This window comes from Oryctolagus cuniculus, chromosome 1, assembly GCF_964237555.1.
Source record: "Oryctolagus cuniculus chromosome 1, mOryCun1.1, whole genome shotgun sequence".
In the NCBI taxonomy this organism is placed as follows: domain Eukaryota; kingdom Metazoa; phylum Chordata; class Mammalia; order Lagomorpha; family Leporidae; genus Oryctolagus; species Oryctolagus cuniculus.
The window spans coordinates 218,121,575-218,368,554 of NC_091432.1; the positions used below are offsets into that span (position 1 = coordinate 218,121,575).

The 246,980-nt window shown below is 43.6% G+C and overlaps 2 protein-coding genes and 1 long non-coding RNA gene across 7 annotated transcripts; 1 reads left to right on the forward strand and 2 right to left on the reverse strand.

The window, feature by feature from the left end:
* Positions 1-3,964: 3,964 nt before the first annotated feature.
* Positions 3,965-15,847, reverse strand: TEX48 (testis expressed 48). 2 transcript variants are annotated; one of them, XM_008273392.3, is made up of 5 exons: positions 15,791-15,847; positions 7,933-8,040; positions 7,561-7,683; positions 5,446-5,574; positions 3,965-4,294 (listed from the first exon to the last, which is right to left on the reverse strand). In XM_008273392.3, the coding sequence occupies exons 2-5, from the start codon at positions 7,934-7,936 to the stop codon at positions 4,191-4,193; spliced, it is 360 nt and encodes a 119-aa protein (XP_008271614.2). In that variant the 5' UTR covers positions 7,937-8,040; positions 15,791-15,847; the 3' UTR covers positions 3,965-4,190. The 2 variants fall into 2 exon arrangements, with proteins under 2 accessions (XP_008271614.2, XP_051698611.2); XM_051842651.2 differs by lacking the exon at positions 15,791-15,847 and adding an exon at positions 14,724-14,745.
* Positions 15,848-15,983: 136 nt separating this feature from the next.
* On the forward strand, positions 15,984-141,085 carry LOC127493231 (uncharacterized). 4 transcript variants are annotated; one of them, XR_011381734.1, is made up of 4 exons: positions 15,984-16,492; positions 17,612-17,941; positions 18,482-23,468; positions 138,284-141,085. It is a non-coding gene; the product is annotated as an uncharacterized lncRNA (long non-coding RNA). The 4 variants fall into 4 exon arrangements; XR_011381732.1 differs by lacking the exon at positions 138,284-141,085 and adding an exon at positions 37,838-85,477; XR_007923347.2 differs by lacking the exon at positions 138,284-141,085 and having other exon boundaries at positions 18,482-18,673; positions 23,332-28,856.
* Positions 128,866-153,926, reverse strand: TNFSF15 (TNF superfamily member 15). The gene is made up of 4 exons (XM_002720515.5): positions 153,642-153,926; positions 139,903-139,945; positions 138,804-138,851; positions 128,866-134,235 (listed from the first exon to the last, which is right to left on the reverse strand). The coding sequence occupies exons 1-4, from the start codon at positions 153,924-153,926 to the stop codon at positions 133,784-133,786; spliced, it is 828 nt and encodes a 275-aa protein (XP_002720561.4). The 3' UTR covers positions 128,866-133,783.
* Positions 153,927-246,980: the final 93,054 nt, after the last annotated feature.

The window sequence follows — 246,980 nt, forward strand, 5'->3', positions numbered from 1 at the left end:
TTTCTCTCTCTGCCTCTCCCTTTCTCTCTGTAACTCTTCCTTTCAAATAAAAAAAATAAATAAATTAGTACTTTTACCAAAAGACCCGAGGGGAGGGTGTTTGGCATAACCACAGTAGTTGAGAGGCCACTTATAACATCTGCACCCCATATCCGAGTGCTTGGGTTCAAGTCCCAGCTCTGCCCCTGATTCTGGTTTCCTGCTGGTGCACACCCCAGGAGACAGCAGGTGATGTCTCAAGTACTGGGATTCCTTTGACATGAAGAGTTAAAATTGTATATGTACGGGTGTAAAAAGTTAAGCTTAAGCTTACAGGTTTAAACCTTCCTGGTGCAGCTGTAAAAATAAAGCAGAGTGAAGTAGCACCTTGACAGTAGGGACTCCATTTTGGAGCACTTGAGACTGCATTCTGGGAAAGCAACCCCCCCACCGTGAGACTCTGGTCTGAAACTATGATCTCAAATAATCGGACAATAGCAGTGCACTACATCACCCTTGGCAACGCACAAAAACCCCCTAGCATGATTGCTCAAGCTTAAAAGTAGAAAGGTTGCACCTGGGTTACCTGGGCTAATAATGAAGATGTGATTTGTCTATGTCTTAAGATCATAATTGCTGATTGTAAGATTTTAGCAACCACTTAGCAACCGTGTATTCTCTCCCTCCTCCCGATTTAGCGGTTTTTGCCTTTATAAACCCTATGCTGTAGTTCCTCATTGCTCCTCTGTCCTTGTCAGAGGGCCCCAACATGTTGGATCAATAAATTTAACCCTCTGCTGGTTGCATGAGAGAATAAGTCTCTTGGAGTCGTTCCTCGGGCGGTGGGCTTTTTCAGACCCTAACAGACCTACTTGGGAGACCTGGATGAAGCTCTGGGCTCCTACCTTTAGCCTGGCCCAGCCTGACTGCTTGTAGGCATTTGGGGAGTGAACTAGCAAATGGAAGATCTCCGTCTGACTGTCTCTGTCTCTTTGTCTTTCAAATAAAAAAAATTAAAAATTAAAAAAAAGACCCTAAGCTAAATCTAATGCGTGATGATAAAGTATCATCTCAAGTGACTGGGCAAAGATGGTCTGTTGAATAAAAATGATGGAATGACTGTATAATCATTTGGGAAAAAATCAAGCTAGAGCCACAGCTCATACATACATAATACTAAGTGAAAAGTGGGACAGGGATGGGGTGTAAAAACACAGAAGCTTCCTAGGACACCTGGGTGAACTCCTGTGTAAACTGGATGTGGGGAAAAGCTTTCTGATTATGACCCAAAATCCAGATATAAACACATCAATAAATTTGAGTTGAAAGAACTAATATTCTTAGTATAGAAAGATCACTTAAAAAATTCAGGTGAGTGGCTGGCGCTGTGGCATAGCAGGTGAAGCCACTGCCTGCAGTGCCAGCATCCCATATGGGCACTGGTTCCTGTCCCAGCTGCACCTCTTCCGATCCAGCTCTCTGCTGTGGCCTGGGAAAGCAGTGGAAGATGGCCCAAGTGTTGGGGACCCCGCACCCACGTGGGAGACCCAGAGGAAGCTCCTGGCTCATGGCTTTGGATCAGCGCAGCTCCGGCCATTGCGGCCAATTAGGGAGTGAACCAGCAGATGGAAGACCTCTCTCTCTGCCTCTCTGTAACTCTGCCTTTCAAATAAATTAAAAAAAAAAATCCTAAAAAATTGTTTAAAAAAACAACAAAAAATCTGAGTAGATGACATACACAGATAATTCACAGAGACACATAACCATGGTCCTTCAGCAATTTAGAAAAGTGTTCCTTTTTTTTCTCATGGTGAGAGAGATGCAAAATAGGACCATTTCTCACCTATTCGATTAGCGGAAGTGGAAATGTTGCTGCGAGTGTGAGAGCGTGGGAGACCGCGCGCTCCGGAGCTCACTTCTCACACGGGGGCTTGGCTGCACCTGACAAACTTTGCTTTCTGCCCGGCTCCCAAGTCTGCAGTGAGCAATGATTCCTAAAGGGCCCCCCTGTGCTGGACAAGAGGGTGAGAGACAGAAGAGACACACAGCCAGGCATGCTCCCTGCCTCTTGCCTGGTGATGCTGTCTGGGACTCTGTCAACGAGAAGACGCACACCGCCTGCAGCCCCTTGTCCTTGTACTTTAGAACCGTGAGGCAAAGCAAACCTCTTTTCCTTACCAAGTGGCCTGACGTGTGAGTCTGTTACAGTGGTAAACACGGATAATATACCACCCAAATACAAACATGTGTGCAGCCTTATTTGTAGCAGCCTTGTTTGTAATTACTAAATATTGACAGCTATCTAAATGCCCGTATATGGGAGCAAGCTTGCATAAACTATGGCACAGCCACAGCAGGCAGAACCAGGCAGTGTCTAAGGAATGAAGAACTCTATGAATTCATCTGACTTCCCGGATGTATTGTTAAAATCGAAAGAGCAGAGTAGAAAAGAGTTTCTGTAGCATGCTACCTTTTGTGTAAGAAAGAAGAGCTAACAGGGAAATATGTCTGATTATTTTTGCAAAAAGGAATGTAGGAAGAAAAAGCCAATGTGAGTGGGACTGGGGTGGAAGAGTTTGATGGGAGTGTGCCACTCGGTGCGTGTGACTTTTTGTATTGCTTTGACTTCTGGAAACAGGTTAATGTTTTCTACACTCAGAATTAATTCATCGACAAGGATGGGGTGAGAGTTCTAAAATTAAATGCAAACAGAAGTGAAAGAAGCAGCTGTATTTCCGATGAGTGTTATAACCACAAGAGGGGAAGAAGGAGGTAGCGTTTGGCCACAAAGCTTTTCAGTAGACACTAAGAGCTGTAGCTACCCTATGTGAATTTCTGAAAATTCCAGGCTTGAGCAAATGATGGCATATATTAGGATGATGGTCTTTCATGGGGAAAAGATTTGCACTGATGAAAAGAGGGAAGCTGGTGTAACTTCTGTGTTGTTCAGCTGGACTGGAGATGAAAGTAGGAACTACCGGTTTTTAGGTCTTGCCCTCATTTGTGTATGTGAGTGTGTGCATGTGTGTGTGTTTACCCATGTGCATATGTGTGTGTTTACATGTGTGTTGGTGTACTTCCCAGCTCTAGCCACCGAAAGGCTTAAAAGCAGTGACACTCTAGCAATGAGCACACCTGGTGCTAAAGTCTTGATTTCTTTTTCTTTCTTTTTTTAAAAGATTTATTTATTTGCAGGGCAGAGCTACAGAAAGAGGGAGAGAGAGAGAGAGAGAGAGAAAGAGAGAGACAGACAGACCCACTAAAGAGAGCTGTTCACTTGCATAATGGCCACAACATCTGGGGCTGGGCCAGCCCGAAGCCAGCAGCCTGGAACTCCACCTGGTTCTCTTACATGGGTGCAGCAGCCCAAGCACCTGGGCCATCTGCTGCTGCTTTTCCAGGCGCATTAGCAGGGAGCTGGATTGGAAGTGGAGCAGCTGGGATTCAAATTGGTGCTCATATGGGATGCAGGCACTGCAGATGGCAGCTTAACCCACTGCGCCACAACACTGGCCTCTGAGTCTTGTTTTCTAATCACATTTCTTTGTGAAGAACCAAGGCTCCTTTAAGAAATGACTGATTCCAGGACTGAAATAGGGAGATTTGAATGGTACCGTGTCAGTTTCTTGCTATTTGATAGCTATTATGTAGTTATGGATGAGAATGTTCTTAACACTGAATACTGATGTATTTAGGGGTATAGAAATGTAACAGGCACAGCTCACTCTCAGGTTGTTCAGGACAAATAACAGAGAGAGACAGAAAAATGATAAAGCAAATGGGGGAAAATGCAAACAAATGATGAATCTGGGTAAAAGGGCAATAGGAGTTCTTTGAATGATTCTTGTACCTTTTCTCAAAGTTACCTGAAAGGCTGACATGATTTTTCCGTTAGTTAGCTGTGAGACTAAAAGAACAAATGATAAGACGTTTCTTGGAAGAGACTCCCCAGTAAAAAGGAAGGAAAGAGAGCAGGGACACGACCTTGATGGACCAAGGACTTTAATGGGAAGCAGCTCCTCTGTGGCCCTGGCCGTTTCAGGAGCTGGAGGCGCTCCTGCAGGTGCACAGGGGTGGCTCAGACGTCTCCTCCTCCTCCAGGGGAGTTTGTGAATCCGTCTTCATGACTCCTGCCCACCGGCTCTTCCTTGTGGATACGCCCAGCAGCTGCACAGCTCAGGGGCCGGCTTGGGGGCTGCCCACTAGAATGGTCAGGGTCTGCCGATGAGGCATGGCTGGAATGGCCAGCGCTCCTGGGAGTAGCGGTTTAGGTTCCTCTTATAAAAACCTCTTTGGGGAGCATGTGTATCCACGTCTGAAAGAAAGGCAGCATTACGCTGGTGGGGGGCCTTGAACTGGGCTTGGGTGCCTGCTCCTGGTCATTTGCTTCCCTCTCTGATCGTGCCTCAGCTTCTTGCCTCCCATGGGTACCCCACCCTAAGACTCGTCCCAGCGATGGGGAAGAGCTTCTTGTAGTAGGTTTTGCATTGTGCTCGGCTGGTGGAGCCAAGGACATAGAACATCTTGCAAAGTGCAGGGGTATGGAGTAGGAGGCTTGGGCCTGTTGTGGCTCTGACCCTAATGTCACAACCTGGAGGAGTGGAAAGTCCCTTCCCCTCCTGAGGCCTCTGTTCTGGGGGGGTGGGATAGGGAGGACACAGGCAGAGGGTAGGCAAGCTAGTGGGGCCCCAGCCCCTCACTGTCAATTTGAGTAGAGCAAGTCTCCCTTGATCTTTTATGGAAACTCAACTTGGTGAGGTTTTGCTGGCAGGAGGGGTTAGCTATTAGGAGAGTTCTAAAATGACTGGGCCATATGATGCTTGGATCTTGACAACCTAGCCTCTTGGGGAGGCTGTGGGTGGTGTGGGACCCCTGAGCAGAGCAAGGGGGCTGTATTTCTCCTTTCTGGACTGTGCCTCTAATCTGGATTGGGCATCTGTCCTCCCATGCCCTTGAGACATTGTACCCTCAGCAGAACCATGCTCAAGCCACAAGTGTTTTTTTTTTGTGTGTGTGTGTGTGTGTGTGTGTGTGTTTTGTGTGTGTGTGTGTGTGGCATTGTCTGCTTTTCCTGCACCTGGCTGTGTTTCCAAGAACAACAGGGGGCAAAAGCAATGTGGGTCCTGATCTCCTAGACCTCACTGTCTAGTGGTCAAAGTAGACACTAAGCAAATGATCAGAGAAAATGCACACAAGCTGATGCCACAGGGCTCGGAGGAAGTACTGGATGTGGATCTTATCCTGCCACACCTGTTCCTCCTCACGTCGTTTGGAAGATCATGGAGTCAGGATCTGGACCCTGGGCTCTCCCCAGTGTGATCTGGAATATGACGGTGGCTTCCTGATGCTTGGTCTGCCTCACCTGTCACTCCACTTAGCTCAGCTACCATGGGGTCAGGTCACCAAGAGAAGGCCCCTTCCCTCCAGGATTCTTGGTCAGCAATAAGGCCCCACCTTGAGACTTACCCTCGAACTCACTGCTGCTGGAGGAAGCTCTCTTTTCTGGATGGATCAGGGGTTGCCCCAAAGGCAAGCAGGAAGAGGTGTTAGCATGCTTGGGATTTTTGCCCTGCTCATCCTTCGGGAGCTGCAAATCTGGCAACGACAATCAGTCACGTGGGGAGGTCTGATGAGCTCATGGAAATGACGGCTTTTGGCCAACTTTAAGTAGCACATGGACAAGTGATGGTTATTATGGGATGGGGGTATATACCTGTGTCTACCTCCTCTATACTCCAAGTGCTCTTTCTTGTGAGCAGGTGAATTCAAAATAAGTATTCTTTCTAAAATATTAACTTTCTCCTCATTTATAAATGCAATGCGTATCCATTAAATAAAGTTAGGTAATCCATAGTAGTGGGGATTAGAAAAAAAAATCCCATACCCCCTTCCCTACAGACACCATCACATTTTCACTCTTTTCCTGGGCATATTTTATCATTATGCATAATTTACTACATATTACATATGCATTTTACTTTTTTCATATACGTATAACATAAATATTTGTCTCATGTCACTGAATTTAAAAAATCATGGTTGCCTCATATTCTATTTTATGGATAATTCAATCTTTATTTAACCAAGATTCTAGCATTAATGCTCTGACTGTTGTCAGTTTTAGTACTACAACAACTCCTGTTGTGATGAGCATTATTGCCTATGAAGCTTTGTCTTCATGTACTTCTAGAAGTATAACCAAGGGTTTTTATCATCAGGCTGAGATTTGTTCTACAGCAGAGCAAATGGTGCTGTCATTTATTATCTGCATATCTTGAACAAATTGCTTAACCTCCCTCTGCCTCTACTTTCATATCTGCAAGATCGTTTGCTCCTTTTGGGTAATAGTGTCCACTTCTGAGAGTTTATGCGGGGATGAATAGTATCATTTACTAGTAAAATGTAACCTGTCAGCTCCCACACAGCTGGAGAATTATCTGATCACAGTTGGGTCCCTGTCTAAACAGTGCATTGTCTGCAATAGAGCCCCAGTCATTATTGTGATTATGATATTGGAGAAATTGACATTTTCCACATTCTTGATTTTCATTATGAGGCTACTTTCAAGGGGGAAGTATTTTAAAGACTTGCAGTTATGGATTTCTGGAAAATGTGTCAAGATAATTGCTTCCTACCATTGCACTATCTCATCTATTGTGGGAACTGTACCTGATTTATGAGAGTTCGGCCCTGGCCATACACTTATTTGCCTGTCGGTCCTGGCTTTGCCCAATCTTGACAATAACAGTTTTTTTTACATGTCTTTCTGAAATTGCTGATTTTGACACTGCTACCCCATCTTCTCTGCTATGACCCCTTATCCTGGGTCATCAAGAGTTCATGGCTGTCAATGGAAAGCCAGAATGCCTTCTCGGTCTTTTTCTCTTTCCTTGACTCATGTTCTAGATGCCCTGTTTGAAGCTGAAAAGCAGATGTCTGATGCCAGTTAGACTGCATGAGCAAGAAACACCTTTCCTTTTGTAAACCACTGAGATTTCAAGGCAGAGCCCAGCCCCTCCTAACGCAGTAGCCATGTATTGCTTCCACTGTTTGAGCCAGCTTCATAGTCCAGGTGCTTGTGTCTATGGTCTCATTTTACCCTCCCAATGATCCTGAAAAGTAACAATGTATCATTCTATAGGTAAGGGCACTGAAGCTCAGAGAGATGAAGTGGCTTGCCCATCTTCTGTGGGAGAGTTGAGATTCCAATCAGCATATATAGAAAGCAGGGCTCTTGACCACTATCTTTATAATCTGTGGTCTAGTGCTTCTCAAACTACACTGAGCATCAAATTTACCTGGGGATATTATTCTATGCAGCTTCTGATTCAGTAGGTCTTGAGGAGGGTCTGAAATGGAGTTTTAACAAGCTCTAGGTGATGCCAATGATGCTGGTCCATGGCCATACGGCTTTAAGTTCTCTTGTTTATTGGTTGGGGTACTTTGCCACCTATCCCCCACCTTATTTTTAGATTGAAACTATCACTCAACATGTGAAGGGACCTGGAGACATCCCAGCAGGAGGGGAAAGAGCAAAGAGACACAGAGAGACCACGAGGCATACTCTGACCTGATACCTACTGCTGGTTGGTGGCTGATGCCCTTGAGTTTGACTGGGAACCTTGGAGTCGTCGGTGGCCTGGGGTTCCTGACAGTCCTTGCAGCATAAACAGAAGATCTTCGAGGCCAGGTTTTTGTAGGATGCTGTAGAAGGCAAAGGAATGGGGGCCACAGGTTCTGGGACCTGAATTCCAGAAGCCTTTGGAACCTGACTGTCATGGGGTTGTATTGGGCCAGCCTCTCTTAAGGTATAAAACTCTCCCCTCTCCCAAACCTTCTGTAGCCACCCCCCCCACCCCCACCCCATGACCAGGAAGTCCAGGCCCTTTTGCCTGGGTTTCTTTCTCTTAAGGCCATTTTTCCTATTATTAAAAAAAAAAAAAAACAACTTACCCATGGATGGGAGTTGGAGTCTCTACTCTGCCAGCTTTGTCTGCAGGGGTGCTGTGCTGAAGCAGCCAATCTTGAATTTGAGTCCAGTTCACCGGGCAGGGCTGTTTCCTAGATAACATAAGACTGTGGCTGAAAAATGCCATCTTCTACCTGTGTTAATGTTCCAGGTGGGTAGGAGCTACTACAGCAGAACCCCCGCTCATGCAAACATGTGCATAAGAAACTAAGATTTTAGATAGATCTGTGTTCTACCCCCTTTCGAGTTGCCATGTTCTTCAGAAGATTCTTTAATCTTTTTTTTTAAGATTTATTTATTTGTTTGAAAGTCAGAGTTACACACAGAGAGAAAGAGAGGCAGAGAGAGAGAGAGAGAGAGAGAGAGAGAGTCTTTCATCCACCGGTTCACTCCCCAATTGGCCGCAACGGCTGGAGCTGTGCCCATCTGAAGCCAAGAGCCAGGAGCTTCTTCCAGGTCTCCCATGTGGGCGCAGGGGCCTAAGGACTTGGGCCATCTTTTACTGCTTTCCCAGGCCATAGAAGAGAGCTGGATTGGAAGTGGAGCAGCCAGGACTCGAATTGGCATCCTTTGGGATGCTGGCGCTGCAGGTGGCGGCTTTACCCTCTGTGCCACAGTGCCGGCCCCTCCTTAGCCTTCTTGATTCTCACCTTCGTCATGTTGGAAATGGGGATGGTAGTGGCTGCTTCGTAGAAGTGAAAGGTTGAATACTTGCAAAGTGACCCCTGGGTGCTAGGTATGCAGTAAGTGCTTAGTCAATGCTGTTCAACTTCTTTCTCCTCTCTTAGCGTAGCTCATTGGCTTCGTTAGCCCCGTGGATCCAGTGCTATAGAACATGGTAAAGAAGCACGTACTATCGGTGGGTTTAAATCCTGGGCTTGCCGTGAATTTAAAGTCTATGCTTCTTGTGTCTCATGCTCTTCATGAGTTGTGAGAGGAACTCAGGCCGGGTGACCTCTTTAAAAACCTTTGTAAGCCTCATCGTCCAGAAGAATAAGGCCTTGTTTCAGTCCCAAACTCCTTTCTTTGGGGATCAAATCCTCCAGATCCCTGGATACTTCCTTTTCCCACTCCTCTTTCTTTGGCAAAAGCCTCCTTTAGGAAATTCTTACTTTAGTGTTGCTTAGGTAATAGCACCACATTTACTGTGGGCGCTGCCTCCTTCTGGGCTTGCTTCACATTCCTTTTACTGCTGTATCTTGGCCCAAGTCACCTCCACAAACAGGCGGGGATGGAAGATCCCCCCACCCACTTTCAAACAAACAAATAAATCTTTAAATACGAACAGCTGAAAACTTAAAAAAAGGCAAACAGAATCAAAACAGACATACTATATTTGGGGGAAAACAAAACAAAACAAACCGAGGACAAGAATTCCAGTTAATTTTGCATGAGAAACAATGCAAGCTGGAAGACACTGGAGACACCTTTAAGTGCGGAAAGAAAAGAAGAATCTGCAAGCCCAGAACTGCATATTCAGTGAAAATACCTTTCAATAACATTTCAAGGTAAACAAAACCAGAATTTGTCTTCAGAGCACCCAGGTATAAAAACTGTTAAAAGGAGGAAACAAAATGACACCAGAGAGAAATTCACATCTACTGAAAGAGAAGAAGAGGACAAGAAATGGCAGACACGCAGGGGTGAATGCCGAAGTTTTTTTCTTAGTTCTCCACCCCCTGGCCCCCAGCCTTTCAGTGGCTTCTCATATTTCTCAGTAGAAAATCCAGAGTTTCTCCCTAGGCCCTAAGATTCTCTGTAACCTCCTCGTCCTGCTGTGCCCACCTCAAGCCCTATGCATCACCACCAACCCTCTGCCTTCAATTCCGGCTCATCTCCCCTTGAGTCCCCTGGAGGTACACTGATGATTTCTAAAACCCCACCAGGCTCTCAGCTTGGGAACCTGTGCTTGTTTTATCCTCGATGAGCCTGGAACACTGTTCTGTTAAGTGACTATGTTCTGTCATTCACGTTTCTGCTTAAATGCTGCCTTTTTAGTGAGCCTTGCTCTGTCTACTCATTTAAAACCTCACACCTCCCACAGCACATCCTCAGCCCCTTCTCCTTATACTTTTCTGTTATTCACTTTGTATTTATTGAGTGTAAATTTGGTCTGCTTCCATCACTAGATTATAAATTTACGGGGGTCATGCCTTCATCTGTAGGATTTATTAATCCATTCTCAGTGTCTGACACATGTTCGTCAAATGAATGAGCAAGCCAGTATTTTTTCCTCCTTTGGCTTAGTAAAGGCACTGGCAGGCCTGGACAGAATAGGGACTTGAGTGATAATTTTTGTCCCAAGAGTATCACAATCTGTGGGACACAACCTAGCTGCCCATGTGTTAAGCTGACTGATGCTTTCATAGGTCAATTTTAGTTGTACTGTTTACCTGATAGGGGGCTGTTACCCCCATCCACTGCAACCCCAGTCTATCTCCTGCCAGCCTCCTTCCCATCCTCCTGCCTTCAGTCTTTTGAATTTCCCTGCAGACATCTCATCACTTCGTCTGCTGTAGTCCATTGCCGCTGCCCTCAGTGTTGCCTGGGTCACCAGCCTCTCTCACTTGGACTGCTGCCAGAACTTTCTCATTGGTTTGTATGTCCCCCTGCCTGGGCTGGAGTTCCCTGGCCAAATGGCAAATCCTATGGCATCACTCTTGCCTCAGCCCCTTGAGGGCCTCCCCGAGTCTGCAGATCCAAGCCCTTTCACGATCACTCCGTTGATATCTTCAGCCTCATTCGCCCCCCTTAGAGCTGGAAGAGATGCTGCCCAACAGCTCTCTCCTATCAGCTCTGTGCATTTTCCTGATCTGCACTCTACCTGGACTGTTCTCACCTCACTCCCTCACTCATCACCTTTCAAGACTCAGTTCAGGGGTTATGGAAAACCATGGCATGTGCTGGGATTCTCTTCTTGAACCACCACAACACTCCTTCCCCACCTGCCATGTCTCCCTGTATCACGATCCATGACTACACTGGCCACCTAACTCATAGCCAGTGTTTACTAAGTACTTGTTGGAAGCATTGGAAATGCCTGGGCAGTCACTGACAGGCTACATGCTGGCCCACAAGTGCTTTTCATTGATTTAACACATGTATTGAGAGCCTACCAGGTGCTGGGTGTTTTTAGGTGCTGGAGATACAGCAGTGAATAAGATACAAGACAGACAAATGCTCCACTCACATGGAAGCAGGAGAGTGGTTGATTCCACTTTTGCATCCATGGCACTCAGCCTAAGGATGGGCATGGAATAGGTACTTTATAAATATACTTGTTGCATAAATATTGAGTCTTCTCTGACTATCGGGTAGCGATTCTATGCCCAGTAGGTCTCATTTCTCCCACTAACTGATCTTGAACTTAGTGCACGTGAGTTAGTCCTTGTGGTCAGATACAGCCAGCAGGTCAGGCCCGTTCAGATAGCCCCATTGTGTGAGATCCATGACCAAGATGCAGTATTCACTGGGTTCATCTGGCTCCAACTCCAACAAACTTCTGGACCTGCTGCCAGGTGAGCTTCTCAAAAGAATTTGGACTCTCACATAGTTTGTTGGGCCCCAGTTAGTGGAATAAACACATTGAAATTTATATAAGGCAGTAAAATATTTTTGTTTTTGGAAATAGAAATCCTTGTCATTAATCTGTGTAATCTTCTGCTTGTTGTCCTAGTTTCAATTTTCTTCATTTGCTCACATGAGGGTACTTTATAAAGTTGGTGGAGAAACGGAATTAAAGGATAAGTTTGTTTTGGTGCCCCAAGTTTGAAATCCATACTTTTTTTTTTTTTAAAACAATATGCATTTTCCATGAACTTTGTGAAGAACCTTTATACAAACACTTGCTCCCTGGTGTACAGCTTTGTTCCAGGTCGTCCTATGCACGTTGAATGCAGACGTAAGTGCTTCTGAATTAGAAAGTAGAGGCGCAGGTCTGACAAGCCCACCACGGGTCAGCCCTGAGCACATTTGGGGCTCTGTTCGATTGGCTATTGATTTGTATAAAGAAACTAACTGCAACTTGGACTTGGGTGCTCCCAAGCCTTCACGAGCTCACATTCTGTCTCGTGACATGAGAAAATGAAGTCGCTCCACCCCCACCGTGTTCTGGGGTCACTGATTTCCAGGATGTAGGTCCTACGGCTCCTTTAGGCTCTGCTTGGCCGGGGAACTTGAGACTCCGTTCATGGGTCCACATGTAGTGCACTCGCTCCGATTTGTCACGGTCTCCTCCACGTGGAGTTTCTGCCTCTTCCTGGAAAAGCTCCTACTTGGCCTGTGTAGTCCCACTGCAGGTGCTCTCTGTGCTGTTTAGGTGGCAAACTTGCCCTAGATGACTTAGAATTACCATGGCCATGACGGCACACTTGGGGTGTCAAAAATAAGAGGGACTCCCGAACAGAGAGAGGACAGAAACACCAACCATCCAACAAAGGACTTTGACTGGCACACTGTGGCCTCAGAAAGAAAAAACAAAAGCAAAGCTCTTACTCCTACTCAAACCTTCTGCCATCTTTGGTTGCCTCTCTCTGGCTCCATCCAACCTTTTCTTTGCCACCCACTCGTAACTCCTTCTATTCCTTTCCCTGCCTGCCTGGACAAGCTTTCTTCAGGGGGCCTTTTTCTAGACAAGAACAATCACAAACACCGTATCCCCTCTAAAGCTCAGGCACCAGCAGCTAAGTCCAGAGAGGCTGGATCGAAACGCAGGGAGAGAGTTAACTGCAAATATTTAGAATCGTCCTCAATTTCAGAACAGTAGAAAGTTATTGAATAATTTAAGATCCCGAGAGTTATTTATTTTCCTAGACTATTGTCTTTGCACCAATTCGTTCAGTTATTTGTTGACCTTTGATGATGGGGGAAATGTTCAAAATCAGTAAGATGGAAAAAAAATTGCAAGATTTATATATCCCACCTATTCATGCTTTATGAGAAGCTAAGAGGAAATAGGAAAGCCATCACATAAAACTGTTTGGAAAGCCTGTCTCTAAGGGGTGTATCGGGAATAGAGTCAAAACACAAATCAACAAAGTGAAGAGGAGTTGATGAGAGACGTAATAGACTTCAGGACACCCTCACAGGACATTCCGGGGCAGGACAGGCGCTTCAGGAGAGCGAGACTTTTCTTCTGTTTTTGGAAAAGGTTCAGGGGAATTAGGGACTCGGAAAAAAATATATGTCCTGGAATGGGAATGTCAACATAGGTATTCTGCTCATTTTCCAGGAGTCTCTAAATGTTGGGTAGACATGAAAATCATCTTATGGCCTCCTGGGTAAGACAACTGGCTGCTGAAATAAAACCAGGGCCTGGGTTTCCCTGCTCTTTGTGCATTTGGAGCCCAAAGGCCGCTGTTCACAGCTGTGCGGTGATGTCCCTTACAGAGAACTTCGCCACAACACCTTCCCAGACTGCCTTCTTCCAACTCCCGAGGGAAATTGTTTGCGTGTATGGAGGGACAGCAGTTCTGCTGGCTTGTGCAAGCGGCTTGCTCTCCTAGGCAAGTCAGACTCTTTAATGCCAACTCCTAGTAAGTCGAAGTGTTCTGTGTGGCAGGTGCTTAGACCCTTCCAAGGGGATGACTGCCCGGCGTCCTCAGCAGATTGCACTGTCTCACACGGAGACTGAAGGGGTAAAACCTCTCCTGGGAATGGAACAGACTGAGGATAGTGAGCTGCGCACCTCTAAGTGCGCATTTGCTGTCACCTTGGGTCATAGTAATGCTAGGGCCTGCACTGGGGATGCACCTGGCCAATTAAAGATCCTTAGTAATTATGGTAATAGAAAACCTTTGGATTTTGTTTTGGCCAGAGGAAGTGGCACCACTGCCAATACTTTGCATTTCACCTGTATTAATACCCCAGGTGACATTAATCTATGAGGGTGCTTCAACAAGTTCATGGAAAAGTGGAATGAAAAGAGATGTTTAGAGATGCACATTTGGCCTAGTGGTTACAATGCCTATACGCCCTAGGGGGAGTACCTGGGTTCAATGCCTGGCTCTGGCTCTGGCTCCTGTCTCTCACCTCCTGACTAATGCAGACCCTGGGTGGCAGTAATGATGGTTCAAGTAGCTGGATTCCTTCTACCAATGCGGGAGACCTGAACTGAGTTCCTAGCTCTCAGTTTTAATCTCAGCCTAGCCCTGGTCATAGAAGGCAATTAGGGAGTGAACCAATGAATGGAAATTTGCTCTCACTTTCTCTGCTTCTCAAAACATTTACATTATTTTAAAAAGATAAGTTTATTTTGGTGCAAACATTTTTTTTGAAATCCATGCATAGATTTCCCTCAATATGCATTCCCACAAGCTTGTGGAAGTACCACCATCTGTCTAAGCCAAACGAAAAGTGAACCTGAGCTGGGTAGATGGCCGTGCCTGGGAAATCACTGTTCATGTGCCTGAAGAGCCTTTGCAATACTTCTTGAATACTGAAGTTGTTCTTGACTGCCTCACGTCACTCAGAGTGTGTTGTCCAGAGAGGTGAATGTTTTTATGCAGCCTCTGGTGCCGCAGATGATGCGACAAATGATTCAAAGACAAAGACGAGAGGAAATCAGGCTCTGACCAACAGGCAAACCAAAAGCAGATCTCTAGAAATGGGAAAATGAAGGAAGGAAGGCGGATGCTAGCAGTGGAGAGCTGCACGATCTCGGAGGGTGTTTCCTGCAGCTCTGGTGGAGGGAGCCTGAGAATGTAAAGAGAGGCACCCACTCTCCCAGGAAAAACCCGATTGCCCTGTACCCATGGGTGTCAGCCATCAGCGGTACCTGTGTCAAACCCGTTAGATCAGCTCGTGGAACTTTGCTGCAGCGGCCGTAACTGACACCTGGTAGCAGCTACACTTCACAGCTGAAGCTCTACCTCTCCCCAGCCCTCCTGCCCCAGAAACACCACCAGTCCTTGGGCGCAGCACCTTCCCCAGCAGCCCTTAGCCTTGGCCATGCAAGCATGGTTCTTCCTTGTTTACCCAGAAACAATTCCATTTGTGTTTCACATATTAAATCCAGGCTTTTTCTTCTACAGCATCTTGTGTAATAACTAGAAAATGCACATATTCAAATTCCCCTCTGTCTCCTTTCAGCTCAGTAGTTTGCTATGCTCCATATTTTTCACCTTGCTTTTTTTTTTTTTTTTCCCTGAGGGGAAAAAAAAATACTTAGATCTCACTCCCCATTAGTGGTACAGCAGGAACTTAACACACAGGCTTGTCTCACGCCCTCCACATCTTTGGCAGGCAATTTTACCAGAAGGAGAGGGGAGTAAAATACTTTCTCCCCCGAGGGTTGACCGCAGAGGATTTCGGACTTGTCAGTCCTCTTCAGAAATAGAATGGCTCTGTAGCAATTACAAGTACATTCTCAGGGGGTGCCAACTGTGAAGATCTACTTCGCTATGACACTGAGAAGGATGTGTGACCTCTGGGAACCCCAGTTGTCTGACCTGTAAAATGGGGTTAATAATAACAGGTGGTCGTGAGGACTAGCTAGTGGTGGGTGTGGTGTTTCCTGCACTACCAGTGCCCTCCTCTAGGTGGAAGCAGGGGCCACAGAGAATGGCCCTCAGCTCATTTCCCCAGCGGGCTGTGAGTTTCAGGGCTTTAGCCACCTCACAGCATTTTGACCAGAACAACAAAAGTCAACAAGGAATAACAGGAAGCTTCTCAGACTCATAGGGAGACCCGGACTCAGAGAGAAAAACAATGAGGCCAAGTCAAATGAGGAGTGGTGTCTGCTTCCTGTAGTGAAAGTCCAGAAGTTGGTGGGGCCATTGTCCCTTTTGATGTAGAAAATCTACTCCCTCCCACTCTTAGGTCTAACCTCTGAGCCTCACTCACCTGCAGCTGGCAGAGTGGACAGGAGGCCATCTGTGATGTCACAGACCTGGAGAACTGGGGAATGTTGGGGTTTTGGACTGGACCACAACGGCAGGGTGGAGGAAAAACTGCTGACACTCTGGCTGCTGCTCCATCTCTCTGTTGGAGATGTCTTTTTTTTTTTTTTTTTTTTTTTTTTTTTTTTGGACAGGCAGAGTGGACAGTGAGAGAGAGAGAGAGAGAGAGAGGTCCTCTTTTCCATTGGTTCACCCTCCAATGGCCGCTGCGGCTGGCGCATCGTGCTGATCCGATGGCAGGAGCCAGGTACTTCTCCTGGTCTCCCATGGGTGCAGGGCCCAAGCACTTGGGCCATCCTCCACTGCACTCCCTGACCACAGCAGAGAGCTGGCCTGGAAGAGGGGCAACTGGGACAGAATCCGGCGCCCCAATTGGGACTAGAGAGCTGGCCTGGAAGAGGGGCAACTGGTACAGAATCCGGCGCCCCGATCGGGACTAGAACCCGGTGTGCCGGTGCCGCAGGCGGAGGATTAGCCTACTGAGTCGCCGCACCGGCCCTGCGATGTCTTCTTACTGTCCACCACGCTATTCCCTAGTGCTCTGGACGGCAAGGACAGCCAAGCCACAAGGGGGCAGTACAGCGCTGGACAAGGAAGGCCCAGGTCACGTTCTGGGGCCACACACCCAGCGGGCTGGTAACCTCAGGTAATTTGTCCCTCTGCAAAATGGGGCTAATAATACTTATATGTCCTATATGCGCTTTTAGGAGTAAATGAGGTCGGGCAGGAAAACATTTAACATGATGCCTAGATACCAAGAACCAGTAATTGTCGATGATAGGTGCAAAAGTAAAGTGACATTTTCTGCCCAATTTGTCTCTCAGAGAAAAAAGGATTCACTTCATAGTGCAGTCTTTTTTTTTTTTTTTTTTAAAGATTTATTTATTTATTTGAAAGGCAGAGTAAGAGAGAGAGAGGTCTTCTACCAGCTGGTTCACTCCCCAAGTTGGCCGCAATGCCCGGAGCTGCTCTGATCCAAAGCCAGGAGCCAGGAGCTTCTTCCAGGTCTCCCACGCAGGTGCAGGGGCCCAAGGACTTAGGCCATCTTCTACTGCTTTCCCAGGCCATAGCAGAGAGCTGGATTGGAAGAAGAGCAGCCAAGACTTGAACCGGTGCCACTGCAGGTGGCGGCTTTACCCGCTACGCCACAGCGCTGGCCCCCATAGTGCAGTCTTGATAAAAATCTCTCCTCTGGCCGGCGCCGTGGCTCACTAGGCTAATCCTCCACCTTGCGGCGCCAGCACACCGGGTTCTAGTCCCGGTTGCCCCTTTTCCAGGCCAGCTCTCTGCTGTGGCCAGGGAGTGCAGTGGAGGATGGCCCAAGTGCTTGGGCCCTGCACCCCATGGGAGACCAGGAGAAGCACCTGGCTCCTGGCTCCTGCCATCGGATCGACGCGGTGCGCCGGCCGCAGCGCACCGGCCACGGCGGCCATTGGAGGGTGAACCTACGGCAAAGGAGGACCTTTCTGTCTCTCTCTCTCTCTCTCTCACTGTCCACTCTGTCAAAAAAAAAAAATTCTCTGAGGGGATACTTTTTCAATTCCTTTATTTAGACACCCAAGAACTATTTGAGGAGGCCAAATTAGGTTAACATGTTTTCCGTGAGAGCTGTGTTTGGATGTTTATAGAGGTCACCAGATACAATAGAAACAGAAGGAAACAGATCTTCAGCCCCATTTAGGAAGTCCCTGGGGTGGGAGGCTGATGTGACCTTATTCATTATAAATAAATTTGATGGTGAGTACACCATTTTTTTTTCTTTCAGGGCTCACTTGTAAAGCAGACCTCTTGAGTGGCAATATTGAGTGATGGCTCTCAATTCTGCCTGCAAATGAGATGCACTTGAGATGTTTTTGAACCTAAGAATGCTTAGGCCCCAACCCCAGCTAAGTCAGAACCATTGCTTTGGAAGAGAGCCCGGGTAGCATCGAGTATGGACGGAAAGCCGTCCAGGTGATTCTTGTGTGCAATCAAGGTCTATTCCAGGACATGGTGGACTTCCCTCCTCACACACCCCAGCAGGGCTCTCGGGCGCAAGCTGCCCTGCAGTCACGGCAGGAGCTTCAGGATGTGCCACTCCCTGCACCCACGCCAGGTCAGTGAAATCGCTATCTGGGGCGGGCCAGGCTCCAGGCACTAGTAGATTTTACTTTTATTGTTTTAAAGGTTTATTTTTTATTTATCTGAAACCAGAAGGGGAAAGAGGGAAGGTGTGAGGAGAGGGAGGAGAAGCGTGGGAGAAGAGAGAGAACTTCCAGCCCCTGGTTCACTCCCTAAATGACTGCAGTGGCCAGGGCTGGGCCAGGCCAAAGCCAGGAGCCTGAAACTCCTCCATTCAGGTCTCTTACATGGGTGGCAGGGGCCCAGGCACTTGGGCCATTATCAGCTGGCTTCCCAGGTACGTTAGTAAGGAGCTGGATCAGAAGCAGAGTGGCAGGGACTCCAGTCGGTGCTGTGACATGGGATGCGGTGTCGCAGGCAGCAGCTGAACCCACTGTGTCCCACTGCTGGCCCCTGGCATGAGTGGGTTTTAAAGTTACTTAGATGGTTTCAATCTGTAGGCAGTATTGAAAGAACCACTGAATTAAGAGCAAATTTTAAGAAATCTTACATTTTCTTGATGTTTCATGAACAGATCCTTTTAGCTTGGGCTGAGTGTTTCAGGAAAAGTATTGACAAAGGACTCCAAAGCACTCACTTTTAAGGAACTTAGAAATGTAAAGAATATTCTGGAAGCCTGTGTTGGATGAAAACTGTGAGCACGCTGAAGTTAAAGATGTGTGTAAAGTATCTGAATAAAAGGGTTTCAGAACACAGGAGAATGAAGGTAGCCGTATTTTCAAATTAATCTATTTTATGTAATACTCCATTGCAATGAGGAAGTTGCTGCTTGGTTATTTGAATCACTGTACTATCTGATAATAGATTAAAGTTGGCCAAAATCCTTAAATCCTTACGTGAGGAAACCAGGGGCTTGCCTTTTGTTAGGGTTGGTTTACCACTCAGGGATGTGGGGTGTGTTTGCTTCCTTAGGGGTGTAGTAAACAGGTGGTTCATGTAGTGACTAACGCAATCTTGAATTAAGACATTAAGTTAAGTTGAATGGGTGGATCCTGAGTCTGGTGATTTCGGAGTGGGTGGGCTCTGGACGTCAGAGCCCTCTTCCTGTTTGACGTTGGCTATAGCCATGAACCCCTAACATAGCTCAGTGTTCTTATATTTACAATGGGAGTATTAGCAGAGTGGATGTGAAAAATAAAGCAGATAAGCCACATACCTGCTAGAGAAGAAGCACTCAATAAATGTTACTTATTATCATTTGATGTTGAGAGGAGAGGTAGAGCCTTGGGCTCCTGCGCATGTGTCTAGCTTTCACATTTATGGAATTAGATAACTTAGGAAGAGGAGAAAGTTTTAATTAAGAATAAATTTAAGGTTTTCCAAAATTCTTATTTGAATTAATTACACATCCACAAGAAGGTCCTACAGAGGTCCTACAAACCCTTCACCCAGCCTCCCCCAGTGTTAACATCTTGTGTCATTTATTTTATTTTATTTTATTTTTTGACAGGCAGAGTGGACAGTGAGAGAGACAGAAAGGTCTTCCTTTGCCATTGGTTCAATCTCCAATGGCCGCCGCGGCCGGCACGCTGCGGCCGGTGCACCGCGCTGATCCGATAGCAGGAGCCAGGTACTTATCCTGGTCTCCCATGGGGTGCAGGGCCCAAGGACTTGGGCCATCCTCCACTGCATTCCCTGGCCAGAGCAGAGAGCTGGCCTGGAAGAGGGGCAACCGGGACAGAATCCGGTGTGCCGGTGCCGCAAGGTAGAGGATTAGCCTAGTGAGCTGCGGCACCAGCTGCATCTTGTGTCATTTTATTATAAGATGAAAACTGGAAAAATAGCATTGTGCCAACCATACAGTTTATTCAAAGTTTATCAGTTTACACCCACATGTACGTGTGTGTGCACACGTGTGTGTGTGTAGTTTTATCCCGCTTGTAGCTTCATGGACTCATCTCCACATCGAGGTGCTCAATTAAACCATCACCATAGGCTTCTTTTTGGGCACACTCACCCTTCTCCCCCCATCTCTAACCCCTGCAAGCCACTGCTCTGTTTTCCGTGTTGGTAATGATCTCTTTTCATGAAGGCTGCATGAAGGGACACATGAGGTATAGTCTGTGTTTCTGAAACTTGGCTTTCTCGGAATACATCCTGTGGGCCACCCATGTTAGTGCACGTGTCGCTAGTTACTCGTAATCCATGGTGATGGGTGTTACACAGCTGTTTTGACCATAAACCCATTGAAAGCTAATCGGCTGTTTTTCAGGCTTGGCTATTACAAATAAAGCTACTGTGAACACGTGTGTGCGAGTTTCCACGTGAAAATAAGTTTTAATTTTTGTGAGATAAATGTTCTTTTTACCATACGGTAGCTGGATTATATGATAAATCCATTTTTAGTTTTCAAAGAAACTGCCAAATTATTTTCCAAAGTGACTGTACCATTTTACTTTCTCATGAGTAGTGTAGGAGTAATCTGGTTTTCCTGCACCCTCAGTGGTAGTTTTTCACTATTTTTATGTTAGCCATTCTGATAGATGTGTTCTGTTATCTCTTTATGATTTCAATGTGCATGTCCCTAGTGGCTGATGATGTTGAATGTCTTTTAATGTGCTTAGTAGCCACTCAAGTATTTTCCATGGTAAAATGTCTCATCTCCCTTTACATATTTAATTGTTGTCCCTTTTCATATTGAATCGTGTTTTTTTTATTTAGTTTTTAAAATGACAGCTTTATTCAGATAAACTTCATATGTCATAAACTATCCAATTTTAAAGTGTACAATTCAATAATATTTAGTATATTCAGAGTTGCGATATACTATCTATTCCTGAATATTTTTGTTACCTCAAGAAGCTCCATACTTAATAACAGTCCATCTTCATCTCCGCTTCCTTCTAACTCTGGCAATGGGTCATCTCTTTTCTGCTCTTTGGATTTGTCTACTCTAGACAACCTCATTTAAATGGAATCACACAGTATGTGGCCTTCTCTGTGTGGCTTCTTTTACTTAGCAATGTGTTTTCAAGGTTCATCCCTGTTGTAGCACCTGATGGGTTTTCACTCCTTTTTATTGCCAAATAACTGTCTACCATATGGATATATCATATTTTGTTTATTCAGCTGTTGGTGAGCATTTAGGTTGTATTCAGAACTTGGCTTTATTAAAACACTGCTATGAATATTCATGTACAAATTTTTATGTGGACATCTGTTTTCATTTCTCTGGAGTATTTACCTAGGAGGGAATTTGCTGAGTCAAGTGGTAGTTCTGTTTAACATTCAGATAAATTGCGAACTGTTTCTAAAGTGCCCATAGCATTTTGTAGAGCTGCTGAGGGTCCAGTGTCTTCACATCATTGACCACACTTGTTTTTGTCTTTATTTTAGCCATCCTAGTATATTTGAGATAGTATCTAATTGTGGTTTTAATTTGCATTTTCCTAATGACTGATGATATTGAGAATCTTTCTTTTATTTATTTGAAAGTCAGAGTTACACAAGAAACGAGAGGCAGAGAGAGAGAGAGAGAGAGAGAGAGAGAGAGAGAGGTCTTCCATCTGATGGTTTACTCCCCAGTTGGCCGCAATGACCGGAACTGTGCCCATCCGAAGCCAGGAGCCAAGAGCTTCTTCCGAGTCTCCCACGTGGGTGCAGGAGCCCAAGGACTTGGGCCATTTTCCACTGCTTTCCCAGGCCATAGCAGAGAGCTGGACCAGAAGTGGAGCAGCTGGAACTCAAACTGGCGCCCACATGGGATGCTGGTGCTTCAGGCACAGCGCTGGCCCCAAGAATCTTTTTTATTTTAAGTTTACATAGGTTTTTTTTTTTTTAAGATTTACTTATTTATTTGAAAGTCAGATTTAGAGAGAGAGGGAGAGAGGGGAGGAGGGAGGGAGGGGGGAGGCTGAGTGATCTTTCATCTGCTGGTCACGATCCAGATGGCTACAACAGCCAGGGCAGAGCCAAGCCAAAGCCAGGAGCTTCATCTGAGTCTCCCACATGGGCGGCAGGGGCCAAATGCTTGGACCATCTGCTGCTGCTTTCCAAGGTGCATTAGCAGGAGCTGGATCAGAAGTGGAGCAGCTGGGACATGAACTGGTGCCCATATGGGTGTCGCAAGTGGTGGCTTTACCTGCTATACCATAATGTTATGTATTTATTGGCCATGTGCATATTTTGTTTAGAGAAATGTTTATTTAAATCCTTTGCCTTTTAAAATTGGGCCTTTATTTAAAAGATTTCTTTATATTTTCTAGTTATTTGAATTTTATTAGATACGTGGTTTGCAATTATTTCTCATATTCTGCTGGTTGACATTTCCTTCATTAGGCAGTATCTTTTAAAACACAAAAAAGGTTTTAATGTAGGTGGAATTCAATTTATATTTTTCCTTTGTTATAATTTTGCTATCACATCTAATAGCCAATTGCCTAGCCCAAGACCATAAAGATTTACTCCTATGTTTTCTAATAAGAGTTTTATAGTTTTAGCTCTATAGGCGAGCCTGTGTTCCATTTAGAGTTTATCTTTGTTATGGTGTGAAGAGAGCTCCAACTTCATCATTTGCTTGTGCATATCCAGTGTGCAGCACTACTGTGGAGAAGACTGTTCTTTCCCTGTTCAGTAGCCTCTGTTCTCCTGGTGAGAATCTGTCGGCCACGAATGTAAGAATTTAAATTGAGTTCCAAGCATGATGCACTTGACTGTAAGGGACAACCTTCCAGAAAGATCACGTGAGAGATAGAGTGTGGTGGATTGCATTGCTGGTCCCCTTTCCTTACCCCTGCCGTTGCTGAAACCTCTGCTGTATCCTCATCATGGGCAGAGTATATTTCCCTGCTTTTGATTTTGGGCATCACTAAATGACTTACTTTGGTCAATGGTTTGTTGGCACGAAGCTCAATGTCAGAGTTCTGAGTGTAGGCTTGGAAAGCCCTCCACATTACCATTCATGCTCTTGCTTCTTCTACCGTTGTCCTGAAGGAATGACCCCGATTGTTCCATTCCTCCTAGGAGGAGGATGAGAGATGTAGTTCAGAGACCCCCAGTGAAGCCCAGCTTAGGCCAGCTGACCCCACCCATGTAACTCACAGATAAGAGGATATTCAAAAAAAATGACTGTTGCCACTGAGTTTTGGTGTGGTTATACAGTGTGTTTAAGTGACACACAGGGCATGAACTCTTTGTATACTGAATACATCTGACCCTTCAATCTGCAGATCAAAAATATTCAAATGTGTAGATATTTTTCTTGTCCTTATTCCATAAACAATATGGCATAACAACTACTTATTATAGCTTTTACATTGTGTTAGGTATTGTAAATAATCTAGAGATGATTTGATGTTTATAGGTTATATGCAAATAATATTTCATATAAGAGACTTGAGAATCTATAGAGTTTGATTTTCTCAGGGAGTCCTGGAACCAATCACCCATGAATACTGCAGGATGACTATTCTGCCTACATGAGAGAAGCATTGGCATCAGTCACTTCACTTCTGTCTGGAAACAAGAGCTCTGATCATTGGAGACCCTGGGACATTTACTAGGTGAGGTTATTAGTAAAATATTTTCACACAGAGGGCGGGGGCCCAGGCCCCAGGTGGGAAGTGGGATGATTTAAGGTCAAACATAGACTTAACATCATTATAGTATTGGATCACATCGTGAAAGAGTGAATTCCTTTTTTAGTCTTTTCAGTTGCCTAAAAGGAGAGGTCTCAGTCAGGCATCACCAAGTAGATAATAGAACCTACAAACATTTGCCAGCCTCCCTCTATAACACAGACAGGACATCCCACAGGCTCAGAGTCTACTGCAGATGATAGTAACAGGCCAGAGCAGAAACACATGATTGTGTTCTTACTATGTTCTTGTAGTGACCTTTTCTATTTATGATAGTCATATATGCATTTGTTTTTATTTTATTGATTTGAAAGGAAGAGTGACAGATAGATAGCTTCCATTGTCTGGTTCATTTTCCCAGTTCCTGCAATAGCTAGGTCTGGGCCAAGCTGAAGCCAGGAGCCAGGGACTCCATGCAGGTCTCCTCTGTGCGTGGCAGGGATCCCAATTCTTGAGCCATCATTTCCCCAGGATGTGCACAAACAGGAAACTGGACCAGAAGTAGAGGTGGAACCCTATCCCAGGTACTCTGATATGGGATGTGAGCGTCCCAAGTGGTGGCTTATCCTGCTGCACCACCATACCTGCCCCTGTACATGGGTTTTAATGGAAAACAGTGAGATGGTTTAAAGAACAGTGTTATAGAAATAGTATAGGTACTATAGTGTAAGTAATAGGCAGAGTCGTGAGTTGTGAATGTCTGTCATTGCATTAGAATTCTCCAGAGAAACAGAACAGGGGACAGGTCTTGATATCTATATCTGTATGTGCTAGAGAGCTAGGAAAGCTGGTGGCATAGTCCAAAGATCCAAGAGCAGATGGTGTAGAGTCCGGTGCAAACCCGAAGACCTGAGAATTAGAAATTCCTGGGGCAGGAGATCTATGTCCCAGCTTCAAGGAAGAAGAGAGAGGTTCAGTCCTTCCTTCCTCTGCCTCTTTGCTCCATTCATCACCATTGAGTGATGCCCACCCACTTTGGGGAGGGCCATCCGGTTTATTTAGTCTTCAGATTCAGATGCTAATCGTTTCCAGATATACCTAGAAATAGCACCTAACCAGGCATATAGACATCTCATGATTCAGTCAAATCGGCACATGCCATGCACTGTCACGAACATTAGGTCTCTGATCTATGCAACAGATGTCATAGAACATATTTTTGTTTCTTATGAAGCTAGGAAAGCACATCCTTTTGAGTGTGTAAGCTCATCTCTTGTGCTTACTTGAGCTGGAAATTTGGTTGGTTCTTTCAAAGGATTCAGGATTCTCAGTTTCTAGGAATGTTGACCCTTGAACTCCCTACGAAGCCCCAAGGTGATTGTCATCAGTGAAACTCTTCTGTGGCTCTCACATAATCGACACCTCAGAACCTTTTGGAAAAAAATCCTCCCCTATAATCTCACATTCTAAAAATAGCCTTGACTTTTGGATTGCTGCTTAATGAAAATCTATTTTTCGATTACACTGGAGGCAAAGAAAAAATTTCCAGTATCAATTTGAAACTTGTGGGAAAACAAAATGAAAGTTTCACTGTTCTCGTCGAAGGTTTTGGTGTTGAAGTTTTTGCCACACTGGCTGACTTCTGAGTGTGCTAGGGCCCGGGGAGGAAGGAAGGGTGAAATCTGTCAGCAGTCATTTGATCTGTCACTTATTACTCAGATCTGACACCAAGTGCAGGGGCTGTAGCAGGAAGATGCAGCTAACATCACTGCACACATCTTAGTCAGGGAGAGCGTCTCTGAAATCCTACGGTTTCTCTGAGTCATTACTGTAGCATCTCTCCTTACAGTGAAACTTCACCATGACATTGTCGTGCAGCCCAGCCAGAGAGCCTCGTTCTGTGCTTTGTGGGGCCACACACGAGAGGGCTTGGTTTCCAGTGAGGCAATGCGAGTCCTTTTACCAGGCACTCTCACTCACTGGGTGGCCCACAGCACAGTGTCACGGCGGCCAGTCAGCTCTCAGGTGTAGCCGGTGGGAAATCTTGCTTGGTGCTGGCTTTTGGAAGAGTGAGTAGTGCGTAAGACACCATGTAGCCTAGGGTAACGTCATCCACGGTCAAGACACAGATTTCTCCCATTCCTTGCAAGGAGGTATTTCCCTTATCACCAAATCACATGGTAGATACATAGCCAAAAATATTTTGCACCTATACTTGGGTCCAGATTTCTGCCTTCCCACTCAGGAAAAATGGGATCCTTTCTAAGTCTCAATTTTTTTGCATCCCTATGATGGGACCTGTAATCCCTGCCTTGGCCATGTATGACGTTGCTTTTGAAGTCCTCGTGCAGTGTCTCAGAATGACCTCTGTCGTCTTCCTAAGTGTCACAGGTGCTAGCTGTAGGTAGCCGCTTTGGAACTCTACCTCATCCCCTGACCCAGATGGTGAGAGGGTAACTGTGGACTGAGCAATAATTGGGCAGGCTCCAGTCCCCACCCTTCTCAGGTTGATTCTGTATCTTGCTTTATAACTGATTCTAAGACCCCTGCAGATATGGACACGATTTTTTTTTTTTTAAAGATTGTACTTATTTATTTGAGAGGTAGAGTTACAGATAGTGAGAGGGAGAGACAGAGAGAAAGGTCTTCCATCCTCTGGTTCATGCCCCCAAATGGCTGCAACAACTAAAGCTGGACCAATCCAAAGCCAGGAGCCTCCTCCAAGTCTCCCACATGGATGCGGGTGCCCAAGAACTTGTGCCGTCTTCCACTGTTTTCCCAGGCCATATCAGAGAGCTGGATTGGAAGAAGAACAGCCAGGACTAGAACTGGCACCCATGTAGGATGCTGGCACTGCAGGCGGAGGTTTAGCCTACTATGCCACGGCACGGTCCCAACATTATTTCTTAAGACTGTTCTGATGAAAGCTTGCGAAGGAAATCAATATTCCCAGAAACCAACAAAATAAGATGAATCCTCTGGCTTTGGCAGGGATACGGGAGTCCTACAGGACAGCTTGTGGGCTTCTCTAGTGGGAGTGTTGTGGGAGCCCTGAGAGCACCTTGCCCAAATACAGGTAAGGATCATTTTGGAGTCTGCATAACAGTAACAGTGATGGCAATTGTCCCTGTGCAGGGCCGTGTACTGCATGCTTTGTTCAGAGAAAACTGCTTAGGATGAATCCCAGCTCAGCCATATGCTAGCTGTGTAACTTTGGGCAAGTTATGTACCTTCTCTGAGCTCTGGGTCCATGCCTGTAAATGGGCTCACGATGCCTAACAGGACTTTTAAAAATGCATTGAAACCCTGAATTCAGAGCTTTAGGTGCTCAATATGGAATGTTTCTGTTTCGCTCTTATACTTCCTACCTTTCATACAAAATTCAGGGAGCCGTGACATTTGCAGCAGGTAGAGTATTCTGCTGGCCCCGGCTTCATGTCGTTTTGATCATGTTCTCCTCAAGGGGAGAGGTTATCGCTTTGGTTCTAAGGTAGGACAGTTTCTGAGTGCTGAGTTGATGGAGTGTGATGTATAAAGTATGAAGGAGGTAGTTTCTTTCATTGACCAATCGTAAGGCTTTATTAGACTGCTCTCAGGGACACCTCTGGTCTGTACAATCTGACGGTGGTAGATTAAATTCCTGATCAAAAATCGAACATCAGTGATTTCAAAGTAGATGAAGGAAAAATCTCTTGACCCGGACTTATTTGGAAGAAGAAGTTCTTATGTTCTTAGGGACATTAAGTGGAAGAGACTTTTACCATATTAGATTTGCAAGTCTCCCAATGTTGTCCCAACTTGCAAGGGAGTGGGCAGCCTCTCATCAGAAAACTGGGAGGCTTCATGTAATCAAACACCCTGTACAGGTTTCTTCTCTATCATGTGCACTTATGGACTATAGAGTTTGATGGTGGTAAATTAAATGTGTCATTTTCTCTGTTCCAACCCCAGATGGGACTACATCAACCTTGTCTGGTGGGATTTTGAATATCTGACTACTGCTTCTCTCAGTCTTTTAGAGTCTCACGGCTTCCTTGGGCTGGGTCCCAGGCAGAAGTAGAGTAGCCTCCTCGGATCTTTGTTCTCTGCCCGATGTGAGCTGCCTGAGGGTTTTGTGGCCTCAGGCCCCAGATCCCAGATCCCAGATCCCAGCTTTGAGACTGGAGAGAGCTTGTTCCCTGGCTGTGTAAATAGGTTCATCTCTGCTTGCACTTGTTGGTACATCTCCACTTGCACCTGTTGGTACACCTCTGCTTGCACCTGTTGGAAGGCCCATCAAAACCCTCGCTCCATCATTGCTGGAAAGGAAATAGCCAGGAAAGACTTCAGAGATCTTGCAGACACACTCTCTCCCTTATTTGTCCATTACTTAGATAGGAACAGTGAGGCCTCAAAAAAGGAAAGATTTGCAGAAGGTCACAAATCAAATTCCAGGATGAGCTCCAATACAGGTCTAGGTCTGTATGATCCAAAATTTTTAGTGTTTGAGACGCCTCTAATTGTTCCCTGGTTTCCCACTTCTCTTTGTCCCTTAATAATAGAGCCTCCAGTGTATGGCAGGACACACGACTGTCTGTTATAAAGACCATCGCTTTCTAATATTTGCAGTAGGGTTGGCTGTGAGACTGAGTTCTGGCCAATGACAAATACACGGTTATGTCTTGTGGCTTCTGGAAATATTCTTTCATCCTCCCTCCTCTCTACTGGCTAGAACATGGAAGAGACTTATTGCCATAATAACACTGAGTAATAGATAATCACAAAATCTCCATGTTTGTGACAATACCTGTTGATTTCTCTTGTGTTTGGGATGGGCAGTTGAGCAGTTCTGCTGGGACTGGCTGGACCTGGTCACATATCCAGGGAGTTGGCTGGCTACTAGATGACCTGTGATGGCCATGGCTGGGTCAATTGTGGTGGCTTGATCTGGTTCACATGTCTCCCATCTCCCAGCAGGCTGGCCCATGCCAATGGAAAAGGCCACAGATGATGAGTGGAAACACATGAGTAATTTTTCCTGCTTCTGCTTCTGTCGTATTGGCTAATATTCCATTGGCGGAAGCAAATCACATAGCTGGGCATAGAGACAGAGTTGGGTAGGAGCATATGTTACTGTTCTGTGACTAAAGCATGGATAAAGGGCTGGATGAGAATTGGGGCCTTAATAGAGCCAATCTATTTCAGATGGATGATTGAGTGAATGGAGAGATGTAGGGAAAGAGAAAAAAAAAAACAACTGCACGTGGGGGAGGAAGTGTTACCCGCTGTGCCCAATGCAGGGAGAGAGGAGGCACTGAAGGGTGCTTTTCCAGTGCTCTGTGGGGCTACGTGCCCTGGGCCATCATGGCTTGCGGACTGCTCATGGCACATGGTTGTGTGGGGGTGGGGATGGGGGGTGGAGGCTGGAGCTTTGCTGCAGACCAGGGCGGGGGGGGGGGGGGGCGTTTATATTATGACTTGCTCCTCTGCTGGGGAATCTTTGCTTCTGGGTGAGTCATCATGAAAGGCTTCCGAAGCTTTACTTTGTGGTCAGGAAAGAGTCTTCTTGGAGACAAGAGGCCTTTTCAGGGGCCCCGCGTTCATAACATGAGAGTAGCAGTGCTATGGCCTGAGACCCCAACTGGGAGGCAAGGGACATGGGTTTCAGTCCTGACGAATCAGAAAAATCAAAAGAAAAATAGCATCAGAAATGTGAGTCTTTCCTGGGCAATTTCTAACTGCTATAGGACTTGTCAGCAATAAAAAAAAAAAAAAAAAAAGGAAAGGTTGAAAAAATACATCTTGTATTTTAAAATTTATGAGAGAAGTTGAACATCTTTTCATTACTGTTTATATCCCTTGCCTATTTTCCTGCTCAGCTCTGGTCTTTGTATTTTATACTCATTGAACTGTTGATTAGTGGAATGTTAAGTCTTTGACTATAATGTAAATAAAAAATGTTATCTCAAAGATAAATAAATACATTTTTCCAAGTCTTCATGCTTTTTGGGCTCCTGATAATATATATTTTAAGAAGATAAACATTCTTCTAGTGCCAACAAATTTTATAATAATTTTGTTATATACATTGAAGATCCTTTGCCATTAGTTTCAAGTACCTTCAAAATAATGTTTACTATTCATATAAGTCATAGAATACTGGTCACTATGAAAATTAAAGTCATAAATCGATTAGTATGAAAATGAACAATGACTTTGAATTTCATACTAGCTGATGCAAAAGATTGAGTAACAAGTATAACCAAATTTTTGTCAAAGATTAAAAAATAAAACTCAACTTATTTTGATGGTAGTAGGCTGAATAATCCACTCTAACATTTTATTTCTGTAATAGAAATAAAAATGATTTTGTAATTTTGACTCTTAAACAGAAAGAAAATGCTTTGTTTGCTCACTTTATCTAAACAAAAGTAAAATTAGATCATTTTTGGTATCTGAAGAGCCAAGGTCAAGGGCACTGCAACAGACCCATTTCCAAGCAGGTGAACTCTGGAAGCCTGAGTTGTGTCTTTCTGATACTACTTTATAGCAACCCACTTTTTTTTTTATCTTTTTATTATTTTTTTGACAGAGTTAAACAGTGAGAGAGAGAGAAACAGAGAGAAAGGTCTTTCTTTTTCCGTTGGTTCACCCCCAAAAGTGGCTGCTACGGCCGGCGCGTTGCACTGATCCAAAGCCAGGAGCCAGGGGCTTCCCCCTGGTCTCCCATGTGGGTGCAGGGCCCAAGGACCTGGGCCATTCTCCACTGTACTCCCAGGCCACAGCAGAGAGCTGGGCTGGAAGAGGAGCAACTGGGACAGAATCCAGCGCCCCAACCAGGACTAGAACCCGGTGTGCCAGTGCCGTGGGCGAAGGATTAGCCTATTGAGCCGCGGCACCAGCCCGCATTTTTTTTTTTAAGATTTATTTATTTGAAAGTCAGAGTTACACAGAGAGAGGAGAGGCAGAGAGAGAGAGAGAGGTCTTCCATCTGATAGTTCACTTTCCAGATGGCCGCAACGGCTGGAGCTGCGCCGATCTGAAGCCAGGAGCCAGGAGCTTCTTCCGGGTCTCCCACGTGGGTACAGGGGCCCAAGGACTTGGGCCGTCTTCTACTGCTATTCCGGGCCACAGCAGAGAGCTGGACAGGAAGTGGAGCAGCTGGGTCTCGAACCGGCGCACATATGGGATGCTGGCGCTTCAGGCCAGGGCGTTAACCCACTGCGCCACAGCGCCAGCCCCAGCAACCCACATTTGACCACTATCAAATTCCAAAAAGTGAGAGCAGGGGTGTCTGAAGATAAAAGAGTTTATCCAAATGTCTTTCGCTATCGTGCAACTCCGGGGGATGCGGAGGCCTGGAAGAAGAAAGGGAATGATCCCGGGGGCTACCAGGAACACTGGCTCCTCGTTCCAGTTCTCTCCATATCTGCATGTTGTTCTCTGGGTCACCTTCCATTCCACATAGCTCGTGTCCCTTTAAATGGTGACCTGCCTGTTCCTAGAAGCATAAGTTCAAAGCGTATTTCTATATCTGCTTCAGGAGAGAGAAAAAGATGTTCTATAACGTTGCCCCAGGGAGGAATAGCCGTTCCATTCCCTCATCACTTAAGTATACGCAGCCTAACCTCCATAAGTCTGCTAAATGGATCCCGGGCTGTCTCTTTCTGTCTCCATCCTTTTATCCCTTCCTCTGTGGCTTATGCTGAAATATATCAAAGAGATGCCCTCTTTTCCTGCTGTAGGGCTTGCGATTCCACTTCATTATGAATTCAGGAGGGGTGACAGACTGAAGGTGTCAGCACCAGGCTCTGACAGTTTTGAGATTGATGGGCTCTGGGGGTGGGGCACCAGAAATCCCCTTCCATCAGAGGCCAAATAGATCTTAGAAGAAACAGCGCAGGGATTCTGGTCCTGTCAGTTGGAATCATGGGAGACAGTGGTGCCTGGGGGCAGAATGATGGCTTCTAACAGCAGAGTTGATCTTGCGTTTGGGATTCCACTGCTGTTCTTTGAGGCAGAACCTTGCAGGTGGGGTCCTGCTTCTTTGCAAGGAAGCCACGGTCCCTGCCCCATCCATCTGCTGACAGAGGCCAGCCCTGGGAATGCCTCTCTCAAGTCAGGGCTCACACTCACTTCTCTATCCTGTGTGCTGTGGTTGGGGCATGGTTTGTTTCCTGAAAGTTCGTGTGTTGGAGGCTTGGTTCCCAGGCTGGTGGTGTTGGGAGATGGAGGGGAACCCAGAGAGGTGGGGTCTAGTGGAGGCGTTTAGGTCATCGAGGGTACTGGCTTAGGTCTCGAAGGGATTAAGATAGTTCTCACGGGGCCCTGAGTTACCATAAAAGCCCGAGCCTGACCCCTGAATTTCTCTCTGATTCCTTTCTGGCCACCTGATCTCTCCCTCTTGCACATGCTCCTGACATTATGATGCCTTCTGCTGAAGTCGTCACCAGAGTAGATGCTAGTTCCATGCCCTTGAACATGAGCTAAATCAATCTTTTCTCTATAAATAACCAGCCTTAAGTATTTCATTATAGCAATGGAAAATGGATAGGTACATAGTGTTCTTCCAAATAGGATGACGATGGCTACTTCCAGATTAGTGGCTTAGAAGGTAACCAGGGTGCTGGGGTTTAGAGCGAGTCTTCAGAGACCTGAAAATCCCCTGGTTTTCTCAGTGGGTTCCTTAGAATCATTTTACCTTCTTCTGACCTCGATTTCCCCATTGCTATAACTTGTATTCATGTAGATATCACCCTGGGGGAGTGGAGAAAGGCCAGACAGAAAGGGCCCTGACCTCTTGCACAGCCTTCAAGTGGATCAGCTCTGCTCTTACCAGTTTTACACGTTGGGGACATAGACAGGATTGTGTTTGAAGTAAGCTTCCTCTATTGCAAGAGAGGCTTGGTATCTTGCCTGTCCCTTTCACAGATGACCCATACTTGATATCTGAGAGCTTCTGTCCTTACGCACTGCCAGGGACATGTGAGAGACAGTAAGGAAACACAAAAACCACACAGTCTACAACATCTCAGCAACAAGGCGGCTTTTGCAACCTCTGTCCTTTTATGTATGAATCCTTTCTTCTACCTCTGATTGTCAACCCTGGATATCCATATATCTGAAAATTCTGGGTTTTTCCAACACATTGGATAGTGATTGATTTTTCTGGTCAACTCATTTTGTCCAAGTTCTTGAGACTGATGTATACATTACTTACTATGGTGTCCATTTGCAATCTACATAAGTAAAAATGTCTGTTTCTATATGATCTAAAAATATTGATTCAATTTAGAGATTATGTTTTAGATGGACTAGCCTAGATAACCTATTGTCTCTATTAGTCAGGTTTTTGGCTTGATGCTGCTGACTGACAAGTAGCCCTCTGTTTCAGTGGTTTATGACAACATATTTTCTTTTAAAGATTTATTTTTTATTTACTTGAAAGGCAGAGTTAGGAATAGAAAGATCTTCCATCTGCTTATTCACTCTCCAAATGGCTGTAACAGCTGGAGCTGGGCCAGGCCAAAGCCAGGAACCAGGAGCTTCTTTGGGTGCAGGGGCCCAAGGACTTGGGCCATCTTCTGTTTTCCCAGGCACGTTAGCAGGGAGCTGGATCAGAAGTGGAGCAGCCAGGGCTCAAACTGGCGCCTTTATGGGATGCAAGTGCTGCACGTGGAGGCTTAGCCCACTATGCCACAGTGCTGGCCCCAACAACGAATTTTCTTACTTTTGGTTCTGCAGGTCAGTTCTTGAGACTGCTGGACTTAGTTTGGGTAAGCTGGGCTTGACGACGATGAAATTCAGTTTGGGTCTGCTTCACATATTTTGGTCCTGGGACCTGGACTAAAGGGAAAGAAGCTACTTGGGGGGGGGGGGGCTTTTATGGTGGCAAACAGCAGGAGTTCAAGATAAGTGGGCAGAAACATGCCATGGTTCTTAAGGCCCTTGTTGGGAACTAACACTCTATCACTTCACCCATATCCAGCATGTCGTATGGCCAAGTCTGGTGTGAAAGGGCTTGGATATATATGTTACCTCCTCTACTTGGAGGAAAAGTCATGTCACCAGGCAAAAAGCATATATAGTCCTACTAAAAATTGTGGGACATGGAAGAATTTGGACTAGTAATCAATCTTACAGAGGCATATGTTAAATTCACTTAGTAGGGTGTCGCTCCCCCTCTTCGCGGAGGAACGGCACAGGACCCTGCGTTGTTCTTTCATCTGCTCGGCCCTCCCCGGGTTTGCTGCTGGTTCTTCCCGGGTTGGCTACCGTCCCTTCCACCTCCGTGGAAGGGCGGTTCCCCCTGCCACTTTCCCCACTTCCGCGGGGGAGCGGCACACCGCCGGCCAGCTCTCTCGGGGGCTGCACAGGTGTTCCTTCAGATAGATGTTCCTGGTGCATGTTGTCTCTCTCCTCCTTTATAGTCCTCTTTCACCAATCCCAACTCTGCTACCCACACGCCAAGTACACTGCTCTCCTCCAATCAGGAGCAGGTCCTGCTGTTTATTGGTTGAACTGGAGGCAGCTGTGTAGAAGCTGTTTCCTCCTCTCCCAGCGCCATATTGTGGGAGAGCAGATGCATAGAATAAGTCTTAATTCCAGTAACAGTCTAGTCTGAGTTGCTCCCCACAGTAGGGGACAACAGGGAGCAGCTCAAAGAGAGCCATTCGCGTTTCAATTCAGCTACAGCTGAGTCGTGGGGGGACCCTTCTGGTGTTGCAACCTAGAGTCATGTCATGGAAGACAAGTAGTGGTTTCACATAAGAGCTCCAATTTGAAAAGCACAATGACAAGCACTCTGCAGTGCAGGAATTGATTTCTAGGTGAGCTATTTCCTATGTGTCAACTCTATTTATTGGATTCCAGGGCCTTAGGCAGCAAGTCCTGGTTAAGACCACACTCAAGATAGGAACTTTGTTTATATTTTTTTTTTTTTCCAGAATAGGCTAGAATTTTAAAGATGGCAGACCCATGTGTTGTATGTCTGCTTGTCTTGTTTTCAAGGCTGAGGTTAGATTGTATATTAGTGTATATTAGTCCATTTTTTCATTAATGAAATACTGGAGACAGGCTAACTTTTTTAAATCAAAGAAGTTTATTGTGGCTCACAATTCTGGATGTCCAAGATCACTGGGTCCCATCTGGTAATGGCCTTCTTGCTGGCGAAGCCCCAAGGGAGTGTAGGTTATCACATGGCAAAAGAGGAAGTATACATAGGTATATGTGTGCCGTCTCTCTTATGAAGCCACCAGGGTTCAATCTTGGGTACCTCACCCTGATGAATTTAATCCCAATCGCCTCCCCCATCCCAACTCTAAAGGTGTAGTGGGATTAAGTCTCTGAACCTTTAATATCTCAGCTGGGAGTTAAATTTCAACACAGGAAACCTTGCAGGACACTCATACCATTTCGAAGCCACAGCAATTGGACTGCTTCCTTCTGTCATTCATCATAGAGTAAGGAGAGTGGCAACCGGATCCAGACAAAGGAAATCCAGTGACCATCTGCCTACCGTACTCATGTCAGACACTGGTTGAGCAAGGCTCTTCCTTCCACCTGAGCCCTTGGGTACCACAGGGTTGTCTCAGCAGAGCTCTGTGTAGCCTTTGCCAGTACATCTGCATGGGAGGAAAACATTTCCTAAATGGAAACGTCCATGTGTTACCAATAGTTTTTGCCCTTGGAGATGGAAACAGGGAGAGGCAAGGAGACAGATTATAAAGAGCTATTACCTTGGAGGGATGTGGGTTCTTATCCCAGGCCTGCTGGTCACCTCCTGTGTAACCTATGGGAAGTTGTCCTTCCTCTGACCTATTTCCATTTGCTTCCCCTGATGGAAGGCTTGGGCTTGGTCCTTGCTCAGGTAGGTGTACCCACCAACCAACCTGGACTTTCAGGGTGTCATTTTTCTCATCTGGTAAAATAGGGTCAAGTAGTGTTCAATGACTGGGACTGAAAATGGTTGGTAAACTGCGAAGTATCAGAAAAGCTTATAGTGGCTGGCACCATGGCGTAGTTGTTAAAGCTGCTACCTGCAGTGCTGGCATGCCATATGGGTGCCGGTTCAAGTCCTGGCTGCTTCACTTCCGATCCAGCTCTCTGCTATGGCCTGGGAAAGCAGTAGGAGATGGCCCAAGTGCTTAGGCCCCTGCAACCATGTGAGAAGACCCAAAGGAAGCTCCTGGTTCCTGGCTTTAGATCAGCGCAGCTCCATTGTGGCCATCTGGGGAGTAAACCAGAGGATGGAAGACTTTCTCTCTGCCTCTCTGTAACTCTGCCTTTCAAATAAATAAATAAATCTTTAAAAAAGAAGAAGAAGAAGAAGAAAGGCGCATAGAGCCTTCCTCTGGGCTTCTGTTTTCTTAAGCTTGCAAAGAGCCAGGCTGCTTCTCTCAGGAAGGGTCTGGTGATCTGAAAGAAGGCAGCCGGCTGCATCCCAGGAGCCTGGGGCAGGGGTCCCTCCCTGCTACGCTGTGGGTGCTTTTGCACAGTTTCCTCCCAGAGAAAGGGAGCAACCCCGTTATCTCACGGTAGTATGAGTGTGCATGTTGGAAAAAACCACCCCCCAACTTTTACTACCGCATGGCCTCTTCTCAGTCTCTCTGTAGAGAGAGATCAGGGATGCCCCAAAATTGAGAAAGTGGCAGAGGCCCGAGCCCCGGTTGCTCACCACTGGTTATGTGATGTGTGCTCAGTCATTTCAGGACTCTGAAGATGCACAGGGCCCTGCCCTGCGGGTTCTTTGAAGGTCACGCAGGCTGCACGGTGCTGGGAAACAGTTCAAGTGTCTCAGCTTGTGGGTACCCCGTGCCCAGGGTGCCGTTTACCAGGCTCTTCCCACCCCTCCCTGGCTGCCCTCCCCTCAGCCTCCCTCCAGCCCCTGTTCCTGAGCCCCTCCTGGCAGGCACAATTTTATTCTTAAATATTTTGTACTCCCCTCTTTTTTCTATGTCTCCTTTAATGGGATGGGCTTGGCGTGGGAGGTGTGGCAGCCGGAGACCTTGGAATTCAAGGAGCCCAGGGCCTAAAATTGTTGGAGTTTTTTCCAAACAAAGTGAATTTGAGTGAGAAAAGAAAATGTGACTCATTTCTTAAAAATATTATTTGAGAGGTAGAGTTACAGAGAGAGAGAGAGAGAGAGAGAGAGGTTTTCCATCTGCTGGTTCACTCCCCAAATGGTTGCAACAGCCAGAGCTGGGCCGATCCAAAGCCAGGAGCCAGGAGCTTCTTCCGGATCTCTCACATGGGTTCAGGGGCCCAAGGACTTGGGCCATCTTCTACTGCTTTCCCAGGCCATAGCAGAGAGCTGGATCAGAAGTGGGGCAGCTGGGACTTGAACCAGTGCCCATATGGGATGCTGGTGCTGCAGGGGGAGGCTTAGCCTTCTAAGCCACAGTGCTGGCCCCCAGATGTGACTCACTGTAGGCAAGCAGCTGTGGCCTTTGTGTGGTTGCAGTACCTGGGAGAATAGAAGCAGAATGACCCTTGTTAGTCTCCTGGGACACTTTGTGGGGAGGATGAAGGCAGAGGCGCCTGCTGTGCGGTCAAGGTCTTGCCATTTAAACCTCACAAGGCAGGCAGGGAGGGGGGCATTATGACCCCCTCTGTTTTGCAGAGGTTGGCTCAAGGAGGGTAAAGAGTACATTTAACCAGGGAGTGTTCCACTGGGCACCCTTTCTAGACCAGAAGGGATGAATGATCTCTTGGCACCCTGCCTGAAAACGATGATGTCATTCCCGCTGGGCTCTGTGTCTTTTGGAAGGTCCTTCCTTGCTGAGATTCCGTTTCTATTGCTGTAAAATACAGTCCTTTGTATGAGGTCTGTAAGTGGGTTTCAGCTCAAGAATTCGAGATTCCATGCTCTTTGCTTGGTGATTCTCAGTTCTCCCTTGCTCCAGAACAGAAGGATGCTGCTCTTTGCATGATCCCAGGCTCAGCTGTGGAGCAGCTGGGGTGAGTGACTTTGAAACAGACAGAAAAGCTGACAGGTGTCTTCACTGGAAAGCTAGGTGTTTTCAAGGGGTCTCTGTGCCTCTCTCTGCCTTTGAGCTCTGTCAAAGCTCTGTCGAGTTGTAGATAACTGAGAGCTGTGCAAATTGGTCTTGCTCATAGATAAACAAATGAATTTTTCTGATGGGAATACCACTAGCTAACCACAACTCCTGTGGAATATCTGAGATTTGCATCTGTCTGTCAGTTCATTTCAGCATTTCTTGTTTGGATATGTGTGGCTATTGGAATTACCCCTTGAAAGTTGTGACGTTTTACTGGTTCCTGCATATATGTACTAAATAAAATCTTTGATACATGTTTATTTTATATTTCAAGGAGGATTATGATTATACCTTCTTTTTGAAACTATCTTTTAGGGGCCAACAATATGGTATAGTGGGTAAAACCTCTGTCTGCAGAGCTAGCATCCCATATGGGCACTGGTTCAAATCCTGGCTGCTCCACTTTCATCCTTCTCCCTGCAAATGTGTCTGGAAAAGCAGTAGAAGATGGCCCAAGTCATTGGACCCCTGCAACCACATGGGAGACCTGGAAGAAGCTTCTGGCTCCTGGCTTCAGCCTTGCTCAGTCCTGGCCATTGTAGCCATTTGGGGAGTTAACCAGCAGGTAGAAGATCTCTCTCTCTCTCTACCTCTCCTTCTCTCTGTAACTCTGTCTTTCAAATAAATAAATTTTTACAAAAAAAAAATTATCCCTTACCAGTATGTGGCTAACTACAGCGTGAATCTCCTTGGCGTTGGTCACTGAAGGGTTGAAAATGGGTATATAAACCTGTGTCTGTACTTCCGCCTATAGACTGTGTTTCTGGTCCAAACTGTTGCCCAGGGTGTCCCCCGACTGGGAATACTGCATGAGGCATCTGCTCCTTCAGTGTGTGGCCAGCACTTTGGACCTTGAGTTTTCCTCTCTGCATCGCCTGGAAGGGAACCTATTTTCCCAAGCTTCTGCTAGCCTACTATTCAGGTTTTTGTTTAGATTTGTCTCGAGATCATTGGAGGAATATAAGGACCCACTGTAGGGGAGAGATGAAAGTTCAGTCATGTTGTATATGTCTGAGGGTACTGATCCACAGTCCTTCCAGGTACTGACTGGGATGGCCACTCGAAGAACTGGAGCCTGTGCTTTCTCCTGTTCATTAGTGGGAGTTGATTCTCAAGGCCAGTAGAACTGCACAACATGAAGCCAAAACCTTGGCCTGAAGAGCCAACCAGGGCAGGATGTTAGGAGTCCTTGCTTCTTCAAGCAGGTGATAGGAATTTATGAGCCCTCCAGGGTTTCCTGGGATGATCTCCAGGAATTTCCTCACTTTCCCATTTACAGAATGTATTTCCATCCATTCTCAGTCCTTCAACAACTCCTTGAGCTTGTCAGGAGGGGCTTGATTGTCCTCCACTTCATGCATAACGGAAATGAACTTCAGAGACAGGAAGTGACTTGCTCAAGGAGACTGCTGCAGGGAAGGGACCCTGACCAAGACATGAGCATCCTCGGTACCCCTAGCTCTTGCTTTGCTTTGATGTTAGGCTGCCAGCTTCCCCCAAGTGTGATTGTTGGAGAAGTTTGCCACTTTTGTCACAGATGGTCTTTGTTAGGGGGAAGGGCAGGACTCTGTTCCACTCCTTCCCTTCTGCTTGGGGTAGTCTCCTGAGCTGACATTAGCTGACACTAACTGTCCCTTTAGATGCCAGCAGAATGGGACTGATTGGCTTGACTGTTACCCCAGGGGCAGCTGGAATGTGGTGGGGGCTCTCCTGGTCACCCTTTTTGGAAGTGTGCTAGGATACACTCAGCTGCTGGTACCAGAAAACTTGATTATGGGGTCTTAAAAAGTAGGGTTCTATTTCTCTTACGAAACCAGAGTCTGAAGGTGGATGGCTCAACCCCAGATTCAGACTGGGCTTCTCTAGCCTTCGCTGTCCAATGAAGGTAGCAAAGGAGGGAAGAAATAGAGACTCATGGCCTTTCTTCAAGCCTCATAAGATGGTATTTGAGACATTGTCTTGATGCAAAAGACAGATTACCAGGAGAAAAACAGGTTAAGTTTAGCAACATGTGCTGTGCCCATCACCTGGGAGGAAGGTAACTCTTTTTATGAAAGCAGTGCTCTCAAAAGCAATAGCCCAAGCCGGTGCCACGGCTCACTAGGCTAATCCTCCGCCTTGCGGCGCCAGCACACCGGGTTCTAGTCCCAGTCGGGGCACCGGATTCTGTCCCAGTTGCCCCTCTTCCAGGCCAGCTCTCTGCTGTGGCCAGGGAGTACAGTGGAGGATGGCCCAAGTCCTTGGGCCCTGCACCCCATGGGAGACCAGGATAAGCACCTGGCTCCTGCCATCGGATCAGCGCGGTGCGCCGGCTGTGGTGCGCTGGCCGTGGCGGCCATTGGAGGGTGAACCAACGGCAAAGGAAGACCTTTCTCTCTGTCTCTCTCTCTCACTGTCCACTCTGCCTGTCAAAAAAAAAAAAAAAAAAAAAAAAAAAAAAAAAAAAAAAAAGGCAATGGCCCAGGGTTTGGCCTATGTAACATTTTAACAGAGAGTCCCTTTTTGCCATAAGACAAGACAGACAGCCATTGTAGCTTCCAAATGGTGGTTTGAAGTGTGGGAAAGCAATTTTTTTTTCAACTTTTATTTAATAAATATAAATTTTCAAAGTACAACTTTTGGATTATAGTGGCTTTTCCCCCCATAACCTCCCTCCCACCTGCAACCATCCCATCTCCCACTCCCTCTCCCATCCCATTCTTCATTAAGATTAATTTTCAATTATCTTTATACACTGAAGATAAACTTAGTATATATACTAAGTATACACTGAAGATAAACTTAGCATATATACTAAGTAAAGATTTCAACAGACTGCACCCACACAGACACACAAAGTATAGAGTACTGTTTGAGTAGTAGTTTTACCGTTAATTTACATAGTACAACACATTAAGGACAGAGATCCTACATGGGGAGTAAGTGCACAGTGACTCCCATTATTGATTTAAGAATTGACACTCTTACTTATGACGTCAGTAATCACCGAGGCTCTTGTCATGATCTGCCAAGGCTATGGAAGCCTCTTGAGTTTGCCAACTCTGACCTTACTTAGACAAGGCCATAATCAAAGTGTAAGTTCTCTCATCCCTTCAGAGAAAGGTACCTCCTTCTTTGATGGCCCATTTTTTCCACTGGGATCTCACAGAGATCTTTCATTTAGGTTTGTTGTTGTTGTTGTTGTTTTTTTTTTTTTTTTTTTTTTTTTTTTTTTTGCCACAATGTCTTGGCTTTCCATGCCTGCGAAACTCTTACGGGCTTTTTAGCCAGATCTGAATGCCTTAAGGGCTGATTCTGAGGCTACTAGTGCTGTTTAGGGCATTTGCCATTCTATGAGTCTGCTGTGTATCCTGCTGTGGGAAGGCAAATTTAAGGGAAAGTCTGCCCGCACATTCCTCTCTGGTGCCACGATCACCTTTGTGCTGACAAATAGTTGTCTCTAATAACTGAGGGTTGACACCTGAACTTCAGGAGAGAAAGGGGGAGGTCAGAAAGATGCTGGGTTTGTGCAAATCTTTCTCTTGCTATTTAAGTAAAAGAAAGGCTGAGAGCTGCTTCTGTGTTCTCGGTGTCCTTAACGCCACAACCCTAATATTAGGGAGAGAAACATTTTGATTTCTTTCAGGAGCCACTAGCACGGGCTCCTGCTGCAGTTTAAATTCAGATGAATGAAAATTGAAAGAAAAACGGGAAAGAATCCAGCTCCACACCAGCAATATTCCACGTGGCCAGTGGCTACTGTATTGGGTCCATGTAGGCACAGGGATTTCCGTCACACAGAAAGCTACAGTGCACAGCAGCCATTGCAGGCTCTCAGCTTCCCCCTGAAAGAAAGGCGAGAGAAGATGGTGGCACTGGCTGAGCGTGTCCATTCTGATGGGGAAAGAAATGCCTCTCCAGAGTTCTTGCAGGACTCTTGCTAGTATCTTACCAACCCACATGGTGTCATGTGGCCCTTGCTAGCTGCAAGGGAAACTGGGAAAATGGAACTCTGGAGTGGGGCTGGGCACTCTGTGGCTCCCACGGAATGGGGCTTTGGGTAACAGGAAGAAGGAGGAAAGGGAGGCAGCTCTGGTGGGGAGAGGCTTCTGTTGTCCTGAGTTCCTCCCTCTACTAACTTTGCTCACCCAGTCCAGGGGTTGCCCCTGGGTTTACCCCTTTTTCCCTACCAACTCTTCTTCTACTTTCTCAAAAAGCAGCAACAGCAAAAGAAAAAAAAAGTAAAAAATATCATCACAAGACACTCATGATTTTGACATCTGTGTGCACCATGCTGTTACGTCGCTCTGCCACCCTATTTCTTTCCTCCTCTCTTTCTGCTTAGCCATTACGAAGCTCCTCACCCCCTCAGGCCTCCCAAGACCCCTCCTGTTATTAAAAAGAATAATTGAGGCCAACAGTGCAGGTCACAGGCCTGAGGCTCCCCTTTGTGTGCCCAAAGACTCTGCAAAGTGATGGGCTGGGTCTTCATCAACACCTCCCTACCCCCACCCCTTTCACTGGTGCCAGAGAACCAGAGCAAAGCTGTGAGTGTCAGCTCTTCTGTTCTCTCTTCCGCAGCTCTAGCAAACAAGATGCACCATACAGATTTATCTTCCCTCTGCTAGAAATTGTACCCCCCTGCCTTCGGAAGGCAGAAATGACCACAGCTAGTTTTGATTTCAAATAATTGAATATTCAAGTAATGTGTTTTTCTTCTATAGTGCATATATAGCATCTGTACCATTGAATGCTAAAAAGGCCATTCCCCAAGCCTTTTGGTTAAGAAGCAGGTGTTAATGGATTTCCAAAGACGTGCAATAACACAGTCATTACTTCCGGAGACAGAGTGGCAGGGGTCAGATCTGAGCATGCCTGACAGTCTTCATCACTGAGTGACCTTGGGCGAGTGGACTCATGCTCTTGGACTTCAGTTTTGCCATGTATGTGATGGGAAGGGAGGGGGAGGGTTCTGCAAACCGTGACTTCTTTTGGATGGCCCCTGAGCTAGGAGTGTTCTTTGTATTGTTAAAGGGCTTAACAAAAATAGAACCAAGAAGAGCATCTGACTGAAACTGGATGTGACCCCTTAATGTTAGCATTAACATCCACGGTTGTTGTTTCACTCTTTACAGAACAAGTTTGTAAAGTTTGTAATGTATCCCCCGTTTAGAGGGTCTTGGGGGTGGTTTCCATCTTAGGGTCTAGAATCCCAGCAGCCTAGGTCACTCACGGTGTTGTTTAGGTCCAAGACTTGACCGTGGGTGCCCGGGTCTCTAGGGTCTCTCCATTCCCATAGCTGAAGGGAAATGGGAGAGGGCAATGACTAATTAGGGGCTGGCCTGGAAGAAGCGAGATGATGACTTTACAGTAAACAGGCTGACGTGCTCCGTGCAGAATTTCTCTAGCAGGTGAGCGGTACGCCCACGTCAGATCCTGGAAACCGTGGGGCAGAAGAGTCTGGCTTCCCAGCTACAGTTGAGCCTGCCCCTCCGGAGCTCACGGTTGGGCTTCCGGGCATTGATGGAGGGCTGATGGCAGCCTGTCTGTGGGTAGGCGTCAGCAGCTCCGACCGCTGTCTCTGGGCAGCGTGGGCACCGGGTCCTGGTTACAAGCGGAGGTGGGGAAACTGTCATGTTTGCTTCTCCATGAGCTACTGAGTTCTTAAATGCCATTCTAGGTAGGCGGCCTTATATGGGATCTGGCCTCCTGACCTTATACTCTCTTAGTTTAGTGCCTGCTCCTTGGAGTCTGTGAACCATTCTTTGATTGCAGGGCTTGGAAGGCACCTGAATCTTCACTTTTGTTCATTCCCAGTGTGACCTTGGATAGGTCATCTCACTGTTCCAGGACTCAATTTTCTCAACAGTGAAATGGTGCTATGGAGTCCTAACCCACTGACCTTCTTGTTGGGTTATTGGGAATGCCAAAGGGATACTGAATGAGAAGTCAGTTACAAACAGGAAAGCATTATAAGGTCTCCAAGTTTAACATGGAGCTATTATTTTTAATTATCATATTTAGAACACTTGTTGTGTGCCAGGTACTTGGGTTATACAGTTTGTATGTTGAATCTTCAAAACAACCTCAACATGTATTATGAGAGAACTTCCAAAAAGTTCATGGACAAATGGAATTGAAAGATAGTTTTGGTGCAAAATAATTTTGAAATCCTTGCATAGTTTTTTTTCTAAGATTTATTTATTTACTTATTTATTTGAAAGGCAGAGTTACAGAGAGGCAGAGAGAGAAGTTCTCCATACACTGGTTTAATCCCCAGATGGCCGCAATGGCTGGAGCTGTGCCAATCAGGAGTTAGGAGCCTCCTCCAGGTCTCCTATGTGTGTGCAGGGGCCCAAGGACTTGGGCCATCTTCCACTGCTTTCCCAGGCCATAGCAGAGAGCTGGATCGGAAGTAGAGCAGCTGGGACTCGAATTGGCACCCATATGGGATGCCAGCACTGCAGGTGGCAGCTTTGCCTGTTACCCCACAGTACTGGCCCCTTTGCATAACTTTTTAATAGTATATACTTAGTGAACTTTTTGAAGATCCTTTGTATTATCCCTATTTATGGATGAGGGAATTTCAGGTCAGATGCCTTATGTATGTTTAAATTTCTATTTCTTAAAAAATTTATTCAAAAGGCAGAGAGATGGAGAGAGAGAGAGATACCCTTTCATCAGTTGCTTTGTTCCTCAAATGCCAGCAACATTCAGTGCTGGGCCAGACTGAAGCCAGCCTCTCCCATGTGGGTAGCAGGGATCCAAGCACTTGAGCTATCACTTGCTACCGTCCAGGGTACACACTAGCAAGAAGCTGGATTGGAAGCAGAAGATCTGGCTTGAACCAAGAACTTGATATAGGATGTGGGCATCTTGGGCTGCAACTTAACTGCCATGCCAAATGCCCACCCCCCTCAGATGCAACACTGGGCCTCAAAGCAGGACTGTGTGGTACAAAAGTCTGTTACTCCTGACCACTTTTCCTGGCCTGGAAGGGCAGCACACTCCTGGCGCTGATTCTTCCGGGTGGCTCAGAAGATGGATCCCTGTGCTTTGACTCTTGGTTCCCACTTTCCCTTCAAGGGTATAGCTGGTGTTATTTAGTTTTTCCACAGACTTCTTGAAGAGCCCTGAATGCCGCCTGAGACATCACATGGCAGAATGCTTCTACTGCATCTCTTGACTGGAGAATTGTAATGGTTAGTAACTCCAGAAGACAGGAAAGAAAAGAGGCACATGTGCCCAGGGAGGAAACAAAAACAACCCCAGTCTGAAATAAAATAATCACAACCGCCACAAAGCAGAGTTGAAGTCAGGATTTCAATGTCCTACTTGGGTGGATTTCACGCGATTAAAGGTTTCAAAAATCCTTTGATTTTTATCTTGCCTCTCCCACTGCTAGTTTTTATCTAATTTTCTGCCTGCATTCTGGATAATTGTGGGACGAAAGAGTCGCAGTTGTCTGGTTAGATGTGAACAGGGATTGCCCTTCTATGGAACTGGGCTACTGAGTTGCATAACCACTTTCATTTCTCTTATCTGGGCTGGATTTTATCGAGGGCTTCTGAGGTCTGGAAAGCTTTGTATTTGCTGTCCAGAGGAGAAAGCAGGCTCAGGGAGGTGAAGTGACTGGCGCAGCACCACAGAACCACTGTGCAGCAGGGGCTGATCCCCAAGAACCCCCTCGGCTGGGGGAGGGCAGCCTCCCCCGCCTTCACAGAAAGCGATGTTTGCAGTGGGACTGGCGTAAGCACGGGCGTCTGCGCTTTAGTCACTTCTCTTTTCAACATCACAACAACCTGCAGAGTAGGTGTTTACAATCACTGCAGTGGTGCAGGTGAGGAAACCAAGACAGAGAGAGGTCTGCATTTAGCTCAAGTTTGCTCAGCCAGTTAGAACCAGAAGCAGGATTTGAGTCTTGCTCTGCCTGACCTCCAAGCCCACACTCTCGTCTACTGTTTTTAGGCTGTATTTGGCATTGCCAGGGAGGATTTGGATGAGGGAGAGGGAAGAGAAATAGGGTATGTTGATTCCAAAGTCCATTGGGATTCTATCTGGCTTATCAGGCAGCCAGGGAGTGAGTGACCTTTGTACAGGTTTGGTGAGAGTGGAGGGTGTGTCCAGGACTTACACTATCAGGAAGTTGAAAGGATGCTTGGGAAAAAGCAGGTGGGTATGGTCAGTTTGAGCAGGTGATGTGTTTGTGTGCATTCACGGGCATGTCTCCCCCGTTTTTAGCTCAATATTTAGGGTTGGAAACATTTAAATCACCCCCTAGGTCCTCTTAGTGCAAGAAGCATATTATCTCCATTTTAAACCAGAAGAAACTGAGGTCTAGGGACAAACAGTGACTTGTCCCAGATCACACAGCTAAAAGGGATAGAGCTAGGACTTGTACTCAGGTCTCTGGTGTTGAGCCACTCTATATGCTGCCTTTGTCTGCCCTGCCAGTCAGTCCAGGGGACTTTTTTTTTTTTCTTAATGTAGCACCAGCTACCATATTTCTGAGCTGATTTGTCCCCAGCCCCAGGTTCTGGGGCTGGGCCCAGGCATAAAGAAACTTTAGTAGACCAAGGTGCTGCTCCTGAGTACAAGCTGTTTGGACCAGCAAGCTCCTGTTTCTGGTCCTTGTTTCCTTACAAGTGTCGTGGGCGACCTGGGCAGGCTTTCTCCAGGAAGATGGGCTGTGGTGATTACTAACACACGCACAAGCCTGCATGCCCACCCTCGCTCTGCATTCGAGCTGAAAAGCTCAGCTACTTCATCAAGGTCGTTGCCTTCAAGGTGGGTTCCTGGATCCTGGTCTAAGCTCTGCCCATAACCTTGGTATGACCTTGCTTCAGCAGATTCCCTTTTCTGAACGTCAGCTTTCCATCTGTGAATGGAGGGCACCCCAGGAGAGCTTCGAAGGGAGCAAGCTGAGGCTCTGTGATCTCTGTAAAATCCCAAAGTCTTTGTCTTCTAAGCTTTGATCTATGAAAGTACTTTATTCCATGCTATAAACACCTAAACCTGAACAATGACAGCAAGTCTCTCCCACCTTTTCAGGGAGCAGCATTTTCTTTTATCATGTGACTTATGCCCAAGCATAATTGATGATTCTCCTCTATTTCATGCCCAAGAACTGGGAATGATAAATTTAGCTCTGGAGTGATGATTTCTAATCCAATACAATATCTCCTTACCACGGTTGCAAGCTAAGCCTCTAACAGCACATCGCAGTGAAGACACACACATTTTCCACCCAGGGGACCGTATCTATTTCCGTGACCAGCTCGTCCCTCTCCCTTTCACAGAGCGCTCAATTCTTGGACAATTTCAGGAGCTCGTTTTAGGGAAAAGCTCATTTCCCCCTGACAACAGAGCTTTCTTCTTGAATCAGCTTTGGACACTGCAGCTCAGGGGAAAAAGCTGCTCCCTGTGCTTTGCCAAATGCTTTTTCTTTCCCCTTTTGATTGGTTTACAAGCCTCTGTCTTCCCATCACAACCTTGCCCTCACCTCTGTGCTAAGTGGAGGCAGGGATCTCACATAGGCAATGGGGCCTCATACCTAGAACCGTTTCTTACCAGATTGCAAGGAGAGCTGCAGGGTTAGGGGTCTTTGGTTCCGTTCTTGGCCCCTCTGTCCCTCCTGGCTGCATGGATCTCCGGGCCAGGCTGAGGGTGTGGCTTTCACCTCTGAAGCATCATATGTCTGGCCCACTTGAGCTCTGGAGGTGCACAGAGAAGCCTGGAGGTCTACTCTGTGTTCTCAGGGGGTGTCCCCTAGAGACAAGCAACTCAAAGAAGTGCAGAGCTGACCAAGAACAGAGGTTGCCTGTCCCCGCCCACAGAGCCTGGGGCCACCTCTTCCTGGTTCCTTCTAACAGCCTGGGGCTTTGCACATCAAAAATAAATGGAGCTGTTTGGTCCTTAGGAAGTCACAAGATGGTCTGATAAAATCTCATTTTCACTGGGTCTCTGCTTTGTTCTTGGGTAACAAATCACCACTAAACCGGCAGCTTAATGGCACAGTAGACAATTGTGGCTCTATGTGGCTTTGGTGGACCAGGAATTTGGGAGCAGTTTAGCTGAGTGGTCTGACCTCAGGAAGAGGTATCCTTAGCAGGAGAGATGAGAGCTGGGACACAGCTAACCTGTTTTGGGTATAAGCATGGTCACCATAGGTGGTGTTCCCCCAACCTATGCTAAGGAGCAGAAACACTTCTATACCATGGTCGCTCCTGCAACCTTGCTGCCTTGCCCACTGCATCCTCTTCTACCCGACCCCTCACCCAACAAGGGCTGGTTTCGTTAGTGAGGCCAATTTATTGTTCTTGAGCACTTTTATACTTTCATTGCACCATGCTATCTGTGTCCCTAAGCAATGGAAGCATTGCTTTATAAACTACAATAAATCATGTCATACTGTGCACATGAGGGGACACGAAGAAGTCATGGAAAATTCACATTATCTTAAAAAATTTTTAGAAGATTTATTTATTTATTTGAAAAGGAGAGAGAGAGAGAAGCACATATCAAACTATCTTCCATCCTCCGGTTCATTCCCCAATGGCCACAACAGCCAGGGCTGGGTCAGGCTGAAGCCAGGAGTCAAGAACTCCATCTGGGTCTCCCATGGTGCGTGTAGGGGCCCAGGTGCTTGGGCTGCCTGCTGATGCTTTCCCAGGCACATTAGCAGGGAGCTGGATCAGAAGTGGAACAGCTGGGCCTAACCAGTGCTCGGAGATGGGGTGCTGGTGTTGTAAGTGGCGGCTTAACCTAACCTATGTGCTTTAACGCTGCCCCCCTTTAAAAACTTACCTGCATATTTTTTGGGGTGCAGTGTGAATCGTTTACACATGTGAAGATAATATCAGGTTAGTTATCCATCTCTTTAAACATTAAAAATATTTTGATAACAGTTATACATGTTTATGGGGTATCATGTGACATTTCAGTAAGAAGATAAAATATGTTCAATGCATTCTTTTAAATTCCATTTTCAATGAATTTTGTTTTTTAAAGGACTTACCTATTTGAAAGGCAGAGATAGGAGGGAGAGATCTTCCATTCGCTGGTTCACGCCCCAAATGGCTGGGCCAGGCGGAAGCCAAGAGCTTCTTCTGGGTCTCCCATGTGGGTGGCAGGGGCTCAAGCATTTGGGCCATCTTCCACTGCTTTCCCAGTTACACTGACAGGGAGCTGATCGGAAGTGGAGCAGCCAGGACTCCAACCAGCACCCATATGGCTTAACCTACTATGCCACAGCACCAGCCCCATTCAGGAACTTCTTGAAGCCCCCTCGTATAACAAAGCTTTTGCAATTTGGATTTTTCACCTAACATGATACTTTACATGTGAATACCCTTGTTCATCCATTTTTTTTCCATGTGATTTGTTCACTGGGTAGAAATCTCATAAATTTTATTCATTCTTTTATTGATGAATACTTGGGTGGTTTATAATTTCTTTCAAATTAATTGCAGCAGCTCTCCCTGTCTGCATTAGCAGGATCCTGATCTCCCATTGAGTCTTCCCCCACCTCCTAAGATGTCCAGGAATCTTGGTGACCATCTCAGGCCCAAGAGGCCATCTCCGCGGTGTCAGTTCTATTTCTAAGGTAGTTGTGCGGTATCACTGCCGAAAGCTGTTGCACACGGTCCTTTGTGTCCTCATTTCCTCACGTGGTGATACCCCTAGAAGAGGGGCTGAGCTTGAGTGTGAACCAAAGAAAGGTCACCCAGAGTCTGAGCAGGGGGCGCTGCTGATCCCACAGAGGGACATGGTCATCAAAGGTGAGCCAGCAGGGCATGGGGTGGGGGCTCCCTGACCAGTGACCCAGCAGCCTGGTCCAGATGAGCACTGTCAGTAAGCTTTCCAGCCCTGGGAGAAAGGAATGCTGTCACTGAGGCCTCTGGAAGCAGTTGCTGGGGCTCTGTATTCACTCTGGGAGTGGCTTTGTTTGTCAACAGCAACCCCTCAGCCTCTGTGCCTTCTTATCCTTAGCCATAAAGAGTGTTACTCCGTGCGGGATGGGGACACTCATGGTGGCTGGTGGTGTAAGCTGGAAGCAACCCCACTGGTGGGGCCCCAGCCTCCTCACGCCCCCTGCTTCCCCTAGGCAATAATTCCTGCCTGGGCTTCCCTCCTGGGCGGCTGCTCAGCCCAGACGCTGGCTTCCATGGAAGGAGTGGCCAAGTGCTGCCCTTGGAAGGAGAAGACCAGGGCTTTGGCTCACTTGTCCGTTCCAGCTGTGTGCTTTTCTTCCTGCCTGTCACTTCCCTGAGTCTTAGGTCCCCCATCTGGAGTCAAGGAACCTCACCTGTGCCACCACAGAACTTTTGTGGAGGTGAAATGAGACCGTGAACTTGAAACGGTCAGAGGAGGCAGGACGGTCAGGTGAACTGAGGGTCTCGCTAGCCTTGGGGGCAGCACGTGCTGTTGTTGGATGGCTCTCAGTTTGCCCAGACCTGGCTCAGCCCTGCTGCCTCCTGCCCTCTTGTGCTCTGTTCTCAAGCCCTGTGCAACAGACTCTGCACAGCTCTTTGTGACTCTGAAGACTCCTGGCACCTTCAAAACAGCCCCCATGAGTATTTTCTTCTCCAGGAAAAACTCCCCTATCCCCTTCAAAGATGGCTTTACAGTCTATCGTTTCCATAAAGCAAAAGAAGGTTGTGGAATATACACTCCGTGCAGAAGTATAAGATGCCATATTATTCTAAGTTGCTGTCATTGTTAATTAGATCAGTCAAGTCCCTAAGCCCTGGGAGCCCCTTTCACCTTTCAGCCCCCACCTGACTTGAGTTTTCAACCTGACATGCTGTTGCCTTTTTTTTTTTTTTTTTAATAAACCAAGGGGCTTTATTCTTGTTTGTTTGCCTTTCAAATAAATAAATTGTTTTAAACTTTTATTTGGTAAATATAAATTTCCAAAGTACAGTTTATGAATTACAATGGCTCCCCCCCCCATAACTTCCTCCCACCTGCAACCCTCCCATCTCCCGCTCCCTCTCCCATTCCATTCACATCAAGATTCATTCTCAACCATCTTTATATACAGAAGATCAATCCAGCACATGTTAAGTAACGATTTCATCAGTTTGCACCCCCATAGAAACACAAAGTGCAAAATACTGTTTCAGCACTAGTCATAGCATTAACTCACACTGAACAACACATTAAGGACAGAGATCCCACATGAGGAGAAGTACACAGTGACTCCTGTTGTTGACTTAACAATTTGACACTCTTGTTTATGGCATCAGTAATCTCCCTAGGCTCTAGTCATGAGTTGCCAAGGCTATGGAAGCCTTTTGCGTTCGCCAACTTCAATCTTATTTAGACAAGGTCATAGTCAAAGTGGAGGTTCTCTCCTCCCTTCAGAGAAAGGTACCTCCTTCTTTGAGGGCCCGTTCTTTCTACTGGGATGCCAGAGTGTCTTGGATTTTCATGACAAAAATACTCTCATGGGCTCTTCAGCCAGATCCGAATGCCTTAAGGGCTGATTCTGAGGCCAGAGTGCTGTTTAGGACATCTGCCATTCTATGAGTCTGCTGTGTATCCTGCTTCCCATGTTGGATTGTTCTCTCCCTTTTTTATTCTATCAGTTAGTATTCGCAGACACTAGTCTTGTTTATGAGATCCCTTTGACTCTTAGACCTATCAGTATGATCAATTGTGAACTGAAATTGATCACTTGGACTAGTGAGATGGCATTGGTACATGCAATCTTGATGGCATTGTATTGGAATCCCCTGGCACATTTCTAACTCTACCATTTGGGGCAAGTCCGATTGAGCATGTCCCAAATTGTACATCTCCTCCCTCTCTTATTCCCACTCTTATATTTAACAGGGATCACTTCAAATAAATAAATTTAAAAACAGAGTTACAGAGAGGCAAAAGGAGAAAGAGAGAGTGCAAGCGAGAGAGAGAGAGGGCAGTAGGTGGGTGGGGGGGTCTCCCATTTGCTGGTTCACTTTCCAAATGGCTGCAATGCCAGGAACTGGGCCAATGCAAAGCCAGGAGTTGCTTCTGGGTCTCTCATGTGGGTACAGGGGCCCAAGCACTCGGGCCATCTTCTACTGCTTTCCCAGGCACACCATCAGGGAGCTGGATCTGAAGTGGAGCAGCTGAAACTCCAACCAGCACCCATATGGGATGCTAGCACTGCAAGTAGTGGCTTTACCCACTAAGCCACAGTGTTGCCCCAGGTTGTGCTTCTTAAGACAAGCTCTTCTCTTGGCTGCTTTGACATTCTCGGGTTTCCTTCAATTTCTCAGCCTCCTTTGCAGTCTCTTCTGCAGGACAGTCCTTAAGTTTTGTGTCCTAGGACCTCTATTGCATGATTCTGGGAAGCTAAGCTCCTCTACTCCAGTGGCTTCAATTGCCATTCATTTGTATGCTAATGGCCCCAAAGCCATCCATTCTCTCCGGGTGTCCAGCTGGGTCTAGCACTCCACTTGGAACTGAGCATCTTCATCTGGACGTCTTGAGGACCTGCCACTCTGCGAGTTCAAAGCAGCATCATCTTCCCTCACCTTCCCAAACCTCCCCTCGCTCCTGGGTCCTGCACTGCAGTGAAAGTCGCCACTGTCCACACAGTCGCGCAAACCGAAAACCCAGGAATCATTCTTTTTTTGCCTTGTCTCTGACATGGAAAGGAGCACCAAGTCTTGCACACCATTTTTCCCTCCATTCCCATTTCCACCACCTTGGTCTAGGATGTCAGTAGCTCCTTTATCGCAATGACTCCTCAACTAGTCTCTTCCTCTCCAATAGTGACCACCTCTGATTTAATTTCTGCACCCAAGGAGATATTTTTGTTGATTTGAGGGGCAGATAGAGAGCACGTGCGAGAGAGCACACGTGCTAGCTCTCACCTGCTGGTTGACTTGCCAAATGCTGCAATGGCCAGGCTGAGCCAAGAGCTTGGACTTCAATCCAGATCTCTCACATGGGGTGGTAGAAACTCAACTACTTAAGCTGTTACTGCTGCCTCTCAGGGTCTGCATTAGCAGGAAGTTGGACTCAGGAGCCAGAGATCTTTCTAAAATACAGTCAGATCATGGTGATTGCTGCCTGGTTGCTTTCACTGTCTCTCCCTGCCCCCACTACCTGAACTTGAACTATGGAGGTGCTAAGAAAGAAGAGAGGAGCATGGAGGTGCTGAAGAGCTAGCATAAAATCCATGAAAAACTGAGGAAAATGGCATCCTGGCTCAGCACAGGAGGGGAACACTACCTAGAGGCAGAGGGCACCGGGGAACCTCCCCAGGGGATAGGCGTGACTCCTGCTCTTTCTTTCCATTCACTCGTCGCCTTGGGGATCCGTACCTTCCAGCACTGCTGTGAGATGGAAAGCTATAGGGGCACTGTGTGTTACCACTGCAACCAAAGCCAAGATAAGCAACGAGAGGTTGTCATGGGTTGAATTAGGTCCCCAGTTTGGATGTTGAAATCCTAACCCCACCAGAACCTCAGAACGTGACTGTATTTGGAGATAGGATCTTAAGGAGATAATTAAGTTAAAATGAGGTAATTAGGGTGAGCCCTAATCCAATAGGACTGCTGTCTGTATAAGAAGAGATTAGGACACAGACAGGTGCAAAGGAAAGGCCTCGCGATGACCAGGGAATGCAGTCATCCACAGCCCGAGAGAAAGGCTTCAGAAAATAGTAACCCTGTGGGCACCTCGGTTTTGGGCTTCCAGCCTCCGGGATGGTGAGCAGTAGCTCCTGCTGTTGGAGTCATCCAGTCTGTGGCACTTTGCTACGACAGCCTGCAAGCTAATGTTGAGGTGCAAGGATCCAAAGAAGAGATAAAGCTATTGTTATCTGCATGTGCTGTGATCACTGATGTAGAAAGGCAACTGAATCAGCACACTTTTTAAATAAGAGGATCCAGCAACATTTCTGGAAAGATACAATATCAACTATTAAAAACCAATAGCATGTTTCTTCATTGATAAATATCAGCCATAAAACATTATAGAAAATGAGATGCTCTTTATGGAGACTATAGAAACTATACACCTATGAATTCATTTGTCAAGCAGTAAACAAGTCCACTGTGGAAGAAAAATTTAAAGTACATTAAAGAATGTAACAGGAAGTCTTGAATACATGGAGGGAGATTCCATGTTCATGATAGGATAATATAACCTGATAAATTAACTCAGAGTTTTTATATTGTTATCAGCTTTATACAATTGAACCAGAATACAGATGGATGTTGAAAAACAATACATTTATTCTGAGTGAATAAATATAAAGGTCCATAAATAACTCATCACCTTTTTTGAAAAAAGATTTATTTATTTGAAAGAGTTACACACAGAGAGAAGGAGAGGCAGAGAGAGAGAGAGAGAGAAAGAGAGAGAGGTGTCTTCCATCCACTGGTTCACTCCCCAATTGGCTGCAATGGCCAGAGCTGCACCGATCTGAAGCCAGGAGCCTCTTTCTGGTCTCCCACAAGGTGCAGCAGCCCAAGGACTTGGGCCATCTTCTACTGCTTTCCCAGGCCACAGCAACTCTATCACCTTTTAAAAAGAGCAGGGCAGGATTTGTGTCTTAGTTTTTATGATATATTACAAAGTCATAGTAACAGAAGGCTTGTGTGGTTGTGATGGAAAGACAAAACAATGGAACAAGATAGCTCAGAGATAGATTGTGTATATATGGAGAGCTTGAGATGTGATTAACATGTTATCATAGTTCAATAACTTATAGGTGGCTTTGGAAAATGGACTGTTAGCATACATCAGAGCACGACTAGTTCTTACTTTACTCATAAGATTAAGACATATTAGGGGAACCTTTTTGTAACCTAAGGGTGAAGAAATATTCTCAAGTAAGATCTCCCAAACACAACACATAATATGAAAAGTTAATGGATGTTATTAAAAATTAAGGCTTTCTAATCAACGGGATTAGAATTGGGCAAAGTATACAAATAAGCAATTCACAGGAGAGGAAACCCCAGTTGCTCATAAGCATATGAAGAGATGCTCCAATTCATTAATAGAAAGATGCAAATGAATGCAACAGAGTATCATTACTTTGCACTCCCTTTTCACTCATTGCAAAAATAAGAAATTTCCAGGTGCCAAGGGCTGTGGGGATGTGGGTAACCAGGAGCTCTTGTACACCACTAGTAGACTGATGCAGTGATTTCTGAGAGCCATGAGGAAGGAGTAGACCCATTTGGAAGGATTCACTGATGAGCATCTCACGTCTAGATGCACAAGTTCAAAAGGGATGTCTCCAAGCATGTTCATTGCAGCACTGCTCTTGGTACCAGGATGCTGGAGGTCCTAGGCTCTACCCCTGGGGGAATGGAAAGGTAAAATATGGTTAAGGCACAAAATAAAACACAATGCAGCTGTCAGAATCCACAAACCTGGGCAGGTGTTTGGTGAAACAATAAAGGTGCCTCCTGGGATGTGTTCATTCTGTGTCTGAGTGCCTGGGTTCAAGTGCCTGCTCTGCTCCAAACTCCAGTTTCCTGCTGATGTATCCTGGGAGGCAGCACATTTTGGCTCAAGTAATTGAGTCCCTGCTACCTACCTGGGAGAACAGACTGAGATCTGGGTTCCAGGCTTTGGCGTGGTCTTGCCTTGGCTGTTGCAGGCATTTGCAGAGTGAACTAGCAGATAGGTGATTTCTGTCTGTTTATCTGCCTTTCAAATAAATAAATATAAAGCTAAAAATCAATCTATAACTGGATATACAAGGGGCTTTGAAAAATTCATGGGAAGTTAAATTCAGGAATAATGTGAATTCTACATCGACTTTTGAAGCCTTCTCACACATATATACCTACTATGATAGGTCTTAAACAATCGTAAGAATTAAATGAAATACATCATAATTGTACTTGGCACACGTTTAGTCCTGAATGATACCTCTGGCTGTGCCAATGAGAGAAATTAAAAACACATGTGACCATGTGTTTACCTAAATCCATGTGATGGCTTTTTTTTTTTTTTTAAACTTATTTGACAGAGTTAGACTGTGAGAGAGAGAGACAGAAAGTTCTTTCTTCCATTGGTTCACCCCCAAAATGGCCGCTACGGCCGGAGGTACACTGATCTGAAGCCAGGAACCAGGTGCTTCTTCCTGGTCTCCCATGTTGGTACAGGGCCCAAGTACTTGAGCCATCCTCCACTGCCCTCCCGGGCCACAGCAGAGAGCTGGACTGGAAGAGGAGCAGCTGGGACTAGAACCGGGCGCCCATATCGGATGCTGGCTCCGCAGGTGGAGGATTAACCAAGTGAGCCACGGCGCTGGCCCTGATGGCTTTTTTTTTTTTTTTAAAAGATTTATTTATTTTGCTTGAAAGTCACAGTTACACACACACAGAGAGAGAGGTCTTTCATCTTCTAGTTCACTCCCCAGATGGCTGCAACAGCTGGAGCTGTGCCGATTTGAAGCCAAGAGCTTCTTCTGGGTCTCCCATGTGGGTGCAGGGGCCCAAGGCTGTGGGCCATCTTCTACTGCTTTCCCAGGTCATAGCAGAGAGCTGGATCAGAAGTGGAGCAGCCGGGATTCAAACTGGCGCCCATATGGGATGCTGGCACTGCAGGTGGCGGCTTTACCCGCTACATCACAGTGCCAGCCTCCATTTGATGTCTTACTTTGTTCACTCAGTGCTATGGGATCAGTTCACACTTCAGAACCGAGTGCTAGGGACTACTATTTGTAGCACCTTCCTCCTCATGCTCTCCTAGGTAATTATTTTTAAGTGCCTGTGGGAATGGGTTCCAGGAGCACCCTTGTGGATACTATAAACTCATGGGTGCTCAAGTCTCTTGTAGTGAATGGTGTACTATTTATGTAGAATGAATGTACACACATCCTCCTTTGGGGTGGGGACCGGTTTCCTGCCGGGGGTCACATGGACATTTATAACATCATTCATGGGCCATCCAAAAGTATCAACTTAAAATTAGCCTGCTATGGATGTATTAAATTTTGAGTCCTGCCTGTGGTTGCCTTGACAGGGCCAGCCCCAGATGATTTTGGGGGCTTCATATAGATTATAGGCTGGATGTTCCTTGCTTCTGCAACCATCTCTTGATTACTTACAATCCCCCATACCATGCAAATGCTCTATAAATAGCTGGTATATTTTATTATTTAGGGAAGAGTGACAGGAAAAAGCCTGTCATGTTCAGTACAGATGTAGTTTTTTTTTTTTTTTTTCAATCTGTAGTTGGCTGATTCATGGATACAGAACTCACAGATATGGGGGACTGACTAGATATCACATGTTATGTCTATGGGGTCATAAGCAATTAAAGACTGTGACATAGAATGGAGGCATTGTCTGAGTGAACTTCAAAAAGTTTGTGGAAAAATAGAATTATCATATTATTTTGATTCAAAAGGATTTGAAGCCACGCATAGTTTTTGCACAGTGTTTGTCATGACCTTTGGGAAACAGCTCCTTGTATTCGTCTGCGAGGGCTGCTGCGACAATACTGCAGCTGAGTGGCTTCAACAGCAGACTTTCTCTTCACAGTTCTGGAGGCCGGAAGTCCAAGATCGAGGTGTCAACAAGGCTGATTCCTCCTGAGCCCCTCTCCTTGGCTTGCGCGTGGCTGCCTCCTCCCTGTCTCCTCACCCAGTCTTTCCTCCATGTACGTGGCTCCCTGGTGGCTTTTCCTCTTCTGTGAAGGACATCTGTCCTATTGGGTTAGGATCCCACTCCATGTCTCATTTAGCATGAATTATCTCCTTAAAGGCATAATCTGCAAATACAGGCACTTTGTGGGATAGGACTTCAATATGCAAATTGTACAGGGACCCAACTCAGCCCATACAGAGCTTCTGGTCTTTTATAATTTCTTAAAAAATTTATTTATTTTCATTTTATTTGAAAGTCTGAAATACACACACACACACACAGGGAGGGAGATATTTTCCATCTGCTGGTTCATTCCCCAAATGCCCACCACAGGCTGGGCTGGACCAGGCTGAATCCAGGCGCCTGGAACTCCATCAGGGTTGCCTGTATGAATGGCAGGGATCCAAGAACTTAGGCCATCACTTGTTGCCTCCCAGGGTGCACATGGCATGCAGGTCTTGCAGAGGGCATGAGATGCCTCTGAAATGCTTGTCCCCCTCTGGGTGTGTGTGTGTGTGTGTGTGTGTGTGAAAAATATATCTTTATTTTTAAAGTCAGAGTTACAGAGGGCCGATGCCATGGCTCACTTGGTTAATTCTCTGCCTGCGGTGCCGGCACCCTGGGTTCTAGTCCCAGTTGGGGCGCTGGGTACTAGTCCCAGTTGCTCTTCTTTCAGTCCAGCTTTCTGCTGTGGCCCGGGAGGGCAGTGGAGGATGGCCCAAGTGCTTGGGCCCTGCATCCGTGTGGGAGACCAGGAGGAAGCACCTGGCTCCTGGCTTTGGATCGGCGCAGCGCCGGCCGTGGCGGCCACTTGGGGGTGTCCAACAGAAAAGGAAGACCTTTCTCTCTGTCTCTCTCTCACTGTCTAACTCTGCCTGTCCAAAAAAAAAAAAAAAAAAAAAAAACAAACAAAAAAACAAAAACAGAGCTACAGAGATGGAGATCTTCCATCCTCTGGTTCATTCCCTAGATGGCCACAACAGCCAGCACTGGGTCAGGCTAAAGCCAGGAGCCAGGCGTTTTATCTGGTTTCTCACATGGGTTGCAAGGGCCCAAACACTTGGGCCATTTTCATCTGCATTTCCCAGGTCATTAGCAGGCTACTGGATCAGAAGTGAAGCAGGGGCTTCCATCAGACCTAGGTACTGAATACCTGCGTCCTCCTGCCCAAAGAAAACTGTAGACACAAAGGCCCTGTGAGGGTAGACCCAGGAAAACAATTTAAACATCAAACATTGTATTGAGGAACACACATGGCAAAAAATATATGAATTGTGCACCAGTAAGAAAAGCCAGTCTGAGGACTGATGCTGTGGTGTAGTGGGTAAAGCCGCCGCCTGCGGTACTGGCACCCCATATAGGTGCCGGTTTGGGTCCTGGCTGTTCTATTTCTGATCCAGCTCTCTGCTATGGCCTGGGAAAGCAGTAGAAGATGGCCCAAGTCCTTGGGCCCCTGCACCCACGTAGGAGACCCGGAAGAAGTACCTGGCTCCTGACTTCAAATTGGTGCAGCTCCTGCCATTGTGGCCATTTGGAGAGTGAACCAGTGGATGGAAGACACCTCTCTCTCTCTCTCTCTCTCTCTCTCTCTCTCTGCCTTTCCCTTCTCTCTTTGTGACTCTTTCAAATAAATAAATAAATCTTAAAAAAAGAAGTGAGGCAGCTAGGACACACACTGGCACCTGTATGGGATGCTGGTATCATAGGCAGTGGTTTAACCTGCTGCACCACAAGGCAACCCCTGCGCCCCGCCCCCCCCATCCCTTGTTTTGATGTAGGTTCTGGCTACACAGGTATGTTTTCACTGGTGAAAAGTAATTGTACAGTTAGGATTTGTATACTTCTCTACAGATGTGTTATCCATCAATGACAATTTTTAAAAAAGGTTGAATTTTTCAACTTCTTTCCTTCTTGTCAGTTTCCACTTGGAGTTTTGACTGTCTTATTGTCACGTTGCTACGGCTGTCCTAGCAATGCACTGCAGCCTGGCCAGCTGCAAGTGCAGACATCTATTTCCTCAGAACTCTGCACATTGGAAGTCCAAGGTTAGGATGGCAATAAAATTCTCCTTGCTACCCCTCCTGCCCTGAGGTCTTTTTCTTGTGGATGACCCTGTGCCATCACTGGGCTTTCCTTGTGTGTGTGTGCCCAAATTTCCTCTTTGTAATAAGGACATCAGTCCCTCTTGGATTGGGGCCCAGCCTGCTGAGCTAGATTTAGCTTGATCCCGTTTTTAAAGGCCCTATTGAAAACGGTCACCTGCTCAGGTGCTGGGAATGAGGGTTTTGACATAGGAATTTGGAGGGGAGCACAGCTGAGCCCAGAACAGGTGCACCACATCCGTGGATTATATGAAGGAATGTCCTTGTGGGACTACTTGGTCATGACCTACTGTACACACAACTACGTTCAAATTATTAGCATTGGAGCTGAGACTGTATAAGGTAGGTCATATTTAAATTTGTCTTACATTTTATTTTATGATGCCATCCTGACTGGTTTAAGTATAAGGTTATAATGATTGTATATGATGAGACAAAGGATTTTTTGCTCTTTGTTCTGTTCTACAAAACTACTGCTCTAACCTCATTTTGTGTGTGCCTTGGAGGTTGATGAAAACCAACAGCAAAACTCCGTTACCTCAAATGAAAAGTAAATCAGAGAGGGGAACTCAGTCGATGGACACCAGTGCAATGAGCCCATTTTCTGCGTTTGAAGTCCGGTTTCCACCCCCTCAAATACAAAGGAGCAACCAAACCACCAGGTCAGCCGAGTTCCCTGCTCAGGCTGCTCGGCGGCTCCCCACTCTACCCTGGACTCCCAGGTTCTTCAGGCCCTGGTCCTGGCAGCTCCTCCGTCTTCCTCCTCCACCCTGGAACAGCGTTCTAGTGCACTTGATTTTTTTTTCCTTTTATTTATTTACTTTTATTAATATAGAGAGACCAGACTTCATGGAGCTCATAGATACAATTCCAAAAATATGATCGTCTCCCTTCCATGCTTTTCCCTGGGACGCTGCCTTGTCCCACATACTCTCCCCGGGAGCTCTTCTTCTGTCTCACTTTGGCCAGATAGCACCTCTTCCAGGAAGAGACCTCCTCGTCTTCACCGCATTCTGGGCTTGATTGGATGCCCCTTCTGTTTGCTCTTCTTGCTTTCCCATCCCTTCTCTCTTTGCAGGAGCCTGTCCATGGACTCTGTGGGATGAATGGCAGTCGGACTCTGTGGGTGAGACGGGTGGACTCAGAAAGCAGCCTCCCCCTAACTAAACATGCAAATAAGTGGAGTCGGTCAGCTTTGAAAGCCAAAGCATTTTTCAGAAGATGGTGGCTCTCAAAAATACATCCACAGTGAAAACACTGCACAAGTTCTTCGTTTGCAGTGAGAAGGCTCCGGATAGGCGGGCGTCCCACTCCCTGCTTGTGAAGTGTGTAGGCGGAGGAAGCAGCCTCTTCTCTCCTGGCTGCTCCAGGGCTGGCTGAGACTGGCTCTCACCTTCAAGCCTTTACATTAGCTTGCTCCCCTCCTTTATCCCCCATGGGCCTATTTGAAAAAAATACATTACTCGGGGGACATCCATCTCTTGAGAAAGAGCCTGATCATTCCCTGGGGATCTTGGAGAACAGCATGCACTCTGGCCTTGTATCCCAGGAAGCCTGAGACCCAAGGAGGGGAGAGGCGTGTCCAAGTCTACCTCCAGTGGGGGCAGAGGCAGGTATGAGAGCAGGGTTTCCGGGCGAACCCTTGTCAGCAGTGTGTGTTCCAGGCCTGGTGCCGTGTCACTTTCCCTCCGTGCTATGGACTGAATGGTGTCCACCTCCCCCATTCCCTGTTGAAGGCTTCACCCCTCCACGTGGTGACTGTACTTGGACACAGGGCCTGTACAGAGTAGGGGAGGTAAAAGAGCTGGAAAGGGTGGAGCCCCGACGCCACGGTGTTTCAGTGAGCTCACAGGATGGGATGCTGGAGCACTCTCCTTCTCCCTTGCTATGAAGATGCAGCGAGAAGGCCCAGAAAGGAAGAGCTCACCAGAACCCCTGCCCTGCTGGTACCGACTACCTGGGGTTTCCAGCCTGCAGAGAGCAGACAAAGGGCTGCTGGTTAAGTGACTCTAGTCTCCCTTCCCTCCGTGATCTGTGCACTCTGTTAAGCCCCAGCTTGCAAATCCCCTCCCACCCCCAACCCATTGTCTCCCCTCCTTCTGACCCCTGCACCCCTCCAGGCCTCTGCCTCTCCTTCCAGCATCTCAGAGCTTCTGCCTTTAACCCCCCCCCTCCTTTTTTCCCTGTGTTCTTCCTCTCCTCTCTTCAGCCCTAGCCTCATCAGCACTTGTTCTTGCTCTAGCAACTCCTACCACTTTGAGATTTGCCCACTAGTCTCCCCAGGGGTCAGGGCTGCTGTCTCCTTGCCTCTGCCTGGCCAGAGCTCCTGGGCCCCTCCTGACTTCCCCAGCTGCCTCCTTGACACCCCACCCTGCAAGTAGACTTGAAAGACAGTTCCAAGTCAGCCTTGGCCTGCCATGGCCTCCTGTGTGGACAGAGAAGAGTGGGTGCGGGGTGTAGCCTTAGGGAGTGGTTAGCAAACCCGGGGGGAATAGTCAAAAAGCACAGCTCCTCGACCGCATGATTTGAATACCAGGCAGGAGTGGCCTCTGTGAGTCATGAAACCACACGGTCCCCACCCCTTTGTTTTTCTTGGAATCAGGTGTGTGGGTGTGAGCGCCCTCTCATGAAGACCTCTGAAGTGTCGCGTCCTGAGAGGAGGGTCACAGCTGAGTGGCACAGGGCCCTGGCCCTGTCCTGAGTGCTTCCTCAGGCCTGGACTGCTTCCCACGCGTGACTGACAGCCCTGTGAGGGAGGGGCCATCATTCCCCAGCTAGAGCTGGAAACACTGGGGGTGCCTTGCCCAAGCTCACCCCTTGCAGGTGGCCTCACTGGGACTCAGAAATCTGAGGCAGAGGAGAGGGCATTTGCGGGGCCCTTCTCACTGCCAGGCTTCTGCCATCTGTTATCTCAGTACAGGAGGGGAGTTGAGGCGCAGCCAAGTGGGCTGATCTGCTGGGGTCCCCAGCTGGTGAGTGATGCCCCCAGGCTCCAGCCCATGTGGATCTGACTCCAAAGCTAATGGATGCGTGAGTTCACTCAGTGTGTGGTTCCCATATCCCAGGTCCTCGTGTTGACCCAGAGGGACTTCCTGATGGGTATTGAGCTATGTCTATCACCTTGCTGAAATGGTTCCCAGCCTGGAGAGTCACCATCATCACCCTTGTGCGTGGTACCAGCTATCAAGTGCTTACCCAGTCTAGCACTGCATCAGCGACATCGGCTTGATCTTCTGGGCTGAATTGGGTGTCCACCACCACATCTCTATGCCGAAGTCCTAACAGTCAATGCTTCAGACTGTGACTGTATTCGGGGTAGGGTTTTTCAAGAGGTAACTGAGTTACAGTGAGGTCATCCATCTGTGAGTCTAGCCAAGGGGCTGGATCTTCAGAATGCATTTGCTGGTCTCCCCACCTCCTAGGAGGTGGAATGCAGGTGTTCCCTGGGGTGGGGTGGGGTGGAGGAGGGCCTCTGGGAGCAATGCTTGGCCTCTGCTCGCCTCCATCTGCTCTCTTCCTCCTCTGCTAGGGGATCCATAGCCCTGTGGATGCTTGTTGGCAGAGACCACAGAGCTTGCCACCTAGGAGTAGAATGGCAGAGATGTCAGCCCCTGCGAAGTCGCTGGGCCCTCCCATCTCCTTCTAGAGAAGGAAACTGACGACCAGCGAGGGATTTGCCTGAGGTCATGCTGCAAGTGTGGGGAGAGCTCTGGGGCCTGCAGGAAGAGCACCTCAGCCCCAACCTTCTGGGTCCACACATGGAGTGCGAGACCCCACACCCGACGCCCTGTGTCCTCCCCCTTGTAGCCTTTCTGTGAGACCCCACACCCGACGCCCTGTGTCCTCCCCCTGGGTAGCCTTTCTCTTGCTCCATTGCCTCCTTGGTAGCCACCTCCTAATCACCCCACAGTGCCCAACTCTTCTGGCCCCAGGCCTTCGGTCCTTCTGGTCCTGCACGCACCTTCCCCTGTTCCGTGCAGCTGACTCCTCCTGCAGTAGGTGGATCCACAGCCCCCTCCTTGTGTTTTCCCTCGTGGCCATCTTTCCTTTTTAACGTAAGTTATGTTACTACTGAAAACTTCTGATTCACATGTGCCACTTGTGCATCTTCATGGGGCACAGTGCAAAACTTCAACACAACGTACACCACGAACTGCATGCAGGCCAGGCAACCAGCCTTTCCATTTCCTTATCTTTCCCCTGTGTGTGGAGCTCACCAGCCTACTCTCCCCTAACTCCTTTTACAGAATACAGCACATCCTGATGTCCTGTGGTTGCCCAGGCGTGCTGGGGATTGTGGCAATTGTTGCTTCCATTTGAATGTGTTTTGGCACCTGCTATCCCATCTCCTTCTATTCCACCCCCCACCCCCCAAATAAACCAGACACAGAAACTCAAATGCATGCATATGTTCTTCCTCACTTGTGGAAGTTAGCAAAAAGTCATGGACATTTTTTTTTGACAGGCAGAGTGGACAGTGAGAGAGAGAGACAGAGAGAAAGGTCTTCCTTTGATGTTGGTTCACCCTCCAATGGCCGCTGCGGCCAGCGCGCTGCAGCCGGTGCACTGCACTGATCCGAAGCCTGCAGCCAGGTGCTTCTCCTGGTCTCCCATGGGGTGCAGGGCCCAAGCACTTGGGCCATCCTCCACTGCACTCCCTGACCACAGCAGAGAGCTGGCCTGGAAGAGGGGCAACTGGGACAGAATCCGGAGCCCCGACCGGGACTAGAACCCGGTGTGCCGGCACCACAGGTGGAGGATTAGCCTATTGAGCCGTGGCGCCGGCCATGGCCATTTTTTGTCACCTTCACTTGCTTGCTGTGTCACACACTGTGAGCCCTGGTTTGCTGGCTAATCCTGTACATCACCACAGGCTATAAGGCTTACAAGAACAGCAACCTGTTGTTGTATTTACTACCATCTCCGAGCTCAAAAAATACCTAGTGATTGAATGAATAAGTCTGCTTTCTAGGAAGACTCTGACAAAGGACTGGGTGATAAAGCATGGTTAGGGATTGTCATAACTACTGCCAGCAACAAGGAGCGCTGTATGTAGGGACTGACCCCTGCCATGTCTTGTACAGAGGCATCCGTGACCTTGGGGATAGGAACCAGGGGCTGTTTCTCCAGAGAAGCATCCCTGATGCCCCAGATGTGGTTTTCCTGCCATATGGTGTGAGAGCTATCTGGACGCTTGATCTCCAGCATTTCAAATACACTTACTTGTACAATTTTTTCATTCTTAAATATAAGATAAAAATTTGTACTTAGTGAGTTTTCAAAAAAGATTTTTTATTTACTTGAAAGGCAGAGTTACAGAGAGAAGGAGACATACACACACACACACACACACACACACACAGAGAGAGAGAGAGAGAGAGAGAAAGAGAAAGAGAGAAAGAGAGTGCTTCCATCTGCTAGTTCACTCCCCAGATGACTGAAACAGCTAAGGGAGGAGGGTAGCAGGCTGAAGTCAGGAACTGGGAGCTTCTTTTGGGTCTTCCATGTGGGTGCAGGGGCCCAAGCACTTGGGCCATGTTCTGCTGCTTTCCCATGTGTATCAACAGGGAGCTGGATCAGAAGTAGAGCAACTGGTACCTGTGTAGGATGCCAGTGTTGCAGGCAGAAGCTTAACCTGCTATGCCACAATGCTGGCCCCATTACATTTCTTTCTTTCTTTTTTTGACAGGCAGAGTTTCTCATGAATAAAGTCAGGATAATGGGAATGCTTGCTTCCTCTGGGTGGCCTGGGAACAATGACAGGCTACCTGCCTGCGTGCCTAGCATCGCACCTGGCCCTGGCAGGTTCTTATGAACATTAGCTATTATTACGTTCTCTGTTTTTCAGCACCAACGTCTTGGCTGGGTAATTTGTAGAATTCAAACTCAGTAAACTCATTTTACTTTGAATGATGCTGAAGAGTTGAGAAATGAGGTGGTGGACATTCAGGTCAAAAGTGCGGAGAGTTGTGAGGATGAAGATAAAGACGTCTCACGTTAGCTTTGTTCAGTTGTGTGACACTAGCTTCTCAGGAGCTGACAGCACTGACAGCTGCTTTTGCTGCTGTTGTGGGTGTCTCTGGGCCATCTGTAGTTCTATTATTCCAGGATCCAGGCGGAGGAAGCAGCCCTCGTGTGGGCTGGGCAGTTCCTATGGAAGAGGGAAGAGGAGGAGATGGCTCCTGCTCCTGTTTATGCATCATTACATCGTCTCTATTTGGACATGATTATGGCTTATATCCTGAGGCCACACTAATCATAGCCACGCAGGTTGTCAAAGATGTGGCAGGAGCAGAGACCTAGTTCAGGGATGGCAGCAGATAAATGGGGGTAATTATATACCAACCACCCTCTGGTCTTACATTTGTTACGTTTTGGAGATGATCTGAGGCATCCCTTTAGCTTCCCACCTGCCAGCTGGAACCACGACTCCTGGAGTCTTGAGGGGGCTACAACTAGAAGGAGATACCATGCAGGTTTGGTCCACAAATGGAAAATGCTGAAGCTCCCTCATGACCATGCACTTTTAGCCATGGAAAACTGGGAATAACCTAAGTATCTAGCAATAGGGGACTAGCAAACAAATAGTAGTTTCTTCACTCAATGGCATTCTATACCACCATTAAAAGAAATGAACTGCAGCTGGGTATCTAAGAGAAGGCTTCTCTAAAACACTGGTGCTTGGAAAAAAAGATGTTGTGACACCAATATAAAAATACACAGTCTTACAAATGGTCTGACTGCTCTTCAAAGTGTTAAACCTAGGTGTCACACCATCCAGCAATTCTACTCCCAGGTATGTTCCCGAGAGAACTAAAGATACAGTCTACGCTAAACCTTGCTGTGAGTATTCATAGCAGCGTTATTCATACGAGTTGAAAAGTAGAAGCAACCTAACTGTCCATCAGTTGATGAATATGAAACACGGTATAGCCATCACATGGGTGATTATTTGGCCCCATAAAGGGATGAAGGACTGATATACGCTACAGCATGGAGGAGCCCTGGCAATACGATGCTCAGTGGAAGAAGCTAGAGGCAAGCAGTCACATATTCTATGATCCCACTTGCATGAAATGTCCCACAGAGGCTAGTCTACAGACCAAAACCAGGTTCACAGCTGGTAGGGGCTGGGGAGAGGGCAGGATGGGCTGTGACTACTTAAGGGATCTGAGATTTCCTTAGGAACTGATGGAATTAAAATACAATGTGCATTTTCCATGAGGTTTTGAAGCTCCCTCATAGTGATGGTTGCACAACATTGTGAGTGTACTAAATCCCACCCAACTGTGTATTCTAACATGGTTACAGTGCTAGATTGTGTGTTTTGTGTTTTACCATAATAGAGAAATGTACAGCAATTTATATGTGTGTTTATATGTGACACACACACACACACACACAGTGTGATTGCACACCTGCATAGAAGTGTAATTGTACAATACACACCAGAACAGTGCTTCTCTCCTGGGATGCAGGAAGGGGAATGGGAGGATGGACAGGTAGTTCTTAACATTATGGTGTTTTAAAATGCCCCAAAGTGTATATATCAAACCACCAACACTGATTTGGTCTAAACCATTGTATATTTATTGTATGATTCTTTGCATTTCTCTGAATGTTTGAGACATATAGTAATTTAAAAAGAAGTGTTGAAAGCCTTGTCTCTGGGCAACGTTAAGTGTGTCTGTCTTCCGTCTGCTGCACTTGGGGAGCAGGTGAGTTAGGGAACAGGAAACATTAGGTTTCATTGTGTTTTTGCCTGACTGCATCCCATTATTTTAGAGTCTATTGAAACTAATGATGCAGGGGCCTTATTTTTCTCCACCTAGGCCTGCAACTTTGACTCTGATCAATGAACTCCATCTTCCGGAGGCATAGCGATGGGCTGGGGGTTTTCATCTCAGATAATTGCTTTTCTCCTGCTTTGTTGGGTGGAAGACAGAGTTTTCCTTTCAGGCTCAAACTATTCAAAGATAAGGCAGTGCACTTGTTTGCCTCAGCCTGCGATTTTTAAAATGAGTTATTCCATCATCATTAGAAGTGATTCTCCAATCTATAAAACTTCTCAGAAATGATGAAGTGGGAGAGGGAGGAAGCTCAAGTACTAATTTTAGATGTTACCAATAATGTTGCTGAACAAACAAATCCCCAGAGTGTCTCTGGGGACAAGGTGAGGGATGGCCCATGGTGGTTTTTCCTTAGTACGGTTTAATTCCTCCCCAGGTCCTGTCCCTTTTCTCTGTAAAACTATGTAATTGCCCATGTTTCCAAAGTACCTGTGCAATGCAGTTAATGATGATTTGCAAATAATTTAGTGAAGCTTATTCGAGGGGCTTACAAAGTGTTTATGAAAATTGTATGTTATAAGAAAGCTATGTGTGGCTTTAAAAGAATTTTGCACCTCAATAAGCTTATCCTTTAATTCCATTATTCCATGAAGTATTTATATTCCCCTGGTATGTCCAGCATCAAGCATAAAGCCCCTGGGATCCCTATTATTTAAACTGTTCTAAAGGTCCCTCCAAGGTCATGTTGTCCAACAAACTCATTTTACAGATGGGAAAATTGAGGCCCAGGTTGGCCACAAGAAGCCCAAGATCCTAAAGTCTGCTTCCTATTTCAAATGCCTTTGGTTTCTCACAATTATAGATTTCTCCCAAGATGGTGGTTATGGTGTGAGCCTACTCTACAAAGCTTCATGTTCTGGAAGCTTGGTACCCAGTGGGGTGGTGCTGGAGTGGTAGAAACTATAAGAGGCAGGGTAAGGTGGAACGTGGTTAGGTCATGGGGTCTCTGCCCTCGGAAGCAAACAGCCTTGGTCAGAGGAACGGGCAGTTCGGATGAGAGCAGGTTGTTATAGAGTGAGGTCACCCACTGTTTGTCCCCTTTTGGATATGGCTGTTTCCCTTCCTGCTTCACCATATTATAGTGCAGATGGTGGGCACCTGGTCTTGGACTAGCAGCCTCCCAAACCCTCAGCTAAAGAAACTTCTTTATAGAGTACCCAGTCTCAAGTATTTTGTTACAGTAATGGAAAACCGACTAACTCCTCCACTATTAAGCTTTTGCCCAGGGTAAACTGTGCTGTGAAGAAGACCTCTGCATGTTGTAGTCAGAAAACCTGGGTCAAATCCTCGCCCCTCCCAAGAGCCTGACACTTTCCTTGTATGAATGTCAGCTTCCTCCCCTATAAGTGGAGCTAAGCATCCCTGAATCCAAGCATTGTTCTGAGACAGCAGAGACTGTTGGAGTTTGAGAAGCTTGAAATCAAAGCAGGGACCCGGCAGCAGAAGCTGGGCATAAGCATGAGTTCAGATGGCAATGCAGATTCAGTCTACACATCCCAGTGTGTTGCTGATAAAAACCATCTCCTTCTGGACCCTTGCTGTGTGTTAAACACTGTGTTCATTGTAGTTTGTGGGTTTCTTCTGTAGTCCTCATGGAACTTTATAATGTAGGTGTTATCATTATCTCATCTCAACCAATAGGAAAACCAAGGCACAGATAGACGAAGCAGCTTGCCTAAGGTCACACAGCCACTGATGAGCCACCGGAATTTGCACTTAGGCCTGCTGGCTCCAGTGTGGAGCCAAGAGGCTGCCATTCCCTCTACTTTTATGTCCAAGGAGGCATTTGCAAATCAGTTAGATGTATTTAGCAGGCGAACCCTTGAATCTTCTTGTCTCAGTCTGGGAAATCTTTACTCTTTTATCAGTCACCAAGTAACACAGGGGAAGATAGAGCAGAGAGTGGTACCTGGATGATGCAGGCTAGGCCCTGAGGTTCCCTTCCTTGAAAAGAATAACCTCAATGCTCAATTCCTGGCTGTTAGGAGCTCAATTCTTGGCTGTTAGGAGGATGGTTGCTAAAATAGCTTGTACCAGAACTGTATTCTTTTAATGACCATAGCTTCGTAATATCTTTTGAAAATATGATGCCTCTAGCTTTGTTCTTTTCTCTCAGAATTATTGTGTTAGTGTGTTTTCTCCTGCTGTGGCACAGTCTTACAGACTGGAAACTGATAAAGAAATTTGTCTTACAGCTCCTGAGGCTTGAAAGTCCAGTGTCAATGTCCAGCATCCTTGCAGGGCCTTACTGCTTGACTATAACATGATGGGAAGGGCAAGCCAGCCTGTGTAATACAGACATCAGGAGGGGCTGAACCTGCCTTTATAACAAACCTAATTTTGCAACTGTTTTTTTTTCCCCAAGATTTGTTTATTTGAAAGGTAGAATGATAGGGAGGGAAAGGGGAAGAGAGGAGAGAGAGCAGGAGAGAGAGAGAGAACTTCCATCCACTGTTTCATTCTTCAAATGACTTCAACAGTAAGGGCTTGTCAGGCCAAAGGCAGGACCCTAGAACACCATTCTCGTCTCCCACGTGGGTGGCAGGAGCCTAGTTCTTTGGCCATCCTCTTCTGCTTTCCCAGGTGCATCAGCAGGGAGCTGGATCAGAAGTAGAGTAGCTGGGGCTGGAACCATTACTCTGATATGTGATGCCAGCATTGCAAGTGGCAGCTTAGTTCCCTGCACCACAATGCTGGTTCCCTTGCAACTAACTTCTAAGATGATGACATTAATTCATTGATGAGGGCAGTGTCCTCCTGGCCTAAACACTTCTCATTAGGCCTCATCTCTCGACATTATTGTGTTGGAAATTAAGTTTCCAACACATGAACAGTGGGGGTCATACTCAAAACACAGCAATTGCTTTGGCTCTTTGGGGGCCTTTTGTGGTTTCATATGAATGTTGGGATTGCCTTTTTTATTTCTGTAAAAAAAAAAAAAAGCGCCATTGGAATTTTGATGGGGATAGCATTGAATCTGAGGATTAGTTTGGGTGGTATGGACATTTTAGCAATATTCAGTCTTCTAATCCATGAACACAGGATGATATAGACCAGTCAACATTATTCAGAGCCCAGAAATAAACCCACATATATTATGCACACACATATGCCAGGTGTTTGACAACACCAGAGGCACAAGGACACACAATGGGGAAATCCTCCTCTCTTCAACAACTGTTGTTTGGAAACTAGGTATCCACATGCAAGAGAATGAAACTGGGCCCCTATCTTACACGATACACAAAAATAAACTCAAGATGGTAAAGACTGAAATGTAAGACCTAAAACTGCAAAACTTGTACAAAAGAGGACACTCTTCTTGACACTGGTCTTGGTGATTTCTGGAATGACACAAAAAGCACAGGCAACAAGAACAGGAATGTACAAGTGGGGCTGCATCAAGCTAAAAAGCTTTGAACAGCAGTGTAAAAACAGTGTGAAGAGGCAACCTATGGAATGGGAGAAAAATATTTATAAACTAAACATCTTTTAAAGAGTTTATGTCGCTCCCCCATTCGCGGAGGAACGACACAGGACCCTGCGCTGTTCTTTTGTCTGCTCTGCCCTTCCCGGGTTGGCTGCCGATCCTTCCACCTCCGTGGAAGGGCGGTTCCCCCTGCCACTTTCCCCACTTCCGCGGGGGAGCGGCACACTGCCGGCTGGCTCTCTCGGGGGCTGCTCAGATGTTATCTGGATGTTCCTGGTGCATGTTGTCTCTCTCCTCCTTTATAGTCCTCTTCACCAATCCCAACTCTGCTACCCACACGCCGAGCACGCTGCTCTCCTCCAATCAGGAGCAGCTCCTACAGTTTATTGGTCGAACTGGAGGCAGCTGCGTAGAAGCTGTTTACTCCCTTTCAGCGCCATATTGTGGGAGAGCAGATGCATAGAATAAGTCTTAATTCCAGTAACTTAGTCTAGTCCGAGTTGCTCCCCACAGTTTATATCTAAAACATAATGAACTCCTACAACTCTATCATAAAACAAGATACTCAGTTAAAAAATTAGGCAAAGGACTTGAATAGATATGTCTTCACAGAAGACATACAAATGGCCAGAAGGTATATTAAAAGGTGTTCAATATCTGTACTCACCAGCTAATGGAAAATCAAAACCACAATGAGATATGGCTTCATATCTGATACAAATGGCTTTTATCAGAAGATAAGTATTGGCAAGGATGGAAAGAAAGTGTAGCCAATATACACTGGTGATGGAAATGTAAAATAATGCAGCCATTATGGAAAAACAATATAGAAGCTCGAAAAAAATTAAAAATGGAATCTCCGTATGGTCCAGCAATGTCACTTTTGGCTTTATAGCCACAAGAATTAAAAATGAAGTCTCAAAGAGAGAGCTGTGCACTCATGTCATTGCAGCATTTTTCATGACAGTCATGAGGCAGAAGCAACCTAAATGTCTGGTAACCGATGAATGGATAAATAGGATGTGGTGTATGCCATGAAACATTGTTCAGCCAAAAAAAGAAGGGAACTCTGCCGTACGCAGCACCATGGATGGCCCTGGAGGAAAGGCTAAGTGAAATAAGCCAGTCACAGAGGGGGAGTGCTGCATAATTCCACTTATCTGCAGTATCTGAAGTAGTCCACTTCACAGGTGCAGATTGCTAGGGACTGACTGGAGAGAGCAGGAAACGGGGCATTGTTCAGTGAGTAGGATGTTTTCGTCATGCAAGATGAGTGAGTTCTAGAGAGCCCCTGGAGAACATAGTGCCTATAACAATGCTACATGGCACACCGCATCATTTGTGAAGAGGGTGCATCTCAGGTTAAGTGTTTTTGCCATAGTTAAAAAAAAGCGTATGGAGTTTTGTTTTCTTGGGATGAGAGGAGACTGAAAAAGGAAAGCTGTATTTTGAAAAAAGATATTTGAAAACTGACCCAAGGTGAAAGCGCGTGCTTTCCAAATTCAAGATCAAAGCAACGTTCTTAGCAGCATCCGCTTCTGTCAGGTTGGCACTGGAAAAGCAGTCGGGTCAGCCCTCTGCCTCGCAGGACCTCTGGCGCTTCTCCCACAGACAGAGGCCACTGGGGTTTTCATGCAGTGGCTGGATCTGAGCCCTGGTGAGACTATTTTCTTGCTGCTCCTTGTGAGGGCCCTGATAAAAAGCTTTGCCTGCTGTTTGTAATGCATGCTGCATAGGAATGCCCAGGAGCCCCTTTTCTTCTGCTAAACAGTCCTGGTACTTGGTCCTGACTTCCCCACACTCTGCTGGGCCCCAGGTAGAAGAAAGGTTGAGAAGAAGTCCCCCCAGTTCTGATGAACCTGTATCTTGTTCCCCAGCACCCCACGTCCGCCTTTGCTTTTCTTTTCAGCCAAGTACTCACAGCCTTGTGGACCAAGAGCCTGTGGCCTGACTCCTTTCCCAGATAAGGGGATATTTCTATATTTTTTTTAATTTTCATTTTATTTGAAAGGTAGAATGACACACACACACACACACACACAGAGGTAGAGACAGAATAAAAGAGATCCATCTATTGGTTTCTCTGCAAAGGCTATGACAGCTGGGGTTGGGCCAGGCTGAAGCCAGGAGCCAGGAGCTCCATATGAGTCTCCCATGTGGGTAGCAGGAGTCCAAGTACTTGGGCCATCTGCTGCTGCCTTCCCAGTTGCTTTAGCAGAGAGCTGAATTGGAAGTGGGGCAACTGGGACTTGTCATTATTCCCTAAACGGTATGGTATGGCAGCTACTTACATAGCACTTATGTTGTATTAGGTTTTATACATAATCCACAGATGACTTAAAAGTATATAGGATGATTGTGTAGGTCATATGCAAATATTATGCCATTTTACTTAAGGAACTTAAGCATTCATAGATTTTTATAGCCATGGAGGGTCCTAGAATCAATTCCCCATGGATGCTGAGGGATCCATGTAAGTGGAAGCATGATTTGTCTTTTTTTAAATAAATAATTTTATTGAAATATAATTGGTCTTCAAGGACCTGTCCATGTACTAATAGTAATGTGTACAATCTGATGAGTTTGGATCTACACAAGCATCTATGTTACCATCAGGGTAATAGACATAGCTAATACCTCTCTGTTGGACAGTACAATTCTTTTTTCCCCTATTGTTTATTTTTATTTTTTATTAAATTTTAAGTTAACAGATTCAGTATGATTTATACACAGGATTCTAAGAACATACTGATATTCCTTTCCTACTGCTCTCCCTCCTCCCCTCTCATCCTTCTTCATTCTACCTTTCTTTCTTTAGTTTTTGAGATATCATTTTAAATTTATATTACAGCAAAAAGGCTAATACTTCACTGAATAATAAGTTTAACAAGTAAAAAGCAAAAAGACCCCAGTTTAGTGGGAATATATAAATAATAATTTAATGGAACAATATTTCACCCAAATATAGTTTTTTTGTCAATTAGTCACTCATAATTCCTTTTAATGAAATAGAACAAATGACAATGTAGCATTGTAAATATTTTCTGTGTGGTTATAAGATAATTAATTTAGAGTTTAAGCCATTTCCTTTCAACAGTTTATGCTTAGAAATAATTTTATGCAGTTGCAAAGCAAATAACTGTACGTATTTTTGTATTCTATTTGTTACCACAGACCAGGGAAAACAGAGTATTTGTATTTTTATGACTGCTTATTTAATTAAGTACAATGGTTTCCAGTTACATCCATTTTATTGCAGGATTTCATCTTTTTTATGGCTGAGTAATATTCCATAGTGTATATATACCACATTTTTTTATCCAGTCATTAGTTGATCCCATGTCTTAGCTGTTGTGAATTGAGCTGCAATAAACATGGGGGTACAGATAACTCTTTCAAATGCTGACCTCATTTCAGGTAAGTTCCCAGGAGTGGGATGGCTGGGTCATATGGTATCTCTGTTTTCAGCTTTCTAAGGAACCTCCATACTATCTTTCACAATAGCGGTATTAGTTTGCACTTCCACCAACAGTGGATTAGGAACCTTTTCCTCATCGTCCTTAGCAGCATTTGTTGCCTTTTGATCTCTGTGTGAGAGCCCTTATAACCGGAGTGAGGAGAAACCTCATTGTGGTTGGATTTGCATTTCTCTAATGGCTAGTGATCCTGAGCATCTTTTCATGTGTCTATTGGCCATTTGAATTTCATCTTTTGAAAAATGCGTGCTCAAGTCCTTTGCTCATTTCTTAACTGTCTTGTTTGGTTGCTGTTGAGTTTCTTGAGCTCTTTATATGTTCTGGATATTAATCCTTTATCAGTTGCATAGTTTGCAAGTATTTTCTCTCATTCTGTTGGTGGCCTCTTCACTTTTTGTTTCTTAGCAGTGCAGAAGCTTCTGAGCTTTGTTTTGGATTTGATTGCCTGTGATTCTGGGGTCTTTTCCAAGAAGTCTTAGCCTATGGCAATGACTTGCAAAGTTTCCCCAGTATTCAGCTCTAGTAATTTGGTGGTATCAGGTTGTAGATTCAGATCCTTGATAGATTTTGTGTTGGGTTTTGTATATGGTGCAAGGTAGGGATCCTGTTTCATACTTCGACATGCAGAGATTTGATTTTCTGAGTATCATTTGATGAAGAGATTTCCTTTCTCCAGGGATTGATTTTAGCTCTTTGTCAAAGGTTGGTCGGTTGTAGATGTGTGGATTGATTTGTAGAGTTTCTATTCTTTTTTTTTTTTTTTGACAGGCAGAGTGGACAGTGAGAGAGAGAGACAGAGAGAAAGGTCTTCCTTTGCCATTGGTTCACCCTCCAATGGCCGCCGTGGCGGGCGCACCATGGCCAGCGCACTGCGCTGATCCGAAGGCAGGAGCCAGGTGCTTCTCCTGGTCTCCCATGGGGTACAGGGCCCAAGCACTTGGGCCATCCTCCACTGCCTTCCTGGGCCACAACAGAGAGCTGGCCTGGAAGAGGAGCAACCGGGACAGAATCCGGAGCCCTGACCAGGACTAGAACCCGGTGTGCCGGCGCCACAAGGTGGAGGATTAGCCTAGTGAGCCACGGCACCGGCCAAGAGTTTCTATTCTGTTCCATTGGTCTACATGTCTGTTTTTGTGCCAGCACCAGGCTGTTTTGATTGTAACTGCCTTGTAGTATATTTTGAAATCTGGTATTGTGATGCCTCTACCTTTGTTTTTGTTGTTTAAGAATGCTTTAGCTATTTGGGGTCTCTTGTGCTTCCAAATGAAGTTTAGCACCATTTTCTTAGATCTAAGAATGTTGTGGAATGAGAAGGCCATGCCAAGATGGCCACTGGCAAGCGAGCATCAGTTACTCAGGAATGGCTTTGAATCCCACCTGGCAACGGAGCCTGCCTGGCAACAGGCTGTGATTGGATGGCTTTGAATCCCACCTGGCAACGGAGCCTGCCTGGCAACAGGCTGTGATTGGATGGCTTTGGAAACTGCCTGGCAACAGGCTGTGATTGGTTGGGGCATAGACCGCCCCTTGACTGGATTGGCTGGTCTTGGCTATATAAGCTGTTGTACTAACTGAAATAAACGAGTCTGCGGGCTGCTTGCCTCAAGCCCGCTTTCACCCCACTCCTGGGGTCTGTGTGGTGACTTCGCGCCTCTTGCCCTCACCACACTCCTCCTCTCAGAAACAAATCCACTGCAACATTGTAGAGAAATCAACTGCAACATGAGAAGAGTGTCATTGGTATTTTGATTGGGATTGCATTGAATCTATAAATTATTTTTGGTAGTATGGATATTTTGATGATATTAATTCTTCCAATGCACAAGCATAGAATATTTTTCCACTTTTTGTGTCTTCTATTTCTTTCTTTAATGTTTTTAAATTTTCATTGTAGAGATCTTTTGCCTCCTTGGTTAAATGGATTCCAAGGCATTTACTTTTTTTGTAGCTATTGTGAATGGAACTGATCTTAGAAGTTCTTTCTTAGCCATAGCATTGTCTGTGTATACAAAGGCTACTGATTTTTTTTGTGTTAATTTTATATCCTGCCACTTTACCAAACTCTCTTAAGAGTTCCAATAGTCTCTAAGTGGAGTCTTTGGTCCCCCTTTATATAGAATCATGTCCTCCTCAAACAGGGATAATCTGACTTTCTCCTTTCCAACTTGTATCCCGTTGATATCTTTTTCTTGTCTAATGGCTCTGGCTAAAACTTCCAGACTTTATTGAATAGCAGTGGTGAAAGTGGGCATCATAGTCTGGTTCTGGATCTTAGTGGAAATGCTTTCAATGTTTCCCCATTCAATCTGATCTTGGCTGTGGGTTTGTTGTATATTGCCTTGATTGTGTTGAGGAGTGTTCCTTCAATATCCAATTTGCTTCAGGTTTTTTATCATGAAAGGATGTTATATTTTCTCAACTGCTTTCTCTGCATCTATTGAGATAATAATTGGCTTTTATTCTTCAATTTGTTAATGTGATGTATCACATTTATTGATTTGCATATATTGAACCATCCCTGCATACCAGGGATAAATCCCACTTGGTCTGGGTGAATGATCTTTCTGATATGTTGAAAGCATTTCCACTAAGATCTGGAACCAGGCAGGGATGCCCACTTTCACCATTGCTATTCAATATAGTCCTGGAAGTTTTAGCCAGAGACATTAAACAATAAAAAGAAACCAAAGGGATACATTTTAATGATATTTTGTATTTTTTGGTTTCAATTTTGTTTGTCTTCTCTAATTTTAATTATTTCTTCCTCCTCCTAATTTGTGGTTTGTTTTGTAGTTGTTTTTCTATATCCATGAGGTGCATTGATAGCTCATTTATTTGATGCCTTTCCACTTCTTGGTGTAGGCACTAATTGCTATAAGCTTTCCTTTTAACATTGCTTTTGTTGTATCCCATAAGTTTTGATTTGTTGAATTGAACAATTTATTCATTTATAAGAAAGTTTTGATTTCCCTTTTGATTTCTTCCATGGCCCACTGTTTATGCAAGAGCATGTTCTTCAGTCTTCATGTTTGCATACTCTCTAGAGATTCTTAGGTTGTTAATTTCCAGCTTCATTTCTTTGCAGTCAGAAAAGATACATGGTACAATTTCAATTTTTTTTTTCAAATTTACTGAGACTTTCTTTATGGCCTAACATAGAAAAGTTCCATGCAATGATGAAAAGAGTGTATTTTTCAACTGTGGGATGAAATGTTCTGTAGATATCAGTAAGGTCCAATTAGTTCATAGTGTAGATTGGTTCTATTCTTTGTCATTTTTCTGTCTAGTTGATCTGTTCATTGATGACATTGGGGTATTGAAGTCCTGCATTTCTGTTGTATTGGAGTCTATGTCTCCCTTTAGATCCATTAACATTTGTTTTAAATAGCCATACATCCTGTAATTGGGTGCATATACATTTATTATATTCACATCTTCATGTTGAATTGATCCTTTAATCATTGTATAATGCCATCCTTTGTCTCTTTTAACAGCTTTGGTGTTAAAGTCTATTTTTTTTTTCTGATATTAGGATGGCTACACCTGCTCATTTTTGCTTTCCATTAACATGGAATATCTTTTTCCATCCTTTCACTTGCAGTCTGAATGTATCTTTATTGGTGAGGTGTGTTTCTTGTATGCTGGAAATAAATGGGTCTTATTTTTTAATACACTCAGCCAGTCTATCTTTTCATTGTAAAATTTAGGCCATTTACATTCAAGGTTATTATTGATAAGTAATGATTTGGCCCAACCATTTTTCCAAAAATATTCCTATTGTTTGCTTTGGATTTCCTTGGTACTATTACTGGGAGATTTTCTGATTTCACATTCTTTCATAGTGATAACTGTTTTTCTGTGTTTCTGTGTGTAGCACATCCTTAAGTATCATTTGTAAAGCTGGATGAGTATTGACAAATTCTTTCAATTTCTGTTTCTTATGGAATATGTTTATTTCACCTTTCTTCATAAATGAGAGCTTTGAAGGGTACAGGATTCTGGGTTGACAGTTGTTTTTCTTATAATACTTGAACTATGTCTCTCCTAGCCTGTAGGATTTCTATATTTTCTCCTAGCCTATAGGATTTCTGATAAGAAATCAGCTGTTAGTGTAATTGTAGATCCTGTGAAGGTAACCTGGCATTTGTTTGGTGCACATTTTAGAACCTTTTCTTTATATTTTACTGTTGAAAGTTTGGCTACAATGTGTTGACCACAATGTGAAGATTTTTTCTGGTCATGTCTATTAGGAGTTCTATATGCCTCCTGTACTTGGATATCCCTTTCTTTCTTCATATTAGGGAAGTTTTCTGTTATTGTTTCACTGAATAGGCCTTCTGATCCATTTTCTGTTTCCACACCTTCAGGAACTCCTAAAGTCTGTATGTTGGGTCATTTGATAATATCCTGTACATTTCTAACAGTGTTTTTTAGCTTTCTAATTTCTTCTTTTTTGTTTGGTCTGACTGTATAATTTCCTGTGCTTTGTCTTCTAAGTCAGATATTCTTTCTTTTGCTTAACCCAGCCTGTCGTTAAGGTTTTCCACTTTATTTTTTATTTGACATATTGGATTCTTCATTTCTAATATTTCAGTTTGATTTCTCTTCAAAATCTCTGTCTCATGGGAAAATTTTTCATTGCTGTTATATATGATTTCTTTAACTCATAGATTTGTTTCTCATTGCTTCTGAGTAATCCTATGACCATTCTTTTGCATTCCTTTTCAGGCATTTCCTCAATCTCTTCAGCTGCACCTTCTAATATTGAAGTGTTGTGTTCCTTTGTAGGAGTCCTGTTGCCTTCCCTGTTCTTGTTTCTTATATCCCTGCATTTATTTTTAGGCATCTGTGGAAACACTTGCTGGTTTTCTTTCTTGATGGGTTTTTTCTTTGAACTATGCCTCTGTGGCTTATTGGAGTGTCTGCTCCTTTAGTAAATAGAGGCATGTGCTGGGTGGAGCTAGGGAGCTCTGGCCAGTGTTCCAGTGTGGGGTGAGACATCTAAGTTGTGTGTGGTATATCTCCTTGATTATCAATAGGGGGAAGGAGGTATGATTATGCTTATGGTATAATCACAACCTTACCTCCTCTCCTCCAAAGTGCTCAGTGCCCAGGATTAGTCCACAGTGGGGACAACCCTCATCCACTCTGGTGCATGAACCACATGTATAGTCCTCAGTGTGAGTATGGAACCCTCTGCAGTGACCCACCCCTGGCAGTCAGGGAGCCCTGGACCTCTCATGCCAGACACAGTGATTTCTCAGAGACCTAGCTACACCCCACACCCTATCATGTAGTCAACGGATTCCCAAAGTCACAGTGCACAATGCTCCCACAGGTGAAGAGGATGACCTTCTGACCCACAAACCTGCCCCACCCATGGATTTATTCCTGAGCCAGCTACCTATGGGAGCTTCGCCTTGGCAGTTTAAGCCCTTGAGCCTGTGACAGCTTGAGAGGATAGGGATACCTCACAGTCCTATGTGGATGCCCAGCCCCATCAGCCCTTCCAGCCAGATTCAAAGTCAGTGGTAAACATGGATTTTTTTCCCTCTGATAAAATCCTCTAGTCACACACATGTGAGAGCTGCCACAGCCTTCATTGGCTTCATGATGGTGCCCTCTTCCTGCCAGTTGCTGGACACCTGTGTGTGTGGGGGTGGGTGGGGAGAAAGAAATGTGCTTTTCCTTCACTGCATTAGGTGGGCACCCTGCTCCCTGCTACAGCTCTAGGCCAGACTCAAAGTCAGTGTGGGTGTGCAAGGCTCTCCCTCATGCGATGTCAACAGTGACACAGGCTGCCATAGTCTGCCCCCACCTTGCTCTCAGAACCCGATGTCTCCTCCAGACCCCAGCTGCGGGATTTGTGTGTGGTGTCCCCACTCGCTGCTGAGCGTCTACACTCTCCATGCTGCTTCTCTTTCCACAGTGTTCCTCTTGTTTCTGGAGAATTTCCACTGCAACCTTCGCTTCAGCTCTCCCCTGGGAATATACTTCCTCCGTTTTTTTCTTCTGCTCTCTTCTCCTCGTCAGAATCCTTGACAGTGCAGATCGAAACATTTGCCTTATTGTCTAAGATTCTCTTGGAAAATGCTGGTCTATTCTGAAGTATAATCAATCTTGTCCTAAGGAGGGCTTACTCAGTGACTGTTATGGCCTGCATTGTACCTTCACAACTCCTATATAGAAAGTCTATTCCCAAGACCCTCCTAATGTGACTGACCTTGGAGATAAGATCTTCAAAGAGGTAATTAAGACTAAATGAGGGGGCTGGCACTGTGGTGCAGTGGGTTAACGCCCTGGCCTGAAGTGCCGGCATCCCCTATGGGCTCAGGTTTGAGATCCGGCTGCTCCACTTCCGATCAAGCTCTCTGCTATGGCCTGGGAAAGCAGTAGAAGGTGGCCCAAGGCCTTGGGCCGGCCCCTGCACCCACGTGGGAGACCCGGAGGAAGCTCCTGGCTCCTGGCTTCGGATCGGCGCAGCTCTGGCCATTGCAGCCAGATGGAGAGTAAACCAGCGGATGGAAGACCTCTTTCTCTCTGCCTCTCTTCTCTCTGTGTAAATCTGACTTTCAAATAAATAAATCTTTAAAAAATAAAAGATTAAATGAGGTATCTGGATGGGCCCTAATCCAACATGATTGGTGTGCTCACAAGAAGAGGCGATTAGGACCTAGACTTGGACAGAGGGAAGGCCACATGGAGATCCAGGGAGCAGGCAGCAATCTATAATCCAAGGAGAGAGTCCTCAGAACAAACTAGCCCTGCCAACAACTTCATCTTGGACAGCCAGTCTCCAGAACCGTTCAGTCCACCCAGGCTATGGTACTTTGTTATGGCAGCCTGAGTGCTAATATAGCGATCCTTCTTTGATTGGCTTATAACATAGGAGAGGGCACTAAACTCTTTCCATATTGTTCATTCTTGGCCATGGAAATATAGTAGGTTTGAGAGCCTTGACACAGATGTCAACTCAAACCACTCTTCCTGAATTGGTGCATCATCCTAGGTGTCCAAGGCTGTTATGGTCTCCACCCTCTGCCTCCTGACTATTGAGGAATGGATATAGAGTATCTTTTTTAGATTGCTTTCTTCCTGTAATTAAGTTTATGGCCTTCATCCTTGGGTATTTAATGTACTTATCTTTTAATCAGTAACTGGATTGTCTAAGTTTCCTAAGACAGTATAGGATCAGGAGGGAGAAAACTGAATTTCTTTTTTTTTTTTTAAGACAGTGACGTGTGTATTTATTCATAATTGACACATACATACATCCATGTGGGGTCCAGTGTGGTGTTCCAGTGCATGTAATGACCAGGTTAATTAGCATATCCGTCACCTTAAATGCTGATCACTTGTGTTGGGGACATGCAGAATCCCATTAGCTACTCTGAGACACAATTACTGTTCAGTGAGTGACCTACCAAGTTACCCCTCCCACCCAGCTGCTCCCGGGCACCCATGGCCCAAGGTCCATGCTCCTCCTCCCAGCCTCTGGTGATCCCTGTTCTTCTGAGATCAGCTTTCTAAGCTAAGAAAACTGAATTTCTAGTTCAATATCAAAAAGTCTGGTTTTTCAAATATTGTTATGTAATATTATCTATGATATAATATTATATACTATATAATTATACCATAACTGTAATAAACTGATACATATGAGGAATTTAAAAAATTTATGAAAATTTTTAATTATGGAAAAACTATGCCTGGGTTCAATGGTATATTTTGAAGGTTTATATCTAAAATTTCATTTTCCTTGCTATACACTTGTATGTGCTGTACAGTATTATATAAATATTTCATAATTTATTCATGTTGGCAGACATTTAAATTTTTGTAATTTTCCATATTATAAACAATGCTTTGAACATTCTTGTTCATCTCTCCTATTGTATATTATGAGTTTCTCTTGAGTGTGTACCTATGATGCTTTTTTTTTAAAAAAAATTTATTTGAAAGAATCACAGAGAGGGAGGGAGAGACAGAAAGATATACCATGCACCAGTTCAATCCCCTAATGGCCACAATGGCCAGGGTTGGGCCAGGCTGAAGCCAGGAACTTCATTCAGTTCTTCCACATGGGTGGCAGGGGCCCAAACAATTGGGCCATCTTCTGCTGCTTTTCTCAGGCCATTAACAGGGAGCTGGATTGGAAGTGGAGCAGCAGGGACTGATCTGGCGCTCCACTTGAGTTGCCAGTGTTACAGGTGGCAGCCAAAGCCATCATGCCATAATACTGGCCTCCTGTGATGCTTTTATAATTAAAATATTAAATATTATACACAGATATAAAATACGCTTGAAAATAATTCTCTATTTGCAGGTCTTAGTCCACCCGAACAAGGATGGACTGGGTCCGAAGAAAGATAAGTGCGCCCCTCGCTCGTTCCCCAGCCTCCCGATCCCGGAGACAGACAGGTGCAGCAGGGAGTCAAGTCAAGCAAGCAAGAACTCAGTTTATTGCACGCATAACAAAGCCTTTTAAAGCACAAAACCGCAGGATTACTGGGGCAGGGCATAAGGACCAACTAATTACTTAAAAGGTCATTTTGCGGGTTTACGGGGCGACTTTTTATAAGATCAGCCATATGTCTGTACACTCATCATCAGTTGTCGTCACCTCCCCTGATGCTGCACGGCCAATCAGCTTTGGTGGTAAATGACTTTGGGTACTGCCCACCTTACTTCTTTGGGTGCCATCTTTGAATTGCCTCCTGTGCCTAATTTCCCTGCAGGTGCCATCTTTGAATTGCCTCCTGTGCCTAATTTTTCCACATCTATTTGGTTAAAATTTAACAAATGGATTTTTTGGTTCAAAACACTCTAGTCTTAGGACATTCTAGAAAGCTGCTGTTTTATTATATTGCTGGTTAACTCATTTCTTAGACTCAATAAGAGAAGTTCAGAATTTTTAACTCAGTGGCTTATATTGAAATATCTTCAAAGACTTTTAGTTGAGATGCTATAATCTTCCTTTTATTTTCATGTCTACATACAGGTTTCAAGGTAGTAACAACAGTGAGGTATATAACCTACAATAAAGTTATATTACTTCCATTTATGAAGCTCGGCAAAATTAAGTTCTTTGCTTCAAATCATACAACAGAACTGGAAATCAGCCCAAAGCTCTCGCACACCTCACTTCATGATGCTGCAGGTTGCTGACATTTGTCCTCCTCGCCCCTGACGTCTGCTCTCGATTTGGCTGCTGGAGTTGACATAGGAGGAAAGGAAGTCTCTACACTGGGGAGGTTGCCTGTGAACCAGTTGCTACCATTTCTTAAAAGCCTCCGGTGTGCCTGTCAGACCCACTGCTAGATATTCCTGGATGGGTCTGAGTGCATCCTCAGAACAATATGATGTTGACATCATTCATTATCACGTTTTTCAAGTTGAGGGGAATGAGGCTCACAGCAAGTAAATAGCCAGGATCATCTAGGTACAAGAGATAGCAGTGTTGGGTCTCTGATTCAGGTGTCTTACTACAAAGCCTTTAGTTTTTCAAAAAATATCATATTGCCTGTAGAAGGAGAAAACACTAAAGGTACTATCAACATGATGCCACTTCCTCCCAGACTCTGATTAAACATATATACCCATGTTTCTAGAAGCAGTGATGGCAAAAATGTATCAGGTGATCTCAAAAATTCAATTTAGATGTGCCTTTGGGAGGACATGACCCTGAGCTCAAACCAAAACAGAATCTTTGGTGAGTTTTGACCTTCAATCCCTGGTTGAAATCCTAGCCACCACTGGTATTTAAGGGGTATAAAGATTTGGTCTGTGTCCCCAGGGATAATTGGTAATATTCAGAGAGGGGTTTGGTTTAAAAGCTTGGATTGTGAAGTTGGGAGGATTGAGTTCAAATCATGGCTCTTTAACTAATGAGTTGTGTGACCTTGAGCTGGTTACTTAACCTCCTGAGTCTCAGTTTTTCCATCTGTATAATAGGGATGATTAATAGTCACTTTTTTTTAAAAAAGATTTATTTTATTTATTAGAAAGAGTTACAGAGAGGTAGAAACAGAGAGAGGTCTTCCACCCACTGGTTCACTCTCCAGATGGCTGCAACAGCCAGAGCTGTGCCAATCTGAAGCCAGGAGCCAGGAGCTTCTTCCAGGTCTCCCACATGGGTGCAGGGGCTCAAAGACTTGGGCCATCTTGTACTGCTTTCCCAGGCTATAGCAGAGAGCTAGATAGGAAGAGGAGCAGCTGGGACTAGAACCAGTGCCCATAGGGGATGCCGGCACTTCAGGTCAGGACTTTAACCTGCTGCACCACAGCACCAACCCCAGTAGTCACTTCTTAGCATGTTCGTGTGATGATTGATTTAATCTATTTAAACCTCTTAAACAGTTCTGCAAATACTCAATGTCAAGCATTGTTACTGAATATTAATAGTAAAGAAATAGAGCATTGAATCAGGCTAGGCTTTCAGGGTCCTGCCAGGACATGAGAATATTCAGGTTTCCATTGTGGATGATTTAAAAAACTGGCACATCTTCAACGTCTCCTGATCCTACAACAAAGTCTACTAGATATTCTCAGTAGCTGGTGAGGCTGGCAGAGCCTACTAGGTAGCCCCTACCATCCAGGAGAAGGCCAGGTCCAGTGGTGGGAAGAGAGGGGAATTGACTCATCCCAGATCCCATCTACTCTCTTTCTCCTCCTTCTCTCTCCCTCCTTTTTTTTTTTTTTTTTTTTTTTTGACAGGCAGAGTGGACAGTGAGAGAGAGAGACAGAGAGAAAGGTCTTCCTTTTGCCGTTGATTCACTCTCCAATGGCTGCCACAGCTGGCACACTGCACTGTGCACATCACGCTGATCCGATGGCAGGAGCCAGGTGCTTCTCCTGGTCTCCCATGCGGGTGCAGGGCCCAAGCACCTGGGCCATCCTCCACTGTACTCCCGCGCCACAGCAGAGAGCTGGCCTGGAAGAGGGGCAACCGGGACAGAATCTGGAGCCCCGACCGGGACTAGAACCCGGTGTGCCAGCACTGCAGGTGGAGGATTAGCCTAGTGAGCCGTGGCGCTGGCCTTCTCTCCCTCCTTTTCTTTGTGGGGGATCCTGTGCCTGGCTGGGAGACTGCCTGCCTAAGTCAGGCAGGAGGTTAGGAGGGCGTGGCACACCATGCCTCCGGGGAAGGACCCTCTGAGATGACTGCTGGCAGGGGGCAGGAGCCTCAGGCACATTTCCCCCACTCCTGCTTCCTGCTGCAGGGCCTTGTAATTGCCAATCAGGTAAACAGCTCCTGGGTGTGGTCTAGGCCCATAAGGACCCTCTAGAAGGCTATGTAGGCTACGTGACCTTCAAGTTGATTGGAGAAGCCTAGTGGTGCCAATATTGGCTTTATCCTATAGAATTAGTGTTGCCCTGAACTAGCTACGCCCCCTCTGCCTGCCCTTTAAAAGCTCGTGATTGATTGTTAATAAACGGAAATGTTCACCAAAACTGTCTCCAGAGCTTCTTGTTGAAGAATGCCATTGCCCCACCATCCCAGCAGAGTGCGCCTCGAAGGATGAGTCCCATTTCTTCTTTCCTTCCAATGGAGAAACAATTGTATCTATTTATGAGGCACAATGTACTGTTTTGATGTATGTTTGCATTGTAAAACTATTAAACTAATGAGCGTACCTATCTCTTCACCTACTTACAATGTTCTTCCTACTTATTCTTTTTAAGGACGGAGCTCTGATGGCTTCAGTTTGGGTAAAGTCTTCCCTGTAGTCTTTTTAGCTTCCAAAGGTAGCTAGAGAATAAAACAAAGACTTCTAAAAATCCCGTTGAACAGGTCATTTCCTCTTCATTGCAAAGACCGCACAAGATTCACTTTGTATTTATTAACATGGCAGATTGAGCACTGTTAGAGCGTAGGGTCTGAGGTAAGCCACAGTTGGGCTGGCAGCTGTGTTGGCATGAAAGTGAATTGCTTTGAAGCATCTGTGCTGTTCTGTCTCCATGGCCAACCTTCTGTCGTGGAAACAGTCGTCCGAAATAAAGGGTCTTTCTGTAGGCCCTGGAGAAACCAGGGATTCTGTTGCTCTTTTCTCCTAGAATTATCCAGTTATTCTTGGGAGTGCTTTCTTTCTGTGTTCCAAGAAGTTGCCATGGTTACAGCTTAGTTTGTTTATCTCAGAATGACAACCTTCACATGGTCCATTTTCAAGAGAAGTCACATAACTTTTTGCCAGTACAGCTGGGAGGGGAAGTTGGGCAGAGTTCAGTGAAAGTGCCACTGCTGACAGCATAATTGAGCTGCATCAAGGGTTCGGGGACGAGTGGACCTGAACCACACAGCTGGGTTTCATGTTAGCGAGAATGACCTCTGCCCTGAAGGGGGCTACAGGGCCGAGGTCTAATTCTGTCTTCGCCCTTGGTGTGACGTCAGATGAGTCATTCTCTTTCTTGTCCCGTCTGTGGATGAGGATGTTTGGCTAAATGGTCTCAAGGATCTCTCTCTTTTGGAATGCTTTGTAGCCTTGTAGGCTAGCAGAAAACCATATGCCCACCAGAGGGCGATATGCCCCACGTCTTGGCATTGCCCCAAGTCTATGTAATCACCAAACCAAGTGCCCTTGAAGAGGAAAGTCATGACCCACTTGCCTTCCAGGGAAGATCGATTTTAAAAGACACTAGTTACGTTGTACCTTAGATCTACATTTGACCAGGGGTCTTCACATCCATGATTTCTTGGCTCTCACATCAATTCCCTGGGCCTGATGTAGGCTTCCCATTCCACACACCAAGGGAACTAAGGCCCAGGGAATCTAAAGGAATTGCTTTAGGCCATGTGGGTTTCCAGTGGTAGACTCTAGAACTTATTTCCCCATCCCCGACTTGTCCTTCTGGGCCTTTCCCAAGTGGACCTCAAGAGGTCGCCTCTGTTTTTAAGGGACTTTTGTTGAACTGAGAAGAAAATTGACACAAGGAGTCGGGTAGGGCAAAATAGAAAATGACGTTAGGGTCAGAGGTCAAACCTGAGCTGCATGAGTAGACAAGAGCTTCTTTCTTTGAAATTTTCTTCTGGGGTTTGGACTAAATGTTCTGTAAAGTGGGGCTGCCAGTAGGGACTTCAGTAGCCCTGGCAATACGTTGCAGAGAGCAGAATCCACTGTGGCGCATTTAAGCAGCAAAGGACTTTTTGAAAAGTTATTAGGAAATTCTCAGAATCTCCAGGAGGGCCAGAGAGCAAGAATCTGAAATTACATAGCCAGGAACCATGACCAACCCTGCGGTGGGGGCTTTTCTAGGAAGAAATCTGCTGCCACAGCCGCTTGGCACTTGGCGTATTTGGAAATGGGTACCACCATGGAAACTGATGCTGATGGAGCACCTCCTATGTCCTGTGTCCTCTGCTGCACCTGTCCAGTGTCGTCCTGTGGGAGAGGGCTCGGTCTCCTTACAGATGAGGAGTACAGGCGTGGGGAGTGTATGACTGCTCAATTAAATCCAAAGTCTGGCCTTCAACAAAGCGAGAGGTTGCAGACCTTGGTGCCGGGATTACCCTCAGTCCTCAAAGGGTGACTTTTGGAGATGAGGGAGTTTTTTTTTGGGTTTCTTACTGCCTTTGTAACTCTTTTGTTTAGTAGTAACACTCGTATAATGACACTTTGAAATGTTCATGGGAAATGGAATTAAAATATCAGTATATTTTGGTTCAGGTTACTTTGAAATCTGTGCATGAGAGAGGTCTTCAAAATGTTCATGGAAAATATGAATGATGTGCATAAATTTCAAGATTTTTTGGCATCCCAATAAATTTGAATTTGAATTCATTATTTTTCCATAAATGCTCGAAGCATTCTTACAGGGAAGCAAAGAAACACAAAAGGATGTTAAATTCCCATTTTCTGTTTATTTCATTCCCTTGTGCCTCTGGGCCCTCTGCCACATAGCAGTAACCCCAGAGATGGGGAAATTTCCCATCGGATGCTTTGTGGACATTTCTTTGATTTGCCTCTTTTTGAATATAAAAATGTTGGACTTGGTAGAGATCGTGACAACGACTCACCCAAAATTATTAGTTTGAAAACAGTGAAACTGAAGCCCAGGGCAAGAAATTACTTGTTCAAAGTCATACAGTAGGAGAGTGGCTTTCACACATTCAGCTCTTGTTTAATGAGTTACTCACTAAATGCTAGGGCCTGGATATAGCACAAGACAGGCCATAAGACAGAGGTAGTCTTGCCCCATAGTATCGTATTTTTTTGTTTTTAATAATTTTCATCTACTTGAAAGGCTGAGAGAGAGACAGACAAGACAGACAGACAGACACACTCACCCCCACACACACGCCCCTTCCAACTGCTGGTTTGCTTTCCAGGAGCCAGGGGCCAGAACTCCGTTCGGATCTCCCTGGGGGGTGACTGGAGCCCAAGCACTTGAACTATCAGCTGCTGCCTCCCAGGATTCATTTGTAGGAAGCAGGATTGGAAGCAGAGGTGCCAGGACTCGAATCAGCACTCGGCTATACAATGTGGGCATCCCAGGGGGTGGCTCAGCCTGTTATGACACAAATGCCTGCCGATGATTTTCTGATCTTAAAGTAATCTGGAACAGATCTTATTTGGGATCTTTTTTTATTTTAAAAATAATAAGAATCACAAATGCTTAATGTCAGATAAATAGGAAAAATTGTTAAAAATAGTAAATAAAATTGTTTCTTTATTAAATATCAAATTGTAGTGTTTAAGAAAAAAGACTATGAAATGATGGTGAAGGTATGTTGACTCCTGCAGCCTCATGCACTATTGATGTGATTCAGCTATTTTAATACCTTTTGAAACACGTACATCCAATGGGAGCTGGATACATTGTGATATTGGGAACCACCAATTTTCATCTAAAAAATAGCTAAGCTCTTCAATAGTTGGACATTTGCTATCATTACCTTTCTCTCATTTTGCCTCCCCGACCACAATAATACATGTATGTTTAAATTTTAGCTTCAAGTGACTACAAGATCACAAAAACATTAAAACTTTTCTTTGGATTACTATGATTACTACTACAGAATTGATTACAATGAAATAAACAGAATACATTGTAACAAATATGAAACATAAATTGTATCTTTTAATTAGAGGGATGAGATTGAAGAACAAATTCATGTCCCTGTAGAGGTTATCAGTGGTAGAAAGGGTAGCCATCACCAGCAATTAGATTTTTGTTTTTTTGATAGATTTTGGTAGAGGAAACTTTTCCTCAAGTAAATAAATGGAAATGGAAGGAGTTCTTTTTGAGTAATGTTACTCAAGTCCTTGAACTTTCTTGAGGTACATTTCAAAGTCATAAAATTGTCTGATATCAAACAGCATTTTAAGAAAAAGATTTATTTTATTTATTTGAAAGACAGTTACAGAGAGAGGTAGAGCCAGAGAGAGAGAGAGAGATCTTCCATTTGTTGCTTCACTCCCCAGATGACCGCAATGGCCATAGCTGAACTGATCTGAAACCAGGAGCCAGAAGCTTCTTCTGGGTCTCCCACAGGGGTGCAGGGGCCCAAGGACTTGGGCCATCTTCTACTGCTTTCCCAGGCCATAGCAGAGAGCTGGATTGGAAGTAGAGCAGCTGGGACTCAAACTGGCACCCATATGGGATGCCAGCGCTGTGGACTGGGGCTTTAACCCACTGCACCACAGTGCTGGCCAAACAGCATTTTTAATATCTATAAATTGACAACTCCTTGAATTTTGTTGAAAATAAAGACAAATTATTAGCTTCATTGATTATTTCAAAATCGACTCTGACATCTTGAATTGTTCTTTTTGGTACTCATCATCACCATCACCATCGTCATCATTGTATTAGAGATACATGGAAAAATGTGCCTTTCTTTTGTAAAGTGAGAGAGAAATGGCTTTGATAGGGGAAATGAGGAAGAAGTAACCCCAAAGCCTTGTCTTGCCCAAGAATGTGTTCTGAGACAAGCAGGTCTGGATTAGGGACATGTCCAAATGGGCACAGATGATCTAATTGCTGTGATCTAATCATGCAAGTCCCTATTCAAGTGCCCTTTGGAGTAAGTCACAGTTTGAATACTGCTGACAAGCTTGTGCAGGTTATACAATGCCACTGTGTTTCAGTAGATACTATGAGAAATGTCACTGAAGGACAGATTAGAAGATATATTAACTTAGAAAATGATTACACACCAGTGTAGGCAATATGATTCCAATTTTGCTAGAGACGCATCTGGATGATTAAAAACAAATGCTTTTCTCTAGGTAAATTTTAATTTTTCTTATAATCTAAATGTCCTAGGCCTCAAAAATGTGTGACTACATCTTCCTTCCATCCCTTCTGTCCACAGTTGAATATATATTTTAGAATTATTTTTACACAGTTAAAATTTTCAATTATTTTAAATGCATAATATATATTTAGTATATATTCCAGTTAAGATCTTCGGTGTACCATTTGGTCAACATTTATAAGTGTATATGAAGACATCAAACATTTCCACTAACCCAGAAAATTCCCTAATATTCCTTTCTACTTAGTTTTCCCCAAATTGGTAATCCCCCAATAGCTACTGATTTGACATCTGTTCACACAGGTTATTTTTGCTTTCTCTAGATGGAATTATACAGGAGGTACTCTTTTGCATTTGGGTCGTTTCACTCAGCATAATGTCTTTAACATACGTTCATGTTGTTGCATATGTTAGTAATTTGTTTCTTGGGACCGGCATTGTGGCTCACTTGGTTAATCCTCCACCTTGCAGTGCCGGCATTCCATATGGGCACTGGGTTCTAGTCCAGGTTGCTCCTCTTCCAGTCCAGCTCTCTGCTGTGGCCCAGGAAGGCAGTGGAGGATGGCCCAGGTGCTTGAGCCCCTGCATCCACATGGGAGACCAGGAAGAAGCACCTGGCTCCTGGCTTTGGATTGGCGCAGTGCCGGCCGTTGCGGCCATTTGGGGAGTAAACCAACGGAAGGAAGACCTTTCTCTCTGTCTCTCTCCCTCTCACTGTCTATAACTCTGTCAAATAAATTAAAGAATTTGTTTCTTTTCATTGTGGAATAGTATTTTGTTGTGTGAGTATACCACCATTTATTTCTTCTCCTGTTCAGATATATAAATTTCATTAAGACATTTAAAAACTATTTTAGAATAGTTTTTATTTTTTATTTGACAGGTAGAGTTATAGACAATGAGAGAGAGAGAGACAGACAGAGAGAGAGAGAGAGAAAGAGAGACAGAGAGAGAAAGGTCTTCCTTCCGTTGGTTCTCTCCTAAAATGGCCACTATGGCTGGAGCTGCGCCGATCCCAAGCCAGGAGCCAGGTGCTTCCTCCTGGTCTCCCAGGCAGGTGCAGGTGCCCAAGCACTTGGGCCATCCTCCACTGCCTTCCTGGGCCACAGCAGAGAGCTGGACTGGAAGAGGAGCAACCAGGACTAGAACCCAGCACCCATATGGGATGCCAGCACTGCAGGTGGAGGATTAACCAAGTGAGCCACAGTGCCAGCCCCAGAATAGTTTTAGATTTTTCAGCAAGTTCCAAAGATAGTCTACCCAATGTAGCCTTTTGCTAATAGCTCATGTTCATATGTTACATTTGTCATGACTAATGAAACAATTTTTTAAAAATTTATTATTTGAAAGGCAGAATTACATAGATAAAGGAGGAGATGGAGGGAGGACACAGGAAGGAGGGAGGGAGGGAGGAGGAGAGAGAGAGAGAAAGAGAAGGGGAGGGGAGGAGAGGGGAGGAGAAGAGAGGATGCTTCCATTTTATGATTCACTCCCCAGATGGCCACAATGGCCAGGTTTGGGCCAGACCAAAGCCAGGAGACAGGAGTTTCATCTAGGTCTCCTGTGTGGGTGCAGGAGCTCAGATACTTGGGCCATCTTTTGCTGATTTCCTAGGCACATTAGCGGGGAGCTGGATTGGAAATGGAGCAGCTGGAATATTAACCCGGTGCCCTTATGGGATGCCTACATCATGGGTGGTAGCTTAACCTGCTGTGCCACAATGTTGGCCCCATGAAGCAATTTTGATACAATATTAAGTAAAGCCTGTAATTTATTAACATTTCCTTAGTTTTTCTTTAATGCCTTTTTGTTGTTCCAGTATCCCATTCAGGACAACCATTGCCTTTAGTCATTCTGCTTCCTTAGGCTCTTCTGGGTGTGACAATTTTCCAGATCTTCCTTTTTGATGACCTTGATAGTTTTGAGGACTACTGGTTAGGTAGTTTGTAAGAGCTCCTTCATCTGGGTTGAAGTTTTCTCATGGTTAGAGTGGGATTATGGTTTTCTGGAGACAGACAGAGAACTAAGTGCAGTTTTCATCACATTGTATCAAAGGGACCCCCTGTCAATGATATCAACCAGTCTTATTAATAATTTAATATTAATAATTCTGTGGGTCTTGCCATCTATTCAGATAAGAATTCTGAATATCAACTCAGAATAAACCAGGTAAGTTTTTAATGTTTTTTTTCAGTGAGAGAAATGCACAGGAAAGTGAGGGCTATATTTAGGGAAGAAAGAAGTCTGGAGATGTGTTGTCACTGATGATGCTAAGCCTGACCCCTTGTATAGTTTCTCTACTATGAAGTCATTCTTCATAGTAGAGATCAGTGTACTCTACACTTCGAGGGGAAAGTCACTGTGCTCAGCCCATCCTGAAGGGATTGTGGAGTTGGGCTCTAGTTTCTTGAGTGCAGAGAGCCTTCAGAAATTATTTGGAATTCTTTGGTATGGGAGATTTGTCTATTTTCCCTTATTTGTTGACTTTTCTGCTTATAGCAATATTGACTCATGAGTATTTGTTTTATACTTAGGGCTATAATCCAATACTACCTTATGAACTTTGTTGCTCAAATTGTTCCAGCTTTGGCCATTTGATGCTCTCCTAGTTGGCTATGGAGTCTTTTTTTTTTTTTTTTTTTTGACAGGCAGAGTGGATAGTGAGAGAGAGAGAGACAGAGAGAAAGGTCTTCCTTTTGCCGTTGGTTCACCCTCCAATGGTCGCCATGGCTGGCGCACTGCGGCCAGTGCACCGTGCTGATCTGGAGGCAGGAGCCAGGTGCTTCTCCTGGTCTCCCATGGGGTGCAGGGCCCAAGCACTTGGGCCATCCTCCACTGCCTTCCCAGGCCACAGCAGAGAGCTGGCTTGGAAGAGGGGCAACCAGGACAGAATCCGGCGCCCCGACCGGGACTAGAACCCGGTGTGCTGGCGCCGCTAGGTGGAGGAATAGCCTATTGAGCTGCAGCGGTGCCGGCCAAGCTATGGAGTCTTTCAGCATAAGCCCACCATTGTATTTTTAAAAGATTTTCTTAATTCCTCCTCATAGTTCTCACCACCAAGATAGCCATTATTTTTGGCAATGCCCTGAGGTATGACCTCCCCCACACTATTTTGAATAACATCAGTACTATCAAGGAGAGTTGTATGTACTCCCTATTGCCACTATCATAAGTTACTGAAAACTTAGTGACTTAAAATAACATACATTTGCCCTATTAGTAATCTTAGGGTAAGAGGTATACAATCACAAGAGTAATAACTAATTGGATAGAGGGTGGTAATGGTGGTTGTTAGGGGGAGACAGGTGCAGGCTTTGTGCCCCTGGCAGCATCTGGATCCCAAATCACCCTTCTCAAAGGCTTTCTCAATGCTTTTCTTTATTTCTCATGGTTCAAACAATAAGCAAGTTTCAATTTTGAATTCAGCAAAGGAAATTCTTATCAAAATTCCTTTGACAGACTTTGGTACCATTGTTTGGCATAATTTTTCTTTTATGAAAAAAAAATTTTATTGATTCGAAAGATAGAGACAAATAGAAGATGCTAGTTCATTCCCTGAATGTCCCCAACAACCAAGTTTGGGTCAGGCTCAATCCAGGAGCCAGAAATTCAATCTGGGTCTCCCATATAGGTGACAGAGACCCAATCACTTTTGCTACCCATCATCTGCTGCCTCCCTAGGTACACATGATCAGGAAGTTAGACTTGGAAGTGGAGCTGGAACTTAAACATAGGTACTTGGATATGGGATGCTGGTGTCCCAAGTGGCAGTTTAACTGCTGCACCAAATGCCTGGACTTAATTTTTCTTTTATATCAGGAGGTGATAAAGTGCAACAGTTGAGTGTGAACCTGGGGACCAGTGTTGCTATACAGCAGATTAAGCTGCAGCCTGTGGTACAGGCATTCCATGTGAGTGCTGGTTGGAATCCTGGCTGCTCCACTTCCATTCTAGCTCCCTGCTAATGTTCCTGGGAAAGCAGTGGAAGACGGTCCGATTGCTTGGGCCTCTGACACCCACGTGGTAGACTAGGATGGAGTTTCAGTCTCCTGGCTTTGGCTTGGCCAAGCCCAGACCATTGTGGCCATTTGGGGAGTGAACAGCATATGGAAGACTGATTTTCTCTCTCTCTCTCTCTCTCAGTGTGTGTGTGTGTGTGTGTGCATGCGCCTGTCTTCCCTGTCTATCCCTCTCTCTGTAACTCTGCCTTTCAAAAAAAAAAAAAAAAAAAAAAAAAGAGTGTGAACCCTGGACTGCCTATCTTCAGACGCATACCTGACAGTAGCTAGTATATGTCTTTGGAAGAGTAATCTCTCTAAGCCATAGTTTCTTGATGGAGCCATGCATATCTCCTATGCACTGTTTAGTCATTTTTCTTACTCTCTCTCCTCAGGTTGACCTGTTACACTATTTATTGATCTGTCTTTTCATATCTGGACTATAATTCAAATATATTTTTAGTCAAGGTATATTTGAATTTTTTTTCATAGAGTCTCTGTTGAGATTTCTCATCTTTTCAACATTCTTCTGTTTTCTTGAATATATTTGTTATTTGAAGTATCTAATAAAGGCAACGTCTGAATCATCTTTGAGTCTGCTTCTATTTCTTCATTATGCCTCATAATTATTTTTATTTTTAAAAATATTTATTTGAGAGGTAGAGTTATAGACAGTGATAGGGAGAGACAGACAGAAAGGTCTTCCATCCATCGGTTCACTCCCCAAATGGCCAAAAATGGCCAAAAATGGCCAGAGCTGAGCCAATCTGGAGCCAGGAGCAAGGATCCTCTTCCAGTTCTCCCAGGTGGGTTCAGAGGCCCTAGCACTTAAGCCACCCTCCATTGCTTTCCCAGGCCATAACAGAGAGCTGGATCAGAAGAGGAGCAGCTGGGACTCGAACCTGTGCCCATAAAGGATGTGGGCACTGCAGGCGGAGGATTAACCTACTCCACCACAGGGCTGGCCCTGATGCCTCATAATTTTTAATCAGATGCTGGATGTAGTGAGTGAAAAATTATAGCGGCTCTGCATGATCTTACTTTCCTCCAAAGACACTTTTTTTTCCCCTGAAAGGTAGATTACCTTGAAATAGTCTTTATTAGAGCTGGTCTACTTCAGAGTTTCTTCTACTCTGAGAATATGGCTTTTACTCCTTGGTCATGGTTCCTTTTGTCTAGTGCATGGTCTTCCTGAGGACCCAACTAAAATCCTAGGATATTTACCAAGGTCCTATGCTTTGACAGAGCTTGAATTCAAATCTTAGTCTCTAAATACCATGAAGTTGTAAGAGTCACTGTGCACTTACTCCTCATGTAAGATCTCTGTCCTTAATGTGCTGTACATTGTGATTTAATGCTATAACGAGTACTCAAACAGTATTTTTCACTTTGTGTTTCTATGTGGGTGCAAACTGTTGAAATCTTTACTTAATATATACTAAACTGATCTTCTGTATATAAAGAGAATTGAAAATGAATCTTGTTGTGAATGGAAGGGGAGAGAGAGCTGGGGGTGGGAGGGAAGTTATGGGGGTGGGGGAAGCCATTGTAATCCATAAGCTGTACTTTGGAAATCATATTCATTAAATAAAAGTAAAAAAAAAAAGTACCATGAAGTTGTTGGAAGCTCTGCTCATGTTTCTAGCCTCCAAGTGGCTATTTTCTTCTGGGTTTTTTGAGTTTCCTCCTGTGCATGAGCATCTTAGGAGTTGGCTATATGGAATTTATATGCAGAATTTCAGATCCCTTTTCTATACTTTCCTACCTTTGTGATGCTAATCCTCAGGTTCTCACTGTCTTGGCAGTCTTGAATTTCAACATCTGCTGCCCCAGGCTGGTAGTCTGCTCTTTTATGTATGGGCACTAATTTTTTCTCACTGTGATTTTGAAAATGCTCCTAAAAAATGAAGGAGAATGTAGAGCTTGTTTCAATTGCTTTTATTATTTTTTTTTGCATGTTAATTCTGTCAGAGAGTATTTTAGATAATTTATGTAGCTTTGATAGTAACTTCCAGTGGGAAGGTGGTCTTTTATAAACTATTCTATAAGGGCTTAAACTAAAAAGTCTTTGCCTTAATTTTGAAGAATATTTTCAGGGTAGGTTTTGGGTGTAATGTGTAAGTTGCTACTTGAGATGCCTGCATCCCATACTGGACTGCCTGGTTCAAGTCCCTGGTTCGAGTCCTGGATCCTCTGTTTATTGTTCAGGCTCCTGCAAATTAACCCCCTGGTAGGCAGAGGTGATGGTTCAAGTAGTTTGGGAGCCTGTCAGCCACACGGAACACATGGATAGAGTTCTAGGCTTCTGGCCCAGCACTGGCTGTTGTGTGCATTTGAGAAATAAACCAGTAAACAAAAGTTCTTTCTCTATTTCTCTAGCTTTCAAACAAAATGAAAAGTAATTAAAAAAGAATATTTTCATGTGTATAGAACTCTTGGCGCGCTCTCTCTCTCTCAGAGAGAGAGCGCATGTTTATATTAGTGCTTTAATGACATTATTCCACTGTTTTCTAGCTTTCATCGATTTGTTGAAAAGTCAGTTGTCAATCTTAATATTGGTTCCTTGTCTTTTTCCTCTGACCAGCTTTTAATATCTTCAATATTTTCTCTTTTGTATGATCTTCAAAATATGCTTTAAAATATTTGTCATACTTAAATTAATTGAGCTGCTTGAATTAGTAGGTTGGTAACCATCACCAGTTTTGTAAAATTCTTAGCCATTTTCTCATCAAACATTACTTGGTGCTTCTCTGTCTCTCCTTTCTCTGATACTAATTTACCATATTCTATATGAGTTAACAATCCAGTATCCATCTTTATCTTACACTTTGTTTTGTTTTCCTTTGATCTTTTGTTCTCTTTGTTTCAGTTCAGATATTTTCTATAAGTTGTCTCCACTACTTTGTGCTATGTCTAGTTTGCTCTCAATGTGATGAATATGTTCTTAATTTCAGAATTATTATAGTTATGGAATTTTCACTGGGTTCTCCTTTGTTGATTCAATTCTCTGTTGAAATTCTCCATTTTCTTAACTGCTTTGCTTACCTCTTCACTTGCTGCATTGAACTATCATTTATAGCTATTTTAAATTCCCTGCTTGGTAATACCAATACAGGCTTTTGTTGCTTTGACTTTGAGCATAAGTCAAATTTTGCTGTATTTTGAAAATCTGGTAATTTAATTGTGTGCCATGAGGGGGTAGGTATCTAAATATCTTCCATCAGATGAGGTTTGTCCTCAGATTAGGTAATTAGGTAAAAGGATAATACTTCAGTCTCATCAATGATTGAGCTAGGGTGGGACTGAGTTTCAGTTTTAGTAAAACTCAGTCAACTTATGATTCATTCTTGTTCTTCAGTCATGGCCTTTGTTGGTTTTTGATGAAAATCCTGGTCAATCTCTTTCTATTCTTACCTGTGACTGAGGGACTTTTGGTTACACACTTTGTTAGTTTGGGGCTTAGTCCTTTAGCTTCACATTTGCCACAACTTCAAAACCTAAACACGTGTCTTGATATTTTGTACTTGGGGCAGTCTCTTTCCCTTTAATGGAACTTCTACACACTATTATGTCACAGAAACTTTTCCTCTGCCCTTTAGGATCCCCAGAGCAGGTCTCCGGTCTATTGCACTGCTCCAGAACTTAGCAATTTACTCATAGGGAATATTGGGCTCCTTACATTTCCAATATATACATGTATATCATGATACACATATTACTGAAATGAAGCCATGTCTGGTCTTCAACTTGATTTTGTCAATTCCAAAATGTATTATGGGTAACTTTCCAGATGAATGTGTATGGTTCAATCTTACATTAGTATCCTCTCTCTCTTTCTCCACACACACACACACACACACACACACACACAGTAATTTTTACATTGATGGAACATTAGAGAATTTCACATTTTCTACTGTTACTAACAGTACTATAAAGAATGTATATGCTGGTGTGAAGTTTTGAATGTTTATGAGCATCTAACATTTAAAAATAATTGACAATTACCATACTAAGTTATTTTGTGTGTTTCAGATCACTTAACCCTCACAACAAATCTATGAGATAGCTTCTACCAGCATTCTCATGTTGCAGATGAGAAAGATAGGCTAAGACAGACTAGGCTACTTGTCTAAGTTCACACCCTTGGTGAGTGACAGAGCCTCTGTTTGAGTTCAGATATGTCTGATTCTAGAAACTTAAATACTGTGCAATTCTGTATGTGCCAAGAATTTGAGCATTTCACAGTATGCATATTAAAATTTCCTTCACATGATATACAGGAGGTACTTCAAAAAGTTTGTGGAAAAATTTATCCTAATTAAAGGATAAGTTTTTTAGGCACAAAATCATTTTGAAATACATGCATAGCTTTATCATAATGTGAATTTCCTAAGAATTTTTGGAGACCTTTCATGTGTTTAAACTGGCTTTCCAAAAGCCTTGCATAGCCTTTCAGATTATAATTCTGATCTTTGTATAAAATAAGAATTAGATAGTTAACTTTGTAATAAATTCTCCCAAAGGAACATGCATTTTTTTTTCACTTTGACATCCAGGATCTTCTGATGTTGACCTTATAGTCATTAGTGCCTTTGATAAAGCATTTCCAGCTCTTTGCTTTCTGGATGTATGGTAGAACTGTACTTTCTCTAGCTTTGAGTGCAGAGATTACTCTTTGGCCAAAGAAATCTGGGCAGAATTGAAGTACATCAAACAACTGGGAACCCATTCTGGATATGTAGTATGAACCAGAAATAAACTTTGGTTGAAATTTTGATTCTTTTGTTAATATCATGTAACCTAAGTTTTCCAGACTCCTAGAGCCAAATCTATGTCTTCAATTTCTGTGTTATAATTTTCCATCACTGCATTCAGTCCTTATGAAGACTTTGTGTCTTCCTTTCTCTGCCTCTTTTCATTGTTATTATTCTTTCTGACTTTTAAAAATTTTATCCTTACCATAGTTATGATGGTATCATACTTTCTTTAGGAAACCTCTCCAGACCACCCACATCTACAGGTAAAATGTGTGATACAATGACTTTAAATAAGCAGACCTAAATTTAAGTCTCTTTTTGGCATGCACACTGACTTTGTGCAGTGTGATGTCTTTGAAGCCTGTTACATACCTTAAAGAATGTTCGCTACAATAATGGATTGTATCTAATGGATGTGTCTAATGTTACCTCCCTAAATGTTATCATGGATAGGCTTGCAACTTTTACTCATCTGTAGTCTAATGGGGGAGTACAGCCTGCTCAAGGCAATGATCCAGGGAATCAGAATGAAAGAGTCTTTTGTCATCTTCAATGTGTGGCTTCCAAGGTTCTCCTGGGGAGGACAAGAGAAGTTGTGAAGGTTCATACAGAGGTGTTATGGGTGAGGACTAGAAGTGGTACATGGAACTTCTCATGGACAGGACTCATACCCAAATCTACACCCAACTGTAAGGGAGTTTGGGAAGTATAGTCTCCATATAGGAACAGAGGAAGAGAACCTAAGTTTGGTCAAGCTTGCCAGTCTTTGCTCTATTGAGTATCTTCTTCCACCATATAAAAGATGTGGATAATAATTTTAATCTCAGGCTTTGTTGTGAGGATTGAATAAGATTCTATATAGAAAGTACTGATATAGTACCCAGCATAGACTGGGTATTTCAAAATGTAAGTTTCTCCTCTTTTGGATTTGTACCTTTGTTTGGGTGTTGTATACAAAACTGTCTTGGCTTATAAGCTTTTCATGTGACTTCTTCATCACTGAGTTTTCCACTGAGTGAAGTGTGATGATGGACCTCTATTAGATGTTTAATATAAATATGGTGGTTGATTGTATTTGCTGAGGTGAGGAGAGGATGTAGACTAAGTTTACAGACTCCAATAATCCACAAGTGACAGATAGTATGGGTTGACATAGGCCCAGCTCTGTGCAGAGAGAAGTGGTTCACCCTGAGTAGGATAATTTTGATGACATGTTACTTCCTTTTCGAAGCTTGCTTGAAGAAGCAGGGGCAGAGGGCATGGCTGTGACACCTAGTCCATGATGACTGAGGAACCATGGGTGTTAGGTAAGACTAGGGAGCTGAGGCTAGGAAGTAGGTGGGGACAGTTTTCTCCTAAGAGGAATCATACCCTGTGTCTAATGTTACCTCCTTACACAGAGTAACCATTTTACCCATGGTGAAGGGCTGGCAATTTGTGTGGCAGATATAAAGAGAGTCCAGGCCCTAGCACTGCTTGGTGGGGAATTTGAGGTGAGCAGAAATGACTATGGGTGGTATCTCTTGGATTTTCTTCCTTTGTTTTCCTAAACAGGAAGTGAGAGCTTCCAGGGTGATGTTAAAGATGATCACAGCCCTATGTTGGTGTTTGGTTCCTTTGTTCATAGGGTGCTCTGACTTTATGATCCTTCACTTCACAGACTGTTAGTGTCTCTCTTTATGAGGTGAGAAGTGGGTTATCTATCTTACAGCATTGTTGCAAGTGGTATGTGAATAACACATGATCTAAAAATCTGCATTCTTATCCCCTGGCACAAAATCATTTCCCCCTAGGGTTGTATAGCTTTGACAGTGGCACTACCACGCACTCAACTGCTCAAGCCAGAAACCTGTTCCCTGTCTGTACTTCCTTCTCTTCCAAACCCCATATTCTACCAATTGCCAAGGGCTGCTGAATGTGGCTTCTTAATATCTCTTGTGCTCATTCACCTCTGCATTCTGTACTGGTACATTAGCCCAGGCCACTTCACCTTTTCCATGACTGACAGCAACAGCCTCCAGTGGGTCTTCACGACTTCTGCCTTACTCCTGGCTAATCCTTCTCTTGATTGTTGTCAGAATAATCTTCCCAAACTGGAAAGCGTATCAAGTTCTTCCTTTCTTTCAAGCATGTTTACGGCTCTCCAAGGTCCTCTGGAGAAAGTTAACATTGATAGCCTGGTCTTTGGCGTAACACATTCCCTGGTACCATCTACTTCATTGGCCACAACCCTCTCTGTTTCCCTCAACTGCCCTCATCACCTTCTCTTAGTTACACCAGATCCTTTCCAGTTTCCCGAACACACTACCCTGTCTTGTACTTCCAGGTCTCTGCCTGGGCGCTCTCTTCACTTAAAACAAACTTTGGTGTTCTGCCGGGTTAACTCTTCTTTTTCAGCTGGAGAAGTAGCCGTTTTCCCTTTCACAGGGACACTTGCCTTGGAATGCCCTATTAATCCCCTGTCTTTTTTATTTTCTTTTTTAAAAAGATTTATTTATATTTGAAAGGCAGAGTTACAGAGAAGGAAAGACAGAGAGAGAGGTCTTCCATCTGCTAGTTCACTCCCAAAATGGCCACAACAGCTGGAGCTGGGCCAATCGGAAGCCAGGAGCTTCTTCTGGGTTTCCCATTTGGGTGCATGGGCCCAAGGACTTGAGCCATCTTCCATTGCTTTCCCAGGCCATAGTAGAGAGCTGGATCAGAAGTGGAGCAGCTGGGACTTGAACCAGCACCCAAATGGGATGCTGACTCTGCAGGTGGCAGCTTTACCCACTACACCACAGCACCAGACCCCCTTCACTCCCCTTCTTCCCTGTAATCATATATTCCTTCTCTGTTTCCCAGTCTTTGACATGAAGATTGACTGTGTATCTGGGACACATAAAGTCTTTAGCTGATAATTGTTAGATTAAATTGAGCAATAAAATATATAGTTCCTTCTAGAAGAGCTCCTTTTCAAGATAAGGGTATGGAGGCTGGTGATGTGGCAGAGTAGGCTAAGCCTCCACCTGTAGTGCCGGCATCCCATATGAGTATCTGTTGGAGTCTGAGTTGCTTCACTTCTGATCCAGTTCCCTGCTAATGGCCAGGGAAAGCAGTGGAAGATGGCCCAACTGCTTGGGCCCCTGCACCTGTGTGGGAGACTTGGAAGAAGCTGCTGGCTCCTGGCTTCATATTTGCCCAGCTCCAGCCATTGTGACCATTTGGGGAGTGACCAAAAAGATGGAAAACCTCTCTGTGTCTCCCTCTCTCTGTCTGCAATTCTTCTTCTCAGATAAATAAATATCTTAAAAGATAAGAATAATTGCTAGTAGTATTGGCTACCAAGTACCAACATCACTCTAAGTACTCGTTTCTCTCTTTGAATGAAAAGATTTATCCAAAATAGCACATTTTCATATTGCTAGAGTTATTCAGAGAGTACTAGGGTTGTGGTAGATATAGCAGGCTGTTGAGTTACCAGATTCCTCTAAACCTAGTTTAAAGAAAGTTTAGGGGTTTGTGATGTAGTGGGTAAAGCTGCCTGTGACACCAGCATCCCATATGGGCACTGGTTCATGTCCTGGCTGCTCCAATTCCAATTGACCTCCCTGCTAATGGCCTAAGAAAAGTGGTAGAAGATGGTTCGAATGTTTGGACCTCTGCCACCCATTTGGAAGACCCAGATGAAGCTCCTGGCTTTAGTTTATCCCAGAGGTGGCTATTTCAGCCATCTGGGGAATGATCCAGCAGGTGGAAGATCTGTCTCTCTCCCCAACCTCACAACTCTGACTTTTGAATGAATGAATGAATGAATGAATAAATCTTAAAAATGAAGAAAGTGTAGTTCTAGGGGAAAGACTCCCCATATGCCCCAGGTCCCAGAGGCTAAATAAGGGTGAGAAAATTCATCTGTGAGAAGTGGAGGAAAATGGTCTAAGAATCGGGAGAAGTCTTGGGAGGGGAAGATTGATATTATGGATGCTTCCCTTCCTCATGGAGGGGATTAGAGTTGTCTCTCTCCTTAAACTGGGAAAGCTCAACTTTTCTTTCACTCTCCAAAATATTAGAGAAGCCTAATCATCCCTTTTCAGAAATCTTTTGAGTATCTGAGACATATTTGTGGAGAACCTGATGCTGGAGGCTGCTGGTACTGTTGTGGGCAAGGGTAGGTGGGAGTTGGTGAACCCAAACAGGAAGTGTGGGTGAGCTGGGTTCCCAGTGAAATGCTAGGGGAATCTCCCTTGGGTGAAGTGGACCCTGTGAAAGTGCCTGAGGCTTAAGCCTTCTTGCTGATGTCTCTAGGTGGATCGCTGACTGGGAGAAGCAGGCAGAGGCTGAAGTATGGGTCACCTAGGGATAGGAGGGTTGAGAGAAAAGGTCAAGCTTCACCTGTATCTGTTATGCCAGGGGACTGGGCAGGGAGCAGTCACTGGAGAGCTCTCTGAAGAATCACATTATGTGTCTATAGAAAATAGCTTGTATTTGAACACTGACCCCATCAAAGGAAAGAGTCAGCCCTTCAAGAGACAGACTGAGAAGTGGAGACACCTGACAAGAAGTGGGACTCAACCTTACTCAGACCCCTGAGTGTTTGTTAACATCAGGGAAAAAGAGTTGGGAGTAATGAAGAGAGTAGCCATACACTCCCCCTGACCCCAACAGATCAGTGAAGACAAACATCCGTTTCCTTCTCTTTCCTTCCCACCCCAATACCAGAGGAAGAGAGCCAGGGATGCACAACAGTCCAATGGTCCGAACGTGTGGCAATGCAAGTCCCTCTGCCCTGAGCTGCTGAAACACACAAACACAACCTGGGCTGAGAGGCAGAGAGAGATGAGAATGTTCAGAACATGGGAATTCAGAAATAGATGGACTAAGCTATAAGAATAAAAACGAGACTGTTTCTATTTAAGCTTACTGAACTGGAATTTGGGGCCCATTACCCAATAGCAAGGGAAGGCTAGACTGAGCATGAAACAGCAAGAATTTCATTTTTTGTTTATATATCAAGTTGAGGGCTTCTTAATCCTTACAATAGCCCTGCTGAATGGGTATCATTGTCTTCATTTCAGATGATGAAATTGAGCCATTTAAGTAACTTGCTGAAGATTGTTCATTGAAAATGTAGATAATTACAGTATGACAGCCATGCTGACTTCAGAAAGCTCAGAGATAGTAAAAGGGGTGAAAGAATTTTGGAAAATACCATCTCAGCATTTCAATTGCATTGTTTGATTCCAGTGAAATTTAAATGTCTTACAATGGGTTTATAGGTTATTCTGTTTTCTTCTTTTGTCTATATATCCTTTGCCCATTTTCCATTGGGGTGTTTGCTTTTATTTGTGATTTATAAACATTCTTTAGTATCTTTTTCATTGTTTTTAAGTTAGTAAGTTTTTTGAGGTCCTTAGTTTTTGATTTGTAGAAATTCAACATATTCTTCTAGATAAATGTCTTCTATTTTATGTTTCTCTCACTGTAATTTTTAGAAAGATCTTCACTTTAATACATGTAACTATTTTGTCTATATTTTCTTTTAGTACTTCTACTGTTTTATTTTTTTATGACCAACTAATTTCATATTTCTCAGTTTCAGAAGATTTGTAAATTAGAAGTTAAGTTTGGCAGAATAGGGGCTTTTAATTATTTTTTTCTCAAGCAATGTGCTTGTGTTTGTATGTGTGCAATTATGAGTTGTCTAAGATTTGTCTCCAAATCCTCACATCATAACCTGCCCTCAAACTACTTCCGTTGGACAATGACTCTATGAAAGATTAAAGATTGCTATAAATTCTTTACTAAGCTCATATTTCAAGGTGGAGTCCAGTTCCCTTCCCCTTGAGTCTGGGCTTACTGTCAGTAGAACATTGTAGACACTGTAATTCATTGATTCTGAGGCTAGCTTATAGGAATATCTGCAACTTCTATCTTGGTGTCATGGAATGGTTCATATAAGGAAACTTCCTTTAAAAACTTCCACATGGAGAGTCCATGTGTAAAAACTTTGATCCACAGTGCAAAATAGAACTCATACTTAGTAACAGTCTTGTTTACTCATAATAAAGACTGATCGTTGACCTAAACTCAACTCGGACTCCTATACAGAGCCCTACATACTCTGGTCCCTAGGTCCCCTCTGACTTGCCCTCCCACTGAATTTTTTCTCATTCATTCTTCTTGGACCACATTGGCTTTTTGTTAATTTCTTGAGTATTTCATGACCATTCACATTTTAAAAGCCTTTACATTATAGCCCTCTATCCCTGGAATTGTCTTTCTTTTGGTTATCTAGAGTTGGGTGCTAACTTAATCACTACTGACTGGACCATTGAATTTTTATTCACCATGTAGTGGTTGGTTTATTACCAGTCCCCCCACCCCAAGATTATTATCTTTATGAGACCACAACCTTGTTTGCCTTTCTTACTACAGTGTTTTCCAAAAACATTTCTAGGGCATAGTAGATACTCACTGGAATAATTCCTTTTGTTCTTTCTTTTTTTTTTTTTTAACCTGTTCATTATTTTCTGTTCCTTTTGAGCCAGAGATAAATCAAATACTATTATAAATGGAGAGCATAAGTCAGTCACTAGGGCAGGAAGCACTATCTCCCAGAAGCACAATTTTGCCTAATGATATTCAGTGACTCTTAGAACCCTCACGATAAAATCAAAACTCAAGTGGTCCACATCCCAGCTCCATCTGCTGCTTTGGACTTCTGTGCTGTGGCTGCTCTATGCCAATTTCTCTCCCCAGAAAATTTAGCTTCCCTAAATAATCCAACTCCCCCCCATTCCTGTATTTTTCAAACTTTTTGTACAACCGGAATGTCTCTCTCTCTTTTTTTTTATTTGAACACAACCTTCAAAATCCACCCTGTATCCCACTTTAGTAAATTTAAACATTTTTTTAAAAAAAGATTTACCTATGTATTTGAAAGGCAGAGTCACAGAGAGAGAGGGGGAGAGACAGAAAGAGAGAGATCCACCGTCCACTGGTTCACTCCCCAAGTGATTGCAATGGCTGGGTTGGACCAGGCTGAAGCCAGGAGCCAGAAGCTTCTTCCAGGTCTTCCACATGGGTACAGGGGTGCAAGCACTTGGGCCATCTTCCAGTGCTTTCCCAGGCACATTAAGTGTGTACATCTTTATTGAGCTTTTCCTACAAGCAGATCTGTTTTAGTCCTGTGTCTCAGGAAGCCCTTTCAACCAAGCAGGGTAGTATCACCGCTTTCCTCATTTTACAGATGGCCCTGAACTTGATCTTTACACAGATGAAGAGAGTCAGAGGAGACCATACAGTGGTAAAGCTTTGCTTTACCTTTTTTTATACGTGGCATTTCAACCCAGCCAGGGTGATATCTTCAAAGTCAGTGTGTGAAAATCTCTTTGGAAGGCTCAGCTCTGGAGAGGGACTCATGGAAAACCCAACCAGTTGTATCTTTAGTAGGATTGTCTGGTTAGATGAGCCACTTTGTCCTTCGTTTCATGGGCATGTTAGATAGACAGCATACACCTGTACCTTAAAATGGTGGGAGCACATTCTGCCAAGTTTCTTTTTTTTTGTGGCTATTTTTTTAACTTTTATTTAATGAATATAAATTTCCAAAGTACAGCTTATGGATTACAATGGCTTTCCCCCCATAACGTCCCTCCCACCCGCAACCCTCCCCTTTCCCACTCCCTCTCCCCTTCCATTCACATCAAGATTCATTTTCGATTCTCTTTATATACAGAAGATCAGTTTAGCATACATTAAGTAAAGATTTCAACAGTTTGCTCCCACACAGAAACATAAAGTGAAAAATACTGTTTGAGTACTAGTTATAGCATTAAATCTCAATGTACAGCACACTAAGGGCAGAGATCCTACATGAGGAGTAAGTGCACAGTGACTCCTGTTGACTTAACAAATTGACACTCTTGTTTATGGCATCAGTAATCACCCTAGGCTCTTGTCATGAGCTGCCAAGGCTATGGAAGCCCCCTGAGTTCACTGACTCTGATCATATTTTGACAAGGCCATGGTCAAAGTGGAAGTTCTCTCCTCCCTTCAGAGAAAGGTACCTCCTTCTTTGATGACCCGTTCTTTCCACTGGGATCTCACTCACAGAGATCTTTCATTTAGGTTTTTTTTTTTTTCCCCAGAGTGTCTTGGCTTTCCATGCCTAAAATACTCTCATGGGCTTTTCAGCTGGATCCGCATGCCTTAAGCTGATTCTGAGGCCAGAGTGCTGTTTAGGACATCTGCCATTCTATGGGTCTGCTGTGTATCTCACTTCCCATGTTGGATCATTCTCTCCCTTTTTTTATTCTATCAGCTAGTATTTGCAGACACTATTCTTATTTATGTGATCCCTTTGGTTCTTAGTCCTATCATTATGATCAATTGTGAACAGAAGTTGATCACCGGGACTAGTGATGGCATTGGTACATGCCACCTTGGTGGGACTGAATTGGAACGGTGGGAGCACATTCTGCCCAGTTTCTTAAAGGAAGCAGGTCTTGAGACCCTCCAGGTGTCCAGGAGTGCTGCACTGGTGCTCTTGGGGGCCTGGCCCACAGAAGCCCATGAGTTCTAATTTACTGATTTTGTGTTCTCAGGCATTCCCATGGTGGCCCCTGGAATCTCGTCCACTGTAATTTTCAAAGCCTCTGACATTTCATTTAAATAAATGATTCTATTAAAATATTGAAACCACAGCTCTACACCTTTTTGTCTTCTGTACTTCACTGAATTGCTGAATTTGCATTATGCAATATGCATATGCGATATGTTTTGGAAAGGATCTGAAGCTCACAGTGTCATTATTGCCTTGAAGTTCTGGGAGTGGGGAATTCATCACTTAGCACCATAAATACAAACTTTGATGACACACCATTCCTTGAGAAATATGGCCCTATGGTGTTAAATCAAACTGTTCTGCCTAAAAACGATGCTTTTTTTCTTTTTAAATCCTAACTTCTCAGCGTTTAAGTCTATTAAATCAGCAAGGTTGAGAGGACAGGTTCTTAACTGAGTGAAATGAGAGCAGCCTCACCCTAAGAACTGAATAATTAGGGTTTCCAGTGTCTCGTTAAAATATCCTGGTGAATTTTAGGAGGAGATTTTTTGCTGGAAAACGCAACAGATCAATAGAACAGACCCGAATACTTACTGTTATTTTAGGTCAATGTATTCAGATCATTCAGGCAGTCAATATTTATTGAGTGCTTATTTTGCGCCAGGCATTCCATGTGCATTGGGCTATTCCATTAACAATACAGACAGGGTCTCTATCCTCAAAGAACTTGCATTCTGGTAGGGAAGAAGTGGGCAGATACAAGCAATTAAAAAAAGAAACACCTCCAGCATGATTTTGGAGCATGACATGTGACATTTGTGGATAATAGGAGCCCCTGGAGAGCTATGGGAACAGAGGTGGGGGTCAGATTTATTAGGGTTAGGGAAAGCCCCTCTAAGACTGTGAGCTTTGGGCTGAGAGTAACTGATGGGAAGGAGTGAGTGTCCTACAGTTCTGAATGTTACAAGCCAGAAGACACAAGGGCAGGGTCCCAGAGAAACCCTGTAAGGGAGGTTGGAATGGTGATCAAAGGCAGATGAGCAGCCGTTAGGTAGGGCCTGCGAGATGACAGCCAGCAAATGTCTCCAGGCGTTTTTGTTAGCAATGGAACAAACCTTTGTAGGAGAATGAGAACATTCATATTTAATTGGTTTTTGTTTGCTGGGTCAACTTGTTCTCCTACAGAATGATGGCTTCAGAGGTTCCCAACAAAATCATAAGGGAAGGTGTAAAGCAATACCTGGATCTGGCCTGACTTACCAGGCTTTAGGAAGTGGTGTGTTGGTCCCTTTCTGGATATTTCTGGCAGGCAGCCATGGTTGAGCATCACTGGGTTAGGTTTCCTTTTGCAGCAAGTATTTAGAAATTGGGAAGTGTCGGAGAACTCAGAGGGCTTCCATAGCCTTGGAAACTCATGACTGGAGCATAGGGAGATTACTGATGCCATAGACAGGAGTGTCAATTGGTAAAGTCAACAACAGGAGTCACTGTGCACTTACTCCTCATGTAGGATCTCTATCCTTAATGTGCTGTACATTGAGATTTAATGCTATAACGAGTACTCAAACAATATATTTCACTTTGTGTTTCTATGGGGGTGCAAACTGTTGAAATCCTTACTTAATGCATACTAAACTGATCCTCTGTAAAAAAAAAAAAATTATCAATTCCCAACTTGACTCTCACTGGGATTAAACATGACAATAGGTCTGCTCTGATTTCATCATCATTTAAAAAAAAAATCATCTATTATTTTTCACTTTATGTTTCTGTGTGGGAGCAAACTGTTGAAATCCATACTTAATGTATACTAAGCTGATCTTCTGTATATTAAGATAATCGAAAATGAATCTTGATGTGAATGGAAGGGGAGAGGGAGTGGGAAAGGGGAGGGTTGTGGGTGGGAGGGACGGTATGGGGGGGAAGCCATTGTAATCCATAAGTCGTACTTTGGAAAATTATATTCATTAAATAAAAGTTAAAAAAAAAAGAAATTGGGAAGTGAAAATCATACAGTATTAATTATGTATATTCCTACTTAGAGTGAAGCTTACAGTTTAATAAATGCAACAGAATGATTCAATTAAGAAATTATGTCAGAAACTGAACTCTACTGCCATTTCTTCTTTGAGCACCTGCTGTTTCTGAGGTGCTGGGCTAGTCCTCTGTGTACCTTAGTGCATGCGTATCCATAAGAAGCTGTGATACATGCTTCTCATGTGGGTGAAAGGGACCAAGTACCTGCTGCATTTTATGAGGGTGTGCATTACCAGGAAGCCAGAAGCAGTAGTGGAACAGGGCCTCATATCCAGACTTAATATGGGATGTGAGAGTCCGAAGTGGTGTTTTACCTACTGTGTCAAGTGCCCACCCCAAGGGTGAGTCCTTATTCTATCTTCTTTAAAATTAGAAAATGAAAAATGAAAAGAATTTTTGATGAATATGTAATACTTGTATATTTTTATGGGTACAGTGTAATATTTATGGGTACAGTGTAATATTTCAACACATGTATATAGACTAAATGGATCAGATCATACAATTAATTAGCTTTTCCATTTTCCTATTTATGTCTGGAGCCTACCAGCTCTGTTCTTGCAGCCCCTTAAACATTATGGTTTCCCATTGCATCCTGGATTTAAGGTCTATCCCCAGGGCCAGCGCTGTGGCTCACTTGGTTAATCCTCCGCCTGTGGCACCGGCATCCCATATGGGCACCAGGTTCTAGTCCCGGTTGCTCCTTTTCCAGTCCAGCTCTCTGCTGTGGCCCAGGAGGGCAGTGGAGGATGGCCCAAGTGCTTGGGCCCTGCACCCGCATGGGAGACCAGGAAGAAGCACCTGGATCCTGGCTTCGGATCGGCACAGCGCCAGCTGTGGTGGCCATTTGGGGAGTGAACCAACAGAAGGAAGACCTTTCTCTCTGTCTCTCTCTCTCACTGTCTATAACTGTACCTGTGAAAAAAAATCTATCCCCTACATTTATTAGCAATAATCAAATAGAAAAAAAATCCTCTTATTTCAGTTTGTCAGAGTTTATATGCATGTGTGGTTTTAGAGTTTGCACACCCCATACCTTGTAGATTTCAGTGCCTATAAGGATGAGCTATCATCATCATCTCTAAGGAAATCAGTGTGTTCACTCAGATGTCCTTTAAGATTTGTAGCTTCTGTCATGCTCTTGGTCTTCTCTTGAACACTTTAATTGGGGAAATGTAGAGATTGGGCTCCCATAGCCACACCTGGCCCTGACATGAAGCTGCCCTCTGGAACAGCCAGGACTCTGCCCCAGGGTAAGAGCTCCCCCTCTTCAGCTTCTTAGAGCCGTTGCCCACTGTGAGCTGTGGAGATCACCTGTCAAAGGATGCTTCCCCGCATTTCTAAATTTCTGTCATTTGGAGTCTTGGTGGTGTTTTAGATCACATGAAAAATTCTAGATCTATTCTGCCAGGCTGGGCTTCTTGCTCCTTTAGGTCACTTCTAAATTCTAGACCTACAGGCTCATCTGTTCCACATGACTTGCCATGACTGATGAGGCCTCTGCCTGCTGCTCTGTTCCTTCTCCACTGTCCTCTCCTCCTCTCCTCCCCACTTCCCTCCTGCTCCACACCCAGGCACGTTAGCCACATTGCTGTTCCTGGAACACGTTGTGTTTTCCCTACTCAGAGTGCTGGTACTTGTTGCTTCCTCTATTGGAATGCACTTTCCCTCTCCCTTAATATAGAAGATGGACTCTCTCTTCCTTCAAATCCCTTCAGAAATACTTTCTTCAGCCCCTGGATCCAAATGGCATTGCTTCTACAATATCCTTTTATACATGTTATATTTACTTTTTTTTTTTCACACAATACCACCATTTGAACTCCCAAAGCAAGGGCATTAGCAGTAAGACTGGCAAGGAGGGGTTTTTCTGCTCTCTCTCCAGATGTATAGGATAGTGAGTCCACTGGTGTGTGGGACTGATCCTCTGAGAGGTAGAGTAAAGGGGTTCTCAGACTCTGTGTGTCCATAACATGGGGGTAGTGAATGTGTGTGGGTACATGTGCTATGCATAGGGAGAGTTGTATATGTGTATGTGTGCAGATGGAGTGAGTGTGTGGATGTATATATGTGCATGTGCATGGGAATGAGTGCATGAATATGAGTGTGTGTGTTTGTGTGCAATGTATATATAAATATACATTGAATTGAATGTATATATAAATACTTGTATGTGACAAGAGTGTGGTAGACTGAGTGTGTGTGTCTTTCCAGAATTCACAGATTGGAATTTTAACCTCCAGTTCGATGATCACCTTTGGGAGGTGATTAGATTGTAGGGGTAGAGTCTCCCCCCTCTCCCCCCCATGGATGAGATTCCAGTCTTTTTTTTTTTTTTTTTTTTTTTTTTTTTTTTTGACAGGCAGAGTGGACAGTGTGAGAGAGAGACAGAGAGAAAGGTCTTCCTTTGCCGTTGGTTCACCCTCCAATGGCCGCCGCGGCCGGCGCGCTGCGGCCGGCGCACCACACTGATCCGATGGCAGGAGCCAGGTACTTCTCCTGGTCTCCCACGGGGTGCAGGGCCCAAGCACTTGGGCCATCCTCCACTGTACTCCTGGGCCACAGCAGAGAGCTGGCCTGGAAGAGTGGCAACCGGAACAGAATCCGGCGCCCCGACCGGGACTAGAACCCGGTGTGCCGGCGCTGCAAGGCGGAGGATTAGCCTAGTGAGCCACGGTGCTGGCTGGATTCCAGTCTTAACCCCTGGTGCCATGTGAGGACATAGTGAAAAGATGGACGTCTGTGAACTAGGAAATGGTCCCTTGCTATAAACCAAATCTTTTGGTGCCTTGATTCAGGACTTTTCAGCCTGTAGAACTTGGAGAGATGAATGTCTGTGATTGATGATCTGCTGGGTCTATGGTAGTCTATTGGAGCCATCCAAAAGGATGAACTCTGCAGCTCCCTCAGCTCCTGGAGAGCAGAGATCTTGTCTGTCTTATCCACTGCTGGGCTCCAAGCCCCTAATACAAGTATAGCACCTGGCACAAAATGTGTACTTGAAATACTGTTTGAATATATGAATAGATGTCTCACACTTGGTTTATATTTGGAACTAAGGATTATTTTCACAAGACACCTGGCTTAACATTGATCCATGGTAATGAAACAAAAAAAGCTTCTGGCAATGCAAAGAGATGAACAATGTGGTCCATAGAGTTCCTATGTCATCCCTTCCCACCAGCATTTCAGAAAGATCTCTGATTTGGGACCAGGCAGTTCTGGCCTCAAATCCTGGCCCTTTTGCTTTCTTCCAGGTAAATTTGGGCAAGTCACTTCCCTTCTTTGAGCTTTGGGTTTCCACAGCAACTGAAAAGGACAAAGACAGAGGGTGAATGTGTATATGGGAATGGGAGTGTTTATAGTGATTGTGGGTATGTGCGCAGGAGGTAAATGTGTGTGTGTGCATGGGTGTGTAAGTGTATGTGTGAATATGGATGTCTGCATGAGTATGAGTGTGTGATGGGGAGTGAATGTGTGTGTGTGTTTGTATGTGTGTTTACATGGGAGGGGTGAATGTATGTTTGTATGTGTTGCATGTCTGAAGTTGGGAAGGGGCTGAGGGAGGGCTGGGAGTCAACACAGAAGCATCAGTGAGCTTCTCTGAGATTGTGCTTTGTTTCAGGAGCTGGAGGGTTAATACTGACTTTATAAAGCTCATGTCTTTGGCTGGGGAAGCACCTGGCAGCTTATCTCATTCTCTCCAGGATTCTTGTTTCGCTCTTGCAGTAAATTTAAATTAACTTGTTTTGAAGGTCTTGAGTCACATAGCAGACTGCACAATATAGAAATGTGCTCACATTAGCAGAAAAAAATTGTGTGTGTATATATATATATATGTAGATATAAGGCTTGCTCACAAAAGCTGACTCAAACCATATGTGAGCTGACACCCTGTAAGAGAACTTTGTTTATGCTTCTTGAATATTTCGCACAAATGAAGGAGGAGGGCATGGACACATTAGATAGTGCTCTGTTGGCAAAAATAGAATTCTAGGATAAAGATAATAACATTCATGGAGAGCTTGGAGCACACCAGCAATTTACACGTGGGGTCTTGTTTAGTGCCCATAATAATTGAACCAGGAGGCATAATTATCCTCGTCCTCATTTTGCTAATGAAGAATCTGAGGCTCTGAGCACTTGCCCATGATCATGCATAGTGATTATAAATCGCTTGCCCACAGGAACTCAGCAGGTGCCAAAAGGAGCCCAGAACAGAACCCTAGGAGTTTGACTGCAGTTCTTCACCTCCCAGAATTTATGCATTGTTGGACTTTTTCTAAGGTTGGCAGTCACAGTGGGCCTTCATTGGAAGCATGTTCACTGCTTTGCTTTTTAATGACTACAGCGAAATTTTTCTTTAGAGAAAATTCTTCAAAGACCTGTGTTGCCCCAGACTTTGGTCTTGGCGTGGTCACGGCAATCAGACATTCAAAGTGTTACGAAGTGTGCTGACGTTTAGTCCACAGACTGGCTGTGAAGCAATACTAGCAACATCTGCAGGCACCACTGGCTCGTGTTCAAAGGTCACACGGTGCCGGGTTTTGGGTTAGTGATTCTCAGCACATAATGGATCTTTTCTTATCGGGTTCACAGGTAGATCTTCCCTCGTGTCTGTGTTGGAGCTGGAAGAACTTGTTCTTCTCAGGAAATATGAGGCCCATGAATTCCAGCTCCCACATCAAGAGAAAGATGAGAGCGGCTTCCCTGGTTAGGGTACTCATCAGCTCCCAGTTGTGGTAGGCGTTTGTCATTATTGCTGCTCATTGGAAGGTGGAGCTCTTGGAACCTTTTTATCAGACTGAGGTCATTCTTGAGTTTCTGGGCTGATTCACATTCTGATTTACTGAGACTCACTATGTGCCACTGTTGAGATTGGCACAAAGAAGCATAGGACATATTCCTCATCCTATGCAACATACAGTGTAGTGAAGGTGACAGAAGCTTAAATGGATACAGTATGGTTGTATCAGGTGATGGGGGACAACTTGTACAAGCTTGGAGCAGGCCCTCGACCTAATGATGGCAGGGGAGGGAGTGAAGGGCGTTAGGAAATGCTGTACATGACATTTCATCTGAGGCCTGAATTAGCAGGCATTGGCTAGGTAGAAAGGTGGAAGTGTGTGTGCTTGGACATTAAAAACATGGGCACAATGTGTGAAATCCAAGGTCAAGTGGACCACAAGATAGTTTGCAAAGGGAGAGTGGTGGGAGGTGAGGCTTAGTCAAAGGTATACCCGAGTTACTCACACAAGGTCATGTGTGAGAGGACATGCAATTTATCCTCAGGGCTAGGAAGAATGACATTGGACTATTTCTATTTCAGACAAATCACTGATGGCTGCAGTGTAGGGGACTCATTGGGGTGGTTGGAATATGGGCCGGGGTCTGGTTGGGAGGTCGCTGTAGTGACTGAACCTCAACTTGTGTGGAGGAAATGAGGATTCAGTTGAAATGGATGAGATGTGGGCTAATAAAGGAGAATTCCACCCACATCCTGTGGAAATTTTGGGTTACAAGGTAAGCCTCTTGATGACAATGTCAAAGTTTTTTTTTTTTTTTGTTTTTTTTGTTTTTTTTTTTTTTTTAACTGAAATGTAGGGGCCAGAATTGTGGCATAGCATGTAAAGCAATGTTAGCAATCCATGTGGGTACTGGTTTGTGAGCCAGCTGCTCCACTTCCAATCCAGCTCCCTGCCAATGTACCTGGGAAAGCAGCAGAAGATGGCCCAAGTGCTTGGATCCCTGGCACCCACATGGGAGACTCAGATGAAGCTCCTGGCTTCAGCCTGGCCCAGCCCTGGCCAGGCGGTCATTTGGAGGGTGAACCAGAGAATGGAAGATCTCTCCCTGTCTCTGCCTGTCCATTTTTCCAACTCTGGATTTCAAATAAATAAATCTTTTTTAAAAAAGCCTGAAGTACACTTTATATGTAGTGAAACACAAAATCTAAAGTGCACATTTTGATGAACCTTTTTTTTTTTTGACAGGCAGAGTTAGACAGTGAGAGACAGAAAGGTCTTCCTTCCTCTGGTTCACCCCCCCCAAATGGCCGCTATGGCTGGCACACTGCACTGATCTGAAGCCAGGAGCCAGGTGCTTCCTCTTGGTCTCCCATGGGATGCAGGGCCCAAGCACTTGGGCCATCCTCCATTGCCTTCCCGGGCCACAGCAGAGAGATGGACTGGAAGAGGAGCAACCAGGACAGAATCCGGTGCCCCAACAGGGACTAGAACCCGGAGTATCGGCGCTGCACGTGGAGGATTAGCCTAGTGAGCCGCGGCGCCGGCCATTTTGATGAATCTTGACAAATACATACAGCAGTGCAACCTGTATCATTGTCAACATATTAAATGTTTTTCTTGTTCCGTAACCATCCCTAGTATCTCTTCTCAGTAAATACCTATCTCAGCTCTGCCCAGAGGAGACCATTTTTCGGGTTTCTAACATTGTGATTTTGATCATTGTAGATTGCTTTGGGCTATTCTACAGTTTCACAGGAAAATATTACATCTTCAAGATTCATCCATGTGACTATGTGCTGAGCCATATTCTATTGTGTGAATATACTGTAGTTTGGACATTTGAGTAGTTTCCAGTTTTTGGTTATTATGAAGACTTAAATCTTCATTCTATATACTTTTTGGGGACACATTTTAATTTCTCAAGTAAATTACTAGATTATAGGTAGAAGTATACAAGGAAAACTGCAAAAGAACTTGCCAATAATTCTCTTTTTAAAAGACGTGTTTTATTTGAAAGGTTGGAAAATTGGGGGAGAGAGAGAGAGAGAATCTCTATTGGCTGATTCACTTCCCAGATGGCCACGATAACCAGGGCTGGGCACGGGCAAATTCAGGAGCCAGGAAGTCTCTCTGAATCTCCCACACAGGTGGCAGGAACCCAAGTACTTGGACCATCAACTACTGCTTTCCAGATGCATTAGCAGGAAGCAGGATTAGAAGGGTAGAGTAGCCAGGATTTGGGCCGGCACCGTGGCTCACTAGGCTAATCCTCCGCCTTGCGGCGCCGGCACACCGGGTTCTAGTCCCGGTCGGGGCACCAGATTCTGTCCCGGTTGCCCCTCTTCCAGGCCAGCTCTCTGCTGTGGCCCGGGAGTGCGGTGGAGGATGGCCCAAGTCCTTGGGCCCTGCACCCCATGGGAGACCAGGAGAAGTACCTGGCTCCTGGCTGCGGATCAGCGCGGTGCGCCGGCTGCAGCGTGTGGGCCGTGGTGGCCATTGGAGGGTGAACCAACGGCAAAAAGGAAGACCTTTCTCTCTGTCTCTCTCTCTCACTGTCCACTTTGCCTGTCAAAAAAAAAAAAAAAAATAAAATAAATAAATAAAAAAAATAAAAAAAATAAGAAGGGTAGAGTAGCCAGGATTTGAACCAGCAACTTTGGATATTAGATGTGGGTGTTCTAAGTGGCTGCTTAACCCACCATGCCACAATGTCTGTACCTGCCAACAGTTATTTAATATGGATATACCATTTTATGTCCCCTTTAGCAATGTGTGAGAGTTATAATTGCTGCATATCTTGAATAGCATTTGGCATTGTCAGTGTTTTTAATATTAGCCATTCTAGTGGGTGTGTTGTGGTTTCTCATTGTGGTTTCATTTTTTGCATTATTCTGTTGACTAATGATCTTAAGCACTTTCTCATATGCTTATGGGCCATTTGTATATCGTCCTGGGTGACATGCATAACAAAAATGATAAACATTGAGTATTTGCTCATTTTTGTATTAGACTGGATTTTTTTTTGAAAAAGAGTTGTAGGAATTCTTTATCTATTGTGATATCTAACTTCTTATAATTGTTTATGGTTGTTTCCTGTGTCCTGTCTAAAAGCTCTTTGCTTACCTCAAAAGTTGAGAAGATGGGTTCCTTAGCTTTTCAATTTATTTTACAAATAATTTTAATGCTTGATGTGAGTTATTATTTTCATAGAATGTCCAGTTGCTCATGCAACATTTATAAATTATTTTCTTTCCCGTTTTGAATTATTGATCCTTAATGAAGATTCAATTGAAAGTACACATGGGAATAATTTTGTACTCTCTGGTCTAGTCCTGATCATTTTATCTGTCCTGTGTCAATTTCACACTGCCTTGCTTGCCTTAGTTTTACTATAAATCTTGGAATCTGGTAGCTTAAATCCCTTAATTATGTTCTTCTTTCACAAGATTGTTTTGGATATTTTAAGTTCTTTTCAATTTCTTATGCAGTTTGGAATCAATCTATTGATTTTCATAAAAAAAGCCTACTGAAATTTTTTAGATGATATTGGATTTATTAATCAATAATAAAGAGATATATCTTAATAATATTGAGTTTTTCAGCCTGAGAAATAGTAAATTTCTCTATGTCTTCTTTAAGACCTCAAAACATTGTTTAGTAGTTTTCAGGGTATAGGAAGATTTGGCAAAAAAATTTTTTGTAAAGGGCCAGATAATAAATATTTTAGGCTTTGTGGCAAAGTAGCAAAATCAAAGATATTAATTATATTCTTATATAATAAGAGAAAAATAAATTTCTGTAAATTTTTATTAAGGAAATTCAATATATTGGGTACTTTTTTTGGTCTTCTATGTTATATCCTCTCATTTCTTTCTATCTTTTTCAAGGCTCTGCTAAAGCTAAAATTTATTTTCATTCCAAAACATTATATATCTCTCTGCTTTCAATTTAACTCTTTTTATAACTTCATCCAATAAGAATTATTGAGTTACATTACAATTGAAATTCTTAAATTTCATTTGTACTCAAATTTCAGCATGAGAGAAACTGTCAAGGAGGAAAAAGTATAGCTGTAGTCTGGCTTTAAAGACATGTTTGTAATAGCATATAAGTTGCCCCATTTTAAATGTATTTCATTACTTTAGTAGAGCTCAGGAACAGAATTAACATCCTTAATAGAAAGCTTTTGTTCACACTAAAATTTTGAGTGAAAACTTAAAGACTTTGACTCACTATACTTAAAAATTCTTCAAAACAATTAAAGCAATTCCGTACAAATAATATTCCTTTTTGTAAGCTACTTTCTAATTGGGTATTCCTTAATTCATCACATTTTCATTAAGCACCTACCCTAAACAAAGCACTGCTCTAAGTCTTGGTATTCAGTAGGGAAAAGGCAGATGAGATAACTGCCTCATTAGCATTTTTAAAAAACCCCAACTGATGCAAGCTACCATAAAGAAAACAAAAGCAATGGAGTGCTCTATGTAGAGTAATCAGGGAAAAATTACACTGAGGAGGTAATCAATGACTTGGCCAACTTACACCTTGAATGATAAGGATGGTCTGAGACAGCAGCAGATTCCCTCCAGGTTGGCTCAGGCTGTGAGGCCCAGCTCCTTGGCATTGGGTGTTAGGAGTTTTACACATATGGCTGCTGCCTAGCTGCATTAACTGCTGAATTATTAGCGCTTAGCCCCAAAAAGTGCTGCTACAGGGAACTGTGGTCAAATGGGTATGCTTCTGATGAAGCCACTGGTACCCAAATATCCAGACCATTGCAGTGCAAGGAATCCAACCAATATTTCATCTCATCTAGGTGGCTAATCTTTAGGTTTGAAGATTCTTCAACTAGTGGCTTATTAGCTATAGAATTAGAAAGAGATCTTGACCCATCTGTGGAATTAGTACTGCACTCTGGGGATTTAAGGAATTCAGTTCGGAAAAATGACAATTTCTAGAAGTATAATTAAAATCTTTGAAATCAACACTCATTTAACTTGACATTTTTCATTTATTTCAGAATCATCATAATTTCTCTATTTTTTTGGCTTAAATACCAAACATTTATTTCTCACAGTTCTAGCAGTCTAAGATGAGGGTGCCAGTTTGATTTCTGGAGGGGATTATCTTCCCACTTGCAGATGGCTGGTTTCTCATTCAACCGTTTTTAAAAAATATGTTTAATATAAAGAGAACAGATTTCATAGGTACAGTTCTAAGAAGATAACCATACTTCTCTCCTTCCCTTCTACCTCCCTTAGTCTCCCTTCCTTCGTTTTCCCTCTAATTTTTGCAAGAACATGCTTTAAATCCACTCTTTTTTTTAAGATTTATTTATTTACTTGAAAGTCAGAGCTACACAGAGAAGGAGAGGCAAAGAGAGAGAGGGAGAAGGGGAGAGAGAGAGAGAGGTCTTCCATCTGCTGGTTCACTCCCCAGATGGCCACAATGGCTGGAGCTGCGCCAATCTGAAGCCAGGAGCTTCCCCCGGGTCTCACACATGGTTGCAGGGGCCCAAGGACTTGGGCCATCTTCTACTGCTTACCCAGGCCACAGCAGAGAGCTAGATCAGAAGTGGAGCAGCCAGGACTTGAATTGGCACCCATATGGGATGCCGGCACTGCAGGAAGTGGCTTTACCTGCTGTGCCACAGTGCTGGCCTCAATCCACTCTTAATCATAGGCTTAATTAAAATCTTTGTAATCAACACTCATTTGACATTTTTCTCTTATTTTAGAATCATAAGTTCCCTAGTTAACATCTTCACTATTCTCTTCCACAAATAAAAAAGCCTTGCCTTCTTGATCTCTTGCCTCAGGTCCATTTGTTTCAGCATCTGTAGTGCTGGAAGTTCTCTTCCTTGATTGATAAGCCAATTTATCAGCAGGAAAGCAACTTAATACATATTCTACCATCCTACCTCCTGTGCCTGTCCAGGGGGACCATAGCACTTTTCCCTCACTGTTTCTGTGAAAATCCTGTCCAGACTTTCTTTGTATCATCATTAGCTGAGAGATTAATAATGAGAACTTCCCCACATTGTCTGTCTCCACTCACCCCGCCCCCCCAAGGCCTTCTTTTTTTTTTTTTTAATTTCCATTAAAATTCCTAAATAAATGTTTTCTCTGGAAAAGTCACACAACTTTTTGGCAGGTGACACCCATTGATGGACAGCTAGGAGAGACTGCCCTTTAGAAGGTCTCTGTCATTCTCTAAAATTTCAATGTAAGAGCTTGAAAGTTCTGGTTTATTTCATCTGCAAATACCATTGCAATTCTTTCCTGTCTCTTCCATCCTGCAATCTAATCTCTAGTTTGCCTTCACTTTTGAGACATGGTTTCATTTCAAATGGAATTTTTGTCAATGGATTTTTGCCTTCAAAAGTTTAAAGATGTTACTCTATTGCCTTCCTGTCAAGAAGTTAGAAGTCAGTCCTATACCTGTGTTCCTGAATATAATGTGTCTTTTTTCCTCTGATTGCTTTTAAGATTTCACTCTTCTTCATTTATCCGAACATGATGTGTTTTTTGAGGAGAGGGTGTTTTTCTTTAAAAAAAAAAAAATTATTCTCAGAGGAAAGAGGAAGATGGGTGGGAGTGTGGGCGGGAGGGAGGATAGTGTAGGTAACATCGCTATGTTCCTGAATCTGTATATATGAAATATATGGAATTTGTATACCTTAAATAAAATTAATTAAAATTATTCTGCTTGTAGTTTGAGTTTCTTGGATCTTTGGGTTATTTTTCATAAAGTTTGGGAAATTTTGGCCATTACATCTTCATGTGCCCTTTTCTACTTCAATTTATTTTTTTCTCTCTCAGGGACTTTTATTAAACATATGCTGCACCTGAATTTGTCTCTCAGGTCCCTATGCTGTCAATGTTTCCCTTTGTACTATTAGTTTGAAAAGTTTCTATTGACCTATATTTAGTTAACCAGTCATTCTTCTTTTACAAGGTGTATTGTGCTGTTAAAAACTACCCAGTAATTTAAAAAATGTTTGATTTGGTGCTTTTCACTTCTAGAACTTTATTTAGATTATCTTAGATTTTTTTTAGAGTTTCCCTTTATTTTCTGAGAGTCCCCAAACATTCATTTATGTCCATCTTTTGATTTACAGCAGGGCACATGTTAATAATAGCTATTTTAAGTTTTTTGTCTCCAATTACAACCACCATAATTTCTATTTCTATTGATTTTTTTTCCAGGTTAGGTCACATTTCCCCCTGATTCTTTTGTGTTTAGTGATTTTTGATTGTGTGTTGAGTATTGTACATGCTATATTGTTGATATGGAAGCTACATTGTTGATAAGACTGGATTTTGTATGTTTTCTTTGGGAAGTTTTTTGTTGTTGTTTGTTTCCTAGCAGCCTTGAGACTATCAAGGCTTGTTTCAAGGGCTTGGTGGGAAGGAACTGAACTGATGTAGTGTGCTGTAGCCTACTCCTAAACATGGCCTTTCTAAAGTCAGTTGAATGCTCTGGGTTACAGTGATCTGCTTATACTCCATTTGGTCATAATTCCATTTTACCTAGTCATTTGTGACTTCCATAATCTCTGTTCTGCTCATAGGGTCCCCGTAGTTATTTCATGCTATGCTTCTGTATTTGCATAGTTAAGCATTCAACCAAAAGGACATACAGACAGATTTCTGCAGCTTTTCCACACAAAATTCTTCTTTCCTGTGTCCTTTGCCACAAATTACAGCTACCTTAACAGCTCCAAAACTTGACATGTTTCCTCTACCTTCTAAGACTTCTCTCTCTCTTCTACTTTCTGGGCATGCAGAACACATCTCATGTATTTCCCTTCTGTAAAAATCACAGCCCTATTTTGTCTATCATCTAAAGACCAAGAACAATTGCTTCATATTCAGTGCTATTGCTGTGCTATGGGTTTGTACAAGATTTCACTCCCAGACTCAAGCAGAAGATTAAACCTCCTAAGTCATAAGTGGACAGTACTAAGAAGGTAGAAATAATGCAGTTGTGGTGTTTAGGTGTTAGACCTAGTGAGAAGTCCTTAGGGCATTGTGGACACACCCGTGGAAGGTGATTCTCTTGAAGGATTGATTATGAAAGCCAGAATTGGACCCAGGTACTGTCTGTGCTTTCTGGCTCACCACGTGATCCTTCCTCTGCCCAGGCACAGTGCTCCCTCTTGTCATGTAATACTCTGTCCTGTCTCATGACATACTAGCAAGGTCACTACAGCAGATACAGATTGTATCTTGGACTATAGATTTCCAAGACTGTGAGCTAAAGTAACATTTCTCTGTATAAAGTTAGGCTTTCTCAGGTACTTCAGTGAAGCTGATCAGTGCAAGGTGGTACGACAGGAAAGTGAGTCTTGTAGCCATTATTATTCTATCAGGGCTAGAACTGGAGGTCCCACTGTCCTCTTTATCTTTGTTTCCTTGGAGCTTACTATTATCTAGAGTAGTGCCTAGAACTAGATACTTGAGGTTAGGTGAATGCATGCCAGATAATTTTGTCATGTGACCTGTCCAAGGGTACATGGAAGAGCAAAATGTTGTTACTGAGTCTCTGTTTTGGTCTGGACTTTCCTAGGCAGTACTTCAGGGAGCTTCATTTTTTTTTTCACGTGGTTCTGAATTATGGCTGAGTTCCTCCAACACTTCATTGTGGACAGAAAGCTTAAGTTCCCCATGAATGCCTTTTTCTTCCCTCCTTTATGAAATTGACACCCACACTGTGATAAAACCACATTTAACCTTTTGGGATTCACTTTAAGGGACCAATGGGGAAACACAGGGAAATGTCCAAGAATTTTCAGTGCTATCATCCTGACTTCCTCCTCATTTAACAAAGCCACAGAACACTGCTGAGATCATCTGTCTGATGAAATCAGAAGTTATTTTCCTGTTTTGTTGAACAATCCCAGTGATTATCCCAGTCCTCCTGGAGCAACTATTTATGGTCCTGCATTCTTTCAATTTGAAGCTGAGATACTGATTTCTTGGGAGTGGCTGCAGGGAGAAGCGGGGTTCAAAGATTGTGTTAGGGTTGGAAATGTGAACTTCGGAAGGAAGAAGGACTTTGAAAGCTGAGTTCTGTTGCTTAGAAGATACACGAAACTGGTCAGTTTTCTCAAGCTATCCAAGTCTCAGCTTGCTCATGGAATAATAATAATACCTATCTTCCATGTAAGGTTAAATGAGTTAACAAGAGTAAAGAAACTAGTGTTAGAATGCTTCAGGGGAAGTTTTGAATAATGGTGAATTCTCCTCCCCTCTCATCCCCTCCTCTCCCCTTCCATACCCTTCCATACCCTTCCATACCCTTCTTATCTCTTCTCTTCCCTACCTTCCCATCTCTTCTCTTCACCTTACCTTATTCTCTCCCTCTCTCACTCTTCCTCTCTCTCTCTCCTCTTCCTCTTCCCCTCTTTTCCTCTCTCTCCACATCTTAGGAGAGGACAGATGAGAGAGGAACAGTGTATTTCTATTCCAGTGGTTAAAGACATGCATTTTTCAGTCAATCAGACTTTGGTTCAAATCTTGGTTCTGCAGCTCATTATCTTTGGGACTTTGGAAGATCAAAACACCACTTCAAATTTTCATTTGTTCAGCTATAATAGGAGCAAGCAATTATTAATTGATAAGATTCCTGTGGGAATTGAATAAAAACTGAATAAATGAAAAACACCCACTCAAATTTGTTTTGTGGCAGGTGTTTAGCTCTGGATCAATTCCAGAATATCCTATGGAATCAGCTGCTGGATTAGGTCTGATTCCGTCTGAAGTTCCTCTCCTTTTTCTTGCTATGGGGGAATTGACCTGGATGGATATGGGGATGATATCTGAATTTATATTTCTGCAAAAACACAGGTCACTAAAATATACTTTGAAATTTCTCTGCTTCCAGTCCTCACTTAAAGACTGTTTTGGCTGTGATTTAAGACCCTCAGTGGGAAGTAAGATTGGATAATGCTGAAAATTTGAAGAAAATTGTCATGGGGAGGGGATCTAAATTCAAAACTGTACTTAGTAGTTTGCTCCACAAACATTTATTAGGATTCACTTGATGCTAGTTCCCAAGAGTAAATAAGACATTATCTGATGGAGGACAGACAGAAAGACAGTGATCCTGTGAGGGAGTTGGTGGTATCTGGGGGACCCTCTGCATGGGCCACTCCAGGAAGGCTCCACAGCTGAGGGGCACCTAAGTCTTGATAAATGAGTATGGGGTTGGAGGGGAGGCAAGCTGCCCAGAGCAAAAAGTAGGGCTACAGTCATGACAAAGCTTAATCAGTGATGCTGAAGCAGGTGTGTATAAACATATGATAACTGAGTGTTAAATTTCCAGGAAGCTCGTGAGCCTTGATTGAAAATTACATTGCATAAACTTACATGCACATAAACAATATTAAAACAAGGGTAATACTCCAAATATGTCACTTCCAAATGAGCACTAAAACCTATATTATCCATCCTCTAAGGTTGTGTATTTCTACTTTATCTGTAGAAATGCTGTGAATGCTATGCTGCTTCCCAGCTCTCTTCAATGTGCGTTGTGTCTTCTCCCAGCTCTACATTCAGCAGCAACACAGTGGTTGCTTAAAACTGGTCATGACAGAAATATTTACACCATGGGTATTGGCAAATGATGATTCACAACCGAGCTTTCTTGTGGACAGCTGGTCATGAAATATTTATCTGCACACCATGGCTTATAGGGATGGGACACTGGCAGAAGCAAAAATTTTGGTAGGAGTTGAATCAGGAAGGACTTTGGAGGCCAGGTTCACGAGCTTGAATTTCCCTTGAGAGATGATCAGAAGCTTTCATAGCATTTCTCATCAGAGAAGTATACGATTTTTCTTTTTTAATTCAAGACCACTTAGCTGCTGAGTGGTATGGGCTGTATGGACTTCACCTGAAGCAGGGAGATCACTAGGGAGGCTTTTGTAATAAGAAGAGAAGGAGTTTGATTTGATACTCAGGAGTTGGCCTTACTGAGTGAGTACATGTGGGGTGTAAGGGAGAGTGACCATTCTAAGGTGGCCCAGCTTCCATCTAGGGACACTTGGCATGAAACGGTGATGTCTCTGCAGTACAGTTGCCCATGAACAGATGGACAAGGTATGAGAGTGTCCTGGAGAGGAAACAGTACACAAACTACTTGGATGGTCCTTCTCTTCTCCTACCTGCTTCGCATCCATAAATACTACGAGGGCTTTATCTTTGCTACGTAGACTCCTGGGGTGAGAACTCTTTAAGCCTTTTGCCTATGGACTGTATCCCCCAGGGAGGCATCGTGTGGCTGGGACATCCATACCGGGGTTGGTCAGGCTTGAATCAGTCCCTTTATTTCTAATGAATACTTGGCATAATGACTTCCTCCCTGAGCCATGGTTTGCTTTTTCTGTAAAATGGCCATTCATATCCAGACTCTCTCCTCTTCTTCCCCATGGAGCTCTTGGGAGAAGGGGCATATGCCAATAATTTTCCTTATGATGTCGGATGTGTTGCCAGTAAAAGGGCAAAAACTGGAAGAGCTCCTTGGCCAACAGAAAAGCACAGTCTAGTTGGGAATCGTTCTTAAAAAGCATCAGAAAGTGCCAAGGGAGACGCTGGATCTCCCTGCAGTGTTTGCAGGAGAAGTGCTTCCCATCTGAGCATGTTGAGTGCAGTCCTAGATGTTAGTGGGGTGGTTGTTACCAGCCCTGTCTCAGAGTCCAAAGCATAACTTGTTTGCTTTGGCCCAGGGATAGCTAGCTGCTGGCAGTACTCAGTCACCTTGTTTTTGCCCCCAAAGGCCCCAATCATTAGTAGAACCCATGGAGTGAGTCACTTTCTATCAGCCTATAATTGTGTTGTGGAGTCACAAGTCCAGATGTTAACAAAACAAAACACACTTTGCAGGGTGGCTCAGAGGCCTCCCTGAATCACTCACATGGAATGTGAATCTTTCATTTCTGTCCCTTATCTTCACTCTCTGTGTCCTTTAGATAATTTACCACAATGCGCTGTGTCTTAGTAATTCCTTTATTGCCACCACCTCCCCACATCTTCAACCCAATAGTGTGGAAGCTTGATGAGCCCAATAGTCCTGTGTGTGTGTGTGTGTGTGTGTGTGTGTGTATTTAAGATTCATTTGTTTATTTGAAAGGCAGACTTAGGGAGAGTGAGCAAGTACACTTCTGTCTGCTGGTTAACTCCCCAAAGGGCCACAACATCCAGGGCTGGGCCAGGCCTAAACCAGGAGCCAGGAGCTTCTTCCAGTCCTCCCACATGTGTGCAGGGACCCAAGCCATATTTGGCTTTCCCAGACACATTTAGCTGGGAGCTAGATTGGAAGTGGAGCAGTCGGGACTCAAACCAGTGCCCATATGGGTTGCTAGCACGACAGGTGACAACATAACTCATTACCTTTCAGTACTGTCTGTCTCATGTGCAGCATCCTGAAACATTTATCTGACACATGGAACTGCTTGTTGAATGAAGGAATAACTGAGTCCCCAGCCCCTCACTTACCATTCAATATGGTCTTATGGTTTTCTGTAATTTGTGCTGCCTGTTTAAATGTAGAAGAGAAGAAATGCAGAGAACAGATTTTCCAGGTCAATTTGCTAGAATGACAACTGTTATTTATTGAGTACTGGCCATGGACCTTGCCAGAACTGTTGTCAGGCAGCTTCCTGGGCATTATCTCATTTGATCCTCACAAGGGCACTTGGAGGCAGGTACTACCTCTATTCTCATTTTATAGATGGAGAAAATGAGATGTGAGTAGAATAACCCAACTGGCCAGAGTTGAGGCTTCCCACATTAGGCTGACAGCATGGTGGTGGTGTCGGTAATCCTACCACAGCTAGCAGGAATGTGGTGCAATTCCCTGGCATTCAGGAAAGGAGTATATGTCGGGGACAGAGTGTTCAGACAATGCTTTCAAGGGAAGACAGTCATCCTTTATGGAAATGGTGGCCAAGCCACATGGAAGATCAGGGCGACCAGGTGGGCAGAGGGAGAGCGAAAAGTGCTGTCAAGGTGGAACAGCATTGGCAGACCCCGGGACTCAGGTCTCAGCTGCAGTGACCCTTCCGTTTCTCGCCCTGAAGGAGTGAAGGTTTCAAACTAGTGAATAAAAGGTGTCTTTACTTTTGGAGGTAGTGATGACCTATAAACTAACCAGAGGTGAAAGAGTGAGCAGTCCCCTGCCAAGCTCCAGATAAATACCACAGAGCTCTTTCCATAGGTGAGTTCTAAATGCAATCTGAAATATTATTTTTCTGGTCATGAATGGATACATAAGAAAAGTATATTTATATTTTAGAATGAGTAATTCTTTATTGAGGGAGACCGACCTTTGCTTGCAGTTAAGTTTTTTAAATGTATTTTTTAAGTGTTGGGTCAAGGTATAACACTTGTGCATGTTTAAAGGTACAAAGTACCATCTCAACATGTATACATAGTTTAAACAGACCTTACCAGGCAACCAGACTTTCTGCATCTGTGTCTTTCTGTGTGTGTTTGGAGCCTCCTCTATTCCAGCTCTTTGTAGAGAATATTAGATATCGTCATGAGCTTTAGTCATCTCTGTGAAACACCAGCATGCTCACTGTACTATGTTTTGGTACCCATTGTCCGACCTCCCCCAGCCCCCTCTTCCCACCCTTCCCAACTTCACTATTTTAAATTCAGATTCAATATGTGTATCATTAATTACTATTTTAAACTTCCAAATATGAGAGGGAACACGTGCTATTTGTCCTTATGTGTCTGGCTTATTTCACTAAGCATAATACTTCCTGCTTCATTCATTTTGCTGCAAATACCAGGTTTCATTTTTATGTCACATTTTACAGATATTTAGTGTTAAAAAATTTCTGGAAAATAATTTCTTGCTATAAGCGCAATAATTTTTTTTTTCTTATCACTCCCAAAGATGGATATAAGCTAAAGTGAGAACTGAATATCAGAAGGACTTGGATACATTCCCAGGTTCCACACTGGGAGGGACATTTTGGGGACTTCATGTTTGATTCTAGCTCTAACTAGGGGAAAACAAATGAAATTCTGATGTGTGATCACTTTTGGCCCTCAGAAATGGCAATTTAATGTGGCCCAAGCTGATGGCTGAGCACTGACAGTGACCGCAGCTATTGTTCTGGGTGATAGAGTGGCATTGAACTGCTTTGACTCCTGCTGTTTGATGTTTTTGTGAGAGGCAGCAGGTGTAGCTTCAGAGACAGACCTGGATCCAAGTAGTGGCTTCATCTAGTATTCACCTGACTCTCTTCATTGTTCCAGCCATGCTTTCTCTTTTTCAGGGTGGTTTGCTATGAGATCCGGCCCCTTAGCTGCAGTCTTCCTTCTTATCATCCAACCAGAGTGGCACAATTTGAGGTGTCACAATCAATTTGTTACAAGATTTATTCTAAGTTGTGGAAATTGGTTGTTCCTTTGCATTCAAGAACGTACGCAAGTAGGTGCATTTAAAAAAAATCCCAAGAAGTTACCCCTAGGCCTTAATATAGAAAGAAAAATAAATGAACAGATGAACAGAAGAACTACCTCATTATTAAAATCCTGTGGCTTTTGATGCCAGTTTATTAAGTTACAACTGTTAAATACATTAATACACGTCGCATTTCATTTACAGGGATTAGAATTTCTACAGTGGTGCCCGAAGACATGGGATGCTTACTAGCTAAGTACATATCCAACAACATACAATATGCATTTTACCTTCAGGTTGTGGCGTTTTAACATAAAACATAAACTCAATGAAAGCACGTGGGGCTCATCACTGAAACCACACAAACACCTGTATTTGTTCAACTTGTACACCCCTGAAACAAAAAAGGGGAAAGTTACGTATTCTAACGACTTTAAGAATAAAATCATTTGATTACATCCAGCTACTTTATCTACTCTATCCTATGTGTCTCCTTCCTCCTGAATGTATACACCATGAGCGTGAGATTTACCTGTCACAGTGCTCTAGCATCTGGCTAAGTGATGTTACATGACGGATGCTCAAAAAAGAGGTGATTCATGGGTGAAGTTGAAAGGCCTCTAGGCTTGGTGTCAGGAGATAGGAATTGTGGCCTTAATCTACCAGCTACTCCTGTATGGCATTGGGCCATTGATGTCACCTCTCTGAGCCTAGGTTTCTTCATCCTTAAGATTATGTAACTTAGATAAACTACTACTGGCAGCTCTGAAACTCCATGACATTTCTCTATTGGCCAAGAGCTCACAATCACTTTGTGTTGGACACTCTAAGCAAGTAGGAAATGACAACTGCTTCTAGACTGGAAGCCACTGAACTTTGGACAAAGCCTGCCAGGTTCAAAATGATCAAATAGAACACATGGAAGTCAGTTAAAAACAAGTCACTGAATCATAGACTTGGAAAGACTTTGGAAATCCTTTGGCTTAATCCCTCCCCCAATCTCTACAAAGGAATAGCTTCTATAAAACCATAATGATAGGCTCTTTGCTTGAATACCCCCAGAGACTAAGAAAACACCACCTGGGAAAACTCTGCTGTTGAGTAGAAGCGTCCTTTGGCTATGGAGCCAGATGTAGTGATCCTAGATCTATTACCCTTTAGCTCCAGAACTCTCCTCTAGGGACACAGTGAAGAAGTTTCCTCGCCATTTCTATGTTGCCCTGTACATTTTGAAGATAACTTTTTTCTTCCTCAATTTCTTCCCCAGTTACTAAAATGAATCATACTTAATAACAGTGGAGAGAAATTAGATGAGTCCAGGATTATGGTGTAAGATTTAGAAAGACAAAATCCTGGCTCTAGATGGCCCTCAATTGAGTGGTCCTAGATATCTCCTATTTGGGCTAATATGGTGTTTTCTTCTTAACGAGGGATGATGGAAAGAGCAAGTGTGAATTGGGCCAGGGTATCCAGTCTACCAAATTCAGTCCACTGAATCATTCAAAGGCCTAGTTGCCAATACAATACAATAAGGTTAATATCCAGGATAAGGATGTACACTTAAAATTCTACTAAAAGTAACAAATCATTTCCAGGACTCTGGGCCCTAGGAGAGTAAGAAATCTTGAGTCACGAGACTTTTGCAACAATCCTGTCCTGAAGAATTAATCCTCTATGTCACAATAATGGAAACATGATTAAGTAGGGATTTGAGAAAAATAACTTGCAAGAGACTATTGGCAACAACCATGTTTGTGTGCATGAACAAAATGAAGTTTATAATCTAGGAGGGTTATTGATGAGCACAGAAGTGGAATTTCCAATGGTTTGGTACAGCTTAGATTGCAATGGAACCAAGGGCTTTGGAATGCCCTGTTATTAAACTGAACCCAGTATGTTTAAGGATGTGAAAAGCGTACTTTTCATTTTTCTTACTGCACTTTAGTTGAAAAAAAAAAAAAAACACTCGAAATTCTAGTAGCTTAAGCAGTTCCATTCTGCCAGTAGTTCTAAACCATGCTCTGGTCAAAATTCTTGTGACTCACGCGTTTTGATTGTAGTTCCTCTATTTGCTGAGAAACAGACTTCTCAAGTCATCTCTGGGTCATCTAAATTTTTCTAGTGTTTTCAAGTGTGTTGATGACCAGACTCAAGGGCAGAAAATAATAACCTATTTCTACATGTGGCTTAGAGGATAGCGTCTACTATGGAACATGTGTCAGTGCTTCCCTTCTCTATTTACTTATGAAAAACTACACTTGAACAGCTATTTAAACACAATGTAAACACAAATCATTTTGCTAATGATCATCCCTCATCAAATGAAACCCATTTTTGTAATGAGAAAATATCCATATGCCTAGAGTTAGCTAATTAATTATCTAATACACAGAAGTAAATTAAAAGATCTGCAGACAATAGAGGCGCTGAGCAGTTAGAATGAGCCTGTCTGGGATAAAAATAATTTATTTTTGTGTCCCCAGGCGAGAAGACACTCAGTAAATGTTTGTGGAATTGATTTGAGCTCAGATATTTGAGAGACATTTAACTAGCATTCCATTCCCCTGCCAACCCCAAATCAACTATTCTCTAGAATATGTTTGTTCTTTCCTCCAAACCCTTGAATGATCCCATTAACCCCTTCTAGGGGTTAAAAAGCATTCTCTCATCTCATTGTTGAACATAGTGCCCTAATTTTTGCTATGGATATAAAGCCTTAGAAACAGAGGTCTGATTTGAGTCACATTAGGAATGTTTGGCTGTGCCTTTCTGAATAGTAAAATATGTATTATAGAGAATCTAACATAATCAGCAGCAAAAAACGGAGCTATAGTACATTCTTCAACAAATAAGCTCATGACAGGAGCGAAATAAATATGCAGCAGAGATGTTTCCCCAAAGCTTAACATATCCTAGGAAATTCCTGTCTTGAATACATTTTCAAATTTACCACACCCGCTATGGAATAGTGGGCAGGTTTGAAGGCTCTTGGCGCAAAGCTGCCTTGTGGTGGGAGAAAGTGGCTCTTCCATGCCAATGCTTTCCTGTACATTCCAGTGACTTGGGGCTCTCGGACACCGCAGAGACAGGTGCACACAGGACATTGTGTTTTCTTAATGGGATGCTTGTTCTGACCATGGAGGTGGGCAAGAGTCACACATGAAACACTCTTCATCAGTCAATAAATATTGTACTGGGAATCGGTTGAGGGGATACTGTTTTCTGAAGCGAGTTTTGGAGTTACTGAGAAACCTTTCCTTTCTGCTTTAGGCAAAGGGTATTTCCCCCCATCTTAGATGCCCTTTCCCGTGGTCGTCTGAGGGCCACCCACCTTCTTTCAGGCTTCACTTCCTCCATGAAGGTGGAGGTGACCACACCCTTCTCTCATGGAGTCCTCAACTGCTTTGAGAAACTGAAGGCAAGGAAGAGGACTGCTGTTAGTTAGCTGAGCCTAGCTTAGGAAATATACTGAGAACCTTAACTGCCCATCTGAGAAGCCAGACATTAATTTCTATTTTGATTATAGCTCCACAAATACTGTTCAAGTCCCACTACTCCACCAGTTATGTGATCAGGAGACACAGCATGTGCCTCTCTGCCTCTGCAGTCTCCCAGCAACTCGCAGCAGAAGAGTGGTTTCGGTGCCAAATTTGTCCTTAGACCCAGCTATAGCATGTCCCGTGATAGGGGACATTTATGACAGAGGCCACTGGATGCCTGGATATGTCACACTAACATGCTCTGAGACTACACAGAATACAGGGAGTGAACTGATTTCATTCCCAAGAGCTCCTTTGATCTTGGGAAACAAATTGGTGGATTCTTGCTTCACAGGTACAGACAAGTCAAGCAGAACAGAGGCTAAGAGAGCAGCACTGCCCTGCTCATCCTTGACAGGTGAGTATTTGTGCAGGAAGATCACATAGTTGGGATGCACAGAAGGGACCTTCTCAGTGTCTGGTCTCTCCTCCAAGAAAGAGGTCCTTGCTAGGTCCTTAGCTAATCCCATATTATACAGAAAAATGCTCAGAAAACACTCTACATACAGAGTTACAAACCAAACCTCCAGGCAGATCTAGGCTAATTTCTTCAGATTTGGTGATTGACATATTTTTCTCCCCAGAGAGTAAATCTGTTGCATTCCAGCATCAGTCAAGCTTGCTGTATAGTTGGTTTAGTCCATTAGAAATTTGTTCAAGTGTCTTGAGTGACCTAATCAGCCAAATATCTTATGTTGTCAGGGGAGAGCCAGAAATCTTAGAATTTGGAGTTATTTGGAGTATGTTGACTGATCTTTAACAAGGAAACATCTAGAGATAGTCATACAAGTTTTTAGCAGAGTCTGCTTTGTTCTTCATAGTATCTTCTGGATCCAGATAGTACTCAGAACATAATAGGTGCTCAAGAAAGCTGTGCTGAATAAATGTGATTGCCATATTTTTGTTATGCATGTGGAACTCATACTCACTTATTTTGACATTTCAATAGGCCATCTATAGCATGAAGACCAATTCATTTCTTTGAGAATATTCATGAGAAATACTAGCTCTCTTTCGATTTTTTTGGCGAGTCACTAGGAAAGACTAAAAGGATTGTCTCTGAAGGGCTCACACTGTTTTCCAGGACTTGCTTTGGACTTTTTTCAAAGCTTCTGAGCTGAAGCAAATTTATAATCAAACTGATCAATAAATGGATTACTGGTAACAAATGTATATAGGAAGGTGTGAAATATTCCTCTGTGAATCCTGACATGAATAGATCAACCCTTCATTAGGTGATCAGTGTTTCAAAAATCACTATTCATCCAGGAAAAAACCATGATAATTATCTCTCTTTTGCCTTTTTCCAATTAGTATTCTCACCAGAGAGGTATATAGAGTGAATGTTTGGGTCCTTAATTTCATAGCTAAATCACTGTCTTTATGGAATGCACCCTACCCCTGGACCCAAGAAAACCCTTGGCTGCCATTATAAATGAAGGGACAAGATTAGGAACTAGGAGGCAGAAGGATCTTCACACAATGATGCCCACTTTGCCCTACAGCAAGAAGGCACCAAAGAAAGTTTTGTCTTCCTTTGTGTAATCGACCAAGGAGACGTCACTGACATTCACCATCAGCTTGTCCCCTTCTTCCAAGGAGAACATGGCCCCGAGGTAGATGGGCTGGAACCAGTTGCCCATTTCACACACAGACTTGGTTCCTGTTAGAAGCTGGGCAGGCTCGGGGTAGTTGTCTGTTACCTTGGTGATGACCACAACGATGGAGTCTGGTTTGGTCTGTCGTCTCCTTTGGTTGATGACACCACACTCAGATGTGGTCCCTCGGAATGTGACCTGGGAGTAAACAAAGTAGTCTCCCGACTCTGGGATCACCAGGAATTTATTGGTGTAGTTCATCCGGTTCTTGGTGAAGGCCAAGCCTAGCTCATGTTCCCAATGCAGAGCTGGAAAGTGATTTCTCAAGGGCTGTGTGGGAGTTTGTTTCACAGCTGCAAAGAGAACAGAGAAGTTCAATGTGCTGACACCAGGAGCTGTAAATTTGACTAAAAAGCATCTTGTATATTTTCAAGGAAGAATAAAGTGAATTAATATAACCAGCAGCTAACAAGTGCCTTGTGGAAGAATGGGTGAAGGGTAAGTGAGTGGACGTATAAGTATGTTCAAAAAGAATAGCATCTTGGAAGGGTGTCCTGGGGCAATCTACATTGCCTCTCTGAGCTCTGTGAGATGACAATTTTGAATTTTCCTGAGACCTGTGGTCCTAGGAAAAACAATGAGTGTGAAGAAAATCTCTTATTCTTTTGTGTTCCAGAAAATGGCTTCCTGCAAAGAACCATCCTTTTCCACTTGACTTAGCTAATAAGACTCATGGATCCCCCTTGTTTACCTGTGACAAGACTAGACACTAGAGCCTCACATTTCTGTCCTTTGGCCCATAAATGATGAGCTGGACTATTTTATCTCAACTGGTCAGAAAAATGTGCTTGCTGACCACTTTGGTTAGGCTTCTCTCTTTTTTCCAGACTCCTGAATGCTAGCCACCCTCAGGCTGGGAAGAATGCAGTCCATTCTAAGATCGGGCTGGCTCTGGGATACATGTTCTCAGATCTAGTCTTTCATGCTACTTCTCTGTATATGGTTCATTTTAACTTTGCTTATTCCTCTTCATAGAAGAAAAGCCCCTTTAGCCCAACTCTTGAGAAATTTGCTGACTTCAATGTCAAAGTAGTCTCCCTATGGCCGTAGCCCTATCCCCATCAAAATACATTTGGTCCTCCATATCTGTAGGTTTTATATCCACAGATTAAACCAACTATAGTTGGAAAATACTGGGGGGGAGGGTTGTGAATTCAACAAACTATCACAGGAAAATATTGGGGAAAAATTGTGTCCATACCAAACAGATCATTTTTCCTCATCGTTATTTCCTAAAAAATTTACAGTGTTTTGACTATTTACTTAGCATTTACATTGTACTAGGTATTATACATAATCTAGAGGTGATTTAAAGTATACAGAAGGATATTCATAGATTATATGCAAGCATTATATTATTTTATGTAAGGGGCTGGAGCATTAGGGGGTTTGATATTGTCAAGGATCGGGATCCCAACTCTCCCAGATACTAATACAACTGTTGTCTCTTCTCTCCTTTATCCTCCCTCTATCAACAATCCTTTAGTAATAGTTACTAAATCTAGGTTCATTTTTGTTTGATATGTCTTTTCTTTTTAAAATAGAGACAATAACACCTGTGAAAGGACTATAAGAGATGGTGTATCTTAAATACTTTGGTAATTATGAATATCTTCTGAACTACAGTCTTATTTATTTGAAGGATAGAGAGAGAGAGAGAGAGACTGTGCAAGAGGGTATTCCCATTCACTGGGTTTGCTCCCCAAATGCCAAAATCCCTGCAGTGGCTGTTGGATGGGTTTTGGGGACAAAGCCCGGAGCTAGGAACTCAAACCAGATTGCCCATGTATGTGGCAGGAACCCAATCACTTGAGCCATCACTGTTGTCTTCTAGGATCTGTATTAGTGGGAAGCTGGAGTCAGGATGTCTTAACTTAGATGTTAACTGCTAGGTTAAATGCCCACCCATAAATTCATTTTAATTTGCCTTTCTTGTTTAGACATGCTTTAATCCCAAAAGAGGACATTTCAGAATCAGATGTTTCCTCTGATTGTCTTCAAATCCTGTGATCCATGGTCATATGAAATACAGACCATAATTGCTAAAGAATCAACATGCAGGACATATATTGGAACCAGAGACCCAGAACATTTTGGAATATTTCTCTCACATTGACAGGGCCAAAACATAAGCTGGTGCATTTTGCTTGTAGAGTAGAAGGGACCTGGGCTTTGGGCCACATAGACCCAGTTCCAACTATGATTCTGTAGCATGCTAGCTCATTAATCAACTATGTAGGCTCATTCTCCTCTCTGAGCCTCACTGTCCTGTCTGTAAACTACGGGTAAGGCTCATTGAGAGTCCTGTTCTGAAGACCAAGTGAACAGAAATTATCACCACAAAGGCTGAATACAGTTGTATTCAATACATACTCATTTTCTCCCCCCAAATAAACCAGCATCTTCAATTTTGACAGATCAAAAATGAATCTATTTTACTACTTACTTTTATATGTTCTTATGTTTACATTATTCACAAAGATGTAGCATATAAACATATGAATGAACACTTACGAAGTTTATCTATTGCAGAAGTAAATGATAGAATCAAATATTCAAGTAAGATAACCTGAAATAAAATTAACACTTTTGGGATAAATATAAACTTACTATAATTCCCTATAACTGCCTTTGGAATACACAGCACTCACCATATATACCAATACTAGAGTTTTGAGATAGGTTGTGTTTACAGAAACTTTAATAACCTTCACACTCAGTAGGTGACATGAAATCTGGTCCCTGGAGTTTTCTAGGCACCCTTCCTATCGCTGACTAGACTAAAATTGCTTTTGCAACTATGAAGCATGTTCAAAATGTGTGGGGTTTCCTCTTTCCCCTCATTAAAATGTCCCTGGAAAACTCTGATGTGTCTTTACAAAATCTGTAAAGGGCAATTTTACTCATCACCCTCGGTAGTCTCTGCTCTTTCTTTATGGATGCTGCAGTGGATTAAAAGTTTTTTTCTCAGATGATGCAAAAGCAAATTCAATAAGTCTCTAGACAAGACAGCATCTATGAACTAGGTAGATGATTTTAACTATGTCAACACAGTGCAAGTAGGAGTTCGGGTAGGAAGTGTGTTGTAATGGAAACTAAAGTTTTGAAAGTCAAGCTTGAATTTCTTCTTTTTTTCTTTTTCTTTTTTTTTTTTTTTAACAGGCAGAGTGGACAGTGAGAGAGAGAGACAGAGAGAAAGGTCTTCCTTTGTCGTTGGTTCACCCTCCAATGGCCGCCGCGGCCGGCGCGATGCAGCCGGCGCACCGGGCTGATCCGAAGCCAGGAGCCAGGTGCTTATCCTGGTCTCCCATGGGGTGCAGGGCCAAAACACTTGGGCCATCCTCCACTGCACTCCTGGGCCATAACAGAGAGCTGGCCTGGATGAGGGGCAACCGGGACAGAATTCGGCGCCCCGACTGGGAATAGAACCCGGTGTGCCAGCGCTGCTAGGCGGAGAATTAGCCTATTGAGCCGCGGCGCCCGCCCAAGCTTGAATTTCAATTCTACTTCCTAGTCATGTAAGTTGTGACAAGTGAATTTTATTGTCTGAAGCTCAGTTTCCCCATCTGCAAATAGGAGTGACTAATCTTTACTTCATTGAGCTGACAGGCAATGAGATAAGAGAATGAATGTTAAATGTTTACTACAGCGTCTGGTGCATATTGGAAACTTAGTAGAACATGGACCCTCTCCTTCCCCATGTATTTCTAGTTCCCTTATTCATAAGAAGAGTGGCATCTCTATACTTAGTAGTTTTTAGGGTTTTCCAGCCCAACCTGTTAAATTCTTCTCATTCTTATAGATGGGGACTAAGTGATGGTAACTTGGCAACTCCCTGGTCCTAACCCTCACTCAATATTTACCACAAATAACACCCTCTGAGTCAAATGATAATGCAAATGTCTTGTGGCATAAAAGTATCACCCTGCAGAAGGCAAATTTTCTTACAGTCCTGAAAGAGAGAGAAAGAAAGAGAGAGAGAAACACAGACACAGACAGAGAAAGAAAGAAAGATAGATAGATAAAGACTGACTGAGACTCCTGGTGCAATTCCCAAAATGCCTACAGTGGGTGGACTGTTCTGGGCCAAAGCTGGGAGACTGGAACACAAACCAGGCATCCCATATGAGGCGTAGAAACTCAATTGTTTGAGCCATTACCTGCTGCCTCTCAGGTCCTGCATAAACAGGAAGCTGGAGTCAAGATCCAGAAGCTGAACCAAGTGCCCTGACATGGAAGACACACATCTTAACTGGTGTTTTAGCCACTAGATTGAATCCTCACCCTACCACCGACAGGTTTTAAACACGTATTTCTGAATTGTCTTGATCTTTTTTCCAGAGTCTTAGAGGAATATAAACTCCAGCTGTTAGGTACCTGGAATTGATACTGTAGATTTGGGAAACTGACCAGCTGATATTATGAGGTTGCACTCAACAGCCTCACACCAATGAACATTCTTTGGAAGCACCTTCCTCATTGTAAGTATCCTGTGATGCTCAAGGCACAGGTAAACTGGATGTGTTGGCAGCTCAGGGACCTTTTTATCTGTGATCAGGTCCAGAATTGCTTGAAGCTCTGAGTCTGAGGAAAGCCTTTTCTGAATGCTGGATTTGCAAATGAGGCAGGTAGAAAGGAAGAGGGGTGAGAGAATCTGATAGAAAATGCCTAAAATACATGGGCCTTTGGAACATTCACAGGGAGGAAGTTCTCCGAAGTCCCTCAAATGAGAGGAGTTACCTGTCATCAAGGGGTGTGCTTTCTAGTTTGAAACCCCTAGACTGAGTTCTGGTACCTGTCTTGAAGAAAAGCTCAGGACCATGGATAGTGGTCTCTTGGAAAACACTTCAGGGAGACTTACCTGTCAGGTGTGCCCTTGGCTTATTTCCATCAGCTCTGAGAGGCATGTCTGTAACAAAAAGAAAGATATGTTATGTATGTGTTAAGGGGTAACTGGAGTGAAGACAGGGTTTTAGGAATTGCAGGCACCCATGGAAGAAGAGAAACATGAATCTCCTTCAGTTTGGTCCAATTCCACTGGTTATGGGTTTTTGTATTGGAATATGGTGTCTGTAGTTAGCAGCATTGGAGATAAGGGAGACACAAGGGTAAGTCTTGAACACAAAAGAACCTTGGCCTGGTGACTTTAGACAAGTTAGCTAGCCTAAGACTCTGTTTTCTCTAATATGGGCATGGTGACCCTTACTATGCATGGGGAAGGCTCAGCATGACTCTTGGTACATAATCAGTGCACACTTTGCTGCTCCCCTCAAGGTACCTCTGTAGGAGCTACTTGGCCTTTTGCCTTCTTCATGGTCCTTTGAACTATCCACTGGGTTGTGTGGATGTACCAACAGAAATGAGATGGGCAGGAGGTGAGATCTAGCCTGTAATCATGTCCTTGGCAGTTTCTTTCCTCTCTCTGGGGCCCTGATTCTCCCTTAGTTCTTGAAAAGACTCAGACATTCCCTTTGGTTCTCAGAAATAATATTAGATTAAGTATTTTCAAACTGCAGTGATAAAGATGCTGCTGTTGGTGGTAAAAAGCAAAAATCCATTGATTTCTTGATGATTTTCTAGGCATTGATCCAATCCTTTTATAGATATTAACTAATTTAATTCCCACTCAAGTAGGGAGAGTGTTATTTTCATTTTTAGAGGTAAGAGACTGAGATAGGTGAAATTATTTGACCACAGGTGGTACTGCTAGTAAACTCCAGAGCTGAGTTTTGAGTCTAGGCCATTAGTGCCATGGGCCATGCTCTGGGCCATGCATTTGGCCAATGCAAACTTTTGCCTTCTTAGTGATTAGGGGGGAAGCCTCATTGCTCTTCTGGGTTTGCATCTGTTGGCTTAGCAACTTGACAATAAAGACTGACCCCTCAACCTCCTACATGTCAGAACTACTAGAATTGTTTTTGTTCCTTGCAAGAAAAGGCATAGAAAATGAGCATACTTACAAGCTCTCTGTTGTGAAGGTCCAAATTCCCGTCCTTTTAGAGTCTGTTGAGAAAGAAATACATGGTTCAGAACACCTGTGCTCTCTCAGACCCCAATGCCCATATAATTTCCCATAGCATGGGTGTGATTAACATACTGCTGATATCCAGCCTGGGAACTCTGCAGTGAGGGAAATGGGATTGAGAACGTTTTGACTGCTGAGCACCTTGTACCTTAGCTCTGTACTCTCCCCTTGCATCACCCCATGGTCCCTCTCTCTCTGTTAGGCTTGTCTCTGAAGCTCAACTTTAAAAAGTCCTTTCTCAAAACCTGCTCTATGCTATTCTAGGGGACCTCAGCCTCTTGTCCTTCTATTATTTGAGCAAATAACAGCACTTGCTTTATTTTCTTTTCCCCAACACAATTTAAAAATTGGGACTATTTTTAAAGAATGATACAGAAAAAGAAAACATGGCTATATTCTCTTTCTTATTATCTTCAATAATTCCTTTGTTTCTGTGCAATAAACAAAGACTTTTTCATCATTGCAATCCTAATGTGTGAATCATTTCAGATACCACATGAGAGTGGAAAAGTAATTACCTTCTAGGCAGACAGACCTGAATTTGAATTCTGAGTCCACTACTATCAACAACTCGATATTCAGTAAGGTACTTTTCCTTTCTGAGCTTTGCTGTCCTCATTGTAAAGTGGGAATAATAACATCTCGAGCTCTAAATTGCTCATTGGGGGTGAAGTAAGGATCAAATCAGTGTGTGAATAAGCATAGAGAATACGAATACATAGAGAATGAAGGACTACTACTCAGATGCCTATACAAAGAACTTAGCAACAAAATTGTGCTCTTTGCTTAGAAATAAGTACCTCCTTCCTACATTTGACAATATATATTTTTAAACTTTATCCTATGTGATGTTTGACTCAACCCCATCTTCTGACTTGGTTCTTACAACTGTACAGTGCTCACCCACAGAGGGATCCTCTTGTCACCCAGTACACTTGATCTATTTGACATCTTAAAAATGGTATGTGTATATGGTGTGAGTGTACTTGTGAAGGGAATTGTGAATATGAGTATAAGAGAATACAGCTCCATCAACAGGACAGGGTGTGAGCTGATGTGTTTTAGCCTCTTTGTGTCTACCTGTGTCTGTGGTATGTGCTGTATACCTGAATGTACGCGTGGATATCATCTTGTCATTGCTGAGTGTGACAGCAGTGGTCTTTTTTTTAACTTTTATTTAATGAATATAAATGTCCAAAGTACAGCTTATGGATTAGAATGGCTTCCCCCCGCCCACAACGTCCCTCCCACCCGCAACCCTCCCCTTTCCCACTCCCTCTCCCCTTTCATTCACATCAAGATTCATTTTTGATTCTCTTGATATACAGAAGATCAGTTGAGCATACATTAAGTAAAGATTTCAACAGTTTGCTCCCACACAGAAACATAAAGTGAAAAATACTGTTTGAGTACTAGTTATAGCATTAAATCTCAATGTACAGCACACTAAGGACAGAGATCCTACATGAGCAGTAAGTGCACAGTGACTCCTGATGTTGACTTAACAAATTGACACTCTTGTTTATGGCATCAGTAATCACCCTAGGCTCTTGTCATGAGCTGCCAAGGCTATGGAAGCCCCCTGAGTTCACTGACTCTGATCATATTTAGACAAGGCCATGGTCAAAGTGGAGACAGCAGTGGTCTTTTGGTAGCTCAGACTTCCAGGCTGTTTCTATTTCTAGGTCAGTGGTGGAGGCAGAGATCCTGTCTTTGAATGATTAACTGACTACATTGTCTCTCCAGCCCCTTTCCCACCACTTCCTACTTCTATCAATAGCACCACTACTGCTTCCTCCTGGCGACCAAATCTGATTGTTACTTCTTTCTCCTTCTACAAACCCAAGGGCTTTTTTTTTTATTTTTTTTATTTTGCAGTTTTTCTCATGCCTCCACTGTAGGCCTTGGAATGCTGCTTGCCTGGATTTTCTCAGTAGTCTCCCCTTAGATCTTTTTGCTGCTGCTTTCTCCTTTTCTCTGATCTGTTTTCTAGCCTCCTTTAGAGGACTTTTTTTTTTTTTATAAAGCTTCACATTATCAATACACAACTCTGCTCATAAACCTTTAATGGCTCTGCCCTTGCTCTTCAAGACAAAGTCTATTTTATCTTTGCATTTGAAGTCCCAGTCTACTACCCCAGTCTTGTTATCTTAGCCCTCTGTGTTCCCAGACAGAAGAGGAAACCACAGTGAATGATCCAAGGGGACTGAAAAATGCAGTATGTGCAGCTACTGTCTATTGAGTGAGTGCAGTGGTGGCTCCATGGTAGGCCAGGTCCTTCACAGACATCATCTCCTTCATTGTCACAACAGAGTTCTAAAGTATAGCCAATTTCTATCCTCATATTGAAAGTGGGGCTCAGAGAAGATAAATAATTCACCCAGTGTCCTACACCTGGAAAGTAGTGTAGAATTTTAACCCAGACCAGTTGATTTCAGAATCTTAAGCCCTAAACCCTGTACCCTGTAGGATCTGGACAAGCTATTGACCTGGTCAAGTGGATGAATAAGTATGCAAGCCCAGAGTTCAGAAAGCCCAGAAGCAGGAGAACCAAGAGAAATTACCCCAGAACTGAATCTTCCGGGGCCTACAGATACTAGCCAGGTGATAAAAGAGGTGATGACCTTCCCAGCCAAGGCCATCAGGCTTGTGCAAAGAGTAAGGAGGCCCAGCCGAACATGGGAGAAATTAGAAAGTGGCAAATCCTTATGCTGCCAAATGAATAGAGAATGTACACTTAGCCTGGAATCATGAGTGTGAAGGCCTTTGAAAACATAATTGCTGTGACCATTTGTCCAAAATCAGTAACTTTGATGCCTTTTGAGGTGCTGTGAAGAATCAGTCCAGAAATGAGGTTGTTGTGTAGCCTCTTGCCTTACTTGCTATTGACAGAGCTGATAAAGAAATTGGTCCTTTGGGAAGGTAGAAAGCTGAAGGTAGGTTCCCAAAGAGAATTGGGGGAGATCTTGAAGGTACCCCCCTTTTGCAGGAAAGGGCAACTTCCCTGGTTGGCTTTCTCTTGCCTCATTTAATTCTCAGCTGAGACGTTTTCTTGAGCACTCTGGTTATTTCTGGCTACGCAGACACTCGGCCAAAAGTTTGGAGCATTTGTCCTTGATTCAGTGGTCATCATCACGTCATCATCAGTGTGTACATGGGATGTAAACTCATGTCCTGATTTCTCTGCTGGATTTCTATGACCTGGGCTCAGAGTTTGCTTTGATAATGTGGATGGACTTGTGTGGATTTCAGTGGCCCAGAATGCCCCCTCAATACCCAGAGGCTGTGACAGTGCCTGGTGGCAGCTGTTGCAAACAATAACATTGAAGAATCCACAAGAACAGCAGTTGGGGCTGTCTCTCCAAGAACAATAACGCACAGCGTTGCCTTGCTTTTTTTCTTTTCTTTTTTTTTCTTTTTCTTTCTTTCTTTCTTTTTTTTTTTTTTTTTTTTTTTTGACAGGCAGAGTGGATAGTGAGAGAGAAAGGTCTTCCTTTTGCCGTCGGTTCACCCTCCAATGGCCGCCACGGCTGGTGTGCTGTGGCCGGCGCACCGCGCTGATCCGATGGCAGGAGCCAGGTGCTTCTCCTGGTCTCCCATGGGGTGCAGGGCCCAAGCACTTGGGCCATCCTCCACTGCACTCCCGGGCCACAGCAGAGAGCTGGCCTGGAAGAGGGGCAACCGGGAAAGAATCTGGCGCCCTGACCGGGATTAGAACCCAGTGTGCCGGCGCCGCTAGGTGGAAGATTAGCCTATTGAGCCGCGGCGCCAGCCACCTTGCTCCTTTTCTTAATGATGACTCCACACATCATGGGAGGAAGAATTTATGGGAGCAAGCTGATATGAATGAGAGATTAGAGAGGATGAAATAGTAGCTTATTTGGGGAAAAGATTTATCCACTTCAGCTGTCTAGATGCCATTTCTCAAGATGATTGTTGACAACACCAGGCCAATAGAATATCTCTGTGACCCAACCCTGACTTTTCTCCACCAAATCTGGGTTGCTCTGGAGCACCAAGGAAATGCTAACCCCTGAGGGGTGCTGGGACGGTGTCTGAGAACGTGTCTGAAGAATGGCATCGTTTGCCTTTGCACGTGTCCTCAAACCACTGGCTGAGAACCAGCATGCAATTTTATTCCTTATTCATGTGCTTGTTGTTTTCTCTCTCTAGCTGGATTCATGAAGGGGACCTGGTTGATCTGTGTTGCTCTCCACTGAATTGTCAGTGCCTTAAGCACCTGGCACTTCTGTCAGATTATGTAGTTGGCAACATGTGCAGATTCTCAGTCACCAGGAAGATGGAGGCAGAAATGAATCCAGGAAGGGGGGTGAAGTTCAGATTCAGTGACTTTAGCCAGAATTTTGCAATCACCAAATCTAGGAAAGAGATCATTTTGTTTAAAAAATTTTTTTTGATTACATAGAGTGGGTTACCACGATTTTTAAAACTAGGATCCCTTAAGGTGTTTATCAGTCTCTATGGGGAGCATAATCGTGGCTCTAGCATATCTGCTGAAAGTTGCAAGTCTTGGTAAGGAGCTAGAGTGAAAAAAGACAAATATGGAGCTCCCGCTCTCACAGCCATTGCAGTCCATTGAGCTCCATAGAGACAATGCCAGGTAAGTGAGAGCCAGAGGCCACTGGGCGACTCTGTGCCTCGCTGTGGGAAAACAGTTAGACATGGGCACAGGAGATCCGAAGAAGCTGAGGGGCAAAATGTCATCATGCGCATTCTTGGTGCAAACTCGCCGGGAGGAGCACAAGAAGAAACATCCAGATACTTCTGCCAACTTCTCAGAGTTTTCTAAGAAGTGCTCAGAGAAGTGGAAGCCCACGTCTGCTGAAGGGAAAATCTGAAGACAAGGCAAAGGTGGACAGGCTTGTCATGAAAGAGACCTGAAAACCTAGATCCCTCCTACTGGGGAGACAAAAAGAAGTACAAGGATCCCAACACGTCCAAGAGGCCCCCTTCGGCCTCTTCCTTTTTTTGTTCTGAGTATTGCCTGAAAATGAAAGGACATCCTGGCCTAGCCATTGGTTACGCTGCAAAGAAACTGGGAGAGATGTGGAACGACACTGCTGCAGATGACAGACAGCTTGGTGGAAAGAAGGCTGCTAAGCTGAAGGGAAAATACGTAAAGGACATTGCCACATACGGAGCTAAAGGAAAGCCTGATGCCACCAGCAAGGGAGTCGCCAAGGCTGAAAAGAGCAAGCAACAGAAGGAAGATGAGGAGGAGGGAGAGGAGGAAGATGATGATGATGAATAAGTTGGTTCTAGCGCAGATTTTTTTCTCTTGTCTATAAAGCATTTAAATCCCCCCCCATACCACTCACTCCTTTTAAAGAAAAACATTGAAATATAAGGCTGTGTAAGATTTGTTTTTAAACTGAACAGTGTCTTTTTTTGTTAACACAATACTGAATGTGTCTTTAGAGAGCCCTATCCTGGTGGTATCTTCAGTAGCTACTGACCAAGCCTGGTACAGCATGGGGGATATAAATTGGCATGAACATTTAAAGCAAGTTCTCATTGGTGTGCAGCACAAATTAGTTATATATGGGGGTGGGAGTTTTTTCTTCAATTGTCTCTGATGCAGCTTACATGAATTAATTGTTCTGTTAAGTGAATACTACTCTGTAATTGCAAAAAACTTGCAGCTGTTTTGTTGACATTCTGAATGCTTCTAAGTAGATACAATTTTTTTATTAAAAAAAGACAAACATGTATGTCCATGGTCATACATCTTAGTGGGATGTATGACCCACCATAGTCCCAGGGAAATTTATCCTTTCCTTTTTCAAAAATGATGTATCTTTATTTATTTGAAAAGTGACAGAGACAGAGGGAAAAATAGAGATCGTCCATCCACTGTTCACTCTCCAAATGGCTATAGCAGTCGGGACTGGGCCAGGCTGAAGCCAGGAACCTGGAACTCCATCTGAATCTCCTGCTTGGGTGGCAGGGGCCCAAGGACTTGAGTCATCTTCTAATGTCCTCCCAGGCCAATTAACAGGGAACTGAATCGGAAATGGAGCAGTCAGGACTGAAACCAGTACTCCGTTACGGGATGCTAAGCTGTGGCTTAACATGCTTCACCTAAATGCCAGCCCAATCTTGGAACTTTCATCCTCATTTGATTTGTTGTTCTCCTTAATTTTTTTATATGTTGGCTGGTAATCCTTGACTCAAACTGACCATGACTATCACTGTGGGCATTTTGGAATTACTCTAATTCTTCCCATTGGGAAGAAGGCAGGGAGGAGGGAAGGAGACTACTCTTTCTTTAGTGGTTGCTGGGTCCTGTATGGGGCATTTATATGTGTGCTCTTTTTTTTATTTTTTATTTTTTATTTTTTATTTTTTTGACAGGCAGAATGGATAGTGAGAGAGAGAGAGAGTTAGAGAGAAAGGTCTTCCTTTTGCTGTTGGTTCACACCCTCCAATGGCCGCCACGGCTGGTGCGCTGCGGCCGGCGCACCGCGCTGATCCGAAGGCAGGAGCCAGGTGCTTCTCCTGGTCTCCCATGGGGTGCAGGGCCCAAGCACTTGGGCCATCCTCCACTGCACTCCCGGGCCACAGCAGAGAGCTGGCCTGGAAGAGGGGCAACCGGGAAAGAATCTGGCGCCCCGACCGGGATTAGAACCCAGTGTGCCGGCGCCGCTAGGTGGAGGATTAGCCTATTGAGCCGTGGTGCTGGCCTATAAGTGTGCTCTTGATCTAAGAGTGCAGCTACTTTGAAAGTTCACATCACTGTTTTTATAGTCTGTGTAAGTCTTCTAACGAAAAGTTAAAGAGGTTAAGTGACTGTTTAAGGTCAAAGAGAAAGGGAAGGCCTGGTCTCTGAATTTTGAGATCAAAGACCGTGGCACATATTCGAAGCTCCACAAACAGTAACACAGGGCATGACAGGTGAATGATCTGGAAGCAAGATGATCTTTGAAATATCCTGGCATTTCCCCAGAAAAATCCCTTGAGTGTTTTTAGCTAATGGCCCACTTAGCCTTTCTTCCCATATTCTGTAGTAGGCTCCCTTTATCTATTCATAAACGGGAAGAGATATTCATCTCTTGCTGCCATAAATGCTGCAATTGCAAAGGCATAAATGTTTTATGACCCACAACAACCTCACAGCCACTTCTAGGAGAAATACCTTTGCTTCCTCATATCTTCCTTTTATTTCTCCCTGTTTATATTTGCATTGGGGTAATCCATAAATTTTTATTCCAAGGTCATTTTATTTCATCATACTCTGAAGTGCCCTGGACAGGGCTTGACGTGCGCTATTCGGCCTAGCAGAGAGCAAAGATTCTGGTGTTTGCAGTGAGCAAATTTGGAAATCCCAGCTCTTTTATCTCTCCTGGGTTGTGGTTTTGCAAAGCACCTAACCTCAGGGAGACTTGGTTTACTTATCAATAAAAGCCAGCAGGAATCTTTTCCTCCCTTATTATTGTGACAGCTCAGAAAGAACACACGCAAGTAAAAGGGCCATCCAGGTTCTCTTCTTTCTTTGGTCTCAATAAATGCTCCTGGCATGTGTTGTTGGTTTTGTGTTTTTCCCTTTTGGTCTTGTGACTTTAGCTGTCAACTGATGCCACCCTGGATTCCCTTTATAACCGTGCTGTAACTAACTTCAGTGAGTGCGGTTTCTTTTCCCTTTTCACATTCTAACCTTGTGACCAATCATGTCACTGTAACTAAAGTGAATGTATGCTTTTTTCTCTTCACGTTCTGCTTGACAAAGCTAATTGCTGATCTCATGATTAATGAGACCATTGCTTAATTCAACAAACAAATGGTGCTTACCTAAGAATTCCAGGGACAGACAGCTGGGAATTGGTTAGAATCACAAGACCTCAGACAAGGAAGGAATTTGCAAACAACAAGGCTAATGCCCAAAGAAGCACTATCTGACCAGGGTTACCCACATTCTCCATAAACAGTCAAGGTTTAGGTCAACAGATCACTGACCAGCTGGTTTTGAGCTGACTGGAAATTTGCCTCCCTAAACTTCCATAATTTTCTTTTAATTCTTTAAAAAGTGCTCTTGCTAACTGGGCAGATGGGAAAGGCATTTTGAGACAGAGGCGTCTGCTTTCCCCCTAAGATTGCTAGGCTTTTACTTAAACCTGTTTCCTTGCATCATCTTCACCCCTGGTAAACTGGCCATTCCATGAGAAACAGCCCGGCTTAGTTTTGCTGGTATGAGTGGCTGGTTCAGATCCTTTAGGAGCTCTGGATGGCTTCCTCTTTTCCCATGGGCACTTCATGTGCTTCCTCAGTCCATTTTTGGCTTCTGGACACCTGCTCTTTATCCTGGCCCCCATCAGGGGACAGGCCTGGAGGTGACCTCTTGAGGCCAGTGACCTGCAGCAGCATAGCTGCCTGGTGATGGGTGTGCTGTTGAGGGAGGATGCTGGAGCTCCCCCATGGGGGAGCAGCATTCAGGGTGTGTGTGTGTGTGTGTGCTGAGTTTAGGGGGTGAATGGAGTGGATGCTGAAATTGCCACCTATGCGCCACAGCAGCTGTCTAGGATGCACATCTGGCCTTGCCTGCCCTTCCTTCACTTCCCAAGTGCATCCACGCTACCTCTGCCTTCCCTGCCTTTTGCTTTCTGCGACCTGTGGAGTGATCGGGCTTCTCCTCCAGGTGTGCCGGGGTTTCCTGTGGTTACAGCAGATTATAGCTGCAGAGAGATCCGTGTTTTCCAGTTTACAAAGCATTTTTAGCTCAGCTGTCGGTGTTTCCTCTAGACAACACTGAAAAGGGACTAGCATTACTGTCTTTGTTTCCAAAGAGGGCACTACTCGAGTGAGCAAGCCAGGTGAGGCAGGCAGGCAAATAATGCCTGCTGAGCAACTGCCCTGTGGCCATAGATTTCTGGACATCTTGTAGAATTCTCACCACTGTGCTATGAGGGAAGTCTTTCTCTAGATTATGGGTCCATGGTCCAAGGGGGTCTGCTGGCTTGCCTATACCCAATCCTTCTGCATCCAGAAAACACTTAGTGACTTGGTTGCATGCCCTGTGTAGCTAGGTACAAGGAAGCAAAGAAAGGAATTTGCATGTGTGGGGCATGGATTATGGATTTTACAGGGTTAACTCCTCCTGGCCACTTTGGGGGCCCTGTTGGTCTGGGTGGAAACCAGCAGGTGTCAGGAGGGAAGAGGGCTGCAGGGCTCAAAGACCAGTGTTCCTTAGCAGGATTTTCAGGAAAGGGAGGGCGTGAGATGGGAGGAAGCTGAGAAAATGGAGAGAGTGTGGGTAGATGATTGCAGAAGGAGGACCTGGGAAGGCAGGAAACTGGGCAGTGGTGCAACCCCTGGGCAGGAACTCCCTCTAAGGTGTACCCAACCGTGCATGGTGCAGTCCTGAGTTTCCACCCTGCTGGGCTTGGGGTTGAGTCGCCACCTTGGTACTGCCTGCAATACTAACTCTGTGTGCCAGAGCGGAGCCCCAGGGATGACACCCTGGGGCCTCCCTGAGGGCAATGGGAACCATTGAAGGGCCCAAAGAATGGCCAGGCTATGGTCAAAAATAGCTGTCTAAGAATGGACCGGGAGATGCGGAGGGAGGGCAAGACTGAGTTGTGCAAAAGGAGGCAGGGGATGGCTGCTCATCATCAGAGACCCAGGAAAGCCCTCTGGTGTCAAAAGGTGCCCTCTGGCCAGGGCAGGCCACATTCCAAGCAGGTAGAGAAGTTGTTCTTTGTGTTGTAATTTCTGAGAGCTGGGAAGTTCCTTGGTTTTCACAATGATAATCACTACCATTAACTAATCTCATACTTCCTGTCAGCGACTTTAAATACTTTATTTCTAATTAGCCTCACTTTGTGAGGAAGCTGGGGCCCCGCGGATTGAGTAACAGGCTAAGAAGTGGGGAGGCCAGAATGTAAACTGAGTCTGAACTTTTGACCCATGATGTGTCCAAGACGCAAATCTGCCCGATAGCCTGCCGAAGTGGAAAGGTCCTAGGCAGGAGTGGGGTCCTTTGTCCTTCCAGGCCCATTTGTCTGTTTATAGTAGGAATCGCAGACCATATGAAATTATCAACTTAAAAATTAGCCTGCTATAGATTCATTGAATCTCAAGACCCACCTGCAGGGCTGGGCTAGACCAAATGATTTCGTGGGCCTTCTATGGCCCATGGGCCGGATATCCCCTGCCCCGTAAACATTTTATTGTCCTAACATTTTTATATAAGTGTTACACACATTTTGCACAAAGAATATACATACCCACATGACTCACATTCCCATTTCCCTTCTTTGGACACTGGCAGAGTGACTAATTTGTTTTATGCTCTTTACGAGATAGTCTATGTATTGTTAAACACATTCATACATGTGGATTTTACTTTTTCCTGAAATGAGGTGCATTCTACGTGCTGTTGTGCACTTTGTCCTTTTCGCTTAACTTGCAGGTTACGGAGAGTGCCTGCATTTCTTTGTGTGTCTGCAATCTCCGAGCAGATTGCTTGTGAGTGCGCTGCATTCTACTTGAAGTGTCTGTTCCTTCTCCCTACCTCTGTGGGAGGGTTTCTGGCTTTGGAGAAGATTTTGTTTCTCATCACGTGTCTGTAACATAAGCACGGACCCTGCCTCTGATCCTCCCTTCCTCTTTGGAAAAACATGGGCAGCCCTAACTTCCCTCCACTGCCCCTGGCTGGGGGTCCTGGGAGGAGGATTCCGAGTGTGACATAGATTTGGTGGGCGAAGCTGTGGAAGTGCTGGCTGGGAGGCTGGCATGGGGCAGGGGGAGGCTCACTAACTGCAGGAAATTGTGGCAGCTTGCCCCCATGATGTTACCTGTATTTTTCTTTAGCCCACAGCATGGCAGTCTGGCACCTGGGTCACCATGACCACTGCTGTCTGAATGCTTGGGGCAGGAGTCCGCTGACCGGACCTGGGTTGGGCAAATCTCCTTCAGAGCTCTGAGCCCCTGTTTCCCAGAGCATGAAACAAAGGGCTTCAGGCTGGGTAATCTTCAAAGGCTTCGTTCCCCGCAGTGGCAGTGGTGGGTTGTGGTCTACTGGCTTTCATCTGAATGAGGTCCCTGACCTGAACCTCAGGAACAGCATGGTAGCTACAGGTGCCTCCGCTCCCTCCTCCAGGATGCCCTCTTCCCTGGATCACTGTCTCCATGGCGGGGTAGGGGAACATCTGGAGTCCACAGCACCTCTACATTGCACGGGCCCATTTCCTTGTCTGACTCATGCATCAGACTTGAGGTTCTTAGAGGTCAAGATCAAGTTTTCTCAGCAATTCCTTGGCACAGAGCGACCATCACATCACAGTAACTGTGTGTGCACTGTATGTAGCTCTCCCCCTCTTCCCAACGCACAGTGTGTTCTCACGAGGGCTTTAATGGTCTTGTTAGCTTATGGGTATTAGTAGCCTCTTTCGGTAGAAAAGGAAAGAGGCTCTAAGAAATGAAGCCGCTTGCTCTTTCCAGATGGCTGGAAACTGCTGAGCCTCGGTGTGTAAGAACCATATTTCACCGTCTACCAAGTTCACCCTGGTAGCTGAGTTTTCCATCTTCCATTTCCCCCATCTTTGGCCATTTCTTCTGACCTGGTCATTGAACCTGAGCCCTTCCAGGTCCATTCTCTGCCTTCTAAGCCCTGCTCTGAGCTCTGAGAGGCTGAGCTCTGGGCATGGCTGCCTCCTGGCTCCTTTGAGCCTTGATTTCTCATTGAGCCTGGACAATGGGATCAGAGGCTGGGAGGAGAGGACAGTCAGCAAACCCTGTCCCCCTCTCTCTGTCCTTGCCATTCTGGCCATGACTGCCTTTTCTCCCCATCCGTGAGACCCACTGAGCAGGCCCTGTCGCAGGCTTTAGTTCTCCCTGGGTTCCTCATGCTGAGGAGTGGGAACTGGTTTCCCACTGTGGCCAACCCTGGATGTTTCCAGCTATTTTGTTCCCTTCTGTCTGCATCTCTGCAGCCAGGTCTTTCTTGAAACCACTCCAACTGTTCCTTAAATGCTCTTCTGCTTTGAATGCTCGCCTTTTGAATGGCCCAGCTGTTTCCTTTCAGAACCCTGATTGCTCCCTGTGCCCCAGCCTGGCCCCTATTTCCCTTTCTTGTTATTCTGACATACTGAGAAGTTCCACAGCCCAGTCAAGATTTCCTTTCCCACATGCTCCCTCTCCAGGGAGATTAACCAGAACAGAATGGGTAGTGTTAGGCCTGCTCACGGCTCAGGCACCTGCAGTAGAGCAGGTTCAGGGACAGACCTAGGGATGCAGTAAAGAGACTCAGCACCTCCCTTCATGATGGCTCAGCTCTCCCGCTGGCTTCCTGACTGGAAGTTGCTGCCTTCCCTGAACTGTGGCTCGCATGGGAGTCTCAGCCATCATGCTGCTGGGTTCTCTTCGGAACCTAGCAGGGTGCAGGTTGCTGGAGGCTACTCAGTGCTCCTTCTAGTACAACTGTTTCCTGGCCAATAAGGGACAGAGTTCCAGAGCACCCACTGGACAGTACAGTTTGCTTCTGGTGCCTATGAGAAGACCCCCCACGCCTTCCAGTTCTCCTCGAACAGGAGGAGCTTTTCCGGGTCATCTGCATATTTCTAGATGTTAAGAGTGATGACTTGTGGCACGAACACTGCTTCCTGTATCGCGGTCTGTTTGACTCTGATGGGGTGGTGAGTTACACATTAGCCAAGGCCTGCTCACTGTCATGTATCTGTTTGGAAGATAGCCAGGGTTGTTTAGACTGGATTTCTAATTAAACCAATGGAAGAGTCTAAGTTCTCCTTTGGAATTTAGTACTTTGCACCAAAATTTAATCAGTCACCAGATTAAACCAGAGCATTTTAAGAAAGGATATCATTTGAATGACATTCCATAGGATCTGAGGTACATTGCTGATGGTGCTTGTCTGCCGTCCTAAGCTTTCTCCTTGACACCTGTACCTTCACCTCCATCACCTTTATTCCTGCTTTACTGTATATATTATTTTGTTTTTGACTAAGTTTCTCCCCAGATCCCAGCAAGACCTCAGAGATAGATGATTAGAAAATTCTTTCTTAAGCATTAAGAAATAGCATTTCTAAACCCAAGAGAGTTCTTTAAATAAATCACATATAGAAATATAATATAAGCATGCTATATCATCGTGCTGCTGTACATTTGAATAGAATCATATAAGTATGGCTATCATCTAAATAAAATCATAATGTATTAGGAGACTCAGAACAATCCATTTTCTGAATACAGTTGTGGCCATACTATATCCTAAATTATTAACAGTGATCATCTCTCAGAGCTCATGCATATTAATAGTTTTCTTCATTTCATTGCCTGAGTTTTTTAGCTTTATCGTCAATGACCATGTATTAGTTCTTAATTTAAATTATTTTTTTTCTTCCAAGAACAGGAACAGTTCTCAATGATCAGTATATCCTGATTATGATCATCTAAAAATATGGGGCTTGAGGTTATTCTGACATAAACATAAAAAGGGACAGTTATTCCCCAGAGTTATCAAAAACAACAGGCAAGCTGACCCTTCCCACCTTCCCACTCTACTCTTTCTCGGCATGTGGAGGAAAGGAATGTGATGCATCATGGAGCTTATCCTCTGTCCAAAGCTGGAATAGCTGTCACCGCCCGCCCACCCCAGCAAGGCGTGTGCCGACCCTCAGGTCAGAGCAGAGTGTCTCTTACCTGGAACTGTACACAGGCTTCTCCCTGTGTCTGGAGCTGGCCAACGAGCAGGTAGGCACTGAGTCCGATGAGGATGGAGAGAAACACCAGGCAGCAGGTGAGAGCCCAGCTTGCGCTGCTGTTCCTGGCTTCCAGCCTGGCTCTGGCTTTGGGCCTGCAGGTGCCATCCTGGGGCAGCATTTCCACACTGGCTGTTTCCCCAAAGTCCAGTCCCAGATTCTCTGCCATACTCCCGCTGGTCCTGGAGGTGTCTCTGACTCCTCCTGGGTGGAGAGACCCCCCCATTAAATAGAAGACCAACTCAGTGGGTGAATTAATCACGCTGCCTACTCCTCCCCTTTCCCTGCCCCCAGCACACTGTGGCCCTGCCCTGCAAGGGAATGCACCGCCTACAACAGAAACCAAGTTTGGTTTAAGGGAAAAAAAAGAAGAAGACGGCTTTCCCAAGCATATTTATATACAGTATGCTCATGTACTCCTTCCTTCGTTTACAGAAGGAAGTTAGGAAAGTCCCTGGAGGAGGAGAAAAAGAATTCATCAAGTCAGTGGGTGGGACAAATTGAAATAGACCTGCTCCTTGGTTGGAGTCAGGCCAGTGGTGCTTGTCAGGGCAGCCTGCTGCTTCCGGAAGTGAAAGTGAGGGATGGGGAGGTGTGTGTGGCTACTGATGGGGAAATGGGAAATGGAAATCACGTTTGCATCAGTACTTTGCCCGGTGCTACCAAGCCCTCTGTCTTGTTGAGCCTCAGGGGAGCTCATTCCCACTGTGCAGAAGGGAATATTACACTTCTTGCAGGTGAAGGCATTTGCCCTAGGTCTTCTAGGAATGAAGACATAGCAGCTAGGGAGGTGACTTCTTTCTTCTAAACCATGGTCTGGCGTTCTGGGTGCTATAACGCCACTTGCCTGAGAAGAGGAAGTGAGTTTCCAGCCTGTGTTAAGCCATTATGTAAGCAGAGAGTGTGAGGTCATGGTTAGAGGTGACTGCCTGTGGAGGGAGAATGTTGACTCCTGCTCTCTAATTATGGCAGGGTTAATTGTGCACCGGGGAGAAGCCTCGCCAGTGTTGGCCGTGCTTAGGGTTCACCACCTATGAAGAAGAGTAACTTTTATTGGAGACTTTGTGCTGGGCATCATAGTATGAAACCTAAAGGTATCAACAAAATTACTTATCTCTGAGATAACTTTTTCTTTAGAAAGGCAAAAGGGGGAGGCTGGATGGGGGCGAGGGGAGAGAGCGAGAGAGCGCGCAAGCTTCCATCTGGTGGTTTACTCCCCAAATGTCCACAATAGTCAAGAGCCAGGACTCCATCCAGGTGTCCCAAATGGGTGGCAGGGATCTAAGTTCCTGAGCCATCAGCTGCTGCCTAGCAGGATGCATTAGCAGGAAGCTGTATTGGAAGCAGATCAGGAGGGACTGACTCGAGTGCACATGTGGATATGGGAATGCAGGTGTCTCAAGTGGAAGTTTAAGCACTGCCTTTTGCGACAGCAATGTTCTTAGACCCATTTTACAGTTAAGGAAATTGAAGCACAGGAAGTGGTAGAGCTAGGATTGTGACTCAGGCAGAGTGACTCCAGAGCTCCCTGACATCACACTCACTGTGCTGCTGGTCACTGCAGGTGCACAGGGACCTGCACCTGGAATGCTCAGGAGGAGGAGGTGCCCTCTCATGGGGCTGTGGCAAAGGCTTCCTGGAGAAAGAGGTGATGTTGGGGCTAAGCCTGTGAGCCTCAGGAGGGGCGATGCCAGAGGGAAGTAGAGGACCCTGCGGAAAGGTACAGAAATAGGAAAACTGAGCAAATGGCCTGTGGTGCATTAGACCAGCAGATCTGGGAGGGCAGGTACTAAGTCATACTCATCCCCCATAGCTGTTGCTCCTGACATCATAATGGTCATGTTACAGACTTGCCATAGCCATCTACTGAAATAAGCACCAATATTTCAGCTGAGGATGGTTTTCATGTCCTCTGGTCACCTATTCTTGGTTTAACAAATCTGTTACAAATCCAGGCTTTGAGACTAAACTAATCTTTCCTGTTGCAACTGAACATTGTCTTTTAATGATTGCTCACCCATGGGAGTGCATTTGGGTTATTCTATATTTGAGTGATTGTGAATCAAATTGCTGTGAGTATTCATATATATATATATATATATATATATATATATATATATATATATATATATTTGGCAAACAGTTTCTCTGGCATAAATGCCCAGTAATGCAATTGCTGGGTCACATGGTAATGTGCATTTTTTAGGTAAGTGCCATACTCCTGTCTCGATGGGCTGTACCGTTTTACTTTCCATCAGCAATGGCGGAAAGATCCAACATCCTCTCTGCTGCATTCAGGGTTAGCACTAATTTTTTTTTCTTTTAGCCATTCTGATAGGTGTGTGGCTAATAGCTCACTGTGGTTTTAATTTGTATTTGTCTGGTGGCTAATAAAGTTGGTGAAATAGACATTGTTTTTTTTTGGCCAGCACCTGGTGCTTGCTTTTTGATTTTCAGTGTGTGTAAAGGCAAAATGTGAATGGTTTCCAGGGAAGTGAGGAGGCACTGCACCTGAATGCCTACTATGTGCAAGCTAGTGTCTATGCACTGGGAATAAAGCAGTGAGGAGAACAGACAAAAATCTCTGCTCCTGTAGAGCTGCTAATGAGGTCTGCTTGGCCGTAGACCCTGGTTGATGCCTAAAATTGCAGATAGCACTGAACCCTGGACATACTACGTTTTTTCTTCTCTCTCTCAAAGACTGATTTATTTGGAAGATAGGGTGAGAGAGAGAGAGAGAGAGATCTGCCATCAGCTGGTTCACTCCCCAAATGACTGCAATGGCCAGGATTGGATTGGACCAGGCTGAAGCCAGGAGCCAGAAACTCCATCCAGGTCTCCCACATGGGTGGCAAGGGGCCCAAGCACTTGGGCCATCTTCTGCTTTTCCAGGTTCATTAGCAGGGAGCTGGATTGGAAATGGAGCATCTGGAACTGGAACTGGCACCCATACGGATGCCAGCATTGTAGGAATGGCTTAATCTGCTGCAATATAACAACATCCCCTGTTTTTTCATACATATTCTATATCTATGGCAAAATTTAATTTGTAAAATAGGCATAGTGAGATTTTAATAAAATTATTATCACAAAATACTATACAACGATACACCTAGCATCACTACTCTTGTACTCTGGGGTTATTATTAAATAAAATACAGGTTGCATGAACACAAGTACTGTGAAACTGCAAGTGTGATAAATGAGATGGCTGCTAAGCAATTGATGGGCAGGTGTCATTTACAGCATGAATGAGTTATTCAAAGGATGAGTAATGCCAGGTCGGAAGGGGCAGGATGATTTGAGAGTTCACTGTGCTGCTCAGAATGACACATGACTTAATTCTTTTTTTTTTTTTTTTAAACAACTTTCTTGTTTACAGAACTTTATTTTTTTTATTTATTTATTTTTTTGACAGGCAGAGTGGACAGTGAGAGAGAGAGACAGAGAGAAAGGTCTTCCTTTTGCCGTTGGTTCACCCTCCAATGGCCGCTGCGGCCGGCGCGCTGCGGCCGGCGCACCGCGCTGATCCGATGGCAGGAGCCAGGAGCCAGGTGCTTTTCCTGGTCTCCCATGGGGTGCAGGGCCCAAGCACCTGGGCCATCCTCCACTGCACTCCCTGGCCACAGCAGAGGGCTGGCCTGGAAGAGGGGCAACCGGGACAGAATCCGGCGCCCCGACCGACCGGGACTAGAACCCGGTGTGCCGGCGCCGCTAGGCGGAGGATTAGCCTAGTGAGCCGCGGCGCCGGCATGACTTAATTCTTATACATTATTTCTGGAATTTTCCAGCTCATACTTACAGCCCATGGTTGGCCTTAGGTAACTAAAACTGCAGGGAGGGGAGATTGCTGTATTCTACTTGGGGAAGATGGGTAGCAAATAAAATAGTAAGTTGCTGCTGCTGCATTAGGTAGCCTTAAGAGATTTAGAAAAAAATAAAAAGCAGAGAAAGGAGAGAAGAAATGATCTTAACTGCAATTTAAAATAGGGTGGACAGAAAAGGCCTCATTTGTAGGGGCCCTGGAAGAAGGGGTTCCTGACTTCACCAGGTGTGCATTGTGAGCTCAGAGGGCATGGGAGACCTGAATGGGGGCAATGTGGAGAGGAGTGGGGGCAGTAGGGTCAGAGTGACTGTTGGGGAGCCTGACCGGACAGCCCTCCTGGGTTTGGGTGGAATTTGACTTCTGCTTCAGTGAGGTGGGCATGGCAGGGACTTTGGTGCAGGGCAGAAGTGGAGGCAGATTCCAATTTCACTTTGGAAAACTCGTCCCGGTTGCTGTGTTGACAAGTTGAAGGGAGGAACGTGGAATCTGGGAGCTGCCACAGAGAGGACCTCCGTGGACCCAGCAGGGGCGGGCGGTGGCTGTGAGGAGGAGCAGTGAACTCTGGACCGGTTGTGGAAGAAAATAAATGTAAGTTCTTATACTGAGCTGGGTGTGGAGTGAGAGGAGAGAGAGAGGGAGGGGTCTGCGGCTTATGGTTCGAACCTTGTAAGGAATGGGAGACTTTTAGTGGACACCAGGCTGGAGTGCTCAGAAAGACAGGTGCCCTTTAAGGAGAATGTATTTATTTTAAAAATATTTACTTATTTATTTGAGTGACAGAGAGAGGGATTGAGTGAGAGAGAAAGAGGGAGGGTAGGGAGAGAGATTGAGATTGAAAGAAATCTTTGATCTGCTGGGTCACTCCCCAAATGGCTGCAATAGTCAGGTCTGGGCCAGGCTGAAGCCAGGAGCCTGGAACAGCATCTGTGTCTCCCACATCGGTGGCAGGGGTCCAAGTACATGGGCCTTCTGCTGCTGCCTTCCCAGATGTATTAACAGGGAGCTAGGTAGGGAGCAGAGTAGTTGGGACTCAAACCAGCATTCCAATATGGGATCTGCATGCCCCTAACTCACTGCACTGTAATACCTACCCCTTTAAGGGGACATTTGGATAAGCAAGTGCAGGTGACTTGTTGGATGGTGAGCCTGGGCTCCCAGGGAGAGGCCTCTGTGGCAACATTAATTGGAGGGTCATGTTTACTGTAGCACCTATCACCCAGCTAGCGCAGTATGGAGGCTCCTCAAGTGCTACATCTAAAAGCCTTGAGGCCTAGCTTTAGAGAAAAGCATGAAGTGGAACGACCTGGAGTTGCCAAGCTCTGACCATCTTTGACCTACATGGGCATTGATTTTTTTAATTTATTTTTTATTTAGTAAATATAAATTTCCAAAGTACAGTTAATGGATTACAATGGCTCTCACCCCACATAATTTCCCGCCCACTCACACCCCTCCCATCTCCCGCTCCCTCTCCCATTCCATTCACATCAAAATTCATTTTCAATTTTCTTTATATACAGAAGATCAGTTTAGCATATATTAAGTAAAGATTTCATCAGTTTGCACCCACACAGAAACACAAAGTGTAAAATACTGTTTCAGTACTAGTTATAGCATTACTTCACATTGGACAACACACTAAGGACAGATCCCACATGAGAAGTAAGTACACAGTGACTCCTGTTGTTGACTTAACAATTTGACACTCTTGTTTATGGTGTCAGTAATCTCCCTAGGCTCTAGTCATGAGTTGCCAAGTCTATGGAAGCCTTTTGAGTTCGCCGACTTTGATCTTATTCCGACAGGGTCATAGTGAAAGTGGAAGTTCTCTCCTCCCTTCAGAGAAAGGTACCTCCTTCTTGATGGCCCCGTTCTCTCCACTGGGGTCTCTCTCGCAGAGATCTTTCATTTAGGTCTTCTTTTTTTTTTTTTTTTTTTTTTTTTTTTTTTCAGAGTGTCTTGGCTTTCCATGCCTAAAATACTCTCATGGGCTCTTCAGCCATATCCGAATGATGGGCATTGATTTTATATGAGTCACCTGAATGAGGCACTACATAGGCCTTCTGTTACAGAACACTGGGCTCCTGGGAGGTTCTGTATCACCCCTAAGAGTCAAGGCTGGAGGCCGGCGCGGCGGCTCACTAGGCTAATCCTCTGCCTGCAGAGCCGGCACACCGGGTTCTAGTCCCGGTTGGGACGCTGGATTCTGTCCTGGTTGCCCCTCTTCCAGTCCAGCTCTCTGCTGAGGCCCGGGAGTGCAGTGGAGGATGGCCCAAGTGCTTGGGCCCTGCACCTGCATGGGAGACCAGGAGAAGCACCTGGCTACTGGCTTCAGATCAGCGTGGTGTGTCGGCTACGGCAGCCATTGGAGGGTGAACCAACGGTAAAGGAAGACCTTTCTCTCTGTCTCTCTCTTTCACTATCTACTCTGCCTGTCCAAAAAAAAAAAAAAAAAAAAAAAAGTCAAGGATGGGAATCCTTCTAGATCACCCCTAAGAGAGAGTCAAGTATGGAAATCTTCCTGGCATACACAGATGGATCAGTAGGGTGGCTGGCCTTTTGCCTCAGCTCTTACTGCCAAATTTTATGTATATATATATATATTTTTTTTTTTTCAGTGTTTAAAGCTATTCTGGGTTATGGACTGGTGTTGTTGTTGTTACCTGTGTGGAATCCAGGAGGATGAGTGAGGCCAATAAGTGGAAGATTCTGAAAGGCAGTTTTAGCTCAATTTTAAGACCATGCTGATGTTACCCAAAGGTAAATCATGCTGCTTGCAGAGGTGAAAGCCCTCCGTTTCGGGGTAAGGACTGGAACCGAACAGCTACTTAGTGGGGAATGTTTTAGAGGAAATGCAATGATAAGAGAGGTGACCGGGGTTGTTGTCTCTGACAGTTCTTGATCTCACGCAGACAGGATGACTGGAAGTCATTTCCGCTGCTCAGGTCTCATTCTCTCCATCTGTAAGATGGGGCCAGGTTGTTGAACTTAGTGATTGTGGAGGCCACTTCTGGCAGGAACTTTTTCAGGGTCTCTGAGTCTTCTTTTTGCCCACTGGTTGTTGCACTGTCCTGTCTGCACACTTTGCTGACATCCCTGCTGAGTAACCCTTTTTCCAGACTCTGCAATTGCGATTTTTCCACAATGTGCAGTGAGGGATTAGCAGGGGAAGCTGGGATGGGTCAGCAGACTTTTTTTGTGTTGCTTCCCAAATTGGGAATTTCAGCGATTGCTCCCTGATCTCTAAGCCTGCTTTGATTTGTGCAATACCCACAGCCCTTCTGAGAGAGTGCTCATCCGGGGCACAGCTCCACCTTCCTGGAATGCCCCTGACAGCTTCCAGGCTGCCCCTATCTGCTTCTCTTGGGAAATGAGCTATTTAATAAAATAATTTTTTTAATGGCTGACCCACTGCTCTTTTAGTGACAACAGAAGGAAAAAATGCAACCACTTTGAATGGAAGCCTTCTGCCATGTAGCTTAAACCTCTAACACATTTTTTTTCAGGTTAGAAAATCAGTATTTTTTACTTTAGAAAATGAACAAACACCAAAGGGAACATTATCTTTTGGGTCCTCTACAGCCGTCAAATCACACGAAGAACCCTGTTGTTCCTGGGCTGCATTTGTCTTGAACATGAGGCCTGAAGATAGATTTCTCCTTTTCTTTCCTAATAACTCTTTCTACTTTGCTTAAATCTAGCTGCCCTTTGGGTGGATCAACACTCTCAAGCAGGCTGGAGTCAGGCATTCCATACCTAGGCAAGTGCCCAGTACATGTTCTTGTACTTGTTTGGCAGGAGATATGTACAAGGAGCGAGTTCTTCACTGTGGCACCTGTCCTGTTTGCACAGCCCAGAGGAACACGATTCATGTCCTTAGGAGGGGACAAGAGCCACACCGTGGGGCATTGGGTAGTCACCTAAATGAAAACAATAACACTCCTCGGCACACAGGAGTCTTGACACAATGGTATTAAGAGAAAAAAGTAAATTCCCAGAGAGGACATACATAGCCAAGCTTGCATAAAATTAAGAATAACACAGGTGTGCAAGCACACATGCACACACACATACGTGAGTGCATGTAGATACAAGTTTAAAAGGCAAACAAACCACCCAGCCTGATGGCAAAGTGGGTTAAGCCACCCCTTGTGATGCCAGCATCCCATAAGCGTGCTGGTTCGAGTCTTGACTGCTGCACTTCTTTTTTTAATTTTTAAAATTTATTTATTTATTTTTAAGGATTTATTTACTTATTTGAAAGAGTTACAGAGAAAGGAGAGACAGAGAGAAAGAGAGAGAGGTCTTCCATCTGCTGGTTTATTCCCCAATTGGCCGCAACAGCCGGAACTGTGCTGATCGGAAGCCAGGAATCAAGAGCTTCTTCCGGGTCTCCCACGTGAGTGCAGGGGCCCAAGGACTTGGGCATCTTCTGCTGCTTTCCCAGGCTATAGCAGAGAGCTGGATCGGAAGTGGAGCAGCCAGGTTTTGAACTGGCACCCATATGGCGCTTCAGGCCAGGGTTTTAACCTGCTGCGCCACAGCGCCGGCCCCTGCTGCACTTCTGATCCAGCTCCCTGCTAATGTGCCTGGGAATGCAGCAGAGAATGGCCCAAATGCTTGGGCCCCTGCACCTATGTGGAAGACCTGGTAGAAGCTCCAGGCTCCTGGCTACTTGCTTAAGACTGGCCCAGCTCTGGCCATTGCAACCATCTGGGGAGTGAATCAATGGGTGGAAGACTTCTCTCTGCGTAACTATCTTTCAAATACATAAAATAAACCTTTAAAAAAAGGAAAGCAAAGCACTTATAGGAGCAGGACTTGGTATGATAGAAACCTGAGCCAGGAGAGTTGGGAGGGGGTTGGCAAGACCTTTCATATGGTATCAGATGATGCACCTCGAGGTCTTGGCTTCCTTTCCATACCATAAATCACAGGTCCTTATAGCATCATAACAACTGCCTGACTCATTGAATAGCAAATAGTCTGAGCACAGACCTTGATAACAGTGTGACATGATCAAACGGTGGAGACAGTTCCTGCTCTGTACATCTGAAATCCCAAAACAGAAAAGAAATGAGTCACTGGGGGTGTGTGTGGTCCTAATAGACTTTTCTGTAACTCATGTGTATAAGTGTCAGGACACAGATTTCAGGGTATGTACTTTGGCTTCATAGAAGAGTTTTTTTTTTTTTTTCTTCTTAGCTCTTGTCTCTGATCCAGACAGAAGCCTGTTGCCAGATATGGGAGGTCTTGCAGAGCCTCACCCCATTGTTAAAACTAACATGTGTTCTCTTCAAAGGGCCTGCAGTAGGATTTTGTAATTATTGACCATTTGGCCTTGTTCAGGATACAGGATGAGACTTGTGTCTAAGCAGATAGCAAATGGTTGGGAGAAGGGTGCCCCAGCGGGCAGAGGACTGGCAGGGATTTAGGAGTGAGGAGTGGGCAGCAGAGGGGTACAGGGATGTGCTAGGAAGTGAGAGTATCCGCCAGTTGTGAGCAAGCAAGGTGGAGCCTGCAGAGTCTCAGCCAAGCAACCAGCGTTTCACTGGACTCCTTTTCACTTCTCTGGCCTGCATCTTTCATTCCTCAAGTACCTACTCAACAGCCCAAACTCTACCAGACATGGAGATACCACAACTGGATATGACCCAGGTCTGAAATTGCAGGTCATTATCATGATCATTATTTGTGGCCATAGCCCTCCTTTTCAGCATGGATAGTATTGGCTCTTGGGGCTAAACTGAGCTGGGTGGATCTTGCTGTTAAGGAACAAAGGGCTAAGATATAGACTGCATTCACAGTGGCAGCCCTGGTTAAAGTTATAACTTCCTCTCTGAGTTATGTCCAACCCATACTTCAGTTGTATTGTCACGGTTTATTTACACAGTTCTCAAGGGCCTAGAAACCATGTTTATTTCATTGCCAAGTCACCAACATTCAGGACACAGTGTGGATGCTAAATGAACATTTTGGAGAACACTGTGTGTTGCATCATCTTCTTTTTCTTTTTTTTTTTTTTTGACAGGCAGAGTGGATAGTGAGAGAGAGAAACAGGCCTTCCTTTTGCCGTTGGTACATCCTCCAATGGCCGCCACGGCTGGCGCGCCACAGCTGGTGCGCTGCGGCCGGCGCACCACGCTGATCCGAAGGCAGGAGCCAGGTGCTTCTCCTGGTCTCCCCTGGGGTGCAGGGCCCAAGCACTTGGGCCATCCTCCACTGCCTTCCCGGGCCACAGCAGAGAGCTGGCCTGGAAGAGGGGCAACCGTGACAGAATCCGGCGCCCCGACCAGGACTAGAACCCGGTGTGCAGGTGCTGCTAGGTGGAGGATTAGCCTAGTGAGCCGCAATGCTGGCCATGTTGCATCTTCTGGTTGGTACCCCCAGTAAGTGGGGAACCTCAAAACAGGGACAGATTATTACTGGTTGAGGGGGTGATCCAGAAGTGTTCAGAGAGTAGGTGATAGCTTAGCTTGGGCTTTGAAGTGGAGTTCACAGATGGAGATGGGTTAGTGGGGATGGAAGAAAGGGTATGGTGGTGGGCGGTGATATGGGAATATTTGTAGTAACAACAGAAATTTCATGCCTACTGGGTCATCAGAGCAGACACTGGCTGAAAATGAATATTACCACTCCCATGCCTACTCATCGCGGGTCATCCCAGAAGGCTGGAGTTGGAGTGGTACAGAATTAGAATGAGAATGAATGTTTGTGCATCACAACCGTTATTCAAGCTCTGCATCAAGAGTTGTCTGTACGTGACATTTCTTTTATTTAAAAATTATATATATATATATTTATTTGAAAAGGAGCGAGAGAATATGAATATGAATATCTTATAGCTGCTGGTTCATGCCCCAAATGCTTACAATAGCTAGGGTTGGGCCAGGGGCTTGCAACTCCATTCAAGTCTCCCATGTGGGTATAAGAGACCCTTTCCCTTCTGTCTCCCAGGGTGTGCATTAATAGGAAGCTGAGACTGGAATAGAAGCAGGGACTCAAACCTAGGCGCTGAGATGTGGGCTGTGTACCTCCCAAGTGCTGTCTTAACCACTGAGCTAAACACCCACCCCTACATGCTTTTTCTTGATTCTCACACAACCCTGGCAAGCAGGAACTGTTACTCCAATTTTGAAGAGTAGGAAACAGACCCAGAATGGTGATGCTGTTTTCTCAGAATGACCCAACAACTGAACAATAGAGGTGATGCTGAGGTTGAACCCATGTTCCTGGGCCTGTACATTGTTCCTTCTGTAGGGTGTGGCCAATGGGGGTCAGGGTGAAGGCCAGAGCGAGGGCCAATAGTGAGCAAGACTGAAATGGGAGTCGTCTGCAACCTTGGGGAGATGAAGTTACAGCAAAGGGCTGGGCAGCTCCTTAGGAAGGGTTGAATGAAGAACTCTATTGGGGCATCTGTGTCCAGGGACATTCTATTTGGAATCTGTAAGCCTCCACCCATCACCCTGGAGAAAGTTCACTGAGTTCACATCTTTGCTGTGGTCCTTCCAGGGAATGTTTCTGAAACCAGACACAGCCCAGGCTCTCAGAAGGCAAAGTGCTGCCTTGGAGCCAGGTAGAGAGAGTAATTTTGGAATTTAAAGGAGAGAGTTTGAACGCTAGTTTTCAGTCATTGGTCAGAGATAAGCAATATCTGATTCAGAGGGACACTCCACCTTGAGGATGAAAAATAAGTGATTAAGTAAAGGAACAAACAAAAAAGAATCAGAAATCAAAGACATGCTGAACAAGTAAATGGTTTTAGTACTAGCTATGGTGCAACAGAAACCCAAGGACTGATGCTCTCCGCAAGAGCATCTGAGTGGTGTATTGATGGAAACAAGGTCTGAGGGTACATCAGAGAGTTCGTGCAGGAACGGAATTAAAAGACAAGTCTGTTTTGGTGCAACAATTTTTCAAAACAATGCCTATTTTTTTCACACTATGCATTTCCACAAATTTTTTGAAAACCCCTTGTATTAGAGGGAGAGATGGAGGGAAAGTAGGAAAGAGAAGAAATGATGCGCAGTAACAGAGAGACCATGGGGGAGGCAGAAGGCACTAAAGACAAAAGAAACACACAATGACAGAGAGAGTGAGGGAGGGAGGGAGGGAGGGAGGGATGGTGGGAGGGAGGGAGGGAGGGAGGGAGCACGTGGTCCGAGGACAAGTGGAAACCAGGAGGTGGCAGAGACAGGAATAGAGACAAAGGAGGGTTGTGGGATGAGGACAGAGATACCCAATGCATAGCTGTGTTTAATGGAGAAAACACACAGGAACTTCCTGAGAAGGACTGCATGCTAGGACTTCCAGCATCCGTGGCAGGATAGATTCTTTGGCTTGGTTGAGGTATTGGATGAACCTAAATTGCTATATTTTCTTATCCAATGTAATCCATTGTGCTGCTATAGCAAAATAGCTTACACTGGGTCATTTAGAAACAAGAGGCATTTGTTGGGCATGGTTCTGGAAGCTGGGGAGTCTAGGATCAAAGCAGCAGCATCTTCAGTGTCCAGTGAGGGCTTTCCTCCTGCTTTAAAGATGACACTCTCTTGCTAACCTCATACAGTGGAAAGGTTACACCAGCTCATTCAGGCCTCCTTTTATAAGGACACCAATCCCACTCATGAGGGCCTGATTCTTACGACCTAATCACCTCCCATAGACTCCAATTCCCACTACTGTTGCATTTGGTATTAGGTCTCAGTGTATCAGTTTTGGAGGGCACAAATGTTTAGACCGAAGCACTCTGACATGTGAAAGCCTCTGAGCCAAAGACTACCTATAGTGTAGACTCTCCATGTCATCGCAGCATCTCTGCACTGGACGAAGCCGGAGAGCCACCTGCCACCCTTCTGCCTCAAACTTCTGCTTGCCCTTTTGCAGAGGCACAAGGATTACTTGCTCATGACTCACTCTTAGAACTTTCTTTTTTAGGCTGAGCTACTGCTCTGTGACTTCCACAAGGAAGCAAATCAACCATTGCTTTTCCTCATGGTTCTTCATGTCATGGATGGTGTTGCTCCTACTATGCCTTCTATTCTTCAGGACAATATTCTGTGATTCCTTCCCTGATGTAACCAAGCAGGAGAGGCTAGGTTATGCCCTAGGAACAAGTGATCTCAAGATCTCAGGAGCTCTAAGAAACAGAAGCTCATTTCTTGTTCATACTATTTGCTCATTTCAGGCCAGAACAACTTTGCTCCAATTCATTTTCACTCTAGAACCCAGACTGCCTTTATCTGAAACATTGCTGAGTATGGGGGTTGAAGGAAAGGAGAATATGGATTTTCATACCTTGGTTCTGAAAGTTTGCACCAGAAGTGACACACATTACCTTCTTTCACATTATGTTGGCTAGAGCCTTATGCCCACGAGGTAGGGAAGGGAAATCTTCACTGAGGAAGGGGAGGGGATATTTGTAAACAACAATAAAGTCTACCATAAGTTGCTTCTCCCACCCCATATTATCTAGCTGTCCACTGAAGCTACTTCCTGCTTGTGGAGGCTCCAAGTTCACTGATGTTCCCCTTGATGTTTGGGAGCTAGGACTGCATGAGAAACTTGGAGGGAAGTGATGCTATGGGGCACCAGGTGATCATGCCCATGATGGTCTTCTCCATCTCAGAGCTCAACCCTATAGCATATTTGTCCTTTGAATTTGTAGAGGCCAAGGAAGGAGAGGAAGCTCACCTTTAATCTCTCTATCTGAGTTTTTTTTTAAGATTTTACTTATTGGCTGGCACCGCTGCTCACTAGGCTAATCCTCTGCCTGCGGTGCCAGTACTCTGGGTTCTAGTCCTGGTTAGGGTGCCGGATTCTGTCCCGGTTGCTCCTCTTCCAGTCCAGCTCTCTGCTGTGGCTGGGAAAAGCAGTGGAGGATGGCCCAAGTACTTGGGCCCTGCACCGGCATGGGAGACCAGGAGGAAGCACCTGGCTCCTTGCTTTGGATAGGTGCAGCGCGCTGGCCATAGCGGCCATTTGGAGAGTGAACCAATGGAAGGAAGACCTTTCTCTCTCTGTCTCTCTCTCTCTCACTGTCTAACTCTGCCTGTCAAAAAAAAAAGATTTTATTTATTAATTGAAAGGCAGAGTTACAGGGAGGAAGAGAGGGAGGGAGGGAAGAAGGGATGGAGGAAGGGAAGGAAGGAGGGGGAAAGAGAGAGAGAGAGACAGACAGACAGACAGACATTCCATCTGCTGGTTTATTTCCCAAATGGCTGCAATGGGCTGGGCTGGCCCAAAGTCAGGGGAGTTAGGAGCTTCTTCCTGGTCTCCCACATGGGTGGCAGGGACCCAAGCACTTGGGCCGTCTTCTACTGCTTTCCCAGGTGCATTAGCGGGAGCTAGATTAGAAGTGGAGCAGCTGGGCTTGAAAGGGTGCCCATTGGGATGTCGGCACTGAAGGCGGCAGCTTTACATGGTATGCCATAGCTCCAGCCCCTCTGCCTGAGTTTTACCCAGTCTTTCTCCTTTAAAGGCTTTAAAACCATCTCATCTTTTAGTGCTTAGGATCTGGAAGCAATTGGCTCATAAGGAGCCCCAGGATGGAAAAATGGCCTACCTACCTTTCCTGAAGAGTGAGTGAGTGAGAAGTAAGCCTTTACTATACTAATTGTCTGAAATTCTCAGAATTTGTCATTTTTAGACTAGCTAGTGTTAGTCTCATGCAGCTATTGGTACCAGTAGTGAGGTGCTTCATAATAAAAATATGAAATATATGATATTAGCTTAGAGATCGGTGACAGATGATGGGAAATGAAATTGGAGCTGAGAAACATGGAGGTTGGGTTATGTGGTGGTAAGGTATTTGTAAAGTGATTTAGAAGTCAGACCTGCTCCTTGAACTTGTCATGCCAGGGAAGGAGGTAGAAAACAGAGTGGGGGTAGCATGGCTGTATTTGACAAGGTTTTACAAGTATTACACAAGGTCAAGACATTATTCAATGAATTTCAAGCAGAAATTAAGAAGAATAAGGGAATGCAGGGCCTTTGGAATTGACATGGGAGACTACTTCTAGACATCCAATAAGAGATAGCATTTAACAAGGAGTTAAGTGGCAAACGCCCAGTACAATCTCCTATCTGGAAAAGTGACTCTGGATAAAGATCAGATTGAAAGTGAGGTCTCCTTATTGACTTTTCCATCTAGCATCAAGGTAGCTGCTAGAAGACTAAGAAAGAGCAAGAGAGCAAGAGTAAGAACGCGAAATAGAGAGGATCTAGGAGATGAAAATGCAAAGGAAAAGGCGATTTTAGAGCTATAATAAAAAAAGTTGCCTGTGGAAAACATATCAGGGGTCTATTAAGTTATTGAGTGAAATGTAGTGCCAAAGACGCCATGAGCCTGGGCTTAATAATTGTTTAGCTTTAAAGCCACCTTGGGATGCCAATCTTTCATGAACACAAGGTGGATTAAGAAAACTATGAAGGGAGGATATTATAGCGTAGCTAGTTAAATCTGCTGCTTCTGATGCCTGCCTCCCATATTGGAGTGCCGGTTCAAGTCCTGGCTACTCTGCTTCTAATCCAGCTTTCTGCTAATGCACCTTGGGAGGCAGCAGATCATGACTCAAGTGCTTCGGCACCTGCCAGCCATGTGGGAGATGCAGATGGAGTTCCTGGCTCCTAGCTTCAACCTGGCCCAGCCTTCACTGTGTGAGCACTTGGAGAATAAAATAGTAGATTGAAGACCTCTCTCTTTCTCTTTCTCTTTCTCTGTCAGAGAGAAAAAAAAAACTATGCAAACTCCAAGGAGGGAAAAATTTCCATTTCTCACTCCAGTGAAGCCCCCTCAAGGGCTGCACCCAGGAGTTGTGAGCTTCCTGGAGAAGATTTCACAGCCTGCACCCTGAGCTGGAGCCTTCATGACCTCTGTCCAGCAGCACTTCAGACTGCTCTGAATCTGGGACTTTTGTGTGTTTCCCCTTCTTTACGCAGCTGTGTTGATCGTAGCTATCCCGTCCCTGTTCACCGTTGTACCTTGTTTGTGTGGGATGTGCAATGGGGAGGAGGGGTTGTTGGGGACAAGGGTATAGGAAACATCCTCACGGATCGCAGGTCTGTGGTAGTGATTCTCAGCTGTGACTCCAGCATCATTTAGTTCTAGCAGTCACAGCTGAAGGTGGCAGTAATATTGACATTGAGCATGCAGAGGCCATGGATCCTGGGAGGCATCCTATAATGCACAGGGCAGCCCCTAACCCTCCAAAAGGATAACCCAGTCTAAAATGCCAGCATTTCCATGGATGGGGAATCTCTGGTCTAGGGAATAAAAGGTGCAGCATCCAGCTTAATAGGAAGATGTCAGGAACTCACCAGGAATTCATACAGGCTGGAGCTGAGTTGGAGGCTTCTTCCTTCATTTATCAAGACAATATATGTGCAGGGGAAATCGTGTGTGTGTGTGTGTGTGTGTGTGTGTGTGGATGAGCATACAGGAGTCAGGATAATTAATGCTAGTGTCTGCATAGACAATGTCTGCAAATCTAAGCGTCTTACATGATAAAGGTCCATTTTTCACCACATGTCAGGAAAAATCTGTTTTTCTCCTGGTCAATGGATTTTTTTTTCCTTTTTCTTAGGGACATCATGATCCTGGAAATGGGTTGATTCTCTCCATTGCTTTGGCTACCAGGCATCTCATGGAAACAATTGGTCCTTGCTGTTTAGTGATGTGGCCTGTCTCTTCTTGGCTATTGTGACCCTCATTCCCCCATTGCTCCAGTTGCTTCTCCTCCCTTCCTGCTGTTGTATTGCACATGTCTGTGTCTGGTGGTTTCAAATGCCTTTGGGATGAGATGAGCTGTAAACCACGTGAGAACACCAAGAGCGTTCTTGGTGGTGCATGGCTTCTGTGGAAGAGAAATCAGGGACCCAGGCAGCACCCCTTTCCTTCTTTCAAAAGGAAGGTGGAGCTTTGATTCTGGGCTTGAAGATTTACTGAATCGAAACTGCTTGGGCTTGGGGTCTTCAAACAGCCTTCCTTTTTCCATTCCACAGTTTTAGTTACTCTTTCCAAGTCGCTATTTTAGTAACCCAGAGTCCCATCAGCTTGAGCAGAGAGAGAGGAACAAGGCTAGAAAACCCTTTCTCCTTTTTGGGGAATCACTTCATGCAAATATCTTTGTCTAATAAGGGAACTGCCCTGAGGTCAGCCCTCTGCCCCTTCCTGAGAGGCAGCCTTCAGAGCTGGGATTCTAACTTTTGCTTTTGTGTTTCCTAATACGAAACAAGCAAAAAAGTCAGGAGACTAGCCACAAACTTGCTGTGTGACTTCAGGCTATTTATACCCCTCTCTGGTCTCCAGAAACTTCCCAGGCTATGGTTCTTGCCTGTGTACCAAGGAAATGGTCTATGCCAGCAAAATGAGTTTTCTGATAACTTTGGCAAGTGAGATTTTAGCAACACCCAAACCGTAGGGTCAGAAGTTGATGCTGCTTCCTATAAATGTGGAGGAAACCATGGGTTTGGGGGCCCAGACCAGTGTCTTGCCAGTGAAGTCCTGAGAGATGGGGCAGAGTATGAGCCCTGGAACCCCACTGCTGGCTTCAATGCATTGCTCAGTGTATAACCTTGGGCAAACCATGGAGGCTCCCTACACCTCCATGTCCTTGGCCACAGCAGGATAGAGCCGTGTGCTGTGCAGAGTGTCATATGACGCTCATAAAGGACTGGGTATGTTGTGAGTCTCCTGTGAATTACAGATCACTACCTTTAATTGACTCAAACCCGGCTGGCTGGGTTAGGGTGTGGCTACTACAGGAACTGAGCCAGGATGGCTTCACCCAGCACTCTTGAAGGTCATTGTTCCCTTCGTAAGAGATCGGAAACCATCGCCCCAGCCACTCTCTCAGGATGGGGTGGCAGGATGGTAAGAAGGCCCAGAAACATCTTCCTAGCTGAGCTCCAAGTTGGCCAAATCTCAATCCTCGGTGTACTTTTCCCTTCCATGCACTTGCTCCCCCGCCCCTTTCCCTTTCCCTTTCCGAGTTTCCATTTTCTCTTGTGTGAAAAGAGGCAGTTAGATTAGATCATCTTCAACTGAATTGATTTCGATCCCATCCCAATTTGGATGTTTTGTATTCGATGAAAGCAGATTCTCACTCTTTTTTTTTTAATTTTTTTTAAAGATTTATTTATTACTTTATTTGAAAGTCAGAGTTACGCAGAGAGAGAAGGAGAGGCAGAGGGAGAGGGGAGAGAGAGAGGTTTTCCATTTGTTGGTTCACTCCCCAACTGGCCACAGTAGCCAGATCTGTGCCGATCCGAAGCCAGGAGCCAGGAGCCTCTTTCATGTCTCCCACGTGGGTGCAGGGGCCCAAAGACTTGGGCCATCTTTTACTGCTTTACCAGGCCATAGCAGAGAGCTGGATTGGAAGTGGAGCAGCTGGGACTCGAACTGGCGCCTATATGGGATACTGGCACCGTAGGCAGTGGCTTTACCCGCTACGCCACACCTGCTATGGCCCCAGAGATTCTCACTCTTGACATTACAACATTTTAGGTCAGGTAATTCCTGAATTCTCTTGCTCTGGGAGCAGAACAGCATCCTTGGTCTCTGTTCAGTAGATCCCAGTAGCACTCCTTCCCCAAGCTGTGACAGCCAAAGATGTCTCCAGGCATTGCCCAGTGACCCCTGGGAGGCAAAATTACCCTGATTGAGAGTCATGACTGAAGAGTACCTAAACTAGACAACACTAGGCACTTAGTCAAGTACTTTTTTATGCGAGCCACGGTGCTGAGACTTTTCCACACCCTATTCTTTGGGTTTTAAATTTTTATTTATTTATTTGAGAGGCAGAGAACCATCCAAGGATTTACTCCTCAGATGCCCCAGATGCTAGGAGCCAAGAACTGGATTTATGTTTTTTTTGTTGATGGCAAGAATCCAAATACTTGATCCTTCACCTACTGCTTCCCAGGGTCTTCATTAGCAGGGTGTTGGAGTCACAAGTGCAGCCAGTTCTTGAACCCAGGCATTCCAATATGGGACACAGGCATCTCAAGTGGTGTCAACCTCTGGGCCAAATGCCTGCTCTATGATCTAACCTTAGTCCTTCCAACACTCGTGTGTAGTGGGCATTTTTATCCTCTGTTTTGCCAGTGAGGGCAATGAACTGTTAATAATTGTTAAAGCTGGATTTATATGAGTTCACGATCCCCACTTCAGAGCCTGTGTGCTTCACCACTTGGAAAATTTAAAATACAGAAGGTAGACTTTTGAGGTGCAAGGCAATACGGTTGGTCTAGTAAGGATCTGGGGCCAGGGAGACCTGATTTGAAATCTCAGTTCCGTGGTGGTGAGCTCATCTCCTTATCCATGCTGAACTCCATTTCTGCCATTAGTTAGTTGGGGGTGATGCCTGTCATGCAGGTTGTTCGAGGATAGAATGAAGCAGAGGTATAGTTGATGCGGCAAGTCTTTCTCTAGCTAAATTATGTGTTTGACAACAATAAAATATACTTGTGGACATTGCTTTCATTCCTTCCCTGCGGCCCTGGGAGTGGTGTCAGTGTCCTGGGGTGGATGAAAACCTCATGCCAGAGTGTATCACCTCATTCCTGCTCTTAGCCTCTCTTGAGTATCAGTCTATCTTCTGGGCTCCAGGCCAGCTGGGCGGTGATCTGTTGGAAAGGTTATTCTCAGTACAATCAGAACTGGAAGGGTCACATTCCTACCAAACTACAATCACCGTAGGTCTCCTTTTCCCATGATCACTTGAATGGTACCAAGCCAGGACTCTGGGAGTCATTGTTGATGTCTCCCAATCCCTCACTTCCCAAAACCTAGCAGTAACTGGGCAGTGTCTGTTGTACTTGCTAAGTGTCTCGTGTACTTCTCTGTGTCTCTCATCCTGACTGCCCTTTCCCTGGTCCAAGTTAGGCTTTCTAAAAATATCTTTATTTTTAAAAATTTTGAGATAGAGTGTATATGTGCATGAGAGAGACAGTGCCTGCATGAGAGAGACAGAGAGCGAGAGAGAGTGAGAGAGAGCTTGTTTACTTTCCAAATGTCTCCAAACATCAGAGCTGGGCCAGGCTGAAGCTTGGAGCCTGAAACTCAATCCAGTTCTCTCAATGAGTGTCAGGATACAGCAACTCGCGTCATCCCCTGCTGCCTTCCAGGGTGTGCTTTAATGGGGAGCTGGAATCATGAGCAGAGCCAGGACTCCAGCCCAGGCACTCTGATATGGGCTGTTGTCATTTCAACCAGCAGGCTGACCACTGGGCAAGATGCCCACTCCTCACCTGACTTTCTAACTAGTCTGCCTGCTCCACTCTTGCTCTCCCCATCCATCCAGCTGTGCATCTGGAATGATCATTCTCAGCTGTGAACATGACCTTGTTCCCAGGATAAAGTCCAGCTCTTTAATTGGCACACAAAGCTCTTGTCCTTCTGGTTCCATTTTCTCTTCATCCTCGTCAGTGGCCACTTTCTCCTTCCTTTTCTCAGTTTCAGCCATCAAGGATGATTTACAGTCTCTTGAAGGCACTTGCGTGTGTCTTTAGCCGTGTGAATATGCTTTTGCTTGGCCTAGCACACTTCTCTGCCACTTTGGCTTTGGCCTAGGTAACTCCTTTCAGCCTCAGCTTAAACTCCACTTCCCTCCTGGAGCCTTCCTGATCCCTAAACCTGAGCCAAACATCTCCTCAAATCCTCCTCACCTCATATTTTCTGCTCTGTATTGCAACCAGCTGAGCTGTCTGTGTTCCCTGCTAGGCTGAGAATTTGTTTTGAGAGCAGCAAAAGTGCCTTTTCCTATGGTTCCTAGTGCCCAGCATAGGCATCGTTACAATAGATGTTTGTTGCTCAAGTGAATGATAGCTGGCTTTGCATGATTTAGTTGTGAAGAGGAGGGAGGAGAGCAAGACAGTGAATGGTAGCCTCTGACAAATGAGCAATCCAAGACCAGTCCAGTCCTGAAACTGCTTCAAGGTTCCCTCTTCCCATCTTTAACTCCCCAGGAGTTCAACAGAAAGATTATCCCATTCCACAGAAATGTGACTCAAAGTAGTTTTATTTTTGCGCTATTAACAGAGATAAGAAACCAATTTTACCAATGATAAGGAGGCTGTGTTCTTATTGTGTGGTCTAAATGTTGGGTGAGGAGAGTCAAATTACCTGGAAGTGTATGACCTATGATTTGTTCTTAGTTTGGCTGCTACCATGTTTATTAATAAGTCTCTCTGGTGAGGTAACCTGAAAAACCAGATGAACTTTAGGTATGCTTTCAAGCGGGATTTCTCAACCTTGACATTTAGGCAGGTAATTCTTTGTTAGGGGGAGCTATTCTGGGCAATGTAGGATGTTTGGGCAGCCTCCCTGGCTTCCACCTGCTGGATGCCAGAAGTGCCCACTGCACTCCAAATGTGACACCCTCAGATCCCTCCAGATATTGCTAGGTGATATCTGTGGGGGCCACGTCAGTCCTTGCTGAAGACTTTGTCCCAGAGAAATTCAGCACTTACGTGATAGAGCTTAAGAAGCACTGGGTAAGAGGTAGGTTTGAAGTTCATTGCCAACTCTGCCATTTAGTGAAGTTTTTAAAAGATATCTCTGAATTTGACTTTGGGCAAAAAACTTGATGCCTCCCCCCCCCCCCTTCCTGGATTGCATCCTTCTCATCTTAAATAATAGAATAATGTAAGTCCAGAATGTTGTGTATATTTTGAGTTTACTTTTTGTTCCAGGGGGTGATCTGGGGAATGGGTGAACTCAGACCTCGAGTTGAGGAATCTAGAGCATGGAAACGTGGCTGGTTGGTGAGACCCGTGTCCCTGCTTGCTCTGCATGGTGTCTCCACAGCCTGCCTCTGCTCTGCCCTGGGCTTCTCAGGCTGCCCCAGGAGGTCTCTGTCTCATTCAATCGCTTGTTAGCTGCCCTCTTTTCCCAGTAGCTTTGATGGACAGATTTGGAAACTGCTTAGCAACAGTGGATTAGTAGAGGGAACTGAGCCTCAGAAAAGGGAAGAGACTTTGCTGAGGTCACATAGTGAGTTAGCTTAAGACCCTTTACTGATTCGTGTTTCTTGATTTCACTCCACTCTGATAACCCACTCTCACATCTGCTGAACTCGTGGTGGAACTCTGCTTTATAGACTTTTCCTATTTTTTATTTTTTAAATTTCATCGAAATGGACAGGTCGTTGGTTTTATACTTTCTGCCCACTGGTGATAGTCATCTAATGTAAAAGTAGGACTGTAGAACGTTAGTCATAAATGATTGCTTTCCGAGTGAAATGTTTGGCTTCTAATTGAGCTTTAATGCAATTAAATGAAACCGATGGGCCCAAAGCTAAGTTTCGAGAGACTTTTAGAGCAATCAGATCCTTTTGGGAAATTCCCGCATTTCTGGAGGCCCTCTAATCTACCATCATGTAGGTTCTTCACTGGAGTTTTTCTTTTCATGTGATTCAGAGGAAAGAATCTGGGCTTTAGACATAGGCTCAACTTCCAACTCTTAGCTTTCATAACTCTGTGAATTTTCATGAAGAGAATGCCATTTTTGAAAGGTTATTGTGGGCCAGTTGCATTACCTATATTATTTTATTCTTGCAGTATTGGAAAAAGTTTTGGTAATTTATAGGTCAGAAAACTGAGTTGTAGAGAGTTTAAGCTACTTAAAGCCAGAAACAGCAGTGGCAGAACCAGGAGTCCAACTCAAGGAAATGTGGTTCCAGGTTATAAATGGGATTTTCAACAAATGATTATGTTATGTTATGTTATGTTATGTTATGTTATGTTATGTTATGTTATAACTCCTCTGGACTTCAGTTTCTTAGTATGCAGCTAGGATAGTAATACTTGCATAGCACCTGGCACCTACTAAGTGTCTAATAGGTGCTTAGTCTTCCATTCCTTAGCATAGCTTGCTCAAGTTCCCTTCATGTCAGTTATGACTTCTTAAGTACCCACTTAGTGTAGGCAAATTGCTAAGCAAACTTTCAAAAACTAAGCAACGTCAATATTATTTTTCTCAATTTCCCACTGAAGAAATTGAGGCACATAGAGATTAAAAAAGCTGCTGGTGTTGATCTAGTGAGGACATGGCAGAGTCGAGATTTGTACTCATGTCTGGCTGGCTCGAGGCTGTGCTCAGCTCTCTAGGTGCTCAAAACTCCATGTGAGTTCAGAAAATCTCAGATGCTTTATGTCATCCCCCTTTGCATCTTTACAAACTACAATAAACCAAAATTTTCATCTTGCTGGGTAGACCTCTTCCTGTGTGGGAGGCTGGTGCCTGGAGGGCCATCTGCGTTCTTTGGAGCCTTGAGGATGCCAGAGTCAATTCTTAATTCTCCCTGTTGAGTTGGTAATTTAGACGCACATCTTGCCCCATGTGGCTTCAGGGACTCCAGACTAATCTTCAGCCAAGCCACAGTGAGATCTAATTAAAGCTGTTCATGATCTACCCTAAAGCTCCTGGCCAATCTTATTTCCCATCTTACCCTTTCCTCCTCCAGTCCTCTGGGACTTATAACTTTCTGGACCTGAGTCCTTCAACCAGCCAGACCCCTGCCTTTGTGCTTGGTGTTTGCCAACCTGATCCCATCTGGTCAGCCCAGTGCAAACACGTCTTCAGAGCTGTGCCTGTCAGTGTGGGGAAGTTGGGCAGGGTCATTGTCACATTTTCCTTTTTTTTGTTTTTGACAGACAGAGTGGACAGTGACAGAGAGAGAGAGACAGAGAGAAAGGTCTTTCCCCCAAAGGCCGCTGTGGCTGGCGCGCTGTGGCTGGCGCACCACGCTGATCCAAAGCCAGGAGCCAGGTGCTTCCTCCTGGCCTCCCATGTGGGTGCAGGGCCCAAGCACTTGGGCCATCCTCCACTGCCCTCCCGGGCCTCAGCAGAGAGCTGGACTGGAAGAGGAGCAACCGGGACAGAATCCAGCACCCCAACCGGGACTAGAACCCAGAGTGCTGGCGCCGCAGGTGGAGGATTAGCCTATTGAGCCGCGGCGCCGGCCCCTTTTCTTTTCTTTTTCTTTTTTTTTTTTTTTTTTAAAGATAATTTTATTTATGTGAGAAGCAGAGTTAAAATTAGAGAGAGAGAGAGAGAGAGAGAGAGAGATCTTTCATCTGCTGGTTCACTCCCCAGTGGTTGCAATGGCTGGAGCTGGGCCATTCTGAAGCCAGGAGTCAGGAGCTTCTTCCCATCTTCCATGTGGGTGCAGGGTCAGCACTTGGGCCACCTTCTACTGTTTTCCCAGGCCATTAGTAGGGAGCTGGATCAGACATGGAGCAGTCAGGACTTGAACAGGCGCCCATCTGGGCTGCTGGTGTGGCAGGTGCAGGCTAAATCTACTATACCACAGCACTGACCCCAACACCACATTTTTCACACCAAGGTGGTGATGCTGTTGGCCAATTTTCTATCTCCCTAGCTTTCAGTACCTGACATAGTACCCCAAATCAAGCATGCTTGGTAATTCCTGGTGAAAAACCAAGGAACTGTAAAAAAATAGTAAAGGGAAATATCACAAGGGGTAGGCATTTGGCACAATGGTTAAGATGCTGCTTATGATGCCTCATCTCATATCATAATGCCTGAGTTCAAGTCCTGGCTCTGCTCCTGATTCCAGTTTCCTGCTGATACAAACCCTGGAAAGCAGCAGATGGTGGCTCAAGTACTTGAATCTCTGCCACCACTGAGGGAGACCTAGATGGGGATTTTCACTTTTTGGTGAACTGGAGGTCAAGTTAAGGAGGTCATGTGCACAAAAGCACTTTGTACCCATGGGCTTGATCAAGCAGGTGTTCAGCAAATCATGAAATCGTGCATTGCTCTTCTCTGGCTTGATCTCTTGTGGCCTTTGTGCTATATTTCTTTGAGCCAATTAATGCTTTTTACCATGGTAGTGATTACCTGAGTGTGTGCATATGTTCTCTTGTGACTTTGAGAAGAGAGGGCTCATAACATAAAAGACTGAATTTCCAGAATACCTTGTATGGACATGATTAATAAGTAGTTGTCACATTCATGGATGAGTGAACAACCTTTGGGAGACAGGAGGACTCTATTCTGTTCCAAATAGAAATGTGTAAGAAGCAGATTGTGAGGGCGGAGAGTGTGTCTGTCTCAGCCATGGCTGTGTCCTCATCACTTCATGTAGTGACAGGTGGCAACCAGTGTTCCATAAAAACCTACTGGATTTATGAATATGGACTTCAGTGATATTGAACTTATTAGAATGCATAATGTCCCCAGTCACAGAGCTGCTATCGAGGGGGAGTCAGCAGCCTCCCCCCATCCCGATCCCCCTCATTTCCTGATGCTCCATCCCCTCCCCTGCCTGCCTTCTCCCACCTCTGCCTTCCGCAGGTTTTGTCCACTATCCAGAACCTCCACTCTTTTGACCCCTTTGCTGATGCACGTAAGGGTGATGACCTGCCTCCTGCTGATACTGCGGATTATATCCATGTAAGAATTCAACAGGGAAATGGCAGGAAGATCCTTACTAGGTCCAAGGTATTGCTGATGAATACAATAAAAAGAAACTAGTGAAGGCATTTAAGAAGAAATTTGCCTGTAATGGTACTGTGACTGAGCCTCCAGCCTAGGGAGATGTCATTCAGCTACAGGTGACTGGAGCAAGCACATATGCCAGTTCCTGGTAGAGATTGGACTGGCTAAGGACCATCCTCTGAAGATCCACGGGTTTTAAGTGCTTGTGGCTCATTGAAGCTTAAGTGAAGCTTAAGTGAGGATTTCCTTGCAGTGAGTAGACTTGCCCTTCTCTCCCTTGTCATGAATTTAAAAAACTCACAGCTTGTATAATGTAATCATTTCGGGTCCACTTTTAGCTTAGATTAGTGTGACCTCTTCATGCAATAAACTGAAAAAAGCCTTGCCAAAGAAAATGCATAGATATCACTTGACTGATATCCACTTAGTCTCATAAAGAGAAACTGAAGCCAGAGAAGAGGAAAGAATGTCTAGGTTCACAGAGGGACTCAGCAGCCAGTATTTAGGCTACCTGGTTTATAAGACTCTATAATCTGGAACCACATAGTATGTGGTCAACAAGGCTTACTTGGCACAGCCAGTTGGAGCTGATTCTAGCCTCTTCTCTTGCTTCTCAGTGTTTGACAGGAACTGAATTGACCAGAGGATTGGAGGAGCTAAAGTGTTCAAGGAGATTAAGCCTAGTAATCAGTCATGTTTGGATTCTGTTTGGGATGAGGCTCCATTCATCCCTAAATCATGCTTTGTGGTTTGGGAAGAGATGGGACCTATTTTTACTTGACTTGACTTTTAGTCATGTGCAGCTCTAAAGTTAGAGTCCCTCCACCTAGCTATAAAAACGTTGTGCTAAGCCAGCTAGATATGTCTTCCTTGGCAGCATTCTCCTGGGAATCAGCATCTTATTGTATAAAGCATCAAGATGCATTGTGTGGCCCAAAACAGTAGCTGGAGCCAACTTCTCTTTTGATTCCTGATTTTATTCTCTGTGTTCATGGCTGCTTTGAAAATTAGCCTTTACTGTGACTTATAGGTAACAATCTGAGTGGCATCCAGGCACTGTTGTGGTGGAGAAATGGCACAGAGGTTAGTAGTTGTATGACTTTGGATGAGCATATCATTAAGGCTTAAAGTAGAAAGCTAAGATTTTCAGAATGTATTTGTGTTCATGAGAGGGTAGAAAGGTGAAAAATATTGGGGCCAGGGGATTGTGAGAAAGTATTTATAAATAATGAATTTATCAAACTAGTTCATACTTGACCTTGTATAGTTGTATGAGCTTGGATAAGTCATTTCTATAAGAACCAGACACTGATTTATGCTTTCTGGAGGATAGAGTATACTGTAGTACTTGTCTTCACAGCTCTGGGAGAAGTGGACAGGAAAATTAAAGATGTGGAATGATGACTGCTCAGATATGGGGGTGTATAAAATTCTGTGGGAACTCAAGAGGGAGAAGGAATTGGATATAATTAAAAAGATATAATTAAAGATATAATTAAAAAGAAGATGCTATTTGAGATGGATTTAAGGGATGAAGGGACCCTAACTAGATAGAGAAGGAGGGATGGTGTGGATCAAGTGATACTGTTAACCAAGGGAGGAATTGCTTATACAATCTTGGAGGCAGGAGTAGCATGGTGTTGTGAGGTAGGGTATTGTGTTTTGGCATATCCAGAGCATAAGTTGAATGGAGAAGAGATTGAGGGGGAAAGGAAGACTAAGAGCATAAAGACTCACGCTCAATAGGACTTTTGTACCTGGGGGCAGTGATCATCATGGAAAGACTGCAGGTATGGCAGGAACGTGATCACATTTGCCTGTCAAGATAATAATTCTGGCTGTACTGTGGAGGATGAATTGGAGGAGAGAGGCTGGAGGCAGGGCCACTAGGGGAAGGTAGTTGCCCTTGTCCAGATGAGAGATGATAAAACCAAGGATCAAGGAGATGTAATGGGCAGATAGATAAAAAAAAAAAAAAAGAGATGTGATCATCTCAGCCTCAAATTCCCTATCAATACATTTTAAAATCTCTGAACTGAAGTTTCTGTGAGGGCCCCCAAGAGTAAACTGGAGTATGCTCTGGAATATGGGATACCCTGGAAAATGAATGCCTCACAAGGAATTCTATTTTGTAGGCTCCCTGTAATTTTAGTGACTGTATATTTGGTGGTGTTGGTGTTGGTGTTGTAGGGGCAGTGGGAGTGTTCCAATCTTTGTAACATACCTGATAAAGGGTAAAGAAATTCATGTTGGAACTTGAAGGATGATTTCTGAGACTAGGCATATTTGAATGCTGGCAAAATACTTTCAAGAGTTACAAGAGGTTTGGAAACTTCTATGGCTTGAATGTTGGTGTCCCTTCCAATATTCAAGTATTGAAACTTGATGTCCAATGTGATAGTATTGAGAGGTGTGGCCTTTAAAGTTGTTGGCCATGAGGACTTCTCCCTTGTGAATGGGATAAAGGTCTTAAAGAGGCTCTCAAAGCTTTCAACCCCTCTTTCTGCCTTCTGCCAGGATGTGGCAACAAGGTACCATCTTGGAAGCAGAGAGCAGCCTCATCAGACAAATGAACCTGGTGGTGTCTTGGCCTTGGATTTCCAAGCCTATAGACTGAAAAATGAATTTATGTTCCTTATAGATTGCCCGGGGTCACATATTTTGTGTAATGGTATAAAATGTCTAAGATAGAAGCCAACTTGTTGGGTGCTCTCAACACCTCAACAATATGCTTGCTAAGCAGTTTCCCTGACACTGCCTGAACCTTGTCTGTAATATGAAGACATTCTCCTTCTGGATAGCCTGTGCATTGTGGGCAAATTTAAACACTGAAGAGCAACCTGTCTGTCCCGTTTCTACGCAACCATGGCTGGAGAAAGGAATGTTTTGAAAGAGATTGTCTTAAGAATCTTTGCACGAGTATATTTGATGAATGAAGGTATTACAAAAGCAAGCCACTGCCTTGATTGAAATTGATTTTCATTTTTTCCTCATTTGAGGCCCAACAGTATTTCAAGCTGCATGTCAAACAGAGACAGAAACATGGTTGAGCTAAAAAGAATTGGTTTTTGGCTAAAATAGAACACTGGCAACCTGATAATTCTAACAACAACAGTAGAGATGGCTTCATTCACGAGAAGTCTATATGTGTCACAAAGAGTATAGGGTAAAGGCAGAGAAAGGTGGAATCCATTCTTAGTGGCAGGGATGATGACAGCATTGACACGGGATAAACTCATGGTCACTATTACATGACTGTGAACACAAATGTCCACATGGGAACTGTTAAGAAAAAAGGAAGAACCTGCTGCAGTGAGTGTGACTGCAGAGTTGGAAAAACACTGAGGCCATGACTACAAAAGCAGTGGACTATCTAATGCCCTCTCTAACCCTGACTTCCTTTATCTTCCTCCCACTTCAAACCTCCTCTTCTGGTTTCTTCCGTTGTCCTTTATCTAAATTGACTTCCTTCCTCCTACTCCCTTCCCACCCAACTCTTTCTTACTCCAGGTTTCGGTCTCATTCCCCATATAGAAGTAATACCTTACGTTTTCATGATGCGTTGTCATTCAGTAAGCCAGGTGAAATACGTAATCTCAACAACCTCAGAACCACAATTGCAGGCAGGTGCTGTCCCTATTATGCAGATGATGAAAATAAGGCTGAAATAAAGCTGAAGAGATGAAGTAACTCACCTAAAGCCATATAGCCACATTGGGGTGGATGCAAGATGATGGCTTATTCCCTTTTCCATACCCATGACTCCATCACCCTGACTTTAGATTAAGCCCCTGCTGTTTCAGTGTGCTGACTTGCACTGGATTTCCCCAAACATAGGGAACCAAACGATCTCCTCAGTTAAGGACAGCACCAAGAATAGCTTCTCTATCCTGGAGGCATTTTAATGAAATGTCAAAAGAGGATTTATCTCCTTGAAATTTGTCTCGAATTCTGGGGAAGTGTCATTTTAGGTTACTGGACTCTTCTTAATGTCCAAATTCACCACATATGCCCATACTCCTTTCAGTGACATTGCTTCTGTGAGCACAAGTAGGTTAATGAGCAGGAGCCAGCTCACACTGGCTCATTTGTTCAATTTTTGGAAATTATGTGAACTGCTTGTTAAAAACAGCTATTCTTGAAGTATATATCTATATAAGCTTATAATAAGTTAAATGAATTATACTGATGCCTAAGGTAAGAGATACTCAAAACTCATAAAATCTTAATTGTTTTCTGTTACTACAATTACTATTCTCTGTGGCTGTTGGCATGTATTGCATTTGAATGGTGAAAATACTGGATAATAGAGTGATATCATTCATCTATGCTCAATTCTATACTCATTGACATTGCAGTGACACTTGAAAGTGGCCATGGGAACACTTATACCATGGAAATTATAAAAAAAAATACAAACCAAGTTCCTCTTTCATCCTCAGGGAACTATTAATTTCACACACACACACACACAAACACACAGTTTCCATTAACTGATTCACTTCCTCAATGCCTGTAACAGTTGGGACTAGACAGGACTGAAGCTGGGAACTCAATCTGTGTCTCCCATGTGGATGGCAGATGAACACAATTACTTGAGCTGTCACCACTGTTGTGACATCACTGTGTCACAGGGTCTGCATTAGTAGAAAGCTGGAGTCAGGACCTGGAGATGGATATTGAACTCAGACACTTCTAAATGGGACAAATGGGACATGGATGTCTTTTGTAAAGAAAGCTTTCATTTGATAAATACAAATTTCATAGGTACAGCCTTAGGAATATAGTGGTTGTTCCCCCCATACTCACCCCTCCCCCACTCCTGTCCCACCTCCTACTCCCTCTCCCATCCCATTCTTCATTAAGAATCATTTTAAATTATCTTTATATACAGAAGATCAACTATAATAAGTAAATGCTTCAACAGTTTGTACCCACACATACAAAGTGTAAAGTACTGTTTGAAGACAAGTTTTACCATTAATTCTCATAGTACAACTCATTAAGGACAGAGGTCCTACATGGGGAGTAAATGCGCAGTGACTCCTGTTGTTGATTTTATAATTGACACTCTTATTTGTGATTGTCAGTGATCACCCAAGGCTCATGAGCTGCCAAGGCTATGGAAGCCTTTTGAGTCCACTAACTCTGTCTGTATTTACGCAGGGCCATAAGCAAAGTGGAAGTTCTCTCCTCCCTTCAGAGAAAAGTACCTCCTTCTTTGATGGCCCATTCTTTCCCCCTGGGAGTTTCTTTCACAGAGGTCCTTCATGTAGGTCATTTTTTTTGCCACGATATCTTGGCTTTCCATGCCTGAAATGCTCTCATGGGCTTTTTAGCCAGATCCGAATGCCTTAAGGGCTGATTCTGAGATCAGAGTGCTGTTTAGGGCGTTTGTCATTCTATGAGTCTGCTGTGTGGCCTGCTTCCCATGTTGGATCATTCTCTCTCTTTTTTTAAAGGTTTATTTATTTTACTTGTAAGTCACAGTTACACAAAGAGAGCAGGGGCAGAGAGAGAGGTCTTCCATCCGCTGGTTCTCTCCTCAGATGGCCACAATGGCCGGAGCTGCACCGATCCGAAGCCAGGAGCCAGGAGCCAGGAGCCAGGAGCTTCTTCCAGGTCTTCCACATGGGTGCAGGGTCCCAAGGACTTGGGCCATCTTCCACTGCTTTCCCAGGCCATAGCAGAGAGCTGGACTGGAAGTGGAGCAGCCGGGTCTCGAACTCACCCATGTGGGATGCCAACACCTCAGGCAGCAGCTTTACCTGCTATGCTACAGTGCTGGCCCCTGGATCATTCTCTCCTTTTTAATTTTATCTATTGTTATTAGCAGACACTTGGTCTTATTTATGTGATTCCTTTGACACTTATTTCTATCTATATGATCAATTACACACTTAAAATGGTCACTTTAACTAGTAAGATGGCATTAGTACCACCCAGCTTAATGGAATTTGGAGTCCCATGGCAAGACGTGACGTCTTTTTTTTTAACAAGCTTATCTTGACTTTCTTTTTATCCATGAAATTCTTTTTTTCTTTTTTTTTTTAAAGTCAGAGTTACACAGAAGGAAAGGCAGAGGGGGGGGGGTCTTCCATCCACTGGTTCACTCCCCAGTTGGCCACAATGGCCAGAGCTGCGCTGATCTGGAGCCAGGAGTTTCTTCTGGGTCTCCCACGTGGGTGCAGGGGCCCAAAGACTTGTGCCATCTTCTACTGCTTTCCCAAGCCATAACAGAGAGCTGGCTGAATCAGAAGTAGAGCAGCCAGGACTTGAACCAGCACCCATATGGGATGCAGGCACTGCAGGCAGTGGCTTTACCTGCTACGCCACAGCGCCGGCCCCAATATGATGTCTTAAACATTGAGCCAATGCCTGCCCCACCAGTTGTTAAATATGTTACCAGCACAACATTGGCTAAGATACATAAAAAATTTGTGATTTTTGGGACTGTTGAATGCTGAACGCTCAGCTTCATTCTACTACCTGCCACTATGAACTTTGGGTGGAAAGGTGTCTAGAGAGGAATGGAAAGATGTGAAAATAGCAGATTTTAGGAGGTCATTCTCTTCCCCCTTGGTAGTAATAGTATACAATATTTCACACTGCTATGGGCTACCTACTGTATTAGGCATTTTGCATACCTTACCTTGGATTTTAATTCTCACAAAAGCAATGCGAGGAAACTATTACTATTCTTATTTTACCAATGGAAATGCAAACATCAGGGAAAGTGAATATTTGCCCAAATTTACCCTGAGAGAATGTGAGAGGACCATGTTTTGAGGCCAGATCTATCTGGTACCAAATCGGAGCTCTTTCTGAAATGTTGGTGAGAAGGGACATCATTGGAACTCTAAGGACCGCCCTGAACATCTGTTTCCTCCAGAAGCTTTGTCACTGCTGTGGATCGATGATATGCCAGGTGTCCTTTGTTAAAATTCATTACCAATTCCAAACAGAAGCCAAACTTGAAGCATCTATTTCTTTATTCAACCACTTTTGAATATGTGCTGTATACTAGGCATTATCTTAGCTGCATGGAACCTAGCCATGGATAAGAAAGGTAAGACCCCTGCTTTTGAGTTGCTTATGGACTTAACAGGATACCTTAAGCTTGGTGGCACATCCAGACATTGGCACCTTCCCAGTGCCAGTGATCCCAGAGTGTACTCTGAGGTTACCATGGTCATCAAACTGGGTGGCAATCAGGTCCTCTCCTCTCATCATCAGACCTTGCCTGGGCATAACAATCTTCTTTAGGGTTCACCTACTTTCTCATCTCTCTTTCAAACAAGATTGGCCATCAGTTGTCAAAGTACTGCTTCTGCCAAGATAAAATGTTGCATTGGACACTGTGATGCATTATTTTCTCTTCCATGGCAGAGATTGGGAGGGAGGTGTGCACACAATTTCCTCAAGCTGTGGCTTTCTGCTAGAGTTGGTTTTTGTAAATCCCTGTTTTTTTTCAGTCACTTGTGCCACGTGTCAGCCAATCATGTGAGTTCTGGTCCACACCTTGTGGGATAGATTTATTTTTATTGAAAAACATTTTTTAATTTTGATTTTAATTAGTTTTTAACAGATTCAATATGATTTGTAGATACAATTCTAATAACATAATGATATTCCCTCCCTCCCTCCCTTCCCTAGCTCCCTCCCACTATGGGATAGATTTTGATGATAGATAGGAGCTGATTTCATCCTTGTTTTTGGGGGAGGGGAATCAAAGATAGTAGTTGAAGAATTTTTTGTTGTTGTTTTTCTTTGTTTTCTTTAATTTTTTTTTTATTTCAAAGGCCAACTTACAGAGAGAGGGAGAGAGAGAGAGCTCTTCTATCTGCTGGTTCACTTGCCAAATGGCTGCAACAGCCAGGACCAAGTCAGATTGAAGCCAGGAGCTTCTTCTGAGTCTCCAATGTGGGTACAGGGCCTCAAGTACTTTGGCCATCTTCCACTGCTTTCCCAGGCACATTAGCATGGGGCTGGATTGGAAGTGGATCAGCTAGGACTCCAACAGGTGCCCATTTGGGATGCCAGTGCTGTAGGTGGACACTTTACCCACTACACCACAGCATCTGCCCCTGTTGTTGTTTTTCAAGGGTAAAGTCAGACCATCCTAGAATGCTTTGCTACAGCTTAGCTCAGATTGCCAAGTAGTGCTATATCTGTGGCTATATATTGGCTGGGAAAGGGACACTAGAATGTTTGGCAGGTAGAAGTGATGCATTTTGATCTATGTAAGGTTTATTTCCTTGGCTAACTGGAGTTAGTCCCCTTATCATGATGTGGTAGAAACCTCTTAACAAAGTCTGGAAACCTACAGAGGGCAATCTCTTGGGAAACCTGATTGTTGAGTATGTCTGGTCATGGCTCTTTTCAATGACATTGGTTTTCAGCTATCTGAATACTTTGGGTTTCCTTGCCTGCCTTCTCTGTTCCTTTTGCCATTTGTAATGAGACATGAGTATTGAAGGCACTTTAAAAGTATTCCCAGCAGATGGCATTCATTCCAGTGGGATGGTGTTGAGAGATAGGTTGGCACATGGAAGTCAGGCTATGGGAGTCTAGAAGTGAAACAGGAAAGCACCCAGTAGAGCTGGCAAGGGGTGTACATGGAGAGTCCCTACCTGGCAGGGTGGGGCTGCAGAACAGATGTGGTCTGAGCCAACTTGGTCTCTCTTCCTAATTGTGTATTCCTCTCCCTTCTATAAGGAACATTGACTAGATCCTCCTTGGTAGAGACCCCCTAGAGAGTCCTGCTTTGTAATTCAGACCAATTGAGCTTTTCCTTCAAGCTGGAATCACATGCAGTGAGTGGCTGTGTTTTTGTTCATTAGATTTCTTTTTTTCTTTTCTTTTTTTTTTATTTTTTTTGATAGGCAGAGTGGACAGTGAGAGAGAGAGACAGAGAGAAAGGTCTTCCTTTGCCGTTGGTTCACCCTCCAATGGCCGCCGCGGCTGGCGCGCCACAGCTGGCGCACTGTGGCCAGTGCACCGCGCTGATCCGATGGCAGGAGCCAGGTACTTATCCTGGTCTCCCATGGGGTGCAGGGCCCAAGGACTTGGGCCATCCTCCACTGCACTCCCTGGCCACAGCAGAGAGCTGGCCTGGAAGAGGGGCAACCGGGACAGAATCCGGTGCCCCGACCGGGACTAGAACCCGGTGTGCTGGTACCGCAAGGTGGAGGATTACCCTAGTAAGCCGCGGCGCCGGCCTCATTAGATTTCTTGACCTTTTTGTAGCTTGACCATCCACCCCTTCTACTTTGAAATCCTTTTTCTCTTGGATATCACAAGCAACTCTCAACTCTTCTCCATCTGAGACAGTTATGTTATTCTAAAATTCTGCTAAAAACTTCATATATATATATATATTTTTTTTTTTTTGATAGGCAGAGTGGACAGTGAGAGAGAGAGAGAGAAAGGTCTTTCTTTTCCGTTGGTTCACCCTCCAATGGCTGCCACGGCCGGCGCGCTGCGGCCGGCGCACAACGCTTATTGTGATGGCAGGAACCAGGTACTTCTTCTGGTCTCCCATGGGGTGCAGGGCCCAAGTACTTGGGCCATCCTCCACTGCACTCCCTGGCCACAGCAGAGAGCTAGCCTGGAAGAGGGGCAACCGGGACAGAATCCGGCACCCCAACCAGGACTAGAACCCGGTATGCCGGCGCCACAAGGTGGAGGATTAGCCTAGTGAGCTGCGGCGCTGGCCAAAACTTTATATTCTGAAATATTCCCAGGTTATAGCCATCAAAGACCTGAGAATGAGTTATGAGAGCTTCTGAGTTGCATGAGATAATCAGTTCATCCAGAAAATATTTGAGCAAAGCCAAGTACAGGGCTAGGTTTTAAGATTCCTTTTGGGCATACAGCAAGCATCCCTGTTCAAAGTCTCTGTTCTCCTGGAGTTTCTTCTTGGTTAGGGAAGACAATCAAATAAAACTTAAAACAGTGTGTAGAGACATCTGTCTCACCCACACCACGTGGGTTTATATCTCCGCCCTGTGGAGAAATCTACTTCTATCATCTTACTTAGTTCATGTTTTATAGAAGCCTTTCCAAAGTTTCCTTCTGTCACTGTGACTTAGCTCCTGATATTTTCATGTTTTCAGCTTCCTAGTGACTTTTGCCTGGGCAACACCACCAACATTCTAAACTCATCATGTCTAAAAGCAAGTTTACCCTTTACTTCTCCCTCTCCTGCCATTCCTTCTCAATGACACTAGTGTGCCCTTGCTTAACTGGATTTTTTTTAAAAGATTTATTTTATTTATTTGAAAGAGTTGGAGAAAGAGAGGGAAAGAGAGAGAAAGAAATCTTCCATCTGCTGATTCACACCCCAAATGGCTGCAATAGCCAGGACTGAGCCAGGCAAAAGCCAGACCCATCTGGGTTTCCCGTGTGGGTGCAGGGGCCCAAGGAGATGGGCCATCTTCCACTGTTTTTCTAAGGTTCATTAGCAGGAAGCTGGATTGGAAGTGGAGTAGCTGGCACTCTAATCATCACCCATATGGGATACAGGCACTACAGGCAGTGGCTTAACCCATTACACAACACAGGCACCTGGACTGACTCTTTGTGTCATCTTTACCACCTTCTCTGTCCCCCTCATCACCAGATCTTGTAGGATTCTAAGCCATTATCCCAGTGTTAATGTCAATTTTAATCAGGTCTCTGCCTCTAGCTTCTTGCAATTGTGTTAGACTATTTAGACTGCTCTAGTGAAATATAAACTGGGTGGCTTATAAATAATAGAATCTATTTCTTACAGTTCTGGAGACTTGGAAATCCAAGATCAAGATACCACTGATTTGGTGTTTCATGAGAGTCTGCTTTCTGGTTAATGGGTGGCACCTTTTTTCTATGTCCTCCCATGGTAGAATGGTGAGCAAGCTCTCTGGGATCCCTTTTATAAAAGGACTAATCCCACCCATTAGGGTTCCAACCCCATGACTTAGTAACCTCCCAAAGGCCATTTCCTAATACCATCACTTAGGAGGTTAGGATTTCAATGTATGAATTTTAGAAAAACATCAATATGCAGACTATAGCACTCTCCAGTCCATAATGCATACCCACCCCAGTAATTTTTCCCAGCATGGTCTCATAATGTGACTTGACAGCCACCATTTATTGAGGACTTACTATATGCCAAGTTCTATGCATTTTATATTAATTGTTTTTTTAAAAACCACTCAAAAATCCTTTGAAGTACATAATAATATTATGTGGAAGATGTCCAAGATCTTATAGTTAATAAATGACCTATTTGAGTGTAGTGTGTTCTGATTCCATGATCACCATGCCAAATTGCTAAATGGATGGTAGCCTTTTTAAAAGAATTAAATGTCAATTGCCCTAGCTCCTGCTATTTTCACAAAATATCCAAGAAAGGCTAATTTTTAAAGAAAAACATTTTATCTATCTATATGTCTGTCTGTCTGTCTGTCTGTCTATCTATCTATCTATCTTAGCAGTAACCACACTAGCCAAGTTTAATGAAAAAACAAAACAAAACAAAACAAAACTCAGGATCACTAGCCATTAGGGAAATGCAAATAAAGACCACAGTGAAATTTCACCTTAATCCAGTTAAAATGGCTGTACTCCAAAGATCAAAATATAATAAATGGTGGTGAGGATGTGGGGGAAAAAGTATCCTAGTACACTGTTGGTAGAAATGTAAGCCAATACAACCATTATGGAAGACAGTATGGAGATAGATCAGAAATTGGAAAATAGATCTACCATTTGACCCAGCCATTCCACTCCTGGGAATTCACCCAAATAAAATAAAATCACCATATGAAATATTTATTGTACTGCTATGTTTATCACAGTCCAACTCACAATAGATAAGATAAGAAAGTCCGTTGACTGATGACTGGATAAAGAAAATGTATACACACACACACACTATGGACTACTCAACCATAAAAAAGAATGAAATCCTGTCTTTTGCAACAAAATAGAAACCATTATTCTTAGTGAAACAAGCCAACATCAAAAAGAAGCATATTTTTTCTCTGATATGTGGTAGTTAATATAGAATACAAAAAGATGCATAGAAATGAAATGGACATTGTGTGATTTGATTGTTGTTTTTAGCCCTTGTTTATACTCCTGTGGAAATGTTGTCTTTCTACATTTACTTGTTTAATATTATGACTGAACATTAATAATGATTCTAGAATGTATTGAAATTATGTTTTTGCAAAATTTTTTTAAAAAGGAAGAAAGGAAGGGGATTGAGGGAAGGAGGGAAGTATGGTTATCGTCTTAGAATTGTACCTATGAAATACATGAAATCTGTTCCCTTCATATGAATAACATTTAATTTAAAAAATTGAAAAAGAGAGTACACTTGATAGATCCTGGAGAAGAACTGAGAGCTCAGGCTGCATTCACACTGGAGTTTTTAATGGCTGTCAGTCTGAGTCCTCAGTTTCTCCTCTCCTTATACCCTTTCTGGGATATTGCTGGGCAGAAGGCTTTCTGGGTGTGGAATTCCTGAAATTCCTCCCAGAATTTTATATAAGCCTCTTTGGTAAAGGACAGATGAGATTCCCCTAAGCTTCTCCCAGAAGAGGGCTGAGACTCACCTAACCAGGTTATTGAACAATGGCAAGATTTATTATACGTAAATGCTGGCTTGCTTCCAAGGCTTGCCTCTACATTTCTATTTTCATCTACCCACACAAAAATTTTCCAATTTTTTTGACCTTGTACACTCACAGGCTGATGTCTACCTAGCTACCTCAACATTCTCCCCTTGAGAGAAGTAACCCATAATCTTATGGGGCAACATGGATGAATATCCATTTTCTGTATTTTCTTTAGAGCTGATTCATGGGCTTAGAACTGCTTGTGGGTATTCATGTTCTGCTATCTATCTTATGGTATGTGGAGGTGGCTTGGGAAAAGATTGGTTTGTGTAGTCTAGAGGGCTGGTCACATCACCTGACAGGATAGGCTAGAAGCCTTGCCTCATGACCATCTGGAACTAGATAGCTTTTATTTTGTTAGAGACGAATGAGGGCATCAAAGACACATGGTATAAAGAGAAACAATAAGAGTATGGAAGCTTTAGGCCAAGGAGAGACAACAACCAGATTTCTATGATCCAATAATAGGCTAGAAAATAAAAAGCATTTATTATATCACAGTTCTGGAGACTGAACATCAAGAGCGAGGTGCTAGCAGCTGGTGAAGGCTGGTAAAGGCCTAGTCTCTGTCTCTGCTTTCAGGATGGTGCCCAGAGGTGTGTCCCACAGAAGACTGAATGCTATGCCTCATGGTGGCACACAAGGGCCAAACTTGCTCTTGGCGCATTGATAAGGGACTAATCCCATCCAGGAGGGTGAAGCTCTTGTGACCTCCTACTCACCTCCTGAACGTCCCACCTCTTACTATTGTTGCATTGAGAATTAAGTTTCACCATGAGTCTTGGAGGAGACCACAGGATTAGTTATCAGATAAAGAATATTCAGTAGCTTCCCACAATCTGAAAGAAAATATCTAAATTCCTCATCTGATTCTCCTGTTGCACATTTCTGAAACCGTTCTACACATGAAACTGAAGCTTGGGCAAGTCCAGGCTTATGAATTTCTCTTCAGTTGTTGGTTCATGCCAGCCTTTCCCCTTTTGGTCATGTTGACAAGCCCAGAGCCTAATGAGCCTAATGAAGGAAATTTAGTTACATTCAATTCAGAGAGTAAGAGAAAAAACTCAATTCTCCACCACAGCAAAGTAAGCTTGATGAAAAAAACAGGTATTATGAAATGAATTTGCATTCCCTGCCATTGACTTGTACAATGAGGCCAGTTGTCCTTTGATGTTCGTGAACTCATAGGATCTGATGACGCAGAGGCTTAAAAACTATTCCTTGGATTAATTTCATGGAGGTGAATAATAAAGCAGAGAGGCAAGATAAGAAGGAATATGGGAAAAGGACTGATGTAGGCAATTTTCATTTACATTTTGAAGGCCTTTCAGTTTATAGAAAATTAAAAAATAAAAATATAGAATTTATAGAATTTACATATGTATTGCTTTAAATATTCAAACATTGTAATACATTGTGATATATTTGTATGATATACACCAGAGGAACATACTGTTTAGAAAGCATTAATCTTTTTTTTTTAAAGATTTATTTATTTATTTGAAAGAGTTACACAGAGAGAGAGAGAGGAGAGGCAGAGAGAGAGAGAGAGAGAGGTCCTCCATCCGATGGTTCACTCCCCAATTGGCCACAATGGCTGGAATCATGCTGATCCAAAGCCAGGAGCCAGGAGCCTCCTCTGGGTCTCCCATGTGGGTGCAGGAGCCCAAGGTCCTGGGCCATCTTCTACTGCTTTCCCAGGCTATAGCAGAGAGCGGGATCAGAAGTGGAGCAGCCGGGTCTCAAACCGGCGCCCATATGGGATGCCAGCACTTCAGGCCAGGGCATTAACCCGCTGCACCACAGTGCCAGACCAAGCATTAATCTTTTTTTTTTTAAGAAAAATTATTTGAGAGAGAATGAGAGTGGGAGAGAGAAAGAAAGAGATAAAGTACTACTATCCACTGGTTCGCTTTCTAAATTCCTACAACCCAGGAACTCAATCCAGATCTCTCATGTTGTGAGGAGTTCAATGGGCTAATAGGTAGTTACATCAGGTCCTGTTGGAAGGAAACTCTTAATTTAATAGTGCACAAGGTGCATGCCTCCTTCCAGAGGCTTCGTGTGTGTGTGTGTGTGTGTGTGTGTGTGTGTATCATGAGCAGGCTAGGCAGGTTAACAATCTTCACCCCTCTGATAGGTTTTGTCCTTGCTCTGATTAGTTGTTATCCCAGCCCTCTTGGTTGTTATCCTAGCCCTCTGATTGGTTGTTAGCTGTTACTCTGACTCCCTTGCTTGGCTAAATCTAAGATAGTCACTTCCTGTATAAAGGACCTAGCACTGGCAAGTTTCTTAGATGATTCCATTCTTGGAGACACCGTCCTATCTGCTGCCACAGGTTTCTCCCTTAAATAAATCTCACTTTGCTTACTGTCTCTGTCCACATGAAAATTCTACGTGAGACAAGCACAGATTGCCTTCATTGTCCTGTAACAACATGGGTACAGGAACCCAATCATTTAAACCAATCCCAGGGTCTGCATTTTTAGGAAGCTGGAGTCAGGAGCAGAGCCAGGTATTAAACACAGGCACTTATGTGAGATGTGGACATCTTTTTTTTTTTAGGTTTATTTATGGAGACAGCCAGTGCTGTGGCATGGCAGGTTAAGCCGGCACCTGCAGTGTCTGCATCCCAAATGGGTACTGGTTCAAGTCCCGGCTGTTCCTCTTCCAATCCAGCTCCCTGCAAATATTCCTGGGAAAGCAGTGGATGATGGCCCAAGTACTTGGGCACCTTCACCCATGTAGGAGCCCCAAAAGAAGCTACTGGCTCCTGGCTTCAGCCTGTCCCAGCTCCAGCCATTGCTCCCATTGGGAGAGTGAGCAAGTGGATTAAAGATTCTCTCCTCTCCTCTCCTCTCCTCTCCTCTCCTCTCCTCTCCTCTCCTCTCCTCTCCTCTCCTCTCCTCTCCTCTCCTCTCCTCTCCTCTCCTCTCCTCCCCTCCCCTCCCCTCCCCTCCCCTCCCCTCCCCTCCCCTCTCCTCTTCTCACTCTCTAACTCTCTAACTCTCTAACTCTCTAACTCTGCTTTTTGAATGGAGCCAGGAGCTTCTTCCAGGTCTCCTATGTGGGTTTCAGGGGCCCAAGACCTTGGGCTACCTTCTATTGCTTTCCCACATTAGCAGGGAGGCAAATCACAAGCGGAATAGTAGGGACTGGAACCAGAGCCCATATGGGATGCTGGCATTACAGGTGGTAGCATGACTCATTTGCCACAATACTGGTTCTGGGACTTGGACATCTTAACGATTAGATTGAGCAACTGTTCCTAGAATTATTCCTCTTTATGATCAAATATAAGGTAAAGACTTACCCATTCCTCAACTAATTCTGGGAAAAGACAGAGCTTTTTCATACTGAAGTCCTTATGGAATGGCTCAGATGATGTGCCACTTTTGCAGCTTATTTCTTTGCTTGTTAGCTCGATGTTGGAGGAAAAACAGGCTGAAACAATTTTTAGCAGTGCTGGTCTTAGGACAGAGGTAACCTGATATAATTAGAAGGAAGCAAAGGAATCCAGCCCAGACTCCCTGGCTCCCTCTCCTCCTTCTCTTGGCTATCCTTCCTCAATTGAAGTGTGAATGAGCTTTAGATGGCTTCATGAAACAGTGAAATTAAGTGGTTATACTTTAAAGATTACAAATATACACCAGAAGACAAATAAAAGCAAAATGCTTACATGTTTGTGAAAATGAACCTTTGTTGCTTGGATTACATTTGCAGTGTGAATAAAATTCAAGAATTTAGCCATATACCCTAAACCAAAGTAAAAAAAAAAAGATTAGCTAACTCAAAATGTGACTCTATAGTGATAAAGATGTTGAAGACGCACATGAAGATTTTTATAAGTTATGGCCATATACATAGGCACTTCAATAAATTTGTGAAAACATGGAATTAAAAGATAGGTTTATTTCAGTTCAGAAATTGTTTGAAATCCATGTCGATTTTTCACAATACATATTTCTCATGAACTTTGTGAAGCCCTCTTGTACATGAGATTGAGAAACACAATATTTCTTCATTAATATAATGTTATATACAGGCTATTTTAGATATGTTTGTATAACTTAATGACCACATTAAATATTATGAATAGAAATATGACTAGTTCATGTGAATTCCTCAGAGTTTATATATTCAGGCTGGCACCAAATCACTTTTTTAAAATTAGTATTCTGATAGGAAAAAATGGGACCTGTTGTACATGTATTGCTGATTTGTATGTAGGCTCGTGCGGCAAATCTTCAGCTCTCTAGGAAATGTAAGTTGGTTATAGACACAAGTTAACACATACTGCACTTGACTGTGATGCAGAACCATAACTGGAGTACGGTAAGATGTCCACTTGGGGGTTGCTGTTTTGGCACAGAGGGTTAAGCCTTCATTTGTGATGCTGGGATCCCATAGCAGAGTTCTAGCTTGAATCCCAATTGCTCTGCTTCTGATCCATCTCCCTGATAATGTGTTTGGGAAGGCAACAGAAGATGGCTCAAGTACTTGGTTCCATGCTACCTACATGGGAGACCCAGATGGAGTTTCGGGCTCCTGGCTTCAGCCTGGTCCAGCCCTGGCTACTGCTGCCACTTGGGGGAGTGAACTCACAGATGAAACAGTTCTTTCTCTCTCTGTCTCTTCCTCTGTCTCCATAACTCTACATTTTACATAAATAAAAATAAATCTTTAAAAATGTTTACATTAGGCCTCCCATGAATGTGAGGCTCTTTCTTTTTTGGACTTTGATGTGTGTTTTATTTTCTTTTAAGATTTATTTACTTAAAGACCTAAATCTACGTCCTGACACCATTAAGTTATTAGAGAACATTGGAGAAACCCTTCAAGATATTGGCACAGGCAAAGAATTTCTGGAAAAGACCCGGGAGGCACAGACAGTCAAAGCCAAAATCAACTATTGGGATTGCATCAAATTGAGAAGTTTCTGTACTGCAAAAGAAACAGTCAGGAGAGTGAAGAGACAACCGACAGAATGGGAAAAAATATTTGCAAACTATGCAACAGATAAAGGGTTAATAACCAGAATCTACAAAGAGATCAAGAAACTCCACAAAAACAAAACCAACAACCCACTTAAGAGATGGGCCAAGGACTTCAATAGACATTTTTCAAAAGAGGAAATCCAAATGGCCAACAGGCACATGAAAAAATGTTCAAGGTCACTAGCAATCAGGGAAATGCAAATCAAAAGCACAATGAGGTTTCACCTCACCCCGGTTAGAATGGCTCACATACAGAAATCTACCAACAACAGATGCTGGCGAGGATGTGGGGAAAAAGGGACACTAACCCACTGTTGGTGGGAATGCAAACTGGTCAAGCCACTATGGAAATCAGTCTGGAGATTCCTCAGAAACCTGAAGATAACCCTACCGTTCGACCCAGCCATCCCACTCCTTGGAATTTACCCAAAGGAGTTTAAATTGATAAACAAAAAAGCGGTCTGCACCCTAATGTTTATTGCAGCACAATTCACAATAGCCAAGACCTGGAACCAACCTAAATGCCCATCAATGGTAGACTGGATAAAGAAATTATGGGATATGTATTCTTTAGAATACTATACCGCAGTAAGAAACAACGAAATCCAGTCATTTGCAACAAAATGGAGGAATCTGGAACACATCATGCTGAGTGAAGTAAGCCAGTCCCAAAGGGACAAATACCATATGTTCTCCCTGATCGGTGACAACTGACTGAACACAAAAAAGGAAACCTCCTGAAGTGAAATGGACACTATGAGAAATGGTGACTTGATCAGCATAGCCCTGACTGCTAATGGACAACTTAATACATTATCCCTCTTAGTATTTTTTTTGTCTGTTCTACTTAATATGACTGGTTTAATTCTGTAATTATCACACAGTTATTCTTAAGTGTTGAAAATTAACTGAAATGTGATCCCTGTTAAACATAAGAGTGGGAATAAGAGAGGGAAGAGATGTATAATTTGGGGCATGCTCGGGCTGACTTGCCCCAATTGGTAGAGTTGGAAACATACCAGGGGATTCCAATTCAATCCCATCAAGGTAGCATGTGCCAATGCCATCTCACTATTCCAAGTGATCAATTTCAGTTCACAATTGATCATAATGAAAGGACTAAGAGTCAAAGGGAGCACATAAACAAGTCTAGTATCTGCTAACACTAACCGATAGAATAAATAAAGGGGAGAGTAATCCAACATGGGAAGTGAGATACTCAGCAGACTCATAGAATGGCGGATGTCCTAAATAGCACTCTGGCCTCAGAATCAGCCCTAAAGGCACTCGGATCTGGCTGAAAAGCCCATGAGAGTATTTCAGGCATGGAAAGCCAAGACACTCTGGCAAAAAGATCTCTGTGAGTGAGATCCCAGTGGAAAGAACAGGTCTTCAAAGAGGGAGGTGCCTTTCTCTGAAGGGAGGAGAGAACCTCCACTTTGACTATGACTGTGTCTAAACAAGATAAGAGTCAGAGAACTCAAGGGGCTTCCATAGCCTTGGAAACTCATGACTGGTGCATAGGGAGATTACTGATGCCATAAACAGGAGTGTCAATTTGTAAAGTCAACAACAGGAGTCACTGTGCACTTACTCCTCATGTAGGATCTCTGTCCTTAATGTGCTGTACACTGAGGCTTAATGCTATAATGAGTACTCAAACAGTATATTTCACTTTGTGTTTCTATGGGGGTGCAAACGATTGAAATCTTTACTTAATGTACACTAAACTGATCTTCTGTAAAAAAAAAAAAAAAGAAAAAAAAAAAAGAAATTATCAATTCCCAACTTGACTCTCACTGGGATTAAACATGACAATAGGACTGATCTGATTTCATCATCATTTAAAAAAAATCATCTATTATTTTTCACTTTATGTTTCTGTGTGGGAGCAAACTGTTGAAATCCTTACTTAAGGTATACTAAGCTGATCTTCTGTATATTAAGATAATCGAAAATGAATCTTGATGTGAATGGAAGGGGAGAGGGAGTGGGAAAGGGGAGGGTTGTGGGTGGGAGGGACGGTATGGGGGGGGGAAGCCATTGTAACCCATGAGTCGTACTTTGGAAATTTATATTCATTAAATAAAAGATAAAAAATAAAAAAAAAAATTTAAAAAAGATTTATTTACTTATTTTGAAAGAGTTGCAAAAAGAAAGGGACACACACACATGTCTTCCATCTACTGGTTCATTCTGCAGATGGTCAAAATTGTCAGTGTTGGGCCAGGCCAAAGCCAGGAGTCAGGAGCTTCTTTCATGTCTCCCCTGTGAGTGGCAGGGGTCCAAACACTTGGGCCATCTTTTGCTACTTTTTCCAGGTCATTAGCATGGAGCTGGATTGGAAGTGGAACTGCTGAGGCAAGCCCCTGTGCCCATGTGGGATGTTGGCGTCTCAGACAGCAATTTTACCTGACATGCCACAACACCAGCCCCTGACATGGTCTTCAGAGACAAGAGAAACCATAAGAAGAAGTCAGTTAAGGAGATTCTAGAGTATTCTACTATTGAAGTTCTGGATCATTCTTTTTCTCTCCATCCTCAAGTACCCAAGAAATCCTTCTCACATTGTATTTCCAGGTATTCAGACTCCCGGCTCTGAGGTCTGCCTCCTCCTATTCCTATTCCAGCATTTCTCAACTGGGAGGCACCTCTGGGCCACACATCAGAAAATGATTTCAGTGATTATGTTTTCAATTTCTTCAAGAGCGGCATATAATTAGCACCATTCTGGTTGCAGAAGAAAATAAGGGATTATGTACAATAGATGTCTTGGGATCTATGTATTCTGTTTCTTGGCATTTATTTCTTTCCCAGAATCCCTGTGGATGAAGACTCCGTCTTCTCTTTAGATGGTGAGATAACACTGATACAGCACTTCGTGCAGGCCAGGATGTTTTAGATACATCCCATTTAATCTTTCCATTAAATTCTTGACCTGTGCACTGTTATTTGCATTTTGTGGCTAACAAGATTGGAGCTTAGAGAATTTAAACAATTTGGTGGTGATGATAGCTACAGAACCAGAATTTGGTTCCAGACCTGGATTCCAAAGAACTTTTTTTCCCCTATTTTATTTGAAAGATATGCATGCAAACACACACACACATACACACTAACACACACACAGAGCAAGTGAGTAAGAGAATATGGAGAGACAGAGATAGAAACAGATAACTTCCATCTGTTTTACTTCCTAAATGCCTGAAGCATCCACGCCTGGGCCAGACTGAAGCCAAAAGCCTGGAATTCAATCTGATCTCCTACATGGATGCAGGGATCTAAGAACTTGATCCATCATCTGCTGCTTCAGAGGATGCACATTAGCAGGATGGTGGATCAGAAGCAGAGTGGCTGGTACCTAAAGCATGGACTCTGATATGGAAAATGAGCATCCTAAGTGGTAATTTAACCAATGCATCATGTGCCTGCCCCCGAAGACCTTGCTTTTAAAATCTGTCCTGTATTGCTATAACTTGGTATGAATTTTATTTCTTCCCCCTTGATGATAAACTAAGGTTTAGCAGAATCATGTGCAAACTCTTAGTCCTTTGTTTGGCTTTCATTACATTTCTCCAAGTCTCATGTCATCTAAGTATGTCTAGATGTCTCCTGAAAATTTGACTTAAATTAAAACTTATGAGTACCTACCATGAAGTGGGTGCTATGCTGGGTAGTAGCTTAAAAGAAGAATTAGCAACCAGCCCAAAATTCATCCCAGGGGAGAACCCTTTTCTTAGTACATTTCATGTGGGTTGTGAGGAGATCCTTTCACCCAAGAGGTCTAGAGCTAGGGACAAAGAAGTAGCTAAAGGAATTTTCACAAGAAATCAGCAGGAATGTGAATATGGAAGGGTGAGAAGAGAGGGACAGGGGCTGAATGTTGGTAGGGGAGCAGCAGCTGCAAAATTTTTGAAGACCATGGTTGATTACCATAGCGTTTGAACTTGCTTAATTGCTGTAATGTAATACCCCACTGTTGACTGCACATAATCAAGATCCATGAGCTCTCATGTACTGCAAATAATCATGTTCTAGATCTGCATTACCTTTTAGGGAAGAGAAAAAGTTATGTACTAGAAAGAAGGACAAGGAATGGAGTGCATTGATCCACTTGGTAGGAGCATGGGGTCAGGGGCTGTCATGACACTGTGAAGTCCCTGAGAGTTGTCAGGAATGTTGGGGAAGTCCTTGAGGCTTCACCAAGGTGAAAGAGATGCAAAGCAATTCCATCTAGATCTTAGAGTACAGTGCTGGCAGCCACGGAGCTGATGGGCTACACAGAGAATGACAGAATATGCATCAGATCCTCAAGAAACTGTCTAGGGAGAATGATAATTCCATACTGAGATAATTTCAAAATAATTTCTCAAGCTATAGGGAAAGGAAAATACTTGCTCTTATGTCAACTTAAGCAAAGGTGCAAGAACTGGTTGTGCAAAGCCAAGGATGTCTTCTTGGAGGAGACACCCAGAGTCTTAAAGGAGGATTAGAAATTATGCTGATGAAGAAGAATGGAAAGGGCACTTGGATAAACAAAGTAGTCCTAGAACACTACTACAAGCGCAATAACTACTACCAAATGGCATTTCCCGAGTATGTTCTACACGTACCAGGCACTGCTATAAACAATTTATACTTACAAACTCGTTTGAACTTCCTCACTGTATGAGCTGTGTACTGTTACTACAGCCATATTTCAGATGAAGGAACTGATTAGGTACTTTTCTCAAGGTCACACAACCAAATATAGGGTAACAAGTTGAATCCAAGCGTTCTGCCACTAGATTCTGACATGCTTACATGCTACACATGTAAGTGACTCCCACACTTTTGTAAGGAAAGGTAGGAAGCTTGGTATTACTTAAATAATAAGTAATTAAGTAAGGATAAATGCTGTAAGTGAGTGTCAGTGAAGCTGTAGTTGGGATCATGGGGTCCTGTTACTCTTTTCTTTGGGGGAAAGGAGTTTTTGGAATCTCCTAACTCATCTCTCTTCTCGACCAACATAACTCTTTGCAGTTGGGATGGATCAATATTTATGTGCCAGTTAGATGTTGTATCAGTTGTCCATTGCTATAAAAATGCTGTGATAACAATGAACCGGCTGGCACCGTGGCTCACTAGGCTAATCCTCCGCCTGCGGTGCAGGTACTCCAGGTTCTGGTCCCGGTTGGGGCGCCGGATTCTGTCCCAGTTGCTTCTCTTCCAGTCCAGCTCTCTGCTGTGGCCCAGGAAGGCAGTGGAGGATGGCTCAAGTGCTTGGGCCCTGCACCCGCATGGGCGACCAGGAGGAAGCACCTGGCTCCTGGTTTCAGATCGGTGCAGCGCGCCAGCAGTAACAGCCATCTGGGGGGTGAACCAACGGAAGGAAGACCTTTCTCTTTGTCTCTCTCTCTCTCACTGTCTGCCTGTCAAAAAAAAAAAAAAAAAAAAAAAAAAAAAAAAAAAAAAAGGGAAAAAAGAAAAAAACCCCAATGAACCATAAACTATTTCTTTAGCTGAAGGGTCAGTGGGATTCAGATGATCTGGGCAGGACTTAATCGTGGTGGAGCTTGCTCATGTATTTGTGATCCAGGTAGCTCTGCTAATCTTGGCTAAGCTTGCTCACATGTCTGGGACAGGCTAAATGTTGGTTAATCTAGGCTGACCTCAACTAGGGTGTTGGGAAGATTTGATTCAGACTTCTTACTTTCTGCCTAATGTCCTCTTTTTCCTGCCCCAGAATCCTCTCCAGGATATGACATAACCATCGATTTAGTCACTGTGTCTCGTTAGGCTGCTGCTGGCTGTGATAGTTTCTCAGACTTTTCTTACTTGTAATGACCTTGGCAGTTTTGAGGTATACTGCTCAGGTGTTTTGTAGAAATCCCTCAAGTAGGGTTTTATCCGATTTTTTTTTTTTTTTTATGATTAGACTGGATACATGAGTCTGGGGGAGAAGACCACAGAGGTAAAGTGTCCTCCTCATCAGATCCTATGAAGGGTGCGTGCTTTTGCCAGGAGTCACCCCTGTTGGTGTTAAACTTGTATTTTTTATTTTTATTTTTGCTACATTTTTGTGGGCAATAATGTGATACTTCAATACACATATTATATATTAGAATCGAATCAAGTTATTTAGCATTTTTCTAAGCATTTAAAAATTTTGGTTAACAGTTAATGATTCTACATAATTTTGGGGTAGAGTTTGATATTTCAATATAAGTATACAACCTGTATTGATGAAACCAGGACAATTACCATGCACCTCTCCTTATCACTTTGTATTTGAAGACTTTGAGCTCATCTGTTCTAGTTATTCATAATGGATTATTATGAACCTTATTCATCCCATTGTACTTTGAATCACTAAGCTGTGCTTGGTTACCTATTATCCAACTTCCCTCTGTCCTCTCCCAGCCCTTCTCAGTGTCTGGTAATCATTATCCTACTTTTTTTTTTTTAAGCTTCACATGTCAGAAAGAACACACAGTTATTTGTCTTTCTGTGTCTTATTTCATTTAACATGTCCTCCAAGTCCATCCATTTTGCTGCAAAGGATAGGCTATCAAAGGCTATCATTTTTTATAATTAAATAAGGTTTTATTGTGTGTATATACCACATTATCCATTCATTGCTTGATGGACATCTAGGTTGATTCCATGTATTAGCTATGGCGAATAGTGCTGCAATAAACATGGGATTGCAGGTGCCTTTTTGATAATCTGATTTCAGTTCCTTTGTATATCCAGAAGGATCCCATCGCAGATCTAATTTTGTTTTTTGAGTAACTGCCATGCCATTCTCCAGAATGGCTTCCTAATTTATACTCCTCTAACACTGTATTAGAGTTCCCTTTCCTCTATGTCATCTCCAGCTTTTGTTATTTTTTATCTTTTTGAAAATAGCCATCCTAACTGGAGTGAGAAGATATTTCATTGGGATTTTGATTTGCATTTCCCTAACATTAATTATGTTGAGCATTTTTTCATAATTTTCTTTCGCTATTTGAATTTCTTCTCTTGAAGAGTATCTATTTAGATCTTTTGCCAACAAATTATTTGGTTTATTTGTTTTTGTTGTTATTGAGTTTTTTGAGTCCCTTATGTATTCTGTATATCAATCTTCTTTCATTTGCATAGTTTGCAAAAATTTCATCTTATTCTGTAGGTTGTCTCCACTGTTTTTTCCTTTGCTGTGCAGAGACTTCTTAGCTGCATTGAATTTTAATAGTGAATCTTATGTATTAAGTAAAAAAATTCTGAATTAATAATTGTACATATTTATGGGTTACAGTGTGATATTACAATGAATATATATGATGTGTGTTGATCAAAACAGGGTAATCAACATTTCCCCTTCTTTGATATAACTCTATGATTGGAGGATTGGAACTTCTTTCTCCTACTTATTCCTACTAGTAGGTTATTGTGAACTGTAGTCTCCCTCTATGCTATAATACCAAGAACACATTCTTTTGATCAACCTCTGATTTGGTACCTGTTACCCACACTCTCTCAATCCCCCAAACTTCTTGAGCCTCTGGTAATCACTATTCTTATATAATAATTTATTTTAATTATATAAAAGCTGTAAAGAACTACCTTACAGATGCCTTTTGATAATTCCAAAGGAATTTTCATAATTTTAATAGCTACCTCAATGTCACATGTTGTATATTTTTGTCAATGGATTGACTATTTTTTTAATTTATTTTTTATTTTTTGACAGGCAGAGTGGACAGTGAGAGAGAGAGACAGAGAGAAAGGTCTTCCTTTGCCGTTGGTTCACCCTCCAATGGCCGCCGCGGCCAGCGCGCTGCGGCCGGCGCACCGCGCTGATCCGATGGCAGGAGCCAGGAGCCAGGTGCTTTTCCTGGTCTCCCATGGGGTGGCAGGGCCCAAGCACCTGGGCCATCCTCCACTGCACTCCCTGGCCATAGCAGAGAGCTGGCCTGGAAGAGGGGCAACCGGGACAGAATCCGGCGCCCCTACCGGGACTAGAACCCGGTGTGCCGGCGCCGCAAGGCAGAGGATTAGCCTAGTGAGCCGCGGCGCCGGCCCTGGATTGACTATTAAAACCATGATAAATAAGCTTAATTTCTTATGACAAATAGGAATAAATGCAATTTCCCAAAGCATATTAGTGTCAAGATGCAGATTCTATCAGTGGGAACCATTGCCGCTCAAAGAGCACTCAGTGGAGCGCCCCATAAGCCAAAGACTCCTTTTCATTAGGATCATGGCTTCAGTTTTCAATATGATCTTTCTTCCTAATAACTAATGCTCCCCCACCCCAAAGTTACTTCTTAAGAAAAATAATATTATTTACCCCAAATGCTGCTTGTTCTCAAAAGCAAGAATTTCTTATTATTCTCTCAGGATTCTTCATTTCTTGCATATTCTAGGGGCATAGACAAGGAAGAAGTAGGGAGTATGAGAATTTGCTTACTCAACAAATTTCAATACTTATTAGTGCCTTTCTTAACAAAAGCTTACATGGAATTATTGATACATGTTAGTTCTTGATTTATTAAGTACAGTAATCCATGCCTGTGATAGACATCACATGTGTTGCCAAAGCATTTTCTTCTTAGAATTTTTTTTTTAATTTCTTGACTCTAGAAGTTTACATTTTTTACATTTTTTTTATTTGAAAAGGTAATCCACAGACTAGAAAAGCAGTACAAAGAGGCATATATAACAAATACGTCATCTCCCACTACTGGCCCCCAATCTCCAGTTTCCACCTGAGAAGTTTAAGATGATTTTTTGTTTTAAATTTGTATTTATTTATTGCCATTTTGTTTGAAAGGTAGGGAGACAGAGGCACATCCTCCTACCCACCCCAACATGCATGCACGTACACAGAGACAGACACAGAAAGAAATTTCCATCTGCTGGTTCACTCTCAAAATGCCTGCAATAGCCAGGACGGGATCAGGGCAAAGCGAGGAGCTGGAATTCCGTCTGGCTCTCCCACATGGGTGGCAAGGACCTGAGTTCTTGAGCTATCACCCACTGCTTCTCTTGGTGCAAATTAGCAAGAAATTGGAATAAGAAGCAGAGCTAGGACTTGAACTCAGGAAAGTGGGTGTCCCAGATGGTAGCTTAATCATTGCAACAAACTCCTACCACCTCAACGTGCCTTTATAGCTGAATCTATTCATCTTCTCCTTTGTGGCTGCTACCTTTAGTGCCATATTTAGAAAGCACATCACTACTATAACGTGCTATAAACATTTATATTTTTCTCACTGCGTTTATGGTTTTTTAAAAACCCTCCTAAAATTTTAATCCCATGGTATTTATTTTGAGTTACAGCATGAGGTAAGGTTATTTTTCTTCCGAGTACTTAGCTAATATTTAAGTTTTACATTTGGAAGGAAGACAGAATATATTTTGTTTTAGTTGCAGAATACGAGAGAATTACGTGGTAGCAAGAAAAGATGCCTCAGTTGGACGGAATGCTGAGGTTATCAAAGGAAAGAACTGCTTTTGTAGGAAAAGTGAATGTGTTCGAGTTTTCACCAGCGAAATCCACAGCTTTTAACAGATTTTTTTAAACAAATAACTTATGCAATGACAGAGGAACCACAAGGCCACTCCCAGCAGAATCTCCCCACTGGATTTTTGCCATCACATCTGTTTCAACACCCAGGCAAGAACAAAGCAGGGAATTCTATGCACAACGAGTTTGGTGCCTTTCTCAGTTTTCTTCGGTAGAGACCCATCCTTTTCTAGTATTAGTGTCTTGAAGGCCTTTGGCAAGTCACCAATTTAAGGAATTAAGGGGGCAGATCGTGACTCTGCAACCTCATGTTGCACCAGGTGGAAACCTCAGCTGGCGCCAAGTGGAAATTAGAACCTTGGGAGAGATGATCTTGGAGCAAAGCAGAGTGGGGAGTTACATGCAGGTTGGTCTGGGAAAATTCCAACCCTATTTTGATGTCTGTTTTTCTGCTGATTCCTTGGGTAAATGTAAACATTCAAATTCTTCAAGATCTCAAGATCCTTTCCAACTTGAAGACTATTGTCCTAGGCATTTCACACTATCTGCTTCGGCCTTAGGCGTTCATTCGTTCACTGATTCAGCAAATGCAACTGAGTAGCTACTGTGTGGGCAGAAATTGTTCTCAAACTTAGCCTAAATGGCATTGAAAGGTCTTTAAGAAACTAATCACCCAAATAAAATCGGCTTATGTAATACAACTTAAAAAAAAAAAAAAAACATATACAACAAGGTACTCCAAAATAGGAACATTGCAGGATAGGTTAATCCAGCTATTGAATGATTTCAAATACCCAGTTTTTTCTGCTCTTCTTTTATGCCAATCTCAGAATGTTAGTTGGGTACTCATAAGTTCTCAGAGGATGCTGCCTCACTGATCTTCATATTGTTTTGCCAGTCTTAGGAGAAAAAGTATATCTCATTTTTATTTATGTTTCCTTGATTTTTAATTCAGCTAGGTATTTCCCTCTGTGTTTCTTGGCCATTTCTATGTCTTGTTTTGCGAATTAGCTGTTCGTGTTCATGGCTTATTTGTCAATTGGAATGTTTGTTTTTCTTGCTGTTTTGAAAGAGCCCTTTGCTTACTATTTTTCTAGTGAGATGATTTTTTTCTTTCCCCTTCAATTAGTCTGAATAAAGCAATCACAGGTCCTTTCTGTTCCTCAGCCCAACATACCTTCTGGACTTACTTTGTTGGAGATCTTTCAGAAAAACATTAGTTTATAACACATACACACACACATACACAGAGCCCTGGTGCAGCACAGGATAGCTAACATCTAATCGTTTACCTGTCTTCTGGACTTTTTCTTTTTTTACATTTTTAAAATTAATACAAAGAGAACAATTTATTGTAGTTCATAGATAAAGCTCTAAGAATATAATGATACTTCCCCTCCCCCTTCCCTCCTTCCCTCTCTCCCTCCCTCCCTCCCTCCCTCCCTCTCTTCCTTCCTCTTCCCCCTCTCTTTTTTCTTTCCTTATTTTTGAGATAACATTTTTAAATTACTTTATGGTCAAAGGCTTAACAGCCCCTTAAATAAAGAGTTCAACAAGTAAAAACCACTGTTTAGTAGGAATATTGACAAGGGCTATAAATAAGCAAATCAAAAGATGTCAATTTCACTCATGCACACTAAACTTTTTATATTATATATTAACTACTAAAAATCAGAGACATTTGTGATTTTAGGTCTAGCTTATTTCACTAAGCACAGTGATCTTCACTGGCATCCTTTTTGCTACAAAAGTCAAGATTTCATTCTTTTATGGCCGAGTAATATTCCTTGTGTATATATACCACATTTTGCATAACCCCAATCTCTTTTGGAGTGTTCTTTCTTTTTTTTCCAAGATTTATTTATGTATATGAAAGACAGAGAGAGAGAGAGAGGGAGAGGGAGAGAAATAAAGAGAAAGATTGATCTTAAATTTATTGGCTTATTCCCCAAATGGCCTCAATGGCAGAGGCCAGGCCAGATCAGGCCAGGCCAAGCCATAGCCAGGAGCCAGGAGCTTCATCCAAGTCTCCCATGTAGGTAGAAAACATGTAGCATTTTCTGCTATTCTCTGATAGAGATTTATCATTGCTAGCATTCTCACCTCTCCTAGGGGTTTACATGTAGGGGATATTTAGGGTGTGCTTGACTTCAGTGCTCCGTGAATAGTTGACAGTAACAATTGCCTTTGGTGTGCAATTAACCCATGGGTCAACTTGTCATTTAGCAGTTGCTAGAGCAAGGCTGTTGATATTATGTACAGAAAAACTTTGGAGGAATGAGTTATTTTTCACAATCTGTTTGTAGCCTGGATTTTCAAGACTTTTTTTTTTTTATTTGTTAACAGAGAATTCTGTAGATACCTCAATTTATTGATCCTTTTGTGGTAAGGCTTTTTAAGTGAATTCAGCCAAAAAAATTACTTCTGCAAACGAATATTGATAAAGCATGCTAAATTGTGGGGAATGAGGTCGATAGTGGAATTTTACTTTTCTGGTTGCTTTGAAGAAACATTAAAAGATATATAATAGTGAACGGTTATCCAGAATTTACTCTGTGTCAGGCACTTCTCTCAGCACTCTTTGCATATTAATGTATGTAGTCCTCAGAACATCTCTAAGAGACAGGTGCAATTTCATTTTCATATACTGTCTTATGCCAATCTAGCTCTCCTTGCTTAGATTACCTGCTTATCTGAAAGGTGCAAAGATCCAAAAAGATGATATAGGATGTAAGTCAGAGGGAACATTTTTGGGCTAAGATTTTGTGTTGCTGCTATGAGTATTATGTTTCACGAAGATAAACAATTTGTGATAAGCTAGAGGGAACATTATAGAGTCTAAGACTTTGTTTTGCTGCTAGAAATATTCTGTTTCGTGAAGATAAACAGTTTGTGATTTTTCACCCTCCATGATATTTATTCAGTTAATGTGAATGTGCATTTGAATTTCTTTGCTATGACATATCACCTGACTTCCAAGGATTTAGCTTAGTGACAGCTTACACTAATTATTTTTTCCTACTGTGTCTCGAACTTGTATTATGAAAAGTATGGAGAAATAATTCCGAAAGAATGGTCTGGGGCTCCCTGGGGGCCCCATTGGAGCCATTCAAGGAGTCTATGAGATCATGACTAGTTTCATAATAAGAAAGATGTTATCTGTCATTTTTACTCTCATTCTCTCCTAAGTATACAGTAAGCTTTTTCATGGCCTTCATGTAGTGGGATATGCAACAAATTGAACGTAACAGTAGGTTGGGGAATCTACCTAATTTCCATTAGTCCAGACATTAATGAGATATGTTGAAATGTAAAACAGCGTCACACTTTCCATTAGTTTTTGTTTTGGAAAAAATAGTTATAGTAATTTTTTCATAAAAATACTTTGTGGTACCCAATTACCACTGGGTTTATTATTGGTTTTAAAAAATAAATAAATATTTTGGATTCTAATTTTAAATTTTCAATGTAGTCAGTACTGATAGATATCTCCCAAATGAAAGCTCAATAAGATACTACTAATATTAATAATATTAAGATACTCAATAATTTTTAAGAGTGTAAAGGATCCAAAATGTTTGAGATCCTCTGGTGTGGAGAAGCCAGAGCAGATCCAACTCATGGGTTGTATTGAAGTTTGTTTCTGAAATCATATTTCAGTCCTATGTGTGTACTTTCATATTTATATATTTGTAACTTGGAAAGCATTTTCCCTCATTAGCTCAGACAGCTTGAAGTTTTATTCACGTGCTTAGTAGATACCCATTGAGCATTATGCTGTAGGCACTGGTCCAAGCCTTGAAAGCAAAACAGGGAGCAAGACTGTCTGCCCAGTGGGAGGGCGAGTATGGTGGGAAGAATCACGACGTTCCTAAAGTTGTACTTGGGAAATTTGTACTCATTACATAAAAAGTTTCTTTGGGGGGAAAAACTGTCTCCCCTCAGAGAACTTGACCATGACTTTCACTCCTGCAGCTTTTCCGTCAGCAACTGCACATAAGGTCTGTTCTGTCTTAGCAAAGCCCCCAAGGAGTTTATAATCATGGAGCCAAGACACCTGTGTGGCATCTTCAAGCAAATCCGGATGAACAGAGTTAAGGTGCTACTATTAGCATGTCTCATGATGCAGGAGCTCAGAGAAGGGAGAAATCAGTATGGGCTGGCATGAGAAGGGATTCTGGGTAAGAATCAAGGTCAGAAGATCAAACAGGCTCAATAGAGTGGAGCTGAGTGGAAGGGGCCAGACTGGCTGTGAGAAGAGATGAGAAGTGACGATGGCTGACCTAGCAGAACCTAGGGCTGGCTAGGGGCTCACCTGAATGGAGAGGGAGAATAGGGAGGGGAAGTCCTCCAAGATAAGATTTTCTTTTGTAGCTGAGAGAAACTCCCTTACGTCTCATATTGGGAAGGAGATACCGTTCTTGGTCATGCTTAAAAATCAGTGTCATTACTCGGTATTGCTGAACTTACAAGTCCCTAAACTTTCCCAAACAGCAAGAATGATCTATGAGTAATTGTTAAAGACACAGTCTCCAGGAGCCTATCCAGACTGTATTGATCATTCCAGGAGATTTTCTTTTTTTTTTTAAATTACATGCAAGAGGGGCCAGCACTGTGGCATAGTGGGTAAAACTGTCACCTGCAATGCCAGCATCCCATATGGATGCCAGTTCAATTCCCAGCTGCTCCATTTCCAATCCAGCTCTCTGCTGTGGCCTGGGAAAGCAGTGGAAGATGGCCAAAGCCCTTGGGCCCCTGTACCTGTGTAGGAGACCAAGCGCAGTGCTCACCATTGTGGCCATCTGGGGAGTAAAGCAGCAGATGGAAGACCTCTCTCTTTCTCTGCCTCTGCCTCTCTGTGACTCTGCCTTTCAAATATTATTTCAAATAAATATATAAATATTATTAAATAAACAAGTCTTTTTTAGAAAATTACATGCAAGAAGGAGAAATACTTTTGCAACCCATTACTAACCCCAAGGCTGTACTATAGGAAGCTTCTAAAATATATCATTTCTCAGGTCTTACAGTGACTTCATTTAACAATAGCAAAATGATTAAAAGAAAGACTAACAAAATAGACAGAAAAAAAATTTTGAGATGAAAAAAGAGACGGATACCACAGAAATACAAAGGATCATAAGCAACTACACTAACAAATTGTAAACCCTTGAAGAAATGAATAGATTCATAAATACATACAACCTATTAAGATGAAAAAAATACAAAAAGTATAAACAAACCCAAAAGGAATAATGAGATTGAAGCAGTAATTAAAGTCTTCAATCAAAGAAAAGTCCAGGACCTGACTTCTTTACAACTGAATCCCACAAAAATATTTAAAGAACTCTAATACCTTTTAAACTATGCTAAAGTATTGAAAAGTATGGAACTCTGCCCACTCTTGATGAGGCAAGCATTACTCTGATACCAAAACAAAACAAAGATACAACACAAATAAAACTTTTGACCAATATCCCTGAGGAACACAGAAGTAAAAATTCTCACCAAGATATTAGCAAACAGAATCCAACACTATATCAAAAAGATCATACATGATGGTCAAGTGGGATTTATTCCACAGATGCACGGGTAGTTCAACATTCACTAAACATGCATCACATGAACTGAATGAAAACCAAAATACTGTATGATCATTTAATAAATGCAGAAAAAACACTTAATAAAATTCAACATCCATTCATGATAGAGACTCAACAAATTAGATGTAGGAATATAACCTCAAAATTATGAAGGCATATGGTGCTGGCACTGTGGTGTATATGATAAAGCCGCTGCCTGCAGTGCCGGCATCCCATATGGGGACAGTTCGAGTCCTAGCTGCTATACTTCTGATCCAGCTCTCTGCTCTTGCCTAGGAAAGCAGCAGAGAATGGCCCAAGTGCTTGAGCCCCTGCACCCACATCAGAGACCCAGAAGAAGCTCCTGGCTTCAGACCAGCCCATCGCCAGCTGTTGTAGCCATTTGAGCAGTGAACCAGTGGATGAATGATCAATCTCTCTCGCTCTTGCTCTCCCCTTCCCTCTCTCTCTCTTTCTCTGTAACTCTGCCTTTCAAATAAATAGCTAAATCTTAAAAAAGGGGGGGTTGGACATGTTGAAAAAGATCAACCTGTACAATCCAACCCTCTCCTTGATTAAAAATAAAAAGAACTGATAAACCAATTCAGCAGGCAGGATACAAAATACACACATGAAAAAGGAGCATTTTATATACTAATAATGATCTTGCTGGAAGAGAAATCAAGAAAGAAATCCCATTCATAAAAGCTACAAAGTTTTTGAATATTTAGGAATAAATTTAACCAAAGAAGTGAAGTATCTCTACAATGAATACTATAAAACACTGATGAAAGAAATTATCAAGGACTCAAAAGGTGGAAAAACCTTCCTTGTCCATGGATTGGAAGCATTAATCTTGTTAAAATGCCCACACTACCTAAAACAATATACAGATTCAATCCAATCCAGGATACCAATATTCTTTACAGAATTAGGAAAAAATTTTTAAATTTCATGTGGAATACAAAAAGACCCAGAATATCCAAAGCAATCCTGAGGAAAAAAAAATCTAGCTGGAGGCATTACAGTACCTGATTCCGAGGGATACCGCAAAGCTGTAGTAATTAAAACAACATAGTCCTGGTATAAAAACTGACATATAGATCAATGGAACAGAATAGAGAGCCCAGAAATTAATCCATGAACATTACAGCGAACTGACTTTTGATAAGGCTTGCCATAAATACACACTGGAGAAAAGATAGAGTTGTGAAATGTAGCTAGGGGAACTAGATATACCTACGTAGAAAAATGAAATTAGGTCCCTACCTATCGCCGTATACAAAAACCAACTCAAGATGGATCAAAGACCTAAATATAAGAGCTGAAACTATGAACTTTCTAAAAGAAAACACTTCCAGACATTGGTATAGACAATGATTTTTTGGATAAGACCCAAAAAGAGCAGACAAGAAAGACAAAACTAGGCAAATGGAATTGTATCAAACTCAGAAGCTTTTGCACAGCAAACAATCAATAAAGAGACATCGACAGAATGGGAGAAAATATTTGCAAACTACTTATCTGACAAAGAATTAATAACCAGAATATGTCAGAAACTTAAAAACCAAACAACAAAATACAAACCACTCCAGTTAAAAAGTGGGCAAAGGATCTGAATACACATTTCTCTGAAAAAGAAATACAGATGTCCAATATGTATACGAAAAAATGCTCAATGTCACCAGTCGTCTGGAAAATGCAAACCAAAGTCACAATGAAGGATTCCCTCATGCCTGTTAGAATGGCTATTATCAGGAAGACAGCAAGAAATGCTGAAGAAAGGGGGGACTCATACACACTGTTGGTGGGAATGTAAATTAGTACAGCCACCATGGAAAACAGTGTGCTGATTCCTTTGAAAATTAGGAATAGAACTCTCATATCCAAAATCACACTGTGAGTATAAATCCAAAAGACATGAAATCATTGTATAACAGAGACACCTGCACCACCATGTTTTACCATGTTCACAGTAGCCAAGAGAGGGAACCAAGCAAGGTATCCATCCTAACATGAACTGATAAAGGAAATGTGGTTTATATATATGGGATATTATTCAGCCATAAAATAGAATAAAATCCCGCCATTTGCAGCAAAATGAATGAAACTGGAGGACATCAGATTAAATGAAATAAAATAGACACAAAAAGACAAATACTACATGTTCGCTCTAATCTGTGGAAGCTAAAAAAATACACACTGGATCTGAACACAGAATGCTAATTACTAGAGGGTTGGGAGGGATAGAAAGAATTTGACTAACAAACAAACTGGGCCATCTGGGTGTGGTTTCTTAATTGTGACAAATATACTAATGTGAGATGTTAATAATAGGGGAAGCTGAGTGTGGTTTATTGATTGTGACGATTATACTAATTTGAGATGTTAAGAATGGGGAAAGCTGAGTGTAGTTTATATGAGAACTTTTAGTACTATTTCACAATGTTTGTTTTGTAAATTTGAAACTATTCTTTAATAAAAAGTGTATTTTTTTAAGATAAGTGAACAAGAATTAAAACTGCATTGTGACAGTTTTCAGTTCATAGTTGTGTCCTCAGTGGCACCATATTCTTTATAGCCCCAGAACCATTACTCAGCTGGGGAAATCACATCTTGCCTTATCATTGATGTTTTTTGGTTGAAAGATACCAAAACTATGATGCTGGAAATGAGGGAAGTGATTTGTGGTGGTGGTGGTGGGGGTGCTGACAGCTTGCTTTGGAGAACATTCCTGGTTGCTTTAGACTTGTCAATGTCTGTTCCTGTTCAGGTCACAGCAGAGGTCAAATGCAACCTACTCAGACCAAGTGGAAAACAGGCCTAATGACTTTGCTCAAGTAGAAACTTTGGGAGGAAGCAGAGAAGAAGAATCATAGCAGCACTCTTACTGTTCCAGAGAACTTTCTGGACAAATGCAAAGTATGTGCTGTTGGGTCACTCAGGAAAATAAGTTTAGGTTTTACTGGGGAAAGCATTTTTATTTTTCCATTTGTGAAATCCTGGACTCCAAGTTTTAATAGGTTACTAAGCCAGAGACATTTGAGAGGCCAGTTGGTCCTACTGCCTCTCTGCCCTTCCTCATGCAACATGGGCTGGGCGCCAGGAGATGTGAACTTTGGGCTGCCTCTGGCACTGGCTTTCTCTGTGACCTTGCACGAGCACCTTGCCCACTGTAGGCCTCAGCTTCCCTATCTGTTTAAGGAAAGGCATGCTCAAGTCTGTTGAGCCCCTCCACCTGAAACATGGCAAAAGTATCAGGTTCAATCATGAAGTTGTTCTGGTGCCTTTGTAGACAAAGGGCACATAGTATATAGAAGTGGAATGTTGAACTACATTTAGAACTACACTTGCTATGTAGCCAAATGAGCAGGATTGGATCAGGACCTAGAAAATGGTCCTTAGCATTCAGGAAATCGTGTCTGATGTTCTCAAGAAAGGGAGCGTCTGAAGCTTGAATATTTATTTGACTGTAAAAGTATTTGCCTTTTAAAAATTTCCCCCAGATTTATTAATGAATGATTGATAAATAAACATTGTATATATTTAAGACTTACATTTTTCTGTATGTGGGTACTTCAAAAAGTTTGCTGAAAAATGGAAATAGAAATTTATTTTGCTATAAACAATTATGAAATACAAGCATTTTTCATAATATGAATGAAATTTTGAAGACCATTTATGTGTATGCTGTGAGATGAGTACTGTGATCAAGTTAACTTACATACCAATCAGTGTCGGGGGGGGGTATAAGAAGCTTGAGATCTACTACCTCATCAAATTTCAAGTATACAATATGGTATTATTAACTATAGTCACCATGGTATACCTTAGGTTTCCAGTACTTACTCATCTTATAACCAAGGATTTATACTCTTTGACCAATATTTCCACATTCCTCCTAGTTCCCAGTCCCTGGTAACCATCATTTTGCTTTCTATTACTATAAGTTTATTAGCTTTTTGTTACTACAACAAAAAACCTAAGACAATCTACTTACGAAAAAGGGAAGCTTAGTTCAGTTCATGTTTCTGAGGTTCACAGTCCAAGATTGGGCAGGGCCCACTGGTTTGACCATCTTGTCAGGCTGGAAGATGGCAGTGGTGTAGCATGTATAGACGAAGGATCACATGGCAAGCCAGGAACCAGAGAGAGCAGCCAGGCTAAGCTTTCACAACCTACCCTGTCATGAGAATTACATCCCAGGGGCCTCCCAGGGATCTAAGGAACTCTCATGAGGCCCAGTCCTTGAGCACTGCCATGGGATAGTCTCCACCTTCATGGTACCATTAATTTATGACTTTGGGGATTAAATATCCCATGGATTCAGGAGCCAAGTCTTATCCAAAGCATGGCAATATGTTTGATTTTCCTTTAAAAAATTCACATGCAAATGAGATGATGCAGCATTTGTCTTCTCCATATCTGGCTTATTTCATTAATATATCCTCAGAGGATACTCATGTTGTTACAAATGGAATAATTTCCTTTTATTAAGGATGAAAATATTTCAGTATGTGTATATGTACACACATTTAAAATAATCGTATTTCCTTTCTCCAAACACTCACTCAGGTCGCTTCCATATCTTGGTTATTGTGAATAGTGCTGCAATGGCTGTGGAAGTGCCTGATTCAGCTCCCGGATGGATTTCTGGAATGGTCTCTGAGATCCATTTTCTTCATCCAACTTACTGGATGAGAGATTACCTCTCCCCTACCCCAGTGATGTTATGACCTACATTTCCTGAGTAGGAAATTTCTCTGCAAATCACTGGCATGAATCAAAGGACATTTGAGTGCTCTCTGAGGGTAGTTTCCCAGAGCCGGCAACAGCTGGGCTTCTCCTTCCCTCTGTGTCTGCCTTCCCAGTCTCAGTCCCTTGGAATTTGGCAGTGACAGTGATGAATCCAGAGTTTTCACACAGTTCCATGTATCAGGCCTGGGAGTCAGTCCTCCTCCTCATTCACCATGGGTCCTTGAGCTGGTCGCTTGTCCAATCAGCCCTGTATCTGCCCATATATGAGGACTACCTAAGGGTGTTATTACAGATACACAGGTCCAGACTTCACTCTCAGGGATTTAGAGTTAGAGAAGTTGTGAGTCATGGCTCTTGACTTGATTCAACTACACTCACAATTCCAGATGTCTTCATTATTGTGCTATGTGGGATAACTCACCCACCTATTGAAATGTGCGAGAACTTAAGCAAGTATCCTCTTGCACAGGGTTATCATCCAGGCCCATGATTCTGAAAGTGTGGGCTATAGGTTTTCAGTGGGTATGAAGTCCTATAATGGAACCAAAATTGAATATTTTTTCACTTTAGGAAATTAATGATGTCAATTCCCATATATTTGTGACTTGGCCCAGGGTTAAGGGCTACTGGCTACTTTCTGCTGAGTTAGGATTCCTCATAAAGCAAAACCCATGGCAAGGACTTGGATGAGACATTTACCTGGGGAGGTGACTCCAGGGAGTAGAAGGATGTGAAGGGAGAAAAGTCAATAAGAAGTATGTCGTTGAATTTGTCACTATTGTGGGAAGCTGGAGCTTTATCCCTTTCAGAACCCTATGTCAGCCCTTGTGGTTCAATGGTTCTAAAGTCAGCAGACCTTTCCTACAGATGGCATGTGGCAGTGTATGGAGACATTTTTGTTTGTCAAATTTGGGAAGTGCTACCAACATCTCAGGATATTGTCAAACATCTTAAGATACACAAGACTATTCCCCCCCCCCAAATTATCTGATCTCAAAAGCTGATAGTGTTAGGGCTCAGAAACCTATAGAGAATGCTTCAGAATTGTCCCTCTCAGCGACAGTGAGCCTGTAGTGTCTATCTATCAACTCGTATTCAGCTCTGGGTCTGGGTTGACTCTGGGGATTTGAATGCCTTTCAATTGCCAGGCTGCACTTGCTTTAGTGTTGTTTAGGCTCCTGTGTTTGTGGAGAAGACCTTGAAGGAGAAAGGCAGAGAGAACTGTGACACACATGGGTGGGACACATGGCCGAACATGTGAAATAGCCTAGCGAGTGCTGAAACCAGAGCAGGTCAATGCCAAAGGGATGTGGCAAGGTATAATATTCCTAGTCGAGCAATGATTCTGGGGCTGTGGAGCATATAGTGCAATGGAAGAAAATTATGGACTGGGGGCCATGGCTCACGTGGTTAATCTGCGACCTGTGGTGCCGACATCCCATATGGGTGCCGGGTTCTGGTCCCAGTTGCTCCTCTTCCAGTCCAGCTCTCTGCTGTGGCCCATGAGGGCAGTGGAGGATGGTGCTTGGGCACCTGCACCTGCATGGGAGACCAGGAAGAAGCACCTGGCTCCTGGTTCAGACCGGCACAGCACTGGCCATGGTGGCCATTTGGGGAGTGAACCAATGAAAGGATGACTTTTCTCTTTGTCTCTCTCTCTCTCACTGACTAGCTCTATCTGTCAAATAAATAAAAAAAAATATGGACTGAAAACTACCGTAATTTAATTCCATCCAGACAAGCCTAAATGCTGGAAATCCAGTAAGGTACAGGATGGCTATGTGGTGAAAGGTTGAAAAGATGGTCACAGGGCCAATATCAAGTCTTGACTACAACAGTTATAGTTTTGTTTGCATGAGCAAGTTAATTAGCTTATCAGTCCTTCAGTTTCCTTAGCTATAAAATGGGGTTGATTCCCACCTCAATGTTGTTATGAGAAGATTCAGTTGTGTTTGTGTGTGTGTGTATGTATATGTGTATACTTTGATGTACCTTATTGACAACACTTGGCATTTGGTGAGCATTGGTGAACTGACTGGCTGTTATTATCAACCCAGAGCTTAGGTTCTGAACTTGTGATATTATAACATGAATTTGGCTTGGCCTTTGCATTGATGTTAGACACAAAAGCTTTGATTAGATTCAATTCAATTGAAAAGCATTTATTGAACTTCTATTATATTTCAGGCACCGTGCTAGACTCCCAGTCAATCTCCAGTATCAAGAATTGTTGTCTCCCTTTTCCCCTCCTCTGCCCTTTACTTCCCTCCCTTGGTTTCAGAAGTGTGGGTGGAGAGTCAAGCACACACGCTTGGGAGAAATGAATTATAGTTCCAGTCTCAGCTCTGTCACTCACTGGTTACGGGTGTGGGAAACCACTTTGCTTCTCAATTTTCATGCTTAGGAAGTGAATATAATCCACTCTTGCCTCACTATGTTGCTGTGAGACTACTTAAATAAGATATTATAAACAAAATTGGAGGAATTGCTAAGTATGCCAAGAGTTTACAGTTTCACTAAAATACTCTGTGTTTTCAACTCTCTCTGGGTCTGTGTGGTCCACCCCCCCTTTTTTTTGACAGGCAGAGTGGACAGTGAGAGAGAGAGAGAGACAGAGAGAAAGATCTTCCTTTGCTGTTGGTTCACCCTCCAATGGCCGCCACAGCTGGTGTGCTACAGCCAGCGCACCACGCTGATCCGTAGGCAGGAGCCAGGTGCTTATCCTGGTCTCCCATGGGGTGCAGGGCCCAAGGACTTGGGCCATCCTCCACTGTACTCCCGGGCCACAGCAGAGAGCTGGCCTGGAAGAGGGGCAACCGGGAAAGAATCCGGCGCCCTGACCGGGACTAGAACCTGGTGTGCCAGCGCCGCTAGGCGGAGGATTAGCCTAGTGAGCCATGGCGCCGGCCTATTCCCTTTTTTTTTTAAAAAAAAATTTTATTTAACAGAGTTAGACAGTGAGAGAGAGAGAAAGGTCTTCTTTCTGTTGGTTCACCCCCCAAATGGCCGCCACGGCTGGAGCTATGCCGATCTGAAGCCAGGAGCCGGGTACTTCTTCCTGGTCTCCCATGTGGATGCAGGGGCCCAAGCACTTGGGCCATTCTCCACTGCCTTCCTGGGCCACAGCAGAGGGCTGGACTGCACCAGAACCCGGTGCCCACATGCGATGCTGGTGCCATGGCGCCAGGCCCATGGGTCTGTGTTTTAAAATATACATATTTCTGGGTTCCAATCCTATTATTGTTGGGGATTTTTAATTAAAAATTAAAATAAAAAATTAAATAGTAAACAAAAATTTTCTAGTCAATTTTGATGATCCTCTAGATTTGAGAACTACCAAACTGTGTGGCAAGTACTATTGGGCTGATATTATGACTTACAACTTGGTATTCTCATTGACTAACATAGTTCCTGGGTTATGGTATGCCCAATATATGTTTTTTGATAAATAAAAGGCTAAACTTCTATACATAAACAAGAGGGAAAGTTACAGCACACCAGGGGACACCTACTCCTTCCCCAATCTTCATATTTGTCTTGATCCACTTTCTTATTTGTTTTATTTTTGATCGACATGTAATACTTGTACAGTTTTATGGGATACAGTGTAATATTTGAAAAAAATGTAAATAGCATGTTTTAATCAAAACTGATAAAGAGCATTTCTATTTCCTTATCATTCCTTAATGTTGGGGACTTCAAGCACCTCTGTTGTGGTTATGCATAAAATATATAGTGTGTTACTGTGAACTATGGTCATTCAACTTTGCTGTGGAATGCTAGAGTATATTCTTTCCGTGTTTTGGCCAGGCTCTTTACATCAAATTAGTTAATTTGGGTTTGAAGTACCTAAGATAATTTACATGTACTTATACATATATAATAATTATTTATATTATCTATATTTATTTTTATATAACTATGACCTCAATATGTTCAGAATCAACTTGAATGACAATGTTTTCTGTTTCTACTTCACAGATGGTTGTGAAAAGAAGATAATAAGACTTTATTTATTTTAAGACTATAGCATGCTCTACATATATAAGGAATTAATGTTATTTGAAAAGGATACACTAAACTACATTATAGTTCTCAAAAACTCAATAGATACTGTACCGTATAAGACAGACAGATCTTTAGAAAGAGTCTCTATACCCTCAAATTCAATAGTGAGTTCATTAAAGTGTTTCAGAGAACATATTTAAAATTAGAGACGTGAAAAGTTGATACTCAGGCCAAGACAAAAGAATACAGAGAGATCTCAGCATTAATATCTGGGAATTGAAATTAAAGGCACGAGATGTTAAGTCAAAAGGAGCACTGTATAATGGTTCATAATGGAGTATAACTGTCTTGAATACCAATTCACCAGTGAACATAGCACTGAGGTATAGGTAGCTGAAGATTTTGAAACAAAATAAACTTTTAACTTTTCACAAACTTTCTGAAGTACTGTTATATTGGTATGTATCACAAGCCACTTACAGATTGCTTGGATGTTGGATGCTAGTGAAAGGAATATATTTGGTTTGATCAATCCAGTTGATGGTGATAAAATTTAGTGAGGAAGCATGGAGAAAGGGAGGGAAACAGGGGAAGAAAATGGTAGAGTAATGAGTTTTTGACATTGCCAATTTGAAACGTCAGGGAGAAAATGTGAAATAGTTGAATTTGAAGAATGGAGTTCAGAGGAGGTGTCTGGACTCAAAAGATGAATTTGGTAGTTATGGTACATAGATGGTATTGACATCATGGTTATAGAAAGATAACTATGGGAAACACTGATAGAGGGAGAAGGGAAGGATCTCCCAAAGCACTTCAAGTTCAGGGAGAGGAGGAGGAGGAGAGAGCTAGGTCATTGGAAAAGATGTCCCAATAAAGAGGGAGGGTGGAAAAAAAACCCAACCAGGTGACCATGGGGTAATGAAGGCTGGGAGAGAAGTGGGTGGTGGGGGAAGGAGTGATCAAGTATGACAGATGCTGAGAAGTTGAGTAAATTCAAGGGCAAAGCTATGCCCATTGGATTCAGAAACATGGAATTTATTGACTGATGATTGTTTTAAAAATGTTTACTTCTTTATTTGAAAGGCAGAGTTACAGAGAGGAGAGACAAAGTTCTTCCATTAGCTGATTCACTCCCCCAAATGGCCCAATGTCCTGAGCTGGGCCAGGCAGAAGCCAGGAGCTTGGCGTTTCATCCAAGTCTCCTGTGTGGGTGCAAGGACACAGGCACTTGGGCCATCTTCTGTTTCTTTCCCAAGTTTTATTAGCAGAGAGTGGAATCAGAAACAGAGCAGCTGGGACTTGAACCAGTGCCCACATGGGATGTGGCCACAATGCTGGCCCCAGCTGATGATCTTAAGAACATATTTGATCAGAAACCAGAGTAGAGAGTGCCAGGAGTAAAAAGGTGAAACTGAAGTCCTATTTTGTCCCACACAAAGTACCTGAATAGACAGTTCTTAAATGAAGAAATACCAATGACCAACAAACACATGAAAAAGGCTCACTTGCAATATCACTTGCAATCAGGAAAATGCTTATCAAAACCACCAAGAGCTATCAACTTACCCGTGTTTAAATGGCTGTTATCAAAAAGACAGAGAAGATATGGAGCAAGAGGAAGTTTTAAACACTGTTGGTGACAATGTAAATTAGTACAGCCATTGTGGAAATCAGTATGAAGATTCCTTAAAAAGTTAGAAATAGAACTTCCATATGATCCAGCAATACCACTGCTAGGTATACACCAAAAAAATACTTAATCATTGTACCAAAAAGATACCTGTTCCACCATGTTCATTGTAGCAATTTCCACAATAGCTGAGATATGAAATCAACCAAGGTGTCTATCACCAGGTGAATGGATAAAAAAATGTGGCATATACACACGACGGAATATTATCCAACCACAAAAATGAATGAAATCCTGTCACTTGCAGAAAAAGAGATGGAACTGGAAGACATCATGTTAAGTGAAATAAGCCAGTCATAGACAAATACCACATATTCTCTTTCATATGTAGCTGTTTAAAAATCTGAATGTGAACACAAGATAGTGATTACTGTAGGCTGGGAGGGTCAGGCAGGACAAAGGAATTTGGATAACAGATACCAAATCAGAATTAGATTGAAGGCTATGTTTCTAGTATTATCAGTATGGTTGGATGATTATTGTTTATAATCACCTATTATATATTTTATGAACAAATAGGAGAAAGAATCTGCAAGGTTCCAACCATAAGGAAATATCAAAAAAGGGAAAATGTTAATTATCCTGATTTTATAAGTACACATTGCATATTTGGATTAAAATGTCACACTGTAGCACATAAATATGTATTATTTTTAAAAATTTTAAAAATTACTTATACAGATAAACATCCAATTCCTTCTCTGAATTTTAAAATTTTCCAGAATAACATGAGAACACATCAGAAAGTTTGTGGAAAGAAAAGATTACTTTGTTTTGGTGTAAAAAATTTAAAAACTTGTGCATAGTTTTTTTTTTACAAAATGTGTTTTCCATGTACGTTTTGAAGTCCCCTCATATTGTATAGTAGGTAAAAGAGCAAGAAGGGGAAGTGAAGGCTTGGACATGTGCGTAAATGAACCTTATTTTTTTTTTTAAGATTTTTTATTTATTTGAAAGGCACAGTTACAGAAGGGATGTGTGTGTGTGTGTGTGTGAGAGAGAGAGAGAGAGAGAAAGAGAGAGATCTTCCATCCACTGGGCCAGGCCAAAGCCAGGAGCCAGGAGTTTCATCTGGGTCTCCCACGTGGGTGGCAGGGGTCCAAGTACCTGGCGCATCTTCTGCTGTCTTCCCAGGTGCATAAATAGAGAGCTGAACTGGATGTAGAGCTGCTGGGACTCCAACTGGGACCCATATAAGGTATTAGTGCTGAGGGTGGTAGCTTAACCCTCTGTTTCACAGTGCTGGCCCCTACATACAACTCTTGGTGAGCTAGAGGCACTGAAGCGGTCAAGAGTGGTCTTTTTACTGGGGAAGCTACTGGAGCTTACTAGTGAAATGATTTAATAGAGAAGGTAGTGGAAAGACTGACCCCATTCCAGGATCATGACTAAGGAAGTATAGGCCTGCAGAGGGAAGGGATGAGTCTGTGGGGGGGAATTCAGGGCCCAACAGAGGTTCAGCTTTCACTGACCTAAGGACACTTTCTCCTTTGTGGCAAATTAAAAGCAGGAGAAGTGAGTACAGATTCCTTAGGCTTGAACAAAGATGGTGAGAAGTTGAGGGGCGCAGGTATTGTGGTGTGGCAGAGTAAGTGATTGGTATGCACACATCCCATACTGGAGTGCCTGGGTTTGAATCCTTTCTCCTCTTTTGGTCAGCTTCCTTCTAAAGCTCATTCTGGGAGGCAGCAGATGCTGTTTAGGTACTTGGAGATCTGCCACCTATGTGGGAGACCTAGATTGGGTTCCAGTCTCATGGCTTCAGCCTGGCCCAACTGTGGCTGTTGTGGGCATTTGGAGAATGAACCAGCAGATAAAAGATATCTCTCTCTCTCTCTGACCCATCTTTCCCTTTCAAATAAGGAGACCAGAAAAAAAAGGGAGTTTCCTTCTGGTTGGACTTCTATTTTTTTTTTTCAAGTCTGATGCAATGTCATCAGTTGAAACTACAGAGGGAGTAGGAGGTGTGGGAGGCGTATGGAGAGAGAAGTTATTCAACTCAGTGAATGGGAAAGTGAAGTATTAGGGAAAGATGGTCAGCTCTCTGGGCAGTGGTGAGAGCCTACTGATCCTTGGAACCATTCTGTTAAAGTAAAATTCTTCATCTCAGTCATGTGATTGTTTTCTCCAGCACATACAGCTGCCTGGGGACAGCCTCAGAGGTAGGAGATGTGGCGACTGGTGTTTGCACGAAAGTAGGCGGCTGTAGGTAAAGGAGTTGAGGGGATTTTCCAGGAAGTCATTGAAATTATGGTTCATAAAACCTAGGATGCACAAGAAGGGAAGTGGGTACCCTTAGATGGGGAGAAAAATAGTTGAGGCTGAAGGCTGAGGTCAAAGGTGGAAGTGGGTATGGTGGGGGCTGTCCTTGAGCATTTGGTCAGCAGTGAAGAGAGATGGTCTTCGGGGAGTGGGAGTTTAAGTTGCTATTTCACAGCAATAGTTTCTGTTGATGAGAAGATGGGCTGTGACCACAGAGTGAGTAACTGAGAGAGGGTGGTAGGAACGGTGAAGGAGAGGAAAGACCAGAGTGCTGGATGACTTATTGAGTAGACCTTGGTACCAGTGGTGGTGATGGGAGTTGGGATGACAGGGGTCACACAGTCAGGAGTTCAAGATTCCAGAATTAGAGGGTATAGTCAGGCAGTCGGTAGCTGATAGCAACAAAGAGAGTATGTGAGTTTGCAGGGGCCAGTCTGTGTGTTTCATAGGAGTAAAGGGGGTAGGGTGTTATGGGAGAAAAATGATGTTCGAGGAACACATCTACCCCATCTCAAGACTTTGAAGGAGTGGAGTATGAAAGAACAAACCACCTGAGGAGACTATGAGAACTGGTAGCTCAGAGAACAGCTAGATTTCAAGTAAGGCAAAACTGCAAGAACTTACTAAGATCATACAACAGAATGGAGGGATGAGTTCAGCGAGTGTTTTCCCTGTTGATCTGAGTGTGCAAATCAGACCAGCTCCTAGGAACCGAGTATTCCATAGGATCGATCAGGGTTATGTCCCTGGACAGATCCTTTAGAAGCCTCGTGGTGATGACTTGAATAGGGTCTTCTTAGGCTTAAAACTTCCCAGGACTGGTTCCCACAGCAAGGGCTGTAGACAGGGCAGGTAATCCTAGGGCAAAGACTTTCTGCACAAAACCTAACCATTTTTTTTTTCCAAATCAAAAATCCTCTCTTTAACACAGGGAGTAGCTTTTGTTTAACATGTTTAATTATTGTGACATTTCTAGAGTCTTGTTCACATTAATGTTAGCAATTTCTAGTACAGATAGGTGATTAAGCTGTCTTAAAGAGGCCACATAAAATGTCAGTGAAACACCATTTCTTCCCCTTAGATTAGCAACAGTAGTAATTACTGATAGCGTTCCTGGCTGATGAAGATGTGGGAAATGGACACCACTTACACTATAGGACTAGAAGTAAATGTGTTCAAAATTTGTGAATGGGGGTGGGTATTTAACTTAACAGTCCCAAATCAGAGTACCTGAGTTATCTTCTCAGTTCCAGCTCCTCACTCCAACCTCCTGTTGATATAGACCCAAGGGGGTAGTGCTGATGGCTCAAGTGATTGGTTTCTGCCACTCTTGTGGGAGACTTGGATTCAGTTCCTGGCTTCTAGCTTTGGTAGCAGCCTAGCCCCAGCTATTGTGGGCATGTGCAGATTTAGCCAGCAGATGTAACCTCTGTTTGTCTGTCTGTTTCTCTGTCAAAAAGTATTTTTTAAAAAACTGTGGAGGATAATTTGTGACATCTGTTGCAATTTTGAATGCCCATATCCATCAACAAAAATTCTACTTCCAAGAATCTAATCTACAAAAAAAATTCTTACTGTATTTTAAGTGCATAAAGCTGTATTTTCAAAAATGTTGATAGCAGTATTGTTGAAATAGCAAAAACTTGCAAACAACCTATCCAACAACAGAGCAATGGTTTTAATCTTTTCATGTTTTAGGATTGGACATTGTGGTACAACAGGTTAAACTGGTGCTTGGGATGCCTACATCCCATATTGGAATATCTGAATTCAAGTCCCCCATCTGCTTTTATCCAACTTCTTACTAATGTGCCTGAGAAGCAGCAGATGATGGCCCAAGCACTTGGGTTCCTGCCACCTACATGTGAAACCCAGATTGAATTCTGGTCTCCTGGCTTCTGCCTACCCCAGTCCTGGCTGTGAACCAACAGGTGAAAGATTTTTATCTCTCTTTATGCTATCACTCTGCCTATGGAAGGAAGGAGAAAAGAAGGAAGGAAATAATTTTAAAAATAAAATTATCACAGTTTTACAAATAAATCCTAGAGAGCCTTTTTATTTTTTTATTTTTTTAACTTTTATTTAATGAATATAAATTTCCAAAGTACAGCTTATGGAGTACAATGGCTTCCCCCCATACCTTCCCTCCCACCCGCAACCCTCCCCTTTCCCGCTCCCTCTTCCCTTCCATTCACATCAAGAATCATTTTCAATTCTCTATATACAGAAGATCAGTTTAGCATACATTAAGTAAAGATTTCAACAGTTTGCACCCACACAGAAACACAAAGTGAACAATACTGTTTGAGTACCAGTTATAGCATTAAATCACACTGTACAGCACATTAAGGACAGAGATCCTACATGAGGAGTAAGTGCACAGTGACTCCTGTTGTTGACTTAACAAATTGACACTCTTGTTTATGGCATCAGTAATCACCCTAGGCTCTAGTCATGAGTTTCCAAGGCTATGGAAGCCTTTTGAGTTCACCGACTCTGATCATATTTAGACAAGGTCGTAGTCAGAATGGAAGTTCTCTCCTCCCTTCAGAGAAAGGTACCTCCTTCTTTGATGACCCGTTCTTTCCACTGGGATCTCACTCGCGGAGATCTATCATTTAGGCTTGTGTGTGTGTGGTTTTTTTTTTTTTTTTTTTTCCAGAGTGTCTTGGCTTTCCATGCCTGAAATACTCTCATGGGCTTTTCAGCCGGATCCACATTCCTTAAGGGCTGATTAGTCACTTGTTCTCTTAACTGTAAGTATTGACATGGAATTTTTTTCTATATTCAGCAAGTTAAGCCATAGGCTATTTTACATAAACACATATTTAGCATTATTGTATTTTTAAAAGATTTATTTATTTATTTGAGAGGCAGAGTTACAGACAGAGGGAAAAACACAGTGAGAGATCTTCATCCTCTGTTTCACTCCCCAAATAGCTGCAACAGCCAGAGCTGGGCCGATCTGAAGCCAGGAGCCAGGGACTTCTGGATCTTCCACGTGGGTACAGGGACCCAAGCACTTCAGTCATCTTCTACTGTTTTCCTAGGCCATAAACAGAGAACTGGATCAGAAGAGGAGCAGCCAGGACATGAACTGGCACCCATATGGGTGGCACTGCAGGTAGAAGTTTAACTTACTGTGCCACAGTGCCAGCCACGCATGAGTGCATTTTGACTGAAAGAAAATGTACGGCTGGCGCCGCAGCTCAGTAGGCTAATCCTCCACCTGCGGCGCCGGCACCCCAGTTCTAGTCCTGGTTGGGGCACCAGTTCTGTCCCGGTTGCTCCTCTTCCAGTCCAGCTCTCTGCTTTGGCCTGGGAAGGCAGTGGAGGATGGCCCAAGTGCTTGGGCCCTGCACCGGCATGGGAGACCAGGAGGAAGCACCTGGCTCCTGGCTTCGGATCGGCACAGCGCTGGCCGTAGCAGCCATTTTGGGGGTGAACCAATTGAAGGAAGACCTTTCTCTCTCTCTCTCTCCCTCTCTCTATCCTACTCTGCCTGTCAAAAAAAAAAAAAAAAAGAAAAAAAGAAAATGTGTATGCATATTGTATGTTTTGTGTATATATATTACACATATGCATATCTCTATCTATATTCAAGAATATTTACAAAAGTTTTTTGTGGAAAATGTAATTAAAAGATAAATTTACTTTGGTGCAAAAACTTTTGAAATCCATGCATAGACTTTTCCTTTTCTTTTCTTTTTTAAAGATTTATTTATTTATTTGAAAGTCAGAGTTACACAGAGAGAGAGGAGAGGCAGAGAGAGAGAGAGAGAGAGAGAGAGAGAGTCAGTCTTCCATCTGCTGGTTCACTCCCCAGATGACTGCAATGCCTGGAGGCGTGCCAATCCACAGCCGGGAGCCAGAAGCCTCCTCCAGGTCTCCCACATGGGTGCAGGGCCCCAAGGACTTGGGCCATCTTCCACTGCTTTCCCAGGCCATAGCAGAGAGCTGGTTCAGAAATGGAGCAGCCAGGATTCGAACCAGCACCCATATGGGAATGCCTGCACTGCAGGTGGCAGCTTCACCTGCTAAGCCACAGTCCTGGCCCCTCATAGTCTTTTCATAACATACACAATGCAGTTTTTGAAGAGCCTTTGTAAAAAGAAATGCCATTGATGCCATCTTTCCTCAATTCTAGACATGATTTTGTCATATTTTCATGGTAAGTCAGAATGTGTATCATAATGTGTGCTGCATTACAGTTTAATTGACAATTGTGTTTTTCTCTATTTTTTGGTAGTACAGAAATTAATGGCACATGTTACAAGTGAAAGATACTTAACTGTGATGGAATATGGTAGGTAAGCAGATGAATAGAGAGAAAGATAAAACTATATAAGCATAGGAAAAAGAGTGCATATCAAATAGTTAATAGAAGTTGTCTTTAGGGATAGAATTGTAATAACAGTGGTTTTTAAAATCTGTAAAATATTTCTAAAACAATGTAAAATTTAATTTTCGGCAAAAATGTCCAAATATTGAGTGAATAGCTTGATGAATTTTATATGCATATATATATATATATATATTTACCTGTGTAACCACCATGCACAGCATACCTAAAACATTCCCATCATACCCTACCTTCCTGCATACCTCTTCCAAGTCAATACTCACTCTGTCAACACAGTTAAGTTTTGCCTATTATGGACACCATATAAGATAAATCATACACAAAGTACATGCACCAAATGTAGAATATACTATTTTGTCTGACTTCTGTTTCTTAATAAAGTGTTTCTGAGATTGATTTATAATACTGTGTGTAGAAGTGACTCCCCCCTCTTCTCCATCCTCAGCCCAACACACACTACTTTGCTGCTGCCTGGTATAGATTGTATATTTCTTTATTCATTATTCTCTTGGTGGACATTTGAGCTGTTGTTTTTATTTTGGAACCACAGCCATCCATGAGAGACTGGCTCTAAAGACCCCCTGCAGACACCAAAATCCCCAGCTGCCCAAGTATCAAATAAAGTGGTATAGTATTTGCATATGATCTGTACAATTTTATTTTATACTTTAAATCATCTCCAGATAATTTATAATACCTAACACAATGCAAAATCTTTGTAAAAAGTTGTCAAACTATATTGTTTAGGGGGTAATGACAAGAAATAATACAGAGAGCCTGCACTGTGGCGTAGCAGGTAAAGCCTCCACCTACAGTGCTGGCATCCTATATGGACACTGGTTTGAGACCCAGCTGCTCCACTTCCGATCCAGCTCTCTGCTATGGCCTGGGAAAGCAGTGGAAGGTGGCCCAAGTGCTTGGGCTCCTGCACCCATGTGGGAGGCCCCGAGGAAGCTCCTGGCTCCTAGCTTCGAGTTGGCCCAGCTCCGGCTTTTGTGGCCATTATGGAGACTGAACCAGGAGATGGAAGATCTCTCTCTTGCCTCTGCCTTTCCCTCTCTGTAACTCTGCCTTTCAAATAAATAAATAAATCTTTTTTTTTAAATGTACAGATACTTTTTTTCCCCCAGGTATTTTTGATTCACTGTTGAATGCGCAGCTGTGGGGTGTGCAGTTATGGAAGGCTGACTGGATTATGAATAAAGCTGCTGTAAACACTCTCCTACTTACCATTTTATGGACATACCTTCTTCCTAGGAATATGCCTAAGAGCAGAATGATTGAATCAGAAGGAGAGTGTGTCAGTGTTCCTAAGTGGTTATACCACTTTCACTTCCTCCAACAACAGATGAGATTTTCAGTTGCTTCGTACATTTAGTAACACTTGATATTGTCAGTCCTCTTACCAATTTGGTATGTTTGTAGTTACAGCTCCGTGTGGTTTTATATTGCATTTCTCTCAGGGAATCATTTGCTTATTGGACATATGGATTCTCATTTTACTAATTTACTGGACATATGAATGCCCCAAGTTAGGATGATTTGTCTTTAAATTGATATATAAGAATTTTTATATGTAGTGGATATGGATCCTTTATTATACAGTAGAGATCTTCCCAGTCTGTTACTTATCTCTTCACTTTCATAATGACATCTTTTTAATGAACTAAAGTTCGTATTTTACTGAATACTAACTCATTTTTTCTTTTAAGGGTATATCTTTCATATCCTGTATGAGATGTTTTGTCTACCTCAATATAATCAAGGTATTCTCTTGTCTCAAAAAGTTTAATATGCTACTATGTTTATTTAGGTCTACAAATATCTCTAATAAATTTTATGTATGATATAAGAGGGTTGAAGTTCATCTTTTATAATCAATTGTTCTTACATGCTTGTATTAAAACAACATTGTTTCTCTGCTAAGATTTTGCCACAATTCAAATAATCACGTGTGAGGATTTATTCTATTGACCTATTTTTCTGTTCCTAGGTTAACACCACACTTTTGAATCCCTTTGCTTTTTAGTAAGTTGACATCAGATAGTAAGTCTTCCAAATTGCTCATTTTCTTCAAAGCTCTCTTTGCTAGTCTAGATTCTTTGCATTTCCAAATAGATTTCGCAGTTTGTAAATTTGATACACAAAACACCTATAGGGATTTTAGTGGGGATAATATTGATTCTATGGATCAATTTGGGGAGAATTTACATTATTGTATAGTTAATCTTCTAATTCATGCTCTTATAACCTTTCTCCGTTAGATATTCACTTCAGCAATATTTTATAATTTTCAGTGTAGGGATTTTTAAAATGTCATTCATAGGATTTATTTCTAGGTATGTGATATTTTTAAGTCCTGTTATAAATGGCATATTTTTCTGAATTCCAGCTGTTTGTTGATAGTAGGAAGAGTTGAATTGATTTTGATGTATTGACTACATATAGCAACCTTGCTAAGTTTGTAACCTTTTGCAATTTTGAAACTAAGATATGCATATCATTTGTTAATAAAATATTTTACTTATTTTCTTTTTTATACAATTTACTTTTCCTTTATTACTCTGGCTAGGACCTTCAGTTCAGAGTTGAATAGATTTAGTGATAATAAATAATTTTGTCTCTTCCCAACTGCAAGGAAAACATTCAGTATTTCATCACTATAATTTTTAAAATTTAACTTAATTTAATTTTTAAAGATTTATTAATTATTTGAAAGTGAGAGTCAGAGAGAGATAGAGAGACAGATCTTCTTTCTGCTGGTTGACTCCCCAGATAGCCACAATGGCCAGAGCTGGGTCAAACTGAAGCCAGGAACCAGGAATTCTTCCAGGATTCCCACATGGGTGCAGGGGCCCAAGCACTTGGGCCATCTTTCACTGTTTTTCCCAGGCCATTAGCAGGATCCTGGATCAGAAGTGGAGCAGCCAGGGCACAAATTGGTGCCCATATGGGGTATGGGTGTTGCAGGTGGCTTTACCCGCTATACCACAGCACTAGACCTATTTTATTTTTTAAAGATTTATTTATGTGAAAAGTAGAGCTATATATATATATATATATATATGTATATGTATATGTATGTATATGTATCTAGATAGAGATAGAGATAGAGATAGAGATAAGAGATAAGAGATAATCTTATCTTCTGGTTCATTCCCCAAATGGCTACAGCAGCCCTGGCTAGGTCAAGCTGAAGCCAGAAACTGGGAACTCCAAATGGTCTCCCACATGGGTGGCAAGGGCCCAAGTCCTTGGGCCATCCTCTGCTGCTTTCCAAGGTGCATCAGCAGGAAGCTGGGTGGGAAATGGAACAGCCTTGTCTCAACTGGTGCTCATGTGGGATGCTGGTAATGTAGTCAGTGGTTTAATCCACTGTACCATAATGCTGGCCCCTCATCACTGCAATATTTTTGGTCAGTGTTTTGCAGATATGATCTTTCTGTTTCCATTTAACAGGGTGATAGGTATTAGTGAACACATCTTTTATTTTCCAGAATTTTCTTTCACATGAAGGAATGATGGTCAGTGTAAATCCTTATCTTTCTTTGCTGTTTTGTTCACTGCCACAGGGATGGTGGCGACTTTCCTGCTTGAACCTGGGAGGAAACAGCGAGCAGGCTCCTCTCAAATGCCCTCTGTTCCTTCTTCTGGGAAACTCCTGTGTTTGTCCAGGGTCCTGCGTGGCTGTGAAAAACAAGCCTATCCAGGTCCGGCATTTGGCTATCAGAGCTGGCCCATTCGGCTCTGAAGCCGAGTTCTGTCCTCCAGCTTTACCTTTCACAGTATTTTTTTTTTAACTTTTATTTAGTAAATATAAATATCCAAAGTACAGTTTATGAATTACAATGGCTTCCCCCCCCATAACTTCCCTCCCACCCGCACCCCTCCCATCTCCCGCTCCCTCTCCCATTCCATTCACATCAAGATTCATTTTGATCGATTTAGTATATATTAAGTAAAGATTCATCAGTTTGCACCCACACAGAACGTAAAGTGTAAAATACTGTTTCAATACTAGTTATAGCATTACTTCACATTGTACAACACATTAAGGACAGAGATCCCACATGAGGAGTAAGTACACAGTGACTCCTGTTGTTGACTTAACAATTTGACACTCTTGTTTATAGCATCAGTAATCTCCCTAGGCTCTAGTCATGAGTTGCCAAGGCTATGGAGGCCTTTTGAGTTCACCAACTCTGATCATATTTAGGCAAGTTCATAGTCAGAATGGAAGTTCTCTCCTCCCTTCAGAGAAAGGTACCTCCTTTGATGGCCCATTCTTTCTACTGGGATCTCACTTGCCGAGATCTTTCATTTACGTTTTTTTTTTTTTTTTTTTTTTTTTTTTTTGCCAGAGTGTCTTGGCTTTCCATGCCTGAAATACTCTCATGGGCTTTTCAGCCAGATCTGAATGCCTTAAGGACTGATTCTGAGGCCAGAGTGCTGTTTAGAACATCAGCCATTCCATGAGTCTGCTGTGTATCTCACTTCCCATGTTGGATCGTTCTCTCCCTTTTTGATTCTATCAGCTAGTATTAGCAGACACTAGTCTTGTTTGTGTGATCCCTTTGACTCTTAGACCTATCAATGTGATCAGTTGTGAACTGAAATTGATCACTTGGACTAGTGAGATGGCATTGGTACATGCAACCTTGATGGGATTGTATTAGAATCCCCTGGCACATTTCTAACTCCACCATTTGGGGCAAGTCTGATTGAGCATGTCCCAAATTATACATCTCCTCCCTCTCTTATTCCCACTCTTATATTTAACAGGGATCACTTTTCAGTTAAATTTATACACCTAAGAATAATTGTGTGTTAATTACAGAGTTCAAGCAATAGTATTAAGTAGAACAAAAAAAATACTTAAAGGGATAAAGTATTAAATTGTACATCAACAGTAAGGACAAGGGCTGATCAAGTCACTGTTTCTCAAAGTGTCCATTTCACTTCAACAGGTTTCCTTTTTTGTGGTTGGTTAATTGTCACCACTCAGGGAGAACATATGATATTTGTCCCTTTGTGACTGGCTTAATTCACTCAGCATAATGTTTTCCACATTCCTCCATTTTGTTGCAAATGACAAGATTTCATTGTTTTTGACTGCTGTGTAGTATTTTATAGAGTACATGTCCCATAATTTCTTTTTTTTATTTTAAAAAAATTTTTTTAACTTTTATTTAATGAATATAAATTTCCAAAGTACAGCTTATGGAGTACAATGGCTTCCCCCCATAATGTCCCTCCCACCCGCAACCCTACCCTTTCCCACTCCCTCTCCCCTTCCATTCACATCAAGATTCATTTTCAATTCTCTTTATATACAGAAGATCAGTTTAGCATACATTAAGTAAAGATTTCAACAGTTTGCTCCCACACAGAAACATAAAGTGAACAATACTGTTTGAGTACTAGTTATAGCATTAAATCTCAATGTACAGCACACTAAGGACAGAGATCCTACATGAGGAGTAAGTGCACAGTGACTCCTGTTGTTGACTTAACAAATTGACACTCTTGTTTATGGCATCAGTAATCACCCTAGGCTCTTGTCATGAGCTGCCAAGGCTATGGAAGCCTTTTGAGTTCACCGACTCTGATCATATTTAGACAAGGCCATGGTCCCTTCAGAGAAAGGTACCTCCTTCTTTGATGACCTGTTCTTTCCACTGGGATCTCACGGAGATCTTTCATTTAGGTTTTTTTTTTTTTTCTCCCCAGAGTGTCTTGGCTTTCCATGCCTGAAATACTCTCATGGGCTTTTCAGTCGGATCCGCATGCCTTAAGGGCTGATTATGAGGCCAGAGTGCTGTTTAGGACATCTGCCATTCTATGGGTCTGCTGTGTATCTCACTTCCCATGTTGGATCGTTCTCTCCCTTTTTATTCTAGTATTTGCAGACACTATTCTTGTTTATGTGATCCCTTTGGTTCTTAGTCCTATCATTATGATCAATTGTGAACAGAAATTGATCACTGGGACTAGTGAGAGGGCATTGGTACATGCCACCTCGATGGGATTGAATTAGAATCCCCCTTTATTCTAGTATTTGCAGACACTATTCTTGTTTATGTGATCCCTTTGGTTCTTAGTCCTATCATTATGATCAATTGTGAACAGAAATTGATCACTGGGACTAGTGAGAGGGCATTGGTACATGCCACCTCGATGGGATTGAATTAGAATCCCCTGGTATGTTTCTAACTCTACCGTTTGAGGTAAGTCAGCTTGAGCATGTCCTGAATTGCACATCTCTTCCCTCTCTTATTCCCCCTCTTATTTTTAACAGCGATCACTTTTCAGTTAAGTTTCAGCACTTAAGAAGAATTGTGTATTGATTACAGTATTCAACCAAAAGTATTAAGTAGAACAAACAAACAAAAATACTAAGAGGGATAACATATTAAATTGTTCATCAACAGTCAGGGCAAGGGCTGATCAAATCACTGTTTCTCGTAGTGTTCATTTCACTTTAACAGGTTTCCTTTTTGGTGCTCAGTTGTCACCTATCAGGGAGAACATGTGGTATTTGTCCCTTTGGGATTGGCTTATTTCACTCAGCATGATGTTTTCCAAATTCCTAACAGGGATCACTTTTCAGTTAAAATTTAAACACCTAAGAATAATTGTGTTTTTTTTGTTTTGTTTTGTTTTGTTTTGTTTTGTTTTGTTTTGTTTTTGACAGTCAGAGTGGACAGTGAGAGAGAGAGACAAAGAGAAAGGTCTTGCTTTTGCCATTGGTTCACCCTCCAATGGCTGCCGCGGATGGCGCGCTGCAGCCGACGCACCACGCTGATCTGAAGGCAGGAGCCAGGCATCTATTGAGATAATCATATGGTTTTTCTTCTGCAGACTGTTACTGTGTATCACATTGATTGTTTTGTGAACATTGAACCATCCCTGCATACCAGGGATAAATCCCACTTGGTCTGGGTGGATGATCTTTCTGATGCGTTGTTGCATTCTGTTGGCCAGAATATTATTGAGGATTTTTGCATCTATGTTCATCAGGGATATTGGTCTGTAATTTTCTTTCAATACTGCATCTTTTTCCGTCTTAGGAATTAAGGTGATGCTGGCTTCATAGAAGGAATTTGGGAGGATTCCCTCTTTTTCGATTGTTCTGAATAGTTTGAGAAGAATTGGTGTTAGTTCTTCTTTAAATGTATGGTAGAATTCAGCAGTGAATCCATCTGGTCCTGGGCTTTTCTTTGTTGGAAGGGCCTTTATTACTGTTTCAATTTCTGACTCAGTTATGGGTCTGTTTAGGTTTTCGATGTCTTCCTGGTTCAATTTAGGTAGGTTGCATGTGTCCAGGAATCTATCCATTTCCGATAGGTTTCCCTGTTTGCTGGCATACAAGTCCTTGTAGTAATTTCTGGTGATTCTTTTTATTTCTGTGGTGTCTGTTGTTACGTTTCCTTTTTCATCTCTGATTTTATTGATTTGGGTCTTTTCTTTTTTTAGTTAGTTGGGCCAATGGGGTGTCAATTTTGTTTATTTTTTCAAAAAACCAGCTTCTTGCTTGGCTGATTTTTTGTAAATTTTTTTGGATTCAATCCTGTTGATTTCTTCTCTGATTTTAATTATTTCTCTCCTCCTACTAGATTTGGGTCTGGTTTGCTGCAGTTTTTCTACATCCTTGAGATGCATTGAACGCTCATTATTTTGGTGCCAGTTTCTTGATGTAGGCATCTATTGCTATAAACTTTCCTTTTAACACTGCTTTCACAGTATTTTAATTTCTCAATCTGCCTTAATTGTTTCAATCTTCCATTTGTTTGACAGCTTGGATGCAGAGCTAGGTTGCTCTTTATGGTCTTCTTCCCACACCCAAAACTTCAATGGAGGTATTATAAAAAAACACAGACTTTTACTTTTTTTGTTGCATTATTTTCAGTATTTTTAAAACAACCTTGTCACAAAGGATTTTTTGGAAGCTGTCAAGGCCAGATAGTTTCATGGACCATCTAAGCTTCCTTCCATTGCTCTTCCCTTCTCTACCTTCTTCCTGTCGTACCTTAGCCCAGCCTCATGCCTGACAGAAAACACACAATGCTCTCCTCTCCTTGGAGCTCTGGATGTCTCCCCCACCACCACGTCTCCACAGCTCGTTCCTGCCAGTTCTTCCTGACTGGCCAAGGGTGAGGTCCTCCAAAGATGAATCCCACAGGGTTGCTCCCTGGGCTTCTCATAGGAACTCCACCCAGTGTCTTGTTTCCCTTAGATTCCCCATGCTGTACCTTCAATTAAATTAGCCTCTCAGGCCATCATTTCTTTATCTTTAAAATGAGAATAATAGTAGGATCAGCCTCATAGGATCTCTGTGAAGATTAAAAGGATGCTTTGAATGTAAAAGCACTTAGATTAGTGTCTGGCTCCTAGCAAGCTTATTACCTGTTAGGTGTTATTATTAGCTGACATTATGGGATTTGTTGTGCTTTTCAATACATCATTTCATGCTTTTATCAGGGTGTTTTGTGTACATATAAGCCATTTTCCAAATCAGTTTTTAAGCTCCATAAATGTACTTGTACTTTTCTTGCATTTCCTTTGTGCTAGCTGAATTTATTAATCTCAACACCACAGCAAAAACAATAATATGGGGCTTGGGGACTTTTTTTCACCTGTGTTTCTGAAATATCATTAGCTTGGTCCTTTTTGAAGTGCTGATGTTCTCGAGCTTATGGCTGGATCTCTGTTTTACAGAGTGTTTATTTCTTTGATTATTCAGATAATGAGCTGAAGAATGCTTCTCTCAACAAATAGAATGAAGCCTAATTTGGGCTCTGAAAATCTGGACTGGAGTCTTGGTTGCTGCATTTGCTGGGTGATTTTCATCTGTTTCTCTGTTTCTGCACATCACTAAAATGAGGACTATAATGGCTCATTTTCAATGCCGATTTAGTTTTATATTTCAATATTCAGATGAAAAATATCAAAATAATTGCATTTCTTCAATAAAAATGATACTTAAAAATAGTTAAACCACTAGAATATTCTAAGTTGGTGCTGTAATCACTGATGTATGTGTGATTGTCTGTAATATTTGTGTGTGACATTGTTGAGTCAGTCATTGCAGAAATGAGTATAGATTTTTATCAAAGACAATTGCCTAGAGATGATAGTAAGTGCTCCTGGATGAGACCAGGGTTACAAATAGATAGGAAACTTGCAAGGCTAGTTAATGTCCACATTGTGGTAATCAGTTGCAATGCATGGATTATAATTTGCATTTTTATGGATGAGTTATTTGCATTACTATCAACTTTCAGGGTTGTAAAAGAATCTCAGAGAGAATGAAGGCATGAAATAATCTAAATTCATGAGTAGACAGTACTCTTGCTACATTTCAAGGTGTCATAATTTCCCCTATGTCATATACTTTCTCAAATGGAACACTATTCTTGGCAGCTCTTTATTTAAAAGGAGCCTTGAGTTAATTAATTTTAAACTACATATGTATTACTCATTTAATGAGGATTTGGTTAAAATACTTTCAGCTGAAAAGAGCTTAAGCCAAGAAGAAAAAGAATTAATGCAGAAAGTTTTTTTTTTTTAAAGATTGATTACAGCTACTACTGCTATTAAGAAATATTTCATAAATACCTACCAGGTGATTCAAAGAGGAATAGTAAAGATACCTGTCTTTATTGGATACCTACCATGTGTCCCTATCCACAGTGCTATGGTTTGGACCTGTGTTTGTGTAGGGGCTTCATGCTTGAAAGAATGCATTTTCATTTGTCTGGATAATTCAATCTAAAAAATAGCCATATGGGGCCTTCTTAGGTTATACAGAAGTCACTTAATTCCTCTTTATTGTATCAATGGAAGGCACATTTTCATATCCGTCTGAGTCACTGTATAGTTTCCGCTTTTTTTTTTTTTTTTTTTGACAGGCAGAGTGGACAGTGAGAGAGAGAGAGAGAGAGAGAAAGGTCTTCCTTTTGCCGTTGGTTCACCCTCCAATGGCTGCTGCAGCCGGTGCACCACGCTGATCCGAAGGCAGGAGCCAGGTACTTATCCTGGTCTCCCATGGGGTGCAGGGCCCAAGCACTTGGGCCATCCTCCACTGCACTCCCGGGCCACAGCAGAGAGCTGGCCTGGAAGAGGGGCAACTGGGACAGAATCCGGCGCCCCGACCGGGACTAGAACCCGGTGTGCTGGCGCCGCAAGGTGGAGGATTAGCCTAGTGAGCCGCTGCGCCGGCGGCTCATTTTATTTTAACAGCTATTTATTTTAGATTGCAATAAGGGAATATGAAAAAAGTGTCAAATGATGTGAAGCGATCGTTTTCAGAGAAAAGCAAAATAGAACATATTTCAAAGAAATTCTATTATCTTTATTTTACCATTATGCGGTATAAGATGAGTAAACCTTTAAAAAAATACTACACATTCTGGGGCAAGTACTCGCCTCTGCAATTGTAGCCCAAAAACTAGCCATGGACTATATATAAATGGATGGAGGCAGCTGTGCTCCAATAAATACCTTGTTTACAAAAGTAAGCAGTGGTTGTGTCTGGCGCTGTGGTGTAGTGCTGCAGCGCCAGCATCTCACATGAGTGCTGGTTCAAGTCCCAGCTGCTCTGCTTCCAATCCAGCTCTCTGCTGTGGCCTGAGAAAGCAGTGGGAGATGGACCAAGTGCTTGGGTCCCTGTACCCTCATGAGAATCCTGGAAGAAGCTCCTGGCTCCTGGCTTTGGATCAGCCCAGCTCCAGCCATTGTGGCTGTTTGGGGAGTGAACCAGCAGAGGAGGACCTCTCTCACTGTCTCTCCTGCTCTCTGTTTCTAACTCTCTCAAGTAAATAAAATCTTTAAATAAATAAGAAAAAAAAAAAAAAAGAATTCCAGGACTCTCAGTGCTGCTCACTGAGTGCACAGCTTAGGTCTCCCATCTGTCATTTGATAGAATAGTTCTGTAAACTTGAATGTGCTCAGGAGACAAAAGACGTTATTCACTCAACTCTTCATTTATCCAGGAATCATGTGTCCAAATGCCCACTGTTTGTCAAGAACTTTCCTAGAACCACAAGATGAGTCACACGCATTTTGGAAAAGGTACCAATATTGGAGTGTTGAGTGACTGTCAAGTTGGGATCATAGGGCAAGATGACAACCTGGTAGGTGGGAGTGGGGTTTTTCCCCCAGAGGGAGTTGACATTCACTTTTTGGGAAGTGGTTATTTCTTGGTAGGAAATGACTTGTCACTTTGGATTGGAGGTGGTAAAACTTTTTGCTGGGACCTGGAGGAGTTGGGGCAAGATAAAAATCACAGAAAAACCTGTATGACTTTGATTGTTGCCTGACTAGGTGGGGTAAGACCTAGAGTGATTGGTATCACGAAGGTCATGATTTTGTCCACTTTGCCAAGACAGTAAACAGCGGGAGAAGCATCCCATTCCTGGAGCAGCAAGTTTCAAGGGGTATTGAGTCTGAGGCAGCAGGGTCCTTTTTCAGAGTCCAGAATAGGGTGTGATTGTAGGAGATTAAGTGAAATAATTTGTAAGCAAATTACTTTACTTTGTAGATACAGACAAGAGAGGTGTACTACATTTAGACATTGTTCTTACCCACAGTTTAGCAAGGGAGGCAAACACATAATCATTGCATTGTAATATAGAGGGATAAGTGTTTTTGGTAGAGCTGAGGCTATAAAGCCTGATTTAGCCTGGAATTGATTCTTGGGAAATAATGTCTCTGAGTTGAGATTTCATGCATGAGGTCAAGTTAACCCAGCTAAGAAGAGGGGTCAAGGGCCTTGCAAACAGAGGAATCAGCTTGCACAGTGTCAAGTGGCTTCAGAGCCGTAGAGTGGAGTGTGGTTAGGGAAGTGACGCTGGGACCAGACTGAATATTTACCGTCTGGCTCTTCAGACCATGATCTGTTTAAACTTGGACATGCTTGTGCATTTCTCTGAGCCTCTGCTGCCCCATTGACAATGTGGCAATGGAAATCTCTAGCTCATAAGGGTATTTGAAGGCTTCAACAGAGTGCCTGAACCCTGGTGAGCAAACTTTCGGGAAGTGTCAGCAGAGATGCAGACAAGGGTCTTCATGGAAAAGATGCGTTGTGAAAAAAACTGTGCCTGGATTTCAATTTTCACATAACAGTAACCTTGTCTTCTAAGTCTACTTTTCTGCAAGCTTGTCGAAGTACCCTCCTGTGTATGTAATACAGAGCTGTTGAAATAAACACACCGTAGTTCACGAAGGAGGAGCGTGCGAGGATCAGACACAGTCGTGGGCTGTGCATCCGGTGTCTGCATAGAATTTCGACGCTAGGAATGAAGCCTCCGTAGCGTTTCTGTGCTGTTTCCTCATCTTGTTGTGTGGAGCCCATCGTGGGTTGTGGAACTTCTTCCCCTGACAGCTGCACCTGATGCTGAGTGCATCCCGTTGGCTGTTAAAACAAAACTCGCTGTGAGAGCGGAAGGTGAAGTCAGAAGGTCACGGCCGTTATGTCATCTGTGTCCTTGGTGCTGGGAAGCGAATGACGAAATACTTCAGCTGACTTTCGCTGGGAACTTCCGGTGGTGGAGGCGGCTCAGGCTTTCCTTCAGCGGGCTCTTGCCTGGTTTAGCTGACACCCTTGACTGGGGTTCCTTCAGGTTGTGCCAGATCCCAATCCAGGTGCTGAGGTTTGCAGATGGGTACTTTTCTTCTGAGTGCTCATTTTTAAGGGGGAAAAGTACACATTTCCAGTATGACTGGTGTTGCCTTCATGGAAGGCACAGAGCAAGGATCCCCAGCATTCTCTCTCTCAAAGAGCCGATTGGCTTGTCCAGCCCAGTTTTCCCCAAAACGAAAGCATCTTTTGAATGTTGGCTGTTTTTTTTTCCTGGATGCTGGTGAGAGGCTTCGTGAATTTGAGAAACTTTCATTCCTCTCAAACTTGCATTGATTCGATTTTTTCTGCTCCTCTCCTTTCACAGATAATGAATGTAGTAAAATACCCCCTAGTTTTATAGCATTCAAACTTATTATATGTGTTTTGTCAGCAGCTTCGGGAAGGATTATTCTTCCATTTTACTGCTGAAGACATGTACATTAAGAAGAGTCCCTGTGACTTGTCAAGGTAACAGTGCTAATACTTGCTGGAGCTAGGATTCAAACTCAGGTTTCCAAATGCCAAGGTCTCTGTCCTTTCCCTAGATTTGTTCTCTCATTTTCCTTGTCCTCAGGGGAAGTGCAGTCCCCATTTAAATTTCTGGACCATCTCCAGAACTTTCAATATATTGGCCAGACCCTTGCTGCTGCCCAAGATTCTCAAGGGAAAGAACAGGAGCAAAAGTAAGTTTAAAACACTAAGTGATGATAATTCTAAGTGAGTACCATCACGTTGACTTAATGGTGCTTTCTGTGTTTGTCTAGATTCTCACAATTGCATTCGCAGCAGGAGGTCAAGGGAGATCTGTTTCCCGAAGTCAGGTTGGGGGAACAGGGAAACACGCATTCCAGGTAATCTCCGTGAAGGAAGGCCACTAAAACTAGCATCTTCAAACCGTATGGTGCTCACGAATCTCTATGGATCTTACTCAAATGCAGATTCTTCTTCAGTTTGGGTGTGTATGAAGGTGCTTCAAAAAGCTCAGGTGAAATGCAATTAAAAGATAAACTTATTTTGGCGCAAAGTTTGTGAAAAATGTCTATTATGAAAATGTTATATGTGGGTTTAAAATGTTTTGCACCAAAATAAACTTCTCTTTGAATTTTATTTCCATTAACTTTTTGAAGTAATGAAGTGTTGCATTTTTTTTTAAAGATTTACTTATTTATTGGAGAGGCACAGAGAGAGGGAGAGACAGGGAGAGGGATCTTCCAACCACTGGTTCACTCCCCAAATGGGAGCAATGGCCAGAGCTTGGCAAATCCAAAGCCAGGAGCCAGGTGATTCTTCCAGGTATCCCACATGAGTTCAGGGCCAAGGCACTTGGGCCATCCTCCACTGCTTTCCCAGGCCACTAGCAAGGAACTGGGTTGGAAGTGGAGCAGCTGGGACATGAGCCAGTCTCCACATGGGATGCCAGTGCCAGAGACAGAGGCCTAACCCTCTTACGCATCAGTGCAGGCCCTGAAGTACTGCATTTTTAACAAGCTCTCTGGTGATTCTAGACACCAGGACACAATGTTAAATTACTGTCTCTTAAATTTGGCTGAAACATTGGAAGCTTAAAATAATCCCTATCTCTGGGTTCTAATCACAAAGATTCCAATTTAATTGGTCTAGGATGTGGGCTGGGGTTTCAAGTATAAACAGTCTTTCAGTTGGTTCTGGTTGTTTTTTTTTTCTGGTTTATTTATTTATTTGAAATGCAGAGTTACAGAGAGGTGGAGAGAGGTGGAGAGAGATAGAGGAGGGGAGGAGAGGGGAGGGGAGGGGAGGGGAGGGGAGGGGAGGGGAGGGGAGGAGAGGAGAAAGAGAGATAAAGGGAGGGAGGAAGGGAGGGAGGTCTTCCATCTGCTGGTTCACTTCCCAAATGGCCACAATGGATAGAGTTGGACCAATCCAAAGTCAGGAGCTAGGAGCTTCTTCCAGGTCTCCCAGGTCTTCCAGGTGCAGTGGCCCAAGGACTTGGACCATGTTTCACTAATTTCTCAGGCCATAGCAGAGAGCTGTATCAGAAGTAGAGCAACTGTGACTCGAACTGATGTCCATATGGGGATGCCAGTGCTACAGGCAGCAGCTTTACCTGCTATACCACAGTGTAGGCCCCTCAGTTGATTCTAAGGTACACCAAAATTTGATCCAAACCCCCTAAGGTTAGTACCCTCACTCAGCAATTTTAATCACAAAATGATTGTAGTAGCACATAGCTATCTCAGAGGGATGGGAAGGGAGATAGATTGCATAGCAAATATACTACACCTGGCTTAGAGAAGGTGTCCAATAAAGTGAACAAAGATTTTCTTTTCTCTCTTGCAAATTCTCAGATGGCACAGCTGGGTTCTGTTTTCTGAACATATTGTTTTCCTTTCCTTTAATAGACATTCTTACTGTGCTGACTGCTGAAAATCATATCTAAGGAAAATAGTGGCTTTCAGTTCACATTTCCAGATTGTAAAATTGTTTTTCATTTTCCTTTTTTTGAATGAATTTTTTTTTAGATATTTCCCCTAAAATATTCCTGTGTTTAACCACACAAGTTTGTTTAAGAACTATTTATTAAACAACCATCTGCTATGTCCAGGAGACTGTGCTGGGCTGTGAGGGCCTGGTCTGGGGAAGTTTAGCAGTAGAGGTCCTGCTTTCTGGGAGTTTGGGTGTTGGAGGGGAAGCAGAGGGGGTGCCAAGTGTGAACAGTGAAATGTCATGTGATCAAAGGTGGGGAAATGGGCTGGCACTGTGGCTCAATAGGCTAATCCTCCGCCTTGCGGTGCCGGCACACCAGGTTCTAGTCCCGGTCGGGGAGCCGGATTCTGTCCCGGTTGCCCCTCTTCCAGTCCAGCTCTCTGCTGTGGCCAGGGAGTGCAGTGGAGAATGGCCCAAGTTCTTGGGCCTTGCACCCCATGGGAGACCAGGAGAAGCACCTGACTCCTGCCTTCGGATCAGCGCGGTGCACCGGCCGCAGCACGCCAGCTGTGGCAGCCATTGCAGGGTGAACCAACGGCAAAGGAAGACCTTTTTCTCTGTCTCTGTCTCTCTCTCTCTCACTGTCCACTCTGCCTGTCCAAAAAAAAAAAAAAAAAAAAAAGGTGGGGAAGTACAGAGACAGAGGAGAGCGAGCAAGGAATCAGGTGAGGCCAGAAGAGTGAGGAAGACTTTCCTGAGGACATTGAAATGGTGGACAGAATAAGGACATGAGTTAATCACTCACAAGGGAGTGAAATGGGTAGTGCACGCAGAAGGAAGAACATCTCAGAAATCCACCTTTTCTCAGAACCTCTGCTCTGTACAACCATTCAACACACACTTCCTGAGTGCCAGCATGGGGCCAGGCCCTGTGCCAGGTGCCAGTTTACAAGCCAGCATGGAGTGTGCTACAGCTCCGCCCCTGGCTGCAACATCAGCCCTGTTAACATGTGTTTGAAGCATGCCTGTCCAGTGCATTCTGGAGGTCCCTAGACTCATCTCTAGAGAGCACATGAAAAACACCAGAGTCCTTGAAAGAAAAATACAAGGGAGAACACGGAAGGCTTGAGGAAATGGAACAAGTTCAATGTGACTTGAGCAGAGACCACTAGGAGGTGGAGGCGAGCAGGAGTGTGCAGGTGCAGGATCTGGGCAGAGAGGTCCCGGGTCAGAGAGCTTGCATGTTAGGAAGACTGTGTTCTTTTTTTTTTTTTTTTTTTTTTTTTTTTTTTTGACAGGCAGAGTGGACAGTGAGAGAGAGAAACAGAGAGAAAGGTCTTCCTTTTGCCGTTAGTTCACCCTCCAATGGCCGCCGCGGCCAGCGCGCTGATCCGATGGCAGGAGCCAGGAGCCAGGTGCTTTTCCTGGTCTCCCATGGGGTGCAGGGCCCAAGCACCTGGGCCATCCTCCACTGCACTCCCTGGCCACAGCAGAGGGCTGGCCTGGAAGAGGGGCAACCGGGACAGAATCCGGCGCCCCGACCGGGACTAGAACCCGGTGTGCCGGCGCCGCTAGGCGGAGGATTAGCCTAGTGAGCCGCGGCGCCGGCCAGGAAGACTGTGTTCTTAGTGATTGGAGCATGGGATGGAGCCTGGAACCCCAGCTTTATTATCCCCTGGTGTGATGTAGGCCATGCTGGTTGCTATCCTGGATCCTCAAAGTCTTGTCCTGTCTGAAGGATGGGGGTATTAATGCCTGTCTCTTAGAGCTGCCTCAGGAACTAAGTGAGTGAGTATGTGAAAAGCACATAACACACAAGAGCATGAAAAATGTGCATTGTTACCATCAGTCCCAAGATCAATGGGGAGTGACCATGTATTATTTTCTGGAGGTGCCATTTGTAAGGAATAAGACTGGAGGAAAGTGTATGAGTTGGGAAGTGCTAAGGGTCCTGCATTTGGGAATAGAGAACTGCATGGATTGGTCAGATGTTAGTTGGTTATAAATTAAGGATTGTGAGAGACTGAGATGGTCTTTGAGATCTGGAAAACAGTAAAGTGTTGTTTAGGGTGAGTGTCATGAGATTGATTTACGCATGTTGAGATTATATGCCTTAGTCCGCAGAGAACAGACTTCACCCCAGCTTGTTTGGCTGGAAGGGATTAATCCCAGGGAAGTAAACAACAGAATTGTCAAGAGGGCTGTGGAGGGGCCTGCACTGCGGTGCAGTGGGTAAAGCCACTACCGGCAGTGCCGGCATCCCATGTGGGCACCAGTTCGAGATCAGGCTGCTCCACTTCCAATTGAGCTCCCTGCTATGGCCTGGGAAAGCAGTAGAAGATGGCCCCAGACCTTGGGCCCCTGTACCCACATGGGAGACCCAGGGGAAGCCCCTGGCTCCTGGCTTCGGATTGGCACAGCTTCAGCCGTTGCAGCCAATTGGGGAGTGAACAAGTGGATGGAAGACCTCTCTCTCTCTCTCTCTCTCTCTCTCTCTCTCTCTCTGCCTCTCCTTCTCTGTGTAACTCTGACTTTCAAGTAAAATAAATAAATATTAAAAAAAAAGAGGGCTGAGGAAACAGAATCCAGGGTGAGCTTTCAGGAGCAACCTCCACTGTCATACCTATGAACCTGGATGCAGCCAGCCTTGTTGTCTCTTCAATAATCTCACATTCCGGAAACTGGCTTCACTAGAACAATGTTGCTGTCATGAACAGGAAACCACTACACTCAGGAAACCACTGCTGCTGCCTATTCTAGAACCATGTGCATGAGCAACAGACCACATCAGCAGAATGGATGCCCCTCCCCTTCTACCCAGACTCGCCTAAGTACCAAGCTAGTGTCTGAGCACTGGAACTCTGCACACACAATTGCAGAAAAAACAAATGCTTCCACAGCTGTGCTTGCCAGCTGAATGGCCAAGCATTGCAAAATCCTGTCCATTTCAGGCTGAACCCTACTACAGTCTGAGCTGCAAGGGAATAGAGAGAACATATGTTAGCTTTCTAATGTCTGGAGCAGAGGAAGGCACATTAGAATAGTGTTTTACAAACTGGATTGTAACTAATGAGTGCATAGTAAAATCAGTCCAGGTGGTCACAACAACATTTTTTTTTTAGTCCTTGTTGGCAACATA

Excerpts from the sequence above, each read along its gene's own strand:
- TEX48 (XM_008273392.3), bottom strand. Across the intron at positions 5,575-7,560 it reads GCATCAGCCACCAACCAGCA|ATTTGCAGCTCCCGAAGGAT; the intron begins GTAGGTATCAGG and ends TGTCGTTGCCAG. Across the intron at positions 4,295-5,445 it reads CAGCAGCAGTGAGTTCGAGG|ACGTGGATACACATGCTCCC; the intron begins GTAAGTCTCAAG and ends CCTTTCTTTCAG.
- TNFSF15 (XM_002720515.5), bottom strand. The coding sequence starts at position 153,926 with ATGGGGGGGTCTCTCCACCCAGGAGGAGTCAGAGACACCTCCAGGACC. Across the intron at positions 138,852-139,902 it reads ACCTTCACAACAGAGAGCTT|ACATGCCTCTCAGAGCTGAT; the intron begins GTAAGTATGCTC and ends TTTTTGTTACAG. Across the intron at positions 134,236-138,803 it reads GCCAAGGGCACACCTGACAG|CTGTGAAACAAACTCCCACA; the intron begins GTAAGTCTCCCT and ends TTCTCTTTGCAG.